This window comes from Apodemus sylvaticus, chromosome 4 (genome assembly GCF_947179515.1).
Source record: "Apodemus sylvaticus chromosome 4, mApoSyl1.1, whole genome shotgun sequence".
NCBI lineage: Eukaryota > Metazoa > Chordata > Mammalia > Rodentia > Muridae > Apodemus > Apodemus sylvaticus.
In genome coordinates this window covers 104119570-104407927 of record NC_067475.1, presented here as the reverse complement: position 1 = coordinate 104407927, position 288358 = coordinate 104119570, and the positions used below count along the sequence as shown (strand labels likewise).

General features: G+C 40.7%; 1 protein-coding gene across 3 annotated transcripts; it reads right to left on the bottom strand.

The window, feature by feature from the left end:
- Window positions 1–92623: 92623 nt before the first annotated feature.
- On the bottom strand, window positions 92624–276552 carry Plch1 (phospholipase C eta 1). 3 transcript variants are annotated; one of them, XM_052180407.1, is made up of 22 exons: window positions 276474–276552; window positions 180252–180398; window positions 177626–177869; window positions 170492–170621; window positions 167797–167967; window positions 152844–152937; window positions 150845–151048; window positions 146174–146294; window positions 143869–144040; window positions 133154–133261; window positions 121100–121261; window positions 119520–119591; window positions 117504–117598; window positions 111474–111571; window positions 107214–107393; window positions 107010–107117; window positions 105222–105346; window positions 103415–103499; window positions 100056–100202; window positions 99672–99751; window positions 97355–97709; window positions 92624–94686 (listed from the first exon to the last, which is right to left on the bottom strand). In XM_052180407.1, exons 1-22 carry the CDS (start codon window positions 276550–276552, stop codon window positions 92624–92626), a joined length of 5040 nt encoding a protein of 1679 aa, XP_052036367.1. The 3 variants fall into 3 exon arrangements, with proteins under 3 accessions (XP_052036367.1, XP_052036368.1, XP_052036369.1); XM_052180408.1 differs by having other exon boundaries at window positions 117504–117595; XM_052180409.1 differs by having other exon boundaries at window positions 92624–94683; window positions 117504–117595.
- Between the last annotated feature and the right edge of the window lie 11806 nt (window positions 276553–288358).

The window sequence follows — 288358 nt, the reverse complement described above, 5'->3', positions numbered from 1 at the left end:
TTCTCTGCAAAGGCAAACAGAAGACTGGCTTCCCCCACAGTGACACACCTACTCCAACAAGGCCAACCCTTCCAACAGTGCCACTCCCTGGGCCAAGCATTTTCAAACCACCACGCAGGGAATTTCAATTTTCATGTATCTTTTGAGACTGACTGGCCCTGTGACTGAACTTTCAAAACTAACCGATCAGCTTTGGTGAACTTTCTGTGAGGTGCTGAAAAGAATGTACATTCTTTTAAGTTTAGGTGAAATGTTCTGTAGATATCTGTTAAGTACACTTGATTTATAATGTCTGTTAGCTCCATTATGTCTGTTTTGTTTTTGTCTGGATGCCATGTCCATTAGAGAAAGTGGAGTATTAAAATCTTTCATTTCAAATATGTGAGGGTCAATGTGTGATTTAAGGTTTGCTAATGTTTCTTACAAATGTGGATGCCCTTGCATTTGGGGCATGGATGTTAAGAATTGAAAGAATATCTCAGTTAATTTTTCCTTTGATGAATATCAGGTGTTCTTCCCTGTCTTTCTTTTAATAATTTTAGTTTGAAGTCTATTTTTGTAAATATTAGAATGCTGTAGCAGCTTGTGTCTTAGGTCCACATTTGCTTGGGAAATCTTTTTCCAACACTTCACTCTGAAGAAATATCTTATTAATGTTGAAGTGTGATTCTTGGGTACAGCAGAAAGATGGATCTTGTTTATGTATACATTCTGCTGCTCTATGTCTTTTCCCTTAGGAATTGAGTCTATTGATATTGAGAGTTAGCAATGGCCAGTGATTGTTAATTCCTGTTTTGTTTTGGTGACGGTGGTAGGTTTGGTGTATGCGTGTATTTTGCTTTTGCTGTTCTGGGATTATCTTTTTCGTGTGTTTTCCTGGATATTGTTAACCTCTTTGGTTTGGAATTATTCTGGTAGTACATTCTGTAGGACTAGACATGTGCATAGATATTGTTTATATTTAACTTTGTCTTGGAATATATTGTTTTCTCCATCTATAGTGGTTGAAAGTTTTATTCTGTATAATAGCCTAGGTTGACATATATAGTATCTGTTCTGGACCTTCTAGCTTTTAAAGACTGCACTGAGAAGTTGGGTATAATTCTAATAAGTCTGCCTTTATATGTTACTTGCTTTGTTTCCCTTATAGCCTTTAAAATTTTTCTTTGTTATGTATGTTTAATGTTCTGATTGTTATGTGGCGAGGAGACTTCCTTTCCTGGTCCAATCTATTTGTTGTTCTGTATGCTCCTTGCGCCTTTTTAGGCATATCCTTTTTTAGGTTAGCAAAATTACCTTCTATGATTGTGATGAAAATATTTTCTGGGCCTTTGAACTGGGAATTTTCTCTTTCTTCTATTCCTATTATTCTTAGGTTTGTTCTTTTCATAGTGTCCCTGATTTCCTAGATGTTTGTGTCTGGAACATTTGAGATTTAACAACTTCTTTGACCATCGTATTTATTTCTTCTATTACATTTTCAAAGTCTGAAATTATCTCTTCTCTTTTATTGTTTTATTGAATTTTGACTCTGTAGGTCCAGCTTGCTTATTTAGATTTTTTTTATTTCCAGAACTCCCTCAGTTTGTGTTTACTTTGTTGCTTCTATTTCCATTTTCAGATCTGGAATAGTATTATTTGTTTCCTTCAACTGTTTGGTTTTTGTTTGCTTGTTCTTTCCTTGCCTTTCTTGTATCTTTAAAGGATTTATTCAATTATTCTACTTTATTATTTGTCCTTTCCTTCATTTATTTAAAGAACCTGTTCGATTCTTTTTAAAGGACATCTATCATCCTCATAAAGTTGGTTTTAAGGTCTTTTTCTTGTGCTTCACTTGTGTTGAAATATTGTTATAGTACGATAGTTGGTGACATATTGTTATAGTAGGATAGTTGGTGACATATTGCTATAGTAGGATAGTTGGTGACATATTGTTATAGTAGGATAGTTGGTGACATATTGTTATAGTAGGATAGTTGGTGACATATTGCTATAGTAGGATAGTTGGTGACATATTGCTATAGTAGGATAGTTGGTGACATATTGCTATAGTAGGATAGTTGGTGACATATTGCTATAGTAGGATAGTTGGTGACATATTGCTATAGTAGGCTAGTTGGTGACATATTGTTATAGTAGGATAGTTGGTGACATATTGCTATAGTAAGATAGTTGGTGACATATTGCTATAGTAGGATAGTTGGTGACATATTTTTATAGTAGGATAGTTGGTGACATATTGTTATAGTAGGATAGTTGGTGACATATTGCTATAGTAGGATAGTTGGTGACATATTGCTATAGTAGGATAGTTGGTGACATATTGCTATAGTAGGATAGTTGGTGACATATTGTTATAGTAGGATAGTTGGTGACATATTGCTATAGTAGGATAGTTGGTGACATATTGTTATAGTAGGATAGTTGGTGACATATTGTTATAGTAGGATAGTTGGTGACATATTGTTATAGTAGGATAGTTGGTGACATATTGCTATAGTAGGATAGTTGGTGACATATTGCTATAGTAGGATAGTTGGTGACATATTGCTATAGTAGGATAGTTGGTGACATATTGTTATAGTAGGATAGTTGGTGACATATTGCTATAGTAGGATAGTTGGTGACATATTGTTATAGTAGGATAGTTGGTGACATATTGCTATAGTAGGATAGTTGGTGACATATTGCTATAGTAGGATAGTTGGTGACATATTGTTATAGTAGGATAGTTGGTGACATATTGTTATAGTAGGATAGTTGGTGACATATTGTTATAGTAGGATAGTTGGTGACATATTGTTATAGTAGGATAGTTGGTGACATATTGTTATAGTAGGATAGTTGGTGACATATTGTTATAGTAGGATAGTTGGTGACATATTGCTATAGTAGGATAGTTGGTGACATATTGCTATAGTAGGATAGTTGGTGACATATTGCTATAGTAGGATAGTTGGTGACATATTGCTATAGTAGGATAGTTGGTGACATATTGCTATAGTAGGATAGTTGGTGATATATTGTTATAGTAGGATAGTTGGTGACATATTGTTATAGTAGGATAGTTGGTGACATATTGTTATAGTAGGATAGTTGGTGACATATTGTTATAGTAGGATAGTTGGTGACATATTGCTATAGTAGGATAGTTGGTGACATATTGTTATAGTAAGATAGTTGGTGACATATTGTTATAGTAGGATAGTTGGTGACATATTGCTATAGTAGGATAGTTGGTGACATATTGTTATAGTAAGATAGTTGGTGACATATTGTTATAGTAGGATAGTTGGTGACATATTGCTATAGTAGGATAGTTGGTAACATATTGCTATTGTAGGATAGTTGGTGACATATTGCCTTGGCTGTGGTTGGTTGTATTCTTATGCTGGCATCTAGGCAACTGGGCTTGGGGTGATTATAGGTGTAGGTGCCTATTTCTGACTTTGTCTTTGTTGGCTGTGTGTTTTGTTCCTCGGTTTCTGATTCCTCTCTGTTCTTCTGGCCTGTGAGGAGGGACTCTTCCATCCAAGTTGCAGGCTAAACTTCTGGTGATGGCATGGCCTGTAGTCAAAATGGTCTCTGCCCAGGGGATGGGTATGTGTGCTGGGGATGGGGTGTGTGTGCTGGGGATGGGGTATGTGTGCTGGGGATGGGTGTGTGTGCAGGGGATGGATGTGTGTGCTGGGGATGGGGTGGGTTAGGGTGGAGGGGGTCTGCAAGCAAGCAGCTTACCTGGAATTATGTTGTCCTGGATGACCATTGGTAGAGTGGAGGCTCAATCAATTTTACATGCTATAAAGAAAATATCTTTTAATACTGCGAAAATCATTTTATACATGATTATCAAAAAGGTTAAGAGTCTTCTATCAAATATTTTTTTAAATTTACCATTTGTAGACTTCATTGTCTCTTTAAAAGTTGTGTTACATTCATTCATTCATTCATTGTGTATGTGGACGTGTGTGTGATAGGATGGTTATGCTTTCTTCATTCTGATAAGTCTTAAAAACAGGCAATTTTATTAACATAAAGTAACTATCTGAGAAATCTCAACCATGTAACAAAAGAAATATAACTTTTGGTTATTTTCACCAAGACTCTCGGGATATTATTCTGCTTGTTATGTCCATTTAAATCATTTCCTGTGCAGACATATCAGAACAATGTCAAGTATATTGAAATCTTTTGGTTGGTTTTGACCCTATTAAAATCTATTATGTGCCTCTTGGTTCAATAGAATCTTCTAATCTGTCTGCCATGATGCTATTCTGTTTTTTTTCCTGTTGTTGTGATAAAATACCTGGACAAAAGCAACTTCTGTGAGAAAGCATTTGTTTGATTCACAATTCCAGGTTAAAGTCCATCACTGAAGGGAAGTAGAGGCAACAGGAACTTGAAGCAACTTGTCACATCACGTCCACAGTCGAGAGCAGAGAACAATGAATAAATGATGCTTGCTTGTGCTCAGTTTATGTTCTCCACTTTATGTATAAAGTGCTCATGACCCCCTGCTCAGGGAATGGCCATACCAATAATCAAAATGTGTCTTTTCACTTTAATTAACTCAAGCAAGACAATGCCTCATAGACTTTTTCAGAGGCTAAACTTAATCTAAACAATCCTTCACAAGTCTATCCAGAAGCCTGCCTCCTAGATGCCAAGTTGACAATTAATAGCAACATAATACCTGTGGTTTATGTTTTTGCCTTTGGATATAATAATAATAATAATAATAATAATAATAATAAATAATAATAATAAAACATGGAAAGAGATCATTAATTCAATGGCCTATACAATACAAATCCAATTAGGAAAACTAAATGGCCTCCCTCAGTCTCAAATACCTCATCATCAAAAGTCCAGGAACAACAGTACAGCTACCTAAGAGGGGTAGGTGACACCAATTCCAAGGAAGAACCTACACTGGTGTCATTGTTGATTTCTCTTTTTTTCAACTAGTAGTTTTTCTTTAATATATTTCTATATTGAAACATCCCTGCATATCTGGGATGAAGCCTACTTGATCATGGTGGATGGTCATTTTGATTTGTTCTTGGATTTGGTTGGCAAGAATTTTATTGAGTATTTTTGCATCAATATTCATAAGGGAAATTGGCCTGAAGTTCTCTTTCTTTGTTGGATCTTTGTGTGGTTTTGGTATCAGCATAATTGTGGCTTCATAGAACGAGTTAGGTAGTGTTCCTTCTGTTTCTATTTGGTAGAATAGTTGGAAGAGTATTGATGTTAGCTCCTCTTTGAAAGTCTGATAGACTTCTGCACTGAAGCAATCTAGTCCCATGCTTTTTTTGGTTGGGAGACTTTCTATGATCCCTTTTATTTCTTTAGGGGTAATGAGACTGTTTAGATGATCTATTTGATCCTGATTTAATTTTGGTGTTTGATATCTGTCTAGGAAACTGTCCATTTCCTCCAGATTCTCCAGTTGTGTTGAGTATAGGCTTTTGTAGTAGGATCTGATGATTTTTTGAATTTCCTCAGTTTCTGTTGTTGTATCTCCCTTTTTATTTCTAAGTTTCTTAATCTGTATACTGTCTCTGTGCCCTTTAGTTAGTCTGGCTAAGGGTTATCTATCTTGTTGATTTTCTCAAAGAACCAGCTCCTGGTTTTGTTGATGCTTTGTATGGTTCTCTTTGTTTCTATTTGATTGATTTCGGACCTGAGTTTGATGATTTCCTGCCTTCTACTCCTCCGGAGTGAATTAGCTTCTTTTTGTTCCAGGGCTTTCAGGTGTGTCATTAAGCTGCTAGTGTATGCTTTCTCCATTTTCTTTTTGGAGGCACTCAGGGCTATGAGTTTTCCTCTTAACACTGCTTTCATTGTGTCCCATAGATTTGGGTATATTGTGCCTTCATTTTCATTAAATTCCAAAAACTCTTTGATTTCTTTCTTTATTTCTTCCTTGACCAAGGTATCACTGAGTAGAGTATTGTTCAGTTTCCATGTGTATGTGGGCTTTCTGCTGTTTTTGTTGCTATTGAAGACCACTTTTACTCCATAGTGATCTGATAGGAGGAATGGAATTAGTTTGATCTTCTTATATTTGTTGAGGTCTATCTTGTGACCAATTATATGATCGATTTTGGAGAAGGTACCATGTGGTGCTGAGAAAAAGATATATTCTTTTGCTTTAGGATGAAGTTAGATCCCAGGGAACCAAATGATCCCATTAAAAAATGGGGTACAGATCTAAACAAAGAGTTTTCACCTGAAAAAAAATGGGATGGCCAAGAAGCACCTTAAGAAATGCTCAACATCATTAGTCATTAGGGAAATGCAAATCAAAACAACCCTGAGATTTCACCTCACACCAATTAGAATGGCTAAGGTTAAAAACTCAGGAGATAGCAGGTATTGGCGAGGATGTGGACAAAGAGGAACACTCCTCCACTACTGGTAGGATTGCAAGATGGTACAACCACTATGGAAATCAGTCTGGTGGTTCCTCAGAAAACTGGACATGACATTTCCGGAGGACCCTGCTATACCTCTCCTGGGCATATTCCCAAAGTATTCCCTGGCATGCAATAAGGACACATGCTCCATTATGTTCACAGTCACCTTATTTATAATAGCCAGAAGCTGGAAAGAACCCAGATGTCCCTCAATGGAAGAATGGATACAGAAAATGTGGTGTATTTACACAATGGAATACTACTCAGCAATTAAAAACAATTAATTCATGGAATTTTTAGGCAAATGGCTGGAACTGGAAAATATCATCCTAAGTGAGGTAATCCAATCACAAAAGAATACACATGGAATGCAATCTCTGATAAGTGGATATTAATTAGCCCAGAAGCTCTGAATACCCAAGGCACAATTAACATAACAAATGACTCCCATGAAGAAGTAAGGAGCAGGTCCTGATCATGGAAAGGCTTGATCTAGCATTGTAGGGGAGTACCAGGACAGAGAAAAAGGAGGGAGGTGGTTGGAGAATGGGTGGAGAAAAGAAGGCTTATGGGACATATAGGGAGGGGGGAACTGGGAAAAGGTAAATCATTTGGAATGTAAACAAAGAATATAGAAAAATATATATATATATGCTTCTAGTATGAACTGCCTCATTTCTTTTATAACTGTAGAAATGTGATTGCCTCTTATTTATCCACTTATTGTATACTAAAATGTCTAGCATAGTATTTTACTCTTCTAGTTTATTTAGAATAGTGCATGCATTAGCACATTTCCTTGAGGTATTAATATGGAGGTTATAGTTACCTGTTAATGCCACTTCTGTGTGCTTCAAAATATTCCCTCAATATTAAAAAATGCAATGTTTTCATTTTTTAATATTGTAACTTAGAAAATAGTTGTCAGATGTTTGATATAATAAGTACACATACTTATGATAAATTTGTCATCCTTTATATATTTTGAAGTATGCTATTTTTAAAGTCTTCATACATTATACTGTTCATGTATTAGTATCTAGAGTGTGCCAATGTTTAAAGATGTCATAAATACATGGATGTATCTATGTATGTATATGTGTATCCATATATAGAGTCTAACTTCACAGCTAGAAGTAGAAGAAAAATAATAATGTGTATGTAAATGCTCACATGATGTTGAAACTTCAAATGCAGTGCAAGAGAAGAAAACATTGCAAACCAAGAAATAAGTCTTTTAGATTTTGTACTCATATCTAAGTATTGAAGTGTTGGAAAATTCACTATTTGTTTATTCACTCAATGAATATGTACACAGTATCTATACCATGCTAGGTACTAGGTTAGTTTTGGGGAACCAGTGGTGGGCAAAATTGGCATGGTCCTTGCCCTCATCACAGATTCTACTGCATCATAGGAAGCAGACTTTCCTGTTCCTCATGAGGAGCTGATAAGGCATTGTTGCACCTGCAAAAATAATGTGCCTTCTCTTTCACTTTCTTTACAAGACGGGTTCTATCCCCAGGCACACGCTACTATTCTGGGGATGATAAATATTGTGGAAACATTCCCAATGGTTCCTCTAGGTTCAGATGAAACATACTTCACCCAGTCTACTAGGAAGCATTAAGCAGAGAACTTGTGGCCAGCCATAGAGAGGTTACTCTGCACTGTCTCAGTCCATTGCTGAGATCTGTGGATTACAAAGGTACATGCTACTACACTGGACTATAATGGCCCAGCAACTAGGATTTAAAATCAACTGTAGATAGCAATACTTTATAGTGAGCCTCCTCTGAACTTACCACTGCTGAATAAAAGTCATCACTTACACTAGGCTTATTCTATGACTATAAAAGTGCACTAAGCATTTGGGCTCATAAAGACCCACTCCCCTTCATTATGTGTCTGAGCCTAATATTGGGCCCTCTGGAGAATTTCCTTACCTGAGAATTTCTTGAATTTAAGGAAAAGTGTATTAATACTCAATAAAATTCTTGGCAACAGAATCCAAGAACACATAAAAACTATCATCCACCATGATCAAGTAGGCTTTATCCCAGGGATGCAGGGATGGTTCAACATACAGACATCCATCAATGCAATCCACTACATAAAAAAACTCAAAGAAAAAAAGCACATGGTCATTTCATTGAATGCTGAAAAAGCATTTGATAAAATTCAGCATCCTTTCATGCTTAAAGTCTTAGAAAGAACAGGAATTCAAGGCCCATACCTAAACATAGTAAAAAAAAATATACAGCAAACCAGTAGCCAGCATTAAACTAAATGGAGAGAAACTTGAAGCAATCCCACTAAAATCAGGGATTAGACAAGGCTACCCGCTCTCTCCTTATCTTTTCAATATCGTACTTGAGGTACTATCTCGGGCAATTAGACAACATAAGGAGGTCAAAGGGATACAAATTGGAAAGGAAGAAGTCAAATTATCACTATTTGCAGATGATATGGTAGTATACTTAAATGACCCAAAAAAAAATCCACTAGAGAACTCCTACAGCTGATAAACAACTTCAGCAAAGTGGTTGGTTATAAAATCAACTCAAGCAAATCAGTGGCCTTCCTATACTCAAAGGATAAGCAGGCTGAGAAAGAAATTAGGGAAATGACACCCTTCACAATAGCCACAAACAGTATAAAGTACCTTGGTGTGACTCTGACCAAACAAATGAAAGATCTGTATGACAAGAACTTCAAGACATTAGCATGAAGCAAAATGTGAAAACATATGGGTTATTCATAATGCGGGTGTGGGAAATACCCTCTGAAGTACAGCAGGAAGCTCAGCAATTGGGTTATCATTATTTAATGTCCTAATAATAGCAAAAAGAACTGCAGGCTGGAGGTATAGAGATTTGCTGGTTGGAACAGCATGGCAGCAATAGCTCAGCATGCAAACACACGCAATCCAAAAAATGACCAACAAGGTAGAGTTAATGGCTATACTAATTAGCTTGAAGGAGACAATCATTTCACAATCTACGTATGTTTCAAACATGAAGATACTCATCTTAAATACAATTTTGTATGTTAAAATATCTCAATAGAATTGCAAGATCTCATTTCCTGACCTAGAATCAAAATGGGAATTTTAATCATATTTCCATGGAAGATTTAAAATTTTCATTAAAACTAGGAAAGCGGTGGGGTAGTGCAGTGATTTTTCCAACTATAGCAGCCATCAGCACCATATGGAGCATGTTTAAGCAAGTTTGTCTGGGTTCTGCATAGACAGACTCAGTGAGTCTGGGATGAGACCTGGGCAGTGTGCAACCTGTGAAGACTCTAAGAAAATATCCCTCTGGAGGTCAGGAGAGCCCTCACCGGTAAGAGGATGAAACAGCAGTCTCAAAACTAGAAAAAAGATATCTGATATTTGATGTACCAATCTATGATACTTTCTTATGAGAAATAAAATGGAAGAATACAGATTTTTCTACCGAGAAATGGCATGCTTTTTTAACAAATGCCTAACAAAGTAGATGAAGCTTTGTGAACTGAAGAGTTTTAAGGGGCATTCTAGAAACAGCCTAAGTTGCTAGAAATAGACTGCTGTGAGAGATATTGGTGGCTAAAGGTCATTCTTTATAGCTCTCAGTAGGAAGAGAACTGGGCTGTTGAAAACTACAGGAAAGCCAATCTTTGTTGAAAGGTGGGAAAGAACATAGAGAATGCTGTTCAGGGTCTTTGTGGATGAGCTTTGTGGTAGAGCTTCCAAGGGATAAGATTAGATATTTAGCTGAGGAGATGTCTACAGTGTTGAGGAGTGATGTGACTTCTAATAACATAAAATGTGAGAACATAGAAATTAAAGAATTTTTAAGGAAAAAACAGCTTAGATATTTACAAAATTATATAATATAATATATATACATATATATACATATATATATATACACAGAGAGAGTGAGAGAGAGAAAGAAGTAAAATAAAATATGCTTAAGACTTTATTAAGATGGATGAAGAGCTATTTGATAAAGAGGCCACATGCATAGTCATTTGAAAAAGAAACACAGAAGGGATCTTATCAACTGAGACAACTGAAAACAAAGTAGAACAGTATTCCTGGGGCTACTGCAACATTAGAAAGCAGATAGACCTATCCAGATGTGAGCACTCTTCATCTTTCAAAGGAAAAACTAATGAATATAAGAATGAATGACCATGAAGGTGATTAGAAACCACCAGGGCCATGACTCTGAGAGAGAGCCCAAAGAACAAGTCTGATTTCTTCTTGTTTGAGAATATAGGACCTTCCCAAAAGACAAGAGTGGTTCCCTGTCAAGCCAAAATGAGAGCCAATCCACCAAGTAAGCAAGTAGACCAGAGCATGGATGGAAGCTCATTAAAAGCCTTAAGAGCTTGTGGAACTCCTCTTGAGTTATGGCTTGGTTAGAGCCATTACTCCTTTCTTTCGTCTAGATAACATCTGACCCCTTGCCTGCTCCACACTTGCATTTGAAAATCACTTGTCTGCTGTCATAGGTTCATACTAAAGAGGTCATTTTTCCTTGAGATGAATCAGACCTCAAGTCTCAATTAATTTCTATGACAGCTCATTAAGACCTTAGGTATTAAATTTAAAACATGATGCTAAAATGATTTGATATAAAGTAGAACATATGAATAGAATGAAGATATTTTGCAAGTAAGAAAAACATGAGTTTTAGAGATCAAACAAGATGTAAGGCCCAGAATGTTTATGGTCCCCCAAAACTTGTATTATCAGGCCTACCTGTCTCATATTATGTGAGATATGTGATAGCATATGCAAATGAGACCTTTGAGAAGTAATTAGACTATGCAACCGTAGACCGATGTCTTTACAAGAAGAGGATCAGAGAGCATGTCTTCCCTCGCCCTGCCTCCCACTTTTGCTCCCACTCTCACTCTGGTTCACCAGCACTGCTACCACCACATGAGGAAACAGTAAGTTTCTAAAAAGGGGGGAAATCAAACATTTTGATACTGACTCTCTCATTCTTGTGAATTGTGAAAATTTAAATTTCCATTTTTTTCATCCCAATCTGTGATGCTTTGTGATGTCAGACAGAGCAAAGTAGCACAAGTATCGGGTAAGGACTTACAGATGCAGACTCCAGGCTAGGAGACAGTTCAGTGGGTAAGAGTTCCGGTTGCAAAAGCCCGAGGCCCTGGGTGCAAACTCCCAGCACCCAAGTGAAAAGTCAAGCGCGGCCCAGGGGCACCTGTGTTATAGGGAGAGGCCAGGATCACCGAGGCTTGCTGCCTGCTGGCCTGGCTCCAGGTTCTGGTTCCATTACAGATTCAGTCTCAAGGAAATTAGGAGGAGAATGTCAGAGCAGGAGTGTCAGGATCCTCCTCTGGCTTCCACATATGGGTGTGCACAGCTACAAAGACACACACACTCACACACACACACACACACACACACACACACGTATGTATACATCATACACATATACACAACACACACATGACTATAGTACGATACAATATAATATAGTATAATAATTAAAACAAAATGTAATGCCCCATGCCTGACCTCACACCCAGTGAATCAGAAATTCTATGGCTGAGCCCCAGCTGCCTGGGTTTTAACAACCCCTCCAGGGGGTCTCTTAAATATGCTTCCAAAGATCAAAGCACAGTCTTTATTATTCCATGTTCTCCACCAGGAATAATTGGGTGACTTTTTTTAAATAAGAATTTAGCTTTGGCCTCCTTAGAACTGAACAGGCTCCTGCTTCCCTGAGCAGTGGGATCGCTGCATTCCACATCTAGCTCATGAATACAAAATGAGACCACTACTATAATGAGCGTTAAATTGTTGCACCTGGTTAAAAATATCCCAAAGTCAATCAATAGGCTTTATCTGCAAGATTTTTAAATGCATTCTTTGTTTCCATAAAATGTTTAGTCTATCATATTTTCATCTCCTTTAAATTCTCATGAAAAAGGTCTTGGAAAGGAATTGCTAAAAATTACATTTAAGAATGGAGCATCTCTTTGATTTACTAAATTTATATTCATGTAGGCATAAGGTTCCTAAGATGAGAATGACAACAGCTTATTACTTTAGCTTTTTTTTCCTAGGTTTCATGGGGCAGTCGTGTTGTCTCCATAGTAATATTCAAATGGAAGAAAGAGGAAGGAGATTCTCTATAAAAATGGTAGTCACAGCTTTCATTTCGGTATCTATAGCCTGGTGTATTGCCTTATACATTCCATGAGAAGAGCAGAAAAGAGCTATTCGTCTTAGTCTTCGTTTGTAGCCTCTTCACATACCTCATTTACACTCGGCCATCACAGAAGTTTAAGGTCGGTGGCACTATCCCTCTTTGATAATATTCTTTACAAAGGGCACTCAGACAGGCAATGTACGTACGTACGTGTGTGTGTGTGTGTGTGTGTGTGTGTGTGTGTGTGTGTGGCCAGAATGTGGATGGGAGCTTCAATATTTGAACCCAAGCTCATCTACAGCAAAGAAACCTTTTATTTGTCTTGAACATGACAGTAATTTCCAACACTTATAGAAACTGCACTGAGTCTTTACAGTGTGGTCTTGCCTGGAAGAGCACTTGCAGTATTGTGATTACTTAGCCTAGCCTGTCATAATGCTTGCTATATTCATCAAAGAACCTCCTAAGGCATGGAAGCTCTCTATCCCAAGTTTAACCAGGTTTCACCACTTGAAACTAAAATTAACAGGGTCATTTCCTGCACTAAGTAGCTTCACTCACCACCACCCCTCACCCCAGTCTTCCTCTATACTTTCAAAGGTAACTTAGTGATCACCTACTCTAGGAAGTATCCCTTGACCTTCACTGCCTGGTTAGAGTTCATCCCTGCATGTGTCCTTATTCCTCTATCATAACAGCAAGGCTTGTAACTTAAACAGGTGCTATATCTGGGCCCATACCTACCCACAGTAGCTAGATATGTTTTCCTGGTGTGATCCATTCCTGTGTCTTGAATTCTGCTCAGGACAACACATTTGTACATTTGCCCATAGCCACTTCTTTTCAACACACCCATCACTTAGATTGTTTCTGCTTGTTCCTGCAGCTCAGCTTCCCTGCCATGTTCTCCTTCTTCTCCTCCTCTTTCTCCTCCTGCTGCTGCTGCATACCCATTTTACCACCTGTACTATTCTCAAGCATTGCATGATGCTTACTGTGGAAAAAAAAATGCCTGGTGGCTTCCTGCCTGCAACCACCCATCATACCACATCTTTGTGTGACAACAGCATTTTTCTGCTCTCCGTCAAAGCACCAACCAGTGGACAAATAAGGTCAGATGACTTTTCTTAAAGTCATCTTTCCACTAGCAATGGTGGCACCCCTTATACTGTTAGAGAGCATTTCTGTGGCAGACCTTTAAAAGGCTACTCAGAGAAACTGTAGACAGAAATGTTTCCAAATGATCTGTTCTTATATAAAAGTGTTTCCATCTGTCTATACTAGAAGAGTAAGCAATGAAGATAAACAGCATTTTCTCTCAAGGACTACTTTTTATCTGCATAAAATAATCTTACAGTCAGTGGGATAGCTCAGTGGGTAAAGGTCCTTGATGCCAAGCAGAAAAACCTGAGTTCCAATCCTGAGAGCCACAGGGTTTGAGAAGAAAACTGAGTCCCTCCACATGCATACTTTGGCATGTGCATGCTCACCGACTCTATACAAACTAGATAGATAGATAGATAGATAGATAGATAGATAGATAGATAGATAGATTAGATTAGATAGATGATAGATAGATAGATAGATAGATAGATTAGATAGATGATAGATAGATTAGATAGATGATAGATTAGATAGATAGATGATAGATAGATAGACAGATGATAGATTAGATAGATGATAGATTAGATAGATAGATGATAGATAGACAGATGATAGATAGATTAGATAGATGATAGATTAGATAGATGATAGACAGATGATAGATAGATAGATAGATAGATAGATAGATAGATAGATAGATAGATGATAGACAGACAGACACACACACAGATAATATAACTTTTTAAAAATCTGGGGAAAGGGGGCGGGAGAGATGTCCCAGAGGTTAAGAGCACTGAACTGCTCTTTCAGAGGTCCTGAGTTCAATTACCAGCAACCATATGGTGGCTTGCAGCCATCTATAATGGGATATGATACCCTCTTCTGGTGTGCCTGAAGGCAGCTACAGTGTACTCGCATACATGAAATAATATAAATAAATCTTTAAAAAAAATCCGGGGAAATTACAAGAGGATTACTGAGAAATCTTTTCTGTATGATCAAATAACATTTTCTCACTTCATATTTCTCTTTCAGCCTCACACAGCATACTGCCTCCTTCCCCTTAAGGACAGCACAGCCCCATTTTTCTTGAACTCAGAATTATCTACAGACATCAGCCAGCCATCTGGCCCTTCTTTAAGACCCATGCTTTATGTCTTTCCCTCATACCCACAGATGTAATAAATTGTGTTCACTTTTCTCCTGTCTCTCATGAGTTCATTTATAAACTAAGCCTTACTTCATTGGAACTCCAGAGGGAAAAAGAAAACATTTAAAGCTTCTCTACATGGTAGAGGTCATAAGCTTAGGTCTAGCCTGTCTTGACTCTTTATCCCTTGGGAGAGTTCTTCAGTGAGTTTCACATTTCCATATGTTGATTGACACTTCATGGTCCTCTCCTCCTAACATTAGACTGTCTCAGAAAGGGCAAGTTCTGATTTACTCACTTGTCTCTCACCCACAATGAGAGAATGCGGTTGAAGCAATCAAATAGGACTCTGTCCTTTGTCTTTAAATTAATGATGCTACCATAGTTTAAATTCTTTACAAAATAGAAAAAAAATGTATATCTACTATTCTTTTTCCTTTTATGGTAAGGGAAACTCATTGGGCTCTGGTTGCTCAAGGATCCATGTAGACAAGGTTTCTGATGTTGATTTTTACTATTTTTTCATCTTGATTTTTCTTATATCCTAGACCACAGTGGTGAGGAACAAGAAATGGAGCCAATACAAGTTAAAGGCTAATATAGGGAGGTATTAATGTGGCCAGTGATTAAATCTACCCAGAGAAAAGAAGTCATATAGAGACTCTGTCATTTCCGATAGCCGTCAAACAATTTGTGGTCCTGGAACTGGCCATTCACTTGAGATGCTTATTTCCTGGTAGAGGTGCAATCTCCTGAAAAAAAAAAAAGATAAGAATTTGCCAACAGTCTCTGAAATCATCTGCATTTTTAAGAAGGAGGTCTAAATATTCTTTCCTTTCAGATGTGGTGTTTTGCTAGAAAATAGAATGGAGAACATTGTATTTTGACAAGGCAAACCCCTGAACAGAAAATTCTACTGAGTATTCTCAAGTCACAGAGCTCATCTGGCTAGGTAATTAGAGATAGTCTAGTTGTCTAGTAGCCTGATTTAATAAGGGAACGAACTGGAAGGAAGGCTAGTGCCAGGCTTTTAGAAAAACAAGCACATCTCTGGTACTGGAAGTGCAGCTGTTGCCATGGTATCCACCCAGCCAAAACTCAGATGCTGCAGAGGTTCCACAGAGACCAGGACTTCAGAGTGAAGGGCAGTCAAAAGATTCAGCCACTAATTAAGTATTAAAGAAACAGGAAACCACACCCTCCTTTTGACATGCTGCAGATGATGTCATGATCTGGGGGTAGGCTTTTGGTAAGAACAGATCTGCTTTGGTTAAATTCCGTAATTGACCTTCAAAACTGTGTAATGAAAGTCATTTCTAGGGGAACAAATCCAGCTTATTGGACCCTGAAAGTGTCTTTCTCTGGTTACCCCTGCGGTGTACATCACAATTTTCCTACCACCTCACTGTTCTTTAACTTCCAGCACATCTGGTAATGGGTTCAGTTGATAACCTTTGCATTTACATATATACCTCCATCAACTAACAGATAAGGAAATCCATGTAATGAATATTATCTTACCCTTGTCTACATGGGTAGCTTGTAGAAATAGCCAGAATCTGAATTCAGTGGTATCTAATTCTGAATAAAATCCAGGCTTTTCTTGGGAGCCTACATTTATCCTGCATGAATGAAAACTAAACCAAGTCCCATGTCAATTAGAAAAGATTTTTGGTTGTAAGCAACAGCAACAATAAAAACTAAGAATATCTTAGACTCTAAAGAAATCAAACCTGGACGTAGACAGGTGCAAATTGACCGAAAACAGCTTAGGGTCAGGTCCCTCATTGTCTGCAATTCTTATAAACTTTCTGAGATCACAATGGCAGTGAAAACGCTAATATTAGATCTATCTGAGAATGCACAAAGCCAGGTCGACGGTCATCTGCACATCCAAGGAGCAAGGTGGTGGTCTAGTATCTCCTCTTTTTTTCATACTCTTAGCCCACCCCTCTCATTCACCACTGTTGGCTTTCTATTCTTTTCTTACCTCTTTGAAAATCAATTCATTTCTTAATTTGCTTACTTTGTGGTATCTCTGCATAGTACAAGCTACCCTCGATCTCATGATCCCCATGCTTCACCCTTCAAGGGCTGAGATGTGAGCCACTGTGTGATCTCATTGTCAGTCTCACTGGCAGAACCAGGTCACACGATCTCGAATAACTGGAAGAAAGGCTGAAAGGAGAAATGTCTGGAATTTCTGAGCCTTGACAGCAGTTGGAGGCTAGGAGAGGAGAAATAAAAACAGCGCGAAGCTCCCGCACCTCCTTGTCCTCAGCTTCCTAGGGAACCATCACTTTACAGCAGCTCCCTGGTTCTGGGCACATAATCTTTTCCAGCATTACTTTAAAAGCCTCCTACCTGGTGCCTGGTCCGTGATCTATCTCAGTAGTAGAGAGATTTGACAGACTCCCAAATTGTCTTATTCATACCCTGAAGCTCTTTGCATCGCAAGACTGAACTAACCATCCATGCAGTTAATACACAAGCATTTTGCAAACTGCTGTTTAAATCTTCTATTCTCCGTGTAATTGGAAAATGCTTCCAACACACACACACACACACACACACACACACAAATAATCTGCTACCGTTTGGGTGTCCCTCAAAGTCCCATGTGCTAAAGACTCAGTCCTGAGCTGTAGTGATGCTGGAAATTGGTAAAGTCTCTAAGAGGAGGGACCTAGGGGCTGGAGACTTGGCTCATTGGAAAGAACACTGGTTACTTTTCCAAAGGACCTGGGTTTAATTCTCAGCACTCACATGGTGGCTTACAAACATCTGTAACTCCACTTATGATTATACCCTCTTCCAACCTCTGTGGATGTGCAAGTGGTACACATACATAAAAGCAGACAAAGCATTCATTCACAGAAAATAATCTAATAAATCCTGGCTACAAGGTGAATAGCACTGCTCTGACACATGGTATCAATTGTGATATGCTGTTATGTAACAAAACCAAAACAATGAATCTACTATGAGCGGAAACCTGGAAAAGACAACAACACTGATTCCATTGTCTTTCTTTTCCTCCTTCCCTTAGTCCTGGCATTCTCATTCCAATTAAACATAAACCATCTCATGTGAACTTTTCACAACATCTCTATTAGTTCGCATTGCTGTAACAAAATACACCCCCCAAAAAATTAAAACAAGGAAAGGGGCCTTTTTTAGACTTCTGGTTTGGAGACTAGCACTATGATACAACAAAGTTGCTTACTTCCTGGTAACTAAGAAGGACAAAGCCAAACAGAGGGTACCAGTACAGATATAACCCCCAACGATGTACAGTCAGCGAACTACTTCCTCCAAGTTGGCCTTGTGTCTGGAAGTTTCCATCACTGTCAAATCCTGAATCTAACAATAGTGAGGTCAGAGCTGTCATGTTCCAACCACCTCTCAGTGGTCAGATCTGGGGACAAAGTCTTCAACATATGAATGTTTTGGAGGGGGTACTTCATTTAAAACTAAAATGTGATCTAAATCCTAGACTTCAAATTCTGCCAAAAAGAAATAAACACACACACACACACATACACACACACACACACACACACACACACACAAAACTAAAATCAAGAGGAAGATTTTAAGTTCCCTACATATTATGAATTGACTACCTAGGAACATAGAGATTTGTTTCTTTCTTTTTAATATAGTGTTTTGACGTTGCTATTTTTCAGATGTATTGGCATAGTTTATGACTAACACTTCACAAGAGCCCACACTCAGACAATTTCATTTTGGAAGCCGTGGGACTTTGCAATTTATTGTTTTATCCTCTATGATATCCTGATATCATATTCTATGATATCCTGTATGAATGATATACCAGTGAAAACATACAAAACGGCACCCTCTGTAGTGAAGGTAGTGGAAGGAGCTCACAGAGCTCTACATAATGAAGACCCCCCCCCAGAGCTGTCCTGACAGCAGCTGCCCTGAGAAACAGCAGATGGTCCACCGGTTAGCCTGACTGCTAGCTGCCTGAGCCCCATGCTCACAGTGCTTCAGCCACTTTGGAGTACAGCCACTAGAAGTTGTCACGCCCACTCACAGCCCCCTGGACAGTACCCTGAGCAGAGCAGTCCTTCCTTCAGGTTTTGTGAAGTGGTTCTTGACTTATATTTTTAATTGTCCAAAAGGATGGCAACTTTGGTGCCCCAATACTCCCCTCTACCCACCCACACACACCCCTAGTAGTGAAGAAAAAACAGGAGAGGTCGGATGAATTAGGATCTGGAGAGGGAAAAAGTGCCAATTAAAGAGCATGTAAAACTCAGGGGCTAGAAAAGGTATGTACGTGCTAGGTTGCAGAGAAAAATGCAGCTTATTTTTTAGGGGGAAAAGAGGCAATTTGAGTGTACCTGAGTAGAGCATAGTAGCACAGAGACAAACATATATTATGTATTTATTGCTCCAAGCTCTAATCCTGTGGAATTAGACAGACATAGCCCTTGCCCTCAGGAAGCTTACAATACCAAGAGTGAAGTATATGTAAAGAAACAGTACACAAATCAGTGTATGGTTTAAACTGTGATAAACATCACAAAAGACTAATACAGAGTGGCAGAAACATGGGGGAAAGAGCATCCTTAGACTGAGGGTTCTGACTGCGTTGGCAATGGAATGATGCTTAGGCACTTGAAGGATGAATAGTCAACCCATCTGACAATAGACGGGCACTCCAGGCAAAGGAATGCACTTATGGAGGGACTGAGTGCTATAGAATTCTGCTTGCTTCCAAACAGAAAGACCAGCCCAATGGGAGCAGTGCCCTCTTCCAAGACAACTCTACTGCTGTCAAGCTGATGAAGAAAAGTCAGGGGAGGGAGGCAGCACACTTGGCCCGTTGGATTTTCTCACTTGACTCTGTATCTTCTACCACACAGCTGCTTGCCAACCTCCAGTGCTGCCCACTTTCTTGGACCCTAACCCAAAAGGCATGACTGCCTGGCTCTCTTTCTCCTTTGCAGCACAGTCCTCCAGCAGCTGCCAGGGTTTTTAGCTTGCTTGTCCTGATATCATTCTTTCAAATTCTAATCAAACTACCCTTGAGCTTCCTTCTGAGTCCATGTGTAAACTATCTTATTAACAGGACTAAGAAGCCAAAAGAGAAAGCCAGTGTCTTAGTTCAGATTACTGCATTTGAGATGAGACACCATGACCAACAGCAACTCGGGGAGGAAAACATTTATTTCACTCATAGTTCCATGTAACAGCTCATCATTAAAAGCAGTGAGAACAATCACTCACAACACAGGGCAGGAACCAGGAGGCAGGAGCTGACACAGAGGCCATGCAGGGGTGCTGCTTACTGTCTTGCTCTTTGTGACTTGATCAGCCTGCATTCTTATAGAACACAGAACCACCAGCTCGGGGATGGCACCACCTGCAATGGGCTATGCCCTCCCCATGAGTTACTAAGTAATTAAAAAAATGTTCGGCAGTCTGATCTTACAGAGTCATTTCCTCCACTGAGATTCCTTCCTCTCTGATAACTCTAGCTTGTGTCAAGTTAATATAAAGCTAAGTCAATACACAGTTTCTCCAGGAACAGTAGGATCAAGAATTAACGCCAGAGAGCTCTACTGAGATTCAAAACACAATGACATTCTATTACACTTTGACATACTAAGAAGTAAGGGAAGTGGACGCTTTAGAGATTGCCTAGGAATCATGTTTCTCTAACCTCTCCAGGTCCTCCAAGCACGAGGGGTTGGGGAACATTCACTGCAGTTCTGTTACCTGATTGAAGAAGAATATTCCAAAGTAAATTCATGTGTTACAGACTCTTTTCTTATAGTCCCATTAACCAAGGATAACTCAAAGAAAATAAAACCAGAAGCTTCCTATCTGTTTATAATGATACAATCTATGCTTGTGAGGATGTTACAAACAGACTTTGTCTTAGCTACTTTTCTATTGCTGTGACAAAACACCGTAGCCAAGGCACCTAACAAAAGAAAACATTAAATTTGGGTTCACAGATGAAAAGGGTTAGTCTATGACCATAATGAGGGGCAGTAGGCAAGCAAGCATGACATGAGAGGTAATCTGAGAACTTACATGCTAAGACAACCACAAGCTAAGAAGAGAGAGAGAGAGAGAGAGAGAGAGAGAGAGTCAGCTAAGTTAGGGAACTTTGAAATTTCACCTCCAATTACACATCTCTTCCAAAAAGGCAACACCTCTTAATCCTTCTCACTCAGTTCTACCAATTGAGGACCATATATTCAAACTATAGGAGCCATTGTCTTTCAAAACACTACATTTCTTACCTAAAAAAAATAAGGCAAATTCTGAATAATATCTAGTCACACATTCCTTAATTCCAGCCCAAGGAAGATTGGTTCAAGGCAAACCTGAACAGCAAAATCCTATCTCAATAAAGTTAAAAATAAAAGGACAATGTCTGTTCTTAGTAGAGTCCCATTCTTCACCTTCCTGTAACTTATTACCATATTGTTCAAAGCTCAGAAGAACTTTGTCCCTGGCTACTATCTAGTCTTTGAGACCATTCACTGCCTCTAAAATTCACTTACTATATCTTATAAAATTGTCTACAGTCCTTCCTATAATGTTTTTCTCTGTCTTAAATAGCAGGTGGAACAGAGAAATAGCAAAAAATAGGCAGTGCCTTAACCAGGATATGTTGGTAACATAGTGGACAACTTTGTGTCTTTCTTCAGTGTCATAATTTATTGAGTTAGTTCACAAACTGAGTGGTTATGATAGTTTTAATCATCAAATGGACATAGTCTAGAATTACCTAGTAAGGGACTATTTAGATAAGGGATTATTTATAAAGGTTGACCTGTGGGCATCAAGATTCTCTTGAATTCACTTCTTGAAATAGAAGGACCCACCCACTTTGGGTACCATTCCCTATGCAGGGGATGCTGAGCTTTATAAGAATGGAAACTGTGAGCTGAATGTAAGCACACATTCATTCACTCCTCTCTCTTTCCTGGCTGTGGATGCAATATGACCAATGAATTCAAGTTCTTGCTGCTTTGACTTCCCCATCCAGCAATAATGGACTATACTTAAACTTTGAGCTAAAACAATCTCTTTCTCTTTTAAGTTGCCCATATTAGGATTTTGTCACAGCAATAAGAAAGGAAACTAAGTCACAAGCTAAGTAACCCTTGACTTCACTTGGTACTCATAACTATTGGCAACAAGGTTTTGGTTTTTTTTAAATTCCATTGTAATTTAATGCTATGTCAATAATGCTTAAATCAGATGTTATGATTCAAACTCTTCTAGGTGTCAATCAGAATACATAAGGTATTTGTTGAAATTTCCAGGTTTTTATGATCCGGGACAAAAATTGCACCAAGGGCACATGAAGTACTAAACAGGGAGGCAGAAAAAGAAAAATACACTACCAAGAATAAAAGCAAACTTATGGGCTGGAAAGTGGCATTCAAATGCTCTTATGCAGGCATACCTCAACCTGTATAAATCATTTAGATAACATTCATCTTCTTCCATACTTTTATATCATGGACTTTTTTTCTCACCTGCTCTGCTCTATGTAGCCCAGACTGGGAAAGGACTCCAATCTGTTACTATTAATTTGCTCTTTCCATGCATTAATACTTAAAAATTATTTATTACATCTTATTTATTTATTTATTTATTTATTTATTTATTTCTGCTTATTTATGTAGGTATGATTCTGTACCAGGAGTGAAATGGAAAATATAGAGGCCGAAAAGCACCATATCAGTAGCTGTGATGGTTGATTGGCCCATTTATACAGCACTCACATTCTCTGCAAGGTCTCACAGGTCCTATCACACACATGTTCTGTTATATGTGGCCCTTGCTTGGTGGGCAACTCTGGTGGTTCTGTCTACCAGCTTATTTCATAGGTTAACCTTGAAGTTGCCTGCCCCACCTCCTGCCACATTAGGACAGGATCTCTTATGAGATCTCTAAGGTGGGAAACATTCTATACCTCAAGTGTAGGACATTTTGAGTTGTGTGCAATGGAGTGGGTACGCTGAAAATGTCCTCCTTCCTTCCCTGAAAAAAAGATCAGAAATATACAAAACTTGCCCCAGAAAATATATGAACATTCAAAATCTTCCTCTTAAGATAAAATAGGAATGTCTGTTCTAAGCTGTTCTCCCTGCACAGTGGCCAGTAATAAACTTTTACTTTGTACTGGCTTGATATAAGATGAAGAATCCATATAGCTAGTCACAAGGTCATTTGCTTCAGTGATCTTGCCCTTCTTTGAATTTTGTATTCTGTATGGTTCCCTTGTCCATGAATACAGTAATGAATACAGTAATAAATTTGTATGCCTTTTTTTCTAAGATGTCTATCGTCAGTAAGATTTCAACAGATAACCAAGCCTTCAGAGGAAATGTGACTTTCCTTCAGTTAGGATTGGAAACAATACATAGAGGCTTTTGAAGGAAAAAAAATCCTCTTTTCAATTCTAAAGTCCAGTCCTATCTATTTGCAATGTTTTCTCACTGGACAATTCACTGCCTTCAAACTCCAACAGAGTGTAAATTTTTATGCCCTGAAGTAATTCAGGCATTGAGTGGTGCAGCTCAGAGAGGACGATGGCTGCTCTAAATGCCTGTATTTGAAGTGCTGTGTCAGGTCACTAGGGCCTTTCTTAAACCACACACTGGGAACTGCCAATATCATCAGGTAGAGAATCTGGAGGGAAATACTGCTAGCCGGCATTGCATCCAAGCATGTCCTCCACAGAGAACTCACTTCCTTTGTTTTATCTTCTTTTAGCATCAGCACATAACCTGAAGCAACCTGGCAAGTGTTTTGTTGTTACTGTTGTTGTTACTATTGTTGTTCTTGATTTAATCTCTATTGTTTTCTTTTCTCACAATTGTGAAAGGCAACGATTTTTATAATCTGAGTTTTCAGACTTCTAATTGCTCAAGTTACTTGTTGCACTGTAAACCCTCTTCAGCAGACAGAAGATATGACAGTATAAAGTTAGCCTACAACTCCATCTCTTTGTAAGAGGGCATGTAGTTGTTAAGTTTTTCAGCTTGTTTTTATATACAGACACACACTAAATAGCTATGGATACAAGCTTTCAACAATCACAAGTGTGGACAGAGAGGATCTGAGGTGGACAGTAGTAAAGACTGTCGTCAACTTGAGCATCTTGGATCTTGAAGTACCAACTGCCACACTCCCATAAAATTATAAACTTTAAAGATATCATAGAATGACCCTTCAAAAATGAAGGTTCTATGTTGGTGCTAAAAGGGAAAACATTTTTTTTTCTGTCTCTTGCCAATCATGGTTCCCAAGGCACAATCCAAGAGATGATATCAACTCTTGTGGCCAGATCTATGCAGGTTATAAGGAGAGCCTGGCCAACTGGAATGTTAGTTCCCTACCCGGTCCACCCTCAACCCCCAGGCCAGAGATTTCCTTCTCTTGGCCAGAAGAAAATAGTTGTCCATAATGGGCCTTTACTATTACTGTTACACAGTTCTCAATAGAGTTCTTATACAACCAAACCCTTACCCCCACAACTGCCAACTTCTTTGTCCTATATCAGCATCCTGTTCTTCCAAAGTCTTATCAAGATCTCACATTAAGCTGTGCTTACACCATTCTGAGGCTGCAATAGCTGTAGCCCACAGCTCACACTTCTCCGCATTCTTCCCACAAACAAGTTCCAAAAGCGTAAGAGCCATGAGATCAAGGTTAGTCACAGCAATGATTCAACTTTTCAGAATCAGTTTTCCCAGTGGAGAATTACTGACTGGAGATGAGTTATTTTTCTTTCATTACAATGTCTATGTTACTCCTCTATTATTTTTTTTTCTGCTCTCCTGTCTATTCTCAATTTGAAAATCATCTTCAGTTTGCACTTTTTAATTTACGATATACAAAACATGGAGGAAGCCACATACATAATTTTTATTGGACATTTTATGTATTTACATTTCAAATGTTATCCCCTTTCCTGGTTTCCCCTCTGGAAACCCTCATCCTATCCTCCCTTCCCCTGCTTCTATAAAGATGCTAACCTACCCACTCACTCACCCACCCACCCACTCACTTGTTCACTCACTCACTCACTCACTCACTACCACCTCCTTGCCGTGGTCTTCCCCTACACAGGGGCATTGAGCCTTCCCAGGACCAAGGGCCTCTCCTCCCATCGATGCCCCACAAGGCCATCCTCTGCTACATATGTATCCGGAGCCATGAATCCCTCCATGTGTGCTCTTTGGTTGGTGGTTTAGTGCCTGGGAGCTCTGGGGGGTCTGGTTGGTTCATATTGTTGTTCTTCCTATGAGGTTGCAAACCCCTTCAGCTCCTTCAGTTCTTTCTCTAACTCCTCCATTGGGGTCCCCGTGCTCAGTCCCATGGTTGGCTGTGAGCATCTGACTCTGTATTTGTCAAGCCAAGTGGCTTGTTTCTCCATTGCCGTTAATCAGCACCTGCTGGGTTCCATGCTGGTATATCTGGTATATCTGCTTTGCTCTGTCCTCTTATGCAGGTTTTTTCTCCAGACTATGGCTTTAGAATGTTAAGATTCTCTCTTCCTTCCCTCCTTGTTGATAATTCTCGTTCTATTAGTCTAGCTCAAAAGAATTTCAGTGTTATAAAATTCCACAAGTTTTACCCTATTGGATGGCAAATGTCAGTGTGATGGGACTGAGGACATCTTTAAAATGTATCGATTCATTACTTCCAGAGACACTTCTATAACACCAGAGCACTGGTTGAGGGAGAAGAAAATGTTGTGCTTTAATGGATCGGAATTAAAATTAGCCTATTCATTGTTCGGATGTGAATTTAGACTCAAAAAATAGCAAACATTTCCCTTGTTTGTGCTCTTAATTCCACTAGCAAATCTTATTTTCTTAAATGCATAACATCCCATCTCAGGGTAGTATTCATCCCCCAAATTAATCCCAGGTTATCATATAATTCCAATATTAATCCCTAGTACCAGTGCAGCGCTTTGTTGATGCTATTACAACAAATTTTGCACACATAATGACTGCAGACCTGTGTTGTCACAGCACAGGCCCCATTTGTGAGCCCCCAGAAATGTAGCCAGTGCAGCTCAGTGCTGCTGAGACCAGAACATTCCTTAGAATGCCTGGAAGGCTTTACAGCACACCGCACTGTCTGTAGCACATTGCACAGAGCACACAGCTCTGACCTGGTTGGGGAGGTGGGAAGGATTTGCTTTTCTGAGAAGTTCCCAATTATGTTGATGTGCTGCTCCAGAGACCAGGCTTGAGGAATACGAATTAAATGATTGCATAAACCTGAGCCCTGTCAAATCAGCCCTCACTAGCAAACACTACCACAGTGGGAGACTTAGAATGGGCACTGTTTCTCTTCCAAAAAAAGAAAAAGAAAGAAAGAAAGAAAGAAAGAAAGAAAGAAAGAAAGAAAGAAAGAAAGAAAGAAAGAAAGAAAGAAAGAAAGAAAGAAAGAAAGAAAATTAAAAACAGAAAGCCAGAAGGTACTAACAGTCTTAGCAAAATGTCAGACTACAAAATTAACATTTAAACCTCAGTAGTTTTACCACATACAAATAGAAACTGGGAAGGGGGATAACATTTGAAATGTAAATAAATACAATAACCAATAAAAAAAATTCTGAGAAAAAAATCAGGAAAACCACCCTATTCACATTGACAATGGCTTTAAACTTAATTAATTATAAAATACTTTGAAATACACTTAACCAAGTAACTGGATGACTTCTATTCTGACAACTTTAAAATACACACACGCACATGTACGCACACACACATACACACACACACACACACACACAACACGGAATTGGAGAAGATTCTAGAAAATGGTAAGACATTGCACATATATGAATTAGAGGAATTAAAAGGCATTCACAAAAGTAATCTACAGATTCAGTGTAATCTCCATAAAAATCCCAGTGTTATTCTTCACAGAAATAGGGGGAAATACTAAGTTCATATAAAAGCACAAAAAACAAAACAAAACAGCTCAGAAACCCAAACCAAGGATTAATGAAAAGAAAAACACTGATTCCTCAATGACTAAGATTATTGAGTGTGTTTTCCTGTCTTTACTGGATATGTGTACATGTTCTTAATGGGAAAATGCCTATTTAAGCCTTCCACCCACTAAAAATTAAGTTGTTTGTTGTTGTTTTATATTGTTGCAGGTTAGTATGGATACCAGAACCATATCAAATATGATTTGGAAATATTTTCTCAAAGACAAAAACCAATGCTGGTGATATCAACACACCACAAGATCAAAGATCCCCTGGGTATCTACAACAGAAATCAAGCTCTATCCCCTGAAAACCCCTTTCCCAGAGGGAACATCTCTCTTTGCCACAGGGTTAAGAAACTGCTGTGTTGTGGCTTTGTAGTACAATCTCCTCAAAGTTACAAGATCAAATTATGACCTTACCCGGTATCTCACTCCTTTTTATATAGGTTATGTTTCACTAAACCATGTGAAATTTCCCACCAGCTCCCCTAAACTTTTTCTTGTTGTTGTTTTTGTTTGTTTTGTTTGTTTGTTTGTTTTTGTTTTTTTTGTTTTTTGAGACAGGGTTTCTCTGTGTAGCTCCGGCTGTCCTAGTACTCACTATGTAGACCAGGCTGGCCTAATAATGGCCCCATGGCCCTGAGGCTCATTCTCCTAGTAAAGCACATTCTGAAGGGTAATTGGGCTCAGTTTCCTTTCTACCAAACCTGTCATCTATTCTCTTTATTGTAAGACATACCCCATTTCCAGTTATATTACAGTGTCATAGTAACAAAAACAACATGGTACTGGCACAAAAATAGATTCATAAATCCAGGGAATGGAATAGGGATTCCAGACATACACCCATGAAGCTACAACTTCCAGATTTTTGACAAAGGGGCTAAAAGTATGCATCGTGGAAAGCACAGTGTCTTTCACAGTGGTATCAAGGAAACTGGATAACTACATGCAAAATAATAAAACAAGACTGCTATCTCTCACTTTGTACAGAAATCAACTTCAAGTAAATTAAGGATTTTAAGACCTGAAATACTAAAACTATAAGTAGAAAAGGTAGACTGAGGGAAAATTTCAAAAATAAAGTAATGAAAAGAAAAGTTTTTCAATAGGACTCTAGTTGCCCAGGAAATAATGTTAGCAATTTACAAAAAATATATATATATTTTATACAATTAAAAAAAAACCTTGTGTTAAGAAAATAGTTAATCAGATGACAAGATATTCTACAATTTTTTGTTAGATATACATCTGACAGGTTATTATCTATAACATATAAAGACTCACCTCAATAACAAATCAAACAACTCAATCATTAAATATGCTAAAGAATAAAAAAACAGTTCTTGAAAGATAAAATACACATAACTCCAATGGAAAAATGACCAATATCCCTGACCTTCTGAGGGATGCAAATTAAAACTGCATTAAGATTCCTTCTTATGTAGCCAGAGGAGCCCCATGTACTGCCGATAAAGACCATAGGTAACCCTACCACTAGGGAAATCAATACAGAGGTTATTCAGAAACTAAAAATGGGTCTACCAGATGGCCCAGCTACTATTTTGGAGTATTTGCCCTAAAAACTTCAAGTCAACATATTGCAGAGATAATTATGCAACAGCATTTATTTCAGTTCTAGTCTCTATAGCCAAGTTGTGGACCCAGCCTAGTCAGCAATCAACAGAGAAATTGGTAAAGAGATATATTTTTGCCATGGACTTGTTTTTCAGCTGTAAAGATTAAAGTACTGGATTTGTAGGTAAGAGGATGCCATTGCAGTTAATCACACTTATTAGATTAACTCCATCTAAAAAAAAAAACATTAAATATTTTTGCTCATTTGTGGTTCTAAGAAGTAAGAGTTTATGCTAAAAGGAGTGAATTGCTGAACCAGGCTGCCTTCATGACAGGCTGAAAACTAGCAGTTCAGGAGACCAGGCTTGAGTTTCTACTTCCCAGAACTGAACAAGTCAGTTACTAGAACAACCACAGGCTTATGTAAAAAGGCAACCCTGCCTATCTTACATAAAGACAGTTAGCCAAGCTTGTGTCCAAGAGATACAAAGCTACCCTTTCTTGGCATAAATCAAGAGTAGTTAGTCAAGTATGCTTGAAGCAAAACCCTAACCAATCATGGCATCACTCAGACCCCCAGAGAAAGAACCCACCAATCAAGATACAGATCACCTGACCCTCCCTAATGTTCCTCTTTTTGGCTTGAAAACTGAATCTTTGAATTTATCTGGGGTCCTTCCATCCTGAAGGAATTGGGCCCCTTTGTGCAGGAATTTGTTCAACAAACTCTCTTTGCTTTTACATACTGTTTGTAACTGGGACATCATTCTTCATTGATTCCTGGATCCTAAGAATGTAGATACATAGAATCATGAAGCTATAAATGTAACAAAGAGAAGTTGTTTGGGATCAAAGATGGGTAAATGGCAACGGAAGGATAGAGAGGATGCCCAAAGCACGTTTTATACTTGTATGAAAAATTAATCCAGTATCAAATGCAATGAACACATGCTCATAGAAAATAGAATAAACCTAGAAGATGAGCAAGGCCTTAAGATCATGCTAAGGTGAATTAACTTGTTGTGTTTTATAAATAGATAAGAGATGCCAGGGATATGTTTGGTGGAGGCGAAATTTGGTGTGGGGGAAGGGGGCACCTCTGCTAGGGCATCCCTTCCCACCCCTTGAGGGCCATAGAACTATATAATATAGAATAGAATTTATTCAGAGTATGGGGAGGAGAGTTGAAGGAGTAGAGACAGAGGGTGGGGGTGGGGGGGAGAGAGAGAGAGAGACAGAGAGAGAGAGAGAGAGAGAGAGAGAGAGAGAGAGAGAGAGAGAGAGAGGCAGCCATGAGCATGTGGAGAGAAAGGGAAGCAGGAAATGGGGAGAGAGAGCATAAGGAGTCGGAGCAAGAAGGCGAGGAGGGGGCAAGCAGCACCTTTTATAGTGAGTTAGGTCTTCCTGGCTATTGCCAGGTAATTGTGGGGTGGAGCCTAGACTAAGTGCCAACACAACTAAAATGGTAACACTGAAACCTGCATGCCATTTTATCTAGATCTCCACAAGTAAAAGTCTGTTTCTATCATCACTACTTAAAATTAAATCAGAGCACAGAAGTCAGAGTGTAGCTAGATGAATTCAGGCCCTCATCACCCCAACCTACCAGTCCTCTTAACTACCTGTTGGGCTAGAAGTTTTGATAGTTCTGTCTGTGCTTACCTTCCTCAGAAATGATAGAATGAGAAATGGGGAAAGACATATTTGACAACCAAGTATGATTTTGTTGAAATGTTAACATGAACTGGAAAGGTTTGCACCGGCTCAGTTGACCTGGAGTTCTAAAAAGGCTTTGATTACTAAGTGTCATTCAGCAGAATTCACTGAGCACAATAAGGCAGCTGAGCTGATTATAATTAGGTTCTCACTCCTCTGAGCAGCTTGCAAAATAAGCCAGAAAAAAAAAATAAGCTAGTGTTGATGTAATGATTTCAGGTAGGAGGCCCAGAGAGAAAAACATTTAACAGGCTTGATGCAAAGTGTGTGTGTTGGAGGAAGCCCTGGAGAGAAAGTTAAGTAGCAGGAAAGCCCTCCTTAAAGATGTTGATTTGAGCCCCCAACTGTTGAATGTCACTGACTGAAGGAATACTAAGTCACAGGTATATTGGCTCCGAAGTAAGTCTGGCCCCAGAGAAATACTGTAGGGTGACAGTAGCAGCTGGCAATTGTGTGGGAGGCAGAATTGCTACCTTAGCCACCATCTCCAGAGGGACAGTGTCAGAACACATTATAGTGGGTGGAAAATGTGAATCGCTGCAGAACAACAGAAGTATTTTAAAAATGGAAGCAAGACTTTCTGTGCAGGGTTCAATCCATTCCTTGTTTATATGTTTGTTTGTTTGGTTGGTTTTTAAAGACAGGGTTTCTCTGTATAGCCCTGGCTGTCCTAGAACTCACTCTGTAGACCAGGCTGGCCTCAAACTCAGAAATCTGTCTGCCCCTGTAAGAACCCTGTCAGAAACAGCAGGCCACCTCGACAACCCAGAATGGGGGCTCAAAGGTGGACTGACACTTTGCATTCTGCCCAGGACTTCCTGGGGGAGGATAAGGCCTAAACAGAAGCACCCTGCCTAGGGTGAGGCCAGAGAGGGAAGTGACTGGACAAAAAAGACAAAGCCAGAAAACACCACAAATACTTCAAGGTGGGCTGGATAGGGCCAAATGGCAAAGACAACCTCCCTATTGAGTTGACCAATAATTTTAAATGTTGCTCAGCGTAACCAATCACAGTTGTCCAATTCAGACAACCTCTGAACTCCCCGCCAAAATGTTCATAAAAAGGGTATGCTTTGTGAGTTCAGGATCTCCTCTTGCCTGCATGCTGGGGGACCCCAGTGTACATTGAAACAACAAACCTCTTGCAGATTGCAGCAATTCTGGTCTCTGTGGCCTTATTGAGTGCGGAGGTTTTCTGACGGACTCTTACACCCCTGCCTCCCAAGTGCTGGGATTTAAGGCATCTGCCACCACTGCCTGGCACAAGTGTTTACATAGAAGAATATGTGCTAAATACCCTTTGAAAGACTGATCATGTGGAGTGCTCAAGGTAAGTAGTGCAAAAGCCTAACTTTAATGCCAAATTGTAAGGGTTCCCTCTAGGAACACTTTCTAAGGAAAATAGGGGCAAGAAGATCCTAATGGGTCAGATTCAGGTTGGAATGGAGTTGACCTTATTGTGATGATGTTTAACTGTGGTAACCAGAATGAGATAATTACTGACACAGATTGTTTCACATATGTCAAAATATCTAATTTCCACCAGCTATACTGTACTACTTAAAAAAAAGTTCCCTCTTCCACAAATCCACATGGAAGAATATAACATCTACAAAGACTATTAGAGAGCTTCTTCAAACGCAAACTACTAATTCATGGGAAATGTAATTTTACTTGATATAAAAAGCATATTCTGGGGGCAGAGGGTGCTTGAGAGATGGTTCCGTGGTTAAGAGTACAGGATGCTCTTCCAGAGAACCTGGTTCAATTCCCAGCACCCACATGGCAACTCATACCTGCCATGATTCCTGTGCCAGGGGATCTGACATCCTCACACAGACATACATGCAGGCAAAATATCAATGTGCATAAAATAAAAAATAAACATAAAAACATCCAAAAATAGAAGGGGTATCGTGATGGTTGGCTTTAGCTGTTGGATTAATACAGCCTAGAGTCACCCAGGAAGAGACCCTCAGTTTTTCTACTTTGGATTGGCATATGGGTGTGTCCATGGTGAGATGGTAAGGATTGAGCTCACTGTGGGCAGTACCATTCCCTGGGCAGGAGGTCCTGAACGATATAAGAGCTCAGAAATTAAGCTTAGTATAAACAAACTAGCTAGCATGTATTAATTTCTCTCCACTCTTAACCACAGCTATGGTATGACCAGTTATCATAAGCTCCTGATGCTGTGAATTCCCTGCAGTGATAGATCGTAAGCTGGGACTGTGAGCTAAAACAAACCCTTCCCCCTAAGTTGTTGGTTGTTGGTGTTAGCATTCTGTCTAAGCTCCACTCTACAATTATCTGACAACAGTCAGCTATACTCCACCCCACAGTTACCTGGCAACAGCCAGGTAGCCTGACCCACTATAAAAGAGGATGTTTGCCCCTCCTCTCTTTCTTGCCCTCGTGGTCCCTTGCTTTCTCTGCTTTCCTTCCCCCTTCTCTCCCCATTCCCTTTCCCCCTCTCTCTCCACGTGTTCATGGCCTGCCTCTACTCCTCTACTCTTCTATTTCTCTACTGTCTCTCTGCCTTTCTCTGCCCCTACTACCCTCTTAACTCCCCTCCTCACACCCTGAATAAACTCTATTCTATACTATACCATGCTGTGGCAGGTCCCTCAGGGGGAAGGGATGCCTCAGCATAGGCTGGAGGAGGCACCCTCTTCCCCCACACCTCACCATACCTCCACAGAACATATCTTCTCTCTCTTTATCTTTTTATAAACATATCATTGGTACTGAAACCAATGTTATGTTAGAATCGTGGCTCGCTTCCCATAGAGACCACAGTAAGCCAATCAATACATTTCCACATGGGAAGTTTGCTGTGGGAGAAGCGGGCAAAGGTGGCGACAAAGATGAAGGGGAAGGAGAGGGTGGAGGTCAGAAGGCTCTGCCTTTTATTTGGGTCGTGACATAACTGCTCGTAGGTAAAGGTGGGACATGAGTCAAGTGGATTCTGGGAATGTTTCACAATTGCCGTGGCAACACATGCATGGGTCCCTATTGCCTGTGAGTGACATTCCTGATACCAACAGTTGGGGCATTTTATCATACTACATAGGCCACATATTACTAGAAAATTAGTACCAGTGATTACATGTAATCCATGACATCTTCTTTTTTTAAATTGATACATAGACAGTGTTTTAAAAGAATAGTGAATATCCATCATAGCCACATCCTGAAGCTACTAACCAATGGTCCTCAGGACACACTACCACAAACTATGACCCTGTCATGCAAGGGAGAGAATAACCTTTCACACCCAATACTATTGTTTTCTTGTTCTGGAGCTTGAGTCCAAGAATATATAGCCACCGGATACTTTATAAAGTAATGAGATTTATTTGACTCATGATTCCTCTGGCTGAAATGTCTGAACCTCATGGGAATACACCAGTGTCCAGGTAGGATGGCCTCAAATTATCCAACTTTTCCTCAAGAAAGCTAAGTCACTCCTCATGTCAGCATTAATTTCTTCCTAGTGCCCAGGAGCTTACTGCCTTCCACTGGGCTCCATCTTTTAAAGCTTCCAGGATCTTAGCACTGCCACACTGTGGCAAACGCTTCTAGCGCACGGCCATTTGTGAGACACTTTCATCACAGGCAAGCCATTGAGAACCCTGTGCAGAGCTCACGTGTCAGATTCTTTCTAGACTTCCCATGAGGTCCAGCTCCACCTCTTTACGGCAGGACTAAAAGGCACTAAACTTTATGTTCCCATTCTTAACTAAGACAGTTGTCTCCCATGCTCTAAGTTATAACCAGGTATTTGTACCACAGCCACAGGCAAATAGCAATGGTGCTTGGCTGTGAACTCAGTGTCCTCTTTACTCCTTCACCTCCTCACAAGGCTGTTACTCAAAATTCTCCATCTGGCATAGGTACTTCTGTTCTTGGGAATGCCTTTCTGCTATAGATCAGGAATTCTCTGTATCTGTCTAATTGTCAAGGCTATATCCACTTAGATTTCACTACTTGTCTGTCTGTCTGTCTGTTTGAGACAGGATCACATTATGAAGTCTAGACTGGCCTTGAACTCATGACTCTCCTATCTCATCTCCTTGAATATTGGGATTGCAGACCTGTGCCAGCACATTCTACTCACATGCAGCGCTTCCTTAGACTGTCATCACACCCTGTAAAAATAAGCTGCACATATCCTGTCCTCTCATTATGCAGATACAGAAAGGACTGGGAATTTTCAGCTACTAGGGGAAGAACTTCATCAAGACAAGATGTCAGAATACCTAATCCCATAGACAACACTACATGTCATCATAAGTTTCCCATGCTATCTCCCAGGTCTGCTCATGTAACTAACTCTGCTAGCTGTCTCCTAGACAAGTCCAAAGAAATCATGGTACAGGAAGCAACACTAGCAGCAGAGCTGATAAGCTAAACTATGGATGTAATCTCAAGGACAAGTCCATTGTTAGATACTGTGGGTATTAAGATATGAGCAGGTTTTAAATGTGGTTTAATTCTTATTCAATGAAGAGGCCCTTATATTTGCATAATATCTATCAAGGGACATATAGTGGCTTCCAGAAGATCAGTAGGAGTGATACATTCCAGGTGCCGAGAGAGGAAACATCACAGCTCTCCAGCTCACCCTTCTCATAATTCTTCACAATCTCCAGAAACTTTCCCCAAGATGTTAAGAGATGCATGAGAGAAGAGTGTTTTTTTTTCTTCCAGAAAGCCTACCAAGATGTTATTTTTGCATAATCTATTCTGCCTTTTTCCTCCCTCCCTCTTTTCCTCTCTGCTGTTAGAGGGGGAAAAAAAGCCTCTACCAATTCAAAATAAAATCACAGGAAAGTTCAAAGACTGTTAATGAATGACAGGTGTTATCGGGAAAAACTGAATGCTCAATTGACCTTTTGCTTTTAGCAAAAACTTATTTTGAATTTTTATAAAATGAGTTCCCTGAAGAAAATAAATAAACTATGTGCTTTGCAGAGCCAAAGTTATTTGTCTCGTTCCTCCAAGGTGACCCACACTATTTCAATCATTTCAGACTAGCAATCATGTGACATTTCAAAATAAAATGCATTGCTTAAAGCTGAAAAGGAGCCAGGAGACAGTGGACAGCCACAGTGCTCCCCAGCTTCACGCCCCAGTCTGCATCCTCTCATCCTCCTTAGGTCTCTTCTTCAGCTGATCAGAATGAGTATATTGTGTAAGCAGGAGTCTAGCCTCGGGGCTCTCTGGCTCAGTCTTATTGCACATGGCAATGCATCAGTAGAAAAACATCAAATGTTGCACGCCTACCTTAACATCTTGGGACCCTGAGAAATAGCCAGAGACTGGATCTTGTCTTTATCATAAGCACAGTTCTAACTGAGAAGTTTGCTTACACCAAAGTGCTCCCAAGTAGCACTTCTTTTGGCTGTCCTCCCACTCTGTAAAGATAAGCAATGTAGATCCTGTCCTCTCATTCTGAAGATACAAAAGAAGGCACTGGAAGCTTTTAGTCACTAGGTGATTTAGTGGCTAAATTTACTGTATTTTCCAATTTTTGTATACAATCAATTTAAAGCTTCTTTCTGAGCCTGGCGGTGGTGCCACATACCTTTAGTCCAAGCACTCAGGAGACAAAGCCAGGTAGATCCCTGTGAATTCAAGGCCAGCCTAGTCTACAGGGTTTGTTCCATGACAGCCGGGGCTATGCAAAGAAACCCTGTCTTAATAAAACAACAAAAGCAAACAAAAACAAAAGCTAAATAAACAAAATCAAACAAACTCCAACAACTTTCCTCTGTTCTTCTTTTGTTCCACAAAAATGCATTAAGGCTTAGTTTACTTGTGAGCTCTAATTATTCTCTTTTCCTTAAATGGGGGGCCCTCTGTTACTAATGATTAAGGTCTGGGGGCCCTCTGTTACTGATGGTTAGAGCCAAATGTTTCCAGGTTCTTGGCTCTTTATCCAAAGTAGTGAAAATAAGGGTTCCCTTAGATTAGCAAAAGGAGCAAGGCAATTTTATTTGAAGCTAAGCAATAATGCAGAGCTTAAAGAGCAGCTGGCAGTGTCATGCTGCACCATGGGCAGCATGGTGTCTACAGGAGAGAAGGGTTCTATACTGAGGGGAAATAGTTTGGGTGGTCCTCTATTTTAATTGATAGATTAGGTTATCATTTCTCTACTGTGCATGATCGTTCTGATAATACATCTGATTTTAATGATATGTATGTATAGGGACAAATGGTAAATAGGGATTCTCCATGATAGGTTTCTAGAGGACACAGTTTTGTTTTATGGCATACACACCTACACTGGTTCTTTTATTTTTCATAAATAATAAAAATTGTCTATACCAGATGTGGGAAACTTAAACCATTGTTCAGAAAAGGAAGTATGTACTACCTGATACAACTAGTAGCCGAGGGGTTTTGAAGTTGCTAGGTATATGTTTGAATGGGGGGATGGGTCTGGCTTTATGTGGAGGTCCTTGATCCACTTGGAGTTGAGCTTAGTACAAGGAGATAAGAATGGATCAATTCGCATTCTTCTGTATATTGACCTTCAATTGAACCAGCACCATTTGTTGAAAGGGCTATCTTTTTTCCAGTGGATGTTTTCAGCTCCTTTGTCGAAGATCAAGTGACCATAGGTGTGTGGGTTCCTTTCTGGGCCTTCAATCCAATTCCATTGATCCACCTGCCTGTCACTGTACCAATACCATGCAGTTTTTAACACTATTGCTCTGTGGTATTGCTTGAGGTCCAGGATATGGATTCCCCCAGAAGTTCTTTTACTCTTGAGAATAGTTTTAGTTATCCTGGGTTTTTTGTTATTCCAGATGAATTTGAGAATTGCTTTTTCTACCTCTATGAAGAACTGAGTTGGGATTTTGATGGATATTGCGTTGAATCTGTATATTGCTTTTGGCAAGATGGCCATTTTAACTATAGCCATTTTAACTGTAATCCTGCCAATCCATGAGCATGGAATATTTTTTGCATTTTCTGAGGTCTTCTTCAATTTCCTACTTCAGAGACCTGAAGTTTCACTTCTTTGGTTAGAGCCACAACAAGATACTTTATATTGTTTGTGGCTATTGTGAAAGATGTCATTTCCCTAATTTCTTTCTCAGCCTGCTTATCCTTTGAGTATAGGAAGGCTACTGACTTGCTTGAGTTGATTTTATAACCAGCCACTTTGCTGAAGTTGTTTATCAGCTGTAGGAGTTCTCTGGTGGAGTTTTTTGGGTCACTTAAGTAGACTATCATATCATTTGCAAATAGTGATAGTTTGACTTCTTCCTTTCCAGTTTGTATCCCTTTGACCTCCTTATGTTGTCTAATTGCTCTACACACTGAAACTAAGAGAAAAGAAACTTGGAAAGACCCTTGAGGACATGGGCACAGGGGGAAAGTTCCTGAACAGAACACCAATAGCTTATGCTCTAAGATCAAGAATTTACTAATGGGACCTCATAAAATTACAAAGTTTCTGTAAGGCAAAGGACACCGTCAAAAGGACAAATTGGCAACCAACAAATTGGGAAAACGTCTTCACTAACCCTACATCCGACAGAGGGCTAATATCCAATATATACAAAGAACTCAAGAAGTTAGACTCCAGAAAACCAAATAACCCTATTTAAAAAATGGGGTGCAGAGCTAAACAAAGAATTTTCACCTGAAGAACTTTGGATGGCTGAGAAGCACCTTAAGAAATGTTCAACATCGTTAGTCATTAGGGAAATGCAAATCAAAACAACCCTGAGATTTCACCGCACACCAGTCAGAATGGCTAAGATTAAAAACTCAGGAGACAGCAAGTGTTGGTGAGGATGTGGAGAAAGAGGAACACTCCTTCACTGCTGGTGGGATTGCAAGCTGGTACAACCACTCTGGAAATCAGTCTAGCAGTTCCTCAGAAAATTGGGCACAACACTTCCAGAGGATCCTGCTATACCACTCCTGGGCATATACCCAGAGGATTCCCCAGCATGTAATAAGGATACATGCTCCACTATGTTCATAGCAGCCCTATTTATAATAGCCAGAAGCTAGAAAGAACCCAGATGTCCTTCAACGGAGGAATGGATACAAAAAAATGTGGTATATATACACAATGGAATACTATTCATCCATTAGAAACAATGAATTCATAAAATTCTTAGACAAATGGATGGAGCTGGAGAACATCATCCTAAGTGAGGTAACCCAATCTCACAAGAACACTCATGGTATGCAGTAACTAATAAGGGGATATTAGCCTAGAAGCATGGAATACCCAAGATACAATCCATATATCAAATGATGTCCAAGAAGAAGGAAGGAGTCGCCCCTTGTTCTGGAAAGGCTCAGTGCAGCAGTATAGGGCAATACCAGAACAGGGAAGTGGGAAGGGGTAGATGGGGGAACAGGGGGAGGGAAGAGAGCTTATGGGACTTTCGGGGAGGGGGGATCCAGGAAAGGGGAAATCATTTGAAATGTAAATAAAGAATATATTGAATATGAAAGAAAGAAAGAAAGAAAGAAAGAAAGAAAGAAAGAAAGAAAGAAAGAAAGAAAGAAAGAAAGAAAGAAAGAAAGAAAGAAAGAAAGAAAGAAGGAAGGAAGGAAGGAAGGAAGGAAGGAAGGAAGGAAAGAAAGAAAGAAAGAAAGAAAGAAAGAAAGAAAGAAAGAAAGAAAGAAAGAAAGAAAGAAAGAAAGAAAGAAAGAAAGAAAGAAAGAAAAAGAAAAATGTATCCAGCCCCCCCCCCAAAAAATGGGGGGATGTGTGCACATAGTACATAGAGGAAAAGAAACTAGGCAGCCAAGTGCTTTTTTACAGGAGAAGAGAGGTCTGTACAACCCAAAGCCAAATGGGTGTCCTACAGTACTAAACAATCTCCCAGGCTTGCCCTCCTTACCTCCCTGTGCTTCCCTGGGCACAACATTGGCCCTGTGCTTCCCTGGCACAATATTGCAACTGTTTTAAGTAGCTATAGGTTATACACTGTTTTTTATACTAGTAGCTTATAATTTTAAGGAAAATAAGAAAAGTGAAGAGACTATCATTTCTCACCATCTGAATTTTATTTATAGATTAAAAGTAACAGTCATTCCTTTCTTGTTGTGTTTTGAGCTGTTTCAATGAGATAGTATACATGAGACTCCAAAGATGATACAGATGATGCTTCAAATATGATGAATGCCCAATTTTAAAACCTATTGATATAGCTATTGGTATAATACATGTCAGTATTGTACCAATACACACACACACACACACACACACACACACACACACACACACACACACATATATATATATATATATATATATATATATATATATATACATACATACATACATACACTGTCTTATAGTAAGTACTGATTGTTAACCCCACAGGACAACCTAAAGGCATGCCTCCATGCCTGCCTGTGAGAGATTAACTAGACTACCTAGCCTCTGAACAAACCTGTGAGGGACTATCTAGAGTAGGTTAGGTAGGAAGATTTACCTTGACTCTGAGGTCTTGAACTAAATTAAAAAGAAGAAAGCAAGCCAAATACTTGTATTCATCATCCTCTGCTTCCTGCTTTCAAGAGCAGTGTGATCAGTGGCCTCAAGCTCCTACCACCATGACCTCCCATCCTGATGGACGGTACCCTGGATGGGTAAGTTAACATACACTCACCTTAACTTACTTTTGTCAAGATAGCTTCTCAGAGTGGCAAGCAAGCAACTAATACAGTGCATACTATATCATGTACTTCCTAAGGATAAGAAACAATCATTTAGCCTAGAACATTTATGCTTATAAATATATAACCCAACAAAGGCTTTGGCACAGTTAGGTTTTTAAAGTATGGTAACAGAATGAGGGTCCAGAGAGACTAGGTATAATGGGATATCTTTGGTAGAGATGTTTGTTCTCCAACCTCTTATTAAATTACAACAAAACCTTTAAGACAGCTTGCAAAAGTTTTGATATATTCAGGTCATTCAAAAACCCCAAAAATATATTTTTACCAGCTCAGTGACTCATTATATTCTAGACACAATGATAGTGATATTATTAAAAATAGGGACTTGAAGGACAGATAGTGGTAACTTCATTTTTTAGTTGAACCATATTTTGCTTATCTGTATAATGATAATTCATATCACTTGACTGATTTCTCATGGAAAGTTAGAAAAATTTTCACAAATAATGTTTTATATGAATCTTTGTATATATCAAATATTCAACACAAATAAAATGTATTGGCAGTAAGTTCTGACTTGTATTTACCTTAGATTATTTCACCTTTATACTTTCTGCTTATGTACAAAATTGTAGGCTGACAAAAGTATTTTTCAAAGGGCCATTAAATGACCCTGGGTTTTTATTATTTCTGCTGCAATATCCGTGATAGTTTAACTCTTGATCCTTTGAAAAAAACATCACTGTTTTGTGATTTGAGGATATTATCTTTGAACTGACTTCAGCTATATTCTTACTTGACTGTAAAAGGTTTGAAGTTTCTATATTTCATTTGGAGGTGATGTAACTTTATGAATCATAAGCTAATATTATTCAGTGACTTCTGAAAACTCTTACTCCTCATATTTTCAAATATTTATTTATTGATTGATCGATCAATTGATTGTTTGATTGTTTGATTGATTGATTGATTGATGCAAAGGCAAGAGGTTTATTTTCCAGTGCGTCGGATCAACCTTCAGTTAGTCCTTCAATGGGAGTGAATAGAAAGCTATTAAAAGTAGTTTTTATACTTTTTAGGGGCCTGTGTTTCACCAGCAAGATTAAAGTTCAACCTTATTGACTAAGCATATTGACCTTTCAATCTATTGTCTAGCAAGCATGACACACATGTGAAATCTACCTGGGATTGTCCAGAGGGTCAGGTGACTATCAGTTGGTACATTCTGATAGAATTTTTTACTTAAAAATGTTTCTGTGGGTGAAGAATGAAACTTGGCCTAGCCTTGAACTCAGGTAGGAGGGGGAAACTATAAGGAGGTTGTAGGACTGGAAAAACCCCTGGGGTCCCTCATTCCCCCCTTTTTCTTGTACAAGCTCCAATCCTAGAGCTATCTATTCTTAGGGGACTTGGGTAACTAACTCATATTCTTCAGGTGCTGTTCTTAGGGACTCATATTGTTGGCACAGGACCATCAGTTGTACTGCTCCTATTCTCTCTTTTATGAAAGCTATATTGTTCAATATGCAGGGTCCAAAGGTCAACAACTGCTGAACAATAAGGGGTCAGTGATCAAAGACAAGGTCCAGCCACCAGGTCTAAGGCCAGTGTTCCTCTGCAGAGGACCAAGTTACCTACCCAGGGGCTGAGAGTACTTGCCAAGTCACTTTGGGAGGGTTGTGGCGGGGGTGCTGAGTCTCAGCGAGGGAAGGTTTCACTGGCCTTGCAGAAGGATGGGCAATCTTGAGCTTGAGGGGGTTATTCAGGTGTCTGGCTGCTATCCAGTTGGCATCGGGTGCAGGTGCTGGCCTGATGAGAGTTACATGAACCCAGGTGTGGTATAATTCTCCCCCAATTAATTTAAATATTAATATAACAAGAAGCCTGTGATTGGGCAGTAGAAAAGGCAGGCAGAGTTAAGGTTTTCAGGGACAGACAGAGACAGGAAGAGGAAAAGAAAGGAAAATGGAGGAAGAGGAAGCTGATCCAGATTCCAAGTGGCTTTAAATAGCCACAGGTAGCTCTGAATATCATAAAAGGGATGGATAATTATAGGAAAATTTATATAATCAAGGTGGGAAATATATCAATATCAATTAGCTCTGAGTAAATTGTGTGGACGTTTTGTGAGGTGAGAATTTACTGATATAAATCTGACTTATAAATTACAAGCCCTGGGCTGGAGAGATGGCTCAGTGGTTAAGAGCACTGACTGCTCTTCCAGAGGTCCTGAGTACAGTTCCCAGCAACCACATGGTAGCTCACAACCATCTGTAATGGAATCTAACACCTTCTTCTGGTATGTCTGAAAACAGTGGGGTGTACTCGTATACATAAACTAACTAAATAACTCTTTAAATAAATAAATTACAAGCCTCTAGAATTTTGATTTTATCAGGTTACTGGGATTTGGGGCCACTAACTACAGTGGGTGGATGACTGGGAATGTGAGCAAACTCTGCAGATGAGTGGTCACTGCTTGGAGCTAGCTATGGAGGCAGCAGGGTCACCAGGGCCCAAGAGCAGCTGGGTATAGAGCAGAATGGCCTTTCCCACAACACCCAGGCAGTTACTCCATCCACTTTAACTGCAGTCCGGCAGTCAGGTGGCCAACCACACCAGGAATTGCCCTTTCTACTTTGCCTCCACGTTTTCAGCACAATGCCTCTTAACATATACCCAGTCTCCAACTTGGTACTTGTGTGGAACCTCTGGGGTATCTGCATTATACAGGGCACTAACTGTAGGCCACAATTCCTGGTGACTGATCTGGAAATCTTGCAATCAAGTCATAAGGTCCTTGTCAGCCTGAAAAGTCGCTGACTGGGTAGGGGGTAGGGTCAAGAGCTGGGAACAAGGGAGTAGAGTCCCATACAAGATCTCAAAAGGGGTCAAGTTAAAATGGTAGGGGGTGTTCCAGACTCCAAACAGGGCCAGAGGAAGGAGCACCACCCAGTGAATACCAGTCTCCAAGGACAACTTAGTTTAGGTCTCTTTTAGGGTTCTATTCATTCTCTCTACCTGCCCTGAGCTCTGAGGACAATACACACAATGGAGCTTCCAATTAGTCCCCAATATCTCTGTCAATCCCTGAGTTACCTTAGAGACAAATGCAGGCTCAATGTCTAATTACCTTGGGCAATGCTCAATTACCTTGGGCACTCTGAACCTCAGAAAAATTTCCTCTAATATCTTCTTGGCTACCATGGTAACTGTTTCCTGCTTGGTAGGGAAAGCCTCAACCCATCCAGAGAAAGTATCCACAAACACTAGAAGGTATTTGTCACATATTTTCCTGGCTTAACTTTGGTAAAATTTGACTTCCCAATATACTCTAGGCTGTTTTCCCCTAGGTCCTTTGCCTTGTTTACTCTTGACCATATGAGCCTTCACTTGTTGGCATACCTTACACTGTTCTACTCTCTCTCTGGTCCAAAACCTGAGGCCCATTATATATTTTAGATCCATTAACTGCTTGGACAAGATTTTTACCCCTAAATAAGTCCATCTGTGCATTTGGCCTAATAAGTCTTTAGCTTGCTCTCTGGAGAATATAGTTTTTCCTTCTTGTGAGCTCGAATGCTTTTCCTTCTCTAGGTAATAGGTGGCTAGCAATCTGAGTCCTGTTTTCTTCCATAACTTTTAAGTGAGGCCATCCCTTAGTCCAGTCTCCTTCCCTAGTGGGTGTCTCTTGCAGGCCCCATAACCAGTGGCCTCTATTTCTTTTATGTATTTTTCTTATATATACATTTTTTCTTTTGTATATATAATGTGATCTCAGGAGATGATTATTTAGTATTTGAGAGCAAATTGGGAGGTCTCTTTTCTGAGTAAGAGCATTTCTTCCATTCTCAGCATACCCAAGTTGCATGCAGTTTTTTGTCTAGATTGAAGCTCAATTAGGGGGCATGCTCGAGTGACGTTATGCCACTTGAAGTGGTAATACATTCTCCCAAACCATGGAGCACTTTAGAAAAATCCCAAGCTTGTAGAGGTGCCTCCACTTGATCAGAGGAGTCTAAGGTATTGGCAAAATAATACAAGGTATTCCTGCTGCCACTGGTTGCCTCGCAGAATTTGAAGAACTTCCCTACTGAAGGCCCTTATAGCTTTGCACATAGTTTGTCAAATAGTTGAACTAGAGCTGACCTAGAAGCCTTCTCTCTGGGGAGTATGTCTCAAGGTATCCAAAGGTGCTATGCAAGCTAAGCAAACAGTAGTCCTACCCTGATGTAAAGACTGAATCACAGCAATAAGCAGCTGACAAGATAACTTCAAGAATGCAATAGTGGTAGTTTCTCTTGGTGATAACTAACAACTATCTAATTGCTCTTAAGGCATGCTCAACAGGAGAGAATTCATGCCTAGCAGCATAAATCTAGTTAATTACCCATAGATGGTGAGATTATAGAGGGAAACCTACTACTGCCATTTTCCTGAACAAGTATAATCCCTAACTACATTCTAAACACTTAAACCTTCAGGTAAGTGTGTTTCTTACAACTCATCAAAAAACATCTTTTTGTATCAGATAGAGACCATTACAGAAACCCACAACTGTCAAAATACAAAGAACAACTGACTACAATGTGCTCAATCCCAACTGATACATCCACAACATAACCTCTATACCCAAGGCTCAGGAAATATTATAGAAGTTGGGGATGGAACGATTGTAATAGTAAGAGAATCAGGATATCTGCTGGAAACTTGTGATTTCTACATATGAAATATCAAAACTATGATTAGGTAAGCAAGACTTGCCCAGTGACAACACCAGCTGCAATGCCAACATGAATGGAAGAAGTGTGGCAAGGTCTTACCCCTGGATAAAGAACTATAGGCAATTAATGGCTGCTGAGAAAAAGCCCATCAGTCTTCTCCAGGGATGACCTAGCCCAGATTATCTAATTCCATGTAGTCAGCTCCATACTCACACCTACATGTAGCACTGAACAGACTCCATTATTAAAGAAGAAGATGTTGTGAACTTGACAGGGGAGATTTGAAGACATGGCAAAGGTCAACAAGGCCTGATACAAAAGAGAAAGGAAAACCTACATCATACTGTCCCCAAAGGGGAGACCAAATAGAAGTTCAAGGACCCCAGTGCAACTAAGATGCCTCCTTCAGCCTTCTTGCTCTGTTCTAAGTACTACCCCAAAATCAAAGAACATCCTGGGTTATCCATCATTGGTGTTGCAAAGAAACTAGGAGAGATGTGGAACATCACTGTAGTGGATGACAAGCATCCCTATGAGAAGAAGGCAGCCAAGCTGAAGGAAAATTATGAAAAGAATATTGCTGCCTACAGAGCTAGAGGAAAATCCAATGTAGTAAAATGAGGGTAGTCAAGGCTGAACAAAGGAAGAAAAAGAAGGAAGAGGTAGATAATGAAGAGTATGATAGGATGAGGAAGAGAAGGAAGATGAGGAAGATGAAGGTGATGATGGTGATTATGATGACGAATATACAATATTTTTCTTGTCAATAAAGCATTTAACATCCTTATATACAAGTCCATCCCTTTAAAGAAAACAATTGAAAAATATGGCTGTATAAAATTTGTTTTTAAATTATACAGTATCTGTTTTTGTATAGTTAATACACTACTGAATGTGTCTTTAGATAGCCCTTTCCTGGTGGTATTTTCAATAGCCACTAACCTTCCCTGGCACTGTGGAGTTGTAAGTTGGCATGGAAATTTAAAGCAGGTTATTGTTGGTGCACAGCACCAATTAGTTATATATGGCGACAGTAGCTTTTTTGTTTTTTGTTTGTTTTTCATCTTCAGTTGTGTGTGATATGGCTTATATAAAGATAATTGTTGTTCTGTTAACCATCTTGTAATTGAAAAAATAAATAATGCAGCTGTTAGTACTCTGCTTCTAGGTAAATGAGATTTTTAATAAAAAAAAGATTGTTTTTCAAGACTAAAAAGAAATGAATAAGATGTTAAAGTTTGTAAATTGCACTTGACAAAAGTATCTGTGTAAATTCATATGTTTTTAGTAGAAGCTTGCAAATCCATTTAGTTCCTTATTAAATTCATTCAGCATCCTGTATATGAAAACACTCAGAAGAATAATACATTTTAAAAGTGGCTTAGGTGATAAAGATAATTAAATAAAATAATTCCACAGGAAGTTTTCTGCTTGAAGATTCATTAAACTTTCAACAAAGAGGCAGGGGGTCCGTTCTCTAAAGCTGCCAAGGTGAGGCGAAGTTCCTCTCTCTCTCTCTCTCTCTCTCTCTCTCTCTCTCTCTCTCTCTCTCACACACACACACACATACACACACACACACACATGGTGCTGGAGAAAGAGTTCTATATCTTGATCCAAAGGCAGCCAGGAGGAGTCTCTGTTCCTCACTGGGCAGAACCTAAGCATAGAAGGCTCAAAGCCCACCCACCCAGTGACACACTTCCTCTAACAAAGCCACACCTCCTCCAATAAGGCCACACCTACTAATAGTGCCACTTCTCATGGGCTAAGCATTTTCAAACCACCACACAGCCCAAGGAGATGTTGTGAGAAGAACTAAGGAAGGGTAGTAGAGTAGGGAAGAGTTAAATGGCAATCTAATCTCTTCACCTTATTCAAACCAGTAAAACTTAGGGAGCTTCAACACCTTCCAGATCTTCCTCAAAAAAAATTTAAAAAATAAAAAAAAAAAAGAGGGAGAAAGAAAATGAGAAACAGTCCTGGAGTTTCATACTGTACTGTGGATATGTAAACACTCAGTGGTAGTCATCACACTTTTATCTTTGTCTATTTCTCAGCTGAGCGAAAAATTTAAAAAAAAATGTATTGGGTCTTTCAAATATATACTTCTGTCTAGAGCTTTAAAAATGTGTGTGTGTGTGTGTGTGTGTGTGTGTGTGTGTGTGTGTGTGTGTGTGTTTTATATCCAACCAATGGACTTGAAGTCAGGGACCCCTATGGGTGAATTAAGGGAGGGATGGAAGAAGCAGAAGATGAAAGCGATTCCATAGGAAGACCAGCAGTCTCAAGTAACCTAGACTCCTGGGAGCACCAAGTCACTGAGCCACCAACCAGGCAGCATACACGGGCTGGCCTGAGACCCCCTGCCCTCAACACATATATATCAGAGGACTGCCTCATCTGTCCTCAGTGGGAGAAGATGTGCCTAATCCTCAAGAGACTTGAGAACCTAGGGAGGGGGAAGTCCTGGGGATAGGGGAGCACCCTCTCAGAGTTGGGGGAAGGAGGAATGGGGTGAGGAACTCAACTTCTTGATTCTGTCTTGAACATCCCCAAGATTCTCTGGGCTCTAATGGAACAGCTTTTTGATCCTGAACTATTAGCACCATATATTTTCTTTGTACCAGTGTTCATCTGTTCACTTTATCATGTGCCATCTCATTAACTCTTCAAGGTAAAGCAACCTTCATAACTTATTTGGGATATGGGAACTTCCCAGTGATGAGCATTTTCATGCTGCTCAGAAATCCTGTGGGAACCTACAATGGATTTTCTCACCAATGAGCATAGGCAAAGAGACTCATTCTGACACCATCTCTTCCATGGAAAGGCACACACTCTCACCACCCCACTAAATTATCTCCACTCAGACTGTCTACACAGTCTTTTGGCTTGCAGCCAGCCTCAGAATTAACAGCTTATACAGAGCACAGGGTTGCCCATCGGGACAATGACTATTGTCATAGACATATACACCATGGTGTACACTTTGAAGGAACCATTAACAGACCCATGTGGGCACTGATAGCTCAAGGTTAATATCTTTACAAAGGGAAAACTTTCTCCCCATTTAGGAGTGACAGATTCCACCTATATACATATGAGTGGAATAATTATTGCATTTTCAAGTTTCCATTTTTGAGACTCTTACCTTCCCTGATCCACTTTTCTCACTCCTACCAAAGCAGGGGTTTGCCCCTGGCTTTGAAATCTAACCTACAGACCTCCACCTAGATGATAAGGTCAAGCTTCTGAGACATGACAGATCTGTCACCATCAGCTCCCAGATAAACAGCAGGACGATGTGCTAAGCTCCAGCTTTTCTCAACCTTCAAAAAGCTTTATAAACTCAGGACCTTCTTTGATCTGCCTGAATGTCCAGTTCAAGTCATGTTTAATACACAGCTGTCAAGTATTCTGGATTGTTCATGCCTTTGTAAGTATAATGGGATGGTCCTAGACTTTCTGAATATATTCCCAAATAATTCAAACCTTTTTGGAGGTGAATAACTCTTAAATCTTCTTCCTTCATCAGACTTTTTAATTCTGAGGTTTGCTTCTATGAGTTTACAAAATATGTGTTCACATTCTACTGTCACCAGACATGTAAACTTTGATGAGGAAAATCAACTGTGACCTAATTTAGGGCTTTGTGACTACTTTCCATGTGGGCTACGTTAGGGAATATTTTCCTTGAGTTATTGGGACCATTGTTCTCAGTTTGTTGCCAGAAGCTCCATCATCAGGATATCCCAAACACCTGTGGTACTTTTTCTCGTCTATATTTGACTGGAGTCATCCTGCAACACCATGGTGATCAAGAATTCTGTTTCCAAATGCTCCTGTAGCCCATTTTTGATACCTTCCTATGACACTCCATTTTAGGAGCAGAAGCTTTCCCACAGCCCTGTAGCTTCTTTACCCCAGTGGCAGCAGTGAGAAGCTTTAGGTTTCTCAACCAAACATCTCTACACGGACAGGGAACACTGTGAATCATACAGTGTTCATCAGTAACTGTCTTTCTCCTGTCCTTCTCAAACTGTCATCTTCAATAATAGGGTTGCTGCACACCATGGTTACAAAGTGCATACATGCAAAACACTCATACACATAAATAAATAAATCTTTAAAAAATATCCATTGTTCCAATAAAAACCTTAAAAATGACTCCTTATTCAACATTCTACAATATTTAAAATGCAATTTCCTGTGTATGGATCTGTTTTTGTTTGTTTAAGATTACTACATGCAATTTTGGGAATATCTGTTTGAATGTTCAGTCCCTGCTTGGTGAAACTATTTTCAGAAGTACTAGGACCAAGAGGTATGATTTTTGAGGGAAATGTCACTGGAGGTGGGCTTTGATGTTTCAAAACCTTGTGCTAGACCCAGTCTCTCTCTCTCTCTCTCTCTCTCTCTCTCTCTCTCTCTCTCTCTCTCTCTCTCTCTCTCTCTCTCTCTCTCTCATGCCTGTTGATCATATAAAAGGCTCAGGTACTGCTCCACAGCTCTGCTTGAATGCTTCCATGTCCACCATGATGGTCATGGACTCACCCTCTGAACTCTAAGCAAGCCTTCAAGTAAATGTTTTCTTTTATAAGTGGTCACGGTGTCTCTACATAGCAGTAAACCAGTAACTAAACAACAATGATTTATCTTCTTTGTTAACCAGACTGGTTTTAGAGCTACTTAAGATATATTTATGGGCATTTCTCTAAGTATGTTTTAAAGGTTTGAAGAGGGAGACCCACCATGAATATGCACGGTACCAACTCAAGGGCTCAGAGCCCTGCATAAACAAAAGGAAGAAAGTTAATCCAGTGCCATCATCCATCTCCTTCTTCTTTTTTTTTTTATTTATTTTTTTATTCGATATAATTTATTTACATTTCAAATGATTTCCCCTTTTCTAGCCCCCCCCCACTCCCCGAAAGTCCCGTAAGCCCCCTTCTCTTCCCCTGTCCTCCCACCCACCCCTTCCCACTTCCCCGTTCTGGTTTTGCCGAATACTGTTTCACTGAGTCTTTCCAGAACCAGGGGTCACTCCTCTTTTCTTCTTGTACCTCATTTGATGTGTGGATTATGTTTTGGGTATTCCAGTTTTCTAGGTTAATATCCACTTATTAGTGAGTGCATACCATGATTCACCTTTTGAGTCTGCGTTACCTCACTTAGTATGATGTTCTCTAGCTCCATCCATTTGCCTAAGAATTTCATGAATTCATTGTTTCTAATGGCTGAATAGTACTCCATTGTGTAGATATACCACATTTTTTGCATCCACTCTTCTGTTGAGGGATACCTGGGTTCTTTCCAGCATCTGGCAGTTATAAATAGGGCTGCTATGAACATAGTAGAGCATGTATCCTTATTACATGGTGGGGAGCCTTCTGGGTATATGCCCAGGAGTGGTATAGCAGGATCTTCTGGAAGTGAGGTGCCCAGTTTTCGGAGGAACCGCCAGACTGCTTTCCAGAGTGGTTGTACCAATTTGCAACCCCACCAGCAGTGGAGGAGTGTTCCTCTTTCTCCACACCCTCTCCAACACCTGCTGTCTCCTGAATTTTTAATCTTAGCCATTCTGACTGGTGTAATATATAAAGAACTCAAGAAGTTAGACTCCAGAAAACCGAACGACCCTATTAAAAAATGGGGTACAGAGTTAAACAAAGAATTCTCACCTGAAGAACTTCGGATGGCGGAGAAGCATCTTAAAAAATGCTCAACTTCATTAGTCATTAGGGAAATGCAAATCATCTCCTTCTTCTTGACAGTAGATACAATGTGACCAACAGCCTTGGGATCCTGCTGTCATACTGTGCGTCTTTAATGACTATACCCACAAATGATGAGCCAAAAGGGACCTCTCCTTCCTTATGTTGTTCTGTCAAATATTCTGTCACAGAAACAAGACAAGTAATGGACACAGTATCTATCCTTTCTCTAACAAATTTTCTAGCACCTTGCATGTTCAAGGGAAGGAAGAAAAAAGAAGAAAATTGAGAAAAGTGCTTTTTTCCACTTAGACACAGGATCTAAATGGAATCTCATACATAATTTTAGACTACACACTAACTACCTACATTAGCTTTTAACAATTGTTGTAACAGAATTTCATAAGCCAGGTGGCTTTAACAACAGTTCTGGAGGGCAGAATTCCGAAGGTGACAGCCCATATGTTTCTTTTGAGTTCTGTGAGGAAGGATCTGCTTCATATCTTTCCCTATCCCTGTCCCTATCCCCTACCCCTCTATCTCTCGGTTATAAATGACATCTCCTCATTGCCTCTTGGTGTGTCATCTCTCCTCTACAAATGGTTATCTTTTAATTCAAGTCTCCGCCTTTATAAGAATATGGTCAAAAATATGGTCAACTCTGCTGAGGGTGTATTCTAACAACATCACTTAATTCGCCTATAAAGACTCATCTAGGATATATTCTTAGGGAGAAATGAATAAACCTTTACTCACCTCAGATAGGAGCCAACAATATTCCAAAGTAAAGATCCCACCTTCCAGTGACACACTTCCTCCAACAAAGTCATACCTCAGTATCCCTCTCAAGTAGCACCAATCTATAATGACAAAGCATTAAAATCTATGACTCTATGGGAGCCATTCTTATTCAATCTGCCATCAAAGTCCAACTTGGTGAATCAATGAATTTGCTGGGTTACTTATAGGAGTCTAAATTAGGGGTTACTTACAGGAGCAGAAATGGCTCAAAGACAGTCAACCATCAAAAACCCAGTTTAGCATGGATGATGACTCACAAAAACTGGAAATATTAGGCAAACTGCATAACTTGAAGGTATAATAAATAAATAAATAAATAAATAAATAAATAAATAAATAAATAAATAAATAAAATAGAATAAATAAAGTATCACAACAGGCTGCAAAGTATCTTCTTTCTGGGGAAGCTTAGTTGTTCTGTGACTCTTCTAAGCAGGATGGCTGGTCTGAAAGTGTCTTCAACAAGTCATTACTACTTATGTAAACTACGGGGGAGGGCTTAGTGGATCTGCTCAGTTTCAGGAACATCCTGAAGCTATTGAGTTGCTTACTTTCTGACCTCAGGTAGCTTCCTTGCTAAATGATACACTCTCACCTCTCTTTAGGCACCCTCTGTCCTAATGAACTTCCCAACAAGACAGACTAGTTTATCTAAGAGGAAATTGCTGCACAAGACTCAAATAAAGACATTCTGTAAAGCTTGTGTTAAGACTCCAGTCTATATTTTTTCACACATGGTTGCATACAATCCCACACATAGCACTAACATTAACAGTAAAAGAATATTTGACTAAAGCAATAGCATGATATACCACTATACTAATAAGCGTTTTATTGTTATGATACTAAAGAAATCAACATTTAAAAAGGAAGAGTCTTTGACAACCATTGTTTTAAATATACTAGTCTATAATCACTTGGATCCACTTGCTGTTGAGTCTGAATCAAGACAGAGCATATGGGGAACTTGCAGAAACAAATGTACTCACTTTCTTATGTCCAGCAAGTAGACAGAGAAGGGGCAAGAATCTCAGCCTCTTCAAAGGCACAGTAATCTGCCTCCTCTACCTAAACTCATGTCCAAATGTTGTACTGCTTCCTAGTTCTGCCACAAACTGGCAACCCAACCTTTTAGCACATGGCTTTTGGTGACATTTTAAATCAAGACTATAAAAATCTGAGACTCTAGTTAATAGTTAGAAAATTATTTTGCCTGAATCTTAATCTTGACTCTCAATCAACAAAAAAACAAAACAGTATTTCATACTTAATCTTACCCAAAGGCAGAGAAGAGACTGAACTCATGTTTGACACACAGCCCATCAATGTACTGATCTCTTCAGTTATACAAACTATAAGCATGTTTTATTTGAAATTTTGTATTAGTTGTAGACATTGTCCCCTTAAAATCTAACATTCAAATGCTTTGAGTTTAGAAGTACTCTGATACTTTTCAATTATTTTGTTCATAATATTTTGTATAATCTTGAAAATATTTTTTAATAACTAATGAATTGGTATTAAATGATAAGCAAGCACTGGAGTGATCAAAGCTGTACTGACAATGACTTACTCACTTGCAAATATCTTTCCATATTGCAATACCTGAGCATTTTCTCATTCATGCTTATGTTCAGACAAGATAGAGGAAATGGTCATCCCTGCATGTATGCGTTTTAGATCAGGGCTCAGGAAGAGTGCTGCACTTGTAGCTCTTCAATGTGCACTTAAGGAAAGGTGAAAATGACACTAACATTTTGTTTTGAAATAAAGAACACTGAGAGAGGGGGGGGAAGGGGTGAGAGGGGAGAGGTGCCATTGTTCTTTGAACCACCAGACAAATTGAGCTAGACAAGAAATAAAGTTTTAGTGGGAATATTGATTTTACACAGAATTGACACTGCAGAATAACACCTTCCACTTGGGCCAAGAGTTAATTTCAGAAACTATATTCATTTTTGCATTAAGTTTTCAAGCTTGATAAAATATAGGCCTTAATCCTCCTTCACTAGCCAACAGAATTCTACCCTAGGAAGGCAGTATCTTAACATAACTTATGAAAAGCTTAGTTTTGCATATAAACTCTTAAACAGAATTCTGGAGATAACTCTCAAATGGAAGATTAATAAGAAGAACCAATGCTGGATTTTTTTTTAATCCCTAGATGTTTCTTTAAGATTTTTGAAGCCTTAATTATGTAGTGATTTGATTCTTTAAGAGAGAATAGCTTCACTTGAACTTCCAGAATTTGATTTAAATCAACTGTTGATAGGCATACAGGGTAGGGGATAGGAGGCAATGGAGCAGGAATACCAAATATAGTCAATAACTGAGAACTCTTAGTGTCCAATATCACCAACACTATACTAACTTTATTAGAATTAACTTTATTAGAATTTTCAAAATGTATCATAGGTGGTCTTGAGTTTATTTATTTACTGTCAATACTATCCTGTCTGACCTTGCACAATATATGCAGGTCTGGGAAACTCTCATTCCAGATCACCCTCTGGTATAGTCCTATTACTATCCCTAGATGATAATTTCTGAGATCCCCAAGCCCTCTTTGCAGTTCCTGTTTTGTTCCTGCTAACTTATTGGGCAACATTTTTAGCATCTCTAGAATCTGAAACTTGTAAATTAATTTGCTTCCGTTTCTTCTGGAAGGTTAGAAGTGAAACAACAGCAATTTGTTGTTACATCAGCAATTTAGAACCCAGATTCATCACATCATGGTGGTCTTTCAGATAAAATGGCTCTACATAAGAGGGTCTCTTCTCTTGGGTCATGAATCAAGTAGTCCTGGGCTACTATATCAGTTTCTGTTTTGGTGAAAGAAGATGTGAAAGGACATCTCCCAAAGAAGCAGGTTACCCCATATTCTGTGATCAAATCTGTCCTATTCTGGGGTTTGTCTTCAAGCAAGTTATTGGAAACTGGGGGTCCATTCTTATGGGACCATGCCCCTATGGGATTACATGAAACACAGCAGCTGACTTTTTATTGATCTACCTGCCTCTGAGTCATAGATACAGGGGATCATCTCTCATTGGCACATTACCTTATGTATTTTTCAGGAAACTAACAGTTATTAACAGTTAGCTTCACTAGATGCCACTCCATGTTGCCAGTGAGCAGTCATAGCTGCAGTGTCCTCTGTGGAATGTGCAGCAGATAATCCTTAATCACTCCCTTATATTCTACATTGCAATAATAGAAAATACCAATACACTCATGTTCACATAAACCTTCTGGTAATAAAGGAATGACAGCACTGCCAACATAAAAGAAATGAAATGGAATCAACGAACTAGAAGGCCAAACTCAGGCTGGAAGAGAAATGATTGCCCTCCTACAATTGTATATAATTTTTTATACATAATATATATAAACATTAATGTAAATATTAAGGACATATACCAACTGAATCTGCTGTATTAAAACTGCATGACACATGACATGGAATATACTTTCTCTGCCTGTTATTTTTCTGCCATTGTTATTTTCCCTCTTGGTAAATCAGGACAATGTGTTATTAAGATTGCAATAAAATATACCTCTATGTTTCATATAGATTCCTGTAAATGGAAGAATCTTACACACAGGATTTAAATCAGTTATAATGGATTTAGTCAGTCATAATGGATTTTTTTGTATTTTCTCTTGTTAACATATGTGTTATTTACATATTAACAATAACTATTTTTTCTTATACATGTAATTCTGTTTTTAGTCTACAGAATATCTTATGTTTTGGAATATTTTTAATCCTGCAGGTTAACAGTTTTACTACAAATACTATGTTTCATTACAATATTGCACTCTTTGGAAGTGGCAAAAAAAATTTAAGTTACATTTTTAAAGTATTTTTAGAAATTTCATGTGATATATTTTGAGCATATTCTTTCCCCTCCCCCAAGTCCTTTCACGTCCTCCCCACCTCCCTACCTAAACAACCTCATGTTCTTTCTCTCTCTGGGTCAGAGGGTAGGGGGAAAAAACAAAAAAATAACAAAGCAACAAATGAATAAAAAAATTAAATCAAGCCACCTTCCATACCATAATGTCCCCTGGGAAGCACACAAGATATCTTGAATCTGTCTTGTGTTGGCATGGGGCTTGCCCTGACGTGTGATGTACCCAGTGACAAACCACTGGAGAAAACTGACTTTCTCATGCCACTATGTGTTAATCCAAAAAGGTGCTTTGCTGGGGTCTTTTGTCCACTTCTCCCTGGTAGGATGATTACAGTTTGACTTACAGGTCTTGTGCATGCGGCCATGATCTCTACGAGTTAGTCCATCAGCCCTGGTGTTAGGAAGATATGCATCTGGAAAAATCTGTCCTTTGGGCTCTATCCATTTTTTAACCCTAAATTTTTTTTTGTTAATGTACTCCACCCTTTTCCTTCTTCTTGGAATAGTATTGCAACCCTATGTTCTATGTTAGATAGTGAGGCCTTTTCTAATGAGTGTCTCTCTTTTGAAGAGCCCCATTGTAATTGTCCTGCAATCCCCAAACCTATGTGAATTCTCCCAAGTAGGTCTCTCCTCTTATGACTGGAGGCTATAGACATAAGGGGAATCTCTTTTCTTAAGGCTGGGTTTGAGGTAACACTCAAAAGAACTGGATCTGCTGGAGGAGTGTGGCTTGGGCACAACTGGGATAAGAGGGATGGATCCAGAATCTGGAACTGTTTCATTGAAGGGTGAGAGTAGTCAAGACCATTTCCCAGTAGGCAATGGTTTGGTTGTGCCACAGGGGCTCACAGATCTATCCTGCACACAGAGTGTTAGAGGGCCTTTGGGTCCAGACTTAGCTTGGAAAGTGAGATTAGCTCCAGAAGTGCTGTGGGACCACCAGGTTACTTCTAGTAGCTGGTTGTGTTTTAGGGAACTCTCTAAGTATACCACAGGTACAAGACAGGGAGCTTTGGGGACAACATTCTAAGTTAGAGAACCTTATATCTGGTCAGGCTCATGAACATTGCACATAGAAGTTCCAGAGTGGGAGTGGGCTTTGCAATTTTTCAGTCATTCTTAGCCAGAGGCATTTATCGTATTGATTATGGCATAGATTTGTCCCTGAAAAGTTTGGTTTTCTACACAGGTGTTAACTAGAAAAAATTATAGGGAGAATTTTATTAAGACTAGGGCCCAAATATGAGAGTATTCTCCAAAATACCACCACTTATCTCAGAATAAGCTGTCCTCCTGAAGAGTGAGGGAGAAGGGTCTGTCCTGTCTGTGTCCTTTACCAGGCATTGGTATTGAAATGCATCTTTCAACAAGACCAGCATCAGTGCTGGTGAAATGGACCTCATTCCCATCTTTTCTTTTTTAAAAATCTGGTCCAGATGGGCAGTGGTGGCACACGCCTGTAATCCCAGCACTCTGGGAGGCAGAGGCAGGTGGATTTCTGAGTTCGAAGCCAGCCTGGTCTACAGAGTGAGTTCCAGGACAGCCAGGGCTATACAGAGAAACCCTGTCGTGAAAAAAACCAAATCCGAAAAACAAACAAACAAACAAAAATCTGGTCGAAAAACATCTGGAGTCAAGGAGGGACACTGGACCATAAAGGGCTCTATTAATCATGTAAAAAGATTTCAATTAAAAATAATGTCAATAGAGACACTTTAACCATCAGAGAATGGTACCTCAACAAAATGCCTCCTTTATGGGGACTTATCTGAATCTGAAGAGTGTTGACACTTGAAAAGCATCCTGGGATTCCCTAGTACCTCACAGTTGTCCCTGAAAACCACAGCTTCTGAGATGCCCCTTAGAGACTCACAGATGTCAATAGCTGTCTAGGGCTTGACATGGGTGTGAAAGATCCAGGCATCAAGTCCTGTAACTTGAATTTCATGAGTTGGTACCCCTAAAAAAATTCCAATGAGGTCCCTAAATTACACTCATTCTCTGAAAAAATGTGGAGACAAGCCTCACCCCCTCCCAAAATGATGTAATCTAGAAATGGTACAGTCAACAGGTCTTGATTGAGTTTGTTTCCTCTGCCAGTTGAGGAATTAAAAGGCAGGAAGTCTGAAGCACAGGAGCATAGCAGCAGACGAATCTGCACTGCAGGCAGAATTAGCAATTAAGAAATACATTCACAGGGTGTGAGAAAACACACACATGCAGCAGACATGAAGAGAAAAAGACCCTTATGCAACAGTGATGGGGTCTCGGGAAGCTGAAAAATTAAAGAGGAAGGACATTCTCGGTGAAAGCTAGCTTAAAAAATGTATGTCCTTAAAGGGGTGTTTCTCTCTCTCTCTCTCTCTCTCTCTCTCTCTCTCTCTCTCTCTCTCTCTCTCTCTCTCTCTCCTCACCCTCCCAGTTCTATCTCCCAGCTGCCACGTAGTGAGCATATTGGCTCTATCATGCACACACACACTACTAAGATGCTGTATATTGGCACAGCCTGCAACAAAAGGCTAGCCAGCCATGAGCCAAACATTTGCCTCTGTTTAAACAGCTACCTTAGGCACCTTGTCACTGACCAACACAGCCTCACAATGTTCTCTTTTTAACTTTGATATTTGCTTCAATGAGATCCACCCCCCCATCTATTCAAATGTCCAATTGTGCAGTCTTCCGATACTTTCTGGTTTTATTTTAACATTTACTCCATCTGAAAATTATTTAAATCTAAAATGCACAGTAGGAAGGGAACTACCTATTTCCTTGGCTTGCTGTAATACATTAGCCCACCATGAATCATTCATGATCCTAACCTAAATTTACCTCTCCTTATAACTCCTGCTTACTAACAAAGCTAAATAGACAGTCTTCCTCCTGGATCCTTTGTAAAGACTGTGCTGCAGTCCCTGTTTTTCCTGCTTGTGTTTTACTTAACACCATTGTTACATGACTGAAACAGTATGCGTTCAGTTTCTCTGAGGAAAGATTCTGAGGGTTCCTCAAAACTGAATCTTCCCCTCAACAGCTCTTTCTGACCATATTGCATGTCATTTGATAGGGTATTTAGGTTTCTGAAATGGGATAATTTATATTCTCAGTGACTGTTTAGTGTTGGATCACCTTTCCTCTTTTACTTTTGATCTGATTGCTGTCAGTGTCGGGGGTGGGGGGTCTTTTATTGATTCTTTCCTTGTCCTGTCTCAGAGAAGCTGGACAATTTCCATTGTAGGAGGAGGGGTGGCCCCACACACCCAAATGCTAAGGAACTCAGAGAATAATCTAGCTACTATGGTTCATTGCCAATGGTGATTGGAAGAAATACTAGTTTCCCATTTGAGACTTGTGAGAATAAGGATAGAATTGTTTTCCTTTTCACTCAACACATTTTTATTAATTATTTGGGAATGTCATACAATGCACCCTGATCACATCGGCTTCCTTCCAGGTTCATCCTCCTACCCTTTTGCCCTTCTCCCCCAAAAAACCCACATGAAGTCCAATTTGTGTTACCCATCTGAGATAGAAGGTCTCTACCCCAGAGAGTAGTCGGCAAGTTCTGCATCACAAAAGGCCGAATTTGTCCTGAATTTCCCTCTGCATCTTTCCAAGTTAAAAGTCTTGCGCTCTGTTTGGGGTTGTTTGCGTAACCGATACCCTGCAGATGCGTTAGGGTCTCTGTCAATGGCCAGTTACACGGCCAGTCCTGTCCCTTAATAATTGTAACATCAGCTCCCGTATCTATTAATCCTTCAAAACTCTTTCCTTCAATAGTCAATTTAAGGTTAGGTCTTTTATTTGTAATAGACTGAACCCAAAACACTCCGGAGGAGCCAAAGCCCTCCTCCCCTCTTTTATCTTTAATGAATTTGGAAGGCAGTGGATGTAAAGGGACCAAAACTAGCTGGGCAATTCTTTGATTAGCCGGTATAGTTATGACACCATGAGGGGAAGCAGCCATAATTTTAATTTCTCCCTCATAGTCACTGTCTATGACTCCTGGATAAATCTGCAGTCCCTTTACAGTAGAACTGCTTCGTCCTAACAGCAATCCCCAAGTGCCTTCGGGTAATGGTCTGAAGACTCCCGTGGGCAAAACCTGAACTCCCATTTCTGGCGCTAGTATGGCATGGCACACGCAATAGAGGTCCAGTCCTGCACTTCCTGGTGTAGCTCTGGCGAGGTCAAAGATGGATTTCCTTGGCTCGGCAGCAGCTGTGCCCCACAGACAGTCTGATGCATCGGGGCCTGGGGCTGGCCCCTCCCCCCGTTTCCCGACACGGGTCTACTTTGAAAGTTATTTTTTGACTTGTATCCCTTAACCCAATGATTTCCTTTTCTACACTTATGGCATGTTCCTGGTGGACCACCTGATTGCCCGTTTATACTGGGCTTATTATCAGGACAATCACTTTTAAAATGACCCAGACTACCACATTTAAAACACCTTCTATTCCCTCGTCTCTGTGAAAGAATCCCCTGGATCGTGGTTTCCTGCAGCGCTGCCGCCATAGCTAAACCCTGATTATAGGAAGGGCCGATTTCAGAACAAAGACGGATGTAACCAGCTAGGTCCGTCTTTCCCCTCTGGGGTCTAATGGCTTCCCGGCAGGCCGCATTAGCATTCTCATAGGTTAGTTGAGTAACCAGCGGATTCTCTGCCTGAGAGTTTCCAAAAATTCTATTAGCCGTTTTTAGCAATCTGTCTACGAAATCTTGAAAGAGTTCGTCGGGAGCCTGTTTCACAGCTGTTAGATTTCTACTAATATCTCCCTTAGCTGGTAACAGATTCCATGCACGGCGGGCGGCCACTGCAATCTGTGCATACACTGCGATGGGAAACCCAATCTGGTTATTATTTCCTTCATATAGGCCTTCCCCCAGTAACATCTCCACACTCTATTCTGGATGGCCTGCTTGAGTGTTAGTGGCGGCGGTTCTTTTGTTAGCCTCACGCCATTCAGAACTCCAAAGCAAGAAATCTCTCCCCGACAACGTAGCTTTACACAGCGTTTTCTAATCTTGTGGAGTTAGATTCGACTCTATCACAGTATCTAATAACGCCTGTGTAAAGGGAGCTGTCGGGCCGTACTGGGCTACGGCTAGCTTTAATTCTTTTATCACCTTAAATTCTAAGGTCTGATATTGTCTAATCACATTGTCCTGGTCTTCTATCTCAAGGACTGGAAAAGCTAAGATTTCTGACGTATCTTGCCCCCCACCCCCCGCGGGCCTGGTTTATAACTCTTTTTAATGGCGACTGGCGGGTCTCCGAGTTATTGTTCTCTCTAGTATTAGAGACCCTTTTTAGCTCCTGTAATTCATTAGTCAATTTCTGTAATTTAATTTCAAACTCTAACTTTTGTAATTGCATGTCCTTCTGGATCTCGGCCTCTGCCATCAAAGTCACAGGCGGAGCAGATGGCGCTACGGGGGGCCAAGTTTCTCCATGAACTTCGGTCGCTCCTTTCTCGGGATGAGCTATTTTTTTTCTTACAATATGCTCATCAGAACTGTCTCTGTGTTTACGAGACTTAGATTGTGGAGAATCTTCTATTACAGGGATCCTCTCTACAAGGCCTTTTACTTGAAAATCCTCACTTTCTTGAATAACACCTAATTCTTCCAAACCTCCTTCATCTATGATGTCCTTAATCAGAGTCCAGAGGCAGAGAGTGATATTGTCTGCCTTGGCTGCCTTTAGCGAATTACCAATTCTCAGCCAAGTTCTCTCATTTAACGTTCGTTTTTCTTGGAACCAAGGACAACAGGAATATATCTGGTCCAAGAAATCTTCTAATCTTTCCTCTTCAAACCCTATCCCTTTCGCCTGAAGCAACTCTTGAATGTTGCGTGCGCAATTCTCGCGCGAACTTTCCTGTCCCATTTTCTCTATCTTTTCAACCCAAGCAGTCACTGTGCCGGGCCTACACAGTTGCTTGAAAAACCGTATCCCTTCTGCACTCACAACTATAGACACGATATTCACTAGCGCTAGTTTTGACCTCTATGTTGCTTACCGTGCGGATAATACTTCTTATCACCTTTTCTGCGAAGCTTCGCTGGATAGGGCTACCTCAGGAAATTCTCCCTTACCAGGTTGCCCCACGTTGGGCGCCAATTATGTAGCTGCCAGCAGCCACATGTAAACCGGGTTACCTGTTGAGAGAATTTGGGGTAACAGGGACAGGGGAGACAAAAGAGATTTGAGTCAAGGCAGGGATTCCGGTCAAGACTGGTTTTAATAAATTTAAGACAGGTTATATAGTCATTTGGGGGATCGGCCAACCCCCCAGAAGTCGGTGGCTTCAAAGGCGGTGCTGTGAATTCTCTGGCTCCAAGTCTCAGCGGGTCGTCTGCCTTCAGCCTGGCGGCTCAGGTAAACACCGGCTTGGGGGCGGTGTCGATAGCCGAGGTGTGGAGCCTTATTGTTCAAAGAACAAAGGCCGGAGGTAGCCATCGGAAGAGTTGGGCGCTCGACAGCCAACTTAGTTGCGGGGGGGAGGAGACACACCCCTCCCACTGATGCCAACAGATAAGACAGTCCTCTGCTATGTATGCAGCTGGAGCCATGGGTCCCTCCCTCTATGTGTATTCTTTGGTTGGTGGTTTAGTCCTTGAGAGCTCTGGGGAGGTCTGGTTGGTTGATATATTATTGTACTTCCTATGGGATTGCAAAACCCTTCAGTTCCTTCAGTCCTTCCCCAACTCCTCCTTGATGTCTCTGCACTCAGTTTGGTGGTTGGTTGTGTGCATCTGCATCTGTATTGGTCAGGATTGGCAGAGCCTCTCAGGGGACCATTTTATCAGGCTCCTGTCAGCAAGCACTTCTTGCCATCAGCGATAGTGTCTGGGTTTGGTGCCTGCAGATGGGATGGATCCCTAGGTAAGGCAGTCTCTGGATAGCTCTGTGCCTCATTTAAAATCTTTCCCTTTTGTAAATGTTGAGCATTTTGTAGCACCAAATTTCTATAATTTGGTAAAGTTTATAGGATGAAAGGCACAAGCTCATGTGCACATGCATGTAGTCCCACAGTTGTGTATGTGTGTGTGTGTGTGTGTGTGTGTGTATGTTTGTACATAGACCATCATTGGGTGCCAAAGATCTTCATGGAAAACATCATGATCTTTGCATATAACCTACACATACCCTCCTGTGAACTTGAAATGGTCTCTGGGTTAACTGTTAGTAGCTAATACTCAAAAAGCACAAGTGAATTGTTAGACAAAATTCTGTTTTGATATTTTACTTATTTTATGTGTATATGTATTTCCAATAATTTCAGGATTAGATTTACATATAATCTAATTCTCAAAAGATTTAGAAATTCATGGGAACTTGTATTTTCGATTGCTGTTACCAAGAGTTAATATTGGGGCATGCAGGTAAAGTGAGGTGTGTTTGATGGGGTGATTGTCTTTTTCCATACATAGAGCTCCCACAGATCTATGATGGGAAGAGCCTCTTTTCGCTGGCAGAGGTCCATCCTGTGCTTCCAAGTTGGGCAGCTGAGAACCTCCAAGTACTACACAGACATTTATTTGGTGACATTTCTTTGGAATTCCTGGAGTTTTACAGTCGCTGAAATACTAAGGTCAGGGTGTGTCCCACCAGACCACAGCTGACTAATGGGAAGACCTTAGTGGACTGCATTCCAGACAGTGGCTGTGATTCTCCTGGGTTATGTTTCTTGGCCATAGGTCAGGGTAGAGGTGGAGGTTGGGATCTCTAAAATGGTTTGGAGAAATAGGCACTGGGGAAGTCTTCTTAGAAAAGCCAATATCCATCGTTTGGTCAGTGTAGACTCTGAGTCTCTGAGGCAGTTAGAAACAAAGTGTACTTTAATGCACCCCTTCACCCCAAGTAAAATAATAGGACAGATCCCCCTCCCTTCTGCTCCATTCACACTTCATAAATTTCTTTCTTATTTATCATATTACTTTTAACTTTTAGCTTTTGATTACATTATAACCTTATGCTCCTTAACTATGTCATAACTAATTGGGAGTCAGTTGAAACATTAATCATAACTGCCATCTTTTTTATTTTTAAATCATTATTAAAATAGCCTTATATATAGTAGAAGATAATTTACTCTTTATTTATATATCTAGAATCCAGAAGTTAAATCTTTGAAAAAATAGGCTAAATTATCCTTCATTTTTCAAGAAGGCAAACTTTAACAAGCTGGACTCAATTTCTTATTTATAGCCTACCATTTAGCATACATGTTCTGAAATGCTTTGTATAGTGGAAACTTGTAGCCATCCCCTGGACATGGAGAACCAAAGATACTTGAAAGGAGGGCTAGGGATGAACTAGGACAGGCAGACAAGAGAAATATGGAGCCAAGACAAAGGTTCTGATCAAGGCTCAAAGTTTAATATTTAGCTCTGTGTTTTATAGGGGAAAAACCCAAAGGCCCATCCTTTATTTCATCTGGGTTCTGTTGCTTTGTTTCAGTGGATTCTGTTGCAAAACATGCTTATCGGGCAGTCTGCTTCTTCAGGGAACTGAAAGTGCAAAGCAGGAGACTTCCACCTAGGTCAGAAGACTCTACCCAGGTCAAAAGAAGATTGACTGGGCTCGGGGAAGGACACAATTCCCCCCTTTTTTAATTTTTGTTTTTGTTTTTGTTTTTGTTTTGTTTTGTTTTGTTTTGTTTTTGAGACGGGGTTTCTCTATATAGCTCTGACTGTCCTGGAACTCACTCTGTAGACCAGGCTGGCCTTGAACTCAGAAATCCACCTGCCTCTGCCTCCCGAGTGCTGAGATTACAGGCATGCGCCACCACTGCCCGGCCTTTTTTAATTTTTAAAGATGAGTTGAACAGAGGCACAAAATTCACTTGTACTCAATGATCTGTCTAGGGAATATGGTAGCTAATCAACCGTGTCTGTCTTAGGTCTGGGTTTATATCACTTCTTCTTACCCATCTCAGAGAACAAGTGCAGCATGGCCTTTTAGTGTTTGTTTGAAAACATGGCCTTTTGGCGCTTGTCTTTGTCTTAGGTCAATAGGAGCTCAAGAATGTCAGTTGCCCATCTCTGACCACCCAGCCTTCATAAGGACACCTGTTTTTCCATCCAGACCAAAGCCATAAAGGACATAGGAATATGCACTCAATGCATTTCTTCATAGTGATGAGTGAATAACTGAGCTTGCTGAAGGCAATCCTGTGTGAAGGCAATCAATCTGCTTAAGACACAAAGTCAATCCTACATCAGATAGAGGGCTAATACCCAATATATACAAAGAACTCAGGAAGTTAGACCCCAGAAAACCGAACAACCCTATTAAAAATGGGTTACAGAGCTAAACAAAGAATTTTCACCTGAAGAACTTCGGATGCCAGAGAAGCATCTTAAAAAATGTTCAACTTCATTAGTCATTAGGGAAATGCAAATCAAAACAACTCTGAGATTTAACCTTACACCAGTCAGAATGGCTAAGATTAAAAATTCAGGACACAGCGGGTGTTGGCGAGGATGTGGACAAAGAGGAACGCTGCTCCACTGCTGGTGGGGTTGTAAAATGGTACAACCACTCTGGAAATCAGTCTGGCGGTTCTTCAGAAAACTGCACACTTCACTTCCAGAGGATCCTGCTATACCACTCCTAGCCATATACCCAGAGGATTCCCCAGCATGTAATAAGATACGTGCTCCACTATGTTCATAGCAGCTCTATTTATAATAGCCAGAAGCTGGAAAGAACCCAGGTATCCTTCAACAGAAGAATGGATGCAAAAAATGTGGTATATATACACAATGGAGTACTATTCAGCTATTAGAAACAGTGAATTCATGAAATTATTAGACAAATGGATGGAGTTGGAGAACATCATACTAAGTGAGGTAACCCAGTCTCAAAAGATCAATCATGGTATGCACTCACTAATAAGTGGATATTAGCCTAGAAAATTGGAATACCCAAAACATAATCCACACATCAAATGATGTACAAGAAGAACGGAGGAGTGGTCCCTGGTTCTGGAAAGATCAGATACAAAGTCAGGTCACCAGGTATATTTGAGGTGGCTTTGAGAATTGATAGAAAATACTTACTTCTCCAGTAAGAGTGAAGACTATGCTCCAAGTTAACTCAGCTGACTGATAGAGATTTTGAACCATCTTCATAATTGGAATCATACTTACTAGAAGACTCAGGATCTGTGTCCATTTGGTGGACCAATCTTTCAGGCAACCATCAGGCTCTATCTTCTTATTGTGAATAAACACAGACAGAGCCTCACCCCCATATTAAAATAGGGTCGGGATCATTCCATGTATTAGTTAGGGCGTTCTGCCATTTAGCCATGATATATGAGCTGGAAGTGACTATGGCAGTGGTGATCTGCTGCAGACTGACATTTAGTATCAGTTTCAAAAAAAAATAAATAAAACAAATAAGACAAAAGCAAGGTGTGCTTTTTGTGACCTCAGATGGTATAACTTCCCCTCTTTTGTTTTTAAGAGCCAATTTTTCAAGGTGTGATGCACATGGTCAACAATTCCTTGTCCCATTGGTTTGTAAGGAATTCCAGTTTTATGTTCAATACCAAATTCCTTACAAAATGATGTAAAATTATTTCTGGTACACGCTGTCCCATTATCTGTCTTAACTTTAGGTAATCCCATAGCATTAAAGGCTTGTAAGCAATGATCAATTACATTTCTAGAGGCTTCTCCCATATGTAGAGAAGCAAAAAGGAATCCTGAACAAGTTTCAAAACAGACATGTATATATTTTAATTTTCCGAATAATGAATGATATCCATTTGACAAATATGACTGGGCATAAGGCCTGATGGAATAACCCTTAAATGAGGAACTGAAGATAATGTAAATTTTACAATCATCTTTTGTCAGAGCCTTAAGGTATGACTAGAAAGATGAAGTTTATTATGATTATATCCAGCCAATGCAACAGGATCTGAGACTAAGGTTTCTCCTCTTAAAGCAGTTGTAACTAGAAAGCCTGAAAAGGTGTCAATGGTCACATGTGCATATTTTACTTTTCCAAAATCAGAAATATGAGTACCATCTATTTGCAATAATTGATTAGGTGTAAGTTCTCAAGACTAATACCACACCATGATGTGGTACAGGTAGAAATTGATGACATTGAGAATAAGTCTTTACAATTTGATGTGCACATTCTCTAAAAATATCAAATTATTGTCTCAAGCTATTACTATTTCGATGATGTAAAGAATAAGAGAGTATGGCCAATTGTTCCTATGTAAGACCTATAATCTGCCTGGAAAACAAACCTACTGAGGCAATGCTGTAAGGGGGTCTGTCCAGGCACTCCAGGATGAGCTCTTAATTGTCCAAAAAAAGTCCTTTAAAGGACCAGTACTTTCTCTTAATTTGAGTTGTATTTGTCTAAATAATTGCAAAATTTGAGAATGAGCAGTATCTAAAAACAGAACAATTTCAAGCAATTGTAAACCATAAGCTATATATTGGCTATCAGTATACAAACTGAAAGCTTGGTTTTTCAGCATTTTAAAAAACGATGGTTATAGCATGTAAGTCAATGATTTGTGCTGAAGTGGAGGGAAACTCAAGAGAATAAACATGATCCAATCACATATGCTTCCTTCCAATTAGATAAGCCATATGTAAAGATAGTAAGTACTTTCTCTATTTGCTATATACACAAACTTACAGGAAAAACAAAAGCTTTCATAGAAGCAAATTGTAACAACTTGTCATTTAGATAATGATTATCACTTTTGTCTAAAGAGTTTGCCATGCAATAGACTAAATATTAGTATTATGCAATAACCAATTTAATTGCTGTTTGAAACAAGGAACAAATGTTTTATCAGGTTGTTAAGACATTCTTTCCAAAATACTTTCAAAATTCTATCCTATAATTCTTTACAAACACGGCAACAGCTTCATAATAGGATGTTAAAACTTTACATGGAAAAAGATGAATCCACATTATTATGCTCCCTTTGCCAAAGGATTGATGTGGTCACATAACATAAACAGCCAGCAATTGATTACAGTAGCTTCCCCTATTATTTGCAAAATTGTTCATCCCTCACCAATTAATTTGCATCCCCCTTGAGCTTATCAAAAAAAAAAAAAGGCTTAATTCCTCCTGTGGTGAGCTTAATGTGAAGTCTTAGCCAATTTACATCTCCTAGGAGCTTTTGAAAATAATTTGAGGTAAATCATCTTTTCTTTCTTGAACTTTCTGTGACACAACTTTTCTAGGATATAACTAAAGCCCCAAATATTGAAAAATATATTGCCTTTGAATTGCTCCTGAATCAACAACCACTCCAAAATTTTAAAGTCCATTGTATAAGAGCAAAGCCTTGTTGTAAAACTCTTTCAGTGATAGTATACACTGAAAGATTAAAAGTCCTAACGTCTTGTATTAAAGCAGAGACAAAAATTTTTCTACATAGTGTAAGGCTATTAGCTATTCCTAGAATCAAAATATTCTTTTTTTCTTCTTTTCTTTTTTTAACATTTCAAAATATTTATTTATTTATTTATTTATTTATTTATTTTCTAAATTCTTTGTTTACATTCCAAATGCTTTCCCCTTTCGTGGTTCCCCCCTCCCCATATGTCCCACAAGTCCTCTTCTCTCCATCCATTCTCCAATCACCCCCCTCCCTTTTCTTTGTCCTGGTACTCCCCTACAATGCTGGATCAAGCCTTTCCATGATCAGGGCCCTCTCCTTACTTCATCAGGGGAATCATTTGATATGCAATTGTGTCTTCGGTATTCAGGGCTTCTGGGCTAATTAATATCCACTTACCAGAGATTGCATTCCATGTGTATTCCTTTGTGAATGGGTAACTTTACTTTGGATGATATTTTCCAGTTCCAACCACTTGCCTAAAAATTTCATGAATTCATTGTTTTTAATTACTGAGTAGTATTCCACTGTGCAAACGAACCACATTTTCTGTATCCATTCCTCCATTGAGGGACATCTAGGTTCTTTCCAGCTTCTGGCTATTATAAATAAGGCTGCATGATGGAGCATGTGTCCTTATTGCATGCAGGGGAATCCTCTGGGTATATGCCCAGGAGTGTTATAGCTGGGTCCTCCGGAAGTGTCATACTCAGTTTTCTGAGGAACCTCCAGACTGATTTCCAGAGTGGTTGTACCATTTTACAACCCCACCAGCAGTGGAACAGTGTTCCTCTTTCCCCACATCCCCGCCAACACCTGCTGTCTCCTGAGTTTTTAACCTTAGCCATTCTGACTGGTGTAAGGTAAAATCTCAGGGTTGTTTTGATTTGCATTTCCCTAATTACTAATGATATTGAGCATTTCTTAAGGTGCTTCTCGGCCACCTGAATTTCTTCAGGCAAAAATTCTTTGTTTAGCTCTGTACCCCATTTTTAATATGGTTATTTGGTTCCTTGGGGGTCTAACTTCTTGAGTTCTTTGTATATATTGGATATTAGCCCTCTGTCCAATACAGGGTTGGTGAAGTTCTTTTCCCAATTTGTTGATTGTCATTTTGTCCTTTTGACTGTGTCCTTTGCCTTACAGAAACTTTGTAATTTTGTGAGGTCCCATTTGTCAATTCTTGATCTTAGAGCATAAGCTATTGGTGTTCTATTCAGGAATTTTTTCCATGTGCCCATGTCCTCAAGGGTCTTCCCCAGTTTCTTTTCTATTAGTTTCAGTGTGTCTGGTTTTATGTGGAGGTCCTTGATCCACTTGGAGTTAAACTTAGTACAAGGAGATAAGAATGGACCAATTCACATTTTTCTGCATACTGACCTCAAGTTGAACCAGCACCATTTGTTGAAAAGGCTATCTTTTTTCCACTGGATGGTTTCAGCTCCTTTGTCGAAGATCAAGTGACCATAGGTGTGTGGATGAATTTCTGGGTCTTCAATTCTATTCCATGGGTTCACTTGCCTGTCACTGTGCCAATACCATGCAGTTTTTAACACTATTGCTCTGTAGTATTGCTTGACATCAGGGATGCTGATTCCCCCAGAATTTCTTTTGTTGTTGAGAATAGTTTTAGCTATCCTGGGTTTCTTGTTATTCCAGATGAATTTGAAAATTGCTTTTTCTCACTCTGTGAAGAACTGAGTTGGGATTTTTTGGGGGATTGCATTGAATCTGTAGATTGCTTTTGGCAAGATGGCCATTTTAACTATATTAATCCCGCCAATCCACAAGCATGGCAGATTTTTTCATTTTCTGAGGTCTTCTTCGATTTCCTTCTACAGAGACCTGAAGTTCTTGTCATATAGATCTTTCACTTGTTTGGTTAGAGTCACACCAAGATACTTTATATTGTTTGTGGCTATTTTTGAAGGGTGTCATTTCCTAACTTCTTTCTCAGCCTGCTTATCCTTTGAGTATAGGAAGGCAACTGATTTGCTTGAGTTGATTTTATAACCAGCCACTTTGCTGAAGTTGTTTATCAGCTGTAGGAGTTCTCTGGTGGAGGTTTTTGGGTCACTTAAGTAGACTATCATGTCATCTGCAAATAGTGATAATTTGACTTCTTCCTTTCCAATTTGTATCCCCTTGACCTCCTTATGTTGTCGAATTGCTCTAGCTAGAACTTCAAGTACTATATTGAAAAGATATGGAGAGAGAGGGCAGCCTTGTCTTGTCCCTGATTTTAGTAGGATTGCTTCAAGTTTCTCTCCATTTAGTTTGATGTTGGCTACCAGATTGCTGTATATTGCTTTAACTATGTTTAGGTATGGGCCTTGAATTCCTGTTCTTTCCAAGACTTTTAGCATAAAAGGATGCTGAATTTTGTCAAATGCTTTTTCAGCATCTAATGAAATGATCATGTGGTTTTTTTCTTTGAGTTTGTTTATATAGTGGATTGCATTGATGGATTTCCTTATATTGAACTATCCCTGCATCGCTGGGATAAAGCCTACTTGATCATCTTGGATGATCATTTTGATATGTTCTTGGAGTCAGGTGGCAAGAATTTTATTTAGTATTTTTGCATCGATATTCAAAAGGGAAATTGGCCTGAAGTTCTCTTTCTTTGTTGGATCTTTGTGTGGTTGGTTTCAGCGTAATTGTAGCTTCATAGAATGAGTTGGGTAGTGTTCCTTCTGTTTCTATTTGATTTAATAGTTTGAAGAGTATTGGTGTTAAGTCTTCTTTGAAGGTCTGATAGAATTCTGCACTAAAGCCATCTGGTCCTGTGCTTTTTTTGGTTGGGACACTTTCTATGACCCCTTTTATTTCTTTAGGGGTTATGGGACTATTTAGATGATCTATTTGATCCTGATTTAATTTTGGTGTTCAGTATCTGTCTGTGAAACTGTCCATTTCCTCCAGATTCTCCAGTTGTGTTGAGCTTTTGTAGTAGGATCAGATGATTTTTTTAATTTCCTCAGTTTCTGTTGTTATATCTCCCTTTTCATTTTTAATTTTGTTAATCTGGATACTGTCTCTATGCTCTTTGGTTAGTCTGGCTAAAGGATTTTCTTTCTTATTGATTTTTTCAAAGAACCAGCTCCTGGTTTTGTTGATTCTTTGTATTGTTCCCTTTGTTTCTACTTGATTGGTTTCAGCCCTGAGTTTGATGATTTCCTGTCTTCTACTCCTCCTGGGTGAATTAGTTTCTTTTTGTTCCAGGGCTTTCAGGTGTGTCATTAAGCTGCTAGTGTATGCTCTCTCCATTTTCTTTTTTGGAGGCACTCAGGGCTATGAGTTTTCCTCTCATCACTGCTTTCATTGTGTCCCATAGATTTGGGTATGTTGTGCCTTCATTTTCATTAAATTCTAAAAGGTCTTTGATTTCTTTCTTTATTTCTTCCTTGACCAAGGTATCATTGAGTAGAGCATTGTTCAGTTTCCATGTGTATGTGGGCTTTCTGTTGTTTTTGTTGCTATTGAAGACCACTTTTACTCCATAGTGATCTGATAGGAGTCATGGGATTATTTTGATCTTCTTATATTTGTTGAGGTCTGTCTTGTGACCAATTATATGATCGATTTTGGAGAAGGTACCATGGAGTGCTGAGAAAAAGGTATCTTCTTTTGCTTTAGGATAAAATATATAAATATCTGTTAAATATCTGTTCTATAAATATCTGTTAAATCTCAAAGATCCAAAGCTTCAATTAGTTTCACTGTGTCCCTGTTTAGTTTCTGTTTTCCTGATCAGTCCATTGAGGAGAGTGAAGTCTTCAAGTCACCCACAATTATTGTGTTAGGTGCAATGTGTGCTTTGAGCTTTAGTGAAGTTTCTTTTACAAATGAGGGTGCTCTTGCATTTGGAGCACAGATGTTCAGGATTGAGAGTTCTTCTTGGTGTATTTTTCCTTTGATCAGCAAGAAATGTCCCTCCGCGTCTCTTTTGATGACTTTAGGTTGAAAGTCAATTTTATCTGATATTAGCGTGGCTACTCTGGCTAGTTTCCTGAGACAATTTGCTTGTAAATTTGTCTTCCAGCCTTTTACTCTAAGGTAGTTTTTGTCTTTGACACTGAGGTGTGTTTCCTGTATACAGCAAAATGTAGGGTCCTGTTTACTTATCCAGTCTGTTAGTCTATGTCTTTTTATTGGGGAATTGAGTCCATTGATGTTAGGAGATATTAAGGAATAGTGATTACCACTTCCTGTCATTTTTGATGTTATTTTTTATATTTGGTTGGTTATCTTCTTTTGGGTTTGATGAAGGAAGGTTACTATCTTGCTATTCTCAGGGTGAAGTTCCCCTCCTTTTATTGGTGTTTTCCCCCTGTTATCCTTTGTAGGGATGGGTTTGTGGAAAGATAATTTCCACAATTTGTAAATTTGGTTTTGTCATGGAATATCTTGGTTTCTCCATCTACGGTGATTGAAAGTTTTGCTGGTATAGTAGTTTTGGCTGGCCTTTGTGTTCTCTTAGAGTCTGCATGAGATCTGCGCTGGATCTTCTAGCTTTCATGATCTCTGGTGAGAAATCTGGTGTAATTCTGATAGGTCTTCCTTTATATGTTACTTGGCCTTTTTCTCTTGCTGCCTTTAATATTCTTTCTTTGTTTAGTACATTTGGGGTTTTGATTATTATGTGACGGGAGGTATTTTTGTTCTGGTCCAGTCTGTTTGGAGTTCTATAGGCTTTTTGTATATTCATGGCCATCTCTCTCTTTAGGTTCGGGAAGTTTTCTTCCATAATTTTGTTGTAGATATTTGCTGGCCCTTTAAGTTGTAAATCTTTTCTCTCATCTATGCCTATAATACTTACGTTTGGTCTTATTGTGTCCTAGATTTCCTGGATGTTTTGGGTTACAGGCTTTTTACATTTTGCATTTTCTTTGTCTGTTGAGTCCATGGTTTCTATGGTATCTTCGGCATCTGAGAGTCTGTCTTCTATTTCTTGTATTCTGGTGTTGATATGTGCTTCTATGGCCCCTGATTTCTTCCCAAGGTTTTCTATCTCCAAAGTTGTCTCCCTTTGCAATTTCCTAGTTGTTTCTACTTCTGTTTCTAGATCCTGGGTGGTTTTGCTCAGTTCCTTCACTTGCTTGTTTGTGTTTTCCTATAATTTTTTAAGAGATTTTTGTGTTTCTTCTTTCATGACTTCTGCCTGTTGACCCAAGTTCTCCTGTATTTCTTTAAGTGATTTTTGCATTTCCTCCTTATTGGCTTCTATCTTTTGACCCATATTCACCTGCATTTCTTTCAATGATTTTTGTGTTTCCCTTGTAAGGGTTTTTTAACTTTTGATGCGTTTTCTCCTGAATTTCTTTAAGAGATTTATTTATGCCCTTCATGTGTTCCTCTAACAGCATTATGACCAGTGATTTTACATCCAAATCTTGTTTTTCTGGTGTGTTGGGGTATCCCAGACTTGGTGATGTGGGAGAGTTGGGTTCAGATGATGCCATATTACCTTGATTTCTGTTCGTAAGGTTCCTACATTTGCCTGTTGACATCTGGTTACCTCTGGTGTTAGTTTGTCTTGTTGCCACTGGCTGGTGCTTGAACCTCGGGTTAAGGCTATTTCCACACAGCTGGATGACTGGGTTTCCCCTGTCACAGATTGCTGTTTTGCTGCCCTCCTCTTGGGTGCTGTTGGAGCCCTGGTGTGTTCTGCCCCAAGCAATGTTATACTTGGGTTGTCGCTGTGGATGGAACCTGGTGCTGCCTCTCTGCTCTGCCAGGGAGCAAAGACTGTGGCGGGGATCCCGCAGGGCACAGAACCCATGACTGGCTGGCTCACAGATGAACCGTTACTTTGCCCAGAACCTGGGCACAGGTGGCAGTCCGCAGCTTGGTGGTCTTAGTCCCTAGAGGTCTTATACTCAGGATATCTGGGTACCTGGGGTCTCCTGTCCCATCAGCCTCAAAACAAAATTTTCTAATGATATTGCTTTATAGGTTCTTTAAAATTACATACAAGCTCACTAAATGTAAACCTCCCACACTCACCAGGATGCAAAGATAGTATAAAACAATCTGCCAAATCCATAATAATTCTATATGGTGTAAGCAGGCCAGATTATAATGCCTCTACAAGTTCCATGGCCCCATTAACCTTTCCTTTCATAAACCTTAAGTTTGAACTTTGTTTTGAACAACATCTGGATAAATCTGTAATAATGTTGTTTTGGCCTTAGTGTAAGGGTCCAAAAACTTCTGTAGGCAAGATTTGCAAGACAAAAGGAGTGTTATGCAAGCCTTCACTGAGGTTGCTCTGAGATTTGCATTAACTCAAATGTAAATATTTCTTGATCCTGCAGTGAGGACAGATTGGGGGGGTTCGATTCTACTGTCTATGGCTCTAATTTTTGGACAGTCTTTCCTAAAATGATTCATGCCTCCATACTTAAAACATTCCCTATCACCTCACTGCTGTGAAAGTGTTGCTTGTACTGTAGTCCCCTGCAAGCCATCAGCCATAGGCAGACCCTGATTATGTTTGGGTCCAATTTCTGCATAAAGATGAATATATCCAGATAAGTCTGTCTTGCTTCATATGGCTGGATGGCTCCATGGCAGGCTAAATTAGCATTCTCATAAGACAATTGTGTAACAAAAGGAACCCCTGTTGGGGCTTAAAAAGGGGGAGGATGGGGGGTTAGGGGAGTGTGGCTCAGGGGTGTGGGGGAAGGTGTCCAGGCCGGCCCTTGCCTGGGCACCTCTGCCCCTGAGGGACCACACACACACACACACACAGGCATAGTATAGAATAGAGTTTATTCAGAGTAGGGGACGGGAGTTAGTGGTAGAGAAAGGCAGAGAGAGAGAGAAGTGGAGTGGAGGCCAGCCATGACCATGTGGGGGGGGGAGCCCAAGGGGCAGAGAGGTAAGAGAATGTGGGAGAGTAGGAGAGCAAAGAGCAAAGAGGGAGAGGAGGGGCACTTAGCCCCTCTTATAGTGGGCCAGATCTCTGGGGCAGGGCATACCTGGCTATTGCCAGGGAGATGTGGGGTGGAGCTTAGACAAAACATCAACAACCCCTGCTTGAGGATCTCCAAAATGTCTACTAGTTGTTTTTAGTAGTCTATCCACAAATTCCTAAAACAATTCATCAGGAGCCTGTGTGATACCAAATAAATTCCCACTGAGACCTCCTTTCCAATCTTGAGGGGTTAAATTTTGCTTCTACCACTGTATCCAATAAAGCTTGTGTATAAGAGGCTGCAGGTCATTACTGGCCACAGCTGTTTTTAATTTTTATCTAGCAATCATCCTACTTACAAATATGGCTGAGTTAAGGATTCTGATCCTTCAATTGAACTGCAAACTGCAGCCAATGGAACACTGGCAGTTTAACTATAATTTTTAAGTTTCTTTTGCAATATTAGAGCATAACCACAGCAAAACCCAATTTTAAACAATTCATTATCTTTAAAATCAATGCCAAAAGCATTACTTTCTCATTACAAATTTTGGCTGCCAGTTCTTATATACGAATGCATGACAGCACAACTTTTAATACCTCATTAAAGAGACATTGTTTTAAATCTTATCCCTTATAAATTTAATTTCTAGGATAAGAATTACATAAAATATTATCCCAATTTAGAAGTATCTGTAGAGACCTGTTTTCCTGGGTTGGTTCATTGCACATGTTGGGTTTTTTTTTTAATGACTCCAACTCTAAATTACCAGTTTTAAGCTAACTCTCTTGTTACCAATGTTACAAGTTTTTAATACCCAATAGCTTATAAGCCAATATGCTATAACCAAGGCATGCAGAACATATTAATACCTTTAAAACCAATCAGAAACAAAAATAATTGAAGCTGCTACACAAATATTATATATTTAGACAAAATTTTCTTGCTGTAATTTCAAGAGAAAAAGCACCTTGTCACTTGCTGAACCCAAAAATCACAATTGCAGAGGTTTTTCTAGGAAAAAAAACAACCATCAGCCTACTCACCCTAGAACTTGAGAAGATGCTGGCCCCTTTAAAAGCACCTTTTTCTCTAGCTGTGCTTGACTCCCAGTTACAGTGCAAGGTAACTTATCAGTTTCTGTTTTGCAAACTGAGATGGCCTTCTTAAAGTTAAGCAAAATCAAGGGATGGATAGCGAGCAGATAAAGTTTTAACCATTTTTTTTCTTTTCAGCATGAAACATAGAACAACAGTCATTCAAACGATGAAACAAAACCAGACATAAATTGACACATGGACAGATTGGTGCACCAAACACAGGCAGAGAGGGAAGAGAACTTGATGTAACCAGTACTAAGGATATCTCCAGTAGGAGCCAGGGAGGAAGAGGTCTTTTCCTGATTTCCTCCTGTCCCTTAGAGAGCTCTGAAATCCATTTTCCTTCTCTCTCTGTCTGTCTCTCTGTCTCTGTCTCTCTCTCTGTCTCTCTCTCTTTCTCTTTCTCTCTTTCTCTCTCATGCCATTTGTATATTTACCATTCACAGCATAAATATACTTGAGCTAAGAATTTTTCTAACATTTGTAGTTTTTTGGTTTTTACTCATTATATTTTATTTTATTTTTATTTTTAAAGTAGACCCTACTCTTGTCGCCTGAAGTAGCTCTTGGCTTCAGACAATTGCCTATATAGAATTTCCCATCCCAATTCGCTGTCACCCGTGGCTGATGTCAGAGTTGGACAACTCTGACTCAGTCTAGCCTGTATCCTTTTGGCACTACCTGCAATTAACAGCCTTCAAAAGATGAAATTTATAGTACTAACATTAATGCTGTGTGTTGCTTACCATGGCGGATACCATTACTTCTTCCGTTTTCTGTGGAGCTCCACCAAAGACACCATCCCTTAGATGGTTCTCTGTGTTCAAGCCCCTCATTCCAGCACCACCTGTAGCTGTCCAGCGGCCATGGAGAACCAGGTACACCTGGAAGGGGGGCTGGGGATGAAGTAGAATGGGTGGATGGGAGAAGTATGGAGCCATGACAAAGGTTCTAATCAAGGCTCAAAGTTTAATTTTCAGCTCTGTGTATATATAGGGGGGAAACCCAACGATGCATCCGATGCATCTGATGCATCTGTTGGTTGTTTGGGCTGGGTTCTGTTGCTTTGTTTCAGATGGATTCAGTTGCAAAATAAGCTCAGTGGGCAGTCTGCTTCTGCAGAATACTGCAGGGCCAGGCAGGAGACTTCCACCTTGGTGGAAGACTCTACACAATTGGGGGATGAGGGGAGGGGAAGCAACTGTGGAAAATAATTAAAGTCTAATCAGCCTGCTCAGGACTGGGGGAAGAGCACAGAAACTTCTTTTACATTATTCTGAATTTGAAAAGCTATGATTTTTATTTAGTCAACCAAGTAGATAATCTGAGTTTGCTTTGATTAATAGAAATGAACATTCCTAGGGATAGTATACCCTGGTCTGACACAGCCATCCTACTGTAAGACCTCCAAAAAACCGAGGGTACCCCAGCACCCCACACCCCGGAAGGCGACACCCAAATCACTCGCGAGAAACGATCTCGATGCAATAACATGAGGATTTCTTTATTCCAGAATTCTGGGTTCCACAGCCTAAACCGCACAAGGTTAGAGGACTGTGGACCACGAGTGCCGAATTGGACAGCTTTTATAAGTTTACGACAAAGCCTGCGAATCACAAACCAATCATTTCTTAGCATGGAGAGCCCGCGAAATGCGAGCCAATTGATTTGTACCACTCCATAGTTTATAGGCCAGTCAGTTTAAATTATTGGAGCCCACGCTCAGTGGACCAATTAGTTTCCTATTTTTTTGAATGTCTATAGCTGCGTGAACTCCTGCATAGGGGTAATGGCGTAATCAATTTACAGAAGCAAGGTAAGCTTAGCCCATTTCCAGTTACCTTATGGGGCCAGGATCACCTATTCAAGGCCTTTCTGCTAGCTCTAAACAAAGGGCGGGCTCTGGAATGTGACCTTTTACCTAGTTTCTAACAAAGCGAGATAGCATTTTAAACTTCTGACTTCTTGGGGTCATTAGAGTTAGGCTGTATTATTTTCTATTCTTTCACTACCAGGTATTACAGTTTAGAGTCCCACAAAGCAGAGATTCAGTGCAGTGTGCCTCAACTGTATGGCAGGCACACCACATCCTGGAGCCCCTCTACCACCCCTAAAAAGGAGATATAAATATATATTTTTAACCCGTATATAAGCATGTAACAAAATCAAATTACTACTTTAAGTTATGATAGCTTATGAAAAATTTTTGCTTAGAAACTATAGTTATATAGAAGTAACACAAGTTAAAGTGTAACCTAAGAATGCTGATTTCTGCCTATGTGTTGAAGGGTCTACTACCTTTTATCTTAGGAAGGCAAATACTACTGTCTGTACTGGCTGATTTTGTGTGTCAACTTGACACAGGCTGGAGTTATCACAGAGAAAGGAGCTTCAGTTGGTGAAGTGCCTCCATGAGATCCAGCTATGGGGCATTTTCTCAATAGCTCTCAATTAGGGGGGAGGGTCCCATGTGGGTGATACCATCTCTGGGCTGGTATTCTTGGGTTCTATAAGAGAGCAGGCTGAGCAAACCAGGGGAAGCAAGCCAGAAAATAACATCTCTCCATGGCCTCTGCATCAATTCCTGCTTCCTGACCTGCTTGAGTTTCAGTCCTGACTTCTTTAGTGATGAACAGCAGTGTGGAAGTGTAAGCTCAATAAACCCTTTCCTCCCCAACTTGCTTCTCGGTCATGATGTTTGTGCAGGAATAGAAACCCTGACTAAGACACTGTCCTTAAAGGGCACATTACTACAGCTCTTTGGACAAAAGGCATACTAGATAACTCGTTTGCTAAGAAAATACATTTTATTGCTACCAGCAAAATAAATAAATAAATAAATAAATAAATAGTCTCCAACAAAATGTTTACCCCTGCAATTTCTGTTTCTGTAAACATGCCCATGACAAAATTCCTTTTGGTGAGCGTAAAGACTCAAAAAACATCTGTTAACTGACCTATAAAAGCTATAGGAGATTGTACTAGGCTGCAATACCTTTGCCAGGAGTCAGCTTGGGTTCCTGTGGGTAGTAAATAAAGAGTTGTTCTCCCATCTTGTGAGAGCATTGATTCTTTGCTGTTTGAGATTATCATAACACTCTTACCTCTTTGAAGGTGACAGAACCTTATGTGTCATGAGTAAAAATGAAAATGCCACATCTTCCCATGTGACCCAATCCTGACTCGTGCTGTGTAATGGAAAATCTGGTGTGAGACCCAGGCAAGCGGCAGATGAGGGGAAAAGCAGATGAGGAAAGAGGAGGAGAGAAGGGCAGGGAGAGAAGAAGAAAGTCCTATACCACCTGGTAAGAAAACAAAGCAACAAAGAAACCCCAATCTCCTCTTCTAGATTTTGGATACTGATTTAAGGGAAAGTGGCATTAGTCACTTTGTGACAAAAAGATGTTCCTGACAAATCTGAGATGCCAGATTGTAATGACGGAACTGGGTGGAAAGGGGTGATCCCTTTCTTCTCCATCACATGGGTAACAGACAAAACTCCTGTAAATAAAAGACAGGTTAGCAAAAGAAAAAAACACATTCATCTGATTTAAGCTTTATGTGACATGGGGAAAAATACTTACTTTATGCTTAGGTTCAATGAAGCAGGTGCAGCCAACCATGTGGAAATGTGATTGGACAAAAAGAACACAATTTAATGGTAATAGCCCAGCAATGCCTACCTGTCCAACTTCTTCTGGATCTTTTGAGTGGTAGCAATTATTCTTCTTAGCCATGAGGAGGAACCCTCAGAGAAAGGGTCTTGTGACCTTTTATGACACAATGATGGACACCATACAAAACCTTCATTGTCCACTTGATAGGACCTAGGCAAGGATGGGTGTCATATATAACCTTTCTTGCCAACTTGATGGTATCTATAATCTCCGCAGAAATAATTTTCTGGGCAAGTCTGTGAGGGATTGTGTAGATAAGTTAATTACGGTGGTGTGAAGATCCACCCTAAATGCCAGCAGTACAGTTCCACAAGCTAGAGTATCGGACTTAGCCTAAGGAGAAAGGGAGCGAAGTGCACCAGGTACTGTTCTCTGCTTCCGGTCTGTGGCTGCAGCGTGATCATCTGCCTTATGCTCTCCCACTAGACCCTTGAACTATAAACCAAAATGAATCTTTCATCCTTTAAAATTCTTCTTGTCAGTTCTTTGACCACAGCAACATGAAAAGTAATTGATTCAGTAAGTGATTAATTCAGTAATTAGGTAATCCAATAGGCATGTCAGAGAATTTCCTTTTGGCCAGGGCTTAGAATGTTGAGAGATAATGATAATATTTGTGACTGATTTTGTGGAAGGTTGGTTCTAGATTTATAACTGCCTTTGAGAAGAGGAATTTTAGTTTCAGAAAAAAGGAATATTGCCTCAGAGAAGATTAGGAGCCAGAGAGAAAAGGGCAGGAGGGTAGAGGGGCCTTCAATCTAAAGCTGCTCTTGAGGTTTCTCAGGTCCCTTAATTCAGAGTACTCAGCATAGAGGGTTCTGTGCTTTGAGGCATATTTTCCTGGCCCTCAACACTAGTGTCTGTGCCTTTAAGAACTGCTGAGCCACGGCAACAGTGCTGGAAACCTGTATCTCCAGGCTTTCGGGGTATTTACTACCTCTAGCTTAAATATTCTGTCTCCAGATACCCAGAAACATAGCATCTAATAGCTGCATGACTTTATGCAAACAAAGGCTACATTTAGCAGGAGTCCTTACTGTTTTCTTCTGACATCCTCGGAACTTATGTCGGCTGACTTTCCTAAGTGAGAAACAAGATTCTGCTATTATTACGACATAGTATCACCTGTCAGTGCTTGATTCCATCTCTAGGCTTTTAGCTCTTATGGCTTGATAGCCTCCTACTTGTAGCTAAGAGATGCTGATTGATGCAGACCATGACAACTTGACATGCATGCAAGTGTGGCTGGAAAATGAGAGTTGCTCTCCTGACGAAATGAGGAGAGCCTGCTCAGCCTCCAGTCTCCTTGATACCTTCTAGGTTTGCTCAAGAAAACCACTACCAGAGTCAGCAAGATGGATTAGCAGGTAAAACCACTTGCTGCCTAGCCTGATGACTTTATTGCAGCTAAACACAAGAGACTGCTCATCCATAACTCCCAAAGATTCTTGTATGAAGACCTTTTGTCTGGCTGGGGTAGCACACTGATATCACACAAGCCCAAGTGTCCTAGGGTTAATGGCCCAGAAGCCCTTAACAAATCTTATGAAGGGATGTGGATGGGAAACAGCCTAGCCTCCATACCTGTCCAGTTTTGATTTATATTCTAGTCTGTCCACACTAAGCACCTTCATCTAGATGGCGCAAAGCTCGGTGGGGGGAGGGGGAACACATTGGTCGGCTGTTTTCCCTGTCTCTCTTCTCCACTGACTTACTGAAGTTTCCAAATTGTCTCAGTTAGAATTCTATTGCTGTGAAGAGACACCGTGATCAAGACAACTCTTAGAAAGGCAAACATTTAGTTGGGGCTATCTTGCATTTTCAGAGGTTCAGTCCATTTTCATCATGGTTGGAAGCATAGTATAATTCAGGCTGGCATGGGGCTGGGAAAGAAACTGAGAGTTCAACATCTTGATCTGAAGGCAGCCAGAAGACTGTCCCCTGCAGGCAAGCAGGAGGAGGGCCTCTTCTGCACTGGGAGGCGCTTCCTCATAGGAGGAGATCTTGAAATCCACCCTCACAGTGACAGGCTTCCTCTAACAAGGCTACATGTCCTTCAATAAGACCACACCTCCTAATAGTGCCACTTCCAGTGGGCCAAGCATATTCAAACCTTCCCACAGATGTTCACTCCTGTTTACTCTCTCCTCTGGAAGAAATGCATTTGATCCTTTTTATTTACTTTGTTTTAATACAAAGGGTCTTTCTATGTAGCCCTAGCCATCCTGGAACTTAACATAGTTCTGAGGAGAAGCCTCAGGAGAAGCATTGCAGCCAGGAGGGAGAATATCCCTGACTGAATTTGAGTGCTACAGAGTAACAGCTCTGCCCTGTTACTCTTCTTGCAGCTCCCAAGCAAGAATAGCCCCCGCTGAGCTGAGCTGAGCATAGGAGCTTTAGCCCTGTTTTACTTCTTCACAGCAAATCTCATAGAAGAGATTTATTGGTAGAGACAAATACAGGGACAGTGAGAAGATCACCAAACTGAACACAGGGCAAGACTTCTCACGGGGTGGAGCTACTCAGGGTGGCTTGAGATTAGTGGCTCTTTGTGGCAAGCTCAGAGGTTGGTGGGGTTTTATTCAGACTTTTCATCTAAATGCAGTATCAACTGGGGAGGATCTTATTGAGGGGCTGGAGATGACTTTTTTGGCAGACACAGAGGCTAGAAATGCTGTTGACCGAGAGGCCTGAGGGGGATGGGTGGGCTATTGACTCATGTCTCAAGTTTATGTAGACTTAAACTCTAAGGTAAATTGTGAGGTAAAACAAAATAACTTTCCTCAAATAAACTGCGATTTTATACTGAGGAGCCAGATTCCTGGTCCTGGTCCTGGTCCTGGTCCTAGTCCTGGTCCTGGTCCCTGTCTGACAATGCCAGACCAGGTAAAGCTCCCTTGGGGTGAAAAAGCCAGTTTTGACATTTGCTTTGGGGGCATAGCTAGTTTTGATACTGTTGGTACAAAGTTGGTTCTGGAGCTCACAGACAGGCATAAGTTGGACACACCTTCCCCTGAGTTCCCTGTCATCAGCAATGACAACTGAGGCTTTCGGGCACTGCTGCCTCCTCCCCAGCTTCAACTTCTTAGTTTCTCCAGGCCACTGATCTAAGGTCCCAAGGCTGTGAAGGTCCAGCCTCAGCTGCACTGGAGTCCTGAGGTGATGCTGTCCTAGATGTAGAGGCCAACAGCACATGCTGAAATATCAGAGCCTCTCTCAGGGACCAGAGCCAAAGTTGAATGAAGCTTCCAGAGGAGGGGGGTGTCACCCAGGGTAGCTGAAGAGGAGGGCACATGGATGGGGGAGCTGAGGGGGTACCCAGATTCAAAACTTGAACTGGCCTGGCCTGGCATAGCTAGACACTCTGCAGTCAGGTGTAGTGCCAGTGCAGGAGCTGTGGCCAGGTGTCTTTAAGTCTGGAGCTGGAGCCAGGGTTGTGGGGGTGAGGAGGGGGTGAGGGTGGCATGGCTATACTATATAGTCTTCGACCCTTACAAAGGAAACTTCCCTTTGAAATAGAGGAGACCATTTCAGAAAACCACAACCAATCAAAATATAGAGTCCTCAAGCCTAGTCCAATGAGTACATCTGTTGGAGTAGGTGTAGCCTTGTGGGAGGAAGTGCGTCACTATGGAGGCGGGATTTGAGGTCTCACATGCTCAAGATATACCTAGTGTGGCAGGCTCCTTCTGCTGCATGAGGACCTACATGTATAACTCTCAGCTTCTTCTCGAGCACCATGTCTGTGTGCGTGCTGCTATGATGCTAATGGACTAAACCTCTTAAACTATAAGCTAGCCCTAACTAAATGTTTTTCTTTATAAGCGTTTCACAGTCATGGTCTCCTTAACCCTAACTAAGGAAACTTCTTGTCATACAGCAATCATACAGAATGAGCACATTATATTTAAGAATATATATGTATATACATATGTAAGAATTAATGAAAAGAGAGGCAATGAATTTGAAAGAAAGCAAGGAGGGGCAGTAAAGGGTTTGAAGGAAAGGGGGAAAAGGGAGAAATAATACAATTACATTATATTCTCCAGAACAAAAGAAAAGGGGTTGGCTTCAAAACTGTTAGCCTCCTGCCTCCGCTTCCCCACTGCTGAGACTATAAGCATGCATGTGTTCATTCCTGGTTTCTTTTTCTTGTTTTATTCTTTAATCTTTTTTTTACAGTCCAGCCTTTTTATAGCTGTCAGTCAAGGTCCACCACTTGCTTTGTCTTTGGTATTTGACTCTTGAATGGAATCACACCGAGACTTTTCATAATGTTCTCATTAGCCCTTCCTTTATGGATCGATGCAGCTCCTTCTAATGGACACTTGCCTTTTCTGAACCATATTCTTTAGCTGTTCACCCCATTCTACGGGTTATCACATAATCCATTCAATAAACTCATTTTGGAGTGAGGGAGCTAAAATTGCTTCCTGTGATTTGAAGTAAAAATAAAAGCAATGAATATAGATGATATATTATTGCCTCTCTCCAGCTAGCAAGCCTTGGTGATAAAAATGAATGAGTTATAAAAAAAGATGAGCATTAAATGTTATATATTTGTTATTCATAAAATCAGTCTATACAAATTACTTTAAAATGTCAATATTTTCTATTTTTCCCATATCTTACTTTTAAATATCTTTTTCAAAGTGGAAGAATATCTTTAGAATATGTTAACCCAAAGCTATAGGATCCACGTGATTTATTAACCTGAAGAACAAAGTAACTTGGTAGTAAGATAGGGTCACTGTACTTGGTATTTTTGGTTTTTCTTTTGTGTGTGTGTGTGTGTGTGTATCTGTGTGTGTGTGTCCTGTTATGTCTATTTAATTATAACCACCTAGTGTAGTATCTTTAAGTAAATATTTTAGAAGTAAAATATTAAAAGATTTCCATGCCAAGAAAGCAATAATGTTGCAATCATGAAGAACACTTGCTTATGTATAATAATCTTAATGTGACCAAGGCAACTCTTACACAGGACAACATTTAATTGGGGCTAGCTCACAGGTTCAGAGGCTCAGTCCACTGTTACCATGGAAAGAGCATGGCAGTGTCCAGGCAGGCGTGGTACTAGAGAAACTGAGAATTTTAAGTCTTCATCCAAAAAAGAAAAAAAAAAAAAGCTAGGAATAGTCTGTCTTCCAGGAGGCTAGGAGGAGGATCTAAGACCACCCTGATAGTCATACACTTCCTCCAACAAGGCTACACCTCCCAATAGTGCCATTCCCTAGGCCAAGCATATTCAAAGCACCACAGGTGCCCAAAGAGTTTGTTAAGCCTCATTTATGGGGTGTTTCTGTGGAGATTTAAAAGAGAATGTTCACAGTAGGGTGCATATATTTGCAGGGTTAGTCCCCAGTTGATGAATTGCTTGGAAAAATTACAAGGTCTGGGATCCTCAGGGAAAATATGGCCTTATGCAAGGAGCCATAGCACAGGGAGGGGTGGGCTTTGAAATTTCACAAGCTCATGCTAGGCCCAGTGTTGAGCTCTCTATCTGCTGCTTGTGGATGAGAATGTAACGTTCTCAGCAACTGCTCTAGTGCCATACTCTCTGCTATGATAACAGACTAACCCTATGAGACTGAAAGCAAGGCCCCAATTAAATGCTTTCTTTATGAGTTGTCTTGGTCCTAGTGTCCATTTACAGCAAAAGAAAGACAGTTTATTTGCAGATTTCTGGATAAGGTTAACACTTGCGTTGACAGAATAAATAAAGCAGACAGTCCTGACCAATATGGATGGCCTTCTGTCTGTCAAAGCCTTAGGTAGATCAAAAGGCTAAGAGAGAATTCTGCCTATCTTTGCTGTGGCTATGGGGCTATGGTCTTCTCCTGACTTGGCTCAAATTCACACTAGGACTAACATCACTAACTCATCTATGTCTTAGGCTAGAGCTGTTAGCACCAGCTCCTTGTGCCTGGACCACTCAGACTACATAAACATATAAGCCAGTCATTTATAATCTATGTCTGTCTGTCTGTCCATCTGTCTGTGTCTCTCTAAACACAGACACACACACACACACACACACACACACACACACATGCTGCCCATTAACTATGGTTCTCTTGAGAAACATGACTAATAATTTTTCACAAAGAATAATAGGTTCAGATGTTTTCTGGATTTTCTCACCAGTATATTTAAAGAGAATACTGATAGACTGTGCCATGTTCTAGTCATAGAGATATCGTAAGTGTCTCCACTGGATAGCAGTATAAGAAGCAAGGAGTTGGATGATCACACCTATAATTTTGAACAGTTCTGGAAGGTGAGAAACACAGTGAAATTGGTTGCTTGTTTCTAATGTCACCAGGCACAGTGGGAAGAAAACATAAAAGATCAGGGAAGCAAACTCCTACCTTGAGTGCTAGATGAATGATCTTAAGTCTAATATGTGTGTCATGGGGCAAAGATTGACAAATATTAATACAGACTCTGTCATTCCATAATGAGTGCAATTATGGTGCAAATTGAATTTCAAGAGTCATAGAGATGTAACTTAAAAGTTATGGTATTGATTAATAAGTAACTGGATTTTTAAAAATCAGAGCAGAGACATAGAGGTAAAGGTGAGGATATTGAGCTTCTAGAGAAGTCTACCTCTGCCAATAGAAAGCCCTCTCAACACCCAGTAGAACTGATATATGAAACTGGTCCACAATGCACAGCTTGAATTTGATCATGAATAAATAACTGGGAAATAGTTTTCGGAATTATCAAGGTCATAAAATGCAAGCAAAAGCTTTGGAATTTTCACAGAGTAAGGAAGAGCAGGAAGACATATCAATTAAGTATGTCATGGAATTCTGGGTTAAGATCTGGTTTAAACAAAGAGTAGTAGTTGAATAACTGAAAAGAAAACGAGTAGTAACAAGTGAGTTAACAGGACGATTTGAATCTCAACTTCCTATTTCTGACAACTGTGCTACAAGCATGTAGGATGTTAACATGATCAAATTACACAGGTTTTCAGTAGTATATACCTGTGATCCCAGCCATAAGGGATGCTGAGCCAGGAGAATTGTGAGCTTGAATCCAGCCCATGCATCACAAGCAGCATAGCAAGGGCCTGTCTTCTACAACAAAAAGCTAGAACACAAAGTATATTACACAAACCTGTGATAAAATAGCAACTGAAAGTGGAAGTTACACAGAGGAAGTAAATATGGAAAATATTCGAAATACTGGTTATGCCTTCTGATATTGCACTGTGTTCAGAGCAAGCCATGCTCTGAGAAAAAGTGTAAAGAAAAAGTGAGTTGTAAGAAAATAAACCACAAGTCATCATGAAGAGATGTGTAAAATGACCACTTACTAAAAAGAACCTTGAGGTAGGGAACTGACTGAAGAAAAGGTTGGAAGTATTAAAACATATAAATGAAAACAAAACTTCCCACATATAATCCATTTCTGTTCTCTGTTAATTTCTAACAATAAAGCATGATTATTATATTTGACAGACATGGTCTATTTCTTCTAACAAGAATTATCTACCTGTAACTTTTAAGTAGTAATTTCTTTCTCCTCCTACAAACAGGAAAGGAAAGCTAAAGGAAATTATACATAAATCAAAAGTATCTACATAAAAATTGAATTATGCTTCAAGGAAAAGGAGGCTGGATGTATACCAACTACCCAAGAAGCCAGGGCTAGGACATCATTTGAGTGCAGGCATTCATGGCCACCTAGGTAATGGAGTAAGTTTCTTGAAAATGAGAAAGAAACTGATGACTGGTTACACAGTAGCTAAGTGAAAAGAATCTTCTGCATACCATAAAATAATAGTAATGATGATGGTGTACAGGGGCAGAATTTGAGCATTCAGGATATGAAAACCACTGTTAAGAATTTCACATGTGAATCTGTGTGATACTGCATATGAGGTAGTTGGGCTAATTCTGTTGTACAGATTGTAGGAATGCAAGTGTTAAAACACAATATGAACACAAGCAATTTGGTGCAAAGGGGGACCTTTTAACCACAAGGTTACTACTCTGCCTTGAATGTATAAGAAAAGATGACTAAACAAACAAAGGAATTCCCCCTTCTCCTGGGAGATAGATGGTCCTTCCAACTTGTAGTACTTTCACATCTTCATAAATCAGTGCCTAACAATCAAATGTCCCTGCCATGTCTCTCATGGAGAAACTGGATCTAAAGAGGACATGTGAAACACTCACACCCCTTGCCTCCTCACTGAAACTGAGTGCAGCTCCTTGCAAACCAATTTTCTTAAAGACACTTCAGAATGATCCTTTCCTGCCACCCAGATACCACTTTGTCCTCAGGAGGGACTCCTCCATGCAAAATGCTTGGAGAATGATCTCTCAGGTAGAATTTGATTCTCTGCTCAGAATTAGCCATTGGGAAGGGATTCTGTGGAAGATGGGGATGCAAATAAATGCTCCAAAGTGTAAAGTTTAGATACTTTAAAACACCTCTATTTCACATATTCAGAAAATATGGACACTAGCATTCAGAACACATTGATATTAACTGAACATGAAAACGACATGATGGAAACGGTGGAAAATTTATCCTGGAGAATGGAATTTGCAAATGCAACTTGAATACGGTTAACTAGAAAGTCTACAGCAGCCAGAGAACACGTGAATCAACCCTGAGCCTGGCTGTTGTCATTCGAAGGGCCTTTATTTCCTACTCTTAAGGCCTTAGAATGTCTACTTCATAGAGCTTCTACTTCAGCAGAGGCTCTCCAGCTCTGCTTGAAGTGCCTTTTATCATAAGCTACCTTTGATTTCCCAGCTTTAAAGGAGAGGCGTATGGACAAACAATGGCATTCAATGATGTCACACGATGTCAAATGGTACCCCTAAACCCTGAATAAGAAGCAGACAAGAGTGAGAACACTGAACGCTGGAGAAGGTGTTTAGCAAGGGTCATAGTCATTGTGCTGTTGCTGTGAAGGACACCATAGCCACAGCAATTCCTATAAAGAAAAGGATTTAGTTTAGGCTTGTATAGTTTCAGAGGTTTAGTTCATTGTTGTCATGGCAGGGAGCATAACAGCTCAGTTTTCTAATCTTAAAGAATAAGGTTGACCACCATACAGCATGGAAGAACAAGACATCTACCTTTCTTCCTGAGGTAGTGGAGGTCTCTTGTTCTTGTATAAGATCTAGTACAAGAAAATCAGCCTGACGTAAACCAGCCTAATGTAAGTCTGCAGTAAACCAGACCCAGGTGTGATCACTCTAGCTCTGTTTAGCCCATCCCTCTCCATGTCAAGTGTTTGCATGGCTTTCAGCTAGTCAGCTGTTCGCACAGCTGCTGAGATTAGGCTACTGCAGCTGCCACCGTCATTGCCATCATTGAGCTGTTCCCATTTGCAGCACCGGCTCAGGTCCAGTCCAGTGCTCCAAAGGGGCTCCAGCTCTGCAGTGGATGCCTAGAGGGGCTGCAAAGCACCAGCTAGAATCATGCGAGTCAATGCCTCCTCGGATCTACTGAAAAGTGGATAGAAAGTCATAGTGACATCAACTTCTCACCTTCCTTCCCGACTGCAAGCTGCCCTTAGGTGCAGCCTTTAGGTGACGTCTTAGACCCTCACAAATGGCTACTCTTGTAAAGCTTCAGTGATCTTAGTAACTTATGCCTTTGTATTTTCTTTCTTCTCTGCCTCGTCCTGTTTTCTCCCTCATACTCACTTCCCTGGGAATGTTTCCTCGACTGATGTGTTGTCAAGATGGCTCAGAGGGTAAAGGTGAAATTGTCATGCAAGTCAGGAAAACTCACCTGGATCGTTGAATCCCACATAAAGGTGGAAGGAGAGAATTAATTACACAAAGTTGTTCTCAAACATCTTCAATGATACTGTGGCATGTACACACAAGGCAAAACATTAAAATGCTCATTATTCATACATAAATGATATATTACTTTTTTCCCTTTAACTCCAGGGAGTGTTGCCCACTAGTCATAGAAACATGAAAAAGCACCAACTCACCTTATCACCTCAACCAGCTGGTGGCTCCATAAAGAACATCTTCACCCTCATAACAGGAGAGAGGCACTGCCTAGAGCGGTTCTTAACTACATCTTTATTAAAGTCTCTTTATAGGGAAATGTGTGAAGGGGAAAGAGGCTCATGTAAGAAGAGATGGAATAGTCTGCTCGTCTCTTCCTATCCCACTAAGACACTGAGCAAATCACAAATAAGACTCACTTTTCTGAGCCTATGAATGGGGCCTAACATCATCTCTTCACAAGTCTATTATGACTATATAAGATGCTCCAAATGTAAAACATCCTAGGATGCAGAGTGTTGTATGATTTCAGCTACCTGACCACAAGCAACTAAGTAGTCACTAAATTAAAAGGGGATAAAAAGTTGGGCTGGATAGGAACAGGAAAAGTAACCAACATGTAGAAAGATCAATGGTTGTAACACTTGGAGCAAGGTCTTATGAGGGTACAATCGGCAGATATCAGGCATGCTATTTTCTTCCACATTTTACTTAAGTTTTTCATTCACCAGTTTATCAAAAACTTACTGACTACACATACATGCTAGGTCCTAAGCTAGGAAAAGGGTACAAGGCATGACTCTGCCTTATGGCTAATGGGGGAAACGGAAATGTGAATATATCAATATAATACAATGGATTCTAAGGTTCTCTAGTTCATTGGAGGCTTGATAATTTTAGAAGAATCTGTCAAACTTCTGTGCAATTATAGAACCTTACTTTGTTCAGATAAAGGATTTTTAAGTGGGAAAGTTGCTTAATCAGATTCATGTTAAGCAACATTGCTTCTGTCCTCTGTGGATATCTTTACTGTCACAACTATTCCGGCTACTTCACTGCTTAGATTTGGAACATCAGTGCAGCCTCTAAGGAAAAAGCCACAAGGAAACTGAAACTCCACAGGGTTTGTCCCAAATCAGAGCTGCAGAGACCAGCAGGTCTCCCACACATTCAGCATTGCAAAGCCTGTTAATATCTTGATAAAGACGTCACTTGTTTGATTTCCTTGGCACTGAGTCAGTCTGGAATCTGTCCTCTGAACAAATCTTAATGAGTGGGATCTGAACATCAAATGCTTTTTTATTAAAATGAAGCTTTTTGCCTCCTCTTGGTTAATACAGAACTCTCAAATGACTATCTTGAAATTGGTTTCTCTTCTTTTCCTGTGTTGGTAGAAGACTATAATATATATATGGCCAAAAAGATGGATGTGTATTACCTAGCTCCTGTCTGCAAACATTCACCTTATGACTGAATACATGAATTTTCTTTCCTAATTTAATTTTTAGAGTAAAGAGTGCTTAAATCATAAAAAGTAGCTAAATTCTCTTCATAGCAATTTAGTTTCTAAATCTCTGTGTTAGATCAATGGTTTCTAAAATAAAAATGGTAACAGATGAATCAAGGTCACAAAAGAGAACATTAGAGGTTCAAAGGCTACACACAAGACAGAAATACTTCAAGCTCATTAAGACAATTGAAATGAGTTTTGGTTCCTTTCACCTTGATATTCCTTCTTCCAACAAATTTCTGGGTTTATGAAAGGTGACTCCTAGCATTGAAGAAAAGCTAAGAGTTGGGATGAAAGAAACAGGGACTGATGGCCTAATGGTTTCCCTCCCCACCCTCCCCACAAACACACACACACACACACACACACACACACACACAGAGGCACGCACAGAGCATGTCACATACTTTCCCCATGTTTGCTTCTCCCAACCACCTATTACAATCTCTATCACTGGACTAGTTGTCAAGAATTATTTTTAAACTTGCAAATCCATACTAAATGCAGAAACATAATTCCATTTGATATCTGTTTAAGGGTCTTCCAGATATAAGAATCTTCCATATAATGATGTCCCTGGACAGATGCTTCAGTGGTCAAGAGTGCTGCTTGCTCTTGCAGGGCACCCAGCTGCTACTCCCAGCACCCACACAGGCAGCTTACAATGGTGTAATTGGAATTCCAAAGGATCCGTGGCCCTCTTCTGACCTCCTCAGGCACTGGGCACATGCATGCTATACATACATATAAGCAAAATATGTGTGTGCGCGCGTGCATATGTACATACATATAAAATATATCTAATACTTTAATTCTAATATATATAAATTAAAAACCAAAACGAGTATATTCTTCAACAAAATGAAAAAATTCAGAGACATGAACTGCTGTGTAAAACCATCCCTGACAATAAAAGTTCCCAATTTTGCTATGAGCACATAGGAAGGAAGACATAGCCAAGCCCTCCCGGCCCCTCACTCAACAGTTACCACACAAACTCCAGCTGTGGTTTTGTTTTTGTTTTATAAACAAAGTCACCAAGTGTTCAAAAAAATCTGCTTTAATTATATTTTTATGAATTCCAGGAAGAACATCATTGTAATTCATGGTACAAAAAGCAAATGACATCTGAACATGCAATAAAAAATGGATTCACAATGAAAATAATATATGTCAGTACTAAAATATAGTTACTTGGTTCCCTAAAAGGAAAAGGTTTCTTTTAATTATCTATTCACTTGGATCATGAGAAAATACTTTTTTCCTTGAATATTTTTTGGGGAAGTTGCTGTTTGTACTACTTTGGGTTTTAAGTCTAATGGAAGTCTCTCACCATCTTCTTGTTGTTTTAAGACAAGGTCTTAGTATGTAGCTCTGGTTGGCCTGAAGCTTACTATGTGGATCAAGCTGGCCTCCCACTCACATGCTTCTGCTGGGATTAAAGTCACGAGCCACCAGACCCAGCTGAAGGTCTCATTCTGAGAGCCATTATTTTCAATTTACAATATTAGATAATCCAAAACTATGACAGATAGCTTGGCAACTGGATTCTTGTTACATACAAAGCCATTAGCAAAAATATGTAACAAAATTTATTGCAAAACAAACTAATTTGTCCTTATATACAGAAGTTTGCTTTCTTCCTCACAGCCTATTCTAAAGGGGGCCTTAGGGGTTGCAAAGATGCTATCCATCTTCATGGAATTCCTACTTAGGGTGGAATGTGGACATCATAAAGGGCAATGTAGCCACTTAAAACATTTCTTTTAAGTGGATTATAAAACTGAATCTGGGTCTCTCAATTCAGAAGGAAAATGTAGCTTCAAATAAAGAACCCATCCCTTTGTGGTTTTCAAAGTTTAATCTTAATCAGCTCAACACTTAGTGAGTAACGGTGACAGCCTCTGGGACTGTGATCGGAGGACACAGGGAAAACACATTTTTTTGTTTAATATATGCACACTATGACCTGCTGAGAAGTTTCCACATGGAGGGCATGCACACATTTCATACTGACATAGTTTACAACACCTTGGGGGACAGATCGTGGATTCCTGGGAAACGTCACAGAATCTATATACAAATGCATGAGGCAAAGGGAGACCAGAATACAAGTTTAAAAATACAATTGGAAATCATTTCAAAGCCCAGCATCATATTTACTGATAATGGAAAAAAATCTAACACCCAATAGAATATCATGTAAACAATGAAAATGCAGCTTTAGATAATTCATAGCCTCAAAAGAAAATAGATTTCGGGTTTATCTTCACTGCTTGGCTCGGTCTGCAGAACTGAATTATCTGAACAGAACTGGTCCACGTAGCCATAGCGAAGGGCTGTGCATGCTCCCTCTGGGATGCCTCGACCTTCCAGGCCACCATCTTTCATGTTCCTCAGGTAGCTTGCAATGTAGGAGCCTGTGGAGTGACGGTTCACAGCCAGGGCAGGAGCTGGTGGTTTACTTCTAAGAACCACTCCCCCTCTGGTGCTCTGGGTCATAGCTTTTTGCTTGCCAGCTTCCTGCTTCTCCTTGGCACGGCTAGCAATGTTGCGCACTCTGCTCTGACTTCTAGATGACAACTTTCTGACTAATGCCCTGGGACACTGATTGACATCCTGCTTTGAGTACAGCCCTTGACAGCTGTCTTCTTGGTCAAAAGACACCAGCTTCCGGAGCTGTTCGGTTAGGGCATCTAAAGGCTCTAATGACTTTGTCTTCAGAGTCATGTTCTTGTCTCTAATGCCATTTGTCACAAAACTCCTACTAATACATTGGTATTTGCTCTCAAAGTTGCAGGCAATGTCTTCTGATGTTAAGTCTCCAAGACTTTTGGATTTGCATGGACTTGGCAGTTTCAAAGCAGTCAAAGGAGCGTGTGTTGACGGTGTGGGTGTGGGGGCATGCATATCTGGAGTCCTAGGCTGCTGGGACCCACAGATTTGGTTCGTTTTTGCATCTGAACTTGAGAAATGGTTATACACAAAGCCAGCACCCTGATAGGTTAAATGAGAAATACTGTGATTTTTGACACCTGGAATATTGTTTAATATTTCAGAAGGGAGGAGAGTCTCTTTACAGTAGCCATTCCTCAAGCCCCTCTGGATGTGTTCCACCATCTCCTGGCTCTGCTGAAGTTTTAGAGGAGAAACAAGTTGATTCGAAGCTTCTTCTCCATAGTCACAGGTTGTTAGAGACAGGTTTTCAGATTCTCCATCAATTTCCACAAGACTGCTCTCTGCAGAATTTATACAGAGAACGGGGTCGGCAATTACATCTTCCATGGCCAACTCCATGGAGAGAGCAGGGCTGTTTACCACTTGCCTATGGTCTTCTCCACAGGTGGGGTTTTTGGGAAATTGACCAGGAGAAGCATCAGGGAACCCAAGCAGCTTGCTTCCCATGACCCTCGTCTTGGCTTTATCAGAAGGGTCATCACCTGGCTTTGATGTAGAAATGGGAGAACCAATTATTCCACAAGCAACTGTGTTACTTGCCAGGTTGGAGGTCTCAGCACTGGAGAGCTTGTTCAGCTCAGGAGATGAACACAAGAAGGAGACCTTGTGTTTCCCCTGGGAAAGACCATGCTTGAAGGGTGTTTGGAGGCCCAGTGAGATCGGCAAAGGGGCACCTCCTGATGTCCCACTGGTGCTAAGGAGATGAGAAACCACAGTAACGTTAGCCGAGTGGTTGCTCTCTTCAAACTGGCCAATCAGTGCTGAGATGGAACTGCCCGACTGAGTCTCATTTGTTAAAGTCACGTCATCAATGAGATTGGAAATTTCGGTGTCCTGTAGGATGGCAGTTGAATGTAAATCAGGGATGTCAGAACAGAGCGCGGAGACATCGGAGAGAGAAAAGGATGTTGCAGCTCCACCCTTGGCTCTGCTGCCTTCCCGGTTCTCCACATCCGGAGAACTTTGAGAAAGAATGCTTCCAGACACGCGTTTCCCTCCCGCGAAGCCCTCACTGTGCTCCTTTGTGTCGGTTGACATTCCATGCAGATCTTGCAGTTCTTTCAATGCAGGATCAAGCGCCAAATGCTTCCTTGGAGAGAGGAATTTTGGGGGAACGTGGTTTGCCTGGCAATCATTTGTCGTATTTGGTTTGATCCTCCCACTCGTTGCACCTGGTCCTCCACACTGTTCTGGGTTTGATACACTGGCAGCTGGCCCTTGGGTGGCATCTTTGTGGAGGAGCGCACTGGAGGAGGATGATAACTTTTTGTTGAAATTTGAAAAGTATGGGTCTTTTATAGTTGCTGCTCCCTTTCTTCCATCAACCTTGTCCTCTGCTAAATAAAGCAAACAGCATTTTAGGTAAAGTGTGTCACTTTATGTGGGCCCTGGGACAGTCATGTTTGTCTTGACACAGACAAATGGAGAATGCAAATCAGGTTTTACGTTGTGACAGAATATAATTATGGAAAAGCAGAACTTTGCAACACAGTGTCTGTGTGATGGATAAATGGTGAAATATATTTACAGGAACTTCATTGGGCTTCCTTTTGAATGTCTATTACATCAGCTGAGGATGTAATATTCATTGTCCAGATAATGTCAATGAATTGCTATGCTTTCAAGGTGAGGATTACCTTACGCTGTTTCCTATTCAGATCTGTACTACACAGAAGCATGGCAACAAAAACAGAACAAGACAGCTCTGTTAAACAGTGCACTATGGTACCTGTAAACAAGACACTAGCAGCTTTCAAAGTTACACATGTATTAGCAACAGGCAGACCACAAAGGAGAGAATTCTAACAAGACATTTTGGAAAACTGTTTACCTAACCAATTAATTTCTAACACAGTTAAAAGGTACAATAGGTACAAAACTATTTTTATCTATGGGCTTAAAGTGAAAAGATAATCAGTCATCAATTCCAAGTCACTGCTGATAGCTAATATTCTTTTGATAATAGTTTTTTTACTTCAGTACAAAACCATATGCTGCATTCTTCCCCCATTCTCCTACAAGGTGGAAGTAAGATGTTAAGGGAAATTATAAAAACATACAATTCGCAGCAGTCTAGAATACTGCATCCCTTTGGATATGTGCTAAGGCGATGCTCAGTGTTCAATTTTTTATCTGATTATTTGTCCTTTAATTCTTTCAAAGTCATAGTATGTGAATAAAGAATTTTTCACAGCTGGGCGGTGGTGGCGCATGCCTGTAATCCTAGCACTTGGGAGGCAGAGGCAGGTGGATTTCTGAGTTCAAGGCCAGCTTGGTCTACGAGTGAGTTCCAGGACAGCCACGGCTATACAGAGAAACCCTGTCTCGAAAAACCAAAAAAAAAAAAAAAGAATTTTTCACAAAAATACTTTCTCATCACTAAAATTTTATTCATCATCTAAAAAAATTAAGTTTCTCAAATTGTAAACCATTAAATATTCTATGACATTGTTTTCAGAAGCAGCTACTTTTATAGAGACAGATTATTTAGAACTTTTTTTTAAGATTTATTTATTATTTATTATTTATTATATGTAAGTACACTGTAGCTGTCTTCAGACACTCCCAGAAGAGGGTATCAGATCTCATTATGGATGGTTGTGAGCCACCGTGTGGTTGTTGACATTTGAACTCAGGACCTTCAGAAGAGCAGTCAGTGCTCTTAACCACTAAGCCATCTCTCCAGCCCCTATTTAGAACTTTTGTATTCAGATTTCTTCTCAGTTTTTTTTTTTTTTCTGTAACGTATCTCAGATCAGTGCAATGATTACGTATCATCCCATATTTTCTGTAAGGTTAATGCATGTAATTAGTCTTTATGCCTTTTTAAATGTAGGAAAGAAGCATTTTCTTTCTCTTGTTTCCCAGCTCATGTCTTGACTTAGCATCTTCTCCAGTTAGAAGACTAGTTAGTACAGATCTCTACTGAACATAACTGTACTTTGCTGAAATAGCTTTTAAAAATAAATTTAAAGCCACATATATTCTCTCTTCTCTGACACTACACTTAGCAAAACTTCCAGCATTTTCCTGGAGCTGGATAGACTCCAGGACCATACAAACTAGGAAATTTTCAAGCTTGGTTTCTCCCCTGGCTTTTCTTTAAGAACTGGCTTTTCTTTTCTCACTAGAACATCTTACAATAAGAACCGATATAAGCAAAACAGCATTTGTGGAAAAACAAGTTACTGAAGTTATATTGTTTCGATAAAGACTAATTTTACTTAAATGCAAAGACAAGGTAGTACACTCTACTTGTTTGAGATAATCCCAGAAGACAGTCAATAGACACAGTTTTGGAATAGGAACAGGAGTCAGTAAAACAAATTAAAGAGCTCTCTGTCACTTTGTAACGTGGTCATTGCGCATCATCAAGCTGCTCAAATGAGCCCTTCACAGTCCAAGTTTAGGAAAAAAAGATGGCGCCTAATTCCTACACTTGTAGAGCCTACAAGCAAGCAATAGCCTTGGACAGCCTTCTCCCCCGCCACTGTCCAGAGTAGGGAGGTGGGACCACAGTGCCTAAACCACATCCTAAGGAAGAAAAAACATCCAAGCAGGACTGATGATGACTGGCTTTAACAGTGTCTGTTTACCTTGAACCCTTCCAACCACACGTTTTTAATGGTGAAAAGGAATGCAGCTGTATTCAAGGCCAGAAAAGCCCATTCATCCCTGGGACGAACTCAGTACAATACCTCCTTAAACCCCTTGTCCTTGTTCCAAATATGCCACCACTAAGAAAACCAACACTATATTTATATTTTGTAGGTTCCTTCTTCCTCTCAGGTTGGCATGCTCTAGGCTCTTCTACCTGGTGTTCTCCTTCCCCACACATGGAAATGGTAAGGCCATTTTTTAACTTTCTTACCCAAAGATTAAAATTTTCCTGCATAGAATTAACAGTAATTTTTTCAGGACATTTTAATTGCAAAATGATACTACTGTCATAATGGAAACTGGGGCTTAGAGAACTGCAGCTTAGAGAAACTGAAAGCACCTTACCCAGATAGTTTTCTTTTCCATCTGTGTCTTTTGCTGCTTCAGATATGGGCAGCGACAAAGCCCCCAGAAGGCTCTTGTCAACAGGCATAGAGACAGGGCGTACTTGCAGACTCCGTGTGGTCCTTCTCAGGACACCATCTTGATCTCTTGTAGCCTCTGAGACAGAATCTTTTATCTCCACCATTTCTTGGAAGCCCACTTTACTCTTTTTCCTGCCTTTGGCCGGAGCACTGGCTGTACGTCGCAGAATCCTATCTCCAATGGATCGCTTCCGAACATAATGCGAGTTGTTTTCTGAAGAACCGTGCCTGGGATTCTTATTGAACAGCCCCTTCAGGCCTTGCAGCTGTCTGTTCTGAGGACACAGAAGGACCAAGCACAAGTTAAGCACACACCATCCTAAGAAAGACTTGTGTTTGAGATGACAGCTCCATGAAGAATGACTATGAAGTGAAATTTTATAGCCATTGATTGAAGGATGTTCAAAACAAGAAAGCAGCTCACAGTGGGCCCACACATGCACACATCTCATCAACTTTATTATGGGAGGAATGCAGGCTTTTGATTTCATGGCCAACCTTTTCAGAACATTCCTACCCAGAGATGATGAGGTGGTGGGAAGTTTCCATAGGTAAGAAACGGATAGGACTTGAGCGGCCCTGCACAGCGAATGTGTTTCATGGTAAGCAGAGGATGGGAAGATGTGAGGAGGCATGCCACCACAGCCATTTAAGAAGAACACGCTACTGCGAGTGCAGGGCCATGCTGAAAAACTACCTTTGTAGCTCCTAGAAAGTGCAATATGGTATAACTGGGGTTGAGGATTAAAGGACTCCACTGCAGGGGAGAAAACAAAAACACAAGAGAACACAGTTTGGGCTCATTCAAATAGGCAGTACCAGTAAGCATAAAAGAAAAACGTGCATCCCGTTACTAATAATTTTCTTTTCTGTTCATTCCTTGTTCAACGTATCCCATACATACATTGAACATAACAAATGATTCAAAATTGATCATTTATTTAGGAATGAAACAAAAATCATATAGAATATTTGTATTTTATTTCTTGGCTAAGTTTTAAAGAAATCCTGGTGTTCTGCCACCTGATGTGAGCTAGAGATATTATATGATTATACTGGACTTTCTAGAATCCAGGAATTATCTTCAAATCATTTATATATGACTCTATTTAGGTTAACAGAAAGAGCCCGACAAGCTTTGTAAATAGGAACTCAAGTTTGAAAGGCTTTAACTTCAACATCAGAAATAGAAGCCATTTTGTTCCCTTCTGCTGACTGATAGGAGGCTAAACCTACCCACCCAACTCAGGTCCCAGTTGGTGGTCACAATGATACTGAAATTAGTCAATGATCCATGCCAGGCAACTTTCAGAGAATAACAAACTTATTTATAAAGCAGGTACTATTTTTACCTCACAGTTAACACATGGGTGGGGAGGTGAACTCCGAGAGAATGCCAATACCCTGGAGAAGCTCAAGGCAGCACAGACCACAGTAGCAAGCAGCATGGGGCAACCTGGGCACTGTTACATTCTATAATCCCTCCAAGTCACACCTAGTCCTGAAAATCCATAGCAGGGCCTGAGTCTCTAGCACTTGGCATGACCAGACGGCCACCCGCCGGTGGGCAAAGCACCACCCCCCTCCATAGTGAAGAGAGAAAGTTAGGCAGAACCAGAAACCTGTTAGTGAAATTCTGTCTCCCTTCCCTCTGATTTCACCTTCCCTATCTCCTTCTCCTTCTCTCTCCCCCTCCCTCATCATCTTCCGTTCATCCTAACCCGCCTTCTACGTCCCTCCTCTTTTTCTCTCTCAAGTTCTTCTGTAGGTACTTTTAAATCCATTCACACTTTATTTGTGGTTTTCAAATTACAGTTGTACCATATGAATGCTTCTTGCCTACACATGGCTAGGATCACAGTTAGACTAATATAGGGCATTCAATACACCTCTGAGATTCTACATTTCCTTCTGTAGAAAGTGCACCTTTTTTAGAATTACAATAACATTTAAACTTTAATGTTCTTCATTCTTGCCATCAAAATGATTGCCTAAAAGTGTGACAGGCTTCTGAATTCAATTAAACATAGACAGCACCCCTAGGAGGAAGGAACAAACATACCCCTGAATAGACAGAGGAACACGGGTAGACATGGCTGGAAGGATGTCTGAGTTCACTGAGCTCCTGATAGACACCCACAAAAAATACTTTGTCAAATGTACATTTCTTTTATGGAATCAGTAACTTCCACGAGGTCCATATTGTTGTTGTATGCCTATTCTCTGATCTTTCTCACCTTTCCAAAGATCTCATTGATTGTTATGTGAACGAAAATAGATGCTTCTGTGAGTCCTTCCAGGTAGACATGCCGGTACCCTGTAAAGGGGAAAAGAACTGGCTAGTTCAGTTGAATTTGTATTTGGCTTTCCAGAGAGGGCAAGAGAATTAAGTATCTGTCTTAACTATCATCCTTCACATTTTATACACCATGTGACATCACATCTGTCATATGTCATATAATAAATTTGATGAATATCCTGTTTTCCCCAGTCAGGTATTAAATCTTCCAAAAAGAAAAGATTAACCCAGCATATTCTAGGACCCAGATATTCCTCCCATACAGTAGAAAACAAACAGACAGAATAGGCAACCCAGAGGTAAAAGACTAGCTTGTACCAACCAGGCACGAGGCTGCTGAAGGTCACAGTCCTTTGTCCGACAAAGTCTCTTCCAATAGGATCATGGTCCCACACAAGGAACCGGACCAAAGCTATTTCTGGCATGTGAACCGTAAAAGTTAGGGTTTCTTCCCACACAGGGTTAAATCCTTCAAGAAATGGGAAAAACAAAAATCAGAAAAAGCAAAGGGCTTGGCTGGAAATGATTTAGCAGCAATGTCGGTAGAGCAGACAGTGAAAATTGCCTGTAATGTTTATTAAATTCATGAAGATGCCCAAGCCTCTCCAGGATGCCCTGCTAAAATAAAGCCTCTGAATTTACCCCACTGTTAGAAAATAATTGGTAGAAAAATTGCCTGTAAATTATCGCATCGATTCTATTAATCCCTGAAGCCCCATTGTATCAGGAAGCTTCTTAATAGTCATTAAAATGCTTCAATTAGCTTAAAAATGATAGTAGTATTCTAACAGTATTTTAGCAGAAATGTTACAGAAAGTTGCCCCCCTGATAGGATTGTATTACTCAGCTATCAAAGGGTCTCTTCCTATTCATAAGCTACCTTATAGTTTTTGATCCTCTAGTATATAGTCCTACTTAATTCCTACAGAGACACGTTTAGCAGGTCAAGTGCTGTGGGTTTCCTTTGTTTTGTGTTTTTTGAGACAGGGTTTCATTCAGTAGTCCAGGCTAGCTTCGAACTCACGATCCTCCTAGCTCCACCTCCCGTATGCTGGGATTAGACAGGAGCCACCACACCCAACTTGCTTTGTTTAAGTAAGAAAAACAAACATACCTTATCAAGTTTCAAACGAGAATTTTTCAAATTTGTGCAAGCATCATATGCTTATACTTTTGAAAGTCCAAAAGCATTTGTAACTCATTATAGTTTGGAGAATTGCTGTTCAAAGAAGTGTGTCTGACATCGTACAGTGAGCGAGAGTCCCAACTTGGATTGTGCTCTGTCTCATGAAGCAAGAACTGCATTTCCATACATATTGAAAATGAATGAGGGCACATGCCTTGGTTCAAAGACTGCTATAGCTCACATGTGGTTTGTTCCCTAATAATTTTAAGTGGCAATCTTCTCACCCATTGTAACTGTTATGGTGTAGAGCCAAGTGTAAGGTTGTCCTCCCATTGTGATCCTATGCCCAGGAAACGTTGATGACTCCATATCAAATGCTGCTGAGTTCCCACTAGAGCTCTTACAGGGCAAGCCTGTCTACCTCCAGGTTCCTCAGGTATCTGGGTTGCCATGTGATCTCTTACACATAAACCTAACATGATGCCACCAGCCATGATTGGAATCAGTGGGAGCAGCCCTTACGAACTCCAGTGTCATGTTGGTTAGACCTCCAGCCTCTAAAACCATGGGCTCTTTTTATAAACCTATTTCATTCATAATGACTTCCCTCAGTACTATTAACATAATGGAAAATGCATGAAGGCTAAATACAAAAGGACAAATGGCATTCACTTCTTAGTAAAATTTTCTCCAGCAAAATAATTACAAAAAATTACTAAAAAGTCTGCCATTTTGAAAGTTTCTTTTCTGAAAGAGGAAAGTAAGTTCTATCAAACATACACATTCAGGAGGAGTCAACCACTATGCTCTATAAAAAGCCTCAAGGTCATGAAATGACAGACTGAACATCAGAGAGTCTCCTAGTGAACAAAGGAGATTGTCTTTTCTGTTTGACTTTGTAATAAGCCTCAGTGACTTCTGCAACTAAGAAAGGAAGGAATAATTTCTTAAGTTCTGAGAAAATCCAACATAGGAAGGACTTCTCTAAGAGTGTTATATCCTGGGGCTTGAGAGAAGGCTTGGAGGTTGAGAGTACTGGCTGTTCTTCCAGAGGTCCTTAGTTCAATTCCCAGCAAACAAATGGTGGCTCACAACTATCTGTAATGGGATCTGATGGCCAATTCTGCTGTGCAAGTATACACGCAGGTAGAACTCTGTATACATAACAAGTCTTTTTTAAAAGAATGTTATTTCCTCATTGGTTCACCCCACTTTTGAACAATTAACATTTCTTCAAGGTCTTCCTATGAGCCACTGATTTTTCAATATTTTGATAACCTTGACTTCCAATTATTTTTAGAATATTTATTACTCTAAATTAAGAAAATATGTATGAAATAATACCTGTCACATATAGAACACAAAATGTAATTTTATTAGATTATCCAGAAAAATATGCTAGACTTGGGTAAATGTAATGCCTTCTCGCCACTGTTGAAATATTGGCCCCCTCACCATATGTAAGAACTGACTGTGCCAGTGCATTCTGGCCCAATCCTTAGATAGTTTCATGTTCAAAAAGACAAACAATGACAAGAACAAAAGCCAAGAGGAATTAATTAAACATGTAGACTTCAGAAACGAAAGCATCGAGGAAACTTATTTATGAGAGCACACACCTCACGTTATAAATAACACACTAAAAGAATTTCCCTGAGTTCTGAGTGCAGGTCTTTAAGATGTCATGCACACCTTTCAATAGAAAGACTTGAGGTCTGAGCTCAGGGCTTTAAGATGTCAGGCACGCCTTGCAATAGAAAGACTTACAAAGAGTCCCAGGAGTCTTGATCACAATAACATCATCAAAATAGACGATGTATCAATCCCAGCTCATCAGTTGTTAAGTTCAGTAGCTTTTGTTCTTGTCAATATTTGATTTTGTTGTTGTTGTTGTTTATCTGAGCATAAAAATATCTAAAGATTGTGCCAGAATGCCTGGCACAATCATTTCTTAAATATGGTGAGGGGCCAGTATTTCAGCGGCGGCGAGAAGGCATTATGTTTACCCAAGTTTGGCATATTTCTCTGTATAACCTTTCTTTCTTAGTTGCAGAAGTCACTCAGAGCTCATTACAAAGTAAACAGAAAAGAGAATCTCCTTTGTTCAGCAGGAGACTCTCTGATGTTCAGTCTGTCATTATTTCATGAGCTTGAAGCCTTTTATAGAGCTGAGTGGTTGACTCCTCCTGAGTGCCTGCCTGTGTGTGATAGCACTTACTTCCTTTTACAGAAAGGAACCAGAAACTTAGAAAGCAAGTGACTTTTTATCAATGTGTTTAACACACATTCAGATGGCAGTTACAGCTCTCAGCCATCTTGCTCTCCTAAACACTATACTTGTCCCTGTCCCTGCTGCACACCAGTGTTTGCTCTGCTAAACACTATACTTGTCCCTGTCCCTGCACACTGAAGCTGCTGCACACCCCCTCAGAGGGTTTCACACTACAGCTCAGAGCACCTCCTCCGGTGTACACACTGAAGCATACCTCGTCTCAGGGGTGGGGAGTGTACACATGGCAGTGCACCTCCTCAGGGGGTACACACTGCCACCTTACCGTTGTCATCCACCACACGAGTTTGGTCCTTGCAACAGTCTACTGGCAGCCCAATAATTTCAACTTCAACGAAAGGGTCAATGATCTGTATAAAAAAGGAGAAAGTGCTATGACTAGTGTCACATGCACTCATGTTAATTACTCTGAGAATAAACTAGCCAAATGTTCACATTTCAATAACACTTGATTTTTACTACATGCTTACTTAAAAAAAAATTATAGAATCAGGTATGCCATATTTAGATATATGAGTGAAGGGTGGCATTGAAACATTAAATTCTCTTTGCCAATATTTGCTAACGCTACCCAAACTCTCACTCAAAGAACCTACAATTTCAGTTTAGGGAGCATACTCAACTAAAGTGAGAGGGTCATCCATGCTCAAAACCTCAGAGAAGCTGCAATCACAGTGCAGGCCAAACATAGAAAGCAACCTAAATGTCTACCATGAGGGCTACATTATGCCAATGTCATAAAATCAATTTGATTTTAGAGAATCATTTTGTATCACAGAAGGATAAAGAAAAATAGCAATAAAAAGTTTTTAAACTGCATGTGATTGAGTTTAAAAAGAAAAAAATAAGACAATTTAAGGATGCTACAAACAGATGGGATATAGGTGTTACATTTGACAACATTGCATTTTGCTATAGTTTTATAGAACGCCTTTGTTCTTCATCAAAAGTGAGATAGTCACAAATGACTTTGAAGGAAAGCAAACATATATCCCCCAACATACTTATATAAGATATGTATATATGGGGGCAGAGCACAGTATGTGTTATAAAATGTACTAATTGAATTAGTGAATTTAGAAGAGACATTCATTGTACTATTCTTGCAACTTTATAAGGGTTGAAGACCTCTCAAAATGAAAAGCTTGAGAGACATAGGAGATGTATATCCGTTTCTTCAGACATAAAGATGTAAGCATACGCTTTCTGGTTATACCAATTAACTATTCCTGCTGTTGAGCACAGGGCAGGCGGTAAAAGCAGGAAAGGAAAACAGTGATGAGCCCGTGGGAGGCGGGGCAGCAGATATGGAGGCAATGACCGTGTCGGATGCTTTCCTGCCTGAGAGGTAGGGCACTGTGCTATCTGTTAATAAGTGCAGGGAGGTTGGAGAGAGCCAATATGGGATGAGGCCCAGAAGGCGACGTGTGTGTGCTCAGTACTGCATGGCACAGTGCTGCAGACGGCTCTGATGAATTATTCACTGTGGTATGATGCTGCAGAGCTGTGTGGCCCCAACCATGAGATCCAGATGTGGAGGTTGAGAAGGTTAGAGTGCAGAGAATGTGGAGCGATGGGTCAGCCCTGAGAGTAGCGCATGGAGACACAGCTCACCGTGGGGAGAAAACAAAAGGCAGCTGTAATCCTGCAACAAGGGGACAGAGCTGGTGACAGTGGCACGTGGCCACAAAGCATGAAGCCAAAGAGGAGGCAGCAGTGAGGAAGGCTGCAGGACATGTGGGATTCGGAAGTACGCTTTTGGCAATGTTTTTGTCAACAAGGACCTTAGCCTTTGTTCTTTACATTCTGACTTTAGCACTGGCTCCACTTTTGAACTGTGCGCTAGAATCACGCCTTCAAACCTACAAAACAGGTAATATGTAGAGACAAGAACTCTGTGACTGACAGAAAACCAGCTCCGGCCTGATTAGTGGAGGTCAGTGCTCACTTATAAACTCCCTCCTGCCCTCTCATAAACATCTACACCCACAACACACAGAAGCATACATTCCGCTAAAGACACTGAGACGATTTCTTGAACTTAACTAGCTGGAAAGTCAGGTGTAGCTTACCTCGCCTCGGTCTCCAAACATAGAGTCAGGGGGTTTGGGGAGTTGCTGTCCGCTGATCACTTTCAGTATGAGCTGTTTTTTGGGGTTGGCAGGAAGTGGGTCACCAGAGAAAGGGTTGAATGTCCCTAGGCCAAGAAAAACAGAGGTCAGTAGCGTAGGAACACATATACACATATACACAGGTGTATACATAACCATACAAGTTCCCACACACAGCTTAAGTTTGTCAATCAGAGGACCAACAGTAACAGTTATCACAGTGTTTGGTAGAACGAAGAAATTCTCATGTAACCATCAATGCCATTTTCTGCAGAAGCAGCAGCAGAAACTTTCAGAATATGGTTTTATTGTTCCCTGTTCCCAAGAGCCAGGGGATGGGCTACTTTAAAGCAAATGTGACTCAGATAAATAATTTTTTCAAATGCCTGTGGCATCAAGGAAGACAGTTGAATCAGATTCCAATAACTGGCTAAGCTATTTTGGGTCTAGAAAAAATACAGGAAAAAGAAAGAAAACCTGAAATTATGCAAAGAGGAATGTTATTGAAGTGGAAGTTTCTGGTTTCTTTGGAGACTCAGTCGTGTCATGTGGTGTTTTTGTGGAAGTCTCATGAGAAGGCATGCGGCCTTTTGCTGAGGCAGACATGTGAGAAGATGTTTTACTGCAACAGGGGTGGGAGATATCATGTGATGTTTTTCTGGAGCTGACGCTTGAGAGGGCAGGTGATGTTTGCAAAGAGTACAAATGGACGCCATGAGCAGTGTGAGCATGTGCTTGCACGGCTGGGCTTCGCTGGGCTTCACTGGGTTTTGCTGGTCTTCATTGAGAGAAGCGCACCAAAGACCTTCTTGTTCTGGCTGGTTCTCGCCACTTCCCCTGACTCTTAACGATTTGGTAGAGCCTTGCAGCTTCTGCTGGATCAAGCTTCTGCTATTGATTTGTGTTTGGTGTTTGTTATTGTACTGGACTACTGCTATCCTGATAACAAATAGTGGAATCACTGTAGGTACCGAGACCTGCGAGGCTTGTGACATCATAAAGTGACAATTAGGACAGTGTATAGGTCTGTTGCCAAGGCAACAGCCGCCATATACCCAGAATTCAATGGCCCACCTTTACCTGTAATTATGTCTTCACCCGTGTATATATATATATAACCGGGCAGTGTTTCTCCCCCTCCCTCTTTTCTCTCTTTCTCTTCTTCCTTCCCACCCGCTACCACTTTCCCCATCTTAAATAAAGTCCCATGTGGAACTGTTTGGCCTGGTGTATCTCATTGCGGTCCACATCTCCACCGCATCCCTGCAGCCCGCGCGGCCAGCGTGCAGCGGGCAGACTGGTGGCCTGTACTGTGGAGTAGGCAGGTGGACCTTTGCACAGAAAAACCAACAATCACCCCCAAAGAACTACTACTAAACAGGTCCACAACTCCTTTTCCTATTAATCTTCTTCCTCCCCTACCTCTGGTCAGTGCGGTAGAAGGGAGGGAGGTTGAAGTGTTTAAGAACCCAACATAAAACAGGTTTAGAAAAATCTAAGGCTTCCCTTTATTTTCTAATTCAGTGGATAATGTTCTTGCCATGAAGTCTGATAACCTTACTTAAGCCCATCTCTGGGGCCCATAATAATTGAAGGAGAAAAAAAGACTCCATACATTTGTCTTCTTCCTAGATATATTTAAACATACATGCCCACATTAATAATAATAATGATAATAATAAGCATGTACATCATGGGTTATCATCTGCTGCTGTTTACGACAGATGCAGCTATGAAGCTGGTACTTACCTTTGCACATTTGCTGGGGCTTGAGAATGTAGCCACAGTTGCCGTTTGCCTTGAATTTTGCTCGATTTATCTGCATCATTCGCCCTTCAGACTGGTAGTTCAGAGCCACTGTGAAAATTGAACGTTTGAGAGGATTAGAAACAACTGACAATTGGCAAGGTGGAGAGAGAAGGCAGAGCACCACTCCTCTCGGGTCATACACACCTAGCTGGCAGCCTGCATTCCAGTAGGGCAGAGGGTTGAAGTTGCTGGAATCGATGCGGTAGGCAGAGGGGTAAATCCTTGTGAGCTGTTTCTGGTTGTAGATCATGAACTGCTCTGACTTCTGCTGAACCACTTGATGTGCTCTAGTCTCGCTGAAGGACAGCACATTCCCTGTGGTCCCTGGAAGACAAAGAAATAGGGAAAGTGCTAAATGCATCAAAGTCAACCCTCTCACCCTTGCCCAAAGAAGTGGGTCCAACTTGCTAAGTTAACGACTGTAGACATTAAATCCACCAAAGACCATTCACAAATTAAACCACCCAGAACCAGAATGGGATACGAATGACTAACCTACTACATGGCAAGTTATATATAGAGCCACAGAAAGAAAGTAATGGGAAAAACAGAACTCAGAGGCACCCTGGCTGGTGGCAGCTCATGGATGCTGTCTGAACCTTAGGACAGGAGCCACTGTAACTGACTGAGACTCTGCTGCTTGTTGGAGCAAGAGGGTAGAGCATCTTTGCCTGACAAGTTATGCTGCATCTGGCTAAAGACAGAAACTTTTAGCTCAAACTTAAATAGGTATGAGCAAAATTTTAAGCAAAATTTGCTATTTACAAAAGCACAGTATAACCAACTCCTGACCAAGAAAGACCCTGAGATTCCATTCTCAGAACTCTGTTACCAATGCAAGCATATAAGAACTTCATTTGCCAAGGTGCCCCATTGTGAGGTCCCAAATTCTCCTAGAGTTCAATTGTTTCATTGATGCATGTCCTGTCAGCAGGAAGAGGCAGGACAAAATGTTATTTGTATGTGATGTAAACAACATCTTTGGCAAAGAGACAGGTAACAGTGAATAAATCAAACTGCATATGCAACTTACTTCTGACACCATGAAGACAAACATTAAAGATGCTGATTAAAACCTCACATGCAGGGCTGGGGAGCCTGCCCAGTGACTGACGGCACACTTGCTATGCAACTATGAGGACCTGAGTGCAGATACCCAGAGCCCATACAGATGCTGAGTGGGTGTGTGGCCTGTCTATAATTGCAGCTTGAGAATGTGGAAACAATGGAGCCCCACAGTAATCTAGCCAGCAAAACCAGCCTTAGTGGTGGGCTCTAGGTTTGACCGAGAGTCCCCCCCCCCACCTCAGAGAATGAAGCAGAAGAGCAAAGGAAGATGCTTGCAACATAAACCTCAGGCCTCTCCGTCCTTGGGGCTTGGAACTCCCTATGTGTGCCCAGCACAATGTGCATGCTGGACATATACAAGCAGCAACACGGATGCATGAAAATGAAAAAATATGAAAAGCATGTATCAAATACATGTACTAGATGACAACATTAGGGGTCTAATCAAACAAAGGAAAAATGCACTTTGATTAAGAAGAAAACTTAAGTTTTGAAGGTGTTTTGATTACTCATGGAACCAATCAGAACCTATTTGGAAGAGAGGCATAAGAGAGACAGTCCCTGTGGAGCAGGCCTATAAATGCCAGCAACTTGGGTGGCCAAGGAAAGATTCCTAGTTAAAGGATTTCCTGCACTAGAAAGTGAGTTCAATGCCATCTCAGGCAACCTAAATACTGTCCTAAAATCAACATAAGAAAAGATGCATGGACATAACTCAGTGGTAGAGCATTTTCTTAACACATACAAGGCCCTATACCCAGTCTCTAATTACTATGAAAGAAATAGATAAATAGTAATGTTTAAGAAACAAAGAAGACTTGTCCATCCATTCAGGCTTATAAAATACTAAAACAGAAGTGAAAATGCATGGGGCCTGTACCTAGGTCTCTTCTTGGACTATAAAACACTGTCAATACGGAATCTACAGATAAGATTATGACTACAGCTATACCTTCAACTCCATTCAGCCAATCCCTGAATCAATCTGAGAGCCACAGGCAGTCATCATTAGCAAGCATAGCTTGCTAGTTGAGAGTCTGAAGGGTTGTCTTATTCTCACAGATGGTGCTCATTTAAATTTTGTATAATGGCCATTGTTTTAAGAACGAATCCAAACCCAGGTGGAAGAAAAGTAATGTGAAGTAAAACTTCAAACATCTAAAATCCCCCATGTTGTCTCTATCCTTCTCTTGAAGCTTCTCTACAATGCCACAGAGCTACAATCCTACACACTTTCATAAGCCTCATATCCTGGGCTCCAAATGCTTACTCCCGTGCCTACAGCAAAAGCTACAGCAAAAGTCAGCCAGAATAAAGAGCAGACGTGCACAGAGCCTCGTTCTCATTCAAACAAGGGGAGTGTCTCACTCCACAGAAACAAGGAGTAGAATATAAGTTGCTGCGCTCAGACTATATGTCTGGCATGTTTGTTGGCAATGTGGTTGGTCAGGTACCTGTTGTCCTTGGGGCTACACTCCCTAGGTGTTAAAAGCCAGCCACTGAAGTGGTGGCACTCCACAACTGGAACTTGGATTCATCAGAGCTCAGAAGGAGGAGACAGGAAGACTTTAGTTCTTAACCTAGTGATTTCTCTAGCATGGGCCTTTCCTGAAAATAATTATTAATATATATTATTGACAGAACACATGAACAGAGTTTGCACATCTCAACAAAACTTAAATTGGATGTATGCACAAGTTCTGATGGGGAAAGCTTTGAACAGAGTTGGAGAAAATATACTTACTACAAACCCAGTTCTTATGGAGTGCCACTGTCATCAATATCTGAGTCATCTTTTCTGATTCTCCACATAAACAGATGCACTATGCTATCATTAAGATGAGCTTGCTTATTAAGCTCACATCAGTTAGTATTTTAATGGAATTGAGTTGTTTTACATAAAAATGAGCAATGCACTAATTAAGTACTGCTCATTTTATGTCTTTTTTAAAAAAGTAAAAAACAAACCAGGTAAGTTTCAGAGGTAAAAAGTACTCAATATTATGTTCCCAAAGTTACTAGGCTTATGATTGCCAAAGGAACTTATCAGTCAACATTGTCATTCTGTCAACCAGCTTTACCTTCAACTCCTTTCAGCCAATTCCTGTATTAATCTGAGAGCCACGGAGCAGTCATTATTAGAAAGCACGGCTTGCTAATTGAGAATCTGGAAGCATCTCTTATTCTTACAGATAGTGTTTATTTAAATTTTGTATAATAGACATTGCTTTAAGAAGGAATTCTAATATAGGTGGAAGAAAAGTCATCTTTCAATGAATAGAAGAAGATGTACTTATGGACTGTGCCCGATAAAAAGAACTGAGTGAAGAGTCTGAGGTCTGTGAGGAGGAGGGCCTTGTCCCACGCTGCCATCTTTGTGCTAACACCGCTGAAAGAGTGGACATTCTGATTTCCATTTCACTTCCACTAAAATTAACATTGATTGAAGTGCTTAATGGACTGTTGTACCCCAATAAACATTTGGTAAAGGACTCAAAGTGAAGACAAGGAACGAGCAACTGGGAGACTCAAAAATGAGCATGGTTGAGGCTGGACCCTCTCAGCTTAACGTAGTTGACTTGGTTGGAAACAGTGAAACGGGGCTGGAGAGAAGGCGGAGTCAAGAGCTCTTGCTAAGGGCCTGGGTTTGATTCCCGGCACCCTCATGGTGGCTAACATTCACCTGTAATTTCATTTTCAAAGGATTTAATACACATGTCTAGACTCAGCAAGCACAAAACATGCATGTGGTACACATACACACGTGTAGGCAAAACACTCATAAACATATATAAATACTCTTTTTCAAAAAAGAAGAAATGAAAATCTATGAGAACCAATGACAAGGAACCATGTCTATTTTTGTTAAAATTTCAGCCAGTGAAACAAACCACTTTATTCAAAGGCAAAATGTTTAATGAGAAAATATGGTCTCTCCAGAATATTGTTGTAGCTAATTAATTTACTCCTTCTCCTGGTCATTCACGTTTGAAATGGCTGGACCATCTGTGACCTGGTTAGGAAGGTAGGTCAGGTATCCACAGCTCAGGTCCTGGAGTAAGACCTGGCTATGATACCTTTGTTTTTCTCACAATAAAATCTTCTACCCTGTAGGAAATTTCTGCAACTTCCAGGCAATCAGACACCTACCAATAATCAACACAGACCCACATGTGAGACATGTGAGTTCCATCATGCAAGCTATCATTTTCCTGACAAATGAGATTGTCCTAGACAGTCCCGCAGAGCAGGAATGTCCTGGTCAGTGAAAGCATGAACTACCAATGGCGGAAAAGTCAAACACGTGGACCTGGGTGAGAGACTCTCGAGCCTTACCATCATCCACAATATCCTGGGCTGCCACGGAGTTTGTGTACACCACCAAGTCCGAGAGCTCTCTGCAGAGTTTCATGGTTCTCCTTCGGCGGCCCAGCCTGCAGAGCACACGCCCAAGTTAGTGAGTTTAGAGATGGAAGGGTTGTGAGCCTCTGGTTGCATCACTTTCCCCTTTATAAGGATGAGTAAGTGACCCTCCCCGGGAATTAATGAAAGCAGGACTAGAGCCCAGGTCTGACGACTCCTTCTCCTATGTCTATAGCATCTTGCTACTGAAATTTATTCAGGCTTTGCTGGAAATCAGCTTCTGTGAATCCTCTTATAAAAAACTTAGTTCTGTGGCTGCCCAGCTTGGGAGTCATCCCAGGAAACAGCTAGACTGAACTGGTATAGAAACATGTGGGTCATAAAACCTAAATATCTAAAAGAAAATGAACCCAATATTCAACAGTGTTTTTATTTTGGGGAATATAATTTGAAATATTTTTAGATAGTCTTTAAATAAAATATACATTGTATTATGTGAAACATGTATTATGTGAAATTCTCAGTTTTCCTAGGAACCTTCAAGGTTTTCTTCTTCCAAAACATGCCTTGAATATTGACTATATCCTTACATCTCCAAGCCCTACTCTTTTTTTTTTTTTTGTCTTTTTTTTTATTTGATATAATTTATTTACATTTCAAATGATTTCCCCTTTTCTAGCCCCCCCCCCACTCCCCGAAAGTCCCGTAAGCCCCCTTCTCTTCCCCTGTCCTCCCTCCCACCCCTTCCCAGTTCCCCGTTCTGGTTTTGCCAAATACTGTTTCACTGAGTCTTTCCAGAACCAGGGACCACTCCTGCTTTCTTCTTGTATCTCATTTGATGTGTGGATTATGTTTTGGGTATTCCAGTTTTCTAGGTTAATAACCACTTATTAGTGAGTGCATACCATGATTCACCTTTTGAGTCTGGGTTACCTCACTTAGTATGATGTTCTCTAGCTCCATCCATTTGCCTAAGAATTTCATGAATTCATTGTTTCTAATGGCTGAATAGTACTCCATTGTGTAGATATACCACATTTTTTGTATCCACTCTTCTGTTGAGGGATACCTGGGTTCTTTCCAGCATCTGGCAATTATAAATAGGGCTGCTATGAACATAGTAGAGCATGTATCCTTATTACATGGTGGGGAATCCTCTGGGTATATGCCCAGGAGTGGTATAGCAGGATCTTCTGGAAGTGAGGTGCCCAGTTTTCGGAGGAACCGCCAGACTGATTTCCAGAGTGGTTGTACCAATTTGCAACCCCACCAGCAGTGGAGGAGTGTTCCTCTTTCTCCACACCCTCTCCAACACCTGCTGTCTCCTGAATTTTTAATCTTAGCCATTCTGACTGGTGTAAGATGAAATCTTAGGGTTGTTTTGATTTGCATTTCCCTAATGACTAATGAAGTGGAGCATTTTTTAAGATGCTTCTCCGCCATCCGAAGTTCTTCAGGTGAGAATTCTTTGTTTAACTCTGTACCCCATTTTTTAATAGGGTTGTTCGGTTTTCTGGAGTCTAACTTCTTGAGTTCTTTATATATATTGGATATTAGCCCTCTATCTGATGTAGGATTGGTGAAGATCTTTTCCCAATTTGTTGGTTGCCGATCTGTCCTCTTGATGGTGTCCTTTGCCTTACAGAAACTCTGTAACCTTATGAGGTCCCATTTGTCAATTCTTGCTCTTAGAGCATACGCTATTGGTGTTCTGTTCAGAAACTTTCTCCCTGTACCGATGTCCTCAAGGGTCTTCCCCAGTTTCTTTTCTATTAGCTTCAGAGTGTCTGGCTTTATGTGGAGGTCCTTGATCCATTTGGATTTGAGCTTAGTACAAGGAGACAAGGATGGATCAATTCGCATTCTTCTGCATGCTGACCTCCAGTTGAACCAGCACCATTTGTTGAAAAGGCTATCTTTTTTCCATTGGATGTTTTCAGCCTCTTTGTCGAGGATCAAGTGGCCATAGGTGTGTGGGTTCATTTCTGGATCTTCAATCCTGTTCCATTGATCCTCCTGCCTGTCACTGTACCAATACCATGCAGTTTTTAACACTATTGCTCTGTAGTATTGCTTGAGGTCAGGGATACTGATTCCCCCAGATTTTCTTTTGTTGCTGAGAATAGTTTTAGCTATCCTGGGTTTTTTGTTGTTCCAGATGAATTTGATAATTGCTCTTTCTAACTCTGTGAAGAATTGAGTTGGGATTTTGATGGGTATTGCATTGAATCTGTATAGAGCTTTAGGCAAAATGGCCATTTTAACTATATTGATTCTACCGATCCATGAGCATGGGAGGTTTTCCCATTTTTTGAGGTCTTCTTCCATTTCCTTCTTCAGAGTCTTGAAGTTCTTGCCATACAGATCTTTCGCATGTTTGGTAAGAGTCACCCCAAGATACTTTATACTGTTTGTGGCTATTGTGAAGGGGGTCATTTCCCTAATTTCTTTCTCAGCCTGCTTATCCTTTGAGTATAGGAAGGCCACTGATTTGCTTGAGTTGATTTTGTAACCTGCCACTTTGCTGAAGTTGTTTATCAGCTGTAGGAGCTCTCTAGTGGAGTTCTTTGGGTCACTTAGGTAGACGATCATGTCGTCTGCAAATAATGATAGTTTGACTTCCTCCTTTCCAATTTGTATCCCTTTGACCTCCTTATGTTGTCGAATTGCCCGAGCTAGTACCTCAAGTACAATATTGAAAAGATAAGGAGAAAGGCGGCAGCCTTGTCTGGTCCCTGATTTCAGTGGGATTGCTTCAAGTTTCTCTCCGTTTAGTTTGATGCTGCAAGCCCTACTCTTTACCCCAGAAAAATCTCCACAGGCCACATTATTGTTAATATGCATACACACATTACTCCTCCAGAAGAAATTTAACTATCAAACTCATATCAAACTCGTCAGAGCTCATCGACACCATTCAATAATAGGCACACAAGAGGCTGAGCAATGTCACTAGTCAATAGCAAAGTACAAACAGAACAAGAAGGGATGGTGCCTTGTCTATGAGGGTAGCTATAACTAACAAGGCAGGTGAGTGAAAGCAACATAAACAAAAATGGTGCAAATCCCTTGGCATTGGTCCAGTGAAGAGTTACATTGTTACTTAGCAATTCTACACCAGTGTAAAATCCTGTACTTGCATATACATGGCAATATATTTTTTTCACAACCAACAAAGTGAAAGCTACCAAAATTTTTCTAACTTCTGAGTGAATACATAAAATGTAGAAGAGTCATGTGGCTGGCAGCTCAGCAATAAAACTGTACAGAGTACACACATGTGCTACAATGGGAGTGAAGCTTGAGAACACAAAACTAAAAGAAGCCAAATATTTTTAAGAGGTCAAATATTGACAAGTATAAAGTCTCCCCAGAGACAGGACGTATACTAGGGAGAGGAGAGGAGAGTGACTGCTCTTGGGTAAAGATTTCTTTCTTGGGATCATGAAAATGTTTGAAAACTAGATAGTAATAATAAAAATTGAACAAATCAGAAAGAAATCCTCATCTTGGTGGTGACATGAGATATCCAACCAATCAAAGAACTATGGGCAAAATGTTTCTTACATGGTTCATTTTGTCAAAGAGGCATGGATGCAAGCACGGATAAAAACAGTTGAAAGAATGTTTATGTATTCCTTATTATAGAATTAGGAGACCCTGTAGCCATGAAAGAGACCTGTGAAAGGCTGATGATTATGAGTCTGTGTAAGATCATGCTTAAATTCACAAGCAGAACCCCCAAGACATGGAGGCATGGAGACATTCTACATTGTCATCCTTTTCTACTCTTCACCCTGAGATTGAACTGGATTGACCAAGTCCCAGGGTGGCCATCTGAGATGCTCAGGCTCTCACAGGTATTGGGGCAAATCTCTAACTGACTCAAGAGCAGCGTGTAAACTGAGCTTGTGTAACACCTGTAAAGGCATCTCATTGAATGCAAGAAGAATAATGTGGCTTTTCAAACACTTCCTTACCTATGTGCCAGACACTTTGATTTAAAAATTGTTAGTAAAGGTCTTTGAAAGGTGTTCCTGTCTCTCCTATATCTTTTGCTCTAGCAGTCAAATTTTCTATACATTTCTTATTTGTCCTTACTAGCCAGTGTATGATGTGTATACATGCCATTAGAGCTCATATAAAACTCTACCTGAACACTGATGCTGAATTTCTATAAGGCCTCTATGGCTTTAATTTCTCTGTTGGGTAAAGAGACAATGTTATGTTTGTATGTATGCACATGTGTATATGTGCTCACTCTTGTGCATATCTGCCTATCTGTATGTCTGTCTGTCAGCCCATCCACACCTATTGGCCCACCTACAATATGGCTTATGTTCCTTTGTGGCTGTCCTGATCACACTATAGATCACTAGGTTCTAAAAACAGTCATCATGAACACATTGACAATAGCTTAAAAGGGGGAGCAGGATCCTGTATACACCTAGTATCCCCCTTCTATTTTCAGATCGTATGTTTAGTGTTGCTTTAGTTCTCTGAATATTATAGTTATTATTCCTCTGTCACATGAATAGCTGGCAAGGATTTTCTCCAGACTCTCTTATTGAAGACACTGTGCACTCTGGTTGTAGGACATGGAGAAATCAAGAAAAAACTGACTGGAAGCTTCCTTCTTGCTGAGTAGCTTCCACAGTGCTAGGAGATGGTCTGCAGTCCACTGTGGGAGAAACATCAAAATCTTACCTAACTAAGGACCCTGTACTAGGTAAGACATGCTTACTGGTGAAATAGTGGCTTTACTAAGTGTGGGTAACCAGGAGTGCCAGCTGCTTCCTAAGTGGGTTTGAAGACTTTCATGAAAGGGAATATATGTTGGCACTATAGACATAATGAAAACTGGATAGCCGAGGAGATCACAGGCCTTACAAGAAAACTACTACTGTTGTTTTGCTAACAAATTGCTATCTAACTACTCAGGTTTGTAACCATAGCGTTCTGCTGCTCCCAGCCTTGAGCAGAGAAGCTGCCTAATATAATGGGCAGCAGTTAATAGGAAGACTTGAAACTATAAGATCAGAGAATTAGTGTTTGCTCTGAATGAAACATCTCTATCACCGCTTCAAGGCTTAGGGAACATCATAGAAGACAGGGAAGAATGTTAAGAATCAGAGAAGGAGTGTTATGAAACACTGTCTTCTGGCTGTGAGGTGGACAGTGCAATTATAAACACACAGCAGCTATGGATAACAGCACAAGGGCACTAGACCTTCAGCTTTCCATCATGGACGAGGGAGACGATCATGAGGTTCTACCGCTCCCTGAGGAACGGCTGGCAGTTAAATGGGTCTGAGAAGAAGAGAGTATCCCTTTGGTCAGTGGCAGAGCGACTGACAAGTCTCATTAGAGTCAGCAAATGACCCTGTACTCATCCTCATGTCAGTAATCCTAATTCATCTCAGTGGGTCCATGTTGGGAAGAAGCGAGTGAGCAGGAGTTGGAAAGGGCTGAGAGAAGGCGATCATGGGTAGATATCACCATAATACAGTGTATATCAGTGTAAAATTGTCAAAAATAATGAAGTAGTAGCTAATATATTTACCAGTTCTTGAATGGAGTTGGAACCCACCATGCTAATATCTTTAATCCTTCTGTAACTTTGAGAGATGGAAAGCTTACCTTGTTCAGTACTCATGATGATAAATGGAGGAGTAAATACCTCAAGCCTGGCTCTAACCATGTGCTTATTCTATCTGTAAACCCCTCTGCCACTCCTCTGTGCATCTGCACAGTCCTCTTCCTCTCCGAAGACCTTTTCCCTGATACCTACTGCAGCTAGTACTTATTCAGGATCCCACTGGTGCCATGTTTTCTCCCTACAGTATCGCTGTTTTGATCTTCGCATTTCCCTCCCATGCCCTAGTGTGTATGCCCCATTGTCTAGACACACACTAAACTCAACATACACAGCTAAAACAACCAGGATAATGGAACGGGGAGGCTGTGGGAGTCTGGGCAACAAGCACAATGATGCTTTCTTACCTGTACAGCTGACCTCCCTCCTTGCCAGGATTCTGAAGTATATCATCCTCGTCATCAGTGCTATAGGATTTAGAACGTGATTTCGTAGTTTTCTGCTAGAAAAATCATAGTAAACTTACTAACTCACCACACTAGGCACATTAACAATATACAGAGATTGGATTTGATTTTTAAACATATACACACTCACATGCTCTCACACAGACACATGCTCACATACACACACACACATACACACACACACACACACAAACGAGTGCGTGGGTTGGGGGCTATGTATGCAGTAAGAGTGACCAGCTACTTTTTTCAACCATTAAATTAAAAAAAAATCTATAGACACCCTTATATTATACCAGCAATACAAAATTTAAAATTTCATGCCCAGAAGCCAATTTCTAAGCCACATAAAATTGAGATCTTAGAAAAATTTTAGTCGTGTACTTTGAAGGTGTCCACAAGAGAGAACTGAAATTAAAGTATCTATTTAAATAATTATAAAGGGAAATGTCCTTTTGTATGGAAGCTTACTGTTGGTAAGTGATAAAAGACAAATTTGGTTCTTAAGACAGAGGTGTATTAAGTTAAAAACAGGACAGCACACACGCACATCATCATCTAAATCAAACTGCTCCGTGGCCCATTAAGTTTGTGGCCCACTTTCAGGTATAATCATAAAACAGAAACTGCTCCTCACAGGGCATGAGCTAAAGTCTCCAGAATTAATCTGTTGTCTTCTGGACAGGTCTTTGAGGGGGATGTGGTTTCTCTCCATACTGGAGACTGCTCATTATTTAGGTAACAAAAAACAAAAACAAAAAAAAAACCAACAAAAAAACCAACAAAATAAACATCGGATACCCCTGTCATTGTCAGAAGTCTTGGGACCAAACATGTAGCTCCCACAAAGGCTGCACATCTGGAAAGTATGCTTTGGACATCTGAGGAGAATACTCTGAAACACTTCACCTGCTGAGCCATCTCAGTGGCCCAGTGACTGATTTCTTGTATAACATTTTCATCTTTATTGAGGTGTCATGTATATTTGCAAAAGTACACAGCTTTAAGTGTACACGTGTACAAAATGATGATTTCCACAATGTGGAAATAACAAATGAGGAAGTAGAATCTTCCCTGCTCCTTCGAATCCTTCTGCTCTTCCCACTTGGTCCCAACTTCCCCTCAAAGGTAATCACTCTCTTCAATCACTATCCTAACTTCTACCCTATAACATTGTTTACATGATTTGGAATTTCCTACAAAGATTCTTGGAGTGCATGCATTCTGGGTCTTACTTTTCTGGCTCAAACCATGTTTGAAAGATTATATCACTGCACATAGATAGAGCTGTGCCCTTTTCATGGCTGTTCAACGGTTCAGATGTGAATATACATTTTAATTGATTCTATAGTTAATGAGCATGTGGACTGTTTACTACTTGTTCTATTACAAATGCCAGTGTTCAACTGTTGCTTCCATCTTTACCATAAACCTAAGAGTGGAGCTGCTAGGGAGAACGGTCACACTGCATACCAGAGTGGTTTCTGTGCCCCAGTAGAGTAGGTACATGCTGCTCCTTTTCCTGATGCTTGGGTTTTGTAGTCTTTTTATGCTGTTAATCATGGTGTCCGTGAAATCACAGAGTAACTGTGATTTGCACTTCCAAGATGCCCCTGCCATATGTTATGCTCTTTTGTAATGGTTACTTTTAAGCTTTTGACTTTGTTTTGTTTTTGAGAAATGTGAACTGCCCATCTTATTTATTGGGATGATTTAAGAATTCAGAATATGAGTCTTTTGTTGGATATGTTTATTTCAATGACTTCCAAAATTCAACTTGAATTTTGATACTTTTGATTAATAGCAGTACTAAATATCAAAGTTGTTCAAATTTCTAACCATTCTTTTTCTGAAGTTATCTTCAGCCATTCCAAGGTCATCACAATACAGTGTTGCCCTGTTATGTACAAGATCTTCAAATTAACTGCATTAGGCACATTTAGCATTCTTAGTTTATACCTTGTGTTTCCCAAAGTTGGCCATCAGGGATCGCCCATGGGACTTCTTTCCACTTTCCTTCACATCCAGGTTCTGCAAAATAAAAGCATAACATAAAGGTGTTTAAGACTTTTTGTTCTGCTTAGCTCTGGCAGATGCCAGGGGGACGCTCTCTTCTCTTTGCCTGCTACATCTCTTCCTGCTTCACACCTTGAATATCTCAAATGTGGCTGTGTCTGATGCCAGAAGGGGGACACTGTCATGGATGCCAGGACACAGCAGTTGCCTATGGCTTCCCAAAGCTGGAGCCTGGCTCTCAGAACAGCCAGCTGTGTCAACCCTCAGTTCCCATTTACCAAACGCCTAAAATCAGAAAATGGTCTTTCGAGCATCCTGCATAGAGATAAATCATTTCCAGCTAAGAGAGGTTTCAATTTTGGAAAATAGCCAGAAGCAGGTAAGAGCCACATCTGCTAAGTCCAGAAAAGCCTCATAGTAAAAACTGTTGTTTGGGGTTTTAAAGTATTAAAAATAAAACCTAGTCACATCACTTTCATTCACTTAGGGAAATCACTGTGAAGCTTATCTGTGCATTGAAACCATTGCCTTCCTGCCAGGCATCAGGGAATGGAATTTCAGCCTTAGAAGGCTTCTCACATGGGTGAATTTTCCAGGTAGAGACAGTGATCAAGTCTCTTTTGTGCTAGCCTATGGCTTGGGACAGAAATGCACTTGTTGAAAGGGTTAGGATGCTTTTTCAGTTGTTGTCCCTGAAATCCATTGTATGGAAACTTGCAGACTCTACCCACCAAGGGCTCTGGGTAAATGGAGAGAAACATGAATACAACAAAGATGGGTGAGCAAGACCGGAAGAAAATGCAAGAAGTACCTGCTAAAGTAATAGACAGACATCACAAGTATGATTCATGGGAGAGATGGTAAATAAAAACCCAGGAGCTGGTTGGTGGGAAAAACCATCCAAAAATGTGAGGGGTAGGTGCTGGGACTTACAGGCTGCTGACGAATTGTTGCCTACTTTATGTGAGTGTGCTGCCTACGAAGACCTAGTAATAAGAATCATTAACTGTTCAAACCTTATGGGATTAGAAAGGTAGCTCTATTGAACATTGATCATAGGGTTGACACTAGTATCCTGAGGCTAGGGGAAACAGTACTGCCACCAAAGCCACACCCCTTCTCTTGGTCTCAGTTTTCTCATCTGATAAACAAAAGAAGGATGAGCCAATTAACATGTGAGTTCCGTGGTAATTCTATATTGGTAGGACTATGACACTTATTGTTCCAACTGGAATGATTTAAGGGTGAAATTGAGCACATGTAATAGGATACCAGGTCAATAGTACACAGCAGAGCTCTCTCATACCATCTGAGATAGAAGCTGACTTGAGTTTGAACGACTATACCCCAGGGAAGCAGTAAGGTACTACATACATTCTCATTTACTCTGTACTAGGATTTTGTTTCTATTACTTTATGAAGACAGAAAAAGAAGTTTGAGAAGCACTCCAGAAAGGAAAAACGCTCCGAAACCAAAGAAGAGGGCATGTTTGGTTTTTCCTTGTTCAACAGGAATTTTCTACCTGCTTCAGGTGTGCATTTAAGCCTTCATGTGTGGCCTTGAGTAACGCCCTCACTGTGAAACTGTCCGGATCTTCTTTGTCTCGAATCTGAGACTCCTTCAACAGTGACTCCAGCTTTTTCCGTATGAAAGACTCTACCTGGTGTTCAGTGGTCCCGTTACTCTGCAAACAATCAAATCATACAAAGAATCCCCTGAGAAACAGACTCACAATACTGAGTTTATAATCTCAGGATCTCTCAGTAACCTATAAGAAATTAAGATATTTGTTGTACAAGTTTGCTCCCCTTAGACCAAAAGAAAAAAAAAAAACTCTAGAGTGCCTGATTATCAAAAGCTCACCCTCCATCAGCTGCTGTTCAATTGGCTGCACTTCAACATTGTTCACATTTACAAAGTTGTATTCCATTTCATTTCACTGATCTAGAGTCTGAAGCCTTGAGAAATAAAGCAAATGGCTTAAAGTTTACAGAGTTAGCCAGTAAGTGAGGTAAGAGTATAAACTATTCTCCCCTGATACTTCAAGATTTCACCAGGCGGCAAGCCAGGAAATCCTTCTGGAGACTAAGCTTTCTAAATCTACCTAGTTACATTGGAGTAAAAAAAAAAAAAATGCTATTTTTTTTAAAATGACTTCCTTCATTGAGAGGCAAAGAATGCTATGAAGTTCCAAGGCTGCTAGCAATTCCAAGACAAAATTTCTCTCTGGTTTCCAACTCCCCGATATCAGTAGAGGGCATACAATGTTGACAGATGCTATGACTCACTATTATAATTATTTTTAAAATCACAACCAATTTCAAGGCTTTCAGAAGCAAAGCAATGCCAGTATCTCATACAGATATTGTGTCAAGGCCCATCCCTTCCTGGAAGCCTCACACAGCAGTGTCTAGCCTCTGTGTCTTCTCACAGACCAGTGGCCCCAGGCTCTGGCCACCACTCCTCTGATCTTTCTTTCTTTCTTTTTTTTTTTTTTATTTTTTTATTCGATATAATTTATTTACATTTCAAATGATTTCCCCTTTTCTAGCCCCCCCCACTCCCCGAAAGTCCCGTAAGCCCCCTTCTCTTCCCCTGTCCTCCCTCCCACCCCTTCCCACTTCCCCGTTCTGGTTTTGCCGAATACTGTTTCACTGAGTCTTTCCAGAACCAGGGACCGCTCCTCTTTTCTTCTTGTACCTCATTTGATGTGTGGATTATGTTTTGGGTATTCCAGTTTTCTAGGTTAATAACCACTTATTAGTGAGTGCATACCATGATTCACCTTTTGAGTCTGGGTTACCTCACTAAGTATGATGTTCTCTAGCTCCATCCATTTGCCTAAGAATTTCATGAATTCGTTGTTTCTAATGGCTGAATAGTACTCCATTGTATAGATATACCACATTTTTTGCATCCACCCTTCTGTTGAGGGATACCTGGGTTCTTTCCAGCATCTGGCAATTATAAATAGGGCTGCTATGAACATAGTAGAGCATGTATCCTTATTACATGGTGGGGAATCCTCTGGGTATATGCCCAGGAGTGGTATAGCAGGATCTTCTGGAAGTGAGGTGCCCAGTTTTCGGAGGAACCGCCAGACTGCTTTCCAGAGTGGTTGTACCAATTTGCAACCCCACCAGCAGTGGAGGAGTGTTCCTCTTTCTCCACACCCTCTCCAACACCTGCTGTCTCCTGAATTTTTAATCTTAGCCATTCTGACTGGTGTAAGATGAAATCTTAGTGTTGTTTTGATTTGCATTTCCCTAATGACTAATGAAGTTGAGCATTTTTTAAGATGCTTCTCCGCCATCCGAAGTTCTTCAGGTGAGAATTCTTTGTTTAACTCTGTACCCCACTTTTTAATAGGGTTGTTTGGTTTTCTGGAGTCTAACTTCTTGAGTTCTTTATATATATTGGATATTAGCCCTCTATCTGATGTAGGATTGGTGAAGATCTTTTCCCAATTTGTTGGTTGCCGATCTGTCCTCTTAATGGTGTCCTTTGCCTTACAGAAACTCTGTAACCTTATGAGGTCCCATTTGTCAATTCTTGCTCTTAGAGCATACGCTATTGGTGTTCTGTTCAGAAACTTTCTCCCTGTACCGATGTCCTCCAGGGTCTTCCCCAGTTTCTTTTCTATTAGCTTCAGAGTGTCTGGCTTTATGTGGAGGTCCTTGATCCATTTGGAGTTGAGCTTAGTACAAGGAGACAAGGATGGATCAATTCCCATTCTTCTGCATGCTGACCTCCAGTTGAACCAGCACCATTTGTTAAAAAGGCTATCTTTTTTCCATTGGATGTTTTCAGCCTCTTTGTCAAGGATCAAGTGGCCATAGGTGTGTGGGTTCATTTCTGGATCTTCAATCCTGTTCCATTGATCCTCCTGCCTGTCACTGTACCAATACCATGCAGTTTTTAACACTATTGCTCTGTAGTATTGCTTGAGGTCAGGGATACTGATTCCCCCAGATTTTCTTTTGTGGCTGAGAATAGTTTTAGCTATCCTGGGTTTTTTGTTGTTCCAGATGAATTTGATAATTGCTCTTTCTAACTCTGTGAAGAATTGAGTTGGGATTTTGATGGGTATTGCATTGAATCTGTATATTGCTTTTGGCAAAATGGCCATTTTAACTATATTGATTCTACCGATCCATGAGCATGGGAGGTTTTCCCATTTTTTGAGGTCTTCTTCCATTTCCTTCTTCAGAGTCTTGAAATTCTTGTCATACAGATCTTTCACATGTTTGGTAAGAGTCACCCCAAGATACTTTATATTGTTTGTGGCTATTGTGAAGGGGGTCATTTCCCTAATTTCTTTCTCAGCCTGCTTATCCTTTGAGTATAGGAAGGCCACTGATTTGCTTGAGTTGATTTTATAACCTGCCACTTTGCTGAAGTTGTTTATCAGCTGTAGGAGCTCTCTAGTGGAGTTCTTTGGGTCACTTAGGTAGACGATCATGTCGTCTGCAAATAATGATAGTTTGACTTCTTCCTTTCCAATTTGTATCCCTTTGACCTCCTTATGTTGTCGAATTGCCCGAGCTAGTACCTCAAGTACAATATTGAAAAGATAAGGAGAAAGGGGGCAGCCTTGTCTGGTCCCTGATTTCAGTGGGATTGCTTCAAGTTTCTCTCCATTTAGTTTGATGCTGGCTACCGGTTTGCTGTATATTGCTTTTACTATGTTTAGGTATGGGCCTTGAATTCCTGTTCTCTCCAAGACTTTAAGCATGAAGGGATGCTGAATTTTGTCAAATGCTTTTTCAGCATCCAATGAAATGACCATGTGGTTTTGTTCTTTGAGTTTGTTTATGTAGTGGATTGTATTGATGGATTTCCGTATATTGAACCAACCCTGCATTCCCGGGATAAAGCCTACTTGATCATGGTGGATGATCGTTTTGATGTGTTCTTGGATTCGGTTGGCAAGAATTTTATTGAGTATTTTTGCATCGATGTTAAATCAGGACCAACTAGACCATCTAAACAGTCCCATAATGCCTAAAGAAATAGAAGGAGTCATAGAAAGTCTTCCAACCAAAAAAAGCACAGGACCAGATGGCTTCAGTGCAGAATTCTACCAGACCTTCAAAGAAGAGTTAACACCAATACTCTTCAAACTATTCCACAAAATAGAAACAGAAGGAACACTACCCAATTCCTTCTACGAAGCCACAATTACGCTGATACCAAAGCCACAAAAAGATCCAACAAAGAAAGAGAACTTCAGACCAATTTCCCTTATGAACACTCCTCTGATCTTTAACTGCTTTCACCTCTCTCTTTGTCCAGATCTGCTCCAGTTGCCAAACTGGTTATTCAACCTGTTGCCCAAGAACATCCCACCAAAGCATTTAGGGATGGTGCCATTTCACAGTAACTAGTCCCACATTACTTATTACTAAGAGGTCATTCTATCTTTCCCCTGAGGAATAAACAGCTCTTTAATTCTGAATGTATTTCACAAAATCCTATAAGAACAAGGCAATATAAACATTGTAGGATGTTTTTTAAAGAACACCTATGCCATCAGGAACTGCTATATTTCCCTACTTATATCACATATATTAATGTGTTTAAGATATTCAATTAACAATGCATAACACCCATTATAGAATCAGGCTCTGGAGACACAAAGATGAAAAAGAGTTTGCACTCAACTTCAGAAGTAGTCACACACAGTACACCAGTCACAGGGATGCTGGGAAGAGCATACCATTCCTGCTACATGTTGGAGGATGGTTTTGTGCACTTTGTATCAAATACTGATTTTTGTACCCAGAAGTCTGGTTGCAGTCTGGACTTTGGTATTATCATTATTATGTAGCATCTCCTGATTCAATATCCTGTAAACATCGTTCTGTATCATCTTCTGATTGGACAGCCAGTAATGTGGCAGGAGAAGGGAGTCACATCAGAACATGGATGAAGAAGGAGGCCAGGGAATGACTAGGATGGCAGGTAATGACCATGGCTGGGAAGTAGACCAGGCCAGCAATGTCAGATTAGAATAGTTCCGAATCTGCCCAGCTGTAGCGCCTAGAGCTTTTAATAAATATAAAATTCTTTGTTATTATTCAGGGCAAGGGTGAGCATACAAAAGCCAAACTTGTGCAGCTGGGTGAAGGCCCCAGAGCAAAGACTGACCAGATAGCTAAGTGTTTAAGAGTGAGGAAGAAGCCAGGCAGTGGTGGCGCACGCCTGTAATCCCAGGACTTGGGAGGCAGAGGCAGGCGGATTTTTAAATTCAAAAGGCCAGCATGGTCTACAGAGTGAGTTCCAGGACATCCAGGTCTACACAGAGAAACCCTGTCTAGAAAAACAGGCAAACAAAACAAAACAAAACAAAAAACAAACAAAAACAAAAACAAAACCCAGCAACAACAACAAGAGTGAGGAAGAAAAGGACTTCCCTGAACAAAGGAGTCAATCACGCCCCTTGGCAGCTCTGAAGAGAGGGAAGTATTTTGGAGGCTGAAGAACTTGAAAACTGGAGATGGGGCAACTAAGAGTTTCACATAAACAATACTTTAAGAATAACAACAGTCTGGGAACATATGTCAAAGGAGGACAGGAGCCTACAGATGAAAATCCAGACACACCAGTTGCTGTCACAGGCACCTAATAGTAGCCACACTAGGGTTCTGGGGGATCAGAGAGAGTTTTGGAGGAAATTCATTTTGATTGAAAAAAACTTGTACTGAATTTCTGCCATATGCTTGGCGAGAAACACTAGTAAGCATGAACCCATGGGCACAGTCCTTGGTGTCATAAAGAATTGCTCACACAGTATGAGTCAGGTTATGGTACCACTGGTGCACACAGGAGAGGCACCTCACCTGCCTGTGGAATTCAGCTTCTTGGCATGAAGAAACATGAAATGAGATCTTAAAAGAGGAAAACATTGATATCCGGTGATAGCTGTAACAAACGACTCCAACTTAGCAACTGGAAATAGCAAATTCATAGTAACATAAGCCCAGAAGACAAAAATTTGGAACTAAGGGCCACAGTCCCTTTGGAACCCAATGTCCTTGAGCAGCTCTCTACATTCCCTGCCTTGGTAAAGAGAGCATAGCAATAGATAGCCATGTCTTACATTGTCTTCACCGGTGTGTACCCATCTGTTGGTCTTCTCATCGTAAAACATTTGCCACTGGATTCGGGTCCACCAAGTTATACCCAGGACATTCTCCTCTCAAGATCCTTTACTGAAGAGAGTTAGGATTTTGCCCTTGATGGGGTTTCAGGATACAGGAATGTTCTAGCTAGTTTATCTTTAATCCAGACCAATAAAGCTTTCTCCATTATCAGCAGCAAGTCTGCCTCACGGTCTACCCACTTGTGTATTTACTGGAGTAGCACCTCGATTTCCTTCAACAACCTTTCCTTTGTATTTACAACTTGGCCAACTGCTTAGTGCGGGAGGCCTTGCTCTCTGTCTGTTTCTGTGCCTTTGTCCTTGAGATACATCATCTCTTGCTTTGATTGGAAGAGAGAGGCATGCAACTCCTTTTGCCTGAGCACTTGGGGGCTATTGTAAGGCTGTAATTAACCTACTTTTGATACCAACGTATACTAGGGAAAGCCCCAACAAAGCCCCAAGCTGAAGAGCTGGGGAACAGCCAGATAGTGAATAGTTCTGAATACACATTAACAGGATGGGTGAGTTTCTGCTATCATCAAAACAATGAGAATACTAACATCAACTATCAGAGCTCACACATATGATGACAACATAGTCGTCAAGCTTAAAATATTGTGAGAATTACTAAAATGGGCCACTGAGACACAATGTGAATACATGCTATGGGGAAAACTGGGCAGATAAGCTTTTTCAGTGCAAAACTGCAGCAAATCCACTTGTAAAAAATGATGGTATCTGTCAAGCATAACAAATCGAAACTCAAAATATAGTCTGACTGTCTGGAAAGTGAAAGTATGACAGAGTACCTTACAAAGAAATGTCCTTTAATAGCACATTATCCAAACCACCCAACACCCTCCAAGGTGTGTACTTGGTCCTGCCAAGACCCACTCATAATGAATGACACAGACAAAGATTCAGAGCTCAACCAAGCACGGCCCTGTGAGTGAATGATGAGACGGGGACAAGCCACAATGCTTCCGAGCAACGCAGCCGCCATTCCTTTTACACAGTGGCAGAAAGGGATGAATTCTTGAGTTGAGTTGATGTTGAGTTGGCTCATATTTTAAACAACCACAATTCCTATTGTAAAACATGGGAAATAGCCTGAACCCCTCTGCAGAAAATGTTGAATATATTTCACTTAAGGTTATGAGCTGACCCAACAAAAGAGCTGTAAGCTCTCTAACTCCTCGCATATTTGATCAAGTGCCCTTGAGCCTGGAGGGAAGGGTTATAGAGACAGAAAGGGAAAGCTTGCAAATAAAAGCTTGCAAGAACACCTGGGATGCCTAGAGCCTGACTCGGAATGCTCCCAATACCATTTTCTTCCTTTCCTTGCTCAGGGCCTCTCAGAAATCTGGACACACGAGGAACTGGACTCTGGGCATGTCAGCAGAACAGGACTAAAGCTACAAAGCCCAGGATGGTGGGAGCGAGTGGAATAAGGGACGGCTAACACAAGAGCTATCATTATTCGCTTCACATCCTCTAATCCTGGGGATTTGCAGAAGGAATGCGAGCCCTGCCTGGTGATCTTCCTTTCTTTCTGTGATTTTCATCACTACGAAATTTGCAGCCACAAGGAACAAAGAAATATGCAGCTGAGGTTTCATTACTGTATTATCATTCAGTCCTGGAACCCAGCAGCACCACTAAAAGAAAAATTCAGGCAGACACCTGACCTCAAGACCTATCTGCCACTGTGCAGCTGTGGTAGAGACCAACACTGAGAGCTATGTGTATCTTGTTCTTTTGTTTCCCTGGGCATGAAAAAGGATGCTGCAGTAACAAGAGAGAGAACACTCATTTAATATGGTCAGGAGCCGTTCTCCCAGGGATATAATTAGGGTCCCACATTCAGTCTTCTGAGAGATCTAGGAATCTCTTTCATCCTTCCATCCATCCATCCATCCATCCACCCACCCACTCATCAATCAATAATGATAATGATAATAATAATAAAAACAAACACATTCTCATTTTCCCACAGCACATCTTTTCTAAAGAGTCATTCGGAAAGGAGAATTTGCCTACACAAGACTAGAAAGCAGCTGGAGAGAGAGAGAGAGAGATTGAGCCAGAGAGTGCTGGCAGTGGGCAAGATTCCCAGGTGCCACCCAGACTAGTATCGAAATCTCTGGGCTGGGACATAGGCACTGGCACTTCTGAAAGCTCCTTGTCATACCAATATGCAGCTGAAGTTGGGGGCCCTCTTTAAAATCAGATATAGAGCCATCTCAACATTCCCAAATACCTTTTCTTCCATTTAGTGCTGAACATTGGCAACAGGAAGACAAATATGTTATCTGCCCCTTTCACTGCCTTATGAGGCTTCAAAGCCGTTTCCTCAAGGCATGGGCTTAAGTACCACTGCCTTTCAGTCATCTGAGTCTGCATTGATTGACCTCCTCCTACTAGTTTCATAACTTCCCATAAAACATGTTCTTCCCTTCAAGGATCATATCATAGAACAGAAAGAATTAGAATCATGCAGGGTCCCTTCTCTAGTCCTTGTAACTTGTTGCTAGGATATAACCTGCTGAGCATGTGCCATTTCATCTCAGAGTAGACACAGGAGTAGCAAGATCTCAGAGCCTCAACAGGGAACCTGTCTGGTCTATGAATGCTGTTATGTTGGAGACTAACAACGTTCATAAATCTTCTTAAAATGTCTCAAAGGCAAGATGATGAAGTTGCAACTATCGTTGTGGGGAAAGGAAAATGATTAAAATGTTCAGTGAGAGTCAGAGTGAATCGTGGTGTATGGGATAACAGAATACAACCGGTATCACATGTGACTGGAGCTCAATTCGTGCTGGAAGGCTTGGTTTTGTGGGATTGTTTTCACGTAAGATATAGCTGTTGTTTGTGATCAACAGCCTGGCTAAACACAGATTCAGAGAGTTTTAAGAAAAATGCAACTGAAAGAGTCAATAGAAGAAGAAGAAAAAGTAATGAAGTTGAAATTCAGGAGTGGGAGGTCTAGGTGGCCCACTGGCACAGAGGATCCCGTAACTTTGAATAATGGTGAACTGGCTGCCTGGAATCAAATTTGCTAGATTATTGCACTGTGGCAGAGCGGAAATTGTCCCTTGCATCTCTGAGCTGTGTGATTCTTGGGTCACTGAACACATTGGCTTTACCCTGTGGCTTACATATCATGAGCCAGATTTTCTCTACGGCTGAAGCTACAGAATAATGCAAGGCAGAAGCTTGAGGAGTTAAGGACAACAGAAAACATTTGTTGCATAAGCAAAAAAAAAAAAAAAAAAAAAAAAAAAATTCCTGGGGGGGGGGCGGTGGTTTGAGCAGCTGACAAACTGGGAGAAAATCTGTCTCTGGTCCACAGGTAATGTTGGGTGAGCCACTGTACCTACTCTATTCTTTGCCTTGCCTAGAACTTTTTCTCCATATATTAACCTGGCTAATTCTATTTGCAGATCTTTAGTTAAATATAACTTCTAAGGAAACCCTCATGTAGACATCCCCTCTGAAAATTCAACACACACAAACATGTTCACACACAAACATGGACACACACACACACTCACACACACAGACACCCACCATTTTTTCCTGTAGCACTTACATCTAATATACTATTTATTTCACTTATTTGTCTTGTTTCTTATCTGTCTCCTTTCATTAATGTTTAAACCCCAGGAAGACGAGAACTTGCATCTATTTTATCCCCTCCAATATCATCTGATACCAACAAAGGTAACAGCATATCTACAACAGGAAATGCTGAGAAAAAAATGGGTGATATCCATAAAATATCTTAATAAGATCATGAAAGTTAATATTCGGGGTCCACAAACTGTGCTAAAAGCTTTATGTATTACAATGCATTAGACAGGTCGTATTAACCTATCATATACTTTCAACTTAAAGCTGATTAAGAGCTTCCTTTATAAGAATGGCTGTTCCATATAAACAGCCTACGCTATATATTGTTTTAGAGAGCAACATGCTTTGTCAAAATATCACAGGTCTTTAGTCTGCCATGTAAATAGGACAGCTGAACTTCTTGCTGTCTGGTGGAGTATAAACTGATGGGTTACAATACTCTCAAATTCTAAATTAGAACATTCATTGTTTTTCTCAAAAGAGCTCAAAAATAGAGCACAAAGGCTGCATAAGAACTTTATATATTTCTACTAAAACTGTTGAGTATGTGTGTATTTACACATGTATGTTTTAACATATTTTCTTCCTCAATATATAACAAAGATCCCTCTGTAAAGCCTTGCAGACTGGGGTGCTCCCCGGCTCCACTCAGGTCAAATAAAAGGTATTCTAAGGCATCTATTCACACCAAAGCCTAGAAAGCAGCTAGGAGATTTGGAGCACAAGCAGAGATCTCCAGAGTTTACAGGTGTATATACTGATCTGTTTCCAGAGAACAATGAAATTTTATAAGCACAGATATTTATTATAGAAAATTAAAGGTTTTGTCAAGTATGATTGCATGAGCCAATACCCCACCAGAGGATCAGCAAGTTCAAGGCCAGCCTACACAACAAAGTGAGGCCGTGCTTCCAAATACAACGTTAAAAGAAGGCTGGGGATATGGCTCAGTCAAAAACTTAGCTAGCAAAGTTCTACAAAGACCTAGGGGGGAAAAAGTACCACAAAAAAAAAAAAAACCAACCAACCAAACAAACAAACAAATAAACAGTCTCAACAGATCCAAAGAAAAATGAACCGGTCAAGAGGATCTAAAACCTAGATCAGCTCCACTTGCATGCAAGTCTGTCAATGCTGCATTGTCACAGACACAGTAGTTAGAGCCTCCACCTCCCACTTTCACAGAGCAGCAGTCCCCACACAGGGGACATGCCGGGCTTCTGCCTCCTCTGTCAGTTGGTAGTAGGAACTAGGGAGCTGGAGAACTAGATGCAAAAATATGAGAATCGAAAAACACTGGTTTACTAAATAAGACATTAAAAAACTAAATTATCCATAGTCAGAAGAAATCATTTACATAGATAGCACATACCTAGAGTGGCATGGAAAAAAACCCCTTAATGTTGTAACTGTATATTCATTTATGAAACTATCTAGGTTTTTGTGACCTATTAGTTACAGTATTTAACTGAGTTAATAAAAATTATTAACAGGGAAGATATGAAATCAATTAATAATTTTTGCTTTCTCTTCGAACTGAATCTCCTCTATTTCCCTGCTTCAAAGTACTTTAAAGCCAAGAAAGAAATGTCCATGGAGACATCAGCTGTCGTTAAGTTTTTGTCTCCTTTGAAACTAATGTCACTTCCCGTTGTCACCTCTGAGGTGAAGCATCAGAGTTAGTATAGTTTAGAAGACTGTGTCTTGATGTAGTAACATAATTGTTGAATTCAGGATGATGGTGTATATTAGATTATACAACATATGCCTGGGGACACAATAATGGTTCTGATTTCCACCAAGTGCCACTTTTCTGCAGAAATAAAAATGCACTGTAAAACCTGCACTGCTTTGGGCTTGTCCTGAGGAACTGGAAATCATGTAACTATTGACAGTGAAAGGGACAGAATTTATTCAAACCTTAGAACTCGGCAGGTTCAAGTTGAACATCTTTAGATCACATGGCAAAATGCACATGTAGAGCCTTTATGTAAGAAAACATCCAGATATGCGGGCAGATGGCTAACTTCAAATGTCATTCTGCTCAGGATGTGGCAGATGGAACATTCAGTCAAATGTCCCACTCTTGGAAGGGCTTGAGAATCATATGGGCCACGGGATATTTTCTTGGTGAGGAGTTTGACATTTTAAAAAGCAGACCCAGGTGTAGCTGGGGCCTGCAGCCTGCCTAAGGTACCACAATGGGAGGACAATATTTATTTGGCAATGGAGGCAAGGCCCCACCTACTTGTGTTCATCAAGAAGACTGACAATCCAACCACAGTTTGAGTTCCCGCCTGATTAGAAGGTGTCTCCATGTTGGTGGGACCATGTCACTGTGGGGTAGGCTCTGAGGTTTCAAATACTTCATCCAGGCCCACTGTCCCTCTCTTCCTGCTTCCTGCTGACCCAGGTGTAGAACTCTCAGCTACCTCTCCAGCCGTCTCTGTCAGCATGTCACCTCGCTTCCTGCCATGATGATAATGGACTAAACCTCTGAACTGTAAGTCAGTCCCAATGAAATCTGTCCCTCTGTAAGAGTTGCTGTGGTCACGTGATAGAAACTCTAACTCAGACAAAAGGTTTCACTTCTAAAATGTCTCCCAGTTCTAAGGCACAGGCTCAATGACTCACATACCACACCAACTACTGAATGCCAGTGCAGAGTAGTTTTAAAATAGCATCCTTTTGCACTCCAGACACCATATGTGTAGAGTTTCACACACCACCAGCATGGAGCCGTTCTTTTTGCAGTACGTGAGGGACAGAAAAGGTGGGGAGCCAGTAACTCACGTAATGCAGCTTGAACTTGCACTCATCTTCTATTTCATCTGCGCTGTCCTCATCAGACACTTCCCCTTCCTCTGCATCATCCCCAAGGTGGTACGGCAACTTCTTGCCCTGAAATAGATCAAAACATCCCATTAGTAAATGAAAAATAAATTCACAACAGCTCCAGAGTAGAAGTGAATCAAGCGTCCACTGGAAGATGAATGGAACCACAGAAAGTGCTCTTTCTCTTATGGAATATTACTCAGCCTTGAAAAAGAACAAATCTTGGTACACATTACAAGATAGATGAACCTCAAAGGCATTATGCCAGATGACATGAGCCATAGACAAACCTTGCATGATTCTACTCACACAAGGTACCCAAAAAGCAAAAGCAGACCCAGAATGCAGAATGGTGGCAGGGATAGGCGGCATACAACAAACAGCTGTTGCCGAATGGATGTGGAATTTTGGCTTTCCAAGATGAAAATACTTCTGATCATACAACACTTGGTCTAGTTTTTAAACACTACTAGATTGTACACTTAAGAAGTTAAGGGGTTAGGTACAGCTTGTGTTCTGTGGACCATACTTTTTATAGAGGAAACTGAATACAAAATGGGGTATCTTTATGACGGCCCAGCATTTCTTCAGACCCACTAAGGAGGCAGATAGTCTGGAGGAGAGACAAAATGAAGATAGAAAGAACTTTTATCCTAAGGTTGTCATTACCTTAAATTAAATTAACCGATTAATAATACTGTATTTTCAAAAATCAGACCAATGTCTTTTAAAGAAAAGCATGACTCCTGTCAATAAGTATTGCCTATTTGATTGAACGACTTTCACAGTCAGTGCTGGTGTTCCCCTCATGCAGGAAGCTAATACTGTGGGCATCATGGCTGACAGCATAAAGAAGTTGGGCCTCTTGGAAGGGATAATATGAGGCAGGGTCCCCTCAGCTACTTGCCTCTTCTACATGGAAACACACCTACGTGGGGTGAGTCATCAGACACTGACCATAGCAGCCCGGCTCACAACTATAATCCTGATATGTGAGAGGTTGACAGGCCAACTGAGGTGAGCTGCACACAGGGCTGGCTACATAGTGAGGTCCAGGTGAGTCTCGGCTGCAGAGGAAGACATGGGACGGGCAGAGGGAGGGAAGCAAGGAAGGAGGGAGGGAAGGAGAGAGAGAGGGAGGCATGGAGAAAATAAAAGGAAAAATGAAAAGAAAAGAAAGGAAAAGGAAAAGGAAAAGGAAAGGAAAGGAAAGGAAAGGAAAGGAAAGGAAAGGAAAGGAAAGGAAACGAAACGAAACGAAACGAAAGGAAAGGAAAGGAAAGGAAAGGAAAACAGGAGAATAGGAGAATTCCAGAACTAGGAGGCTGGGCTTTCAGCTTGTGGAACAGGTTGTTCTTCCATTGTTTTTAAGTTACCCAGACTAAGACATTATATTTTAGTGGCCAAAAGACACTGTGACCCCTGAGAGCAGCCTGCTTTCCTCAGACGGTAGAGGAAAGCTGCCCTTAGCAATAGCTGGCTAGAGCTCCTTCACGTCCAGCTCTTCTGTCACAAAACAACGATGCAGCTGCAGCTTCTACAACAGTCCCAGGACTAGGCCGTTCTCCAAACACCAATACATCTCAGAAATCACAGACCTTGGACAGGGACAACACTCATAATGAGACGGGAAGAGATCTGAGTTGCAGTGTTACATTCATCCCCAAGGATCCCTGGAAGACTGGCTCTGGGACTCTTCTCAGACATCAAATCCCAAAGATGTTTAAGTCCTTCCTACAACACAATTTGGTTTCTGCCCATCACGGTGTGCATCCTCCTGTTCACTTAAAATCACTTCTAGGCTACTTATCATACATAATATAACATAAATGTTATGCAACCCAAGGGAAAGAAACCTTGCAGGTCCAGCACAGACACAGCAGGTGGACTGTCTGCACGAAGATCTATACAATCACCAGCAAGTAATTTGGAAGTAGATAGTCATTTGTTAAGAACAAATATCTAGGGCTGGGGAGATGCTCAAAGCGTAAATAAACCACTTGCTCCACAAACACGAGGATGTGACTTTGGAGCCCCAGAAGCCATATAAACCAGGGCAGGAGTAGCCCATGTCTGTAATCTCACGGCTTCTATGGCAAGAAGGGAGACAAGCTAGGGGAAATCCCAGGACGCGTGTAGGCTTGCCTCAAACAAGGGGGAAGGCAAGCACTGACACTTAGAGCTGTCCTATGATAACCTGTGCCCTTCTCCCCACATGCAAACATGCCTACGCATGCACCTGCAAACACACACAAATGTGTTTTGATGTTGTTTTGCATTTTTAAGAGTAAGTACCTCTGTGGGATTTTCCCCCCTCTTCTATATTTCCCAATTTATATTCAGAAAAAGTTTAAAAAAATACCAAGAGAAGGCAAGGCAGAGGACCTGATAAGAGCGAGTTCTAAGGTAGGCTTCTGACTTGAAAGGAGAAAGGAATATTAATAGGATATTAAGTTGTTCCCAGAATATGCTGTAGAGCCTGGCTCTGCAAGTGGCTGAAGCAGATGCAGTGGGCAGCCTCCAAGTGTCACCATATCTCCTGTGTCTTATCTCTGTCCTTCTGGGTCTCTAATCGCTGTACGGTGATACTCCCTTCTTGAATGTGGGCTGGACCTAGTGACCACTTCTAAACATAAGATCAGAGCAAAACAATAGGGTGTCTGTCCTTCCTGAACCTATCTAACCTTCCTTCTTATCTTTCCACATCCATCCATACTCCTAACCCCACATCTCTCCTCTGTTTGTCCCTGTCTGTCTGTCTGTCTGTCTGTCTCTCTCCCTCACCACACACACACACACACACACACACACACACACACACACACGAATGAGCTTTTCAGTGGAAAGAACCACATAGCAAAGAACTAGAAGTCTCTGGTTAAACACCTGCAAGAACATGCCAATCATTGCCACCAACTGACCCTCGAATTACAGCTTTGTCCTCCCAGTCTCCCCTGAGGTAACTGTTTCCACCTGACCCTGTCACTGCAACCTTTTAGAAGACTTGGAGCAGAAAACACAGCAGGGATGATGGGATAATGTCTGCTACTTCAGGTTGCTAATTTTGGGTTCAATTTGCTATGCAACCACAGATGCCTAACACACAAATAGAAATGGAGGGTCAGACCCAATCCAATGAAAATGCCTTTTGCAAAAACAAGGGACAGAGATCATTGTAACGTCATCATCCATTCAGTGGCCCTGGCAACTGCTGGCAGAAAGACTACCATTGGCTTCCTCCACCATCCCTCAGTAGATGACTCAGTTTAGACCTCTTGTCTTCTAGAGGAAGGGTGACCTGACTGGTAATTTGTAGGTAAGGTGCACCCCTACTTCTAAGAAAGGTTGAAAAATCAAATATCTAGCATTTTAAACTGAAAACAGAGATAGAGCAATGTTTAAGTATGGAATGAACTTGGTAATTGATTCTGCCCAGGAACGTTGGATTGTGAGAGCCTTCCTTAGCGATGCCCTGGACCCTCCTATACACCCAAAGCCCTTACCCTGGGCTTTAGCACCCTGATAATTTCAAAATGATTAGATGATCTAAGTCATAAAGGTGGAATCTGCATTCAGGTAAGGCGTTTAGGATTTAGAGACTTAAATATGTTCCTTGATTTAGTAGCATTTCTAAGGCAGAAGTGGTCAGATCGTATTTGGGCATTGATGTTTTAGACGGGATCTTAGATACCCCAGGCTGGCTTTGGACTCACTTTGTAATGGAAGATGAGCTTCAGATTCTGACCCTGCTGCCTCCACTCCTTAGTGTAGGAGTCACAGGTGTACATCACCACGCCCACTTTAGCTGGTGACGGAGGGAGTTGAATCCAGAGTTTCCCACATGATAGGAAAGCATTCCACTAAAAGCAATACTCCCAGCTTCAATTTGTGTGCTGTTAATGGTGGGCCTGATCAGAATTAGAATGTTCAAATGCATGTAAATCCAATTTCAGGTATTGTCTATGCAGAAAGCTCCCTGAAAAGTGAGTTCATTTTCTTCGCTCTAGAGAATATCTGTAGAGCTGCTACGGCAATATGGTGAGAAGTCACACTGTAGCCAGATATGCTCAGCAACAACAGACACAATGATAGCAGCATCTCTCCGGCATTCACCACCAACCAAGCTACTCGGAGTCAACATTTTGTTGGGCACAATGACAGATACCAAAGTAGACCTGTGCGCAGACATTTAAATACTCTGAAAGCAGTTTTCTCTTGTAAAATAGCCTCAGAACCAATCCATTAAAATAATGTTCAATAGAACAAAACTAACAAATACAAAAGCATTTCCAAACTGAGAGTAACTCTTCTCAAATGATGCACGTGGTTCCAGCTCCACGGGAATGGAAGGAGTGAAGTGAATACAGGCTCCAGTTCCCCCTTTGTTTCAGGGTGGCACGGGATGAAGGGATAAAAACAAAAGGTAGGCATCATAGACTATTCCCCAGCAGAGTTCATCATTCTTTTTCAAATGTATTTAAAAGAGGCTACACACTCACTCCTTTATTTTTGGTCAGCTTCTCCATATTCCTACCCTGCAAAGATTCTTTATTCAGGCAGGAAGAAAAGCGCTGCAGAACAATATTGCTGCTTTGGCTGTCTTCTTTTTTTTTTTTTTTTTTTTTTTTTTGACATTGAATATTCTGCCTTTTATTTTATTTTATTTTATTTTATTTTTTTTTTTATTTGATATAATTTATTTACATTTCAAATGATTTCCCCTTTTCTAGCCCCCCCCCACTCCCCGAAAGTCCCGTAAGCCCCCTTCTCTTCCCCTGTCCTCCCTCCCACCCCTTCCCAGTTCCCCGTTCTGGTTTTGCCAAATACTGTTTCACTGAGTCTTTCCAGAACCAGGGACCACTCCTGCTTTCTTCTTGTATCTCATTTGATGTGTGGATTATGTTTTGGGTATTCCAGTTTTCTAGGTTAATAACCACTTATTAGTGAGTGCATACCATGATTCACCTTTTGAGTCTGGGTTACCTCACTTAGTATGATGTTCTCTAGCTCCATCCATTTGCCTAAGAATTTCATGAATTCATTGTTTCTAATGGCTGAATAGTACTCCATTGTGTAGATATACCACATTTTTTGTATCCACTCTTCTGTTGAGGGATACCTGGGTTCTTTCCAGCATCTGGCAATTATAAATAGGGCTGCTATGAACATAGTAGAGCATGTATCCTTATTACATGGTGGGGAATCCTCTGGATATATGCCCAGGAGTGGTATAGCAGGATCTTCTGGAAGTGAGGTGCCCAGTTTTCGGAGGAACCGCCAGACTGCTTTCCAGAGTGGTTGTACCAATTTGCAACCCCACCAGCAGTGGAGGAGTGTTCCTCTTTCTCCGCACCCTCTCCAACACCTGCTGTCTCCTGAATTTTTAATCTTAGCCATTCTGACTGGTGTAAGATGAAATCTTAGGGTTGTTTTGATTTGCATTTCCCTAATGACTAATGAAGTGGAGCATTTTTTAAGATGCTTCTCCGCCATCCGAAGTTCTTCAGGTGAGAATTCTTTGTTTAACTCTGTACCCCATTTTTTAATAGGGTTGTTCGGTTTTCTGGAGTCTAACTTCTTGAGTTCTTTATATATATTGGATATTAGCCCTCTATCTGATGTAGGATTGGTGAAGATCTTTTCCCAATTTGTTGGTTGCCGATCTGTCCTCTTGATGGTGTCCTTTGCCTTACAGAAACTCTGTAACCTTATGAGGTCCCATTTGTCAATTCTTGCTCTTAGAGCATACGCTATTGGTGTTCTGTTCAGAAACTTTCTCCCTGTACCGATGTCCTCAAGGGTCTTCCCCAGTTTCTTTTCTATTAGCTTCAGAGTGTCTGGCTTTATGTGGAGGTCCTTGATCCATTTGGATTTGAGCTTAGTACAAGGAGACAAGGATGGATCAATTCGCATTCTTCTGCATGCTGACCTCCAGTTGAACCAGCACCATTTGTTGAAAAGGCTATCTTTTTTCCATTGGATGTTTTCAGCCTCTTTGTCGAGGATCAAGTGGCCATAGGTGTGTGGGTTCATTTCTGGATCTTCAATCCTGTTCCATTGATCCTCCTGCCTGTCACTGTACCAATACCATGCAGTTTTTAACACTATTGCTCTGTAGTATTGCTTGAGGTCAGGGATACTGATTCCCCCAGATTTTCTTTTGTTGCTGAGAATAGTTTTAGCTATCCTGGGTTTTTTGTTGTTCCAGATGAATTTGATAATTGCTCTTTCTAACTCTGTGAAGAATTGAGTTGGGATTTTGATGGGTATTGCATTGAATCTGTATAGTGCTTTAGGCAAAATGGCCATTTTAACTATATTGATTCTACCGATCCATGAGCATGGGAGGTTTTCCCATTTTTTGAGGTCTTCTTCCATTTCCTTCTTCAGAGTCTTGAAGTTCTTGCCATACAGATCTTTCGCATGTTTGGTAAGAGTCACCCCAAGATACTTTATACTGTTTGTGGCTATTGTGAAGGGGGTCATTTCCCTAATTTCTTTCTCAGCCTGCTTATCCTTTGAGTATAGGAAGGCCACTGATTTGCTTGAGTTGATTTTGTAACCTGCCACTTTGCTGAAGTTGTTTATCAGCTGTAGGAGCTCTCTAGTGGAGTTCTTTGGGTCACTTAGGTAGACGATCATGTCGTCTGCAAATAATGATAGTTTGACTTCCTCCTTTCCAATTTGTATCCCTTTGACCTCCTTATGTTGTCGAATTGCCCGAGCTAGTACCTCAAGTACAATATTGAAAAGATAAGGAGAAAGGGGGCATTGGCTGTCTTCTTGAGACATAAACTTGCTCTCTGTAGCCCACAGAGATTTTGAACATGCAACCTTCCTGCCTCAGCCTCCCAAGTACTGGGATTACAAGCACGCAACACCATGCCTTGCTAAAAGCATTGCTTGCTTTAACATTGCTTTTATTAACGGAGTTACCCGTGGGAGGCGTTAAGGAATGAGATTAGGATTGAACCTACACAGGCCCTGTGTGTGCTGCCTGTCTCTGTGAGGCCATAGGTGCATCACCCTGTGGTGTCTGGAAGACACTGCCTCCTTGGAGTCAATCCATCACCTCTGGCTCTTAAAGCCTTCCCATCTCCTCTTCAACATTGATCCCTGAGCCCCGTGGGGAGAGGATTGACGAACACATTCCATCTAAGACTGAATGCTCCAAAATCTCAGGGCACTCTATCCAAATACAGGTTTCTGTGTTAGTTACCATCTACTGCAAGAAGTTTCTCTAATGATGGCTGAATCGGGTCCAAACGCTGAGAGGTAGAGCAGGACACTGGCTCCAACCTCTAAGATTTCCCCCCAGCTCTCAGTAGAGTCTCACTAGGTGTGTACTAACCACGCTTCAGGGCGGTTCCCATATTCAGGAATAGTTGGTCAACTCAAAGTGGACTCAATAGATTTAGAAGACTTTTTGTCTAATATTGATCTATTTGGTTTTTTTGTTTGCTTGTTTTTGTCGTATTAGTCTTTTGCCTTGTCTATTTTGCTTCCGTTTTATGGATGGTGATGGTGTGTGTGTGTGTGTGTGTGTGTGTGTGTGCGCGCGCGCGCGCGCGTTGAGACAGAGTCTCTCTATTGAGACCTGGCACGAAACTCACTATGTAGCCCAGGCTGGACTTGAACTCAGAGATCTGCCTGCCTCTGCCTCCTGAGCGCAGAGATTAAAAGTGTGCCATTAGCACCTTGCCTTTTTATTTTAAGAGAAAGGGAGAATGGGTATACAACTGCATGGGTTAAAGACAGGAAAGTTCTAGGAGAAGTTGGGGGCAGGTATAAGGAGCTCACAGAGACTGAACTGACATCTAGGGAGCCTGCATGGGCTGACCTAGGGCCTCTGCATATTTATTAGAGTTGTGTAGCTTAGCCTTCATATGGGACTCCCAACAGTGAAAGCAAGGGCTGTCTCTGACTCTTTTGCCATTTTTTGGGACCCCTTTCCTCCTACTGAGCTGTCCTGTCCAGCCTTAACATGCGGAGAGGTGCTTAGTCCTACTGTTGCTTGCTATGTCATGTTTGGTTGATGTACCAAACATCAACCCTGCCCTTTTCTGAAGAGAAATGGAAGAGGATCAGATGAGATAACAGGAGGGAGAGGGGAGGTGGTAGGGGAGGGACCAGGGGGAGAGGAAGAGGTGAATCTGTGGTCAAGACATAAAAATAATAATGGTGATAATAATAGAATATAATGTTATGAAAAGTGGTGATAAATATTGATAATAATAATAATAGAATATAATTAGAATATAATGTTATGAAAAGTACAGTGATAAATATAAAAGCAAATGAAAACATAAGAATAAAATAAGGTGAAATCTTGTGTGATGTAAACAACTTTAGTCTGAGTAGATATAAATGAAGGTGGACCCAGGTGCCTCCTGGGAGTTCTTTTCCGGACTGCATACTACTTCAGTTACGCTCCAACCTTGGGTAAATTCGTCATGGAATGTGGAAACATTACCAGAAACCTCTCAGCTTCAAACTATCTGTGGCCCAGGGCAATGGCAACTCTTCTGTGATCCCAATGCAAAGTGAGGAAGGCTGGAGAGGGCTGGAGAGATGGCTCAGCCAGCAGTCAAGAGCCCTGGCTGCTCTTCCAGAGGACCTGGGTTCGATTCCCAGCACCCACATGGCAGCTCACAAATGTCGACAGTTCCAACTTCAAGGGATCCAGTGCTCTTACACAGAAATACATGTAAGCTAGTGTGCATGGAATAAACATAAATCATCATTAAAAAGGAGTAGAGACCTCAGGGCACAGAACGACGGACTCTTAGCAATAGCAACTGAAAGTAAGCTGCTAAATATGTTCTATTTGCTCAACAGCAACTTTGTGCTTATTTGTCAGGAACACACACACACACACACACACACCCCTTACAGATATAACTTTCTCTATGTCTGGTGAATCAATGTTTTGACCTCCTGAGAGGTTAGTAAGCTTTCCATGCTGCCTTTGGGATGGAAACTATTTTTCTGCCAGAGCAGTGTTGCTTTTGTTCAAAATAGGAAAGTGCTGGAATATGTCAGGCAATCTTATTTTTAAGTCTTATCTATCTATCTATCTATCTATCTATCTATCTATCTATCTATCTACCTATCTACCTATCTATCTATTACTTTTTTTCCAGACAGATGATAGCACACTCTACCTTCAAAGTCATAGTCTTACTGCCCCTGCCTCCTAAGTGCTGGGATTACAGGCATGTTTCACTATGCCCAGCTTTTCCCTTAACGTTTATGAAACCTTACTGATAGTGAATGAATCTCTGATGCATCTGGGTTACCCATAGCTCACCCTTCTGCCAGTCCTTCCAGAGACTGTCTCAGACCTTCTCTCATCTGTAGCATTGTATTCTGGTGCCTATAAGCCCTAGGACATCCTGTGCTATATGAACATGGTTTAATGTTAAAGAAAGTGTTCAATAATTGCACGCTAAATATCCATCATAATCTCCTCTATCCAAAATGGAAAAAAAAATTAAGACATGGCCTGGAACACACCGTGCAGACCAGATTGACCTCATACTCACAGAAATCTGTCTACCTCTGCCTCCCAAGTGTGTGCCACTGTGTCTCACCAAAAGGAAAGATTATAATCAAACTGTCTGAGTCTACATTTAATTTCCTGACTGTTGGGTAAGAAATATGGAGTATTTACAATATCACAAAGATAACACCTTAATTTTGTATGCAGAAACCAGTTTTGTATGCAGAAACAGCAGTTACCTCCGGCCAGACTTGGGCAAGTTGACTTTAATATTACCTGACATGTTATTGAGACCTTTTATTCTCCATGCATTTACACAAGAGCCTGCCAGCACCTCTCTGATGGACTCTGGATCTATACTTCTAATTGAATTGTTAGAAAAGGCTGGTTTAGATGGACTCTGAAGATTTCATTATCTTTCTGAACGTTTTATACTGTGATCGGCTCTTTCCTTAACTTTACGTCTCCTCCAGCACGTATATCCTTTTTAAGAAGCCTTGTCTACTATTCTGGTTCTTTATCCAACCAAGATTTTAGTCCAAAGAAAGTGCTCACTGGAGATAAACAAAATCAGAAATCCAAAGATCTCAAGGAGCTGACCAAGGTTTGCATTAATGATATTCACTGCAGTGAGTTTTCTCCCTTAGAACATCCGTGATGAAATGCCACCCGGCTCACCCCCTCCTCTCAAACACACAAGTCCTGAGGGGCTTTATGTCTGTGCCCATGTTTCTGTTTAAGGAGAGTGCTTCTCACACACATAGCCAAGACTGATCAACCATGAAGATTTTTCCCCCTTTTTGACAGACAGTTACTGGAGCTTGAAATAGAAGAAAAGAATCTGAACAGAATGCCTCGACCGTGGCGTCAGAGAGCTTTCTCCTCTCTTGCACTCACTTTCCCATGCACAGCTCTCTGTGTGAACTCTCCCAGACTTAAAATAGCTTGCATAGCACGAACAGCCAGAAAAACAAATCCACAGCATGCAGTCAGCAGGAACTTGCCTCTGAAGATATACCTATACATTAGTATGAGATGCAAGGACTGATACCCTTTACATGTATGGATTCTAATTATTTCTCTTTTAAACTTTCTTTTCTGTCAACAAGGAAGAAGATGTACTTGATCATTATTGTTTGAATGTTTGGGCTGTAAGCCCATAAGTTGTTACCTTCACAAGGATTTTGCCTTTCAGACTCTGAGGGCTTGGCAGCTGCCTGCACTCTCCTGTGTCTACAGAGGACAGGTCCAGTTTGTCCTGGAATATTCCTTTCAGGTACTGAGCAATCTTCCTCTGCTGTTGGATGCTGCAGTGGTTCTCGATGGACAGTATAACAGGGAACCTGAGGAAACAGCACAGGGGCAAGGGCAGTCAGTGGCGCCAGCTCACAGCCATCTGGGAAGCCTGGAAATAGAAACTGTACTCATTGCATTCTTAAATTCCCAGCAACTGAATGGAAAATACTAATAATGATTAAAATGATACTACAAGGAGAAAGAGTAAGCATGCACTGAAGGAAAAACTCCTCAAAGCAAATATACTTTGCCAGGCACAGTGTTGCAGGATGGCTTAGTTTAGTATCAAGCAAGAAGTGAGGAATGTGTGTGTGTGTGTGTGTGTGTGTGTGTGTGTGTGTGTGTGAAATCTGAAGCCTAAGGGGGGAAAATCCATGATGTCACTTTTTTCGTATTTATTCAAAAGTGTAAGTACATCAAAGAGACTCCCATTGCCCATCGAGGCAAGAAAGGAATGTCAGATGTCATGGAACATGGACTCAGAATTGGTTGTGAGCCAAATGACATATGTTCTAGGAGCCAAACCCAGGTCCTCTGTGGGAGCACCAGGTGCTCTTAACCACAGAGCAACCTCTCCAGCCCCTATAGTGCATTTCCTCTAAGGGTCCTTAAACATGAAGTCAATATTGCAGCACCAGATGATCCTCTGGGGTATGGGGTGACACTATTTTATATAATTGGAAATACTAACATGTAAAAATCATAAAAATCAGGGTTTGTAAGGCTTAATTTTGCACTAAATACTTCCACATAAAAGATGCCAGAAAGTAAATTTGTTCTGTAGCAAGAAAACCTTATTTGGAAGGCATTTCAACCTCATGCTTAACTAATAAGACCAAATATTTGAAATTTTAAAGGCCACTAATTTCTAAAATATTTTTTGCAATCACAATTTTAGTTTGCTTCTTTAATTTAAAGATCATTTCTTGTATGCTCAGTATATTCACAGAACTTGCTAAGTAGACAGAAATCAATAAATTAAGAAATCAATACCTTATTTTCAATAAGTTTATCATCTCGTATTTATATAAGAAGGCAAGTTGCCAACCTCTTTTATCATGGTGCTATATTCTACAAATATATGTTCAGTCAGCTAAGTATCAAGAAAGGGGAGATTTGTCAGCTGTGGGTCAAGATACTCTTCCTAATAGGGCAGTGCTTAAGTAATTTTGTTGAATAAACCAAAGCAAGTGATTGGCATTGTGGGAGGGGTATTTGGGGGAGATACTAGCACACTAGGTTGGGAGTTATAAACACTCCAGGCTTGTTGGAGAAGGTGGAAATGAAAGATGGTCACTGTTACAGAAGCCAGGTCTCTACGGAGCAGTGACGGAAGAGGATGATACCGGAAGAGAGGGAAGAAGCCCCAAATGAAGGAGGACACGAAGGCATCCTGGGTGCTGTGGACACTTTAGAAAAAAACGCTGGAACAAGAGTTACAGCCGCACGTGCGTTTCAGAAAGAAAGCATAGCATCAGTACAGAGTGTGAGCCAAGAGGAACTGAGAATTAAGAGAAGGGAGTGAAGTCAAAGGAAGGATAAATCCATGTGTTGGATGTCTTATGTATTCTGAAGTGTATAGCGCCCAGCATTTTATTATATTATGATACAGTGTCTTAGAACTGTTGTGGGGCAGGAGAGATTGCTCACAGATAAGAGCCCTGGGTGTTTTCCCAAAGGACTGGGGTTCAATTACAGCACCTACAAGGAGCCTCAGAATTGTCTATAATTCCAGTCCCAGGGGATCTCAAGCCCTTTTGTGACCTCCACAGGCACTTCATGAACATAGCACACAGACATTCATTCAGGTAAAACACTCATACACAAAAAGATTACAAACTTTGTGTTTCCAAGCTTTACGAGTTTAGAAATTTAAAAGTCATTCTTTGCAAAGATATTTTCAAAGAGACAGGACAACAGGATTAAGAAATGAGTGGGTCACAAGAATTCATAAACTTGGAAGACATAGTACTTGTTTCGAATCATTGTTGGGAGCTGGAAGAGAACCTGGACAGTAGGAATGAAGTACGAAAGGGGTGGAGCTCCCAAGCGAGGGGTGGAACTTAGCTCCCAGGCGAGGGGTGGAGCTCCCAGGCGAGGGGTGGAGCTCCCAGGCGAGGGGTGGAGCTTAGCTCCCAGGCGAGGGGTGGAGCTTGGCTCCCAGGTGTTTCTGCACTTACTCATTCTTCACGAAAGCATGCTTGTTGATAGTCTCCACAACATCTCTGAAGAGAATTTTGGAAGTGAGCGTGTAACCATGGTGGACCACTGGCTCTCCATCTGGGCCATCCCAACAGTCAACTGCCAAAAACAGAAGTTCACATCAACAACATAAGATGTCTGGAGCTCCTTAATATCTTTGGAAGTAACAAAAACATTTATGATTATTACTAGAACTTATACATACTATATACATTTTGACAAAGATGTAAGGCTAGAGAATTGAACATTCTGGCATACTTTATGAGAATAAAAAGAGATGATAAAGGATTTGTTTTTGGGGTATTTTTTGAGTGCTTATCGTTTACAAAAATATCATGGTCACAAGTAGATCAACACGTATCAAATTTTCTCTTGGGGCCTTATCAAAATTAAACCAAATATACCTAAGAATATGATCTTTAAATTTTCTCATTAACTAAAATGAATTGAACTGCTCCATACAAATCTTTTTATCTGCACGTTGCTTTTGGCCCGAGCAACAGATAGCAGTTCTGCCTGAGCCTGCTACGAGGTCATACAACTGCAATATCCCCTTTACCAAGGTCTCTGGCTAAAGGTTAGTCAGTCTACAGATTTCAGACTTGTTCACCCCACAGCTGTGTGAACTGGCATCAAACTCACAGAGATCAGCTGCCTCTGCTGTGGGGATTAAAGGGATGCACCATCACTCCCAGCCGGAAGTGGACATTTCTAAAACCTTGTGGCAGGACAGCTGCAGTGATCTCTTAGCATAAGACCTTCCTCACCTGACAGCGCTATTGCTGTTGTTAACAAATATACACTTTCAGTTGTATAGCATGAGTAATTCTGTTTACTGTCTAACAGTTGATAGTGATAATGAATAATGATGTTACCAGTTCACATTCTCCTGTACCATGCCTTTTTTTTAATCATTATTTCAGAGTGTTTTTTTCAATTTATGAAAACATTTATTAGAAAACAATAGGCTCTTTTCCATAGGCAACAGTTTCCTACAGATCATGTCTGCTTTGTCTCCTGATCACATTAAGAAGCAAACTAAGCCATACCACTTGGGTTTGTGCAAGCACACCTGATAGTTGGGGCAAAATTTCCTGCCACATTTGCTAGAATGTATCACTACCTTCAGGCAGTGCATCACTGTGTGCAATTTCAACATCCCTTGCCCTGACCTACAGTCCTATTTTTAAAGCAGAAATGATATAGCAGATAATATAGTAATATCTTTCAAAGAAACAGTGCAAAATTTAAAAGGCACATCAATATATGATTTCCTCCTCACACTGACATATTTCATATCATCAGTCATGAAACAGTATTCTTCTGCTAATATTTAAAACACAGGCAGACTATCCACAGCTGATGTAGACAGTTTCTAATATATTCTGTCTGAATGTATCCGGCTTCTGTTAATTGAGGTTAACAACACAACAGAATACCACACACACACACACACACACACACACACACACACACACACAACTACCTCCAACATCAAATATCCTTATCCATAGAGACCTATGAATCCTTTATATGATCATTTCTGGATCATTCTATTTAGTTTAGATATTGTTATCCAAACAACAGAGAAAGACATGGGTTTAAATGCTGCAAAGTCAGTCTCAACTGAGCAGATAGAAAACCGTCCTCGTGTGCTGTTCTCTTCAGATTCCCATTACCCTAGGATGGAGCCATCATCCACTCTCAGCTTCTCCCGTTCTCTTACTGAGCTTCAATAGGCTCACCTCCTCATGTCATTATTTGTTTTTAAGATACAAGAGATTGAATTGAAACTGATCAATCCTCTTGCATTTCTATTTTGAACAGGGTCTCACTAGGACCTACCTAGCCTTGCTATGTTAGGGCCTTGTCTAAGCAGAACCGACAAGTCTGACATTTTTAATTCTTTCTTTAAATAATAAGTGTCCCACCAGTCTCCAAATTCAGTTCCCACTTCCCCTCTTCCTCTACAAGCAGACTTTGTGTGTGTGTGTGTGTGTGTGTGTGTGTGTGTGTGTGTGTGTGGCAACCTATACCTGCATAGATAGCACTAGCTTATCTATAAGAAGAGTACTACACCTGCACATTTAAAAACCCTTAGCTAGGGGTCCACATTCCCCTTTCTCTGTTTTCTGATCTGTGGAGACATAAGTCAGCAGCCTCACGCTCCTGACACCACAGCCTCATGCTGCTCTCACTGCTGCCCACCGTGAAGGGCTTGCATCCTCACACCTTAGAGCTGGTGACATAAATGCCTCCTCCTTTATGCTGCTTCTCAGCAAGTATTTGGTCAGAGTGCTGAGAAAAGTGACCACTATAGAAACATGTAACATGAAGTGTGCACACTGGTGTGATACACCCGATCATGAGACTCACAGGCCTCTGGAACTAATGTGTGGAAAGCACATCGAAGTGTCCACAGAGGGTATGCGGGAGAAAAGCTCTAGAATGTTATTAATAGGCTGTTCTGGTGTAGTTTTGCAAGTCCAGCATGCCGACAGAAGGCGGACGGTGGAACACAAGCACCATTAGGAGCTATTTACAGTATACGCTAGCAGGGAATCTGCCTGTGTCCTCAAACTTAAATGAAACTGGATCCAAAAATAATGGATTAATTGCTTTGGCAAAGAAAATCTGAAGACGGTAACATTCAGGATGTGTCACTGTTATTATTGTCCTTTACATTTATCCAGATTTACAGTGAGACACAGCAGAAAGTGGAACACAAATATATATGGAAGAAATGCAGCTCAGTGAGGGCGGTGAGGAAAGAACAGCTTTAAAAAATAACTGTTAAAAATGAACACAGAGCAGGTGGGGACAAGCGGGCTATAATTATTAAAGAAGTTAGTGCCTCTCAGCTGAGGTAGAGCTCACATGGTAGAGCACACACCTAGCATCTTGAGGACCTGGGTTCAAGCCCCAGCAACTGGGGGAGGGGCATTAAGAGAAAAATGAAAGCTTTGCACTAGACAGTAGCAGGTGATATGAGGACAAGGCGCCGAGACTTGGTCCATCCAAAGCTCCAGAAGGAAACATATGTAAACTCATTTGAAAACCTTTGACATGAGAGAGTTTCCTCAGGACATCCTGCTTGAGCCAGGCTAATGAAGGGAAGTCTTGTCCTAGGCTCAGCCGCTCAGCCACAGAAGGACACAGAGGCCCCACTGCAGCGCTGGTCCAACTGCGCCAGGCTACATCTCAAGCAATAGCAGAACTTAGCACTAGGCACATAGAGCTGGTTTGAAAGGCATACAAGATTCAAGATTAAGGAGTTGGGAGGCTTGCACCAAGGTTCTAAACATCCTTTGAGGTCTGTAGCATGGTAGGATTCCCTAACCGGGGCTCCTGAGAGGGAGCCTAAGTTGCAATGAAGATCAGGGATATTAGAGATATGAGGGATGTTAGATGTTCACCGGGTAAAGCTACAGAGGATTATTGAGTTAAAAAAAATAAAACTCAAAGGAGAAAGCACAGAATTAACAGGTGACAGAGCTCCCAGAAATGATTACTCAATATTGTTTCAATCTAGATGAAGCCACCAAGGGCTCCAAATTCTAGACATAGTGGTGGAGGATTTGGTGTTAACCCTGGTGGACTTCAGTCTTCTTTGGTCTATTCTCTCTTGGCTAGAATCCCATGTCTCCATTCTGGAATGGTTATGTGCTCTGTGCCATTGTATTATTTGGGGAATTTACAGGAGGCTCCCAGTTCTGTGATAACTGAGTCTGAGAAGAAACTGAACCTTAAATAGTATTGGCTATTAACCCATTGGAGACTCTTAGGAGATTAAATGCATTTTCTATTATGAGTTTAAAATATAGAAAGGTTTAGCTGGGGATGGAGGACCCACTTAAACATGGATAACAAACCAACCATGGATAACACACCATCCATGAGCGTGGAGCCCAGACGGAATAACGAAATGGAGAATGAGACAGCTTGAGCCCTAGCTCCTGTTCATCTCTCTCCGCTTCCTGGCTGTGCGGACAGCGTAGCTGCCCACCCCAGGCTCTCACTGCTTTGCCTTCCCCTTAGTTGTGATCTGGCCTCTTCAAGCAGTAACCCAAAATAATTCTCTCTCTTGGAGCAAAAATTCCTTCACGGGTCCCCCAAATCAAAATTTGAACCAAAAACCATTTTGCCTGGCCCAACTCTGTTTGATTGCTTATATTTTACCCTACTGGCTTATATGAACAATTCAATATCATGCCTGTACTTGAAGCTAATAGAATTCTCATATCACACCAATATTTCTATGTACATGCGCCCTGATAAATTGCAAGCTCTTCAAAGACTAATATCACATCTTACTAATATCACTATTCTCATCCCTGGAACTGATTATCAATTTAATAAATGTAGGCTATGAAGTCTCTTCAAAATAGCTCCAATTTTAAAATATTTTTTCAAGAAAGTTATTACTTTTCAAAGTTTTGTTTTTGATTTTGTTCTTTTTTGCTATTCAAGGTATGTTTCTCAAATATTGGCACATTTCTCTGTCCCCCATGACTGAAAAATAAGGAAACAGAGGAGGATGACTTTTAATGGAGAAATATCTCTAATTAGTATAGAAAGGCCTCTTGAACCTCTGCTATTCAAATAGCACATTCACCAATCACACCTGAGCTCAGACAAACTATTCTTACCTTCCACACATCGACAGCCCTCCTGTAGCACCCGTGCATACATGTCCACTTTGGATTGAGACAGGAGCTGGTCCCCAGTCAGGTATGTGTTGTGAGATGAAGCGATGTAGTAGTTGCAGAGGGGCTGATCCATGTCCTGGTACACCTCATGGTGCAAAGGGTTAAAGACGTCACAAGCGGGACTGCGCATGAAGTTCGTGAAGCCTCAAAGGAGAGAGAAAAGCCACAGCTTTTACAGAGCATCTACATGGCTGATGCCCAGAGGGACAAAAGGGACAAAGAACAGTCATAAGCAAAGACAAGGCTTGTGGTGACACCTGGGGCAATGAGAGATTTCCCTGATGACAAATCAAAAGGTGTGACTTTAAATATATCATTCAGAAAAATTAGCTGACATCTTAAAAAGAGTATTTATTAACTATTAACCTCAAGGTATGCTTAAGTAATGTGCCCTCAGAGATGATCGCTGTCATATTGAACCTCAATCAACCTGCAGCATTAAGGTGTTCCAATGTTCTGAGAACTAGCACATACGGGCTAAATTCAGAGGGTAACTAACTTGGAAACTTGTTTTGGAAAAAAATACTGCCAATGATTTCACATAAATAACTTTAAAATAATGCCTTATTTATATAGGAAATGGACAGATTTTGTTTTCTATAAGTTTTGCTTAAAGCCCGAGTAGAAGAGAAAGCCATCATCATGGGATTTATGAAAAAAAAAAAAGTGGCCAGAAGTGGTCACTATTGTGACAGGTTGCTTCAAGTCTTTAAGACTTGTTTGGTAAAATCTGATCAGTGAATGATGTCGAGTCTTCATAGTCTCTTCCTGGTGACCTTTATGTTTACAACTGGATAGCACATTTAACTGCATCTCAGAGAGAAGCCTCAAAAAAAGTATTCATATCTGAGCACAGTCTTAAGAGGCCCAAGTTAGTCTTCTGTTTTGTAAATAGTTTTAATGGAAATTTTAAATTATTCCTCTTCCTTCTAATTCTCTTCCAGCTTTAATGCTTGGGATTAAAGATTCCTTATCAGGCCATGTACGATGATATGAGCCTGACTGTTGCACATGCACGCACACACACACACACACACCCCCACACACACACACATACATACACACACACATACACACACACATACACACACACACACATACACACACACATACACACACACACACACACATACATACACACACATACACACACACATACACACACACACACTACACACACACACACACATACACACACACACACACTTCACACATGCACCCTTAACTATACTGATAAGGGCGGTAGGGGAATTCCAGAAGTTAACAGTCAATTGTGGCTTTGCATGTTCTTCGGGAAAGTTGAGTTTCCTGAAGACTTCAATTAAAACAATCTGTTCTGCTTGGGAAATCCCAGAGCCTATAATTTATTTCCCTGCATATTTTAAAGGCATACACACAGTAGCTATACTTATGCCATGTTTTAAATGTAGAAATCATAGGGGCTAGCTTTTTAGGGCATAATGATAATTAAATTATTTCATTTCTTTTGGCCTTTCTTTCCTCAGCTATAAAAAGGCGGTAATATTGACAACACACCCATTTCTAATAGTTTCTAAAACTCTACCAATTAGGAAAAACAAATCTATTCCTAACATTTTGATTTTTTAAAAAATGTTTATTTTCAAGTCAGTAATTTTGTAGATTATTTGTTTGGGGGCCAAATTTTCCTCCTGCAATTATCAGTACATGACTACTTCCAAAAAAATTTTTTTATCCACTTGGGCAAAGTCCAAATATTTCTTGGCTTTCATTACACACAATGGTAGCTTAAGGAGTACTGCAAAAAAGAGAAAAACAAAACCAGAGATCTGCTTTGCCTGAAAATATATGCTTTCTTGGCTTCTCCAAGTATTTCTCAATTTTGCTTCCTAAGAACTATAATAATAACATTTAGTGTAGCCGACAGGGAAGGCAGAGAGAGTAGGACCACTATGGTTACCTTCTATACCGAGGACGTTTTTCACTTTGTTTTCTTCAGAAACTTCAAACTTCTTTATGATGTCCAGACAATAGTCCAGTGTCACATTACTCATCTAAAGAAAGCAGAATTGAAAGAAAGCACCCGCATCTTTCTTTGTGAGCCGTGGCCCTCTACTGCTGCAAGGAGTCTTGATCAGTATTCCCCCCCACCCCCATGGCAGGAAGCACTGTAGGGAGTCTCCGGGCTCCTTTTCCCTTGTATCTCTGGAGGATGATTATGATCTTACCCTTCCTAGGCACCCGTCAGCTTTAGTTAGTGAACACACCCCTTCAACTCTTAGACAAATACTCTCCATGAAGGAATAGAAGAAAATTAATGCTAAAGCATTGTCTAAAACCCACTCACGATATAGTAGCTATTTGCTAAATAAGTGATTTTTACATTAAAAAAAACCTAAACCATGATAATCACAAATAGATACCATGCAGTTTTTAACACTATTGCTCTGTAGTAGTGCTTCCCCCAGAAGTTCTTTTACTGTTGAGAATAATTTTAGCTAGTCTTGTTTTTTTTTTTTTTTTTGTTTGTTTGTTTGTTTTTTTTTTGTTTTGGTTTGGGGTTTTTTTTTTTTTTTTTTTTTTGTTATTCCAGATGAATTTGAGAATTGCTCTTTCTAGCTCTATGAAGAATTGAGTTGGGATTTTGATGGGGATCACATTGAATCGGTAGATTGCTTTTGGCAAAATGGCCATTTTTACTATATTAATCCTGCAAATCCACGAGCACAGAAGATTTTTCTACCTTCTGAGATCTTCTTCAATTTCTTTCTTCAGAGACATGAAGTTCTTGTCATACAGATCTTTCACTTGTTTGGTTAGAGTCACACCAAGATACTTTCTATTATTTGTGGCTATTGTGAAGGGTGTCATTTCCCTAATTTCTTTCATTTGTGTTTATCTTTTGAGTATAGGAAGGCTACTGATTTGCTTGAGTTAATTTTGTAATCTGGCTACTTTGCTGAATTTGTTTACCAGATGTCCCTCAATGGAAAAATGGATACAGAAAATGTGGTATGAAATGTGTACTATGAAATACTACTCAGCTATTAAAAACAATGAATTCATGAAGTTCTCAGGCAAATGGGTGGAACTGGAAAATATCATCCTAAGTGAGGTAATCCAATCACAAAAGAACATACATGGTATGCACTCACTGATAAGTAGATATTAGCCCAGAAGCTCAGAATTCCCAAGACACAATTCACATATCAGATGATGTCCAAGAAGGAAGGAGAGGCCCCTGGTTCTGGAAAGGCTCAATATAGCAGTGTAGGGGAATACCAGGACTCCCAGGAAGCGGGAGGGGGTTGATTGGGGAACAGGGGGAGGGAAGTGGGCTTAAGGGACTTTCAGGGTGGGCAGAACCAGGAAAGGGGAAATCATTTGAAATGTAAATAAAGAATATATATAGTAAAAATAAAGGAAAGAAAGAAACAAAAAAATCCAAATAGATGTGGAAAGAAAACTATGATCTGTGAAAACAGGATGTTTTCTAACTGAATGGATTCAGCTGCATGGGCATTCTTGAAGAGTCTTCCACTGAGTAGTCCCCTATGGAGATTCAGGACCACAGAAAAAACGAGAATAAATGAACAAAGAAAAGCTGGCTAAGGAGGGAGCATAACAAAGGACTCTACAGCTATGTGGCTTTTGTTCAGATCAAGCAGCTCACAGAAACTGGGTGACTACAGAACCCACTTCCCCTTGGCATGACTACCAAATAGAGCAGTGCTGAGGGTCAGGGAGTGCTTTAGGGGAGCATTGTAGTGACAACAAGGCAGTACATGCTCTTAGCACTGCCAGCCTCCAGGCTGCTGTGTGCATATATACACAATAAGGGAAAGTAAACTCTTTAGAAATAGTTTCTTTAAATAGCAAAGTAAAGCCTTGGGACTGTAGCTCAATGTTAGAGCACTTGCCTAACATTCAAAAATCTGTGATCTCAGAACCCAAAAAAGAAAAAGAAATGACACTTTTATTTAAAAAAAAAAAAAAAAAAAAAAAAAAAAAAAAAAAAAAAACATTTGCTCAGGAATCTAACAGTGACCTTTTAAAATTTCTGATGAATAGGGCCTGGAGAGATGGCTCAGCAGATAAGAACACTGACTGTTCTTCCAGAGGTCCTGAGTTCAGTTCCCAGCAGCCACATGGTGGCTCACAGCCATCCGTAATGGGATCTGATGCCCTCTTCTGGTGTGTCTGAAGACAACCATGGCGTACTCATCTAAATAAAATAAGTAAATCTTAAAAAAAAATACTTATGAATAATGATAAGTGAAGCCAATGTTGTGCGCCAATATGAAATAACAAATACTAAAAACATATTGTATTTATTATATGTTATATCTCTCCAAGATTCCAATGTTTTTTAGGTTCAATGGGTTTTAGTAAAATCTATGTTTTTTTATTTAAATCATCTATTTAATAGGACTTAATATGAAAATATGGTTAAGTAAACAGAACTGTAAAACTCCCAAGATACTCCGGACACCCAGAAGGCTGTGAACAGCTCCTTAGCTTGTCTACTATGAGCTAGACTTAACACACATATCCATCTCTCACAATAGAAAAAGAACCACACCAGTAACTTTATGCACCATGGAAAGACTGGGTCCCTTTGCAGTTTTGCAGTTGTGAGGCCTTTGTTCTATGGTACACTCAGGTAAACCACCAGGATCCCATGAGATCTAACGCAAGGTACATACAACAAACTATCCCTCATTCTAGAGAAAAGTTCACAGTAGATGAGCAGAGAATTCATTACCATGAGATGCAAACCAGAAATAGATTTTTTTAGAAATCATACTTAAAAAATATTCACCATATTAATGAAAATATTAGTAAAGACACCTAAGACATTTCTAGAAATAACTCTCTACCAAATGTAGTGTGAAGTACTGCGTTAACAAGAGTTAAAGGTCAAGTGAATCCACTCATCAGGCCCCAAACCTTCTCATGTAAGTAGCATCTCAACAGCATGACACAATTTTATTTTAAGCCTCACTTTAAGATGCCTGTTACATGCACATATTGCTATAAAAGCAAGATAATAATTACAATCATCGTTGTTTTTAAATGTGCGCCATGTGCACAGGTGCCTGTTGTAGGAAGTAGACGAAGCCCTGAGCCTGTTAATGTGAGTCTGAGTCAATGTATGCTGACAAGAGAGGCACGCATTCTTAATCACTAAGTCGTCTCTCCAGCCCATACAACTGTCATCCACACTTCTCAGTTTATAGAAAACACAGCTAATGCAGAGAATAATTTAGTAGTATCTCAAAAGTCCCAGGACTGTAAGAGGCAAGAACCAAGATTCACATTTGGACCTTCCAGATTTTAAGTCTAAACCTTTTTCTTTCATATAGGTCTAATCCCTTGATGTCTTCATGTTTACTAAAATATTTGTATTTTAGTACAAAATACAATTTGTATTTAGTACAAACAGTTGGCTTTTCAGTATAGCTGAAATTTATGAATCGTCTGAAGGTATTACAATTTTCAAACCAGTTATTGGACTCTGATTAGTTGCATTTTTAAGACTGGACTCATTCTCTTCTGTTAACTACTATAATTTAAAATCATCTAGAAGAGGAAAAGTCCTCACGTTATAGGTAAACACACACAATATAGATTAGTTATAGGAACCAGCAATCAATCTGTGAAAGTATCCAGGTTCTGACCCCACCTATCCTCAGACTTGTTAGTACTCTAGAAACATATTTCCAGCAACAGAAATTCCCAGAGTCAGTGGAGTAAGTGATTACATTTCCCATGGTCACATTCCTGAGCACATTAGACACACAGTTGAGATAGAATTTGCAAACTTTAATATTGCTGAACTTATTTTTATCTGAATAACTCGGCCTATTATTGAGTAAGTCAAAATTGTGGAATTAATAACTAAATACAATTCCTTTTGATAAGCTCAGACTCTTTCCTCCAAAGACAACAAACAAAGCTAATACTTAATATCTGATTTTGAAGTGGATCATCACCCTCCTTTTGTCTTTACGCTTCTATTTTATAGAAAGAAGTACCTGTTGCCTTACTATGTTAAACAACAAGGCTTTCCCACTTTGGCTATCATCCCACTGTGTATCTACATAGTGCTTACTTCATAACCTGGCCTTTAAACGATTCCATCTATGCAAGCATTGCACACTAGTGACTATGCTATGCAGTAAAATTTAATAGTCTACCACAAATACTTCCCATGATTCTAATGGCACCTCAGTACATTTTTCCCATAACAGAAAGGGAAGACATGGCCTCTGAATTCCATTGTCCCCTTCAATAACTGCCTCTTCTGAGCTTGTCTGATTTAGAGCTCTGATGAGCTTCAGCCCTGACTTCAATAAGAGCTCTCTAACAAAGTCAGATGGGGCACGCACGTGTACGCACGTATGCACGCACACATGCACACACACCTGTTTTGATGGTTTAGCGAGGCAGAAAATTCTAGGTAGGAATCACTGCTCCTGTGTTGTTCCTCGGCTTCCAAGGGGTTTTGGGAAGGCCCTGATGTGGTGCTTATGCCAACCCTGTCTATTCATCCTGCTTAGGTTTGACTCAGTTAGCGCTGGTCGTTTTTTAATTTTTTCACTTTAGTTTTACAATAATGAATCTGATTTGCATCGGACTGGCTCTTCTTCCACAGCGCTCATGGTCCTCAACTGGCTTCTCTGGAGATTCATCTCTTTTTAAGCTCATCGCTTTATTTTTTCTTGCTTGATAATTTCCTCCCAGCTCCTAGTCTGTTCTCCTCCCTCTGCTTCATAAATCCTCAGTGTTTACCTCTCTGCTCTCAAATGAAAACTTTCTTGCAGCTCCTTTTCCCCCACTGTAGCTTTTCTCGTGGTGTCTCATTTTCAGCTGACAGATATAATTCTCTTATTCTGATGACGTTACCAACCAGTTTCTGACATTTGCTCTTCCGATGTTACATCTATTCCACCTCCACTGAGTTTCCTGTTTCGATTTGTTTGTTTTCAGTTTTTTAATAGTACAGGCTTTCCTCACTCACACGGTTAACCTCCGCAGTCCTAGGGTTTGAGTGTAGAAGCAGAGAAGATAAAAAGAACCATTCACAGAAGGGGGTGACAAAGAGCTCTAGAGAGGGCACAGTAGAATACAGGTGAGTAGGGGAAGGGAATAAACAGAGGAAGAATTTACCGGGGTAAAGGCTGAGAAGAGGGAGTGACAGATGACACTAAGGATGCTTAAAATTATTTAAACAATTAAAATCAAGTCAATAATCAGCTGGACAGAAGATTCATGAATACAGCTCATTCCTGGCTTTATTGAGGGACACTTGGGCCATACTACTACTGTATTTGGCTACTGATATAGTTAATTTCTTCTTCAGATAGCACCCTCCCACCACACACACACACACACACACACACACACACACACACTTTGGGTTGTTATGGTAGATATCTAGGACTACTGTAACCAACAAGCTGCTGGCTTAAAACAACAGATACTTATTCTGCCATGGTAAGGAAAGGCAAAAGTCCAAAACCAAGGTGTCAGCAGGACTAGCTTCCCTGGAGGCTCCAAGGGAGAACCTGTCCCCACCTCTCCTTGTATCTGAACATCGCATGCGTCCCTTGGATTGAGGAATACTACAGTCTCCACCTCCTCCAGAAGGCCTTCTTCCTGTGTCCCTTTTTCTACTGTTCTTTTATGAAAACTCTTACTTTGGCATCTAATACCTACCTCAAGTCCAGGTAAATAAGATTGCAATTGTATTTATCAACACATAAACATTCAATTTAGCTCCAGCACATTCATGAGTACTAAGAATCATCACTTAGATCTTTGGGTACGCATATTCAATTCACTGTAACTGGTAATGCTACCATAAGATAAATTTCTAATATTCTACCTGATGAAGATGGAGTTGGGTAAAATCTACTTATGGGCCAGTATTTGATATTACATATGTGATACTACCTGCAGCCAGCAGTGCTGTTTTGTATTGGAACTAAGTATACTTTATAAGGTGAACAATCTTAGTGTTTATAATAAACTTGTGTCTTAAAAAAATAATGAATCAGTGGCACAGAGACCAAAATGCCTCAGGTTTGTCCCACTGTTTCAAAACTCAAATGCTATCAAGCTCTCTTACTGCACACTATAGGTTGTCTTCAATTTTTACTCATTCTACAGAATGCTGAAGAGCACAACTTTCCAAAATTTTCTGTACTTACTTAGCTACTTTTTTAGAATAAATGACTGAAAATAAAGTAGATCAAAGTTTGGTAAATTCTGAAAATTTGCAGACTTGTAAAAGTGACATAATTAGACCATTTACAAGCTAGAGTAGTTACTATGGTTGTAAATGTTCACTAAATTAATGGGTCAAAATAATAATCTTTTGGCTTACTGTTGCATTTTTAATTACTAGTAAGGGCAAAGTGTTTATAGGTACCCTGACCCATAAAAGCATTTCCCATACTATGGAAACTCAGTATTTGTTTCTTAGTGTGTTGCAAATACTTCCCTACCTTGTGATTCAGTTCTATAGTGTTTGAAATATGGGACCTTAAAGTGTCTATACATTAAAATGTTCCTGTGTGGTTTCTGTCTCCTGAAGTGCCATAATGTCGATAGATAGATAGATAGATAGATAGATAGATAGATAGATAGATAGATAGACAGACAGACAGACATATAGATACAGACAGTCTTTCATGCCCTGCCCATGTGTAAGTAGCTTCAAGCTAATTTAGAAAATTAAACCAAGAAAGCAAGAGCCTCCCAAGGCCCCATGGGAGATGACACTTGCTGAAATACCCAACAAAAGGGAGGGAGAACCTGTCAAGACCATATCCAGAGGTTAGGCATGTCCCGGAGCTGCCCACCCATCTCCAAAAATTTTAACCCAGAATTGCTCCTGTCTAAAGGAAATACAGGAAAAAAGACTGGAACAGAGACTGAAGAAAAGGGTGTCCAGAGACTGCCTCGATTGGGTATGCATACCACGGGCAGACACCAAACCCAGACACTATTGCTGATGCAATAATGCAATAAGCAAGAAGTGCTTGCTGACAGGAACCTGGTATAGCTGTCCCCTAAAAGGCTCTGCCAGAGCCTGACCAATACAGAATCGAATGTACACAGCCAAACATTGGACTGAGCATGGGGACTCCAATGGGGAAGTTATAGCAAGGACTGTAGGAGCGAAGGGGTTTGCAACCTCATACGAATAACAACAATATTAACCAACCAGACCCCCAAAGCTCACAGGGACTAAACCACCAACCACCAACCACCAACCACAGAGTGGAGAGTGGGTATCCATGGCTCCAGCTGAATATGTAGTAAAGAATGGCCTTATCTGGCATCACTGAGAGGGAAGCCCTTTGGTCCAGTGGAGGCTTGATGACCCAGGATAGGGGAATGCTAGGCCTCTGAGGCAGGAGGGGGGCAGAGGGGAGCACCCTCATAGAGGCAGGGGGAGGGAGGAAGGAATAGGAGGCTTGTGGAGAGGAAATTGGGAATGGGGATAACATTTAAAATGCAAATAAATAAAATAACTAAAAATATTAAGGAAAAGATAACCAAAAGAAAAAAGAAAAAGAAAAGAAAGAAAATTAAACCAGATACAGATTACCTAGGGCAGACTTCACACAGCACTGGCTTTTGTCCCCCCCCCCCCCCCCCCGACCCCCTTCAAAAACATTTCCTGGCAGAACTTCAACACAAGCAGAAAGAATGAGGAAATGCATGCCCCTCAGCAAGCGATGTGCACTATTGCCATTCAAATGGCTTGGAGTGGTTCCACCAGCCTGGATGAAGTTAAAGCCACTAGATTTGTGTATTTTAATTTTAACTCTTCACATTGCTGCACTTCTGACTATCCAGTTACATTCACCAAGATCAACCTTCAATTTGACATTGTAGGTGGGAAAAGTGGGTACCAGATGCCCTTTGTATAAAAAAAGAAACCAAGGCTCAAAATCAAGAATAGGGATGAGCAGATAAAGCGCTACCTACAGGGAAAGAGAACTCAAGCTAGACAGACAGGATTCCTGCAGAAAGCCAGCCAAGATGCTCTGACATCGACCAGGGCCCGGGGCAGAGGCCCAGGAGTTTGGATGCTAAGGATGAGAATCCTGTCTTAGAGAACACCATGATTCTTGGTGCAGGTGGATTCTTAGAAATAATGCCAAGAGAAGAGCCTGTGAAGAGGGCTCAGAGAAGCCTGTTTCAGGTCATCAAGGGCTGATTTAACTGTTGCCCCAGCCCTCCTTCAGGCTCAGTCTTTCGATAGAATGACCCTGAATAGAGGGGCCATGCGTTTCTTCCCATAATCTGTGTATACTAAATGGCAACTAAGGAACAGCCAAACAAAAGAAATGCATAGAAAGTGAGATGACTACAGAGACCTGTGGCTTCTCTGGACACCTACCCCAAAGGCACTGAATGTGTTTGTGAAGCCTTGAGCAGCAGGGCATTTTATTTGTGGACTGTCCATGATATAAGCATGAAGGTACAGACTGATGGAATCATCTCCCAAATTATTAACTCAACCCCCAGCTCCCTGTCCCTTCCCAATGCCCAAACGTGGAAATGGGAGCTCGCAACCTCCCAACACATGGATGGACTACTCGGAGGTCCAGAAAATTAAAATTTGAAGGGGACTGACTCACTGGAAGTAACAAAAGTTATCCAATCACTCAGCAAATCCTAAGGGTTTTAATGGTTCATAATAAACATCAGGGGACAAAGAGCACTTTATTATTATTATTATTATTATTATTATTATTATTATTATTATTAAAGTACATCATGGCCGAGCCAAAGGGAAACTGACACTGAAAATTGCAGTTGTGTGTAAGTGATGACATCCAGGACGAGCACCTTGGAATATTAAGAAATAACAACTGCAGGAAGGTGTCTCCGACTACCCCCAGGCCTTCCCTTTTAAGCGGGTATTTACTCCTGGGAAGGACTTTCTGCTTTTTGGTTTTTCCCCACAAGTTACAGTGGGATACTCTCATTCAGAAGATATCCTGTGTATACCTACAGAGAGGGAGCCAAGGACAGAGATGCCCAACGGATCTGAACGAGCAGCTCTCGCCGAGTTCCTCTTCTGTCCTATCCAGCAGCACGCTATCACAGCCCAGCCCAGCCTCTGTCCTGAGGGATCAGGCCTGGCATTAAGCACATACAGACAATTCCACTCGCACTTCCTCTCTTCCTTACAGAGTCTCCTAGTGTCATGAAAATATTTCACAGAAATCCGTATATCTGTATTTTTTATATTTTCTATGGAATTGTATAACCTCATGGGTACCTGCTCATGCATAATCCTGCATAGGCTCCTTGGAAGTGGCAAATATGTACAACTGAGTAAACATGACAATTTATTAAACAGTTAATACAGAAATTAACTACAACCGACTATTCCCATTTCTATCCTAATCCTGCCAGACCAATATGGCTACCAAGAGAATTTTAAGAGTCACAGACCTTGTGAGTGAAAGGTCGTGGTGGTTTGAATGAAAACACCCCCCACACAGGCTCGAATACTTGGACCCCAGTTGGTGGAAATGGTTTGGAAAGATTAGGAGGTATGGCCTTGTTGAAGGAGGTCTGTCACTGGGGACAGGCTTTGATGTTTCAAAGGACTCATTTTCAGTTTGCTTTCTCTACCTCCTGCTTGAGGGTTAAGATATGAGCTCTCAGCTGTTCCTGCCTCCATACCTTATTCATCACAGATTCTAACCCTTACGTCCAGTTATGGTCTTGATGTTTTATCCTGGCAGTAGGAAAGTAGCTAATACAGAGGCGAATGTGATCCGAGCCAAACAAGCAAGGCGTATACCCAGACCAGCTTCACTCTATCCTACCATATAGTTTAACAACAAACAAACAAACAAACAAACAGCAACAATAATAGCAATAATAAAGTCCACAAAGCACTAACTGGTTTGAATAGAGAATTAAAAAAGGAATATCAGAACTCAAGTTGAATACATTTCACTTTAAGAAGAGAAACCAAGAAAGGTACTGGAAACGGTTGGTGACTGAGTACAGCTTTCTTTGAAGTGAGAGCTAATGGGCTGTGGCCAAGCTGCTTCTCTCAGCCTTGAAATGGGATTGGTCTCCGCAGTAAACTGGTCCAGCATCACCTTTGTTTGCTTATCTCCCTGTCGGCTTGCTTGTGTCTCTTCTTCATCTCTCTTACACATACACGTCCCCAAAATTAGCCCAATAGACAAACAGGAACGATTATGTGGGCAAAGTCTCTGTTTTATAGAGGGCTTTGAAACAAAATTTTAAAAAACAATGTAATTAAACAGCAGAGCAATGATGCCACTTCTGCTGCACAATCCGTTGGCATGCAGTACTTAGATCCCTAACAAGGAAGCACATGGAGAAACAGGCACCTCTACAGCAAAGAAATGTCAGCCACGTAAACACTACGGTGGCATTCTGTGAGTCCACATCAGCCCAGAAATGACTAATGGTTTACTTGTTGCCTCATTCATTATAGACAGGAAACAATCTTTTTACAGTATTATAAACAAAACTTAGGGCTAAGACTCAGTAATAAGGAAATTAGAGAGAGAAAACACATATGAACACTTTGCCAATTCCTTTCTGCTTTTTTTCATTCTCTCTCGAGCAAAAGGCTGAAGAATCTAATTAGCCAATTCATCTACCCACAAACTGTAATTCAAAACTTGAATTCAGCAAGTACCTGTCCAGCTCAAGGAACAGTGAGACTTTTTGCCACTTCTGAGCCTGCAAGCAGCACTGGCTGGCACAGATTAAGGACATCAAACAAGTTTTGGGCTATGACATGGAAAACCAGTATCTTTCTGGTTTAAGCAAGGGAAAATTGAAGAAAGTTTCAAGATTTAAAACACTGGAACAGAAATAAGTTCAACTCAGATACATATCCCCTCCCACACACAACTGAAAAAAATGTAATTTTTTTAAAAGAAATCACGTCAAATATTTAATTTAGGGTACATCACACTGGCTCTCCGGGTAAAGGTGCTTGTTGGCTGACCAGAGGTCAATCACGGGAACCCGTGGAAAGAGGAAAGGAGAGAACCCACTCCAAAAAATTGTCTTCTAGATTCCACTTATACACTGTGGTGTATGTGTGTGTGTGTGTGTGTGTGTGTGTGTGTGTGTGTATGCGCACATACAGACCTCATGCACACACTGAGAGTACTACATTTTTAATTCAATTTAATTCACATTATATCAACAGTAAGTGAGCATGAGTACATGTGTATTAGCAATGTACTAGCATCTTAGCATAGGCACCATTTCTTTTTTTTTTATTTGATATAATTTTTTATTTACATTTCAAATGATTTCCCCTTTTCTAGGCCCCCACTCCCCGAAAGTCCCATAAGCCCCTTTCTCTTCCCCTGTCCTCCCACCCACCCCTTCCCACTTCCCCGTTCTGGTTTTGCCGAATACTGCTTCACTGAGTCTTTCCAGAACAAGGGGCCACTCCTCCTTTCTTCTTGTACCTCATTTGATGTGTGGATTACGTTTTGGGTATTCCAGTTTTCTAGGTTAATATCCACTTATTAGTGAGTGCATACCATGATTCACCTTTTGAGTCTGGGTTACCTCACTTAGTATGATGTTCTCCAGCTCCATCCATTTGCCTAAGAATTTCATGAATTCATTGTTTCTAATGGCTGAATAGTACTCCATTGTGTAGATATACCACATTTTTTGCATCCACTCTTCTGTTGAGGGATACCTGGGTTCTTTCCAGCATCTGGCAATTATAAATAGGGCTGCTATGAACATAGTAGAGCATGTATCCTTATTACATGGTGGGGAATCCTCTGGGTAATTGCCCAGGAGTGGTATAGCAGGATCTTCTGGAAGTGAGGTGCCCAGTTTTCTGAGGAACCGCCAGACTGATTTCCAGAGTGGTTGTACCAATTTGCAACCCCACCAGCAGTGGAGGAGTGTTCCTCTTTCTCCACACCCTCTCCAACACCTGCTGTCTCCTGAATTTTTAATCTTAGCCATTCTGACTGGTGTAAGGTGAAATCTCAGGGTTGTTTTGATTTGCATTTCCCTAATGACTAATGAAGTTGAGCATTTTTTAAGATGCTTCTCCGCCATCCGAAGTTCTTCAGGTGAGAATTCTTTGTTTAACTCTGTACCCCATTTTTTAATAGGGTTGTTTGGTTTTCTGGAGTCTAACTTCTTGAGTTCTTTATATATATTGGATATTAGCCCTCTATCTGATGTAGGATTGGTGAAGATCTTTTCCCAATTTGTTGGTTGCCGATTTGTCCTTTTGATGGTGTCCTTTGCCGTACAGAAACTTTGTAATTTTATGAGGTCCCATTTGTCAATTCTTGATCTTATATGCTATTGGTGTTCTGTTCAGAAACTTTCTCCCTATACCGATGTCCTCAAGGGTCTTCCCCATAGGCACCATTTCTTACATTCACTTACTTCTTTGTATGTTTTGTATCCTGGCTGGTTTTATGTCAGCTTGACATAAGCTGAAGTCATCTGAGATTGGGGACCGTCAACTGAGAAAAGGTCTCCCAAGACCTGGCTGTGAGTAGGCAAAGTAGGCAAGTCTGTAGGGTATCTTCTTAATCAGTGATCGGTAGGGGAGGGCCACACCCACTCTGGGTAGGGATACCCCTCAACTGATTCTAAGTTTTATTTTTTTTAAAAAAGGCAGGCTGAGCAAACTACACGGAGCAAGCCAGTAGCACCACTCCATTGCCTCTGCATTGATTTCCTCCTCTAGGTTCCTGTTCTGCTTGAGTTTCTTGCTCATACTGCTTAGAAGGAGGAAGAGGATGGAGATGAAGAACCATTGTATAGAACTGTGAGTGAGATAAACCCTTCCCTTTCCAAGTTGCTTTTTGGTCATGGCATTTTATCACAGCAACAGCAACTCTAACTAAGACATATGGACACCTGTGCACCACAGTGCACAGGAAGCAATCACAGGACAGCTTGTCCACACCACAGTGCACAGGAAGCAGTCACAGGACAGCTTGTCCACACCACAGTACACGGGAAGCAGTCACAGGACAGCTTGTCCACACCACAGTGCACAGAAAGCAGTCACAGGACAGCTTGTCCACACCACAGTACCCAGGAAGCAGTCACAGGACAGCTTGTCCACACCACAGTACACAGGTAGCAGTCACAGGACAGCTAGCTTGTGCTTGTAGGTTCTCTCCTTCCATCATGTGGGCTCTGGTTTTTAAACTCGGGTCATGGGGGCTAGTAGCAAGCAACTTAACATGCTGAACCATCCCACAGAACCACAAAGAATACTTGTAAAAAGGGATTATGGATGTGTATATGTGTGTCTCTGTGCATGGATGTGCCCATGAGTGTAAGTGCCCACTGAGGCTGGCAGAGAATGGTGGGTCCCCCGGGGCTGGAGTTACAATCAGCTGCAAGCCTTTGTTCCAAGCCCTGGTGGGGGGCTAGGAACTCAACTCAGTTTCTCCATAAGAGCAGGGCACTCTCTTACCAGCTAAGCATCCTCTCCAGCCCCCTAGTCAGGCATATTTGTTTTAATTTCATGACAGGTGCTCTGTGCATGTGAGTGGTGGAGCCCGTGGGGCACAGGTGTCACATCCCCAGAGGCTGTAGTTACAGGTGGTGTCAGCCACCAGGGTGGGTGCTGGGAATCAAGCTCAGTCCCTTTGGAAAAGCAGACATGCTCTTAACTCGGATTCATCTCTCCAGCCCCTCAAAGAGATTTTTAAGGGAAGCAGCAATTCAGGAAAACAATACAACAGCATTATTTTTTTCTTAATTCATAGTTTTATGAGCTTAAAATGGAAAACCTTAAAAAAGTATCTTGCTCTGCTTTGTGTGTGGTACATGCCTATGCGCCTAGAGTTGAGAAATAGGACTGCGCGCGCACATGTGTGTGTGTGTGTGTGTGTGTGTGTGTATATACACGCGCACGCGCATGTGGGGAGGAGGGGATTAGAAAGAGAAGTTCCAGGTGCCCTCACACATGAGAATCCTTTCTCAACAAGATCAAAACACAGTATGCTAGTATAGGGAGATAGCGCTCTATCTCCCTATCATAGATTCTGAAAATTATAAAATATCAAGAAATATCTCTTTGTTTTGAGACACGTAAAGGTATATTTTGCACATTACCAAAACTTTCCATACAGGAAATGAATTAACTTGAAATGTCATGTATCTGAGAGTCCGTGTTTGAAATTTATACATAAAGGCCCTTTATTTCTCCTCTGTACTGAGAAATGGAGTTTGAAGAATAAGAAAAATATATATATAAAACCCTATGCTTGTTTATTTTAAAAAGCCTATTTTATATAAAAATTTAATGTTTTCCTTTAAGTAAATTTAAGAATTCCTACTCTAGGCAAGGCCTAGACTAACTTGCTAGCCTTTGCACATGATTTGATGCCAATTTCCTTTGTGAATTATGAATGTCCACAGTATGACCTAAGAATTCTGTTACAGTGCAGAAAAACCAACTATATAGTGAATTTTATATCAATTTATGATTTACTAATATTAATTTATGCTAGAATAAATCAATACAAAGTTTAAATTTATACCATTACCAGTACCTCCCAGTATAGAGAAACATTACTAGTGTATCTAAAATGAAATATGAGTTAATTTTCATTCCTTTGTAGGAAAATACTCATACCCATATCCAACACAGACAAGATAAAGCTATACATGCTAGGTTTTGGGCTCGCCGCATTCCTTAAAAACTGTTAGGTGGATATTCCAATTGATTCACTGGTATGATTTTTTTTTTATAATTTCTGCTATTTATCAGTGAATCCTGAGTTTTTAACATATAACTACACCCAGTGCCCAAAAGCAACCCACGGCTCTCAAGTTCTTCTGAGAAGATAATCCATTCCATAGTCTAATGATACCTTTTGTTCCACCTTCAAAAACTGAGCGAGCTCCTCCACAGTCAGGTGGTCTTTCTTGTCACTGTAGCTCAGGAGCAGCAAATAGAGGTCCCGTCTCAAGGACATCATCTTGTAAAACACGCAGAACTCTTCAAATGTCAAGGTCCCCTGATTCTCATCTGTATCCGCTTCCTGAACAACATACATGGGAGAAAGGTGAACTGAGCAGAAGAACGTAACATTCGCTGTAGGAAGGCCACCACTTACATCACTAAAATACATCTTTAAGCACACATGGAACAGTATAAAAGTTACAGGCAGTGAAGAAAGTTTCAACAAATCAGAGTCAACTTTATACAAACCAATTTCTCTGGCTATAGTACCTCTATAAATTAACAGAAAAAAGTCTTTGAGGCAGGACACTGAAATACTGTTTCTAAGCAGAAAAGTAAGAACGTCCAAGCGAACAACCCTAACACAAGCTCCAAGCTCCTACAACAGTGTGACTAGAGAGGTGGCTCAGCAGGTACCAGCACAGCCTGGCAGCTCACAACCATTTGTAAGTCCAGGTCCAGAGGATGCAAAGCCTCTCTGGCTTCCTTCAAGACTGCACAGACATGCATGCAGACAAAACACAGATTAAAAAAATAAAGACACTGACATCTCTATGACAGCCCTGCTTTCAATGCCAGAATCAGAATAAATTTACACACAAGCAAGCAGTAAATTGTCAAAAAATACAGCTAAACCTTTAAAGCGAAGTCTGAAGCCAAATGTGTTAGAAAGTCTTGTTAGGAAACAAAGCTGGCTTGGGAGGGGCAGGAGGGTGGCTAGCTGGAGGCCTGCTTGGGCTGCTGCATAAAGAAAGCCTGTCTCAGAGATAAAAATAAAACGAAACAAAACAAAACGACAATGACAACAACACTAGCAATTCATCTAAAAAGCTAAAAAAGAATTAAGGCAAAGAAAACCAAGCAAACTAGAAACATAATCCAAAAGCCTATCTGTAGGAGGAAGTGAGGAGATCAACAGCTGATCTGTAATGCGCAGCGTAAGCACTTGTCTCTCACTCGCTTCAGAACTGTAACATCTTAGGATCTTCCTCTGTAACCATCTTTCTGATGCTTCATGGATGACCTCAGGCTCTGGGCTCTTATAGGCCCCAGAGCTGTAGTACCATCCAGCATTCCTTCCAAGGGAAAGTCTGACCAGCTCATACAGACGGGTGTTTACTTTAAATTATTTGTGCCTGATAATTACTGTACTAGAGCTGCGGGTCGTAAGATAGGCAGAATTACTCATGGAAGTGCTGTGGACGCATGAGCAAGCAAACCATTTACACAATCACCTTCGTTCAGAGTGTGCACAATCCGAACCAAAGTAAAACTCACGGGAAAGGAGCGGCGTTCTGAAGTTTTGGGTTTTGAAGAAACATTCAGCTGTTAAGTAGATTTAAATAGAGCCTTAAAAGTAAAAATGCTGAGAGAATTTTCCTTACTGCTCTCATGCTTGCCTCGCGGGCACATAGGCTAAAATCGGACCAATATGGAAGACCAGCATGGCCTCTGAGCAAAGATAACATGCAGATTAGTGGGAGGCGTTTCAAAGTCGTACGGAAATTTTTGCTTAACGGTAACTTTAGGTTAAAAGCACACAAAAACATTTAAACCTTGTATAGCGTCTATATGATGCTGGTGGTTCCTTCTTGTCTAGTCTTCCCTGAACTTCACTCCTTTCTTTTCTCCTTTTCTCTCATATTATTTGTTCTTTAGGACAATGGAACCAAATACCCCAATACACACCATCTCTGACAGGAGCAACTCCTGAGCAGGACCCTCTGAAGCGGCCACAGAAGGGAGCCAGCCTCTGTCTTCCAGTCACTATTGGAACACACAGTCCCTGTTGTTTATGTCTTTGCCATAATAAGAGCAGACCAGCAAGTAAATAGAAGTACAAAGCCCCAAGCATAAAACGTCTTTCCTTTTTATGCTTATTACGTGTCTAAGTTATTGACATAGTCACATAGAATGAAGTCTTTATAAAACATGGATCATGGATATCATGATTAATCTCCAAATAAAGGTTGTTGTGTAATCTATCTCTTGCTCACGACTAACAGTGTAATCGGGCCTTCACTCAACACTGCTCACTTCCGAGCTCAACCAGAGCTGGAAGCTGCAGAGGACGGTCCAGCCCAGCACCTCCCGACGGAAGGAGAGGAAGGAGCACCTTGTCTCACACACCAGAAGAGGGCTGGACTCTGACAGCACCTCTCTCGGGCCTTATGGGCTTTCCATCTTAAACTCTTCTAAAACAAAAGAGAGCTCTTGGGACTTCTGACAGCACTGTTTTGCTCCTGTTACTAGGTTTGTATTCTAACCTTCACAACAGCCCCCATGGCAGGAAAATGAAACATTTTCATCTTCTCAAAAAGGACTTGATCAAGTTCACGCCACTGTTCAAGTGTCAGGAAACATGCTTATAATTAATTGCTCTTGAAAACAGTAGCAGCAAAGCATTCTAGGGGATGAAACTGGGTACTTCAGTTTATGAAGAATTTTCCCTTGATGAGACATAATGCCTCTCTTTATCAAAGAAAAATAAAACAGTACAGAGCAGGTAATACCAGCTCCCAGCAAAATAGTAGATTTTAATGTGCCTATGGACATCAGTAATTGCTGTTTTACAAAAGGCTAAGACAACTGTGAACACGTACCTGAAACATTTGCCTGACTTTTCTGCGGGGCAGATTGACATTTAGTTTATGCATCAGCTGGTGAATCTCTTCAATATTCAATAAGCCATCACCGTTCTTATCAGCCTCCTCAAAGGTCTGCTTCACCCATGTGCAGAAAGGTCAAAGAAAAGTTTTTCTCAGTGTCAGAACTGCTCACTCTTGAATGTCACACAGACACAGCCAGCGACGTGGAAACAGAAGACATGCTTTTGAGGAGAGCCTGCAGTGCACAGGCTGTGAAGAGCCCCTGGTGATGGCAATAGGAGAGAGGAGATGGGGTATGTGTACGCATGGGTGGCGCATGGGTCACAAAACAGGAGTTTTACTAGGCTGCTAAAAGGTTTAATTCAAACACTCTAGCAGACCTAATCCAAATTCATGTTAAAACTACCACTGGAAAGCACTGTGCTTCACCAGCTGTAAGGAGGCTGTCACCTGTTTCATTTTCTCTGTAGAGGACAGCACCCTCACACCACTGACATCACAACACAAGCGTTTGCAGACGACTTCATATACCATCCTTGTCTCACATCCTGGCCTCATCTCCATCATGCAGCCAGGCTAACCGGAATGTTGTTCCGACACAAAGGGTTAGAGGTTTTCCATGTGCGTTAGAGACAGCACGAACAGGAGCAGCCTCGTCTTAATACTCTACCTCTTGGCTCACGGACCTCACTACAGGAAATTTCAAATTTAACAAATCTAGGCTCTGCCTTCTCCTACGCCCTCTCCCTTAGGATATGTTTGTTTTTAATCATCAGGATCTCAACTCTCTTTTATGTGTCTTACTCTAATATTAAAAAAAAAAAACCTAGACCATCTCATTGCATCCCACACTATTGCTAGGAAAAAGAGAAAGCTTTCAGTCAGAATAGGTAAGAGAATGAAGTCTAAACTCCACACTCTTACAACCTGATCTAGCATCTCTGTTGCCTGCATATGAGAACTATTTCTAGCCTGCAATCCTTCTTTAGTGGTAGATGTGAAAGTGTCCCACCAACAATTACACACTTCCAATCATAGTCACTAAGCTCAGACGTGGGACTCAGAGGAGAGGATACCAAGCTGAGTTTAGATACAAAGGAGTCATGCCATGCGCATGGAGACTTACGGGATCTTCAATTAAATGAGAAAAGTAAGTGGATACACTGAAAAATCCCAATTGACACAGAGAATTTTAATATAACATATTTTTAAGGACATGTATGCATAGACTATAAAATGGAGCTTCAGTGTTTAGAGGGTATTGGAGAGAAAAGGAATGAAAGTGATAAGAGAAAGAAATAAGAGAGAGAGAGAGAGAGAGAGAGAGAGAGAGAGAGCAAAGGAAAAGAATCAAAGTCAATAAAAGGCATGGGTTTACAAATCAAGAAATGGCAAGGCTGGAGAGAAGGTTCAGCAGTTAAGAACACTGGCTGCTCTTCCAGCCCACAGGCGTTCCATTCCCAGTACCCACATGGAGGCTCACCGCCAAGCTAATTCTAGCTCCACGGGCTCCAATACCCTTTTCCAGCCCCCATAGGTAATATGCAGACACACATGTAGAAAAAAGCATCCCCCCCACACACAAAATAAATAGAAAATACAATTTAAAAAGAAAACAATTAAGTGGAGAACAGAAGTGACTCACAGCCGAGGGCCAGTGGATAACGTCACCTTAGCAAGCCCGCAACAGTCCTAAAAGATGTTTTTCTCCCTAGCTCGAACTATCAACCAGCTTTCCAGTTATAATAAACAACACTTAGATTTCATATGTGAATCAAATTATGACTGGGGAGGGTTAATGCCTTAGAAAATAAAAATCACATTGTGGGAATGAATGAATGGATGGAGGAATAAACAAATGAATGAAAGAATGGATAAATGAATGAACACAAGGAAACTTAACACAATGTATACATGCTAGTCACTGCAAACTTACAAAGTAACAACAGACAGAATGGTAAAATCTGCTTTTCTTCCAGAGATACTTTACAACAAAATCGACACAAAAGCCCAGCTCTTTCTACTGTTTCTTATAAAGTTCAGTCAGGAGCTCACTGCATGTTTTACCTAGAGGCTAAAGGGAGAACATCTCTAGACAGAAAATACACAAAGAATTCAAAGGATAACCGGTTGCGAGTAAGGATTTTGTTTTGTTTTGTTTTCTGTACACCCACAGCACACACATCGCCCCCTGGAGCTCCATCCTTCCCCATGTGGCACTCCTCTGACCGCAACACACTCGGCCATATGACAAGGAGTGAGTCAATGAATCCAACAATAGCAGTATTTTCATCTCTTTTTTTCTATAGTGATCAACCAAATTCTTAAGACAAGGCAAGGGACAATCAATCCTCAGCCTGAGCACATCCTGCAGATACAAGCTCTTTAGGCTGGAGGCAGGGCTCCAAGGCTTCAGACCTAGCCATAGCTGGCCATGACAAGTGCTTTAGAGGATGGGGACCGACAAAGCAAACAGAATAGAGGCGAAACAAGTAATAAACACTGGTCCTGATTCTACTGCGGACACAGCCCCGTTGCAGTGGGTCGCCAGTGTCACCTCTCAGTGCCCTCGCTTCTTCCTCTCCAGTGTCAGGAAACACAACCAGATAACCGCCAGCTCGCTGCTAAGTTAAACATTCTACGAGAGGAAAACTCATTATTTCCAGTAAGAGTGCAAGTAAACCAGCAGCTGAAAGGTCCCTGAATAAAGCTGTGCTTTATAACCAAGATATGAGTGCCCAGAAAACCCCGAACTGATGGTTCAGTACCACTCACAATATTACGAAGAACAAGTCATTCTACAAGGGAAAAAATCAGAAGAAAAAGGAAATAAATGCTATGGTTGGTGTTTTCTATAACAAAACCATAGGAGAATGAAATTACAACATATTCTTTGGCATCACGGTTTCAGCGAGCAGACTTTCTGTGAAATGGCTGACACTCGACTTTTGCTCTCTGCAGACGACTCACCTCACGTACAGCCTCTCTACTCATGGGGAAGCAGCCTGAAGAACAAGACCCACAGGAATGCACACAGCTCTGTTCCAGTAATGCTCTGCTTGTGCACAAAGACGCTCGAATTTTAAATAAAAAAGGGTCATCATTCTTCTAATGTTTTCAACCACGTCAACTCATTCTTAGCTCATGATCCTAGAAAAACTCAGGAGGTGAGCTGTGTTTCCCCTACATTCTAACTTACAGCACATGTAAAGGGTCACCTTCAGGTCACACCTTCCTTCACAGTGACAGGACAGAGTGAATGGAGAAAGAAACAGAGAACAAGCTGGTGGAGTAAATGCTGGGGTTATAGCGCAGCACCATTATCTCTGCATGAGGTAGGATGCTGAGATTGCAGAGTTCATCCACCCAAAGGAAGCAGGAAGAAATCTGCTGGTCTCCAGCACTGCAACAGCCAGCATCCTATTAGGAAGTGCTCACTGTGTGAGTACATCAATTCGTTTACTCTCTATATTCTCCAATGATGCTCTCCATACCCTCCGATGAGCAGGCTCTAGCATAACCAGCGCTGTCATCCTATAGACACAGATTATGATAAGAAAGGGTGGAATCCACCCACACCTGCAAAGTACCTGGTCCACCATGCTGCAGAAATAACTCAGTTCACACCTTAGGTGGGTGGATTTTCTCCTTTAGCCAGTTAAGATTCATTGTAATTATTGATTCATGAACATTTAAGTCCTAAGTGAAGTTTAATCATGAACATCCTACATTTTTCTCCTTGATTAATTAAACACATGTCCAATCAAGAATGCCAATTTGGAGCTGGAGATATGACTCAATGGGTCAAGGTCCTTACTGTCAACACTTGATGACCTTCCTCCAATCTCTGGTACCCAGATGTTGTCCTCTGATTGCTTATGTATGTTCACCTTAGTATGAACATACAGAGTGATATGTACACCCACCTACAATTTTTTTTTAAATTGTAATGCCAATATATTGTTGCACTACATAAAACTTGGTCAATTCTGAAAAACAGTGTCCTGGCTCAAGCCACTTTTTACTGTCTTACTGTCTATGAATTTCTTTACTCTTCCTTGCCATACTGGCACAAACACCATCTGTCCCTATGTGTCTTATAAAATTGCTTTCCTGGGCAGTTAAGGTGTGTTTCCTTCCCACATGACCTGCTTCCAGAATACGAACGTTCTTAGGCACCACACTGACTAATTCAAATATGAATACAAGCAACAAAAAATATTAATTCAGCAACAGAAAACATAAATGAATCAAGTTTAAAGAAAACAGAAAACAAAACAAAACAATGGCAACAAAACCACACAGACCAATAATGCAAGCAGAAGATCTTGCCATCCATGCCTACCTCTTCCCTGTTCATATCAAGGATTATGACTCTGACCTACAGGATAAAAGTTCTGAGATACTCGATTGGGTCCTAATTATCAGGAGGCAGATCGCACCTTCTGGAATTGATTGTTTCCCCTGTGACCTTTGTTCATCCTCGTTTCATATAGACCTTTGACTATATTAATGTATCCAGGTGGTCAGCCACTAAGGGAAGAGAGTGACTGGTGACTTAATCCAGCCATCCTCGGGGTGCACTGTTGAGTGTCTCTGATGAACGTTTCCAGGTTTCCTGTCCTATCTGTGTGAGGCTGGGTTTTCTTTCATTTATTAAGCTAAGTACAAAATGGACATGAAACTCATGTGTTCTCTTATATCTGACACTGTAAACACGTGTAAGGTAGTGAAACAACAGGATCCTTTGAGTTTTGGCTGCTTTGCTTTGAAACGTGTAGTCATTCTACATAACATTAAAAGTAGTAGAAATTACTATGACTTTAAACAAATTGACTTTTTGTTAGTGCTCTGATTCAGTTTCTAATATGACAAATATCAAAATATATACCTCATGTTACCATAGCATCATGGCAGTCTTCAAGCAGGAAAGGACCTACAATAGGAATTCTGCCCAATGACAAGTGTTATCTTTGGAGAGGGTTCTACAAAGGCCTTTCCCCTTTTTGCTTCTCTCTTTCATTTGTAAGGTAAAACATTGTTCCCTTGGGCAGGACTGTGTTTGGCACTGTCACCTGAAGATGCTATACCTCCTTTGACCAAGAGGCTACCAGCCAGCTGGGGGACCAAGCCTACATATTAGGGATGCGGAGCTGGGTTACTGATGACATTGCTGAACCACTGAATTAACCAGCCCTGGAAATGCCCATCTTAGGGCTCTCACTTATGAGAAAGCACATCATTACCAAGAACACTGTCAACACGACTTTTGATGCCTGGACTAGAAAGTGTTCCCACTGTTCAGTAACATTGCTCACTTGGGTTTTTCTAGTTTCTTGTTTCACCAAATGTCAAACCAACAGAACAAAGCAGAGATGTTTTTTAACTCATTCAAGAATCCCACTTGCACTCATCTGCTCGCTGTGAATAGACATGAAAACCTGTGGCACATCAGCTTTGCCTACATTTGAAACCCCCTTCTGGGCTGATTGTTCCCTTTATTTTAACAGTAGCCGGTAGTTGTCGATGGTGTCAATGTATATAATTAACGAGTATGAATTTCTCCTCACTTCTGCATATAATGATGATGGTCTGTGGTGATGATGGTAGTGATGTGGTGGTGGTGGTGGTGGTGGTGGTGATGATGGTAAAGGTTGTGATGATGGTGGTGGTAATGGTGGTGGTGGTAATGGTGGTGGTGGTGGGTGATGATATGGTGGTAATAGTGATAGCAAGGAGGACACTGACCCCAGGAAGTGACTTTTTATCTTACAAAGACATGGACACATGTATTTTAAGATCATTAAAGGGATGAAGAAAGGAAACAGACCTGGACTAGCCAAATACCCTCACTTTACAAGCAGGGAAACTGAGGTCAGAAAGACCACAGAACATGATCACCTCTGCCCAGCAGGAAGGCGCCACTCTGGTTTCAGAACAGAAAGAAGAAAGATTGTAAAACAGTGTTTTCCAGACATGACAGGGCCATTTACACACATGAATTCACAATGGCTATGGCTGAATGCACAAGTCCTGGACAAGAGAAAGTCACCCAAAATGCAAGTACAAGTGAGGAAGGACCCAAAAAGTCCCAGCCTGAACTGAAGTGCTATTGGCAAGTGATTGCTATGGGAGGGAAGAGAGTTAGATGTCTTCAAATGCAGCCCTGAGAAGCTGGTAATGTACCAGTGGATAGCCCTACACCAAGGTAGCATCACCAAATGGCTCAGAGGGCTTGAAAAAGTATTCATGGTGTTTGGGAACGGAATAGGGGAAGATAAAAGGAAAGATTTTTTTTATTCGATGTATTCTTTATTTACATTTCAAATGATTTCCCCGTTTCTGGGTCCCCACTCCCCACAAGTTACATAAGCCCTCTTCCCTCCCCCTGTTCCTCCATCTACTAAAAGGAAAGATTTGATCAAAACATATACTCATGTATGAAATTTTCAAACAGCAAATGTACAAAATACAGTATTTACATTTAAAAAGAAAGAGGAGGGTGGATCATATAAAGATTCTCATTTCTAAATCACTATATGGAGGGTAAGTCTACTAAGAAGAAAATCCCTTCCTCCCTCAGTTGTGTTAACTATTTGGTGCCCATGCTGTAAGTTCAAAAGGAGAAAAAATCTGAGAGGTGTTTGGTGTGGATGACACAATTAGAACTCCAAAATAATTGTTAAATTAACCAAATTGATGTCATGTCAGGATTTCTTATAATCCAAATTAGTGTCTCACTATAAAAAATGCAATCACGTCTAATAGGGACTTCTCTGATTATAGAGCTACATTCAATCTCTTCAAAATTCTGCTCCTGAGTTCACACATGTTTATGTCTCCATGGTTTTAGTTTGTCATGGCCTGGGAATGAGAGCAAAAAGACAGAGGACAGACAGTTCAAAAGGCAGAAAATCAAACAGCAAGAGGACATGCTTCAGACCTCACAGTTATGGGAAGAAGCAAAGTGATTTCTAATGATCACTTTGGGGACATAAGCACATGCACAAGCACATGAGCACACACACATACACACACACACACACTCACACTCACACTCACACACATACATACTTGCCCAGTTGGGCACACACAAGCAACTCAAGCATGAAGTTCTAGAAAGGATATTGGTCGTGGGTCCTCTGCCTCTTGGCAAGGGAGTCTTCATCACTGATGCCAGCCATCAGGTACTTGAGACCTGTGATCCAGGTGCGTGCCTCCTCTGGGTTGGAGGTAATGAGGTCCAGGGACTCCATGTGGTTGCCATGGTAGATGGTGAAGCAGCAGCTGGGGTCAAAGTTCCCCTCAGCCTGTCTGTGGAATATTTCAGACTGCCTGCCCTCAGTGACTTTGTAGATGGAGTCAATAAGTACTGTAAGGGAAGTTAAATATACAGTTATATGGCAAGTTAAGATATTTATTGGTAATAACTAAGAAATAAGAGATGTAGAATTATTTAAAACATTTTAAAGAAGAAAAAATCATTGTCTGAAACTAACACAATGTGCAATACCAGCCTCAAAAGAAATTTCCTAGCAATTTACCTTTTGGGGCATTCTTGACCATGTCTCCCAAGGCAATCATTCATATAGCATGCTGGGATTTATAGAAAAGAAACAGAAGTGCCTAGCAGGGCAAGAAGACTGTTAGAAAAAGGTAGCTAATAAATATTTCAAATTCATTTACATATTCATGTAGCGAAATGTGCACAAAACTTAGAATTGAATGCTGTTTTACAAAATATTTAAGATGGTTAGAAAGTATCTATGAAGTAGATTAATGTGACTCATGGGGGAAATATCAGGACAGCTCAGCTTGGAAAAAGGGGAAGGAACAGGGTGGCTCCCAGGATGAGGGGAAGGGATAGACAGAAACACTGGGCCCACTGCAAGGATGCTGGCCTAAAATGCTCAGCAGACAGAAGGGTGGGAGATGAAGCTGAAGAAATAGACAAAGACTAGGTCTCAGAGAGGCTGGGATAACAGGCAGAGAATCACATTATTCAGGAAGCCTAGCACAAAGACCCTTATGGATTACACCAGAGAAGCACTATTTAAATCCACATTGCACATGTATTTTAAAGAAAGAATCTGAAATGTTCCATATCCTACTAACTGCCCTCTACCCTACCCCTCATTCTAGCTTGAGGTCTGGGTCCCAGGTGTACTTTGGTATCAAGTCACTCTCTGCATAACTCACTGGGAAATCTACTGAAGTTCAGTCCCAGGAAAAGTCCTGGCAGATCCAAGGTATTAGAAGGAAGAGGAAGGAGAGAAGGAAGAAGAAGATGAGAAGGAGGAAGAGGAGAAGGAAAAGGAGGAGGAAGAGAAGGTAGAAAATGAGAAGGAGGAAGAGAAGAAGGGGGAAGAGAAAATGGAGGAGGAAGAAGAGGAGGAGGAGAAGAGGAGGAGGAGGAATACGGGTACCTATCTACGTCTACATTGTTCTTGTGTGGCTCAGAGCAGCTGAACTCATGTTACTATGGATTGCAATGTCAGCACCAGGGACAGGGGCCAGAGCACTGCAGGGAACAGACTCACAAACTGTTCCATGTTTAGTCCTGAGTTTTCTTGTTAAAGAGGATAATATACTTATTTATAATGTAGGATGATACTTTAAATTGTGTTTCTGATGAAGACAGAATAGCGTAGTAAAGATGAAGGTAGGTTAGAAGGCTCTGTGACAGGCTACAGAAAAGCAGAGAGATTGTCAACCAATGACGTTAATGTAAAACAGGAAGGAATTGGCTGACAGCTACTACAGGGGATTCAACATGAACTTGGGGCTAAATCCAGGTGTGTATAATATTTAAGGTGCCAGCATGCTTGATTAAGAGATACCAGATATCACACACAACATCATTGCTTAATGTCTAGGAAAGTATGAAAGAAACTGGTATTTCAACAAACAGCCTGAATAAGGAAGAGTCATAGTCATCCAATGGGAATGGGTAACATCCAATCAGGAACAGCTCAGATAGAACAAAAAGTCAGAAGATAAAAGTCAATTTTCCCCCTCCTGGAGCTCGGACACTCATCTCTTTCTGCCCAATGATATCAAAACATCGTGGTCTTGAGTCCTTGAACTGTAAGACTTGAGTGTACAGCACTGAGGGTGCGCAGGCCTTTACCCTAGAACTGAGGTCACATGATCTCCCTGGCTACAGGCCTGAGACTTGGGCTGAGCCACGCCAATGATGTCTGTCGTTCTGCCGGCCATGGGCACATACACCATGGCCATGCTCAAGCTCTGTAAACATGAGTCATTTCCCCTCAAGCTCATCTGCCTGTGTCTATCCAAGTAGCTGTCCAGCTACTAGCTGTTTCTCTAGAGTAATCCTGAAAATACAGCTAGGAGAAAGAAACTTTAACCATTTAAATGTTGTTCTTAATTAATGAATCAGTTGATTCTCAGAGAATAGCAATAGATTTTATGTCCATTTATAAGGGATTTATAATATCCTCTACATTTTACAGGAAAGGGTCTCAAGCTCTGAAACATGAAATCCCAATGAAAAAGAAAACACACTGTATCTCCAGCATAGGGGAATTATTAGCATTTTAGCATTTATGGATAAGAAAGCCTTCATGGACTTCGACTCATTGCCATTTATTGTTTTTATAATCAACTGACCCCAAAACTTGACAATTCTACAAATATGAAGCTCCCATAAAGCCTGCTCAGCACTTCCCATATATTTCCATGCAAAACTGTTCTGTCGATCAAAGCAAAGAATTCAAAAGATTGAGTTTACTTTTTGCCTTCTCACTCTTCCGAGAGGGTCGCCATCGGAGGCGGGTCCGGTGCTCATCCAGGTAAAAGAGGCGAACGAGCCCTTTGGTGCCACGCTTCAGCTTGATCATCTGTGTCCCCGACTGCATTACACTCATGCATCTTTCAACTGCAAGAGATCAGAGCACATTCACCTGTAGCTGCATTCAACGCAAGTGCATGCTGGTGTGCAGAGCTTACAGTCAAAAGAACTACGGATTCATTCCGAGACTCCAAGGATCAGAGGACACATTTGCAGAGGTAACCTGAAAACACTTGTTAAGGAATAGATAAGTCAAGCTTAAGCCAGTAAAAAAATTCTTTTGGGTTTGGGGGAACACAAGTCTCTCAGTGTAGCCTCGGTTGTCCTGAAACTCCTTGTGGCCTTAAACTCATGGCAAGCCTCTTGCCTCAGTCTCCTAAGTGCTAGGATTACACAGATGAGCCATCACCTTAGGCTTGAATGATAATTATGGTTGTTGCCAGCATTTTCAGTGCAAGAGCCTTGTGCACATTAAGTGAACATTTCTCCACTGAGATAAAACCTTGGCTTTTTCAAAAATAAATTTTATTTCCAGATAAACAACATATGGTTCTTGCACAAATATATCTTTTGTTGGTTGTCTGTCTATTAGCATAAGACTAATGGTGAGTTGACAGATTTATATTTCTAAAGAAAGTTTTCTGTTTTGTTTTGTTTTTGTTTTTTGGATTTGGTTTTTTTTCTGAGACAGGGTTTCTCTCTGTAGCCCTGGCTGTCCTGGGACTCACTTTGTAGACCAGGCTGGCCTCGAACTCAGAAATCCGCCTGCCTCTGCCTCCCAGAGTGCTGGAATTACAGGGGTGCGCCACCACCACCAGGCTTAAAGATAGTTTTCAAACATGAAATCTTGTGAGTTTTTTAATACAACCAGCTATACAAACCACCCATTAAAATGCTCTAAAATGCAAACCAAAAGTAACAAGATTACACAAGGCCAGTTGTTGAAGTTGGATGGTGATTCCATGTGCATTAATGTTATTTTTTTTATGTGTTTGGTAAGTTGAATACATGTTTTATGTAATCAAGAAACACATCTTCACAATTGCTGCTGCATGGGAGCTGCTGAGATTTTCCACGTAGAGGAATAACTTGAAAAGTTAATTTAGGTAAAAGTCTAACCACTTACTGTCTACCTTCAAGCTCTCATTTATACCGAATATGTCTTGAGATCAATTTTTGTACAAGTAGACATCTATTCTTTGACCCATTTCTCCAGGTTCGGCAAAGCTGTCCAACTATTTTTTTTTTTTTAGAAACACTCCTCACAAATTTTGTGCATCTTTGGTGGCCTTTCAATCACCCCATCAAGGAACCAGCACCTAACTTAAGCTTAGAGCAAATGGACTTTTTCTGAAGGAACTTGAACCTAGAGCAGAACATTGAGTAAATTGACTTGTGTCATTTTGACAACCGAGCTCTGTGGTGTGGCCCTGATTGGTCTCCCCATGAGGTCCCAGCTGTCACGTTTCTTGTACTAAAAATGACAAAGGACTACATCATCTCCTGACATCTGCAAGTTTTTCAATATTCTTCAAAATATTCCTTTTTACTTTATCAGCCAAAAACTGAGTACTTGACATATCAAGCTGAGTGCTTGCCTTGTCAAACAGATGCTGTGAGAGTGGATTGTTTTAAAAGGAAAAAACCCATCAGCAGTGTCAAGCCTGAACTCTTCTCTCTTTGGGGTGGAGAGCAGACTTTACTGGAAAAAATGATCTGATTCAGTAGCTCAGACTGCGTGTGCAGGATACACATTCAAGTTAACTTTAGCACAGCCAACTTAACCTTGAGGATTCAAGAAAGAATCACATAAAATTATAGTTGGGAGATTTGCTGGTGGGTAAAGATGAATTAATAAAATTATTGCTTAGAAAGCTAGGCATGGAAATATATCACAGTAATACAGGGTACACAGGGCCCTAAATTCGATCTCCAAAGAGAGGGAGGGGTGGGGGAACAGATGAGAATGAATTTTAATATTTCTATAAAATATTTTACTGAAATTTTTGTGTATCTTCAGATGCCAGATATGATGTTAATGTTGCAACTTAGGTGTCTGTTGATAGTGAGTCCTGAATGGAAACGCTGCTTACAGAGAAGAATACCCTTCTACTTGAGGGCTAAAATATAAAACCAGGTCACACAATGAGTACAATACCCAATTAAACTCTACAAATAAAATTTGTTTTGTATTTCTGAACCCACCTGTGTTAGAACTAGAAAATGCAATGAAATCTGTACCAATAAAATAATTCACTTATTTAGCACGTTAACTAATTGCAGCCATCTAACAGCCCTGAAATCTAATGTTCTTTTATGATGAGGAGCAGCAGCCGCCAAAGCTGCTGGCTCCCAAGGGCAGCCATCTTTGGAAATTTGTTCAATCATGTGTTGCAGCAAACACCTTGTTTATTTGTATGCAATGATTTGGTAATATTTTTTAGTACGTGTGTGTGTGTGTGTGTGTGTGTGTGTGTGTTCTTCTGGGTGTGGTAATGCATCAGAAAGCTACTACACAGTGAAAAATGGTGAAACCTGCCAAAAGAAGGCAGCATGATGACGTTTCAGGTAGAGGAAAATGAACATCAACTTTTGACTTGGTAGCGTGGACATTCTCCAGCTTAATGAACTGGTGAAGCTACTGTAGCTTTGGGGATTTCAGAAAAGACACGAAGTTAGGTATTACTGAAAAAGTCACATTTTGACTCATGTTCTTGAAGCTTTCTGTTAATTTGGTCAGATGACTATGGCAGTGTGGACAGAAGGGCCGAGCTGGTGGAAGGGAAGGTTCTGAGGCAACCTCTGGCCTTGGCTGTAGAGAGAGTTGTGAATCCATCGTGGAGAATGTTTTTAGCATGCCAGGAATCATAGGCTGGGTGGGACGTCTGCATTTCAACTCAGTTCACACATTGACCATTTCACACCAGGAATTAAAGGGACAGAGAAATGAGCTTTTCAAACAATCAAGACAAAGCTATCAAGTCAAACCAACCAACACAGCCTGAGAAGAACCTCTGAGGAGTTCCCTGACAGCAGTGACGCTGGTCACAGATCGTGTCCACATACAGAGGCTCCTCAAGAGAATTACCATCCCGAGCACAGGGCTGTCATGAGACATCTTGAGCACAGGAGGAAGAGACTTTGGTTTCAACTATTCAAATTTCAGCATTACTGGACATTGAGGAAGATATGTTAGTGTTATTTAGACCCACAGATAAGAACATTGATGCCAAAAATGTATTGCAGCACAGCTCTGACACCTAGTACTCATGTGACTTCATATCTACATATGCTCCTATGCCCCAGGCCTCCTTCCCTATATGATGTATAATCCTAACATTTACCTCTTAAATCATGATGAGGATCAAATGGGCAGATCTGTGTGAGTAGCACTGAAAACACGGCCTGGCACATTATAAATGCAATTAAGTGGAAGTCTTCACTTCAAGTGTGAATGTTTCTTGTCTTAACCTTCAACATGAGGGTGTTCAGAGGTGGGGGCCTTAAAGAGGCCATTGGGTAGATAAGGCCTTAGGAGTGAAGAAATTTGTGTTCTCCAAAGAAGAGTACTTTCCCTTCCCCTCTCCCCACCCTCCTCACCACCTTTTCCCATTCTCTTGGCCATAAAAGAAGACAAATATAAGGAAAGAGCCTTCTGGCAAGCCAGGAAAAGAATCCTGCTGTGTAGCTAATTTCCTATATGGAGACAGTTCTTTGCTATAGAGAGGCTTCTAAGTTAAGGTAACTTATTAGACACAAGGGATTTCTCCCCAAGTAATAAGTACAGCAAATAATTATGGTGAAGAAAGACTTCACTGGAGTGCCTGGATGTTGTTCTGGGAGATCCAGGGATAACTAACTGCATTTCTGAGTCCTAAGCTGTGCTGGGTGGCCTGTTCAGTGAATCAGCTGCCTTTGAGTCAATAATGCTCCTGAAAGTATCTCAACAGCTGCTAGAGTTGGTTGAAACTGGTTCTTTGTTTTGTGTCAGTGCCCTCTCTGGGATGGACAGATGTCTGTTCACATCTCCCAAGGAAAAGGCAGACAAAAATCTTACTATGAACTTATCAGTTCATCTTAGGTTTTGCAGCCCCAGCATTGTAAGACATGAGTATCTGTGGTTTAAGCCACTTTGTCTATGACATGTTGTTACAGTCTCTGAGCCAAGGCATAATCAGCTATCTTTAAAATCTTTGAACACAAAGGTCATGTCAGAACTAAAACAGCAATGCCGTTCAAGCCATAGAAAAGTAGAGTAGGCTGGATTAGGGAGAAGAATGGTCTTAGACAGCATCAGTAAAGACTAAGGGGTGGGAAAGGGTAAGAGGATCCAACCTCTGGCAGAGTAACTCACCCAAAGACAAGCGGTAGATAAAGCCCTCTGCATGCTAGCTATGACTGGGTTGTGGGATCTGGGGTGGTAGTAAAGTGAGATCTTTGATTCACAGGCAATAATCATCAGCTACTTCTGAGAAAATGATTAGCCAGACTCAGACATGATTCAATTCAGAAGTCTGTCTCTTTGGAGATAGAAAATACATTGTTCAAACCAAAGTGAAATTTTAATTTAATTTAATTCAATTACTGAACCATCCTCACAGTTACCTCACAATTACCTAACAGAAGACTGCCTGTGCATCTGAATCAGTGTCCACTGTCTTCATACCACTTATTTGCTATTGTTTAGATAAGTTTTACACACACACACACACACACACACTTTGAAGGGGGCTGGAGAAAGGTCATGTGTTAAAGCTTTGGTTGTCAATCTTAAGCAATTATTGGGGAAAGGGTTTGTGGAACCTATGAGAGGAGGGGCCTTGCAGGTTATTGAGAACATGCCCCTGAAGATGTCTGTAGGTCCCCATCTCTTCCTTTACACTCCATGGGTTGCAATGTGTCCAGTTTTGCTCGGCTACACATGGCTGCCATGATGTGCTGTCTTTCCCAAGGCCCAAAGCAAATGGGCCAACCAAGCATGAGTTGAACCCCCTAAAACCCTAGTTAAGGGGTTTGAGAGATATATCCCCCAAAATTTATCTTGTCAAAAGATAACCTTTTGAGGAGGTTTGTCTCTGACACTCACTACAGCAAAATAAAGCTAACACACTTCCTCTTCTTTCCCTCTCCCTCTCTGTCCTGAAAGGGGACAATAGAAACTGTGTCATCTCTACACTTCAGCACAAAGATTCAAGAGCAAGTTCAGTCACTTCATTTCACAGATGTTCATTGGCAAGTATCACCCAGATAACCCCAACATTTGGAAAGTTAAATTTAGTCTCTCAGTAAGGGGTGTATTGGCACAATATATTGAATGTTCATTTAACTTCACATTTATCTACCTGCCCAGCCTTGGGTATTCCATGAGCTAAGACCTCCAGCCACTGCTGCAGTGGACATGCACATGCATTTGGAGATGCACAAGGTATTTGGCCATCAGAGTCTGAATAACACAAGACCTAAACTGCTTGCGTATCTTCTTTCTGCTGCCTCCCTAATTGTTCCCTATTGCCAGAAAAGTGATTTGGTTAAAGTTAAATGGAAGGAACAGTCCAGCTGAGTCTTAAGAGGAACAGAGTCCACCTCTCTTTTCCCCAAACCTGATAGCATACAACCATTTGCAGGTGCAAAGCTAAGAAAATATGGGGAGCATTCTGTCATTACTTGTAACACAGCGTAGTTAGCAAACATAATCAATGGTGAATACAAAATATTCCCCCAGTTTTATCAAAATGACTTATGTGTCAGCATAGGCCAATCTTCATGTTCTACATTTAGTACAGTTGGGTACAACAATTACCATCCTCCATATGAAAGGATGATGTAAATCTCATTTGTCTCCATTTAAGGACCAGGCCTGATTCCAAAAAGAAGGCTACAGGCACCAGCTCCTGGAACACACCATAAAATCCAGAAATAGAAACAAGATCATAAAACCTCCTCCTCGTCCTCCTCAAAACAACAACAACAACAACAAACAAACAAACAAACAAACAAACAAACAAAAAACAGCCTGGGGATAACTACAAAAATGGGGAAATATTTTATCTTGGGATGGGCCATCTGGGTTGAAGAGCCCTATCTCATCCTATGGTTAAACGTTCATGACATAGGAATGCAGACCACGGACTACCTATGACCTCCTAGAACCCACCAATGAAATTTTAGATTACCTAATCCTTCTCATGAGTTCTCCCAGTTCCCTATAGGAAGGCCTGCACCCCTCTGTCTGGGGTCTCCATTTTGGAGAATGGTTAACCACTGCTTGCTGGTTGTTCCTGAAAAATAAGATTTCTTTGTCTTTGCATACTATCTGAGTCTCAGGTCTTCCTTCAGCGATTTTTGGACTCCTACACATAAAAGTGAGCCTCAACTCATGCTAGATTGGAAGAGAACTGAAAGTAGATTTAAAAGACTTCACTTGGGCAGGAGTGATGGCTAAGAGGTTCGGAGCACTTGCTGCTTGCTCTTCCAAGGGACCTAAATTTGGATCCCAGCACCCATGTCCGGCAGCTCATATCTGCCCATAAGTCCAGTGCCAAGGGGCCCAGTACCCTTCTATCACACACACACACACACACACACACACACACACACACACACACGCACACACGAATGAATGAGTGAATGAATGAATAAGTAAATAAATAAATCTTAAAGAGAGAGAAGAAGGTAGGAGTGGGAGAGGGATAAGTGGGGGCGGGGAGGAGGGAGAGAAAGCCACAAAGGGAAGGGAAGAGAAAGAAAACAAAGGTTTTACTGGAGGTAAGCAATGGTTGCAACCTCACCAAGTTTATTTCCACTGCTGGAGATTCTCCACAAATGACTGCAAAACTCAGACTATAAATTGTGGGAGCTAACAATGTATGCAAAAATCTCTTTGATCCTACACAATAGAGTTGTAGTACATTTAGAAAACATAGCAGCCCTATTTATAATAGCCAAAAGCTGGAAAGAACTCAGGTATCCCTCAACAGAAGAATGGATGCAAAAAATGTGGTATATATACACAACGGAGTACTATTCAGCCATTAGAAACAATGAATTCATGAAATTCTTAGACAAATAGATGGAGCTGGAGAACATCATACTAAGTGAGGTAACCCAGTCTCAAAAGATCAATCATGGTATGCACTCATTGATAAGCAGACATTAGCCTAGAAGCTTGGAATACCCAAGATATAATCCACATATCAAATGATGCCCAAGAAGAAGGAAGGAGAGGCCACTAGTCCTGGAAAGGCTCAGTGCAGCAGTGTAGGGGAATACCAGGACAGGGAAGTGGGAAGGGGTGGATGGGAGAACAGGGGGAGGGAAGAGGGCTTATGGGACTTTCAGGGAGGGGGAATCCAGGAACAGGGAAATCATTTGAAATGTAAATAAAGAATATATCAAATAAAATAATGTTCTAAAAACAAAAAAAGAAAAGAAAAGAAAACAACTTTGTTTGACTACAATCCAGGACCAGGCAAGGATACTGAAAGAAAGATAAATGCCCAGGGCCCCGTGCACCAAACACACTGTTTTTATCTGCTCAACTCCGCAAGCAAAATTTGCTCTTTTGGTTGAAATCATGGTAGTTAAGCCATTTGGCACTCTGCCTTTGTATTTGTATCACAAAGCAGCTCTCCATGTTTCTACAGACTTTATAATTACCATCTTAATGGCTGTCTAGCAGCTGCATTAAATATTTAAAGAGCAGAACATATGAGTAGAAGACTATCTTAACTTTATTACATAATTAAGAGTTTTAAAACTTTTCACAAAGTCTCAGCTATAAAATGAAAAGCATAATAACCTTTTAAAGCATTAAATAAATCCTTGATGGAACAATTAGTTTAAAATAAAGAAAACTTCCCTAAGGGTTATTACTTCTCCAAATCCTGCAGCAGAAGATGTGTGTGTGTGTGTGTGTGTGTGTGTGTGTGTAAATAAAGAAAGAAATATTACTTCTAGCCAATGTGGCAGTGCATGCTCATAAATTCAGCAATTAGGAGGTAGAGAAACCGAGTTTGGGATCAGCTTCGGCCTCACAGTAAGACTCTGTCTTAAACAACAATAATTATTCCAGTTGTGATGTCTATATCACACTACTCCCCTCCTAACATAGAGACCTTCATGGAAGAGGAAATGGGAAGACTGTAAGAGCCAAAGGATGTAGGATCATGTCAAGGACATAATGTTTAGCCGGCACAACATGGTAGTTAGACACAAACTCACAGTGACTGTGAAACCATGCACAAGACCTGCACAAGCTCAAGCCAGACAAAACCCCAAGAGAGGGGGCCCCAAAAGTCCCACCTCTAGCTGAGGTGGACATTTGGCATTTGGCAGCTACCAGGAAAGGGAGAGTTCATTTTCTTTAATGGTGTGATACCTGGTATGTTAACCACATAGGCCCCACACCCAAGGAGGTGAGTAAAAACAGAACTGAATGGGTTAATAAAGTGGGGGTAGGTGGATCCAGGAGGAGTTAGGGGAAGGCAATGAACATGATCAAAGTTCACAGTATGGAATTCTCAAAGGATAAAACCATTACATTAAAAAAATGTGATTTCTGTGTTGAAGTAACATGCTAGAGCGCTGAACCAAAGAGATGTTAAATCACATGCTTAGTAGAAAGATGGACAATGGTAGGGTTAACAAAAATGAAGTGTATCTGAAAGAGATATGGGGGAAGCTATTATCTTGTAACTCAAGGAAAATATATAGTAGACGAGACAGTGGGACACGTTATGAATAAACAGGAAGGAATACTGAGAACAGGGCCAAAGAAGGAAAAGGATGCAGATTATCCCAGCTAATGGATATATAAAGAACCTTTATGAAAACCTGCTAGTTCATAAGCTAATTAAAAACATTTTTTTGAAAGAAATTTGAACAGTGTTACCCCACATGGGTGAACAGTGCTGCTCTCAGAAGGTATGGGTTATTAAATGGAAGTCTACTTGCCAGGCATGGGTTACTTTCTACAAACCATTGGCTGGTGGGGGGGTGGGGTAGAGCGTATCCCAGGGGCACCCAAAACAACAATGAAGATACCACACACTTAGGTTTCAGAATATAAAGAAATCAATATGGAACTAGCCCTGAAACTCTCTCCCTACTGGCTAGATTTCATAATGCTACAAGATGCTATGGACGACACTGGTGGAAAGAAAGTCATCATTGGTCTTACCTAGCACTTGACCCTCTATCCCTCAATTTGGATCTGCAATGCAAGACGTATTCATTGGTACAATGGTGGTAAGATGGTTTCTGAGGATAACCAATGATTATCTTGACTAGATATGAGTGCTACTCCACAAAATGGAAATAATGCTTGGTACCATAAACATGGTGAAAACACTTCGTTAGAGGGGTCATAGGCCTTACCTGGGGGTAGACAGGAGGGAGGACTTAATATTGTTGCTTTGCTAAATACTCAAGTTGTCAAACTGCCTTCAAAATATTTATGTTTGTATCGATAGATTTGTGCTGTTCTCAACCATGGTCAGAGAAATTAATGATAGTGGGTAGTCAACGCAGAGACTCGTAACTGATCAAAGTGTTGAGAATACAGGACCCAGAGTGCTCAGCTGTAGATGGTTTATCTATATCCAACCACCTGGACCCTAAGGCCCAGAGAATAGAGCCAAAAGAATGTAGGAGCAAAGGTGTCCCAAGAAATGTTGTCTTCTGCATGTGACACGGCTGTTTTCCTCACAAACTCCCAGTGGTTGTGGTGGCATAAGACAATGCCACTTAAAAATCTGGCATGGATGACAGAGGGACCAAGAGAAACTTCAAAGCTCATAGCAGCTGCTGATTACTGGTTGCTCATGCCCCACTAGGTCCTTTCGCCCTTGGCAACACTAATTGGCTTGGTTGCTTAAAACAGTAACAATAATGATGATGATGACAACTTTTTAAAGATATAAAGTTGGAAGAGAGATATGCTCATGGAGAAGCTCTGGGGTGGGGGATGAAATTCAAGGGGAGACTAGAAGTTGACTGTGACCCAAACACATTGTATGCATGTATGAAGTTACCAAATAATACATTTAAAACGCTTTCAAAGTGTTTGGCGCACAAGGATGATGACCTAACTCTCCAAAACACTGGAATGAATAAAGTGACTCCCAAAAGTTGTTCTCTGAACTCCAGATGTACACTGTGGCAAATGTGCCTACACTCACTTATATCAGCCACATACACATAGTAGTAACAAGTAAATATTCACATACATAGTATTAATACATTTTATGAAAATGTATCATTAAGTAGAAGATTTCTAATAATTTCAGTAATATAACTAAGAGCTCTATTGAAGTATGGCACTTGTGATGAAATTCACCTGTTTTAAATATGCCATTCAGTGACTTTTATATATGCAGAGTGTGCAACTATCTAAGAATGTTATTCTTTTTTTTTTTTTTTTGAGACAAGATCTCATCACATAACTCCGTCTGGCCTGAAAATAACCATGTAGATCAGGCTGGCCTCAAACTGAAGAGATCTAGATGACTCTTCCTCCTAACCACCAACACACCTAGAAATAATATTTTAAAAACATTTCTGTCATCCCGAGAAGAAACCTCAGAGCATTATTCCCCATTTTATACACTAACAACCACCTTCCTGACTTACGTTGAGACATCATTCTTCCCTATACGTTTTATATACAGGACAGGTCAGTTTTGCTAGTGCACAGCTTCTTTTCTATAGCATACATAATGTTTCCAGCTTTGGCTTGTTGTCCTTCTCCATGTCAACCCAGATCACACTAGATCACGCTAAAGTCTTCCACTGACACTTAGGACAAAATGATCCTGAGCAGGGGGCTGTATGGATGGATACATATTATGGGCATAATAGAGCACTGTGCAGTATAGGACTCATTATGAACTGTAGGAAGTAACCTCTAGAAGACAGGAGTAAGGGGACATGAAAAGAATGTTAACTTTATGTAAAAAAAAAAAAAAATAGAGCTACAAGAAAATAGAGTTAACTAAGTTGAGCATTGTGGTACATATCTACAATCCTGGTACTTGGGAGACAGATACAAGAGGACTAAGGTCATTCTCAGCTACATAAGGAAGCTGAGGGCATCTTGACATGAGACCCTATAAATACACACACACACACACACACACACACACACACACACGAGGAAGAGAGAGAGATGACTGTATAGTTACAGTTGTACAGTATCCACTCATTGTGAAGAAAGAAACACAAGCTTATGCTAAAGAACAATGGTACCCCTTAGCTGTCTGTGAACAAGGGAATCCATTAGAAAAGAAATGATCCTCTGTTAGTATCCTATATATATTTAAAATTAAAATTAAGTTAGTAAGTATGCAAAAGTGAAAGAAAAGCAAATACATATTTATGCACATACCCAGAAAGAAGTCTACAGGTCTGTACATTTGCCTGATTATGTACTTATATAAATTTCCTTTCTCTGTCCTTTGCCAAAAAACAAAGTCATCTCTGTTCTAATGGTCACCTTGAGACAGATTTGCACACACAAGATCATGACCAAACTCCACTTCTATTCTGATGAACTGACCACCAAACTACATTAGCAGATAAATAGAAAATAAACAATAACAACAAAAATTCCTGAGCTTCTGAGCCAAAAAGCACATGAAAATGAGTGGATTTCTTCCCAAGTTTCACAGATCAGAGTAAACTGCAGTCACTGAAAGAGATCGGCTGTTGAAAACAATTTCATTCCCATGCAAAAACATCCCAATAATGCAGGTGGTTGTCTAAATCGGAAACTAAGGGACATTTCCTAAAATCATTACAAAGAGAATGGAAGGCTTATTTGTAGAATCCCCAACATAAACCAGAAGGCTCTTCTGGTAGGGTAGGTGCTAGGCAGTAGAGTTCCCTGGCACTGCAGTTGTCCAGAGGGAAAAGTGTAAGGAGAAGGACAAGAAGGACTCTCATCTCAGCTCGGCCACTAACTAACTGGCTGTGTGATTTTCCAGAAGGTCACGGAGTAGCCTTTCTTGGATCTAAAAGAGCATTTTTCCAATAAAACAGCTGAGCTCTTTGTGTAAATGTTATTTTCTTTCAATCAAAGTTCCAGGGTTTCTGAGAAGCTTTTAGAATGATTACAGGGGGCCGAGGGACTGCCATCTCACAGTCTTAGTAGAGATTGAATTTTCAAAATGAGTTTTATGTATGAAATACAATAGCTCTTCACAGGGAATGGCTTCATTTTGAGAGCTACCTCTTGTCATTCACAGCTTTCAAAACAAACAACCTAGGAATACCTGAACTCACGACAACCATGGAGAACCCAGCTCAAGGCAAGAGTTTTCCTAGTGAACAGCAAACAATGTGAAGGACATTGATCCCCACTCCATGCTCCCACCACCCCTGCCTTTACCTAACTCACTCCTATGGAGAAGATAAGATTGTTCTAAAGCCTTTTATAAATTAATTGGTCATCAATAATATTTCAGAATTTGTCTGCAAGCCTTATATGCATAATGCAAGTAGATAAACACATTTGAGATTTGGATCAAAGAAAGAAATTAGTAAGTTAATCTTAAAATGTCGTGACCTTTTTTGTTTACTTTATGAAACCTTCCACCTAATATTTTTCTTCTTAATTAGGTCTATTTCATATACAATAATTGTTCAGTTCCAAGATTTTGAGTCCTGAGAAGCAAATGAAATACTAATCAAAGTATATTAACAACATAACTTTGTTAGTTTTATTTAATGTTACTCCATGGAAAAAATAGATAAAAATTATTAAATATTATAGCATGAAAGAGTTTTCTATTTGAATACAAGATCAGAAGTGAAACTACAATATGGTTTTTAATAAATGTTATTTTTAAGAAGAACACAGACCCTGTTCCAATATGCTTAGGTGATATGACACTTTTCTGGACATTTGAGAACAAAATTCGTATGCCACAATAAATACTGGCCTTCACATATAAAGAACATTACCATCTAAAAAGGCTTATTTGTGTTTTTTACACTTGCTTTGTAAAAACATTTACAGAAAGACATTCTTCAATACGTTAAGCATAAGCCCCAGCATAAATGGGAGAGGCCTGAGCATGCCATATGTTTGCAGGTTGGTTTTAGCTTCATAGAGGTCTGCTGTAGAGACCCCTAGCACCTAGTTAATATATAACTCTCATCCAGAATTATGTATTACCTCACTTATTTCTAATTAGACCTCTATGATGTTAGTAGATCAATAATTGCCACTCTATGAGGAATAGAGGAAACAAACTCGAAGCAATGAAGAACCTGTCTGATGTCTTAAAGCCAAGAAATGACTGTGATGAAGGCTGGAATCAGATTCCATTGTAACACATAAACATCCACTTTCAAGACCTATCTAGGCTTCTAGCTGGCTAATGACTGGCCAGTTTCTCTAGCAGTCATTATTCCAATATCTGACCTCCTGGAGGAAGGGGTTTACTAGTGCTCTATAACACACAAGGCCGAGCTTTTACACATTAAGGGATGGGAGCTGTGGCAGTTTAAATGCTCTCCCAATAGGCTCATGTATCTGAATACTTGGTCCCCTGTTGGTGACACTTGGTGGAAGGTTTAGAAGGTATGGCCTTGATAGGGAAGCCTGTCATTGGCAGCAGGCTTTGAGAGTTTAAGGACTCAAACCATCTCTAGATTGTTCTCTCTGTTTAGTGCTTATATAGTTCAAGATATGATCTCTCCAGATGCTACTCCAGATCTATACCTGTCATTTTCCTGCCTTGATGGACACTTATCCCTCTCAAACTGTGAGTTCAAATAAACTCTTCTATAAATTTCTTACTTGTGGTGTTTTAGCATAGAAACAGATAATAATTAACACAGTATTATTATTATTTCATGATAAAACACAAAATTAATTAACACAGTATTATTATTACTTCATAGAAATGACAAGATAAAGTATGTAAATGTTACAGTAAAACTGGTGGTAGGATGAGGGAAAAGTGTAATAACTAGTAAGGAGTGTGCTATCCATGATGGCTTATGCATATCATACCAGTTACCTGGGGGAATGAGGCTGGGAGATAGTAAACTTAAGATGGATCTGGGCTAAATAGTAAACCCTAACTTAGAAAAGAGAAACCAAAAGGGACTAATCTAGGAGAGGATAATTATGGACACCCGAGGACAGAGAATCTGAGCCTGACTTCAGAGAGACATAGAGAATGATTTGTGTCTTATACTTTTTGTTCTTCTGGCTGTCTGCACAATTCTATCTCCCCAGTTAGAGTGTGCCAATGGTGGCTCTGATAATTTTAAATTTATGAACATTGATGCAAAAATACTCAATAAAATTCTTGCCAACCGAATCCAAGAACACATAAAAACGATCATCCACCATGATCAAGTAGGCTTTATCCCAGGGACGCAGGGTTGGTTCAATATATGGAAATCCATCAATGCAATCAACTATACAAACAAACTCAAAGAAAAAAAACCACATGGTCATTTCATTGGAAGCTGAAAAAGCATTTGACAAAATTCAGCATCCTTTCATGCTTAAAGTCTTGGAAAGAACAGGAATTCAAGGCCCATACCTAAACATAGTTAAAGCAATATACAGCAAGCCGGTAGCCAGCATCAAACTAAATGGAGAGAAACTAGAAGCAATTCCACTAAAATCGGGGACTAGACAGGGCTGCCCCCTTTCTCCTTGTCTTTTCAATATTGTACTTGAGGTACTAGCTCGGGCAATTAGACAACATAAGGAGGTCAAGGGGATACAAATTGGAAAGGAAGAAGTCAAACTATCATTATTTGCAGATGATATGATAGTCTACCTAAGTGACCCAAAAAACTCCACTAGAGAACTCCTAGAGCTGATAAAAAAACTTCAGCAAAGATAGTTCTTGAAGTCCTAGCTAGAGCAATTAGACAACATAAGGAAGTCAAAGGGATACAAATTGGAAAGGAAGAAGTCAAACTATCACTATTTACAGATGATATGATCGTATACGTAAGTGACCCTAAAACTCTACTAGAGAACTCCTACAGCTGATAAACAACTTCAGCAAAGTGGCTGGCTACAAAATCAATGCAAGCAAATCAAAAGCCTTTATATATTCAAAGGATAAGCAGACTCAGAAAGAAATTAGGGAAATGACCCCCCTTCACAATAGCTACAAACAGCATAAAGTATCTTGGAGTGACTCTAACCAAACAAGTGAAAGACCTATATGACAAGAACTTCAGATCTCTGAAGAAGGAAATCGAAGATCTCAGAAAATGGAAAAACCTTCCATGCTCGTGGATTGGCAGGATTAATATAGTTAAAATGGCCACCTTGCCAAAGGCAATCTATAAAATCAACTCAAGCAAATCAGTAGCCTTCCTATACTCAAAGGATAAGCAGGCTGAGAAAGAAATTAGGGAAATGACACCCTTCACAATAGCCACAAACAATATAAAGTACCTTGGGGTGACTCTTACCAAACATGTGAAAGATCTGTATGACTAGAACTTCAAGACTCTGAAGAAGGAAATGGAAGATGACCTCAAAAAATGGAAAAACCTCCCATGCTCATGGATTGGCAGGATTGATATACTTAAAATGGCCATTTTGCCAAAAGCAATATACAGATTCAACGCAATACCCATCAAAATCCCAACTTAATTCTTCACAGAGTTAGAAAGAGCAATTATCAAATTCATCTGGAATAACAAAAAGCCCAGGATAGCTAAAACTATTCTCAGCAACAAAAGAAAGTCTGGGGGAATCAGTATCCCTGACCTCAAGCAATACTACAGAGCAATAGTGTTAAAAACTGCATGGTATTGGTACAGTGACAGGCAGGAGGATCAATGGAACAGGATTGAAGATCCAGAAATGAACCCACACACCTATGGCCACTTGATCCTTGACAAAGGGGCTGAAAACATCCAATGGAAAAAAGATAGCCTTTTCAACAAATGGTGCTGGTTCAACTGGAGGGCAGCATGCAGAAGAATGCGAATTGATCCATCCTTGTCTCCTTGTACTAAGCTCAAATCCAAATGGATCAAGGACCTCCACATAAAGCCAGACACTCTGTAGCTAATAGAAAAGAAACTGGGGAAGACCCTTGAGGACATCGATACAGGGGGAAAGTTTCTGAACAGATCACCAATAGCGTATGCTCTAAGATCAAGAATTGACAAATGGGACCTCATAAAATTACAAAGTTTATGTAAGGCAAAGGACACCATCAAAAGGATAAATCCGGCCACCAACAAATTGGGAAAAGATCTTCACCAACCCTACATCAGATAGAGGGCTAATATCCAATGTATATAAAGAACTCAAGAAGTTAGACTCCAGAAAACCAAATAACCCTATTTAAAAAATGGGGTACAGAGTTAAACAAAGAATTTTCACCTGAAGATGAAAATTGGATGGCGGAGAAGCATCTTAAAAAATCCTCAACTTCATTAGTCATTAGGGAAATGCAAATCAAAACAACCCTGAGATTTCACCTTATACCAGTCAGAATGGCTAAGATTAAAAATTCAGGAGACAGCAGGTGTTAGCGAGGATGTGGAGAAAGAGGAACACTCCTCCACTGCTGGTGGGGTTGCAAATTGGTGCAACCACTCTGGAAATCAGTCTGGTGGTTCCTCAGAAAACTGGGCACCTCACTTCCAGAAGACCCTGCTATACCACTCCTGGGCATATACCCAGAGGATTCCCCAGCATGTAATAAGGATACATGCTCCACTATGTTCATAGCAGCCCTATTTATAATTGTCAGATGCTGGAAAGATCCCAGGTATCCCTTAACAGAAGAGTGGATGCAAAAAATGTGGTATATATACACAATGGAGTACTATTCAGCCATTAGAAACAATGAATTCATGAAATTCTTAGGCAAATGGATGGAGCTGGAGAACATCACACTAAGTGAGGTAACCCAGACTCAAAAGATGAATCATGGTATGCACTCACTAATAAGTGGATATTAGCCTGGAAAACTGGAATACCCAAAACATAATTCACACATCAAATGAGGTACTATTAGAATGGAGGAGTGGCCCCTTGTTCTGGAAAGACTCAGTGAAGAAGTATAGGGCAAAACCAGAACAGGGAAGTGGAAAGGGGTGGGTGGGAGAACAGGGGGAGGGAAGGTGGCTTATGTGACTTTCGGGGAGTGGGGGGCTAGAAAAGGGGAAATCATTTGAAATGTAAATAAAAAATATATCGAATAAAAAAAAGAAAAAAAAAGAAAAAAAAGAAAAAAAAGAGAGAAGCCAAAAAAAGAATAATAAAAATAAAATGCAGTACTTCTTAATACGTTTGTTTGGCATAAGACATAATTTGCACAACTCATGAGCCCACCTGTTCTGTCTTCTTTATCTCTGATTCCCTGGCTTTTCCTCCTGGGGATCCTGCCTCTGAAAAATGATTTACTCCAGGACAAAGTTTAATTACAAAAAGTCATTAGACATGAGCTAGGAAAATGGCTTAGCTGCTTGTTGCATAAGCTTGAAAATCTGAGTTCATATCTCTAGTATCCTCATAAAAAAACCAAAAAACTAGAAGTGTTGGTGTATAGCCAACCACTGGGGAGACAGAGACAAGGAGGCGAGAAGATCTTAGAGGCTTACTAGGTAGCCTGGCGAGCCAAGCCCCAGGCTAGCAGAACCTAGACACAAGTTAGGAACCTGTGTCAAAGAAATAAGATGGAGTGTGACACAGGAAAACATCTAATACTGACCTCAAACCCCAAAACATAAACACACCCAACATATAAACACTGTATAAAATTTAAAAAGTAGAACTTAAAACTTTCCTTAATTGAAAGCCAGTGTGGTGGTCTGAATAGGAATGGTCCCCATAGATTTGAATGGCTCATAGATTTGAAGGCTTACTCACCAGGGAGTGGCACCATTAGGAGGTGTGGCCTTGTTGGAAAAAGTATATAACTAGGGGGTGTGCTTTTGTGTTTCAGAGACCTCTGAAAGTATAAGCAACCCACAGTTAAATGCTTTGATTTATAGGAGTTGCCATTCACATGGTGGATTTACATAGTAATAGAACACTGACTATGACAAAAGTTGGTGCCAGGGACTGGGGCATTGCTGTAGTGATAAGCTTGACCTATGTATTTGGAGAAATACAGAACACTTTGGTATGTTGGACAAGAAAAGCAACTGGACATTTTAAGTAAGTCCTAATGGGCCAATCTAGTAGAAGTACGGAAGACAGTGGTGCTGAGATTGATTTGAACTTGGAGGGCCCGCATCAAGAAATTTCCAGGGAAAATAATGATTAGTTTGTAGCTTAAAGACCATTCCTATGATATTTTGGTAAACAATGTGGCTGGGTTTTTCCCTTATCCAAAAATTGTGCCTGAGGCTAAATTGAAGAGGTTTGGATTAATAGCATCAGCAGAGAAGATTTCAAAACATCCTAGTATTGACTATCATGTGGTTATTAGTGGTCAGTGCTATGCAGATCTATAATGAAAAGGAGCAAACTGAGCAAGGAAAACCACAAAATGAAGAGTTTGAAAAGAAAAGGAACACCAGGAAATATAATGGAGCTATGTGCAGTACTCTAGGAGGTAAAAAGTTTGAAGAAAAGTCTTATGCTAAATGGAATAGAGGGAGTGGTGACCTCAGGACAAGACCCCACCCAGCTAAGCTTCCAACCTGTGAAAAGGAACTAAAAAAAAAAAGCTTAGGGTTGGGTGTGATGTATTCCTTTAACCCTACAACCCCACAGACACAAACAGGTGTATCTCTGAGTTCTGAGTTCAAAACCAGCTTTGTCTAAAGAGTGAATCTGAGGAAAGCTATCCTTAGGCAGTGAAAGAAAGCATCAGAACCAGAAAGCAGGTGAAAATGTATTTGAAAAACTGAGAGCCATATTCCAACCCCAGCAATGAGCAAAACTTGGCACCTTCTTCAGCCATGTGGTTCAGGCTTTAGAGTCAAGTATACAAAAAGGGGTTATGGAATCTCTCTGCATGACTAAGGAAAGCTACTGGAGACCAGGCACACAGCAGGTGTGCATGAAGGCCCAGAGAGGCCATGGTATGAAGTTGTGAAGGTGAAGCATGGATTTGCTGTGGAGATTCCAAGACGCTGGAGATGCCTGGGAGATGATAACTGGGAGTGGAAATAGCCCAAGAGAAAGAAGTGTGCTGTAGTCAACAAAACTAAAAGGAGTTGGAGAACTGAAAAGAGCTTTGACATCAGACATAAAGAGTCTAATGTTTGCCCAACTGATTTTCAGATCATCCTTGTGGAGAGCTGCTAGCTGGGAGTGGGACACTATCTGCTACAGACACTAATGTTCAATTGTCATGGTATCTGACTTAACCCACACCACACTCAATGTCACCTCTGAAATCAGAATTCCTCTTCAATATTCAAAGAGGATACAGCATACACACAAAACAAAGATTAAGTGTTTAAGCTTATTATAATCTATTTCATTTCTTCAAGTCCCCAAACTCTTTTCAGTGCCTCTTGTGTTTGTTTATATTACATTTGAAACAAAATGTTTATGTGTGTTCCGGCAAATTCATATCCTCCCAAGTAGGTCCCAGTTATTAATTTGAGACCTTACTATTCCTTCACCTATTATGGAACTATGAAACTGATCCTTTTGTGTCAAAAACAGGAACAAAAAGTCCCAAAAAATCTTAACTGATGCCATGCAAACTGAGCTAATTTGGATTTCAGATGTCCTAATAGAATGGAATACCTGAAGATTCGAAAAGAATTCATGCCGTTCCTGGGGAACAAAGCCATGTTCTTTTCTGATCCTTTATTGCTTTCAGACCAATGTCTCCCTAGAGCCGAGGGTTTCAGAGACAACCTGCTGTGCTGAAAGGAGCAAGCCTGACATCTTCAAACCACAGCTATCAAGAAATCAAGTTGGGTGGCATTAAAAGCAGACATCTTTCTACAGCAGGGAAAAATGTATGGACAAATTCCCTCATGGGTTTGCCTTTTAAAACCAGGTCCTAGTCTAACATTTTGTTCTTAATAACAAGTGTTCTTACAAATTTAATGCCCACAAAGCATCTCTGAGTAACAGAGAATCTTCACTGCCTATTTGTGGCATTTTGATTGGAGATGTTATCCAAAATCAGTGTACTATACTATGGGTCTTAAAATCATCTTTAAAAAAAGTAGTAGAATGTTCTAAAAATGGGAGAGAAGATAAAAAGTATTGCAAACTTCTTATAAGCCAAGTAGGCAGATGTAATCAGAGCAGATGTTCTGTCAAGTTCTCTAAATAGTGAAAATTCAGGGGAGAGCAACACTAAATCCCTCCTGTCTACAACATTTCTTAAGTCTCTCTGAAAAGTCATCACACATGCTAACACATGCAATGTTCACACATGTTTACATATACCTTAAGCAGTACAGGAATGGCCATCTAAAAAGAATAAACAGAGATAAAAACTAATAAAGATGGCAATAGGATGGGTGGGCTATGTCAAGTGAAATGCAGAACTATTATACATACAGGCACGTGCGCGTGTTATTGGCACACACACACACACACACACACACACACACACACAATACAAGCTAAGAGGAATGTTATGGCTTGAATATGAAGTATTTCCCCACCCCACACTATAGAAAAGGGTGGGTGCCCATTGAAGGCTGGGTACCAATTGGTACTTCCATTTAGGGAACTTCTGGAAACTTCAGGGGTGAGCCATAGGTGACAGAGGAATATCATTAGGGGCATGCCCTTTCTGGCTCTGCCATTGCCCTTTCCCCAATGCTCGCTGGCCACCATGAGATAAATCGGTTTTCTACATCATACCCCATCCCCCACCCCACCACCACCACCATTATCTATCCAAGTGCATGAGGTCCTGTACTAAAATCATCTCAGACAGTGAGACAAAGTAATCTTCCTTTAAATCCAGAGATAATCTGCAGTATTTAACACACAGGCTGAAGAGCAACAGAAGAAAAGCATCCAGTGGGGAAGAGGACAGCTAGTCCATCAGCAACACAAGAGCTGCAAGCCAAGAAAGTTGGGGAAGCAGTGTGGGAAACGCCATGAACCCTGAGCGCACCACAAATGCTCCTGACATCAGAAATAAACAAGAGATGTGACTCTGCCTCTCAGCAACATGGAAAACATCCACTTTAGCCACACACTTCCTAGCGTACCACATCAGCATCTGTTCTCCTCAGTCCCGTTCCAGAGAAGGAACCCACCCATCTCCTCAAGTAAAGCAAAACCAGAACCCCTGGAGACAAAGCAAATGTAAGCATGGACAAAAATAGTGACAAATAAAAATGCATTGTGGGTTAAAAATTAAAAGTAAAACAGTATTTCACTCAGTACACAAATACTCCAGCATTGCCCAGAAAGGCATCACGCAGTCTGGAAAGATGGCTCATCTAGTTAGAGTTTGTAGTGCTTTTGCAAAGGACCTGAGCTTGATCCTAGTCACCCAGTAGCTCAGAATAGCTTATAACTCAAGACAAGGGGAAACCCTATGCCTCTGGCTTTAACAGGCACCTTCACACATGTGCACATACCTACAAAAAAGTTGTAAAAGTTGGAGTAAAAAAAAAGTTGACTAAAGTTGGAGAACTGTTAATAAAATTGAAGTGGGTGGGCAAAGGGTAAGGCTGAGAGTGGGTAAAGTGCTGACCTTGCAGATATGAAGACCTGAGTTTTATCCCTGGAACCTATGTACATGTATGGTCAACCCTGGACCTACCTTATATATACACATATACACACATTTACACACACTTCAGTACATGCAACGTGTGTCTGCACATATATGAACACATGGGGGGGGGAGAAGAAAGCAAGGGTGTAATTCTAAGTTTGCCAAAAGGAAAACAAAGATGCTTTAAGTGAACAAAAATGTTAGAAAACATATCTGAGGTACAGCTCAATGACAGAGCTCTTGCTTAACAAACAACAAACACTGGGGTTCAATCACCAGTACTGCACACACACACACACACACACACACACACACAGTTAGGAATCATTTATAGCAGGATTCTGTTTGAACTGTTTAATTCACTGACTTAAACACGTGCTACATGCTGACAGACTTCAGGACATGCTGCCCCAGAATTCAGGCAACAGTGGAAACAGAATGTGCTAGCTGACCTCTCCTGTCCTAGTCCCACATAGACAGCCATAAATAAATGACCTGTCCTTGCTCCAAAATGGGTCAAGCAACATTTATTCCAGAGGTATCTTCCCTGGAGGAAAGCAGCATCCTTCTGCATGAAGACACAGGGCTATCTAGAACAATCTGGCCAGCAGGCCTTGCTAAGCTCCTCCATCCTGACCACAACAGAGCATGCCCTTTGTCCTGCATTCACCCTTTACTGTGTCTACCCATAAAAATAGACAGTTTCTAATGGCTCTTGTCACATAAAACTCACTAAATCGACTGCTCACCTGCCCATTGGTTTTAGCTTCAGTGAGTAAGGGCAGAAACCCTTTATGTCCCACAGTAAGCATAGGAATGTGTTGAAATTAAAGAAAATGGAATTGTGCTTCTTGAGAAAAATGTTAGAGCACTTTAAATCCTACCTTATTCTATATTGTAGGATAGGCAAAAAATGGGCAGATCAGAGGGGGGAGAATGGGGAGAAATAAATGACACCAAAGAGCTTCAGAAAAAGGCATATGAGGACCTATTGCTGTAACTGTTTTCTAACACACACACACACACACACACACACACACACACACACACAATGTACACTCAAGTTTAAATGGAGGTACCCTGTAATAGGACAGCATGCCCCACATACACATCAAAAACTAACAAATAAAATCCCATTGTCAGAAATAGGTAATTTCTTTGGTAGTTATTGGCCACTGAGGTCCTATAGATCCCCCCATATATTATAGGTCATTGCTATAGCTCTTAGTTACCCTTCAGAGCTTGACAATAAGGCCTTATTGCAGAACATACCACGTAGTTATCAGCCATGATGAAATCAACCTGGTGTAGACCAGCACACTCCATCCCTACTAGAGAGCTTTAAGGAGGTTGGAAGGTGTTATACAAGCTACTGGAGGAGAAAAGTAATCATCAGTCATATACAACCTTGAACCTTGTGGGTTAGACCAGTGGACTGGCCTGACAAGACAAGCCTACTGCTGCATTAGTGACATAAACATCATGGGATTAACCAACCACTGTCTGATTGGACTTAAGAACCATGCCACAAGATGAAACCCATCCTTGCACTAAGAACCTACGGGTGGACAGGACATGGGCCCTTGGAGAAAGCCTACTACTATTATGCTTCTAAATGAAAACAGTATTAAACGTATTCCTAATGATTTATCATTATAGCCATAGATCAGTGAATCTCTCAGCCTTCATTTGAAAAGTTTCTATTTTCAGTGATTAATAGAGACCCACAATGGCCAAAGTGCAGAGAATGAGAGACTACAGCATGCTTGGCCCTAAAGGAAACACATACATCACACATACTCCTCCCTGGTATCAGGAATCATTTCAGTAGAGGGGGCAGGGAAAAGAACAAGAGCCAGAAGCTGTGGATGCCAACAAGGACACATCTTCTGGACACTGCACAGCAAAAGCACATATGAACTTGCAGAAATGGCACTAGCATGCACAAAACCTCTGTAAGGCCAAGCCAGATCAAATCCCAACATGGAGAAAAGTGTGGGAGTACACAATCCCACACCAGCTATGGAGCAAATGGTATTTGTCAGCTACTAGGAAGTGGAGAGACCTTTTCTCTAAGAGTATAACCTCTTATAAGTTGACCATACTCTAGTAGAACATTCATCCAGGAATATTTGGGCAACACAATATAACACACACATACACACACACACACACATACACAGGTGTGTGTATATGTATGCATATATATGTATATGCATATATGTAGTAATAATATATTATATACATATTAATGTACACAAAGTTGGGTAGGTAGGGAAGCAGGGGTAGTTCTGGAAAGAACTGGGGGAGGGCACATTGTACAAAACTGGAAACTCTCGAAGACCTAACTACACACAAACACACTCAATTTTCTTAGGGAATTTCATGCCTTTGTCACGTACTAATGTAGCTTTGATAACTTTAAACTATAAACAATATTTGTAGCATAAGATATATAGTTACATTCATTTTTAAATTAAATTCCACAAATTTTCAGTAGCAGCTTTATAAAAGAAGATACTGCTACTCATTTGCAGTTCTGTCAGGTGCAAAGCCTTTTTGAAGTGGCCAGAACACCCAAAGATCAGGACTTGATCAGTCATGCTGTCCTCTAGTCCACTTAGTCCAGTGGGAGCCAGCTCTTCACCTGACACAAACAACAGCTATGGAGAAGATCGGATAAGAAGATGTAACATAGGCAAAGGGTGGGCATTCATCAGTGCTCCATACACACTAGATCTTCCACAAACACTAGTTTCTTTCCTTTTTCTCTGAAGATTGGAGCTCAGGAAATGCAGTAATTGGCTAGGTGCAGTATTCCAGCTGCAGAAGGTATTTAAGATAAGGGATGGCTAAACGGCAAGCCCAACCCTGCCTTCCATTCAACTTTGTTGATGTAATTACTGTATGAAAGCCCAAAGAAGTCTAAGATGTATACACCCCATACCTTAAGCAAGCCCTTCCTAGCATGCTATGACGCTTCCATCTCATTGTTTAAGTCTCAAATGAACAAATGCCATAGTTTCCTTTCTCCATCCTTCGTAGGTCTGAAGAACACACAATTCAAGACCACCCTCTCTCTCCAATATGGTAACACCTTTTCCATGTTGGCTCTACTGTGCTGTTTCATAAAATGTCAAGTAGATCTTCCACATCTTCCAGTGGAACGAGCGTCTCACGAGCTAGCACATGAGTCCAGCCCCAGACACTGCACCTGTTGCTCTCTTCCCCTGAAATGCTGTCTGGGCAGAACTGTGGAGGACTTCCTTCTTTAACACAGTTAGCATCAAGTAATTTACAGGACAGAATGTCCATCCAAGTTGAAGGAACTCCTGGTTACCTACTATTAATTCCCATTTTCTTCTCTAGTTCAGGCATCTAAGAACAGAGATGCTTTCTTGTCTCATAATTTCCTGTTCCTGACACATGGTTAAGATCTCACGCATTTTTTGGTTACTGGGTTAATGTATTTGTGGTTCCCAATAAGTAACTCTAAAAAGGACCCTCATTTCTTTCCAGTTGCTATCAGATAGATATGAAGAATACTTTGTGAATAAAAGTTAGGGACTGAATCTATCCTCTTTAATGTTTAAACCTAAGATGTGGCAAAGAATATAAATGGTGAAAATATATGAGCATTCCCTTAAATGTCAAGCAATGTGTCCATTCTACTATTAATACATTCCTTGGTTTGGGAATGTTTATTAGACCAGTCAAACTGGTTAGAAAACAGTCAAAAGGATTCTCCGGAATTGAAACTTTTCAAGGCAGGTAGATTTCAGAGAAGCAGTCTTTGGACTGTCTGAGTCACAGCACACAGCACAGAGGAGGATCATTGTCGAAGACCTTCCAGTTCCAGTGACTCATCTCCTCCTTGGACACCCACAGTCTCTGTAGCTTTTACTCCCTACTGTTGTGAATCACAGAGATGAGCCTCAAACAGTACACATGCATGTTTGTGAATATTATGAGAGAAGTCCAAAAGACCAAAAGGCTTTGTATTAAAATTTTAACTATTATTGGGGGTGGGGGAGTGACTACAGAATTAGAAATTGCTAGAACAAAGTCCAAGAATGAAGCCATTTAAGGAGAATTCTGAGTGCTTGGGAGAAGACTCCATGAAAACAAAATATGAGTCTTGTGACCTCAGTTTCTACAGAATATGGAAATGTTCTTGGGAGGCGCTTCTGTGCCCCTTCCAGTTGTATCAGACAGAGCGAGATGACTTCAGCTGCCGTTACTCATGTGCCTCTATGGAAAAACATGTTTTTGACATGTGCTGCTTGTGCTTATAATTATATTCAGCTTAGAGACATGAGAACTTTATTTGGGTGACCTTTCTTAACCCTGAGGGTATAAACTGATGCTCTGAATAAAGTTTTATTCTAATATATACAACTTTAGTCCACCTCAGGTTTTGACCCTACTTCCCCAGGTTCATGTTACCAACTGGCATGGTGACAGAAATCATTCATATCCCTTTATTTGCTTCTTGCTTGGCTATACATATAATATATACATATAATATAAATACAATTATATATATTCATAAACAAGTGTTTTTATTTAAAATTTTATATTTATAAACTTCCTAATATGATGTCCGTGTGGAATGAAAACTAAAAAAGAGACTTAAATCAGGTATGATAGGGAATATATATGTCAGCACTAAAGAAGTAGAGATAGGGGAATCCAGGAATTCAAAGTCATCCTCAACTACAAAAGTTATAGGCCAACATGGCCTATGTGAGACTTTTCTCAAAAACCAAAATGCCATGTGAGGGTAGGGGTGGCTATAGTGGGAGATTGATTTCATAGGTAAACACCAAAATATTTCAGCATGCTTAAGAAAAATTTTAGAATTCAAAATACAGTTTTATTATTCATTAATAAACACTACTTCAAATTTTTCATCTTAGAGAAATTTTTTTCTTACTAATAAAAATCATTTACATAACCCTGAAATTTTGACCCAAATTTTTATTAAAATCAAATTCGTCTGCCTTTGGGTTACCTTTACCTGACTTAGAATCGGAACATTACATAATACAGAAAGCAATTCTGGGAATTTTGATAAATTCTTAAAAACAAAGCCAGCCACTCTGCAAACCATCAATTACCAGTTGCACAACTGTGATCTTCTGGTGACTTGCCAGCAACCCCAGGCTGGCAGTGCTAGGGTCACTGTCACACTCCAGCATGCTATGTTAAAGCATGCTGTCTCCCAAGGAGCAGACGGTGTTGGAACACCCAAGGGATGGACAAGCTCTGCCAGGACGCCAGCTCTCACTGCCCTGGGTCTCCAGAATGTTCCACACAGGAAGGAGCAACAATCAAAGCCCTTAGTCTGCATGGTGGCTTCCCTGGGGACTTATTCACAGGACAATTATGTCTCTGTTTATTTTGAATTCCTACAGCTGCCTCATTACCCTAGTCACTGTTAAGTGCTGTAATCAGAGCTCTGTTTCATCCACTGGAGCAAAGGTAATTGAGACATCATAGCCTATCAGCACAATCCCAATCTGGATGTTTAAAAATCTTGTTAAATCTGTCCCTTCTTTAATCCCAGAAAACATCTGCTCTTTGCAAGGCAGTGATATTCTAATAGGAGAGGGAACTTCTGGTGACCACGCCGAAGCATCTTTATGACTCAGTTCACTGCTGATCACCCCCAAGTCTATTCCTGGGTGAACAAATACCAGAAGGACGCTATTTCTGAATACCCAGGGTAGGATCAAAACCACCAAGCAAGGTGAGTCTAACTGAAAACGCGTTCCAACTAGAGCAGCCTTCCTGCAGTGCTTGTGAGATGAGGAGCCACAGCTTCAAGCTCCAGCCAGGCTTGCCAGCATGACTCATCTAGAGTAACACCACAATGGCCATCAGCTGACTGACGTAGACATGGCTCGGTAGAGCATGCCAACGAGTGTCTGAAACTGCTGTATTTTCGGATGCTGATTACTCCAGCTACCCAAGAGCCAAAAGTGGAATCCCCCCCCCCAAAATCAAGTGATTCCAGTCACAGATTTTAAGCCACTCTCACTGTACCCTGGACAGCCTCTCAAAAGGTTGAGTCTTCTCCACATTGGCCGTTTGTGCTGTTATCCAGAATGGGGATTAGTCAGGAAGCTGAATCCAGTACCTATTAGCTCTGCAGCCATCATCGTATCCATGAACAAATCAGCTACAAAGCAGCTTATCTTTGGGGATTACCTGTTTCCCAATTCAAAATGCACTTTTTAAAATACAGTTGTCTGCCTTCTATTCTGTATTCTAAGATGACCAGGCTTAAATCAATCTAATGGCATCGCATAAAGCCATGTCCACGTAGGCACCTTTAAACACTCTAGCACAATAATTTTTAAGGGCTTAAAAATAAAGATCCTATACAAAATAATTCCTGACACTTTGTTGTTTTGTTTTTGTTTGAGACAGGGTCTTGCTATGTAATCCAAGAGGGCCTTGAACTTTGAGACTCCCCTGCTTCTGCTTCTAAGTACAGGGGTGCGTGCCGCCATACCTGGCTCGGACGCCTATTTTTAATGGGAGATTAATGTCTTTATTCTTATTCTCTCTTTTCTGTTTGTTTGTTTCTTGTGTGTGTATGTGTAACTTGAGAGATTAAACTCAGTGCTCCCCCATCCCAACCCCTAGCTCCGACTATGCTAAAACTACAGAACTATACTCATAGTACAGGGAAAGCTTTGTGAACACTCTATATGGTTTGTGGAATAAAAGTTGTCTGCAGAAGACCTGTAATACTGTATGCTCATGGCAATTGTGTTATAAAAGAAACCAGATTTTTATATCAATAGAAGGCTCACTTGCAACTTGTCAGATCTGAAGTTGATATTGCACTTGAGACATAGAAACAACAAAACTCCTGGAAAATAAAAACCCTGTTTCTCTGTACTGCTCACAATGCTGGCCAGGCTGATTGCTTCTTTAAAACACTCTTTTTCTTCCGACACTGTGACTAACTCTTCAGTTTTCCTCTTATTCTTCACTTCTACTGAGGTCACTGAAGGAATAGAAGTGTCAGTGAGATGCAGGAAGTCACCATTGCTGAGACGTAGCTGCTCACACTGCAGTTCAGTGCCCAGGGGACACTTTCTCCAACACACTGGAGTCCAGACACGCGTCTGCCCTGTGAGGCCAAGCAATCTAAATGGCCTGCAAGTTAAGGGTGCACACCTGTAAGGAAGTGTGAAGCAAAAAGATTGCATGCTGAACGTCAGCCTGAGCTTCACAACAAAACTATGTGTCAAAATCATCAAAGTGAATACAGGTCAATCAATCAATCAATCAATCATTAATCATATTCGGTTTTGGTTTCAAACTGTCTATCTCATTATGCCCTGGTAATATGTTCCTTGAAATAGTTTAATTTGTTCACATTTCCTTCACTATTTCACTTTTTCTCAACATTGGTGACATAGCCTAATGTTTGATGTGTATATAAAGTAGTTTATAATTATAATTCACAATTATACATAATATTGCATTTACAAATACATATACCATGCACACAAAGACATCTAATCTCATTTTTATTGTCTATCTCTGTTTTCCTTCAGTGAAGTCGCTGTGAGAATATTCTCACAGACATATCCAGAAATGTGTTGTACCAGTCTCCTAGGCATTTCTTAGCCCAGTCGGATTTACAATCAAGATTAACGAGCACACCATCCAACCAATAAACATGCATGCTACACAAATCTGTTACGTTAGCCTTGTAAGTAAATTGCAGATATGCTCAGCTGACCCATGTATGTGGAGTAAGAACGTCCAAGTCTCTGTTAAGTCTCTTCACTCGCGCCCCAGACAAGTCAACAGTAGCTTCACCAGTCCTGCTGTGTGAGGCTCAAGTGGAGAGAGACCTGGAATGATAGGGCTACAGATAACAAGGACCGACAGTGAGGAGCAGTGCTGGCTGCTGAACACTACCAGGAAAACAGGGACTCCTCAAGGCAGAAAGGATGGAGAATTAGCATTAAGACAAGCTCTGAGCTAGTCAACAAAGGCCAAAAGCAAATGTAACTCAAATAATCCTCAACCAATAAAGACAGTTCAAAGTCGTGGGCTGTAGAACCTGTAGAGATAGTTAAATCTAGCATGCTTGCCTTGCACGCATATGGACCTGTGCTCAAGCCCCAGAATCCACATAGAGAAAGCCAGGCAAGATGGCTATGCACATAGTCAGGCATTGTGGCATGTAGTTCTATTCCCAGCACTAAAGGATAGAGGCCGGTGGTAGATGCTGAGGGATCGCTGATCAGCCAAACTTGTATAGCTGATAATCTCCAGGCCCATGAGAGACCCTGTCACAAAAAGTAAGGGAGGCAGCACCTATAAAATGACACCAGGGTAGTCCTCTGGCCTCCACATGTATCTGCACGCACATGCATACACACACAAACATACACACACACACAGTATAGGCTGTCCATATAACTGGACCTATTCAGCCACAAATACGTGCCACCACATGGACACCTTTAAGAACAACTTTAAGACAACTTTAAGATGCTAAATAAAAGAAGCCAGACAATATACCACATAAAATTCCATTTCCATGGAATTTCAGCAAGAGGGAATCCCTTAAGACAGATTAGAAACTACAAGGTCTTGAGGTGAGAACTCTCTACATTCAGGGATCCCAAAGCTCACTGGAGAGTTTCTGTGATAGTTATGCAACATTGTGAACATATGTAATAATCACATATGAACATAGGTAATACCACTGTGCCTTGATGCAGAGAGCCTTACTGAGGTGTCATGCCACCTGGCAGAAACTTGGCTTTGACCAAGGTGAAGTTCCTCTCCCAGCTTTTGAGCGGGAACTCCTGTGTTAGCCATAATCCCCTCCACCTAGGGTGGAGTGCTCAGACCAAGGTGAAGCCTATTGTTCTTCAAGGACCTGCAGTTTGCTGAGAAACACTAGCCACCTGTGGAGCAACTGAACTGGTTCTGCTGAGAAGCTTCCAGCCTTTGAGGAAGGGTTTTTCCCCTGCCTATATATTAGGAGTTCTTCATTAAACTTTGAGACCTTGAGCAGCAGGTGTTGTCTTGGTCTCAATCTCTTTTTGCTGCCTTCCCATACATTCCCAGCTTCCCTTCTAGGTAACCCGTTCCATGTAACTGTGGGCAGTTACACCTTACAAATTAAAAGGGGTGGGAAGTGTTAGACCACTACACAAAATATTTTCCAACAATAGGAAAGAATGGAAGGAAGAAAGATTACTTAGATCAATACCCCAGACATGATGGTATAGACCCTTAAAATGTTATTAATATAATTAAAAAATAAAATCCCAAGCTGGAGAAAAAGTTGAGCTTTTAAGATCATTTGCTACTTTTTCTAGAGGACCTGAGTTCAGTTCCCCAAATTTAATCCAGGCAGCTCACGACTGTCTGTGACTCAGCTCCAAGGAATCACACACACACACTCACACACACACACACACACACAGAGAGAGAGAGAGAGAGAGAGAGAGAGAGAGAGAGAGAATATAAAACAATAAACGAACTCTCCCTAGCTAAATTGCCAGGTACACTAAAACGGCTTTATTCAGCCCATCTGTTTTCTCCTTCCCAATTTCTTCCCATACACTCCAAATCCTCTGATGTCTAGTAGAAATTCCCTAGGTATATTATTTCTCAAACCCTGTATATTCCATCTCCATCTGTTTGAGCATTTCCGTGAACTTTAAAGGCTGAGAACACAGTGCCCAGGAGAAAACAAAACATGCAATCCCTCAGTCAAAGCCTCCAGCAGTTATTGATAAACCAAATCCTGCAGTGAACTAGGGGGAGGGGATTATCTACACTGCATTTCTCTTCAGCACTCAAACAAACTCAGACTTGACTTGACCTGCAACATGCCAAAAGTTAGAATTGCCCAACTTCTCAAAACCAAACTCTTTACAACTCAAATATACCTTGTTTCACAGTACATGTGGTTTCTTAAACAGTTGGCTAGCAGAACAAATTCTACAAAACAGCTTACCCCTTAATAGATTTTCTGTTCATAGGAATAAAGTTAGCTGTCACTGATGAAAACCACCCTTTGGGGTGGAATATTGCATGAGAAACTGATTCATAATAAACTGATTATGAATATCGTTATTGAATTTTCTTTAGATTCTGAACTCTAAAGTATTGTATATATTAATTGGCAGGTTATTGTAAAGATGTTTTTGGGTATGACAAAGTGAAAGATGCTACACATGGCTTACATAAGAATTTCTTACACTACAGAATAGAAAGTTAGGAAAGCAGTGAGACGCTACTTGACTTTTGGCTATTTTGTGGGTTCCTATTTCTACCACCCCTCTCTGCCCTTATCCCTTCCAACTCTCTACCACTAGGTAGAAGAGAAAGACTTAGGAGGGAAAGAGCACATCAATATGGTTAGACTACTTCCTGTTGATTCAGAGTATTGAGTTCCTAATTTTGATCTTCATTGTCAAGATATCTCCAACCAGCAACCAACCTTCAACTAGCCTCCAGCAATTAGCAATCAGCAACCAGCAACCAGCAAAGAGCAAACAGCAACCAGCAAACAGCAAACAGCAACAGCAGGAGGATCAGCAGAGGCCTCCTCTCAGGACTCTAGCTCTCTCAAGGATCCCCAGAATTCCAAACATCGCACACCTCAAGCATCGTCAGGGAATGAGAATAATGAATTTGACCATGATTTCAAGGATTGAGGACATAACCCATGCTTCCCTAGAATAGGAGAAGTCCATTAGGGCTCTGTTAGGAAATGAGAGGCAGTACGTGTTTTATTGTTATTAAGAAAATGTAGTGGCAAAGGACCTATAAATCAAGATAAAATTTGGGAAAGGCTTTTCAAGTGGTTTGATTTTTTTTTAACTCCAACTAAATAATTTGTATCTTAAAATACACAAATCCTAGGATTTCTGCCAGTCTGTAAACTATTCATGATATATCTTAGGCCAGAAAAGCAGATTTCTCTTTCTGCAAATAGAAATACTTTTCAACAATTTAGATTCTTTCCCAACAATTTGAAAGACCAATTTTATGGGTGCATAATTAAATAAAAATTGAGGGCCTTGTGTATAACTTTAATCTCAGTACTTGAGAGGCAGGGGCAGTCAGATCTCTTGAGTTTGAGGTCACTTTGAACTACATAGTAAGATCCTGTCTTTATAAAAAAGAAAGATGCTGATGTCAAGAAGTGCTTGCTGACAGGAGCCTGGTATGGCTATCTGTTGAGAGGCTCAGTCAGAGCCTTACCAATATAGATGGGATGCTTGCAGCCAGCCATCAGACTGAGCACTGGGACCCCAATGGAGAAGTTAGAGAAAGGACTGAAGGAGCTGAAGGGGTGTGCAACCCCATAGGAAGAACAACAATATCAACCAACCAGACTTTCCCTGAGCTCCCAGAGACTAAACTACCAACCAAAGAATATACATGGAGAGACCCATAGCTCCAGCTGCATATGTAGCAGAGGATGGCCTTAACTGGCATTTCTGGGAGGGGAGGCCCTTGGTCCCATGAAGGCTTGATGCCCAAGTGTAGTGGAATGCTAGGGTGGTGAGGCAGAAGTTGGGGTGGAGGGGAAGGGAGGAGCAACCTCATAGAAACAGGGGGGAGAGGAAGGGGAAAGGGAGGAGGATAACATTTGAAATGTAAATAAATAAAATAATAAATAAAAATTGTTTAAAAAAGAAAGAAAAAGAAAAGAAAACGAAGTTTTTATTTTTATGCCTTGATTCACCTTTAATAATAAATTTTAATTGTATTTTACAAAAATATCGGTCTGTTGTAAACTAGAAATTTAAAACATCAAAACATTCACCAAAAGTAGATTAAAACATGCTAAGTCCTTTCCTGGTTTAAGAAGATAAGATTCCTTAGGATAAGCAAAATGTCAGCTTGGTAAATAGTAGATCCAGTGTCCACAGTTTATCCTTTAAATGAGAAAAATGTTACCGAGGTACAATTAGCACCTTTACTCCAAAGGTATGGAAGATGTGTTTGGTGAATAGTCTCAAGTCCCATCACTTTTGGTTTTTAGACTACTACAGATCATATTAAACCCTATACTTCTCCATAGTAAAAGCCAGGATATATCTGAAGATCAGATTACCATTGTTGCAATTATTTCATGCCAAATTTTCCACACATCTACTTTTGGGAATTCAGTGGACTTTAAATAATCTTTCAATCACTCACTTTAAAGACAACACTCTACCTTGAAAGATCCACCAGACTGGGACCTTGAATGAGATTATTGACACATATTTTTTCTTATGAAAAAGAGACTTCCCTGAGAGCACGGTCAAGTGTAGGGATGGGGAAACAAAGGACTCAAAGGGAGCATAGCTTCCTTGTTAAAACACTTGTCCAATCAAAACTCTTTCTGAGCCTTGTGGGTGGCAGTTGTCAGTACATTGTGTTGCTTCTCTTTATTTCACTCTTGTCACAGTTCAGTTCTCCAAGTGATCCTTAAGTATTCCATCGTAAAAATATATAGCTGGAGAGATGGCTCAGTGGTTAAGAACACATATAGTTCTTGCATAGGACATGAGTTCAATTCCCAGGACCCACATCAGGCAGCTGTGGGTTCCAACAAACCAAATATACAACTGCCTGTATTTCTAGCTCCAGGGGACCTGATGGCCTTGACAGACCTCCTCATACATAGACATACACGTGTCGATAAATAAACAATAATAATTAAAATATATTTAAAAATTACAGTGTCAAGTACATTCCATACTTTACAGAAAAAAAAGTGCTTCATGTACTCAGCACATACGTTCACCTTTGGCTTCTCTGAGAGAGTCTCCTTTACAGCCTCGCCCAGCACAGGAGAGGTCACTGACTCCACCCCTCCATAGCCCCCATCACTGAGCGTTAAATCCACAATGCCACATAAACCACCAACCACTCACATGCTCCCCTCTGGTATCACTCCCCACAAAGATCTCAATTTAAGCAGACAGGAAACAGAGACCCTTTAGACACTGCGACCTACAATATGAGCATGCAGCACAGCTGGCTCTGCTAACAAAGCTCATCTCTCCTTTTCCTGAAGCAGCCAGCTGGGACTTCATCTTGGATTTACACAATGCCCTTTCTAGTTTTCCTTTCTGCATGTGATTATTTATTTGTGAAGTCCTGAACTTTGAGCCACCTCCAGCTCCAGAAACTATTTGGGCATGCCGCCATGTTCATAATCTTACGGCCTCCAGCTTCCCAGATTACTCAAAATCTGTCTCTTGTTACTGAATTAATGAAAAACACAATGTCATGCAACACTGCTGTTGGATAATTTCTATTTTCCCAGCATGACATCCTCCTAGTTAGTTGCTTCTAACTAGAATCAATAAAACTGCTGAATATATCACAGGCGTCTATACAAGCAAATGACTAAAGTGGATACCTGCCATAATATGGGAACAAAGTCTGGGATAAGATATTAATGAATAAAGGATTTTGACCCTGGAAAAGCCAGTAACTGACAGTTGAATACTTAACAAAACGTTTTCTAAAAACTTAAATTCAACTTTAAAACTATACACGATAGCATACCGCATGTACTTTATAATATTCTCAAATAACCTAAGTAATTAATAAATATTTATTAAACAAATGAGCAGAAAGGAGAAGTCCATGTAATATACCACTGAGCTGAAAAATACTTGGCTGCATTAATGTTCCCATAAAAAAAGCATCTTTGTCACCGAAGATGCGAATACAAGCCTATTGAAGGCTCCTGGGATCACAGTACCTAGGCAACAGGATGGACCTTTGGTGAGGACAGCAGCAGCACAGGGGAAATGAGACAAGGATGGTTATCTACAGGAGCATCCTATGTGCTCTCGTTTGCTATGGTGCTAGTATGTTGCCCAAGGATCCATTTGTATTTAGCCCAGCTCCTCTCGTGATGAAGGAGGAGCTCTGTCATTTTGAAATGACAGAACCACTAAGAGCTATGGAAAGATGACCTGGTAACTGGAATCACCACCAATGAGAGAGAATAATGGGTACTCCATCCAGCACTGTCACTGTGGGTCATTTATAAAAGAGCAAGCCAAGTCTCTCCCTTTCTCTAGGTGTCTTGCCATGAAATCTCTTCTAAATACACTCCTGGCTTTGTTATGACATCCACCAAGAAGCTCCCACTAGTACCCAAATCAAGAATTATTCTAAGTACCTAGCTTTCATAACTTATTGTTATATCTTGCTTCAGGTACTTTGTTATAGCAACAGAAAATACACAAAGGTACTGTGGTTTGGTTTGGTTTTGTTTTTCATTCCACCTTGAAAAAACTATAGGCTGTTCTCACACTACCCCAGGTCATCTGTAAGGCTTGAACTAATTGCAGGGGGCAAATCTTACTCTTGCCCATCACATTAACTACCCTATGAAAGTGTGTAGGCCCTGTAAAATTAGTCTGTCTCTGATGATCAGTTGCAGGAAAGATATATAAACCAGGGAGCTGTGGGTAGCCATTTCCAAGCCAGCCAAAGCAAAAAGCATCGGCAGAAAAGAGGAATGAGGCAGATGAGGGAGAGCACAGACTTCAGAGCTGGACTGCCTCACCTCCTACCTACAGCCTCTTTGAAGCCTGGGATTCTGGAGATGACTCATTATTGAAGCCATCTGAGTAATAAAATGGTAGGGTAGAGCAGAGCTCTAAATGGAAGAGGGAGAAAGTGTGGCAGTCTGGACCTCTTTCTAGGACTCTGCGAGGCACAGAAGAGGGTGACCCACGACGGCCCGTGATGAGGGGACCATTGTTACAAGAGCACCCAGACTGGGTGAAGAATAGGATGGAATGCAGCAAGACTGCAACCAGGGGACTGGTGGGATAACTCAGCACTCGTGGTCCTGGGACGTGTCACTGTTAAGACAGAACACTGGCCACCAGCATAACTGAAGCAGATGAGCTATTTCTTTTCCAAAAGGCATATTTTATATAACATTTAAGTAGTACATGAACATTCTTTTTGGCACCATCTAGGAGATATTAGAATTTTAGCCTAAAAAGTAACAAAACTCCATGATTATGCAATTAAATCAATAAGACTGGACGTGAGGTGAGATCAAGCCGCTGCCATATTCCCAGTCGTCAGCAGAACCATAGTAGAGTTCTGCCCTGGAGAATGGAGACTGGTACTCTGCTGCTCTGTTCCAGCACCTGGAATCTGAGGGATCCTTTCATGAGTCTCTCAGCGAAGTCCAACAAGTGAATCCCTATCAACACTTCACTAATTCTCGGAGAGCTTTCTATACCTGATCTAATCCTAAAGGACAAGAAGTAAGGTCACAAAATCTTTCTAAAAACTTTACGACGAGGTTCTTTCTACACTTCCAAGTATGGTTAAATAGGTACTGGTTAGAAGTTTAAGACTATTAAGGCCCTGCAGTAAGAAAGACTTAACTTCAAACAAACATTTTGTTTTGTGTTTTTTGATTTTTCTATAATTTATTTATTTTACATAAGTGCACTGTAGCTGTCTTCGGACACACCAGAAGAGGGCGTCAGATCTCATTACAGATGGTTGTGAGCCACCATGTGGTTGCTGGGAATTGAACTCAGGACCTCCAGAAGAACAGTCAGTCAGTGCTCTTACCCGCTGAGCCATCTCTCCAGACCCTCAAAACAATTCTTAAAGCACATATCTGACATGTTCCTTGGAAAACATGTTTAAAACTGAATTTCAGTTTGGCAAGATGGCTCTGTGTATAACTTCAGTTTAATTCCTAGGACATAAACCCACACTAAATAAAATTATTTAGTGATTCTGTATTTTAAAACTGATTTTTAACCTAAGACAGAAACTGCAAAACAAATACCTTTAAAATTACTTTACTGGCCCAAACATTTAGCCACTTGTTTTCTTAACTGAAAATATTCACAATTCAAGTATGATCAGTATTTTTCCTCAAACTTAAATGTTTACCTTAATATTTCTCTGTGTGTAACAGACTTGCATATCCCACAAATACCCTTGGTCTATTTTTTGTATAACTCTGTAAACTGACAAGGTCCTCACCAAAACTCAAGGTTGGGGTTTTTTGATTCTGCCAATTGAAAACTCATATGAAGCTCTCGAAACTAGAAATGAGGTGGGGAAGGGAGGAAAGGGAGGAAAAAAGGGTGAGAAAGGAGGAGAGAGAGAGGATAACTTCATTTCATTTTTAATGTATTAACTACTAAACCAGAAAACAGTTACCAATGTCTGAAGGTTGGCAATTTTTGCCTGTTTCAAGAGCAGTAAAGGCAGTAATACAGTAATAAAAATACTAAAGCTACCAGTCATTACTGTGCATTCACAATTCCCTCATCATAGTGCAAGGGATGCAGGGAGTCTTTCAACAACCAAACACCTAGATGAGGCATGCACCATCACCATCACTTTATTATCACTATTGTATTCTGATAAGATACAAAGGCACAAGTAAGGTAAAGTTCACAGTCTATAAGTGGTGGTGCAGGATCCAGCATATATGCTCTACTTCCCAAAGTAGCTGTTAGAGCAAAGTCTACTCAAGATCATTTGTTGATTCATTCTATGTTGTCTGCACCATTACCTTCATTGAAAGAATGCTAAAAGGCTCCTCTTTGATTATGAACTTTATATCTCAACTAGACTGGACCACAAGATAGCCATGAATCTAGCTGAAAATTCTGGTGAAGCGCATTGCCCCCTCATGGCAGATGAGTGCTTTCCAATCTGCTGAGGACCCACACAGATCAAAGAAACGGATGAGAATTAAGCTATCTTTCTAATTGCTTGAGCTGAGATACTTGTCTCTTGCCCTTGGTACTTACATCATCAGTATCCTGGTTCTCTGGACCATTAGGAGTAGACTAGAAGTTACACCACTAGCTTTCCTAGGTCTCCAGGCTGCCTAACAGATCATGGGACTTCTCAGCCTGGTATCATGTGAGTCTATTCTTTATCACAAATCTCACCTTGTATACATGTTAAAAATCTCACTTTATATTTCACAATGTATCTCCTTACATCACTATTTTATTTAAAAAAAATAGAGCCAGCTCTTTGGGGGAAAAGAAGGGGAAATAATGATACACATGAATATGAAAGTCATTGTTTTTTACACTAAAAAAAATCATTTAAAACAAGATAAAAGAAGAGTTAGAGTCAGATAAGTGACCTGGCATGTGCATGTAATCCCAACACTCAGGAGGCTGAGGTAGTTAAGTTAGAGGCCAATTTGAGCAAAATTGTGCCTGCGTCAAGCAGACAAAAAGAAAGAGCATATTTCGTATGTAATCTGTCCCTCCAGATCAGTGGACCTCAACCTTCCTAATGCCTCTACCCATTAATACAGGTTCTCATGCTGTGGGGATCCCCAACCATAAAATTATGTTCGTTGCTACTTCATAACTGCAACTGTGCTACTGTTATGAATTATAAATATCTGATGTGCAGGATATCTGATATTCGACCCCCAAAGGGGGTCATGGCCCACAGGCTGAGAACCACTGTTCTAGACTAATACACAATATTTCTATTGGTTTAAACACAAACATATACTCCTGTGCACACTCAGGACTTCCTGTGTCAAATGATAGTCAATACAGCAATCCAGTGACACCTGGAGTTGTCCTGTGTCCCAATTAGAGCTCACAAGAAGCCCCACCAGAGTAGGACAAAGCATCAGTACATGCAAGAAGAGAACAGTAGCTGTCCACAGCAGTCTTTGTGTGCCATAACTCTGCTCTAAAGAGAATACAAATGTATTTAAGATTATTATACACTTGCAAAGCAACAACTGGCCAAAATACTGACATGCCCATCAGCCAAACACAGTCAGCTGCTAAATTTGTCGTCTATGGCAGAGGAATATTCCAAGTAAAAGCAGTTAACAGAAATTTAGGAAAAGGGTATCCGAATATTCACCCAGCAGCATCAATTTTCTGTCATTTGTATAGTGTGTATTTAGAGCAACTCCACCAGTTTTTAACTGCCTCCCCTTATTTTGGCTCACTCCATTTTTATTTTCTGAAAATATAGTACAAGCCCTTAGATCGAATCTGAAACATTTCCCTAAATAAACTGACTTCCATGCTAACTTCATTCCTTTTACCTCCCCCACTCACTCCCTACTTTTTAAAAAGTACTCAAGCTTTTTAACTAAGCAGGAGGTCAGAACTGTATGGAGAAAACAGGCCAAATACCTTTATTCTCTGGTTCAAGGAAATAAAGCTTCAGGTGACAAGAACAAACTGCTGTGATAAGGTAACCCAGGCAACAAACACCAAACAGAACACACATATATATCCTTCACTCAAACTGACTGGCAGTGTGAGGAATTCATGCAGAGACCTTTCCCTATACAAGAACCCTCTCCACAGTGTTTAGATCTCTATGAGCATAAAAGGGAAAGACATGTCCCTGCTTCGTTAGCTCCTAATCCATGAAATTCTAGAAATCACCTAAGAAGAGATGACCATCTTTATTTTGTTTTACAGTACGTTTTCTTTTTCCCCTCCTTCAGATAAATTTTAATTTATGTGTCTGGGTGTATGTCTTGCATGTGTGTGTATATACCAAAGGCATGCCTAGCACCTATATTGATCAGAGCAGGCAATGGATTCCTGGTAGTAGAAACACAGATGGCTGTGAGCCACCCTATAATCAATTCCCCACACTTTTGTCATAATGTGCTTCCTTAATTAGACACCTGAAACCTTCAGAATCTTGCACCAAACCAACCTTTTTCTCTTTATAAGTCAATTGCTTCAGACATTTTATTAAAGTAACAAAGAAGTTACTAATCATATATATCCAATTACTACTTCCATACTGAAAGAACAAAAAATATGTCCAAATAGTTCCTTTTCTATTGATATAAACAGGCTCTTTCTTTTAATATTAAACCTGGACACGGTACAGTAAAATATGCCTATTACTCCAGCACTCAGAAAACAGAGGCAGGAGGATCACTGAGAATTCAAAATCAGCCTAATCTGGTGTATGTACTGGTTTTTAAGCCAGACAATGCTACATATTAAGACACTGTCTTGTCTTGGGGTCGATGGGTGGGGGAACTGACAAGAGAGAAACAATCAACAGTTTACAGTGTTTGCTGCTTTTCTAGATGACAGAATTTGGTTTCTAGCATTTTCTTGGGGTTGTTCACAACCACCTCTAACTAGCTCCAGGGAATCTGAACCCTCTTCTGTCCTCGCAGGGCACCCACAGAGAGACACACTAAAAAATGAAAACAAATATTTAAAATCCAACCCGAGCAGCAGTGGGTCAGCAGGATTGCTTGCTGTGACTGGATCTACCCGAGCAGAGATGAGCAGCCCACACAGAGCCTGCACGTGAAAATCTGGCTTCCACCTGACAGTTTTGCTCTCTCTTGGAATTGGCCAACCCTAGGAAAGGCCATCTGTCTTAGGGTTTCCATTGCTGTGAAGAGACACCATGACCAAGGCAACTCATAAAGAATAACATTTAATTGGGGCTGGCTTACAGTTTTGGAGGTTCAGTCCATTATCATCACAGCAGGAAGCATGGCAGTGCACAGGTAGACATGGTGCTGGAGAAGGAACTCAGAGTTCTACATTTTGATCCCAGGGCAGCCAGAAGGAAACTGTCCCTTCTGCAGGCAGCCAGGAGGAGGAACCCATTCCACCCCGGACAGAGCTTGAGAATAGGACCTCAAGGCCCACTCCCACAGTGACACACATCCTCCAATAAGGCCACACCTACTCCAACATTACCACATCTAACAATGCCACTTCCCGTGGGCCAAGCATGTTCAGACCACCACATCATCCATCCATGCTCCAAATAAAAATTAAAAATTAAAATAAAACATGAAAAATAAAAGAAATCATCATTTAGACATTGTTCTCCCACCCACATGGGCAACCATGACCCAGCCAGTAACAGCAAGTCAACAAGCGTCTCCATTTTTTTTCCCTGCTGCACACTGCTTTTCCTGAAGCCTTCCCTCTCTTTCCACACTGCTCAGATTCCACCTCTCACCTGAGTATCACTCTACTCTGTTAAGTGGCATCCTGGACACGTGATGTCCTTCCTTATCTCTCTCCTCCCCAGCACAGGCCTTCCCAACGTGGACCGCCAGTCTTGCCATTCTCATGCTCAGATCTTTTTAAAATGTTCAGCTTACCTTTTAATGGTGTGTGAAACTGCACGTCCATATTCCAAGTTACCTCACAATTCTTGAGACAGCTATCTTTCTAATACTAGCTTCCCTTTTATCTTGATCACCCTCCACAAAATCTGGAAGGTAAAGTCACCAAGGCTGGAGAACAAGGGACTAAGACAGGAATAGAAGCCCTTCAGTAGCACTGAGCAAACGCCTCCCTGCTAGCCAGCTCCATATTCATTCACATGCTCTCTATCTCTCTCTGTCTGTCTGTCTCTGTCTGTCTCTCTATCTCTCTGTCTCTCTGCCTCTGTCTCTGTCTGTCTGTCTGTCTGTCTCTCTCTGCCTCTGTCTCTCTCTGTCTCTCTCTCTGTCTGTCTCTCTCTGTGTCATAAATCTGTGATGCCGCTGGCTGTTATTTTGCAAGGCTGGATGGGTTTTGATAAAATATCTCCGTGAGGCTATGAGTCTATCTACAGTGGCTTTAAAATATGTCCACAAATTCTCTGACACCCTTCCCTGAGAAAAGTCCACCCCCACGTGGATGCAGGCCAGCCTTGGTGACTCAATTCTAACAAACAGATGTGTCAACTGAAGAAATAAATACTGATATAGAGACAAGATCTGAGGCTGTATGAAACTACCTATCACCTTCATTCTTGATTTCTAACTCCTCTCCCACAGAATCAGAACAATTCTGTATGAATACTGTATCACCCAGGGCCAAACATATGGTGCTTTTCCTATTCAGTAAGCTGGGGATGTAAAAGCACTGCTAATAAAAAATGCATGAAATCCTAACCTAAGAGTCAAAATACAAAATGAATGCACTCCTCTGACATGAAAACAAGCATTTGTCCTCTGTTTAAGGTGTCCTATGTGCACCTTAACAGTTTCAGGATGAAAGTCCTGTGACTGCCTCACTCAACAACATCCTAATAAAACTGTTCCTGGGGTCAGCTCTATCAAGCCCACACTCATCCCCTGAAGTTTGTTCTTCCAAATTAGGAGTCTTTTACACAGATCAAAAGACACAAGTAACAGTAAATTACATTTTCTCAGCACGTCCACAAAGGAGACCAGGGAGAACAAAAGACAAACAGAGAGAGCTTAGGAAAAGCCAGTATGCAGAGGCCCCAGGTGAACACACCCAGACAGACTTAGCTGTGCAAAGATTTTAGTTAATGCCTGGCAAACGCTTAAATCTATGCTGTGCCCTCACTCAAAAACTATAATTTAGTCAAAAGCCTTTCAAGCAATAAATACAAATTAAAATTTCTTTAACATCTGAGATGGAAGTATTTTCAGTGAACCTGAAGATAGAGTCTCCAGGCACAGAAGGCACACACCAAGGACTTCCCAGCATCACGATCCACTGTCCAGGCTATCCAACACTTACCAGGGTGCTTCCCTTCCTCCTTTAGTTCCCGATGCTACATGAAAAAATTGATAAGCCTTCTTCCTGCAAACCTGGAAGGTAGGAAAGTGTGGCTCTTGGCGGTCTTTGGGGAGGGGACATGATATATGTTAAAATCTTAAAGCCCTGGAGGCACCCAAGACTCCATTCACAGCTTTGAAATTTCAGTATATACAGTCCGGAGGAGAAACAAAAGAGTGGTATTAAAAGTTTCTCAATGACCAGCTTCAGCACCACCAACTCAGGTTCATGACAAAAAAAAAAAAAAAAAAAAAAAAAAAGGATGGATGGAAATGTCAACACCAAACCATGCTGATAGCTTTGCACAGAACTTGTGGGAATGCAACCCTGACTTGGCAGGGTGACTGCCTGCACACTAGCTTCCGGTTTTGGTGTTCCTCTCAGCAGGCTTCTCCCCTTTAGAAAGGCCTCCCCACTGGGGTGAATGAATTCTTCCAGCAGGAAGAAAGGCCTGCTCAGCTCACACCTAAATTTCCAAAGTGTCAATTACTCATCGACACAGCCAGTCTCTCTCTTTTTCAATGAAACAGTGGGTGCTTACTATATATGTGGGTTATTCCTGGGTGCTAAGATGTCACCGTGATGTGCAAGATAGATCGCCTGTCTCCATTAAGCAGGCATGAGTGATATTAAACAGCAAATTAGGCAATGGGATGTCATAACATTTGTCATAGTGGCCTCCAAAATATCCAGCAGGACAGAAAAACAAAGTAAATAATAATGGACACCCCCCCCCAGGCTTCTCTGTACAAGAGGCTTGATGTCTGTGCTCTGAGGCCAAAGAGCAGACAGCTGGAGAAACTCTGGGTCTCACATTCCCTCACCAGGCACCAACAATGCTGAGGTGCTGTGACTGGGCAGCAGGAAAGGGAACCAACTGAGCCAGTTAACTGAACTCTCCCACAAAGCCCGGAAGCCTTTCAATCAGGGAGTCTACCTGAGTAGCTGGGCCTTTGTTTTGTTTTGTTGATCTCTGGTTTGACCAGTTGGAGGTTGGAAACAGGATCTCCTCTATCCCAGGCTGGCCTCAAACTTATTTTGTAGCCAAGGATATCCCTGGACTTCTGATCTTCCTGTCTCTACAAGTGCAGGAACTACAGGTGTGGGACATCAACCCCAGTTTATGAGGTCCTGGGGCGGGGGCACCCAGGGCTTTATGCATGCTGGAGAAGCATTCTGCCAACTGAGCAATATGCTCAGCTGTAGGGTGGCCTTTTTTGTGAAGATCTTCCTGGTTGTGGTAGAGGAAGGCAAGAATTGTGCTAAGAGAAGAGTTGGAGCCAGGAGCTCCCAAGGAGAGATTCAACTAGAACAGACCCAGGGTACTCATGAACTCATTCGTTGGATTATGATTCAAGCAGCTGTCTTGATTTAGAGATGTGCCTGAAGCTGCCTGAAGGGTGACACCAGGAAGCCCCCAGCTGGAAGTTCCAGCCTTCCCTATAATGCCCTCTACAACTGCATAATAACCTGATTAAAAATAACTCAACCCCCTGGCACGAGTGTTCTGAGGAGTAGTACATGATTATCTCCAGACAGCTTGTCCCATGTGGAGGTGTATGCCTCCAGTTCATAGAAGATTGAATGAGCATGAACACAAGCTCTCTGAAGGCTCGGAATATCTTTTGCGGGTTGTAAACTAAAGGCCCACAAAAGTTATCCCTTTAAGGTGGGAACAGTGAAACTGAGCATCTGTTATCATTAACAAAAGTCAGTTTAAGGGCCAAAGGCCAAGGGCAAATTATTCATTGTTGAGGCAGAAGTAATAGACTAAGGCAGTCCAATGGAAGCAATACTGGCAACTTTGAAAATGTCTGTACTGTCAACATTTCCCTTGCTGACTTGACAGTACATCACCTGTGGTCTTAAGGTTAAAGTACAGAGACTGTGCACACTAGCGGACAATACTTTGTAGCTATAGAGGAAGATGCCAGGTAAGAAGATGAGATTAGAAGGGTGTATAACTTAAGTATGTCTGGAAAGTGATCTGCCCTGGAATATAAAAGCAAAATGATGAAGATGATGATGACAGTGTTGATGATTACGGCGATGATGGGGTTGATGATGATTGATGATGACCAGAAAACTGAAAAAAAAGCTTCAATGAAGAATCTGTGAGATATTCCAGCCAAACACACACACACACACACACACACACACACACAAGAATGGAAAGACTTAATAGCATCAACACCAATTAGAAAAGAATGTATTATTGTTATTTTACTAAGGCAGCACAATGCTTAACTGTATTCTAAATACTTAGCCTGATGCCCATAGAGAAACGGAGCTCTTACCCCTTGCCAAAGAAGCTTCATTTTGCAACAACAGACAGAGACCATTGTAGAACACCACAACTGATCAAAAGGCAGAGAACAGTTGATTACAGATACATCTACAGTACAATCCCTACAGGTAAGGCTCAAGGAGCATCGGAGAAGAGGGGATAGAAAGACTATTAAGAGTCAGAGAACCAGGAAATGGGCTTTGAGGCTTTCTCTCCTAGAAATGTCAGGGAAGCGTCACCCATAATAACTTCAACATTATGGCTGCCTGACAAGACCAGAACAAGGACAACAGCAACAGACATGCTAATGTGGAAGAGAAATTCTAAGGGGCCCCACACCTAGAGAAGAACTGCAGACAACTAAGGCATGCTGACTGTGTAATGATAATATCTGGGATGGGGGGAGCCTATAAATTTGAAGGGGTTGCGGGAGAACATGGGAGGGTTTGTGCACATCTTCATATTGAAAATATTCTTCTGTGAGAGACAGCTGATGCATGTATAAATGTGCATGGAAGAAGGGGGGAAGGGAGAGAGGAAGAAACAAAGAAAGAAAAGAAGGAAGGAAGGAAGGGAGGGAGGGAGGGAGGGAGGGAGGGAGGGAGGGAGGGAGGGAAGGAGGAAGGGAGGGAGGGAGGGAGGGAGGCAGCAAGGGAGGCAGGGAGGGAGGCAGGAAGGGAGGGAGGAAGGGAGGGAGGGAGGGAGGAAGGGAGGGAGGGAGGAACAAAGGAAGAAAAGAAGGAAGGAAGGAAGGAAGGAAGGAAGGGAGGGAGGGAGGAAGGGAGGGAGGAAGGGAGGGAAGGAGGGAGGGAGGGAGGGAGGGAGGGAGGGAGAGAGAGAGGTGAATTAGTCAAACATAGTATATAACAATGCTGGTTTGCCAAAGAATTCTCACCTGAAGAACTTCGGATGGCGGAGAAGCATCTTAAAAAATGCTCAACTTCATTAGTCATTAGGGAAATGCAAATCAAAACAACCCTGAGATTTCACCTTACACCACTCAGAATGGCTAAGATTAAAAATTCAGGAGACAGCAGGTGTTGGAGAGGGTATGGAGAAAGAGGAACACTCCTCCACTGCTGGTGGGGTTGCAAATTGGTACAACCACTCTGGAAATCAGTCTGGCGGTTCCTCCGAAAACTGGGCACCTTACTTCCAGAAGATCCTGCTATACCACTCCTGGGCATATACCCAGAGGATTCCCCACCATGTAATAAGGATACATGCTCTACTATGTTCATAGCAGCCCTATTTATAATTGCCAGATGCTGGAAAGAACCCAGGTATCCCTCAACAGAAGAGTGGATGCAAAAAATGTGGTATATCTACACAATGGAGTGCTATTCAGCCATTAGAAACAATGAATTCATGAAATTCTTAGGCAAATGGATGGAGCTGGAGAACATCATACTAAGTGAGGTAACCCAGACTCAAAAGGTGAATCACGGTATGCACTCACTAATAAGTGGATATTAACCTAGAAAACTGGAATACCCAAAACATAATCCACACATCAAATGAGATACAAGAAGAAAGGAGGAGTGGCCCCTGGTTCTGGAAAGACTCGGTGAAGCAGTATTCGACAAAACCAGAACGGGGAAGTGGGAAGGGGTGGGTGGGAGAACAGGGGGAGAGAAGGGGGCTTACGGGACTTTCGGGGAGTGGGGGGCTAGAAAAGGGGAAATCATTTGAAATGTAAATAAATTATATCGAATAAAAAAATTAAAAAAAAAACAATGCAGGTTTGCACTTCTTAAGGTACAGTATAACTGCCTGTGCATAAAGTAAAGAAGATACAAACCAACATGTGACCTGTGAGCACTTAGAAAGCATGGAGTCACAGGCAGGGGCTGGAAACAAATGCCTTTGTGAACTTTTAGGTTTTATTTCACATACTTCTGCCTCTTAAGTATTCTAATAAGTACATACAAATATTATAATTTTTAATAATATCTTAACATGAAAAATATCTGAGCTTAATGTTACCAAGCAAGGACAGTGGGAAGCAAACTTATTCTATTTCTATCCCATTTGCTTCTGGACCACTTTGTGTTTCAACAGGAAATTAGCATCACCGGCCTTTTATGAACATTAATATAAGGAGCCCTACCACCTTTTTACAGTTTTATTTAGAGGCAGATTAGATATTCCAATTACTTTCTCTGAGGTTGTTCTCAGAGCTGAAATTCTTACCCTGAATAGAATAAAATAAAAAAAGCCCCAAATATCTCCTGGCTTTCATTTTTCAAATCCTAGCTTCTTAGGCTCTCTCTCTGCAGGACTTTCTAAAAACATGTAAATTGTACCTCAGTGCCTGTGGAACCATGCAGATAAGCAACCAGAACTAGCTTATTTCTTTGACTTTTTTGGTGAGCACAATGATCAATTAGACCAGGTGTGCAGGAGGACAAAGCAAAGTCCAAGTCAGACACTAGGGTTTATTTGGCTTGTGACCTATCCTACCTCTCCTCCCATTTGCCCCGGTACTCCAGGAGACTCACAGCAGTAGGAAGGCAGTTAACTTTAATCATTCAAGCCACCACATCTGTCAAGCAGCTGTACCATTTAGACTACAAAGCACTGTGTTAAACTTCTCCAACCATATCAGTGGAGAGCTTGCTACTGATGTATATCCGTCTTGTACCATTTATCTGATGCACAAAAGAAGGTGGCCTCATACATGGCTGGGCCCAGATTATTAGCACTGACTTCTCCAGCATCAGAAAAGGAAATCCACCCACAGTTAGTACTGAGTTCTCCAGCATCATTAAAAGAAATCCACGCTCAGTTAAAGCAGGTTAGAATCCCCTCTCAGATTAGAAAACAAAACAAAAAACATCCCATTTTGATTTTAGAGATCCTGTTTAACACACTAATATTTCATAGGCCTACTTTAAACACAGCCTTGTAATTTTAAGGTTATTAATTTTCTAAACTGTAGCACTGAGCTCCATATCATTTATAGAATGCTAGTACAGCATAGGAAAGTGTCAAGTGTTTTATCCTACTTAGGTGGCTTCCCTGCTACTGCTCGGAGACCACTCTTCTTCTAACCGCTGAAATCAAAGCCGCATCCTCCACTGTAACTTCCACTACACCTTGACTCGCTGCAATTACAAACCGCATAACTGATTTCATTTGTTGATTTCATAAGCCAGCTTCCCCTCTCCCATGACCCTCATTCCTGGGGATGCTGATTCAGAATTGGGTGATGCTTTGTGTGCTGGCTGTTTCATTACCACTTCATATGAAATGGTTTCCCTCAGCTCGGTCTCCCGCTTCAATGGCCTCACCATAAACCTTTAATAATAGACTTGCCGTTAACTGTATCCTTCTCTCAGTCTCTGCTTCATGATTTCCATTAGAATACTACCACCTCATTTTTGAGTTTTTCTTTTCCTTCCTCCAGCATCCTAATTATCTAGCCCTATGGGAAAATCCACTCTTCCTCTTTTTCTCTTTTTAAATGAACGTGTGTATGACTTGACTGCGTATCATGCACCACAATGCACCTGTGGCGGTCAAAGGACAATTCTAAGCCAGTCTTCTCCTTCTCCATGCGTATCCCTGAGGTTAAACTCAGGTCATCAGGTCATCAGTCTTGGCAGCAAGTGCCTCTCTCCCTGAGCTATCTCACTAACCTGAGACTAGCATTGTTTAATTTCCACAAGCCTACGGCCACCACTAGCGATGGCTCGGCGATTTTACTCATGTACTCAGTTCACCTCACGCTCCTGTACCCAGGTTGCTTCCTATTCTCCACATCTCTGCCTCTGAACAAAACATTGGACCAAGATCCAACTTGCATTTAATGTCATACTCTTCAAATGAGCAGTCATTCCCGTTATCAATTCACCAATGGTATCGGAAATAACCTCTAGACACATTCTCTCCTCAAACCTTCACTGTCCTTCCCACGCAGACAACAGTTCCGCTCCTGGTTTCCTCTTCCGGTCAATGTGTTTCTCATGCACTTAGCCTTTTTCTCTTTACTTACATGCCTTTCTTCCTGTCCTCCTACATCCGCTTATTTTCTTTTGGCCATATTATCTATAATAGTCTTCAAATATGTTACCAGAAGCCCTTCAAAAACGTCTGAAGTTCTTTAAAAGCTTAAGATGTAGCAGTAGACATTTGCCATTCTGGTGCCTCAGATAACTAAGGCAGAAGGATTCCTTGATCCCAGAAAGAAGTTCAAGACTGAGCCACACATAGAGATAGTACATTCATGCCTACAAACAATCAAGTCAGAACTACATAGCAAAACCTGTCTCCTTAAAAATATTTTCATCTCTACAGCATGCCTACAAACAATCAAGTCAGAACTACATAGCAAAACCTGTCTCCTTAAAAATATTTTCATCTCTACAGCATCTCAACAGATGTACAAAAAAGTATATATGTAGAAAAACAGTATATAGAACTATAGTATATAGTTCTCATCTATATATAGTATATAGATAGGAACAGAGCCCTGCCATGGGAACTAGCATGAAGCCAAGTCCCCCCTAAGCACAATACATTATATATTATGATATAATATAAACTCATCGCTCATAAGGAACTTATAATAAAGTCCATGGTGCTAGAATAAAGGTAAAAGCACACCCGCTATCTAGTCTCTACCTTGTGATGCTATAATGCTTTACAGAGAAAACTCCTCAAAACCAGTTGTCTGTCTCTCTGTACTCCTCTTCCTCTCTCTCTTCAAGTCATTCCAGCATCTACAGGAAGGTCACCCACTACCAAGGTTCTTAGAGATCTTTGTATATAAAATCTTCACTTTTAGAGTCCAACTAAAATATTTAGCTTGTCACTTTGTTTCAGAAGTTTTATTTTATTGAATTAGTCTTTCAGAGATGTCAGAGATGACTTTCAGAGTCATCATAGAGTATGAGAGGCCCAATCTTTCTAAACATCCACCAAAACAAAGTAAATAAAACCATTTTTGAAACACCCGGGGTACAATGTTGGCTCAAGAATACTAAAAGTTGGGAGTAAAAAGATGGTTTAGAGGATAAGAACACATATTACTCTTCCAAAGGACCTGAGTTTGGTTCCCAGCTCCCACGTCAGCTGGCTCACAGTTGTTGGAAACTCTAGCTCCAGGGAAATCCTCTGACCTCTATGGGCACCTACATCACATGTACACTCACATATACATAATTAAAACAAGAAAAATACCATTCAAGAAATAATACAATTTTAATTTTACATGCAAATAGTAGAGTCTACATCAGCAAAGCCAAATCTAGAAAGAGGCTAAATTTACTGCAAAGAAAGCAGCAAAGGAGTCATGGAGACTCAGGAATGGTAGAATACAAGTCTTTCCCAAAAAGAAAGCATCACATCCAGAAGACTAGTAAAGCAAGAGAGTTTACAAAAAGAAATCAAAGATAAAAGTCAAAACTAAGAGTAAAATGACTAAGTAAACTTGAAATGTATATTCATGAGAGAAAAAAAATAATGTAGGATAAAGGTATATTAGCAAACTAAGAATGAAATGAGAAAGAACACAATCCTAACAGAAATGGAGCACTAAAACAGAAGTTACATTTTAAATATCAAAAAAAAAATCTTTCACAATCTCAAATATAATGAAAATCTACATAAAGGGATAATTTTCTTTAATAATATTTCCTTCTTTGACTCCAATGAAGATTATCTGAAACATTTTCAAAGGACAGAGAAGTGGAGACTATTATCCTCCCAGATTTAAAAAAAAAAAAAAAAACACATTCAGACTCATGTGTTTTTACAGGGGGAATCCAATCAAATCTTCAGAGAATAGATGAGCTCTAATCTACATACATGCCAATTTTATTTCTTCAGAGCCTAGAAAAGGCATAAACTGCCATCCTTTCTGTGAAGCCAATATAATTCTGATATCCACACTTGAGTTCATAACAGATTGAAAAGGCGATAACTACACTCAAACCTTACTTGTGAGTATTTAGTTCAATAAAATTGAAATTGGCCTGGGGCTGAAGCTCAGTGGCACAGTGGTTGCCTTTGCTAAAGGTTTGATCTGCACTACACACTTAAAAAAAAAAAAAACAGAAGGAAAGAAATCAATGACTAATCCTGGGTAGGTATGCCCATGTGCACATGTAAATACCCTTTATACAAAGCTAGCATCTTACTTAACCTGAAGAAGATACAATGGAAGAGAAATATCTCATATGCCAAGACAACAATGGTATAAGTTTTTACACACTATTTTTTTTTTTTGCAGCTGAAAGAGCTGATCTTTAAGTACACAGAAAATGAACATATAGGAATAGAGAGGAAATAGCCTTCTTCTTATGACCATCATGGAATAAGCCACCCGAAACAAAAACACCTGATGGTTTAAGTGAAACCATAGTTTTAGGACTTAATGACTATATTTCCTGAGAGAAGGAAATCAAATGTCAGAGCCCTGTGGTTGCTTCAGCTTGATGCCTGAAGATATTTTCCAGACTCTAAAACAAAACAGGGGAATTTACAAACAGAACCACGGGAAGACATTCAGGGAATTTGAGTTCACCAAACAGGTTACTGAGGAAATGTGAACTGTCCACAAGAACACTCTCAAAAGTGTACAGACTTTCTTCCTCTAGGCTTGAGTAAGGATTAGAAAGGGTACGTGAGAAAACTACTTAATACCAGGAAGGAGCCATCCTAAGTTAGTGCTAGAAACAGCCAAAGATCATAGCATAACTTTAGGGATAACAATTTATTTAAATCTATTATATTATCAAACCTACAACCGTATTTACTGAGAGGGAGCTAACAGACTCTCCTCATTGCTCATGTATTCCATAAGCTTTGCCAGAAAAGTATGAATTATCACATAGCAAAGAATATTCCCTAAGAAAATGAGATTTGCAGCTGGGCATGGGAGTATACACCTGTAATCCAGCAATTGGGAGGTGGAAACCAGAAGAACAGAAGTTCAAGGTCATCCTCAGCTACTTCTGCACATTCAAGGCCAGCTTGAGACCCCATTTCAAAAAAGAACAAAGGTAAAATTTCTATTAAAGTAGCTATTGCTGGGCAAGAGGGGTGGCTGAGTGGTTAAGAACACTTGCAGAGGAACTGAGTTCAGTTCCCAGCACCCACATCTGCCTGCAACTCCAGCTCCAGGGAATCTAACCATTCTTGTCTCCAAGAACAAACACACACAAGTAGCATACCTTCATACAGAACACATAAATATTAAGCATTTTTTTAATTTATTGCTATGATTCACTTCTACTAACCTTCAATCCAACTGCTTCAATTTATCCTGAGTCAGTGTTCAAATAAACTTACAGATCAGTATGCCTTTCATATCCAGAAATAGGTAGTCACACCTTGAGCTGCACTATTCCTCCCTGGCTGACTGCCAAAACCCATCACAGTTCAATATTACAACTTCCCCTTCCGTTGTAATTAAGAAGTTAATCTTACTTTGAAAACATCATTACCCAACAGACTGTAAAACCAACTTAGCTGCTGGAGATGAGTGAAAGCTCAAAGAATCAGGATCCTATTTGGAGACAAAGACACAACTGTCTCCCTGCCTGTCACATCATTACCTAGCTGTCACATTGCCAACCATCAGTCACTGGAAACCAGGCATCTCAGCGTTATTAAAGTGTCCAGAGCAACGGCTATGAAAACCACCAGACACATTTCCATTGCCAGTCTGTCAAGGTAATGGGCTTTGTCTCAGTAACCAAAAGCCATCTAACCTCAGGAGATTCTTTTGTAGCTCCTGAACATATGCTGAAGAAGATATGTCCACACATTCCTGAGCCTCTTCAGCATCCATCAGTAAGAAAAAGGAACTGGGACTGAAGATACAGCTCAGCTGTTAACAGTGTACACTCTTCTAGCAGAGGACCTGAGTTCAATTCCCGGTATCCACATAAGGTGGCCCACAACCACTGCAACTCCAGCTCCAGTGGAGGTGCCATAGTCTCTGATCTCCTGCGGCATCTGTACTCTTGTGTAATACACAGAGAGACACACACACATGTAAGCTTTTTAAAGAAGAGGTTGGAACTTTTGCTTTATTTGACATTAGTATATCAAGTTCCCATGGTTCTTTCCCTTATTTAACTTGGAAAGTTCTTTAATTTAGACTCATTACCTATGCCCACAGATGGGAAGGCCACACTGGAATGGACACATCTTTAGCTGAAGCATCCACACCTGTATGACAAAAGCTGTTCACTGTATGTGGCAGTCTTCACTAACAGGCCTTCCTACACATGAAGTCAGACATTCCCAAACCAGCACACCCATAACTGTCCAGATCCTCCAGCTGGAGGAACTGAATTTTTCAAGTCTATGGCTTCTGTTGCCGACCCATTCACTGAGCTGAGCTGACTCTCAAAGAAAATTCTCAAGTACTGAGTGTGGCAGAAAGGGAAGGTATCTGAGACTGAGATGACAACAGTGTTAAGGTCAAGAGTCTCTTGGCTAGAGAGAGACCCACAGTGGGTCGCACACAGCAAGACTAGAAACCTACAGTAGATCCAGTGCTAAACCAAAGAGCTGGAATTCACAGAGGATGAGCGATCTTTCTACCTCTGAGGAGGAACACCTCTTCTTGCTATCCTAACACTAAAGAGATCTATCTGCAACTGCTCCTGAACTTTAACTAACTTATTTCCACTCCTGTATGGTTGAAAATAATCCTTCACATTTTCTCAGTCTCTTGAGTTTTGCCTCATCGTTGGTACATTTAGATTTTTGCATTCGTCAGAAGAAAATCAACAGGCCCCCCTTTAAAAGGGATCCCTTGTTGGAAAAGAAATTGACAATTTTCCTTTCCTGTGTACCTTTGGATGAGTGACCTCCCTGGGGTGACTTCATAGGTAATTGAATTTCTTATGAAATTTACTGACTAAAAAGGTCTGGTGTGCTCTGAAAAAACATTCCATATAGCCAGATCCTTGCCTGCCAGTCTGAAGCTTTTAAATATAATGCCAGATGGAGAACTGCCATGTTGGAAAATAGTGCATTTCACCCTCTGCGCACTTTGTCCATATCGCCCACAGTGGGGAATGGGGAGATCTTCAAACACTATACCAGAAACAGTGGTTCACCAAAATTTTCTACAACCATATAGGTCACACAGTACAGCCTAGTTAATTCCTAGCTAAGGAACTAAAGGCCCTCAATTCAATAGCTGGGTTCAGGCAGAGAGAGGTGGATTAGAGCCTCAGGCAGGTAAAGAACTCCTCATTTTAGTGCAGAAGGAAGTCCATCCTGGAATATGAGGAAGGCTTTGGTCAGCCCATCATGAAGATGTAGTGCAGCTAAGAGGGAGGCTGGAAGGCTGGAAGCTAGCTAGCAAAGTCAGCTTGCACTCAGGTTCCCAGCCTCGGCTCTAAGTTCTATCACTCAACTCCTCCAAGGCTAGTGCTTCACCTGCTATACCAAACCCCTTAGTGTCTGTTTCATCCTGTATCTGAAAAAGAACACACTTTAAGGCAGAAAATTTAAAGGGAGGAGGGGTGAGACCATCTGTATTTGCTATTAATAAACACATCTCCAGACCATCTAAACAAAGAAGGGGAAGACGGCATGTGTCCAGCGTATCCTCTTGGCTTTTCTGACTTTTGTTTTTTATTTACCACCACTTTCCAAAGCAAGAAAGAAAGACAACCTACAAAGACAGGAACAAAACTGAGTGAAAATAAGTATATATATATATTTGAATTCCACTTTTGAGATGTTCCATAACTAAGCCAAGGCCACTCCGGGATGCACCTGGCAAAGATTATAATGTGATTCCCAGACATGGAACTCAGAACACCAATCTTTTATTTTATTTTTTACATATTTTCTTTATTTACATTTCAAATGTTATCTCCTTGCCTGTTTCCCCTCTGAAAACCCCCTATCCTGTCCCCCCTCCCCTGCTCACTAACTCACCCACTCCCACTTCCCTGTCCTGGCATTTCCCTATACTGGACAAAACAGAAACCAACGAGTTGGAAAAAGATCTTTACCAATCCTAGAGGGCTTGGTATCCAATATATAGATAGAGGGCTGATATCCAATATATACAAAGAACAGAAGAAGTTAGACTCCAGAGAACTAAATAACCCTATTAAAAATGGAGTACAGAGCTAAACAAAGAATTCTCAACTGAGGAATAGTGAATGGCTGAGAAGCACCCAAAGAAATGTTCAACATCCTTAGTCATCAGGAAAATACAAATCAAAACAACCCTGAGATTCCATCTCACAGCAGTCAGAATGGCTAATATCAAAAACTCAGGGAACAACAGGTACTCAAGAGGATGTGGAGAAAGAGGAACACTCCTCCAGTTCTGGTGGGATTGCAAGCTGGCACAACCACTCTGGAAATCAGTTTGGAGGTTCTTTAGAAAATTGGACATAGTACTACCTGAGGACCCAGCTATACCACTCCTGGGCATATACCCAGAAGATTCTCCAACATGTAATAAGGACACATGCTCCACTATGTTCATAGTGGCCTTATTTATAATAGCTAGAAGTTATAAAGAACCCAGAAGTCCCTCAACAGAGGAATGGACACAGAAAATGTGGTACATTTACATAATGGAATACTACTCAGCTATTAAAAACAATGTATTCATAAAATTCTTAGGCAAATGGATGGAACTAGAAAATATCCTTAGCGAGGTAACCCAGTCACAAAGAACACACATGGTATACACTCACTGATAAGTGGATATTAGCCCAGAAGCTCAAAATACCCAAGATACAATACACAGACCAAAAGAAGCTCAAGAAGAAGGAAAACCAAAGTATGGATACTTTGGTCTTTCTTAGAAAGGGAAACAAAATAACCATGGGAGGAGATACAGAGACAAAGTGTGGAGCAGAGACTGAAGGAAAAACCATCCAGAGACTGCACCCCCTGGGGATCCATCCCCTATATAGTTGCCAAACCCAGACACTATTGTGGATGCCAACAAGCCCTTGCTGACAGGAGCCTGATATAGCTGTATCCTCAGAGGCTCTGCCATTACCTGAAAAATACAGAGGTGGGTGCTCTCAGCCGACCATTGATTGGACTGAACACAAGGTCCCCAATGGAGGATCTAGAGAAAGGCTGGAAGAGCTGGAGGAGCTTGCAGCCCCATAGGAAGAACAACAATCTGAACCAACCAGTACCCCCAGAGCTCCCAGGGACTAAACCACCAGCCAAAGAGTACGCATGGAGGGACCCATGGCTCCAGCTACATAAGTAGCAGAGGGTGGACTAGTTGGACAACAAAGGGAAGAGAGCCAGTCTTAAGAAGCAAGCACTTCCTCCTCCTTCCTGGGCTGCCCTCGATCTGAGGCATTTTACATATCTAAGGTTATCGAGGCTGGTCTAATCTAGAAAACCTTCTGTAACCAAGCAGAAGCCAAGCCGAAGGTCAACCTCAGCAGCTACCCTGAGCTGGTGCTGTAGCCTTCTGCTTCCTGGGAAGGAAGACCCATCACCTGCACAGTCGAGAAAAACTTCCTGAAGCTTCTGATTGGTCAAGCTCACAAAAGGGACAGGCACTGGAATGGAAGAAACTACATCTAGTACTTAAAAACCACATATACAAGCCTAATCTATATATGTGTTTGATCTTCCAAGGAAAACTAAAATAAAATTAACAGCAATGGAAAAAGCATTGCCCCCAATCCCTTAGCCCCCACAAGAACCCTGTTGATTATCTTTGCCTTCTGTGTTTATGTCTGCTTCGTCCACACATCTTTTCTTTTTTCCAGTGGCTATATGACATACTAAACCTTTGCTTCCAATAGAAAAATCCCCAAATAGGGCACTGCTGTAGTCCTAGAAACATGAAATGGAATTAAACTGCATTCCTGTTTTGCCAGTTTCTCTGGGAAAATAGCACTCTAGGAAGAATGTCTGACACACATTGTTGTCTTCGATCCTTATAAAACCTAACTCCACAAAACAAAAAGACAAGAAAAACCTACCATAGTGTTTACTGAGCAGATCTGCAAAAGCAGGTCTTCCATAACCTGTGATTTAATCCATTTAGACAACTGCCTCTCTGACTACATTTGGATAACAAACAATGTGAATAGAAAAGTAAATCTTGACCCAGTTCTAGCTAGCAGTAGTTAATTGTTTAAGCCTTTTTCATCTGTTCCCCCCACCCCACCCTCGCATGTGCTGGACAAAGGGGAAGAGGCTACTGTTTCAGATATTAATGTCCACATAAACACTATCTCCAGGGCTAGGGAGGTCATTCCCAGGGTAAAATGTGTACTGCACAGCTTGAGGACATAACTTTGAATTCCTAAGCACCCATGTAAAAACCTAGGGAAAAAAGGCCACCTCCATAACCCCAGAACTAGGAGGTGGGGGCAGGAGGATCCTAAGGACTTTCAAGTCAAACTATCTAGCCAGAAAGTCCAACATTCAGCAAAAGATGGTCTCAAAAACTGAGGCGGAAAATAATAGAGGAAGACTTTTGGTCCCCACATGTGGAAACACATACAGCTGCACACATATACACAGCACAATTAGAACCTTCTAGCAAAACTCTATCTCTGGAAAGTTAGGAGATCTGCACATCCCTTGGTATCTTCTCCTACTAAACTATACCTGCCTTAAGCAGAGGCTGGGGCTTATTTGCCGTTGGTGCCTAATATAGTATACGACACCTAACAGCTCCTAGTGAGTCAGTAACGTTAGCTCAGTGAACATCCTTTCCATCATCTGTCTTACTAGTGCTAAATCTTAACCTTATACTGTTGGTTGATATAAGCTCTCAGTTTGCCCAACATTAAGAGAATTACCAAGTTTTTTTCCACGATTATTTTAACTCTTATATGCTCAAACTAGCAAAATTCAGGCTGTGTGAATACAGAAGCAAAGGTTATCAAGACAACGCACTTGTAATACAAAAGCATGCTTCAGGCAACTGGTTTTACTCTGCATTTTACTCCTGCCATAATCGCTACTTAATAGTCGCCAACCACTATGAGCTCAACAGTGATGTACCATACAGTCTGAGAACTGTTCCAATTGCAAAACTAAGGCAGAACAAGTGCTTAGGCTCACAATGAATTTGGCAGAGCCAACACTGTAGAAGGGATTCGGCTGAGGGTGCTGAACTTGGATGCTTGATTATCTTGACTACTTGGCTATTCAGAGTGCAGTGAATTCACAGTTCATTCATACCAGTGAGAAACATCAATTTATTGAAATTACCTCCCAACCACATAATGTCTGAATTCCAAAAAGATATTTTAGCCCTTCACTGGTGATTCTCCAAGCTGTATCTCAGACATTGCCCTAAAGACCAAGTGCATAAAACCTCACACACTTGTGTCTAGTGCAAAGCTTAGCAAATGCTTATTGTAAAGAACCAGAAAATCAATGTTCTAGGCAGGCCAGCCTATACAGTCCCTATGGCAATCAATCAATTGTGAATGTAGAACAAAACCATAGAAAATATGTTCACTATTAAACATGGCTATGTGCCAATAAAACTTTTTATAAAATTGCCAGCTGGCCAAATCTGACTCACAAGACACTGGTAGCCTGCCTGGTCAAGGTTATCAGTCAAGTAATTGTACAAATTGTAAAAACCATGGGACGAATAGATAGCTCTGTGTTTAAGAGCATTTGTTGCTCTTGTAGAAGACCTGGCTTCCTTTTTCAGCACCCAGACAGCTACTTAAAACCATCTATAATAACCCTGGTTTCAGGTGATCAATGGCCTTCTTCTGACCCTCAAAGGCACATACATGAGGTACACATACAGATTTTCAGGCAAACAATTATATACAAATAAATCTTTAAAAGTGTACATAATTATAAAAATAATGAAATGTGTGAGGAAAGCTCCTTGTGTTCATATAACACTTCACAGTTTACAAAACTTTGTACCCTGGCTCAAACAATACACTATTATGCACTCTAACTCTTATGCACACTACCTCGCACTTCTCTTTTCAAGCCAATAGATAAATGATGAAGTAATATAGTTGTTTATCTGAGACTGAAGCAAGGATCTGGGCTTCTGCCTACAAGACAGAGAGTAGTCTATGTTTATAAAATTTGCTTTCTCTCCTACAAGGTTTAGGGCCAGACTATATTTCCCACATATCTTCTCTAGTTGGGTATAGCCAGTTGTCTTGTTAATTTTTCTGTTGCTGTGACAAAACATTGTGACCAAGGCAAGTTATAAAAGAAAGCATTTAGGGACTTATGGTTTCAGAGTGTCAGAGTCCATGATGGCGGGAGCAGCTTGAGAGCTCACGTTTGAATCCACATGTCTCCTCATTGTTTCCTATTTACCCAACTGGGAGCTAAGTATTCAAACACAGGAGCCTGGCAGAGGGGGGAGGGGATTGTCATTTAAACTATCCCAGCATATGATTAGGTTCTAGACAGTAGAATTGGGCCTTGCTCATTAAAATTTCTTCATTAAAATCTGTGTTTGTGATCTTCTATTGCCTTTCCCTTTGCAGCTGGGCTGAAAAGGACATGCCTCTAGGCTGTGCCTAACTAGGTCATATGAAGGCTTCAGTAGAGTCATAAAACAGTAGGAATCTGGGCCCCTGATTTAACATTTTGGAAAAACTACCCAACTCAGAATGCCTGCAGCAGAACGTTAGCACAGTAAGAACCTGGTACCTGGCCACGTAAACACAGAGCCTTATCTAGAACAGCGTTGTTTTGCTATGTCCAGTCCCAGTGCTGCTTGCATGCAACCAGCAGAGCATGGGGAAAGGAGTCAGCACAGCAATCAAAGGACTTGGAGACAACAGGAGATTAAAAATCGAACTGGCAGGTGACACGAAGTCCCCGACTGCCAATGCTGTTCTGCAAGGTTGTAAAACCTTTAGGGAACAGAGCCTTGCTAGAGGAAGGGGCCTACTAGAGGCAAGCCTTGAGATTTTTTTTTTTCTATATTCTTTGTTTACATTCCAAAAGCTTTTCCCTTTCCCAGTCCCCCCCCCATATGTCCCATAAGTCCTCTTCTCTCCATCCATTCTCCTATCTTTCCCCCCTCCCTTTTCTCTGTCCTGGTACTCCCCTACAATGCTGGATCAAGCTGTTCCAGGATTAGGACCCTCTTCTTCCTTCTTCATGGGAATCATTTGATATGCTAATTGTATTTTCAGTATTCACCAATTAAAAACAATGAATTCATGAATTTTTTAGGCAAATGGTTGGAACTGGAAAATATCATCCTAAGCGAGGTAACGCAATCACAAAAGAATATACATGGAATGCAATCATTGATAAATGGATATTAATAAGCCTTGAGATTTTATAGCCAAACCCCACACCCTGTCCTCGCTCTGCTTTCTGACTGCAGACACAATCCAATCGGAAGCCTCACACTCCTGCAACCATGTCTCCCTTAATGCACTGTATTCCCTCAAAGTATAAGCCAAAATAAGCCCTTCCTCCCCTAGCATTGCCCCTTGTTAGGTGTTTGGTCAAAGTAGTGAGACAAGTCACCTAATTCCCACACACCCAATTTAAGGAAAAGACCAGAAGGAAGAGACCACCTCTAGAGTCTCAACATCACACTGCCCTAATCAAAGAAGACCTGTGAGCTGGGATGAAATTATTTTTTCTGTGTGATGAATCTTTAAAAGATTTTAGCTTTAATAATTAGCATAGCCTAATTATGAGTATAAAGAAATATGGAGAAACATGGCAGTATCAATTCAATATTCCATTAGTATTGTAATAAACTCTGAGCTTTCTTTTTTTTTAAATTGGGTTGTTGCTGTTTTGTTTTGTTTTGTGTTCAAAATAGGATGTCTCTGTGTAGTCCTGGCTGTCCTGGAACTAACTCTGTAAACCAAGCTGGCCTCGATCTCACAGAGGTCTGCCTGCCTCTGCCTGCTGAGTGCTAGCATTAAAGGCTGCACCACCACTGCCCTGTAACAGACTCTTGACTTTATCTTTTAGCACCAAAACAATGGAATTTTGATATAATATTTTCCACTGAATGTAGCCATAGGCACTTTCATTAAGCTGCATCTCTACAACACCCTTGGTATCTGCATCACTTTCCACAGTATAGATGTATTGACACTGCTAAAAACCATTAAGTCCATGAAGGTACTACCGTTCTCTTGCTATTACAAAAACTCATTTCAATAAACATTCTCAAATATATCTACCTGAAAGTGTGCCAGTACTTTTATAAAATTGGAAAGATCTAGAAATACTGGACAAAAGGCTGCTCTCCAGAACGGTGATTCTAATCCATACCAGCAGAGTGTACAAGTGCCCACTCCCCACATATTTGTTGACATCATCACTTTTTAAAACTCTCTTGCCAACCTGATAAAGCAACATAACCTATTTCTCATCTCAGTGTTACAGCTCAAACACAGGGACCTGAGCACCCTAAGCAAGGGTTCTACCACTGAGTTGAATCCTCTGCCTTCCTTTCATTTTGAAAGCGCAGTGGTGAAAGTCCCCCACCCAGAAAATGCCCAATTCTATCTGAAAGCACAGTTTAACTATTTTTTAGTCTGCTCATCTTGCAACTTTTAATGAACATACTCCCTGTCTAACTTATATCAGATCTTGAAAGTATCATCTTTAACAAGGATGCCTGTGTTTAATTTATACAATTAGGCTAAGTGTTGAGACGCAGAATAACTGGTGGCTTTCAAAGACTTCAAGTGAGAGCAGTTGGTACAAATGATTAGACACTGACTTTGCTCACAGGAAACTGAGCATTATAGAATGAGACGGGATTATCAGAACTGAGGGAGTAATCTCTTTCTGTGTTTATGTATCCAAAGTAATATCCTGTGTGCTAATGAAATTCTGCTAAGGCTTTCATTTACTGCTACCTTAAAAGTATTTCCTACCTTTTTCACATGCTTGACTTATTTCTGGTTTGGGTTACACCATCGGTAGGAGGCTGAGCAAAGACACACAAGTAGAAACCTCATGTTGGTTGTCAAAAGTAAAAGAAGAGATGAAACCCTGACAGCGCTGTAACTGCAGAGGACAGATGCTAAAAGCAACAGCCTGTGCTGCTCATGGAAGGAGGTGATATTTCCTGATGGACTATGTGCTGAGCACTAGGCAAGGAAGAGTGCTCGCCTGAGCCTCTGGGTTCTAACACACACATACAGAGAGAGAGAGAGAGAGACAGACACACAGATACACACACACACACACACACCATAAAAGTCACACACCCAGTAAATACAAAGAGAATGTCAGTCAGTCAGGCTGTAATACTATAAGACCAGTTAGCAACTCCTCCGAAGATTCCTTCAGATTGTTGCTGTGTGATTTGAATAAGAATCAAATTGAGGGCTGGAGAGATGGCTCAGCGGGTAAGGGCACTAACTGCTCTTCTGAAGATCCTGAGTTCAAATCCCAGCAACCACATGGTGGCTCACAACCACCTGTGACGAGATCTGATGCCCTCTTCTGATGGGTCTGAAGACAGCTAGGTACTTACATATAATAAATAAATAATTTAAAAAAAAAAAAAAGAATCAAATTGAATTCTTGGTCCCAGTTAGTAACACTATTTGAGAAGGACTAGGAGGCATGGGCTTTTTGGAGTAGGTGTGGTCTTCTTTAAAGAGGTGTGTCACTGGAGTGGGCTTAGAGTATCCAGTTAGTGTCTGACTCTGTGTCTCTCTGTATCTGTCTCTGTCTGTCTCTCTGTCTCTGTCTCTCTCTTCCTCCCCCCCTCCTCTCTGTCTCTCGCGCTCCCTTCCCTTCCCCGCTGTGGAACAGGATGTAAAGCTCTGAACTACCATCCCACTTCCCACCATGATGATCATGAACTAATGCTCTAAAACTGTAAGCAAGCCCCCAATTAAATGATTCCTTTTATAAGAGTCCCTTGGTCATGGTGTTTCTTTACAGTAATAAAACAGTAACTAGACAGGTGTTGTCCATGAACTTCATGGCTTCTACCCAGCCTGCCAATATTTGCCTCGCTCTGCTTTTGATATTAGTCATACACAGCTTAAGAGCAGGTTCCAAGATCTTAACAGTTAACTTAGGTCAAAGCCCGGGTGGCACCGACTCCTGAGCACCAATTTTATAAACCAAATGTAGCTCAGTTTAACTTCTATCACAAAACAGTATGGATTGTGAAAAATTGGTGAGAAAGCAAAAGCAAAAAATAGAAATATCCATGTAAGAGATCATAAAACAAGAATATAGATGCCCAGAAAACTGAAAGAAATACAGGCATGGAAAGATGGGTGGCTTCAGTCTGCATTTTCCACATTCTTCCTTTATTCCCTTCTGCAGTTTGTTTCCATTCACTGCTTCTTTGAGAAGTAGGCATTTAAGAATTTAAGCAGATAATAGAATATGAAAGGAGTTGTGAATGACTGCAAACTAGAGCACACTCAAAGAAGAAGAGGTGGCCAATCATTTTGAAAATTAAGAGGTAAATAAATATATATGAGCCAGGACTCCTTTTCTGAACACCCAAGTCACTTTACTCTGTGTCCTTGGTCTGCGTCCCCCTGTTTTCCTGTCTCATGGGCTATAACTCCAGATCTTTGGAATGAAATAATAAATTTTTAAAAATGGATTAAAGTCGGGCAGTGGTGGCACACGCCTGTAATACCGGCACTCTGGGAGGCAGAGGCAGGCGGATTTCTGAGTTCGAGGCCAGCCTGCTCTACAGAGTAAGTTCCAGGACAGCCAGGACTAAACAGAGAAACCCTGTCTCGAAAGAAACCAAACCCAAAAAAACAAAACAAAACAAAAAAAACAAACAAAAAAAGGATTAAAAAGATACATGAGGATTGATGACCTTAGAGAAACAGATCCAAAGAGAAATCAAGGGAATACATGATGAAGCACCCCCAGCCTCCAATAGCTGCTTTAACCATAGTTCTTTGCTTCTCTGCTGATTTCTGAACCTACATTTTAGTGGAGATGAGACAGGCCCTGCTTACATGGTCTCTCAGGTGTTATCTTTGTACATTGCTCCTGGAAAAACAGACAATGCATCCATCTTAAAGAAAAACTACAAGCAACAGGTCACTGAATTAAGCAAAAGCTTTATATCACACACATCAATAATCATGACATAGTCTTTAAACAGATCAATAGAAGCAATCATTTGCCATTCTTCAAAGCGACAACTGAAGTAACTCGAGTTCACTCCGGGTAGCTCCTGTTGAGTTGACTTGTAATTAGAGAAGTAATGGATCATTTGTCAAAGCCTCAATGACAAGGGCTCATGGCCTTGGTACACCCAGACCAATTTCCCCAGTCAACTGCAGGATCCTTTCGCAGGCTTTTGCTTCTCTGCTCTTCCCTGCACTTTCAGATCTTATTTCCTGAAGTTCTTCTTTAATATTACCTATTCAATCCAAAGCTTGTCACCCTCTCCTTTTGTCCCTCAAAGACACCCAACATTCTCAGAGGAATAGGAAAAACCCCACATCTCTCTCCCACTTACTCATTCTTATCCCGCTGTTCCCCTGCTCTGTGGGCTATATCTATGAAACCTGCTATTTGCTTTCTGTCCCCATTCATTAACAAATGCGCTTATTCGATGAATGTCAAGGAATCCTATGGCAATGCGGAGGAAGGCATCCACAGAAAGAACTGAGCTGCCATTCCTGAGGCAGTGGAGACCTCTTTTTCATGGTGCCTCCTAGGCCATCATCCATATAAAGATGAAGCTAAACACCTCCTTCCCAATCAGATGAACCAAGCTTCATACTTTAAGTGAGAAATATCTGCTAATGCTCTTACTGGAAAGCAGAAGACTTGTGTGTTCTGATCAGTGGGGGAAAGGGCAAACAAGTTTTTCCCTTGAAGCAAGTTGTGTGCCCCATGGCAGAATGCATCTGCTGTTGAGTAAGGGACATTCTTGTTTTTAACCAAAAAGAACTGGAGAGAGGATGCTTAAGACTGTTAGAAGAGGCATTGTGTATGCCAATCTGAGTGTCCTATACTTGGGTGTTATTTTTTTAATCTGTTTGTTTGTTTGTTTGTTTGTTTGTTTGTTTTCCTGAAATAAGGTCTCTGTATGTAGCTTTGGCTGTCCTAGCTGAACTCATTTTGTAGACTTGGCTGGCCTTGAACTCACAGAGATCTGCCTGCCTCCCTAGGGCTAGGATCAGTCTTTAGACTGATGCCACAATGCACAGATAAAGTTAGTTACTGTTTTAAGAAAGAAAAATGGACAGATACTACTGTGTCTTGGTGGCTGGGGCCCCAAATAGCTAGAAAGATCTGAAAGATTTTCCATTTCTCTAAAGATTATGTTTTTCAACATGTTGTCAGAAAGCCCAAAAACAAAGAAGGTAGGACGCCCAGGACCAAAGCACCCAAGATTCAGCATCCTACTTCTCTACTATCCTGCATCATAAATGCCAACATGTTGCTCTGACAAAAACAATGCACTAAAACAAACAAACAAACAAACAAATAAATAAATAAGTAGGAGGTTGAAGAATATGCTACACTTTTGCCCAAGAGAATGAAAGAAGCCAAAGAAAAAAGTTCAGGAAAAGATTGTCAAGAGTCTGTCCTCAGGCTGGAGAGATGGCTCAGCAGTTAAGAGAACTGACTGCTCTTCCAGAGGTTCTGAGTTCAATTGCCAGCAATCACACAGTGGATCACAACCATCTGTAACGAGATCCGATGCCCTCTTCTGGTGTGTCTGAAGACAGTGACAGTGTACTCACACACATACACACACACACACACACACACACACACACACACAAATTCTTTAAAAAAAAAAGTCTGTCCTCATTGAAAACTTCTGAGTCCAGTCAAAATAAGTCTTTAAGAAGGACAAATAGGGGCTGGAGAGATGGCTCGGCAGTTAAGAGCACTGACTACTCTTCTGAAGGTCCTGAGTTCAAATCCCAGCAACCACATGGTGGCTCACAACCATCCGTAATGAGATCTGGCGCCCTCTTCTGGAATGTCTGAGGACAGCTACAGTGTACTCACATATAAATAAACAAATTACTGGAAGTCTTTTTTTAAAAAAAAAAAGAAGAAGAAGAAGAACAAATAAATCAGTAACCTTGAAAGCCAAAAGAGTGGGCAAGTTTTTTAAAAGAGGGCAATCAACGGCACTACCTGTTCTTGGGACCACCTCCAAATAAAGCAGTCACCTCCCTACAACAGGAAAGGAAACTGTAAGCCCAGGCTCCGAAGCCGAGCAACAGGATTAAAGTGCCAGCTTCACCAATTACAGTACTGCCTAGGGCAAGTTCAGGTTTGCCCTGTGTGAGCCTGCATGCCAGATCTGTCATCTCAGAAACATAGATAACAACTGCATGTACTTCACAGAGGTACCATGAAGAGTGCTAGTTATCAAAATACTTCATTTTGCATATAATGAATTTGATTTATCATTTGCTATAGAATTCTCCAAAATCTGTCCTTTTTTTTATATACCATCCTTTAAGGCTGTATCCTTAAGTAATTGAGCTAATTACATCTCTCTGTGGGCATTTATATAGTCAAACGATGTATAACTATATAAATGACATGGTGATATAGATTGTGTTTCTTGAAATTACTCTTTAAAAGTCAACCTCTGATCAAAACAAAACAACTTTGAACACAAAAGAATGAAAAAAACATTCTGAGAGATGCTGGGAGGATTTAAAAGAGGCAAAAAGGATGCTATGGCCATTAGATGTGTTAGGTAAAGGGTTCTTAGTTGGCAGAGGAGGAGACAGAAGTGTAAGGGAGAGGTTTGGGGATGCAGCACATACAGTGAGAGTGTAAGAGAAGTGTGAAAGGAACAGAAAGGCAACCAGTAAGGTGAGAGAATGGGTGTGGTGGACAGTGAAGTAATAGAAGGACTATGGCGGTCAATGAAGGGGTGTGGTGACCAGTGAAAGGGTGTGGCTAAGAAAGGGGTGTGGCTAGGGGATGGTAAGTAAAGGGGTGTATCAGCCAATGATGTAGCAATAGGGGTTGTGGAAGCAGTGCAAATGAGTAAACGTCTCGTCAACCACAGGAAAAGGCCTTAAAAGGGGGGATAAAATCAAAAGCTGCACACGGGCAAGCATATAGTTTACACATAGGAAGGTAGCACCCCGTAAATGGGTGGCAAGTGCCTACAGAGATTTCTTACGGGAAGCCATAAAAGCAGCCGGGGACCCTGTGTTCTCTTATTCATTCTGTTCTTGTGTTTAAATTTTTCAAATTTTTTAAATTAAAATATCACTTATTGGAGCTGGAGAGACAGCTCAATGGTTATTAACGGAGCACTGGCTGCTCTTCCAGAGGTTCTGAGTTCAATTTTCAGCACTCATATGGTGGCACACAACCAACTACAACCGTAGTCCCTTGAGATCCCTGTTCTAGTTGCAAACAAAACATCCATACACATAAAATAAATGAATAAAATGCCATTCAAAAAATCTACTTGCAATACCAACAAGAAACCATATAAATAAAAGAAACCATAGATTTGGATGACCTACCTTGAAAAAGCACTAAATTTTTTCTTAAGGAAAAGAAAACTTAGTCATACATGGTGACTCACGTTTATATAATCTCACCTCTCAGCAGGCCTATCATGAGTGTGAGGCTAGCCTGGTCTGGTCTACATGGAGAGTTCTAGGATAGCCAGAGAAGAAAGGGAGAGGAGGAAGAAGAGGAGGAGGAGGAGGAGGAGGAGGAGGAAGAGAAGGAGGAAGAAGAGGAGGAGGAGGATATATATATATATATATATATATATATATATATAGAGAGAGAGAGAGAGAGAGAGAGAGAGAGAACCTAAAATACAACAAATTTCATAATCTTTCTTCAATTTCCAGAATATAAATTTCTGAAAGGGATAAGATTAAAAATTCAGGAGACAGCAGGTGTTGGAGAGGGTGTGGAGAAAGAGGAACACTCCTCCACTGCTGGTGGGGTTGCAAATTGGTACAACCACTCTGGAAATCAGTCTGGCGGTTCCTCCGAAAACTGGGCACCTTACTTCCAGAAGATCCTGCTATACCACTCCTGGGCATATACCCAGAAGACTCCCCACCATGTAATAAGGATACATGTTCTACTATGTTCATAGCAGCCCTATTTGTAATTGCCAGATGCTGGAAAGAACCCAGGTATCCCTCAACAGAAGAGTGGATGCAAAAAATGTGGTATATCTACACAATGGAGTACTATTCAGCCATTAGAAACAATGAATTCATGAAATTCTTAGGCAAATGGATGGAGCTAGAGAACATCATACTAAGTGAGGTAACCCAGACTCAAAAGGTGAATCATGGTATGCACTCACTAATAAGTGGATATTAACCTAGAAAACTGGAATACCCAAAACATAATCCACACATCAAATGAGGTACAAGAAGAAAGGAGGAGTGGCCCCTGGTTCTGGAAAGACTCAGTGAAACAGTATTCAGCAAAACCAGAACGGGGAAGTGGGAAGAGGTGGGTGGGAGGACAGGGGAAGAGAAGGGGGCTTGCGGGATTTTCGGGGAGTGGGGGGGCTAGAAAAGGGGAAATCATTTGAAATGTAAATAAATTATATCGAATAAAAAAAATTTCTGAAAGGGAAAGTACAATGACCACAAACTGTTCCTCCTCTTCAATTAATTGTAAATTCAATTCAATTCAATAAGGAAAAAAATCCAATCTCAATTGTATTACATATAGAACTGCATAAGCAATTCTAAAATTAAAATTCAGCTAGACTAGAAAAGCACATGAAAAGAGATAGAAAAAAAATGCTTGTCTACTAAGGGCAAGCAAGAAGAGGGCCAGGGAGATGACTTAGTGGTAAAAGTTTTACAATGCAGAGTTCAAACCCCAGAACCCAGGTGAAATGTTGGATAAGAAAAAATGAGGGCGGGGTTGAAACAGAACCACCCAGGAGTCTTGGGCCATCTACCCTGGTGTTCACAGTCAAAAACACCAAAAGTGATTCTGCCTCTAAAAGAAGGTGGATCCACTGATCAAAGTTGTCCTTTGCTCACCATAAGTATAGAGACCCACAAGAATACCTGTGCACACATATACATTGTATACATAAATAAATATAGATATATACATACACACATAGCAAAAAGAATGTATCCCCATAGATGGCTCAGAGGTAGATTAATAGATTTATAGAATGGATTAAACACACACACACACACACACACATACATACACACACAGCATGTAAGCAGCATCTTCACTGAATAAGGAAATGGCCATATGGCCACACTCTATAAACTACCAAGAAATGGCACTGATCTCCTGGCCCTAGTGTTATTTGGGATAGATTTTTTTCATAGCTGCCTTATTTATTTATTTATTTATTTATTTATTTATTTATTATTCAATATATTTTTATTTACATTTCAAATGACTTCCCCTTTTCTGGCTCCCCACTCCCCGAAAGTCCCATCAGCCCCCTTCCCTCCCCCTGTTCTCCCACTCACCCCTTCCCACTTCCCTGTTCTGGTTTTGCCCTATACTGCTACACTGAGTCTTTCCAGAACCAGGGGCTACTCCTCCGTTCTTCTTGTACCTCATTGGATATGTGGATTATGTTTTGGGTATTCCAAATTTCTAGGCTAATATCCACTTATTAGTGAGTGCATACCATGATTGATCTTTTGAGACTGGATTACCTCACTTAGTATGATGTTCTCCAGCTCCATCCATTTGTCTAAGATTTCATGAATTCATTGTTTCTAATGGCTGAATAGTACTCCATTGTGTATATATACCACATTTTTTGCATTCATTCTTCCATTGAGGGATACCTGGGTTCTTTCCAGCTTCTGGCTATTATAAATAGGGCTGCTATGAACATAGTGGAGCACGTATCCTTATTACATGCTGGGGAATCCTCTGGGTATATGCCCAGGAGTGGTATAGCAGGATCCTCCGGAAGTGACATGCTCAGTTTTCTGAGGAACTGCCAGACTGATTTTCAGAATGGTTGTACCAATTTGCAGCCCCACCAGCAGTGGAAGAGTGTTCCTCTGTCTTCACATCCTCACCAACACCTGCTGTCTCCTGAATTTTTAATCTTAGCCATTCTGACTGGTGTAAAGTGAAATCTCAGGGTTGTTTTGATTTGCATTTCCCTAAGGACTAATGAAGTTGAGCATTTTTTTAAGATGCTTCTCCGCCATCCAAAGTTCTTCAGGTGAAAATTCTTTGTTTAGCTCTGTACCCCATTTTTTAATGGGGTTATTTGGTTTTCTAGGGTCTAACTTCTTGAGTTCTTTGTATATATTGGATGTTAGCCCTCTATCTGATGTAGGGTTGGTGAAAATCTTTTCCCAATTTGTTAGTTACCGATTTGTCCTTTTGATGGTGTCCTTTGCCTTACAGAAACTTTGTAATTTTATGAGGTTTGGGATAGATTTTTTACAACCAATAGAATTAACACTCAAACCAAAATACCAGAACCTGGTGAAGTGTTATCTTGACTGATTAGGCAAATTATTTTTTTCCAATATCATCACTATAAAAGAACAGAGAAACTCACTAGGCAGAATTCTGTTTAACAGATAGATACATCATAAACTTAGAATGAAGTGTTAACTGTCTAATCAGATGATTACTCCTGTGTGGCCATCTTATCCTAGACAACAAATCTACCGAGAAGAAGCTCTAGGGACAGTTTTGGTCAGGGACAAAGACCAACAATATGGATGAAGGCCAGGTGTGTCCTCATGAGAGATAATTAAGCTAACAAACCCCAGAGGATGGCGTCTGGTCTCCGACTCCACTCCCCCAACCACTGAGCTCTAAATTGCCTTCAGAGTACTTTCTAAAACTAGATTCTGCCTGGACATCTGTAATCCCAGAAGTTGGGAAATAGAGCAGCAAGATCAGGAGTTCAAGGCTATCCTTGGCTACAATAGTGGCACCGATGCTAGATTGAGTTTATGAGACCCTGTCTCAAAATTTAAAGAACTAGACTGATTAACCTCTCAATTCAAAATCTTCTTTAAAAAAAAAAAGAAAGAAAGAAAGAAAAAGAAAAAAGAAAACAATCTAAATGCCTTAGCCTAGATTGCCAGGTCTTGATTCTAATACCTGGCCTTGTCTACTCCTTGAGCACCAGAGGCAGTTCACAGGTCTTCAACCCTACTCTCTCCATCACTGGACTCTGTGCTGCATAGTGTTATGTAACTTGACCCAAGCTAAAATTACCTAAAAGGAAGGAACCTCAGTTTAAAAAATGCCTCCACAGGCTCCAGCTGTAGGCAAGCCTATATGGCATTTTTAAAAATGAGTGATTAACAAAAGAATACACATGGAATGCAATCTCTGATAAGTGGATATTAATTAGCCCAGAAGCTCTGAATACCCAAGGCACAAATCACATAACAAATGACTCCCATGAAGAAGTATGGAGAGGGTCCTGATCCTGGAAAAGATTGATCTACGGTTGGAGGGGAATATAAGGACAGAGAAAAAGGAGGGAGGTGATTGGAGAATGGGTGGAGAGAAGGTTTATGGGACATATGGGGAGGGGGGATCCAGGAAAGGGGAAATCATTTGGAATGTAAACAAAAAATATGGAAAATAAAAATATTAAAAAAAAATGAGTGATTGAATTGGAGGGCCCAGCCCTAAGTGAGAAGTGCCATCCCTGGCTAGAGGTCTTGGGTTCTATATGACAGCAGGCGAAGCAAGCCAAAGAGTGCAAGCAGCAGTCTGCCGTGACCCCTGCAGCCGCTCCTGCCTCCCCGGTTCCTGCCCTGTTCAAGTTTCTGCCTTGATTTCCTTCAATAATGGACTGCAATGTGAGCCTGTAAGCCAAATAAACCCTTTGCTCCCTAACTTGCTTTTGGTCATGATGTTTGATCATAGAGACAGTAATCTCAACTTGGACGGGCTCTAGATTGCTTTCAGAATTCTTTCTAAAACTAGAAATCTACCCGGTATCTTTATTCTACTGCCTGGCCTTGACTACCCCTTAAGCTCCCGTCCTTGCTTCCCACCTGCTGTAATCTTCCTTATTGAAATCCTCCTTACTCTTTAGTAAAGCTAGGTCAAACATCATCCCCAAAAATCTCATGCTGATTTTGTCACACTCAAGTGCCTGTGAAAGGTCCCACACCATCGTGGGGCTCTGAGCATGTTTGTGAACTAGATCAGGAGGTCCTGGAAGGGGCAAATAAGTTCATCCATCTTCATACCCCTAGCCAGTGCCTTGACAAGAACACTCTATGTCACTACTGATTGTATAAATTCACTATTAGCAGATAATAATTCTGAAAGGCAACAAATAATGTTTAAGGGGAGAAATGGAAGGATGAGATGGCTCAGCAGGAAGAGTGTGACAATGCCACTTCGGTCCCTGGATTCCACAAAGTGACAGGAGAAGGCCAATTCCTCAAAGCTGTCCTGTAGAATCACATGTGTCCTGTGGTATGCACATATACCTGCACTCACACACACACATATACTGATAATAATACCAAGAAATAGCATTTTTTAGAAGAATCTTCTAAAAGAACATGATTACCTTAGATTATGCTCTCCTCTCCCTAAACAGCAGTTTGGAGCTAGGAGCTTAAATAGTGTTAACATACATGACATCACAAATACCATAACAATTTGCACATCCTAAAAGTCAACAGTTGATCAAGTGAAAGACAGTTCTAGCTGTGATAGAAATTGGAGGGCTCAGTTCTAGCTGCTGATGTGCTCTGTCTGTGTTTACAAGAGGGAGATGAGTGGCCTCCATGCCTGTTATCTGTTTATGAAAGAGTAACACTGCTATGGTTGCTTTTGACTCCAAAAGCTAGGACTTGTTCCTCCACTGACATCTGCCCTTCTATAGGCATGCTACGCAGAGGGCATGTTATTGGCATGCAGGTTACTAAGCCATAGGGGAAAAGTACTAGATAGGACTCAAGTTCTGGGGCAAGGTGCTTTTCATTGGACAAATAGTTTCCTTTCTACTAAAGGAGATGAAATGTACATTGTCCTTTATAATCTCTCTCTCTCTCTCTCTCTCTCTCTCTCTCTCTCACACACACACACACACACACACACACACACACACACAACACACACGCGCGCGCGGCTATGTGTGTGCCACAGTATATGAGCACGTGTTTCTCTGCTTCCACCATGTGGCTCTGGGAGGTCAAACACAGGTTGTCAACCTCGGCAGCCGGCTCCTTTGCCAAACGAACCATCTCATCTCACCCGCTGCCCAGTTTCCTAATTTTTAATTATATTGTCCTCCACGTCTACAGTCCTTTTCCACTTTCCAAGTATTATTAGAGATGTTGCACTGTAGCCCTCTTTACTGCTCTTCAAAGTAGTACTTTAAAGCAAGATCTGAAGCTAATATAACAATAATGTTCTAGGCATGCAACAAATATAAATATATTTACACAAATATACAAATACAAAATAAATACACTTATAAATACGAATGTGCAAGTATGTATTTCACATTTAATAGGAGGGCTGAGCAATTGAAGCTCTTCCACCAAAATTGTGGGTCTCTTTGATCTTTCTGCCCGTGAGTGAACATTTCTCAACTTTGTAACCCAGTCAACTAAACCCACTTCCTCTGATGTCGCTATCTAAAAAGGCAACTTAGACTTCACGAGAATTCAGACTCTATGTATGTTACATACGCTGTGTAACTTAAGCTGTCCTTGTTAAAAACTGGCCTGGGATTTATAAGAAATAGTTCTTCAAAAGTGGCGTTGCTACCAACAGAGAAATTTTTCAAACAGGATGGATTCAGTGAATATTTTATTTTATTTTATTTGCCTAGCAAAAACAAATTATTCAAATAAATCAAAAAATCTTTTAAGTAACACACCAAACAGCTTAATTAAAATTTAAAAAAAAAACTAGTAAGACTGTCTATATGTGAGAATGTCTAGCCCAAAATGACCTTAAATTATTAATTATCTCTCAAAGTTTATATAACTGGAAAAGATAACCCAAGATCTGTGATGTTTAGGAATTAGAGTTTATGTGGACTTCAATCTTAGAGAGCACAGTATGTGGTGGAAGGACCAAAAGTCACTCTCACTACTGCCATAGCAGGTATAAACTAAGGAATCTTATCAGTGTGTTACACAAAGCCTGTCACTCAGACACTCTGCAAACAAGAGACTTACTGAACACATGAATGCACAACTTCATGGGAATCACCAGAACAACCCGAGTATCAAGTAAACCAATCCCTACTCTGTTTCTGAATAAAGGTTCCTTTTCAGATTTGAAAAATTCAGGTATAGGAAGGAATCAATGATGGTACAATTTTATCTTGTTGAATAGAAAGCAAGCACCAGGGCTGGCAGCATGAGCACGGCATGCTTAAGTGACTCCCATAGGCAGGCAACAACCTCCAGACAGGCTCCTAAACGGAGCACTGGCTCGGCAAAGTTACATCTCAGTCAACACCCCTCAATAATCTGGATGACACATGAATTTCAACTTGAAGATGGCTTAGAAGACATTTCTTGACACATCACTTGTTCTGTCTGAGCAGACGGTAGCACTTGTTTCAATATAAGAACAATCTCCATACATTTCAAATGTCTGAATCCTACTTTCGAATGATTTCCTCAAGCTCCTGCAGCTGACAGGTTCTCCAAACATCCTATTTGCTTCCTGCCTCCATTTTATCTATGCTGAGCACTGGTGCCATTTCATTTTAAAAAGCTGTTTTCTCTACCTGACTATCTTTAATCGACACATATTAGAAATCACTTCCCTATATTATTGTAGAAAGTTAAAATATAACTATCGTAATTCAACGTGAATAAGACTTGACAATACTTAAATCAAAACCAACAGTTTGTATCAAACACATGAAATTTTTGGCATGTCTGTGTCCTTGATTTATAGTCCTTGACTACATCCCAAGACTACAAATTATTTTCTCCCAGACCACTTTATGATAATGATGCATTTTCAATTTGTCAGGAAGCACATCCACCATTGTACAAATACACATTTACAAGGAAAAACCACTTCAACCTAATCAAAAACACCTCTTCAATTAAGATTAAAATACACATCTCAAATATGTCAATCAGCAATTCAAATAAATCTTTAACTAAATGTGAAATAAAACAAGAAATGCTTGCTGCCTTTTACCAGAGCTATTAACTTACCTTAAAATTAGTATCATGAGTCTTACCTTTTTCTGGACTTAAGTTTTTATACACTTCAAGGTCTGCCATTAAATTTAATATTGCTACACATTATTGGCCAAAGCAATAAAATGTTTCTCTAAAGGCAAAGCCTTTTTCTGATACACATCTCCAGAAGGGGAGAAGGCAAAGAAATCCTTAGCAGCCCCAAGCACTTGGCTCATGCTGCCTCTGATGACATGATGACATCGTCACAGTCCAGCTTTTACAGTGTCGAGAAAAGAAATCCATGAGATGATTGTAGAACTTTGTCCTAAAGTGCACAGCGCAGCCAGATAAGCACAGTGGAAGCATCTGCTCTGCCTGCCGCTACTGTGGGAATGCAGGCGCTGTGCCTACTTAGGCTATGAGACGTGCATGCTTAGTGAGTGCAGTGTTTAATGCCCTTAAGGCATTATGCACATTTAATGTCTGGGAACTGTAGGTCTTTAAGCATCAAAGAAACCCTCCTCACCTACGGAGGTCACTGGGAGCTACTGATTACCATAGGAGTGACGCAGGCTGAATGCAGAAAATGCACATACACACAGAGAGACACGTAGAGGCACACACACAGACTACATGCATGCTCTTGGAAGCAAACATCACTCCATCAGAGGCAAACGCTCCCATTAAGAAATAATCTGCATACCGTCTTCTGCACCATAGGCTACTTTTTGTTCCAGTCTGGGCAAGTGCACATTTATTCAAACCGTTATGGCTTTCTGCCTTTTTCTACACAACCATAGCAATGGTCACAGAAATGACTGGAATGGCTCCAACTCAGAAGGAAGGAAGCTAGTCTTGAAACATTTATTCAGTGGAAGCTATATCCCTGCCTTGAGGTTAAAAAAGACCAAAAAAAAAAAAAAAAAAAAAAAAACCCACAAGGTAAATAGCACAGGTCTGAAGAAATCATGTTTTTAGTGAACAAGCTATTATTATAGTACAGTTTTCCCTGGAGTAAATCTATCTGAAAGCTTAATCAACTTCTTTGGATACATAGCTAGACAGATTTGCAAGCAATTTATTATTGTCTTGTTTTCAAACATCTGAACTGGGTCTCTTCACCCTGATTATTAATCCTACTACTCTCAGAATTTTTTCTAGTGACTAACCCCTATTGTCATCTTTTCTCCCTAACTCCAACTCACTTTGTCCACCTGTGGCCCCTGCAAGGGATGTTCAATACGTACAGGACAGAGTCAATCACTGCTGCATTCCCATTAGGGCCATCCAGTCCAGACTGCTACACCTCTACCACCAGCATCCCTTTCTCTAAGGGTTGGTGATTGCAAATCTCACTATCTTAAGAACTCACTGGAAGGTTAAAAGTACTTGGGTGCTCATAATCAGAATATCCTTCTTGCAAGACTCAACCTAATATACATCCATAAACACTATTATACAAAATAGCAGTGAAGAGTTCAGAGGTCTTGGTTTAAGTACAAACCTTCCCTGCCCCCAAATAGATGTGTGTCTCAGAAAATTACTTACACTCTTTGTTCCTTGGCCTCTTAATTTGCACAAGTGGTAGACTAATACCTCCTACTTTAGCATGTGCCAGTGAGAATTTATCCATAAAGACTTTAGAATAGTAAGATTATCATCACTATTATTCTACTTGAAATTCCATGCAGAAAAGCAATAGACTTCAGTGCTTAAACTAACCACAACTTTGAATATAGGATGCATCCCCAAAGCTTGAGATGTCTCAGAAATAATCACGCTTCTTAACTAAAATATGGAGCATACACAGGTTCATCTTACATAAAAGACAAGCAAAGGCTGGAAAGGATGCATATTTCCACCCAATGGCTGCTGAACAAATGCTGAGAAAAGCTAAAAGGAAGGCCTGTTAGACACCCATCCTTCATCACTGGACACATCTAAGTGTACATTCTAATCAAAGAGCACACCCTACACACTGTTCATCTCTGTCAGGAAGAAAAAAAAAAAACAGTTTGGGCTTCCCCACACAAAAAACCTGATGTGCATCAGTAGATAGTATCTACTACCCATTTTCAAGCATCTAAATCTCTAAACAGGCTGAGTACTACTACCCATATTTAATTCTGTGACATTCCACTGGACAGAGATAAACCACTCTTCAGCCCAAGCCTCTTTGCAGTGACCTCTCATTGATGATTTATTGATCTCCCCTTCAAGACTCTTGGCTTTAAAATAAGATGTCTTCATTGTTTTCTGAAACGTTTATTGACTGTTCCACCTTAAAATTTATAGGTTAGTGTAAAAATTTACAGGCTCCTTGTGGGCAATGATGAAGGTGTCAATAAATATAATTCAAGGTAAAACTCATCCCAAGCAAACCAGGAAAGCCACTGGGACCTAAAGCAGGATTTTGCTCATAGGTTCTGGAAGAGACCCAGAACTCACATTCGGTGAGTACATGAAATGCACATAGAATGAATTGAGTTGGGCGGTGCCCCAAAAGAGGTGAAAATTCTATTAGCATTCAGACGTTTCAAACTCATATGGAGATATAAATAAAAGTAGCCAGACTTTGCAAATCAACATCCACTGCTTTGGTATCTCCCATCCATTCTTATGATTGTAAATTAGCTAGAGACAGGTAAACATGTGGGAATCTCTAATGGCTGCTGACAGTGACATAAATCAAAATAAATCTTCCCTAAGAGCTCAGTCTTTAATTAGAGTCTCAAAACTTCAGGAGGCAGATTTTCAAACTTGACCCAACAGTGGTTGAGATGCAATTTTGCCTTGAATGCAGAAGCCCCTTTTTCCTCCTTCTCTGAGAAGAAGAGCCAGACAGTGGAGTGGGGAAGCTAGGAACCAAATCTTAGTGGTACCAGTCTCCACACTCCCGCTAAAACAGCACACTAACCATCGATCATACCCAATACTTAAAACAGTTCATCTTTTCCATGCTCTAACCCAACATCTCAGAGTCCATTGAAAGGCAAATGATACTAACTGCTCAAAACATCTTTGCTGACCGCCAGTCAAACAGGGCCTACATATGTATGTTCAATGAGGACAGAAATACACAGTCATCATAATGCAAACTTCCAACGTCTGATAATGTTTGTCAAGGACACTGAACACGCAGACTGATCGCAAGAGGTAGACAAGCATAATATAGGTCATGAAGGAAAGAAAGGTAAAAGACACTAGGTTGTCATTGCTGTGGCAAAAAACACCATCAGGGGCAGAAAGTGCCATAGTCAGCTGACTCTGCTGTTTTTAATCCTGCAGCAAGAGAGAAACATGTAGAAGGATATAGCAGAGAGAAAGCTGCTTACCTCTTGACAGCCCAGAAGGAGAAAGAAAGGAAAGGTCCAGAACAAGCTACATGCTTCAGGGGAAGTCGCCAATACTTACTTCCTCACGCTAGGCCCTGCCTCCTAATATTGGTAATGTGGGAGGTATCATGATCCAATCACCTCATAGAAACTTTTGATGGGGCCTGGGGCCGTTCATAACAAACCTTAACAGTCTCCATCAATACAGCTTTTCTGCAAGCAAGGGTCTCTGGAAACACCCCAGAAACTGAATGTGTTGGCACACACTTTAATCCTAGTTTCAACCAGGGGGGCAAAAAGGCAGCCAGATCTCTTCTGAGTTTGAGGCCAGCCTGGTCTCCACAGCAAATTATAAGCCATCCAGGCTACATGGTAAGACCCCCATCTCAAAAAAACAAAAACAAAAACAAACAAACAAACAAATGAAACAAAGCCAACCAGATTCAACAACATCATTATACATAGAAGTTTCTGTAAGTCTCACCAAGCCACTCAACACCAAGACCTGGCTAGGAAGGTCCAAGTTCTGAGGCTGCTTCAGAATATCAGGGTCACCACAACCCCCAGCAAATTTGAGGGCCTTCTGCTGACCTCAGACTTCTAAGAGTACAAATTTCTATGCTGACTTAAGAGGGCCAAAACTTTTCCAAAGGACTGGAAGGGTCACTCCTTTTAAAAACCTAGTCCATGGAGCCTTGAACGATTGCTATCACAACAAAATGTGACCTTTTAAGGAAGGGTTTAGTGAAGAACCACACGGGCCACCTCCTCGGTGATGTTTGGGGTAGCAGAGATGAAAAAGACTTTAAAAGATGTTGACTCAGGAGTTCAAGAGGGGAGTCTTTGCATGCAGAGGAGAAGTAGAACTGCCCAGCCATTAAGCTAGTCAAGGCATATTAAAATTAACGTGTGTGTGTGTGTGTGTGTGTGTGTGTGTGTGTGTGTGTGTGTGTAAGAGAGAGAGAGAGAGAGAGACAGAGAGAGAGACAGAGAGACAGAGAGACAGAGAGAAAGAGAGACAGAGAGAAAGAGAGACAGAGAGACAGAGAGAGAAAGAGGCTTTCATTCACAAATCCAGAAAGCTCTAGGGCAGGGCAGGTGTGGACATGAGACCCACTGGGAGCATAGAGCAGTTAGCTAATTACCACTACACTCTACAAGAAAAAACAAAGAAAGAAACCGTACTGACACTTTTGTAATAATTTTCAGTATGTGACAGACCATTGTCCCAGTGCAGCACCTAAATCCCTAACCTAAATTCCCCTTCCGAGAAGAAAACAAGACTCCCACACCATTGCTGAAATAGCGCTGACCGGGTCCAGCAGCTTTGGCATTGCATTTTTACACATTTCAGTGTTTGTGGCTGCATGTCCCCTCCAGGTCACAACACTTCACCTTCTCCTTACTTTATTTTCCCAGGACTGTCTTGATTGATTTTCTGTTCTTGCTAATGACACCATGACAGGAAGGTAAGATGCCGCAGCAATAAGAACATGCAGGACAGTGACTGCTCTGTTGATCTACGCCCCCGACAACTCAGAAGAGTGGTGAGGACCAGAAAGCCCTGAGATCCCCAAAATCTGCCCCCAGAACACAGATCCAGATATTTTTTCCTTGGTTCTCAGGAAGATTCATGACATAAAGCATGGTCTAGACTCGAAAGGATGAAAGCAGGTCTAGTAGGCTAGGACATTTCTAGTTGGTAGAGTAAATAAAAGAAGGACCATAGACCAGTCTTTTCTCTATAAGTCTAATGGAAGAGGTGAGGAGGCTACAACATTCCCTTGGAGTCAAACTGATTCATTTATTGACGCTTCCCAAATCAACTTCTACCTTGAATCTCAGCTCAGGAGTTTCTGATAGAAACCTGTGGTACCACAAAGGGACAACAGAGAAACCACTGGGCAGCACTAAATCAGCAACAGCTAAGCAGCCTGGGAAGAATTAAAGGGTGTGGAGTTGTTGGGATTGATGGCAGAGCCAGAGGATATGAAATTGGAAAGACTTGGGTCCCACCAAGTAGCTCAATAATATCAGTCAAGTTATTTTATATCCATTTGTTGTGGATATGGAAGCTTCAGTTTCTATATCCACAACAGTGCCCACAACAACAAATGTGAGATCCCTAGCCCGTGTAGTACTACACGCAGAACTAGACACATACTCAACTACTCTGTTGTAAAACAAACACTTGGGTCCTCCCCACACCTAGAACACAACTTCAAGATGGCAACAGAAGAATGGAATCCAGACCACACTCATACAAGGCTTCTTCCAATCTTAAGAACTTGGTAGGATTTAGGAAGTTTAACATTTACTCCATATTTGGAATTCTCCTTCTTCTATATAAACAGGCAAGTCAAAAACTAAAATCTTGAATGGGCAAGATTCATCAGGAAAAGGCACTTGCCAGCCAACAATGTGAGCCTGATACCCTGAGTTCAATCCCTGACACTTATACAAAGTCAAACACACACACACACACACACACACACACACACACACACACACACACACACACACACACAAATACATATACGCATGCACACATACACTTAAAATATAAGTAGTAAATATTTTGCTCAGCTTGGTGATGCACACACATAGTTCCAGCATCAAAACAAAAATAAACCTTTTAGATAAGGAAAATTTCAGAAATAAAAGGATTTTTTAAAAACCCTAGGAGATTTGTTGGTGTTAACTTTACCTACATTTGAACCTGGGTTCAACTGCCTGCACATATATTTCCGTGACTCCAGTCCCAAGAATACCACATGGCACACACTCATGCAAACAAAACACCCATACACATAAAATAAACAAGATAAAAATATTGTTTTTTAAAAAGAGACTGAGAAATACTTTCTGAAGCGATAGAGTTATTGACAATAGAAGTAGCTTTGAGGTATAGATCAATGATTAATATTAAAGTTAAAACATCAAAAGTATTTTAATTTTCTGCTTCATTTATTCTCTGCACTGATAGTCAACTAGCACAAATGGCTACAAAAGCTAATTTTGTTAAAGACCTTGAAGAAAAGAGAAAAATATTGCATTTTCATGAATACTAATGATTAAAAAAAGAAAACCAATAACATTTACCCCTTCATATTAATATAATTTAGAAATAATTTAGCATTATGATACATGCAGGACTTATTCTCTAGCCAAAAAAAAGAAGTATATGCTGCTAGTATCAGAAACATGGTGACTACAGTTGCTGAATATTAAATATTTTCACTGAATTATATAATTTAAGAGAAATGGCAAAGAGAGAAGGAATTAGAAATATAACAAGACCAGAATAGGAGGCATAAAAGCATTATTTCCCAGATAGATTCACAGGGCTCAAGCAAAAACAAATACCATTTAAAAGTGTCCAACACAGGCTACCAACAATGACTTTGACACTAACTGTCCCTGAAAAACAACCATCTGTGGCTGACCAACATAACTCAAGAGGACCCCAACACTTGCCCTCACTGACACAAATAGGGCCTGCTTCAAAAACCCATCTTCCCCAGAAGCTGTGCATCTGTTGTTTTACAGAGCAGTGACTTTACAATGTTTATGCCAAGATATGAAGTGCTCTAAGCATCTTTTGAATTCATAGAGTCAACACTCCAAATTATAAAATAGCAGAGAATGAAATCGTTATGAGATCTAAGTGCTGCCTGGATTATATTACTCTACTAGTAAAGTTCAGAACCCTGCTCCACGGACTTTATTATCATTTCTCAGATACAAAGACACAAAACCTGGGGGCTTCTGAGTGTTGCTAGGTCAGGGTGGCCTCACAGCACTGACGTCTTCTACTACAGTGAAGGATGAGCTAGAACCAGTGCTCAGACCCACAGGCCTACAATGGTCAAGATTCCTTGCTCACCTGGCCTTATACAGAGATCATCAAAAACAGTTTGATATAAAAAAATTGTCTCTATATTCTAGTCCTATAAAGAAGTCATTACTAAGAATCTGAAAATGCAAAGACTGGCACAATTTATCCTACTGAAAATCCACATAGCCTTAACTTAACTCAGATCATGGAGGCCAGCTGGACTGGAATGGCAGCTTGTTGGCTTTTAGAATTAACTAAACCCTATTAGTTTGAATGATGCTCAGCACATAACCTTACCCACCCCTCACCCCCAGTGACCTGGAGCCAATCTCATCAACTGAGAGTGTCACCAGAGTTTGATAGCCTGGGTTCAGTAGGTGGATAAAATTCTGGAGCCACCTATCTGTGATCCATTGCTAAGGAGCCAGAGAGATCTGCAGGGTAGTGCTGAAGGCAGGTAGGTCTTCTGCCTGCACCCATCGCAAAGCTATGGTTCCTTCCCACTCTCCAGCACTTGAGAGGCAGTCCTACCTAAACTATCAGCCACTTGAGTGGTGTAAATTGGGAGTCTCATGAGAGTAAGAGAATCTGTTCACCACATAGACTGCATGGCTGACAGGTATAGCCAAGAGACCTCTGGTAGACAACAAAGAGAAACCACAAAAGTAAAGGCAGCTCTAGGAAGCATCAACTGGAATCAACCCCACCATAAACCATAGGGAAGACAAGAGCTCGCAGCCTCCACTGACAGCCTCGCCCCATAGTTTCAGCAGGCTCCAGGTTTCTGGGGGGGGCGGGAAGGATGCACATTTCATCTCTCCTTTTTGCTCCAGGTCTGTCCCCTTCTTTTCTTTTTGCTACACTTTTGGCATTATTTTTACTTTATCATCATCTTTGACTTGTTGTGTTTTTATTTTTATCATTTTCACATACTTATAAAAATTTATACAGTTTGGGTATTATTGTAGAATCATTTCTTTGCTTTCCTCTCTCCCACCCCCATTTTTACCTTTTCTTTCTACTATACATTTTGAGACCTGATCTTTTAGTTTTTATTTCTCTTCTGACGTTCCTGTAGCTTTGATTGCCTTTCTCATTTGGGGGCACTGTCTGGCCTCTTGCTCACTCTCCTCCTTGCCATATCCTTCTTGACCCACCTTCTTTACCCTTAGCCCCACCCCTGCTGCACTCTCCTACTTTCCCCCTTCCCCTGGCCCCCTTCACATCATTATTTTCATATTTATCCCAAGTAAGTTTTAACTTTGCAGCACATTCTGCGTCTGCACTGCTGATTTGTTTCCTGACCACTGGTGACGTGAGCAGGCTTTAATTGGTTGTAAACCTGTTTCTGTATCTCATACAGTTTTGCATTGCTGCTATCACAGCTTTTTGTTTTCCTGAATGATATTCAGGACTGAACCGTCAAGAGTGAGCACTTTGATGAGAAGAGTCCAGAATAAAATCCAGAGAGATGTCCAACTGCATGTGTAATTCATAACACAAACACACATAAGATCCAAAAGGCAATGCAACAAGGCTCTCCCAAAAGACCGTAATTCTTCAACTACTACATTCAAACAGACGGAAACAGGAACAACACTGGATGGAGATTTCAAACGTTTACTAGTAAAAATGATCAACAGGAGACAGGTGAATGGCTCAGTCAATAAAGGTGGTTGCTATTCAGACCTGGTAATCTAAGAACCCTGAACCCATGTAAAAATGGAAGGAGGCACCTACTCTCAAAGGACCTCCACATATGTGGCATGGCATGCTCATATGCATGTGTACACATACACACATATAGTAATAATAATAATAATAATAATAATAATAGGATCTGGAAAATGGCTGAGTGGTTAAGAACACTTGTTGCTCTTCCAGAGGACCCAAATTTGATTCCCAACAGCATATGGCAACTCAAAACTATCTGCAACTCTAGTTCCAAAAGAGATGAGACCCTCTTCTGGCCACAATGAGCACCAGGCATGGATGTGGTACATAGACATTGGTGCAAGCAAAACCATACGCATAAGATAAAAATAAGCTTAACAAACAAATACTGTAATGATCAGTGGCCTAGGGGATGGTTGATGGATAAAGTTCTTGTCACACAAGCATGAAAACCATTTCAGGCCTCTAGATTACTCATAAATGCCGGATGAGTATAGCAACTGTCTGCAATCCAAGTACTCAGGAGTTATAGATAGGTCATATCAGGAAAACACTGGTCAGCTAGACTAGCTAGAATTGGTGGCTTCTTGGTTCAACGAGAGACCAGAAATAAATTGGAAATCAAGGAGAGACACCCAACATCTATTACAAACATATCCATACATGCACGCATACAATGATCAGTTACCACAAAGAGAATACAAACAGATGCATTCAATCATAAACATAAAGAGGGATGTCAGCAAAACAGAGTAAGGGGTCAAAAAAATGAACAATAAAAACAGCAATATAGATTTAACAGTAATATAAAAGAAAAGAATCAGAAAGGATTTTCAGATTAAAAACATTAAAGTCAATGTATGAAATTAAAAGCACAGTCAAAACCATCAACAGGCTCAACCAAGACAAAGACAGAATATCAGGGATCAAGAAAAAGAGCTAAGGAAATACTATATTAAAGTTTCAATAAAGGAAAAAAAAAACAAGTACAGTAACACATGTCTTTAATCTCAGCATTTGAGAAAAAAAACAAGATATCACTTTCTTTCTCTTTTTTTGTTTTGTTTTTTTTGTTTTTTTTTGTTGTTGTTGTTGTTGTTTTGGGATTTTTTGTTTGTTTGGTTTGGTTTGGTTTGGTTTGGTTTGGTTTTTTTAAGATAGGGTTTCTCTGTATAGCCCTGGCTGTACTGGAACTCACTATGTAGACCAGGCTGGCCTCAAACTCAGAAATCCGCCTGCCTCTACCTCCCAAGTGGTGGGATCAAAGGTGTGCACCACCACTACCACCACCTGCCAGCACAAGATCACTTTCAAGTTTGAGGCCAACCTGGTCTACATAGGAAGCATCAGGTCAGACCCTGAATTGGAAAAACAAGAAGTAAAGAATTGTAAGAACATTGGTTACAGAAGAAGGGGTGGAAAGATTGTAAGAGCCAGAGGATCCGAAAGCTTGCTGTGAGGCTGTCTCACAGTTATGTCAGAAGCTTCACCCGTAAAGTCTCACCAATATGACTGTCTAAACATGATCTGAACAAGGACAACAGCAATAGATGTGCTCAAGAAGACCAGGGGAAGCCCATGAGGCTCAACCCTACACAGAAAACTACAGGCAGCTCAGACATGCTGAGCTCTTTGAGAAACACTCTTCCTCGGAGAAGAGCACACTACTTGGTTATCTAATATCAAATGGTTGGACTGGAAAAATATGCATACAAGTAATAGTAAGCAGGTTGTATTTATATATATATATATATATATATATATATATATATATATATATATTACACATATATATGTATAGATATATCACATATAATTTGTATTATATACATATATACATATACATAAATGTATGCAGCAACAGTGGAAGAGAGAGGTCATGAATTTGAAAGCAGGTAAGCAGGAGGTTTAGAGGGAGGAAAGGCAGGGAAAAATTTTGTAATTATATTATAACATCAAAAAAAGGAAAAATATTTTAAACTAGAGAAAGATATAAGGCTAAATGTAGATGAATTGCCAAATTTAAATCAAGAAGATATAAAACACTTAAACAGAGCTTTAAGAAACAGAAAGACTGAAGCAATAATAAAGTAAGTGTTCCTGGGGGGGGCGGGGAAGCTCAAGATAGATAGACAGATGGACTCAGACAAACTGTGTGTTTTGTAAGGAAGATCACTAAGATCAAATTGTCGAACAAGATAGAAAGGCAAACACAGTATAGAGCTCATTTACCAAACTAGATAAGGATATGGACAGATGGACACACACACATACACACACACATGCTCGCACGCATGCATGGACTGGAGGGAGGACAGACAGACAACAAAAGAGAAGAAAACCCGAGAGCCGCTTCTCACACAAACTGAGCAGTCAACAGTACATTAGAGGGGACGCGCGCGGCTGATCACTTCCTATCAGATTCAGGGTGGAGACCAAAGCCCTGACTATCTCCACTCTTAGTTAACATTTGAATCTTGAAATCTCATTTGCAGCAGAGACCAGAGAGAACTGGGCTTGGTGGCACAGGCCTTTACTCGGAGCACTCTGAAGGCAGAGGCAGGCGGATCTCTCTGCTGGCCTGGCCTATACAGCGAGCTCCAAGGCAGCCAGGGCTACATAGAAAAACTGTCTCAAAAAAAGTAAATAAACAAACAAATACCTCTATTGAGATAATATACAGTGATAGCCTTAGGTCTGACATACTCAGCCTAGAATCGCATGAGCTACCTCCTAGAATAATCTGGGGAATTCTGAAAATGTCCTTATGCCTCAGCTACCCAACTATACCACATATTAGAAACAGCGGAACCTCTAAACTAGAGGAAGGAGGATCGTTTTTTGGTTTTGTGTTTTGCTTTTTGCTTCCCCGGGTGTTTCTAGACTATGTCCCTTTGGTCAAAGCATTGATTACAAATCTCTTCAGCTGGAAGAAAAAAAAAAAAAAAAAAAGCTTGTGCTTTTGCTAAAACAACCCGGGAAGGCTGGCGAGGCCGGCGACGGCACTGTTCCAAATAACTGCCATTTGCTAATAGACGCTGATGTTCAATTTCAAGTTGGCACAGAAAGCAGGACATGAAACAATATGTCCTTCTAGTTGGGCGTAAGCCACTGTCCTTTATAAAACAGAAAGAGCTGTGACAAATCATCACTTGCGTACCAAACGAAACAAAGTTTTCATAAATCCTACACATATTCCACCCAGGTAGGGTCTGTGTAGAGTGATCCTGCTGACCTGAAGTCGAGACTGTGCTCTCCCAATGCTCGTGATTCTGAGACCACAGGCACAGATGGGAGCATTTTTCTTGTTCATACAGCTAACATAAACTGCATCTTCTTAACTATCAAAGAAGCCCTACACTGCTCAACGACTCTCTGCGTGTTTACCAGGCCATCGCTGTGCTGATATTGAGAAGCCCGTGACCTTGTCATGGTAAGGTCTGTTCCACGCTGCCTACAGTAAGAACTACCCCACAGACAAGCTCATTTAAAAATCACACTGCAGAGAATTTTAATGGCATGCAAAATACCCCAGTTACGTGCCTTTACTGATAGTGCCATTTTAATGAGAGACAACTCCAGTTTCAAAATTGAATGAAACACATACCTATATAACCAACACGGGACCTCTAGGAAGTATTATTAAAATGAATTTGAACAGCCTAAGGGTTCTCACAGAAATAATTTTGTCTTGGTTCATTTGGAGTCACTGCACATTTGCAATAATAAGGTAGACTAGGATTCTAAGAAGAAACATTGTCCTTATGTGTCAGGGTTATTGGTCTCTCCTGGGTTTCCTATGGCAAAAGTCCAAGTGACTATAGTCACAGAACCACATGTTCTACGGCATAAAGATAAAAACCACACTCAACATAGTCCAGAAATATGATTGCTATATAACAGATGGTGCTTATCTTCTCTGTTATATAAAATAAGGAAATCCTATCTGTGGTATTTCCTAGGGACTAGAGTTTGGATTCCTAACACCCACCAAGAAGATGGGCAGATGTAGCAAGCAGTCCATAATGTTGACATTTGAGATCCCCCAAAGGCAAGGTGGCTCGCTAGGTCAGTCAAGTCCTTGCGCCATTAAAGTGGGGAGAGCAAGCAACAGAGGCACCTTGTATCAGCTGCTAGTCCACATACACACATATGCATGCCCACATACACACACATGCATGTCCACATACACACACACACACACACACGCACGCATGCACACACACACACACACATGCATGTCCACATACACACACATGCATGTCCACATACACACACATGCATGCCCACACACACACACACATGCATGCCCACACACAGGCATACTACACACACATTAACATAGAAGAGAAAAGGGAGGAAGGAGGGAGGAGAGGGGAGAGAGAGAGAGAGAGAAAGGAAGAGAGGAAGAAAGTAAAGAAGGAAGAAAGCAAGCTTACTAGAGGAAGGAGGGAGAGGCTTTGCAGGCAAGAACAAAGATCAAGGAAGCATATGAAGGGAAAGGCAGGAGTTGCCAAGACAGGTATCAGGACAGGGGAAGCTCTCCAGACTTGATCCATCCCAAGGTTGACGTCCATCATTTTGCTCATCAGCTAAGCACTGGACAGATCAGTATGCAGGCCACGAGAAAGACTCAGCTTGGCGTGCACTCGCTGTAATATGATCAGCATATACAGGAGAACTATAGATATGAACATAGACTAAACTACTTCCTGCTATGGGCTTTAAATAAAGACAATCTGGATATCCCTTTGAACCCTACAGCTTACATTTGGTAATTAACGCAAACACATTTGCTGAAAGGAATGAGCCCTAATACAAACACATCATATTTCTGTTGAGATGGCTTTTCATTTACACATTATAAAGGGACAAACTGCAGTTTTCCATCTTTGTTTTGACAGATGGGAGATAAAAGGTTTTCATGATTACAAATGCAATCGCTAATAATTATTATTGTGGCCTAAGGAAAAACTCCAGATCGTTTGTGTAGCTTAATTAAATAATTATGGTGCCCTAGAAGGACACAGAGTCCACTGGTGAAGAGACGTCTCATCTTTCTATCAATCTCCGCATATATTAGGCACAGAGTATGAAAGACAATTGGGAAAATGAAAGGGCAGAGGAAAATTAATTATAATTATGGAAATGCAGCTTAAAGAATAAAGGCTTAATTGTGTAGCACAGGTCTAAAGGGAAATAATTCTCACTTAGTAACCACTTAACATGTGAGAAGTCTGCAAGTCTGTAGGAGAAGTTGACTTACTAAACGCACTATTTCTTCCTTCTAATTGAGTAATGAGGAAATTGGGGTTCCCAAGCGTAGATGGATGAAAGGATCACAGCCCTTTTCTATTTTTCTCACCTCCGAAAGGCTGCAGGCTTCAAAGTGGAAAAAATGGATAATCTAATGGAAAGGGCCAGCCAAGGATCTTTCTTGAAGGTGACAGACGTGTTTGACATAATTAAAAGTGAACTCTGCACCTTCTCTCCCACCCAGGCTGCCCACACATCCAGACCTTTGGTTTGCCATTTTGTTGGGCACTCAGCAGGGACTTTTCATCCCCTGTATTACTATACAAAGTGAATGTCCTTGTCAAAGAAAGCTCAGCTGGGAAATCACAAGGCTTCAGTTTCCCAGCCAAAAGCTTTCACTGAATTAGATTCCTGGAAAAAAAAAAAGAGGCTGAATCATCTCAACGTAAATTTTTTATAGACAGACCATTCCCTGGCTCTGATCAATGCAACAGGACAAGAAACAGACACAGTAAATAATGCCAGTGTTTAGGGACATGAAGTCACCCTAATCTAAAACACTAATAGACAATCACAACCTGCCAGGAGATATGAGAGAGCCACTCAAACCTAGACCCTTACCCTGGGTGTCCAGGGTGGCAGAGATGGTGTGCTGAGGAGCGTGTCTCACTCAGGAGCCAGAGAGGGAACCTGCTACAGAAGAATAACTTAGGGATACCTTATGGTATTGGCTGATAGGGGTACCTGACACTGAAAAGTAAGAGAAGAGGTCTGCAGAGAGGAAAACACCATCTCATACCCCACCCATCTTCTACAGCCTTGGAAATACAGAGAAGACTCAAGTGAGGAAACATGGGGGAATAAGAATTGACAGGGCAAGCTACCTTAGTATCCCAGAGGCAAGAGAAGCCAAGTGCTAGAGATAGAAAGGCCAACAGAGAAGAGATAAAGTTGAAGGGAGATGATGGATTCTCTATCTCATGAACTCTTAGTCACAGAGGAGGTGAAAGTGGAACTAAATATTCAGTACTGGTGGTCCTGATCACTCAGCACCAATCACATGCAAACAGATATCCAGGTATAAGCAGAAAGACCTCAGTTCCACTATCTCTTGTCCACGTACCAAATTGAAGGACGGAGGCTTCACATCCTGAGGACAGAAGCAAAGACAAATGAATTTGCCTTCCTTTAGCCATCAACAGCCAAATCAGGGCTTAGACTTTGACAGTTAAGTATAGCCTAGCTATTTTGGTATGATTTAAACCTGCTGATGTTACTGACACTTCTTTTTACTTTTTTGAGGGGGAAAGTCATAATATATTTTGATCATATTCCTTCCCCTTTCCCAACTCTTCCTAGATCCTCCCTACCTCCCTGCCCATGTTCTGCCTAAAAGAATAAAATCAGAACTAAAAAACACTGTTAGTGACGTTCCTGCGTTTGCCTTTTGCCATCTAGCTCTCACTGGTGTTACTTGGTCTTGTCAGTGCTGGACTCACTATGCACTCACTAATAAGTGGATATTAACCTAGAAAACTGGAATACCCAAAACATAATCCACACATCAAATGAGATACAAGAAGAAAGGAGGAGCGGTCCCTGGTTCTGGAAAGACTCAGTGAAACAGTATTCGGCAAAACCAGAACGGGGAACTGGGAAGGGGTGGGAGGGAGGACAGGGAAAGAGAAGGGGGCTTACGGGACTTTCGGGGAGTGGGGGGGGGGCTAGAAAAGGGGAAATCATTTGAAATGTAAATAAATTATATCGAATAAAAAAAAAAAGAACTAAAAATCAGAAAGATAAAAAATACCAAAACAAAACATAAAGCACACACACACACACACACACACACACACACCACAGAGTCCTTTTTGTGTTGGTCAACTATTCCTGGATATGAAGCCTGCCCTGAAGTGTAGTCAGGATACCCTGTGTAAGTTCATTGAAAAAAACTGATTTTCCCTTTCCAACTAGGTACCAATTGCAAACAGTTTCTGGTTAAAGACAAAACTTTGTATCTGCCCACACCCCATTCTCCAGGCTGGGATTTTGTCTGGCTTAAACTTTTGCCATCACAGTCTCTGAACTCCTACGTGTACCAATCCCATCATGTCTGGAAGACACTGTTTCTTTGTAAACACCTATGATGAGCCTTAGGGGGAAGAAACAAATACAAGTGAATCTAGTCGCATAATTCACAGCAGTTATGCTTGATTGCTGCTCTTCTAGAGGGCCAGAGATCTCTTCTAAGGGCCAGAGATCTCTTCTAAGCACCCGTCTCAGGCGGCTCACAAGAGCCTTTGACTTGGCTCTTGTGAGCCGAGGGCTCGGGGATCCAACGCCTTCTACTGGCCTCAGAAGACCCCTAAACACACAGTCATAGTCTCACACACATGCACATAGAAATGAGGACAGACACAAAAAATTTATAATCCCTAACTGAGGCTATCTTATAATTGAACATAGAACTAATTTGATCTACAAGCTCATCTTTCAGCTATGAGCCATCTGCCAGCTTTTCCCATTCCTACACCAGCAGTGTTACAAAGAACAGAGTTCTATTTCAGTTTCTGTTACTGTGATAAACACCGTGCCCAAAAGGAACTTTGGTTAAAAAGAGCTTGTTTTTGCTTATACTTTGCATGTTATAACCCATCACTGAGGGAAGCCAAGGTAAGAACTCAAGAAGGGGCCCTTGCAAACCAGAACCATGAATCAGAAAACCACGGGGATTACTATTTACTGGCTTTTCTGACCTACTTGACTTACACCTCTCCAGGATCCGCACAGCCTATAGCAGGCTGCACCCTCCCATATCAATCAAGAAAATGCCCTACAGACAGGCCCACAGACCAGACTACTGGAAGTAATTCCTCATTTGAGGTTTCCTGTTTCCAAGATGACTGCAGTTTGTGAAAATACTCAACAAACAGATAACAATTCAGGCCAAAGCAAGATGTTTGTTGGATTAAGTAGTCTCTTCAATTTGGCCTGTAATTTTTCTAAATCAACTCCAATGAGAATATATTGCCATTATAACCAGAAAATGAGTCTAGGATGAACTTTATGAAGACCAATGCTACATTTTCAACTTTTATTCAGAATCTTAGTGTACAAAGTCCCCATTTTAATGTAGTTCTTATCTCCTGGGAAAAATGCTCAAGTCTTTGTGGAAAAATAAATGTTAAGACATTTGTTCATTCAAATGGGCATATTTTAAAAGGTTATCGCATGTGTGGTATGATGCTTTCTAGTTTGTGATATAAAGGGTTTTCTCTCTTTATCATAGTTTACTTGGTTCTATAAGAACTGTCAGCAACATAAACAAAAAAGCCAATTGTTAAGCAAACATTGATTAGTGAGCATGCCTACTCTAGAAGCCCCTCTCTCCAAATAAACATTTCTTTACCACACCTTCCCTGGCTCAATCACTCTCTTGCTCTCTCTCTTTCTCCCTCCCTCCCTCTCCCTTCCTCCATGTTATGGATGCGATCTAATATTATTCTTAGCACTTTCTTACCATGAAACAGGCCAACATGTTCACTGAATTTACTACCCCTACCTTGATAATTTCACTGTTCCTACCTCACAGGTGTTGAGTCCTAACATAGACCAACACACTTGTTAAGTTCACTGTTGGTACCTCAACCAAGTTTTTTAGTTCCCACAGACAGATGATCAGGGTGTCTGTTAGTCCTCAATCACTGAATCTCTTCAGGCAAAGAAAGCCAGTATGATGACTTGCCCTATCAGAAATCAATTCTTAAAGCTATAGTTGCATTACAAATGAACAGAATCACGGTTCTAACTGGCTTTGAGTCCCTTAATCTTAAGAGGATTTAATATCTCTAAACCTTTTGAGAAGTAATTCTTGAACTGTGAAAAGCAACAGGTTTACATTTTTAGTGCAACACTGCCCCCTTGTGTACCTTGTGTTTGGTGAAAAGTCACTCACAAAAATGTAAAAATTTTAACTCCCAGAGATAGTTCAAACGAATCTAAGATACTAGAATATAACCTTGAAACCTATCAAGACCAGCACACTTATTTCACACTCCCTTACCATGAAACAGACCAGTATGCTCACTGAATTCACTGCCCCTACTTCGGTAAGTTCACTGTTCCTACTCCAAGTGTTAAGTCCTGACACAGGGGAGAATTACATGCCTGAAAGACTGTCTAATGTGCTCAAGTTCATCCACTACTGGCTAATTACAAAGCAAATACTCTTGAATAGAATTCACACCTCTCAAGGCCCAGGGGTGTAGTTGAGTGGGGAGTTCTTGCCTGGAACTCATTCCTTACATGGGATGACAGGCTACATAGGACAGAAACACTGGGGTTGTGGAGTCCTGAAGATCAGAGTTTGAAAACCAAATCTCTACTTCAAAACCTCCAAGCTTCAGGGACTCTATCCAAGCAATGGGATGAACTACTACAGATTTCCAAAGGGCTCAGAGAGCAGTGCTCACTATTAGGCCCTGCACATAGTCTTCCTCTTGATAGCTAACTGCCATTGTCAACTGAGTCTTCAGACGCACCTAGGAGACATACCTTCGGGTGTGTCTGTGAGAAAGCTCCCAGGGAGTTAACTGAGGAGGAAAGGTTCACTCTAACTGTGGATGCTGGTGCTCCAGAATGAATGAAACAGGGGAAAGGAGGACAGGAGCTAGGCACAAACGTTCATCTCTACTTCTTGATGTGGAGGATGAGCTGCCTCTTGCTGCTGCCTCCGTAGTTAAAACATTAGACACCATGCTTCCCCCAGTCAGGGGCTGTGCCTTCAAGCTGTGAGCCAAAATAATCCCTTCCCTGAAATACAAAAGAGCTGGGCAGTGGTGGCGCACGCCTTTAATCCCAGCACTTGGGAGACCGAGGCAGGCGGATTTCTGAGTTCGAGGCTAGCCTGGTCTACAGAGTGAGTTCCAGGACAGTCAGGGCTACACCGAGAAACCCTGTCTCGGGGGAAAAAAAAAAGACCAAACAAACAAACAAAACAAAAAGAATATAGATAGATAGATAGATAGATAGATAGATAGATAGATAGATAGATAGATGATAGATAGAGAGATAGAGAGATAGATAGGTAGAGAGAGTAACATGCTAACTGAAATATAACTATAAAAACATATCAGAATTTTATTCACATCGTAACTGCAGTTTTAGCTCTCCAGACATTTACAATAAAAGAAAACGGCAACAAATTGCAACATTTCAGCAATACAGTAATGCTCTGTCTCTTGAGACAAATAAGTCTTAACAGAAAATACCATATGACTGACAACATGAGTGTAGACATGAAGCAGTCAACAGAACTCTTGGGTGAGCTTCAGAAGAAAAGCAAGACAGACCCTTATTTCTAAAGTAATATCCTAGTCATTTCCCACATCTTCCCTGTTGAGGGGTCTTTACCATGACAATCAGAGTCAGCCTAGAAAGATGGGCAGTGATTTAGGGGTTAGCTGAGGTGGCAGGCAGAGCCTCCTTTCTTTACCTGTAAAATAAAGTCACGCTCTGTGGGGTCATACAAGGAGTCTTGAGAATACAACTACTGGACCCAGTGAGTGGAGTTGCATTTGTCACAGACTTACCTTTAAAGTAATGATACACATTAATCCTGTCACCAATATCATGGATATACCCAAAAGCAGGACGTTAAAAATAAACAGTAGTGTATTTAATTAAACATCACCCAGATCTCATGAAGAAACCTCTGTATCTCCTGGTATCTCTGGATCTCCTCTGTATCTCCTGTTCCAATGGACGGTGCTCTACAAATTCCAGTACCAGAAACCTTTGGCTCACAAATAAATTACTCCCGTGGGAATCTTGGAGGGGGGTGGACAAAGCTTATCCCTGACTATGAGACACTAAACAAGAAGTTATCGCCTGGGTTAAAGGCAGTGGATTAAGATAATTATTATTTGTCACGAAAATGACTGGTATTGATTACTCTCCATTCAGCTACAGTAATCCACCCTGCAGACATTCTGAAGTGTAGCACGGGTCTCTGTTCTGTTTTCTTGTGATCTGGTACACTGGTTAAGTCTTCAAGCCCCAAAGGACACCAATGTAAGTGAATGGACTTCTTTTGAATGAGTTACTAGAACAGGTGGCCATCAGCTTGCTTTAACATTTGAATTTGGAAAGCACACATCTTTCTGGTAGAAGCACTGAACAGCGAGCTTCAAATATTGACTGAACACTCCGTATAAGCCCGGCCCCCAAATAGTTACAAACATTAGAAAGGTAGGTACACTAGTAGAGTCAACTCAAGTAGAATGGCTGAGCGACCGGAAGGAAGTACACCACTGTTGTTGTCTAGGAAGTTAACACTGCTGAAAACTGCAGGTCAGTGTGTCTGGTGGAATTTTAAGACAATTAACTATGAGCAAGTGAACTCAAGCTCTTGGTTCAACACAACAATGAGACTGTACTTGCATCCGGAACAGTACAATAAAAGTACTTTCCGAAAGCAGACTTTCAGCTACATAAATACGACAGCTCACCATGACACACACGGTTGTCCACCAGAAAATGCCTGCGGTACTGCACGCAGTTCCTCTTCTCGGCGTTCCAGTAGCTCATTGTCGGAGGATTTCTGGCACAGCATCAAAATGAAATTGCCCTGTCAAGGGAGACAGAATGAGGCAGGAATGAAAAAGATGGCAGCCACACACTCACACGGGCAGCACATTACCGTGTGTTGCCTAGCATTAGGGACAACACATGGGGCTACAATTTGGAGCAGGACTCCTCCAGCCCACAACAAACTTCCACAAAACTTCCAAGAACTTGAATGCTATATTTTTTTTCCATACCAAAACAATAACTCTTTCCAACAGCATCATTCTCCACTCGGTTACTGCTGTCTGCTAAGGAAATAAAACTATCATTAAGCGGGTTTCAGGACTGGTTTTTGTGCCCCAGGCCTCACTTGCACTTCATCAGGACCCAAAACAGTCAATCCTGACAAATTTCCATAGGTTTCACCAGCAAGTGAGCTCTCATTCGCAACTCCTGAACTCTGTGTTGGTGATATCTGGTGGGTCACGTAACCAATTCACGAAACGTTAGAAATTATTGCAAGGTCCAAGTGGGTACAGATACACCAAACCATAACAAAGTTTGCTTGCCTTCTTTTCATTCATTGCAGCTATTTATTTAGGGCCACTAATCCTTGGATCCGCCCAGGCTTACAGATGTAACTAGAGCTGGCCAGGCCTCCAGCACAATGCACTCCCAGAACCTGCAGAGATTCCGGCCTCTGCAGAGACCAAACACTTGAAAAGCAGAGATCTGAGCTGATGAATTAAACTGCAAAGCCAATGTGCATGACCCTGAACAGGGAGGCCTTTGTTCACAAGGTTTGGCTAGTGACTTTTCAGAATTCCAACCTCCTTTCTGTTCATATCACTACGCTAGGGGGTAAAAAATAAAAAAAAAAAAAAAAAAAAAAAAAAAAAAAAAAAACCCGCAAGGCTGGCAAGAAGCAAAACCCACAGGTGGCAAATTGTTTTGTCATCTGTCCTATTGCAACAGTCTAGAGTACCTCAGGATGAAGCCAGTGGCTTAGTGAAAAGGGTAAGGTATCCCAGTGCTGTCTGTCACCGGGACAGCTAGTGGAGGCTCCAGGAGCTTTGGTAACATTTCTCCTTAACCTTCCACAACGGGGATCTCATCTATGTTCAGCCTACTTGCTGCTCCACACGAGCCAGGACGCCCTCCCCTCCCTTTTCCTTCATCCTTGCCAGCTTAGAATGATGCTCCTGTCCCTGGAGGCTGGGGGGGGGGGATTAGAAAAGCATGTGGAACTGACCACTGAGAGACACGCTGGAGGGCAGTGGACTACAGAAACAAGCCTACCTTGGCCCTCCAAAGCAACATCTCATAGTATAAAGATCCCCAAATATTTTTAGATATATAAATAATGTAGTAAAAGGTGGAGTGTGGCTTATAAATAAAGCTTGTGCTTAGAAGCATAATGCCCTGAATTTAATATCCAGCAACACAAGTAAATCAGCAAAAAACAATTAAACATGTTTTTTTTCAAAATTGCAATACTAAAATACACACACACACACATACGTTTTCTTTCCTGTTCTAGTATCTTCTTTCCTCATTGCATATCTCTCTCCTAGAATAACTAATATTTTCAATATTCACCATTCCAGCATTTTAGCTAAATACGTAATTTTGAAGTCTTCTATATTATTAAGGACACTACCTTTTCCAAGAAAATAACTTTTTAATAATTAATAGTAGTATCTCTCACTTACAGAAAGTGTGCATGTCACTTATACTTGTTAATGTACATGAAATTAGAAAGAATACCATCCCCAGTGGAGAGATAAGGACACCAACCCACCCACAAAACTTGACCTAAAATTTGTCCTGTCCACAAGAAATGCAGAGACAAAGTTGGAGCAGAGACTGAGGGACTGGCCAACCAATTACTGACCCAACTTGAGACCCATCCCATGGGCAGGCACCAATTCCTGACACCTTTATACTTGTAGACCGAAGCCTAGCCTAGCAGTCCTCTGAGAGGCTACACCCAGCTGCTGACTGAAACAGATGCAGAGACCCACAACCAAATACTGAATGGAGCTTGGGAAGTTTTATGGAAGAGTTGTGGAAAGGATTATGGGCCCCAGAGAGGATGGGAAATCCACAGGAAAAGGAACAGAGTCAACTAACCTGGACCCTTGTGGTTTCCAGGAACTGAACTACCAACTAAAGAGAGTATGCTGCTGTGGATTCTGTTCCCCTAACAGGAAGGGCTGCCTTATCTGGGCTCAGTGGGAGAGGATTCGCCTAGCTCTGAAAGGACTTGATGTGCCAGGGTGAGAAAGATGGGGGGCTCGGAGAGGCTCCACCCTCTCAAGAAAGAAAGGAAGCAGGGAGGGGAGAGGAATTGTGTGAAATGGGGACTGGGAGGAGGAGGGGTAGTGGTCAGGATGTAAAGGGAATTTAATAAAAATTAAAAAAAAAAAGACCCTATCTATATTCATGCTCATTTTCCCTTGCCAATTCAATTTTGTGGTTTTATTTGTTATTATCAGATTTTGCCCCCTATGCTCATTGCTGATTCAAGGAAATCCTAAAGTATTTATAGTTAGCAAAACAGGTACTCATGCAGCCTTCTCATCCACGCCCCATTAATCTTCTGAGACAGGTACTGTTATCTCCTTCTACCACACCAAAGAAGAGAAGATGCTATTAGACTGGTTTGTTTGTGCTGCCAGGAAAAGGCAGAAATACAACCTTCAATCATATCTTCAGACTCCAAACCCAAGTTTCTAACCTCCATAGACCATAAGGGACAAAGCTGTGATCCAACGTGAAGGTTTCAAACACATCCTGTAGCCAGGCCTATAATCTCAGCACTTGGAATGTTGAGTCTGGAGGATACTGTGTCAGTCTAGGGGTACATAATGAAATCCTGTACAAAATAATAAATTAAAACAAAAAATTGTGGGTCTGTGTGAGTCTATGTATGTGGGATGTGTCCAGCAGATTCACAATGATTACTGCAAAGATACTGGGTTCAATGACTCCATTCTAACAATAAAATCAGCTGGAACTGATGCTAAATCTTTCAACATAAGAAAACTTAAAATGCCCTAGCCTGCTTCTTGGTTGCTGTAATTAAACACTGACGAGAAACAACTTGGGGAAGAAAGGGTTTATTTTGTTTGAGCTTACGCTCTACTGTCCGTCATCCAGAGAAACCAAGGCAGGAACCAGGAGACTGAAACCTAAGCAGAGACCACAGAAGAATGTTCCTCACTGGCTTGTGTCTGCTCAGGTAGATTATATAAAAGAAAGAAAGAAAGAAAGAAAGAAAGAAAGAAAGAAAGAAAGAAAGAAAGAAAGAAAGAAAGAAAGAAAGAAAGAAAGAAGAGAGAGAGAGAGAGAGAGAGAGAGAGAGAGAGAGAGAGAGAGAGAGAGAGAGAGAAACAAACAAACCCGGGACCTAGGGTGACACTACCTATCCACAGAGGCTAGGCCCTCTATCAGTTAGCAATCAAGAAAATGCTACAAGCACACGCAGAGGCCAGTCTGATAAAGAGTTCTTTGATTGAGGTTCCCAGGCGTGTCAAGCTAACACAAAAAGTTGAGATCAGACTCACAAAAAGTAAACATCTTTTACTTGATCTCCTCTCTCTTCAGCATGGAGAATTTAGCCACCGAGTTGTGATGGAGCCCTAGTGGAAGTATTCCTGCCACCGATATGCCCTGTGACCTCAACATCTGTACTCCCCAAGTTCATATGTGGATGTCTTTAATGGTGTTTCCAGGAGGTGAAGCATTGGGGTTCTACCCTCTGAAGGGCTCTTGCAGGCATAAGCATGGAAAATATGATCCTATTTACATTAGCACAATGAAATGCACTTGTGTTGCTCCCACCAAAAGCCAAGATGCTCTTAAAATGAGTGACTTTTTCTTATCTTATTTTACATCTCACAAAATAGTGCACATCCTTAAGGAGCCTATGTAATGTCCATATTATACCTAGAACTCTGTATTAGCACATTTGCATATCATAGGCTGTGTTAATTCATTTTTTGTGCATGAGTATTTTGTCTGCATGTATTCCTGTGCACTACATGTGTGTCTGGTCTCTGCAGAGGGCAAAGGAGAATATTAGTTTCCCTGGAAGGGAAGTTACAGGTGATTGTGTGTTGCCATGGGAATGCTAGGAATCAAATCCCGGACCCTCTGGAAGAGCAGCCAGTGTGCTTAACCACTGAGCCATCTCTCTAGGCCTCTATGTTGATTTATTTTGCTATTATTACATTTATTTATTCATTTATTCATTTATTTATTTATTGTTAGTGTTTACTTGTGTGAATGCATGCATGCCAGAGAACACACGTGGAGATCAGAGAACAAGTACCGGAAGTTGGTCCTCTCCTTCCACAATGTGGGTGCTGGAACTCCAGTCACCGAGCTTCACAGCAAGTGCATTGACCCACAGAGACATCTGGTGAGAGACATCTCACTAGAATGCATACTTTTCTGATCCTTACAGTGACTCACAAGATGACAACTTAAGAGGGTATCAGAAACCACCAGCAGTTATTAAAGCAAGCTCTGCTTCAAGGCAAGGTTAATGTGGGACTTGGGGGACGTTTTTGCTGACGTTGCTTTTGTTTTGCTTCAGATTTTTGTGAGGCAGATACACTACACTACATGGTTCGGGCTGACTTCAAGCGCACTATCTTAGCTTCATTTTCTCTTGCAGTGAGAAAAACCCTGACCAAAAGCAACTTAGGAGAGAGAAGGCTTATTTTAGATCTCAGTTCCAGGTTAGAGTCCAGTATTTTGAGGAATTTAAGAGATTGGGAGAATGAAGCAACTGGTCACATGAAATCCACTTGCCAGAAGCAGAAAAATAAGTGCTGAGTGCTCAGGTTTTTTTTTCTATTACAAAGTCAAGGGCCTATGACCAGATACTGGTGAATGATGCCCAATTTCAGGCTGTGTCTCCTATATCAATTAAAGCCATTAAGAAAAGTCCCCAACAAACATACCCACATATGTAGACATATCGAAATCCATCTAGCTTGATCTAGACAAATCCCTGACTGAGGCTCCTCCCCAGTGAATACAGGGTGTGTCACATTGGCAAAACTGGCAAATTCACAATCCACTTGCCTCTGCCTTCCAAGAGCTAGGATTACAGGTGTGTGGCTCCATGACTAAATATATTTCTTTATTTTTGCCATTTTTATTTCTATTTACATGACCAAAACTATCAAATGTAAAGGAGAGTCAGAAAGCAGGCTAACACCAATACCAAATACATGTATGAAATGCAAAGTCGGCACTTTTCTAACTAAGAAAATGAAGTAGGTGGACTAACAATCACTTGTCAAACATTTTAAATTCTATAAATAAAAAAGAATAACCTTCTACACCTTATCTACATAATTAAGCCTGTCTGAGAAGTTGCAGACATGTGGACACCCCTCACTCTGAGAAATTTCTCCCACTTTATGCAAGAGATATAAGTGCTATGGACTCAGTTTAGGTGCTATGTGGCTTGGGCAAGGCAGTACCAGCATCCTTGGGGACATAATACAGAAGATTTTTATGGACTGTCCTAGACCTTTGAGTCAGGTAGCTCTAATATATATATATATATATATATATATATATATATATATATATATATATATATATATATATACAAGACAAAAATAAATAAATAAATCAGGTTTCTGTTAGAGTTGAAGTTGTAGAGACATGAGCCTCAAGATCTAGGACTTAAAGTCACTACCTTTGAATACAATGGGAGAGTGTGCTTGAGTATGAATCTCACACCTAGAGAAACCTAAGGCCTGTTGATACCAAGCACTCCTGAAGCTAATTGACCCCCTGAACCCTTGGGTTAAATGAGCTTTCTATCTGCTTGCTGGTTTGCTTACGTTTGTTTAATGGAAGTGAGTTTTCTACCATTTGCAGCCAGAGTCCTAACTAATGAGATATGTCAGCATAGCACAGTATGGAGAGCCCATCTGGTAGCCATGAGCTCTGCCTAGTTTGAACTCTGACTCACATACGCCCTGTTTGTTAACTGGATCTCTTTGGGTTCAAATATAAGAGCATTTTTATTTGAGCTTGGGGAAAACAACAACAACAAAAACATGCTCCATTCATGCCTTATCAAAACGTGTTCCCACACCATGTGTAGGTACAACTAGCAAAGCAAAACCAAAATGACTTATCTTTAGCTTTAGAAGTTCTTTAGCTGTCTTTAAATGGCTAGCAAATCGACTAGACACTACAATACTGTTTACTATACTACTAGTACTACAATACTGTTTTAACATATTTTATGAAACAGTACAAACCTGTTCTAGGCATACAAATTGCTTATTAGGCAAAGGACTATAGCTCACAAGCTTATAAAAGAGGACTTTGGGGTGAGGAAGAGTAGACATTTTTTTTTAAATATGGGTAATGAGATAGCGCAACATGTAATTTACCTGCTGCCAAATCTGATGACCTATGTGTTGAGGAAATCTCTTGTACTGTATGGATGCAACACCTGTCAATTAAAGCTAATGGGCCTGTATCTGAGGCAGGAAATAGAAGGTGAGGCATCCAATAAGCAGAGAGGATTCTAGGAGAGAGCCAGGCACAGAAACAGAATTGGGCTCAAGGAACAGAAAGGAGGACGCACCTGGGCAGAACTTAGATTAGAATAAGTGGGATATTAAATTATGATCTTATCAAGGAATAGCCAAAGCTTACGCCCAAGGTATTTGTACATATAATTTGAGTATCAGAGTTGTTATTCTAGGAACTTGAGGCTGTGAGGAAAATACCACTTTATACCTAAGTTCAATCCAGAGGACCTGCATGCTTGCCACAGCAGTCAAGTAACCACCCAGATACACGATGGTGGTGATGATGATTATAATAACAATCTTTAATAGAGCGGGGCAGTGGTGGTGCATGCCTTTAATCCTAGCACTTGAGAGGCAGAGGCAGGCTGATTTCTAAGTTCGAGGCCAGCCTGGTCTACAGAATGAGTTCCAGGACAGCCAGGGCTACACAGAGAAACCCTGTCTCGAAAAACAAAACAAAACAAAATAATATTAATAATAAGAATTGTTAATAATAACAATAATAAATGAAATAAGATGTACTTTTTATATTTTTAAGATTTACGTATTCTTTTTTTATGTGTAAGAGAGTGTTTTATTTGCTGGTATGTATGTACACCAGGTTCGTCTAATGCCTGTGGAGGCCAGAAGAGGGTGCTGGATCTCCTGGAACTAAAATTACAGATAGTTTTAAGCCACCATGTGGCTGCTGGGACTCAAGCCAGCTCCTCTAGAACAGTAACTAGTGCTCTAAATCACTGTGCCAAAATACATTGTTTTAAGTGGATGGCCTTCTCCCCTCCGCTTTGCCTAGCATCTCCTTCTCTCCTGTAACTCCCACAACCAAAGCTTCTGCCATCACTCTTCACACAAACAACACTTCTATCCCGTCCCTCTACGTTATTTGTGAATGTCTCATGATTTCTACAATATTCCCCTTTGTATCTACTTTTGTTTAATTTTTTAATGACCCTCCCAATAGCCCTGTGTGTCACACATTCTCTGTTCCAAGAGAATAATAAGAACCAGGGAGGTGTAAAGCTACAGTTTCTGATCCTGAGCCCCCATCCCATCCAGAGATACCCAGTGTTCCTGCTCGCTGACACCCTATTCCCCGTAGAAAGAGTTTAGGGTCTCCTTACTGATGACACACGACACCGACTCTCCAACCTCTCCTTTTGTCCCAATCTCCTCACAGACCAAGAAGAGAGGGAAGGAAATGGCTATGTACAACATTATTTGTTTTTTAATGTATATTTGTCCCTCCAGCCAAGAGTCTCTAGAATACATGGAATGGAGACGAACGAAGTGTGTGCTCTTTCTGTGTGAGATGATGAAATGCGGTTTTAAAATGAAATTTGACTGAGTGTGGTCTACAAAGTCAAGTTTTACTAGTCAGGCCTCACTGTAAAAAATGATCTCACTGGCTCATGCCTTCAAATTGCTAACAACAGGACACAAGGCTCTAGGCAGAAATTACAATGCAGTGCCTATGCCTGCTTTCCTTTTGGAAAGAAGTAACTATACAGTTTATGGACAGTCATAAAGCTTCCCACAAGAAGACAAATAGGCCAGAGTGCAAGTGTGGCCAGGTCCTGCCCCCAAGGGTGTGCTGAGAATGGTATCTCTACAAGCTCGTTCTAAATAAAAGGAAGAAAAAACATTCAGAAAAGAAGAGAGAGAGGAAAGACAGGAAGAAAGAGGGGAGGGGCGAGGGTGACCCAGTAAATAAGATGCTCTCTGGAGCCCTTTGCTCAACATTAGGCAAATCCTCCCTGCCTCTCAAGCCATTCATCTCTAATTATAAATTTAAATAACCTTGAAAGCCCACAGAATTCTGATGGGAAGGTGCTGACTGCACTTCTCATCAAGCCGTGCTGGGAGATAAAAGGCAAAGTTAATAGTCTCTGACAGTAATGTTCATATGGCAACAAGCACCCAATAGGGAAGGCCTGGAGGAATCTTTAAACTCAGTCCAGCACCTCACAGCCTGACCCTAGATGCTTGAGGATGGCTGCACTCAGGTACTGCCAAAAATCTGAGGATTCAAATGAAATTCCGTGAAAAGCTCGGATTTGAAAGAAGCTTGCCCCTCTTTCATTTCTCCATTAACTCTAAGGATTACACGGAGGTGTGAGAGTGGGTAGGGTGCAGGTCTTAGATTGGGATCCCCATGCCACCCAGCAGTAGTCCTTCCCCACTGTAAATCCACTCCCTAACTTCTGTCTGGTTTCCCAGCAGCACCAAGTAGATGGTTCAAAAGTTCTGCAAATAGCCCAGTTCCATAGCCCCTCCCCTCCCAACTAGGTAAACAAAGGGAAATAAATAAAAGGATGCTTAGTTCATTTTCTTAAGGCTCTCCGGAGACGTTACTAAGTCCCACGTTTCTGCAGTGCTTTCTTTAAAGCAATCATGGGATTAGCGTGCTCAGATCTAGCTGAGCAATGAGATTCACCCCACCCTCCTAGGACATGTGGTCGCTACTATTGAAAGAACGAGTTTAAAAGAGAACAAGTTGGCTAGAAAGATGGCTCTGTAGATGAAGGGGCTTTTACCATGCACACCTGATAGCACACTCCTCAAGCCACGTGAAGACAGGAGAAAACCAACCTCACAAAGCTTTCTTCTGATTTCCACATGTGTGTGTAGTATGCACACACACCCCCATCTATACACACACACACACACACACACACACACAAATAGATAAATATAGGAAGCATAGCTTTAAGCAGTCAATAGCTTTTGTTTCAATAATTCATATTCATATTCAAAAGGAATAGACAAACATATTTTCTGGCACTGGTGAGGACTGAACCTGGGCTTGTGCATCCTAGGCATGCAGTCCACACTGAGTTACATCCCAGCTCATTGTAACATTTTAAGTTTGATAACTCCTTTTTTTTTAATCAAAAGTAAAGAGTACTGGCAGAAACAATAAAAATAACTACTAATTGATAACTGCAGTATAACCAGTTCAAAAGATACCACAGATCACAGAATTCTGACCTACACAGTTTGGGGGCTTTTCTTACTGCTGTTGTCCTTGTGAAACGACTTATCCCATATTATTTTCTGCATACTCAAGTAATGCTTCGCAAATATTGGAGCATTGCCAATATCTGCTACAACAAGTTTTATGACACAGAAAAATGTGAACACTTAAATACTGAAGTATTACCCAGTTGCCATGTGGGCATTATCGATTATGTTTACAGCAAAGAACTTGTAAGTTTATAGAGAAATGTTCATGAAATAATGTTATGTGCAAAAAACAAAGATGCAATACTTCATTAATTATTTAATACAGTATTTCATAGAAACCATGCTAGCAAAGTGCTTCAATTTCTACTGCAAGTTATTTATAAATAGCCTTTAAAATGTTAAGAAAGGTCTATTCTGATTTCTTTAAGGTTTTGCACAATTTGATATTAAACCTTATACTGTCCCTGCACATAATAATGTGATCCTGGAATATTTCTATTAATCTGTTAATGTGAATTTCGTAGCTTCCATTCCAGTCCAGTCAGACTGTATCACTTTATTATAGCTTAGTGAATTTGCACTGTTCACATGATGCTTAATAACAATTTTTACATGTATGTTCCTAAGGAAGATTGCCCTATAACATTTATATTCCATATTACCGTCTTCTCTTGATTAAGTTCCTCATTTCATCTAACCTGTACTAGCCAAAAAGCCATCTATTCTTTTGTTAAAATTTAACATGCACTTTTCCAAGTATAAATAACCAATATCTTTAATAGAATACACAGAGAGCGTTAGAATTTCCAGGCTGCTTCACTATTTCTCACTGATGCTACTGTGTTGTTTTCTCCCCTTCTTCGGTTTCCATTACTTCCTTTTTCTTGATTTTCCGTAAGTCCTTTCTTCTGTCTCTCTTACGGGGCTACATAAGGCCATTTTCATGCAAGCATGTAATGCATGTTGAATTTATCCACTATGCCCGACGACCCTCCCATCCTCCTCTCCCCCTTCCCTGTGTTGCCCTAGGTAGATTCAGTTCTGCTTCTTCATTATCTGTCCATATATGACTTTATGCACTTATGAAGTCTGGGGCTGACAAGTGACAGGCAACGTGGTGTTTGTCCCTTTGAGTCTGAAATCACTTAGAATTATCTCCAGCAGCACCAGTGGTCCTACACTCCTCCATTCCTCACTTCTCTCTCACTTCTGAGCACTTCTTCTCTCGGGCATCATTTCCTTCTGCTTGATGTGAGCCTCCCTTACTGAAAACACACTCTGGGTTTCTGTAAGCCTGAAAGGTCTGTATTTGGTCCTTGTTTTTTAAGAATATTCTGAATGTGAACAGGATCCTGAGCTGACAGTTTATTTCTGTGTGCAAGCTCAGTGCTTTCCTGCCTTTCCAATCAATGCCACTGTCACGCCTCAGGATAATTTCAACTACCTCATCTCCCTCATTCTGCATGAGCCCCCTTCCCCTTTCAAGCTCTAAGGTGTAGTTACATCTTGTTTATTTTTTTTCTTTTCTTATCCTGATCAGGATTCATTACTTAGGAATCTCATTCATTCGCTCCTTTTCTCTTTAAGTGCTGGTTTTTAATTTTCTTATTCTCAAAAGTTAATTAAAATTTTCTTCAGATTCATTGGCCTATTCCCTGTTCCACTTGGATCTCCCTGTTGTAAACCCACTGACTTGCATTATTCTCATTTCGAGTTTCATTGTGCCCTTTTTTTAATCAGTGTGGTTAGTCTTTCTCATCTCTTGTACTCGGCGCACCAGTGGGGGTGGGGGTCTAAACGTCCCTTGCCTTCTAACTTCAGGAGTGAGAATTCTCTGGAGTCAAAGGTGAGAGATTTATCAAAAAAAGAGGAAAAACTTACCTTCTACAATTCCAGAGGCACTTCATACAAACAAAACTGAATCTAGGGATTTTTCTGACCATGTAATTTGTGTGATATACGGCTACAATAAGAGCTACCTTAGGATCACAAATTCTCATTCTCAGTAATCATACAATAGCACTGACTGGCCTGGCACTCAACTTGTACACATCTGCCTTATTTATTGCATATTCCAGTCAGCCTCTGGAGTGATGAGTTCATACCTCCCAAGAAATTTTGTTTGGGAGGCTTTTTATTTTGGGAGGGATGTGTGTATTATTCTTTTTGCAACTTCATTCATGTATAATGTATTTTAATCATACTCACCCCATTGCCCTCATATCTTCCCTTCCCTTCCATTCCCACTGAACCCTGTCTTCTTCCCAACAAGTTCTCCTCCCTCCTTC

What these genes read in the sequence shown, in the direction of transcription:
- Plch1 (XM_052180407.1), bottom strand. Translation starts at nt 276,552, where the DNA reads ATGAGCTACTGGAACGCCGAGAAGAGGAACTGCGTGCAGTACCGCAGG. An exon ending in GAAGAGTGAGAAGGCAAAAA is followed by an intron (nt 177,870 to 180,251) that starts GTAAACTCAATC and finishes CTTCCCTTACAG; the next exon opens with TACTTATTGACTCCATCTAC. An exon ending in GCCCCAGCAAATGTGCAAAG is followed by an intron (nt 105,347 to 107,009) that starts GTAAGTACCAGC and finishes TTCTTGGCCTAG; the next exon opens with GGACATTCAACCCTTTCTCT.